The 212,420-nt window shown below is 38.0% G+C and overlaps 1 protein-coding gene, 1 non-coding gene and 3 pseudogenes across 5 annotated transcripts; 3 read left to right on the top strand and 2 right to left on the bottom strand.

Annotated features, from left to right (window-relative positions):
- The first annotated feature begins 9,912 nt into the window (after nt 1-9,912).
- LOC119533218 lies at nt 9,913-12,916 on the top strand (annotated as a pseudogene).
- A 32,469-nt stretch (nt 12,917-45,385) lies between these two features.
- Nucleotides 45,386-59,135, bottom strand: LOC119532639 (annotated as a pseudogene).
- Nucleotides 59,136-75,968: 16,833 nt separating this feature from the next.
- On the bottom strand, nt 75,969-205,756 carry FERMT2 (fermitin family member 2). 4 transcript variants are annotated; one of them, XM_037832691.1, is made up of 17 exons: nt 205,575-205,756; nt 205,029-205,194; nt 161,366-161,599; nt 110,858-110,992; nt 99,880-99,912; nt 99,316-99,541; nt 99,095-99,197; nt 96,759-96,866; nt 93,621-93,755; nt 92,843-92,892; nt 91,498-91,622; nt 82,415-82,521; nt 82,078-82,299; nt 79,552-79,572; nt 78,787-78,911; nt 78,329-78,470; nt 75,969-77,238 (listed from the first exon to the last, which is right to left on the bottom strand). In XM_037832691.1, exons 2-17 carry the CDS (start codon nt 205,183-205,185, stop codon nt 77,065-77,067), a joined length of 2,097 nt encoding a protein of 698 aa, XP_037688619.1. In that variant the 5' UTR covers nt 205,186-205,194; nt 205,575-205,756; the 3' UTR covers nt 75,969-77,064. The 4 variants fall into 4 exon arrangements, with proteins under 4 accessions (XP_037688619.1, XP_037688620.1, XP_037688621.1 ...); XM_037832692.1 differs by lacking the exon at nt 79,552-79,572 and having other exon boundaries at nt 205,575-205,754; XM_037832693.1 differs by lacking the exon at nt 99,880-99,912 and having other exon boundaries at nt 205,575-205,754.
- LOC119533677 lies at nt 124,526-124,693 on the top strand. Its single transcript, XR_005216793.1, has one exon. It is a non-coding gene; the product is annotated as a U1 spliceosomal RNA (small nuclear RNA).
- LOC119531446 lies at nt 140,479-140,949 on the top strand (annotated as a pseudogene).
- Nucleotides 205,757-212,420: the final 6,664 nt, after the last annotated feature.

Here is a 212,420-nt window from a genome sequence, read left to right as displayed (position 1 = left end):
CCTATGCCAGAATGGCCCTGAAACCCAGAGGCACCAGTCTCTCCAAGAACATCAACTAGTTGCATCACTCTAACCCACAATGTCAACACCCCTTTTCAGCATGAAGAAGTTATAATGGTTACTGCCCAAATATCCCTGAAGATTGGGAGAAGGATCAAATGAGAGGGAGGTGTTGTATCAGAGAAGATAGTATTTAACAGATGTTTGTGACTTCTGAATCATTATATTGATTTCTTTTTAGTCTCTAGAGTATTAGAACAGCTAGAAGGAAATACCTGAAATTGTAGACTGTAATCCATACCATACTTGAAATTTGCTCTATAACTACTTGTTAAACTGTGCTTTGAAATTTATCACTTTTCTGTATATGTTATATTTCACAATAAAAAAATTGAAAAAAATAAAAGGGACTCCTAAAGGTCTGCGTGTTAGTTATTTTCAGGAGCTTGGCTGAGTGCTTGGCTACACATATTCAAGGCAAGACACTGTTATGCTTAGCTGTAGTCACTGTTAGGGGTTGAGAGCTTAATGGAGATACCATTGCTGGGAGATTGTTGAATTTCAGTCCGGTCAGACTGGAGACATGTTGTTGAATACCTTGGGCATGGGGTTGGAACCCCAGTAAAGGTGATGCCCTATGACTAAGGACCAAACTGGAATAAGGTCAAGATAATTCATGGTAAGTAATTAACAACCTGCCAGAACAAAATTCAACACGATTTAAAGAAAGACAATATAATACAGTTTCTCACAAGGGAGCAGCCATGTAAGATTACCACACATACTCAAGAAGCAGGGAGGAAATAAGCTTCAGTGGCAGAGAGATTCCAAAAGGAGCCGAGAGGTCACTCTGGTGGGCACTCTTACGCACAATATAGACAACCCTTTTTAGGTTCTAATGAATTGGGGTAGCTGGTGGTGGATACCTGAAACTATCAAACTACAACCCAGAACCCATAAATCTTGAAGACAATTGTATAAAAATGTGGCTTATGAGGGGGGACAGTGGGATTGGGGGGGCCATAGGGATCACACTCCCATTTGTCTAGTTTGTGGATGGATGAGTGGAAAGGTGGGGGAAGGAAACAAACAAACAGACAAGGGCGCCCAGTGTTCTTTTCTACTTTAGTTGCTCTTTTTCACTTTAATTATTATTCTGGTTATTTTTGTGTGTGTGGTAATGAGGGTGTCAGGGATTGATTTTGGTGATGAATGTACAACTATGTAATGGTACTGTGAACAATCAAATGTACGATTTGTTTTGTATGACTGTGGTATGTGAATATATCTCAATAAAATGAATATTAAAAAAAAAAAGCAGGGAGGGGCAACTGTGATGGATTGAATTGTGTACCCCAGTTTGGACATGTTTTTGGTCTTGGTCCACATTCTGGTGGGTGGAGCACACTGTAAATAAGATCTCAAAGATGTTACTTCAGTGAAGGTGTGGCCCAACTGAATCAGGTTGGCTTTAATCCAGATTACTGGAGATCTTTACAAACACAATGGAATTCAGGCATAGAAAGAGAAAGCCACAGGGAGCAACCAGAAACTGGAAGTCAGTGGAACCTGGAAGAGAAAGGAGAAATGCTTTCATGTGCATTGCTATTTTACACAAAAGCCAAGGAACCCCAAAGGTTGCTAGCAGCCAGAAGATACAGACCCTAGGAGGAAGCAAGCCTTCTAGCCTCTGAAACTATAAGCCAATAAATTCCTTTTGTGAAGCCAACCAATTGTATGGTATTTGTGTTAGCAGCCGGGAAACTAATACAGTGATCCTCAGCAAGTTAATAGAAACAGATCCCAAAATGATCTTAGATGTTGGAATAAGCAGATATGAAGAGCTATTAAAATATGTTCAGTGGTTTAAAGGAAAATATGGACTTTTCCTTTAAATTTGTGAATAGATGGTGTTTTGGTTTGCTAAAGCTGCCGGAATGCAATATACTACAAATGGGTTGGCTTTTACGATGGGGATTTATTAACTTACAATTTACAGTTCTTGGGCCATGAAGCTGTCCCACTCAGGGCATCGGCAGGACAATATCTGGACTCTGAAGACAGGCTGCCAGCATCCAGGACACCTGTGTCACATAGGACAGCAGATGGCCGGCGTCTGCAGGTCCTTTTCTCCCCGGTTTTATTGCTTTCAGCTTCTGGCTTCGGTGGCTTCCTCTCTGTTTTCTATGGGTCCTCTCTTAGATTCTCTGGGGCTTTTTCTGTGAGCTTCTCTTAATTTCATCTCTTAGCTTCAGCATGTGTTTTATCTTCTTATAAAGGACTCCAGTAAGAAGATTAAGACCCGCCCTGGGGCAGGCCTCAACTGAAATAACCTAATCAAAAGGTCTGCACCCACAGGCATGGATTAAAAAAACATGACCTTTTCTGGGGTACCTAGCAGCTTCAAACTACCACAGCTGGGGAATCTCATCTGAGAAATGGAAACTGCAAAAATGAAACCAAATGGAAATCCATAACTGAAAAATTGCTGCTAAAATAGAACTTAGAGGGAAACTTAATGTCTTAAATGTGTCTATTAGAAATGAAGAAAGTCTAAAATTAATGCTTCAAGCATAAAACATAAGTTGCAAAAGAAACAGCAGAATAACAAAATAGACGGAAGGAAACAGTAAGAATAAGAGAAGGAATTAATGGCATAATAAATTTACAAAATAGATTAACAAGGCAAAAATCTGTTTCTTATAAAAAACAAAAGCAACAAAATTCTAGCAAGGTTAGTTAAGAAAAAAGGAGAAGGCAAATATAAACAACAACAGGAATGAAAAGGGTGACTTAGCTGATAATGCTTCAGATATCAAAAAGGAAAAAAAAATGTTATGAACATACTTACATTTAAGAAGTTGAAAATTAGGTTAAAATTGATAAATTGTTAGAAAACGTAACTTCCCATAGTATCTCAAGAAGAAATGGAATCTTTGAATAACCAAGAAATAGATTAAGCCTGTAAATTAAAATCTTGTCAAAGTAAATTTCAGATCCAGGATTCTACCAAATATTCAAGGAACTTATAATTTCAATATTATGCAAACTGTATCAGAGAATAGAAAAAGAGATTAATTCCCCAAGTCTTTTTATAAAGCCAAAATTACCTTGATATTAAAGCCTAAGACAGAACTGTCACGACCATAGACATGAAAATCCTAAATAAGTTCAGTTAGAAAACAGAATCTGACAGTATATAAAAGAAATAATATGTAATTTCCAAATTGGGTGTATCTCACAAATGCAAGATTAGTTTAATATTCTCATGTAATTTACTACATCAATAGTTAAAGACAAAATTTTTTATTATTATCCCAATTGATACAGAAAAGATGTTTGCTAAAATTCAGTACACTTTTATAACTTAAATTTATAAAAAGCAACTCTTAGCAAACAAGAAATAGAAGGGAACTTTCTAACCAGATGAAAGTTATCTTCTAAATAACTATAGCAGCTAAAATTATTATTAATTGTGATATGTTGAAAGCATTCTCTTTAAACTCAGGAAAAGTCAAGTGTTCATAAAGGTGAGAAGGTCTAAGTGGATCCAGGGGGTTCCATTTACATAATAATAGATCTGAATGACACTCTTGGAACTCTGCAACACTGTGGCCCAATTTCAGTAAATTAAGAGATCTGTCATGTTCATCGATGATAAAATTCAATGTTGTTTAAAAAAAAAAGTCAGTTCTTCCCAAAGTGATCTGTTTCCATTAAAAATCCAAACAAAGCTTTTTGTGGAATTTATCAAACTGTATCTAAAATTTTTATGTAAAAGCCAAAAAAGTACTCTTGAAAAATAACAAGATGGAGAGATTTGACTCACCAGATACCAAACCTTATTAAAAAGCTCTAGTAATTAAGATAGTGTGGTGCCAGTCCAGAGATAAAAAAACAACCAATGGAACAGAATAAGAAGCCAAGACAGACCCCACCTATATGGAAACTTGATTTGTGACAGAAATTGGTTTTCAGGTCAGTGGAGGAAAGAACAGACTTTTTAAAAAAAAGTTAATATAATTTAAAAGCATGACAGACCCATACCTCCCACTGTGCACTAAAATGAATTCCAAATGGAATGAGCAAACTATAAAACTTTAAAAAGCCATATAGGAACATATTTTTATGACCTTGGAGTCAGAACAGATTTCTTAAAGAAGATCCAAAGACTATAAATCAAAAAGCAAAAGATATTAAAACAATCTTGAAAAAGAACAAAATTGAAGGTCTCACTGTTCTGATTTCAAAACTTACTTCAACGCTATAGTAATCAAGATAATATGATAATAGCATGAGTATAGACATAAAGATCAATGGAATAGAATGGAGAGTCCAGAAATAACCCCTTACGTTTATGGTCAGTTGATTTTCAATAAGAGTACCAAGACAATTCCATAGGGGAAAGAATAGTCTTTTCAACAAATGGAACTGGGACAAGTGGATATCCACATGCAAAAGAATAAAGTTAGACCCCTACCTCAACCATATACAAAAAATTAACTCAAAATGGATCATAGACATAAATGTAAAAGCTAAAACTATAAAACCATTCCACTTCTAGGTGTTTGCTGAAGAAACATGAAAGCATATGTTCTCTGAAACTCATTATATTTACACTGGGAAGAGTTTGTTATGGGGTTAGGGAGTTGTGATATTTATCTACTGACTCTCATCCATCACTGGTTGAGAGTGGCAAAGAAAGCCTTTGGGCAAGAGATGCAAATTTTTGTGGCCAGGAAAGCAAGCCCTATAATAGAAAGCCCGAAGGCACATGGGCAGAGCATCACTAGCACGTGTTGTGCAGTCCCGAACTGTCTTCAGTGGGATTAGGCAGGTGCCAGTCTTAGTTCTGGTTTCCCTAAAAAGCACAGCCTGAGGCAGAAGGCTTGTGCGCTACTATTTTATTAGGGATGGCTGTTCCAAGAAACAGGAGTAGGACAAGAAGAGTGAAGGAGGGAAGGTAGGAGAACAAATATGAAATTGCATCATACAGTTGGCCACATTAAATGCCATTGATTTCTTGATCCCTTGGAACAATCTTTAAGAAGCAGTATAACCCCTTGAACTTTTTCTTTTTAATGCAATTTTACTGAGATACATTTACATACCATACAGTCCATCAAGCCCTTAGAATTTTGCACCTGAAGGTCCCAAAACACTTGAATTTAAAGAAAAAAAAAACAAAAAGATTTGTTCCCCCACCCACCCAGGGAGTTAGCTGATTAAAATTCTGCAAATTAAGACTTTCAGACTGCATCATACCTCAGGTTCCTTTCAGTCTATATTCAACTTGTAATTGGAGGTAATGGATAGCTGGGATAATTGGAATCCACAGAATAATACCTGCCATTTAATAAGCACAAGACAGTTTTAAATGTCTAATACTCACAAAGTGGCTTTTGTTATATCGATTTTATTAGTGCCAAACCTGAGATTCAGCTACCTTAAGGAATTTGACCAAGGTCACATAACTAGAAAGTAGCAGACCAAGTTTTGAAACCAGGTCTTTTTTTTACTCCAATGACAATGCTCCTTCTATTACACCCCTGCTAGGTAATTATGGCTAGGAGAAAGAAAAGGAGCAAAGATAAGAGCAAATATCAAATATCCAGTTCAGTTATAAATTAGAAAACATTTTTAAAAAAGATTGAAGATAGAGTCTCCTTTTTCACTTCCACTTTCCTTTATGCATCTTGCCACAGTTGTAGCACACACAAAGGGCAAACAGTAATAGTCAAAGCAGCCCATGCACATGATCTAAAGGGCTCAAAGGGCCTATTCTTGCGTGTCCTGGGTTTTCTAATTTGTTTGGTTAAAGTTGTTTTATCTTCCTTTTCTTACCTTCCTGCAAAACTCCCTCAGAAAGACCCTGGATCCATGATGTTAATGTTTTCTAATATATAAACTAATATTTTCTAATTCAGGGATTCTTAAATGAACATCAGAATAACCTGGAAGGCTTTTTAAAACGCAGGCTACTGAAACCAACTCCCAGAGTTTCTGATTCAGCATGTCAGGGTGGGGTGACAGAATGTTCATTTCTAACAATTCCCACATGTTGCTGATGCTGCTAGTCTGGGGACCACCCTTTAAGAATCACTGATCTGAATGCCCAGGAATGACCAAAAAAAAAAAAAAGGAAAGAAAGAAAAAGAAGAGAAAAGAGTCACTGATCTGATTGTTATTAATTTCATACTTCCAACTATAGTGGGGGTGGGGAATCAGGAACTAGGAAGGTTGATTGTTGAAGGCAATTCCAGTAGACATTAATAAAAGAGAAGTTTGCAACACATGGTTGGAGAGAAGAAATGCTCTTTTAGCACAATCAGATCCAGAAGTTCCACCAACATTTGAATGAGACTTCTGTGCAGTCCTAATGAGAGCTTTAGACCTAAAATTCACAAATGAGAAGTCTCATTTGAAGGAAAAAAAAAAAAAGATAGGGTGGGGAGAGAAGGTTGCAACTCATCCTTGATGTACCTTTTCCACAATCCAGGATGAACTATATTTTGGATCCACCTACTTTTCTCCACCTCTATTACCATCACCCTGTTCTGAACCACTGTTATCTCTACCTAGATACTGCACAGTCTCCCAGCAACTTGCTACTCCAAGTGTGGTCTATAGACCAAGGGCCTCAGTATCACCTAGGAGCTTATTAGAAATGCAAAAAACCTGACATGAGGCCTTCCCTAAACTGGACCCAACCTCTCTAATGAATCTTTCTCAGTATTGTACTTCTTTCTCTCTCACTGTGCTCCAGTAAACCTTCTCATTTTCCCTTATAGATCAAGGTCTTTCTTGCTTTCAAATAAATTGTTCCTTCTGACTGTAATGTTCTCCTCCAGCACCCATTGCATTTTCTAGCTCCTTCTCATCTTCAGCTCTCAGCTTAAATGTGACTTCCTCAGGAGACATTTACTGGCTTTCCTGTCTCAATTAGTGCCCCACTTCCCATTATTATCTATTTCCTTTATAGCAGTTATCATAATTTATCATTATTTTATTTATCTGTTTACTCTTTTGGTCAAGCATCACATTACAAAGTAAGTAACCCGGCTCTGGTTACAGTGATGGTGCTCAGTAAATATCTCCTAAGGGAATGATCCCCAGCTTCCTCTGTTCCCTTATCAAGCAAAGGAAAATTGTTTGGAAGGAAGGTGGGGAATAGCCTTGGGTTTCAAAGACTCCAGGGCCTGTAAATTTGGGGGGAAAGAAAGGGAAGTGAGTATATAAGAAAAACTAAAAAAACAAAAACAAAAACAAAAAACAAAAAACAAAACAAAAAAACATACATACATACATACATAAATAATAAGGCAGAGGGCTGAAAAAGGAAATTTTGTTGCTTGAGGCATTGTCCGCATGGGGACACTCCAAAGGGACAGGTTAGTGAGGTGGTTAGCTAGCTGGTTAGTTTGATGCAACACCTGACTTGTGCCTCACCCACCCATATTCTTAGCCTCTTATTAGCTGAATGGTTTGGATTGTATCATTGGCTACCGGGGATAAGAAGGAAGGGAATATGCTGAGATTTCAACTGCGGTCACCTGATATGCCTTCAGTGTGAGTAACGGAGAAGGCAGCCCAGGGCTCCACCCTGCTTGGAGAGCACCCTCAAATTATTAGTTTTATTTATAACTAATGCTTTTCTCTCTCTCTAAAGGAGAGCTCCCGTCTTTCCCCAATTCCCCAGATTTTCATTTAATACAGTGATAAAATTCTCGTTTGCCCTACTCTGTACTGTTTTGTGGTGGATAGGGTTAGTTTAGACTAGAATGCTTATAGATTATTTCTTAATGACGCAGATCTGCTCCATTCTGCTCTTAAAGATCTCAAATTTCTGAACTAGGAAACATTAGTCTATGAGATGTACTTCATCCAGGTGTCAATTTTGCTGATGCTGACTTCTAAAGTACTCAAAAGGTGGCTGTGTGTGTCCACTATTACAGACTGGTGATAATGAAGTTAATATTGTGGATTTTCTTTTGTACTGGTCACTTAGATTTTCATGGAGAAAATCTGTTATGATCATAAATATTCCGCCCAGCTATTCAGAACAATGTTTCTCATACTTAGAAATGTACAGACCTTTAAAGGAAAACTAATTTTTATAGATCTCCAAAAATATGTCAATACAGAAATATTGACTTAAAAGTCCTTTTATATAAAAATATTTTTAAATTTTGAATTATGATGAAAAATGAAATAGTTTAAAACTGATCAACAGGTGTTTTAAAAACAATTGGGAATTGGTTAAGACCTTGGTTTAAGAATTCTTGAAATTTATACCAGATGAGAAAGTGAAACTGCCGTAGCTACCTATCACCACTGCTGAAAAACAGTGCCACAGGTTTGTCTGTCTCCCTCAACTAAAATAAATTCTCATTAGGACCATGTGGAAACTTCAGCAGAAGAAGTGGGAACAAGGACACACTTAACTCTGACTGAAGAGGCCAAAGAAATCCTCCTGGAGGATAAAACATGTGAACTGAATTGTGAAGTCTAAGCAGGACTTTGACAGTCAGATGAAGAAGGGAAAAAATCCATTCCAAGCAGAAAGAACATTTTGTGCAAAGATGGAGGTAAAAAGATCATGGTTCATTTAGGAATTGCAAACAATGTATGGTATTTGAAGTATAAGATGCACATGGGGGAGTGATAAGTAATGAAGCTGTAAAGGTGGTCAGAAGTTAGATCATAGAGGTTCCCATGTATCATCCAGAGGAACTTGGACTTATTGCTGTAAATCATAGGAGCCACTAGAAAAGTTTAAGCAGGGGAGGGCCTTGATCAGATTTGCATTGTTAGAAAGCCTACACTGACAGCAAAATGGAGAATGAATTGGAGGAATGTCAAAATAAGTAGCTTGGGGGCAAGTTTAAAAAGTCATTTTAATAGGGCAGCATGAAAATGAGGAGTGTCTAAACTAAATAATTCAAATGGGAATGAAAAAGAGGGGGGCATTTTGAGACAAATTAATGGAACAGAATTTATAGGACTTAGTGAAAAATGGATATGGGGATGAAAGCTAGGGAAGAGTCTAGGATGAATCCAAGTTTCTGGCTTGGATAATTGAGTGGTTCACAGAGCCACTAAACAATGTGAGGAAACAATGAGGAACCGATTTTGGGAAGACAGTAAGTTTAGTGTTGGGCATGCTGTCTTAGTTGCTAGGAGATACCTGTAGATGGAAGCATGGAGCAAGGATCCAGATGTGAGGTAGGGGCTAGAGAAAGATTCTGAATTATTGGTGGTCCTTGCCAACCTAAGTTTCCTGTTGCCACTCTTAACCTTCATACTGAGCCTGGTAGTTAGAATTTAGGTCGCAGGTGTAGCTGAGCTTGTCCAACAAGAGTAGATAGAAGGAGAAGAGAAGAGACCCAAGAATGGTACTCTAGGAAACACTAATGTTTAAGGAAGGAAAATAACTTGCAAAGAAGATTGAGAAGTAGTCAGAAAGGAACAACAGGTAAAATCAGTCACCTTGAGGATGGGAAGGGGTGATGTGGAGATAAGAAAGGTAATTGAGTGAAGCAGAAATGTTTTAAATATCAGAAATTAATAGGGATTGATGGGTTCCTTGGGGATCTGTATGTCTCTGCCAAAGTGGATAGCTGCTTATTATCACAGAATGTAGGAATAATGTTGCCAGATCCTTTAATTTTTTTTCAAAAGACACCAGGAACATGTTTTAGTTGTTTGGTTTTTTCCAATCTCCTATTATGTAAGTGTTGACTTAAATTAAAAAGCAAACAAACACTGTGTATGACACCATCAGTGGATGAACATTGCTAGAGAATATTAAATGTCTATACAGAATTGGGGGTAAAGCTACAGTGCCTTTGCCCACATTTCGGGTGTGTGGAGCTGGGGGGAGGGGTTCCCTGGGGGATGCCCGGAGTTAAGATGGCATCCGCAGATGAGGGGGGTGTGGGGGCTGTGTTGGAGCTGGTGAGGGTGTTGCAGTAGAGTTTTGAGGACCTAAGCCTTAACAAGTTGGCGATGTCCCTGGGCGTGTCAGAACAGGCGTTGGGACTCATTATCTCCATCTTCTTGGGGTCATATGAACCTGACAGATCAAATGGGGCCATATGGTCTTCCTACAGAGCCCAGAAATAGCTACACAGGATGAAAGGCAAAAGAATTTACCGGACTTAATGAAAACAGCCCATTTCTGTTTCTCAGAACCTTTAGGATTAATAGATAATTTCAAAACTATTGCTCAGGATCTAGCAATCTAGGTGGTGATTGATCTTGATCCCCAGTACAAATGGCGCTTAGGACTCAGTAAATATCCTGTGACTGACAAGAGAATGCGGCTGTTACACACTCCACGTGCTTGACCAAAACCCCTGAAGAGGACCAAATGAAATGTCTTTCAGCATTCTGCTTTAAGGATCCCAGCATTTTGAATGTCCTAGTTATGGCTCTTGCAGAACTCCCACTCTAGAAGGGGATCCTTGAGTTGAGAGTGTACTCTAGGTCACCGTCTTGCATATGCTAGTAAGTTTCTGAAGGCCCTTCTTTGAAAAAGCAATCAAAATGAAAAAGAAACAGTTACAGAACTGCCAAACAAGTTCTTAAAAGTTTCTGAACCAGGTTCACAAAAGAAACCCCTACCTGTTTAGTGCTATTAAAGGAAAGAGAACAACCCACAGTCACCAAACTGAGAATTTTAATCTCAAGGCCTAGGAAATACTACAGCCTCACATTGCAATTTTGGTACAGCATTGCTTCTTAACCTGAGCTGCACCTCAGAATCACTTGCGGCACTTTCTGAAGTTATCCCTTTCCCTTGTTTTATCCACATTACCTTTTCTACAAGGACAGCTATGTCAGCCATCTCCTCCATACCTTTACAGGCCCCTCTATTACTCATTTTAACTTCGGAGACCAGCTCTACCACCCTCTGCTATGTATTGTGCTTCAATTCCTCATCCTTCGACTAATGGGCTGCATCATCACTGCGGTCCTCACCACCTTGTGCTTCCAGATGACCTACCTTCTTGCTGGTTATTATTCCATAGCCACTGGCAACTACAATAACAAGTGGACAATGCCGCATTGTGTTCTGATTTTGAAGCGGATTGGTTTGGCTGTTGGCTACTTTGATGGAGGGAAAGATCAGAATTCCTTGTCCTTTGAGGAACAGAAATATGCCATATGGGGTGTCCCTTCCCTGCTGGAAGTTGCTGGTTTCTCCTACTTCTATGGGGCCTTCTTAGTAGGGCACCAGTTCTCAATGAACCATTACATGAAGCTGGTGCGGGGACAGCCGACTGACATACCAGGGAAGATACCAAACAACACCATGCCGGCTTCCAGGCGCCTGAGTCTGGGCCTTGTCTATCTAGGGGCTACACTCTGCTCATCCCCCTTGTTCTAGTTTGCTAATGCTGCCGGAATGCAAAACACCAGAGATGGATTGACTTTTATAAAAGGGGGTTTATTTGGTTACACAGTTACAGTCTTAAGGCCATTAAGTGTCCAAGGTAACACATCAGCAATCGGGTACCTTCACTGGAGGATGGCCAAAGGTGTCCGGAAAACTGTTAGCTGGGAAGGCACATGGCTGGCGTCTGCTCCAAAGTTCTGGGTTCAAAATGGCTTTCTCCCAGGATGTTCCTCTCTAGGCTGCAGTTCCTCAAAAACATCACTGTTAGTTGCACTTAGGATATTTGTCCTCTCTCAGCTTCTCCAGAGCAAGAGTCTGCTTTCAACAGCCGTCTTCAAACTGTCTCTCATCTGCAGCTCCTGTGCTTTCTTCAAAGTGTCCCTCTTGGCTGTAGCTCCTATTCAGAAGTTCACTCTCAGCTGCACTGAGTTCCTTCTGTTATGTCAGCTCATTTATATTGCTCCACTGGTCAACTTAGACCCACCCCGAAAGGGTGGAGCAACACTTCCATGGAAATTATCCAATCAGAATCATCACCCACAGCTGGGTGGGGCACATTCCAAAGAAACACTCAGAGAAATCTAATCAAAACTGATAATGTCTGCCCACACAAGATTACATCAAAGATAATGGCGTTTGGGGGACATGATACATTCAAACTGGCACACCCCTGTTCCAGAAGACTGTCTCCTCACCTATGGCTATGAGAACCACCCTTTCTGGTTCCACTGCATATACAGGCTGATCTGGGACAAGTTTGTGCTCTACAAGTACGTCACCTATTGGCTGCTCACAGGAGTGTGCATTTTGATGAGGCTGGGCTTGAATGACTATAATGAAGAGAGAAGGGCAAGGTGGGATGGCTGTGCTAATGTGAAGGGATGGCTCTTTGAGACAACCCCCCACTTCACTGGTGCCCTTGCCTCTTTTAACATCAATACCAATGCCTGGGTGGCCCACTACTTCTTCAAGCGACTCAAGTTCCTTGGAAATAAAGTACTATCCCAGGGTCTCTTGTTGCTGTTCTGAGCCCTCTGGCACAGCCTACACTCAGGAAACCTGGTCTGCTTGCAGTTGGAGTTCCTCATCATTATCATGGAAAGACAGGTTGCCAGGCTAATTCGAGAGAGCTCGACCCTGAGCAATCTGGCCTCCGCTGCTGTCCTACAGCCTTTCTTCTACTTGGTTCAACAGACCATCCATTGGCTCTTCATGGTTACTCAATGACGGCCTTCTGACGCTTCACATGGGACAAAAATGGCTGAAGGTGTAAAAATCCATCTATTTTCTCAGTCATGTCTTCTTCTTGGGCCCACTATTCATAATGCCTTATATTCACAAAGCAATGATGCTAGGGAAAGAGAAATTAAAGGAAATGGAATGATCTGTTTCCCTGGTGGCCTAGAGCAGGACTGGTGCAGAAACTGCTTGTCTCCCTTTTCACAGGAGTCCCTCACCCCAGAGCACAGAGAACACAGAAGCCAGGGATTTGGAAGACATTGTTCTCCTAGCTGTGCCCCTGCTGTCAGCCACGTCTGTCTATCTGAGGCCAATTGGGAAACTCTTGTGGGAGAGGCAGAGGGTCCTACATCTCCCCTCAGAGTTCCCCCATCTCCCCTCAGAGTTCCCCCATGCATGTTGCCTTATCTCTTCCCCTCTAGCCAGAAATCTGTTGTGTTTTTCTTCTGCCAGTTTACTAAGATTGTATATGTCCCCTGCCACCCCACCCCACCCCACCCCACCCATGTAGGAGAAGGAAGGATGGGGTACAAAGCCCTTCCTGCTTCACTTTTTCTACCCTGGAACTGTAACAGATAAAATCACTTCTGTTTATGGAGTTTAAAAAAAAAAGTCTATACAAAACTGCTTAGAAAAACTAAAGTGAAAGGGTTATATTTGGTGGTGGAATCTTCTGGGGCTCTATAAATGTACACAGTTGTGAGACTATTAAAAAAATGGCTTTGTCTGTATAAGATTTGTAAAAGGAACTTTTCTAAAAAGGAAGTTTCTGATTAATTCTGTTCAAACTGTAATTTCTTTTTATTTGGCATATGTCTGACTATTACCTCTGTTTAATGTAGCTTTGGTTTAGCATTTCCTGCAGGACAGGGGTCAGCAAATATTTTCATTAAAGAGCCAGGTAGTAAATATTTCGGGTTTTGTGATCTCTGTCAGGACTATTTAACTCCAACTTGTAGCACAAAAGCAGCCATCAACATTATGTAAACAAATGGGTGTGACTGGGTTCCAATAAAACTTTATTTACAAAAACAGATGGAGAGCCAGATTTAGCCTGCCAGCTGTAGTTTGCAGGCTCCTGCTCTTCTAAAACTGGGGAACATGCAGTAAAATACTAGCAGCCAGCTGAAATAAAGCTCTGATTTGTACTGTTTGCCAATTTCCTAGTGTAAATACTCCGACCTTGGCTGATTTTTTCAAACTACAAATGGTTTTGCAATTGGATTGCAAAATTCTTGAGTATTTAATGATTGACTCTCATATACCCTAGTAAGAGCCGGTTACAGCACTCCACTGGAATCATACCCTGGGGTAGGGGACACAGAGTACTGGGAGTAGGTAAAGCCACATGAAAATATAGTGAGAAAAATGTTTAGCTTTTTTTACTCTTAAAGCATTTTAATACACATGAATAAGCGATCATGGTAGAATCCCCCTTTGCAATACTAGCTGCTATTTATGTTGTTTTGTTTGATTGCAAAACATGAAGAGAAGAAAAATTTGTATGCATGAAGTGATCCAAAAATGTAGCTTTGCATTATCAGGAAATCTGGTGGCCTCAGCACTGAAGATAAGTGAAAACGGCATGTACAGAAAAGTGTGTGTGTGTTTGTGTATTAGGTGTTTTAAAGTCCTTTTCTGGTTATTCCATCATTTCTGTCTGTTTTTATTGACTGATTTTCCTCCTAGTTATGATTGCCAATTTGCTGCTTTTTTCTGTGTCTAGTAATTTTTTAATTGATATCAATATTATAAATGTTACATTGTTGAGTATTTGGAATTTATTGTCTTCCTTCAAAGAGTTTTGAAGTTTGTTTTGGCAGACTGGTTAGCTAAGATCAACTTGTTCCTTTCAAGGATTACTTTTAAGCTTTAGGGAGTGGGTAGAATAGGTTTACCTTAGGGCTGGTTTAGTTTTTTTTTTTGTTTTTTTTTTTTAATCTTCATTTTATTGAGATATATTCACATACCACGCAGTCATACAAAACAAATCGTACTTTCGATTGTTTACAGTACCATTACATAGTGGTACATTCATCACCCAAATCAATCCCTGACACCTTCATTAGCACACACACAAAAATAACAAGAATAATAATTAGAGTGAAAAAGAGCAATTGAAGTAAAAAAGAACACTGGGTACCTTTGTCTGTTTGTTTCCTTCCCCTATTTTTCTACTCATCCATCCATAAACTAGACAAAGTAGAGTGTGGTCCTTATGGCTTTCCTAATCCCATTGTCACCCCTCATAAGCTACATTTTTATACAACTGTCTTCGAGATTCATGGGTTCTGGGTTGTAGTTTGATAGTTTCAGGTATCCACCACCAGCTACCCCAATTCTTTAGAACCTAAAAAGGGTTGTCTAAAGTGTGCATAAGAGTGTCCACCAGAGTGACCTCTCGGCTCCTTTTGGAATCTCTCTGCCACTGAAGCTTATTTCATTTCCTTTCACATCCCCCTTTTGGTCAAGAAGATGTTCTCCGTCCCACGATGCCAGGTCTACATTCCTCCCCGGGAGTCATATTCTACGTTGCCAGGGAGATTCACTCCCCTGGGTGTCTGATCCCACGTAGGGGGGAGGGCAGTGATTTCACCTTTCAAGTTGGCTTAGCTAGAGAGACAGGGCCACATCTGAGCAACAAAGAGGCATTCGGGAGGAGGCTCTTAGGCACAACCATAGGGAGGCCTAGCCTCTCCTTTGCAGCAACCGTCTTCCCAAGGGTAAAACCTGTGGTAGAGGGCTCAACCCATCAAACCACCAGTCCCCTATGTCTGTGGTCATGTTAGCAACCATGGAGGTGGGGTAGGCGAATACCCCTGCATTCTCCACAGGCTCCTCAAGGGGGCACTACATCTTTTTTTTTTTCCTTGTTTTTCTTTCTTTTTTTTTTTTTTTAACTTTCCCTTCTTTTTTAAATCAACTGTATGAAAAAAAAAGTTAAAAAGAAAACAAACATACAATAAAAGAACATTTCAAAGAGACCATAACAAGGGAGTAAGAAAAAGACAACTAACCTAAGATAACTGCTTAACTTCCAACATGTTCCTACTTTACCCCAAGAAAGTTACCTAATATAGCAACATTTCTGTGAACTTGTTCCTACTATATCCATCAGAAATTAACAGACCATAGTCATTCCTGGGCATCCCCAGCACGTTAAATAGCTTATCTATTCTTCTTGGATTATTGTTCCCCCTTCCTTAATTGCTCTCTATTGCTAGTTCCCCTACATTCTACATTATAAACCATTTGTTTTACATTTTTCAAAGTTCACATTAGTGGTAGCATATAATATTTCTCTTTTTGTGCCTGGCTTATTTCGCTCAGCATTATGTCTTCAAGGTTCATCCATGTTGTCATACGTTTCACGAGATCGCTCCTTCTTACTGCCGCGTAGTATTCCATCGTGTGTATATACCACATTTTATTTATCCACTCATCTGTTGAAGGACATTTGGGTTGTTTCCATCTCTTGGCAATTGTGAATAATGCTGCTATGAACATTGGCGTGCAGATATCTGTTCGTGTCACTGCTTTCCGATCTTCCGGGTATATACCGAGAAGTGCAATCGCTGGATCGAATGGTAACTCTATATCTAGTTTTCTAAGGAACTGCCAGACTGACTTCCAGAGTGGCTGAACCATTATACAGTCCCACCAACAATGAATAAGAGTTCCAATTTCTCCACATCCCCTCCAGCATTTGTAGTTTCCTGTTTGTTTAATGGCAGCCATTCTAACCGGTGTTAGATGGTATCTCATTGTGGTCTTAATTTGCATCTCTCTGATAGCTAGTGAAGCTGAACATTTTTTCATGTGTTTCTTGGCCATTTGTATTTCCTCTTCAGAGAACTGTCTTTTCATATCTTTTGCCCATTTTATAATTGGGCCGACTGTACTATTGTCATTGAGTTGTAGGATTTCTTTATATATGCAAGATATCAGTCTTTTGTCAGATACATGGTTTCCAAAAATTTTTTCCCATTGAGTTGGCTGCCTCTTTACCTTTTTGAGAAATTCCTTTGAGGTGCAGAAACTTCTAAGCTTGAGGAGTTCCCATTTATCTATTTTCTCTTTTGTTGCTTGTGCTTTGGGTGTAAAGTCTAGGAAGTGCCCGCCTAATACAAGGTCTTGAAGATGTTTTCCTACATTATCTTCTAGGAGTTTTATGGTACTTTCTTTTTTTTTTTTTTTTTTTTTTTTTTTTTTGACTGTTGGTTATTTTTATTTTCTTTATTCATTTTTGTATTTCCCAACTTTTCCATAATGAACATGTATATCAAGACTCTTGATTGTAAGTAGGAGAAACTGGATGTACACTGCATGCATATTTTGGCTAAGTACTGAGTGACTAAATGGCACCATTACAGAATGGACCTCTGGGATATGTCATAAATCTGGAACTTTAAAAAATATTATTCCAACTTTATTATAGATTGCAATATTTTAATCTGCATTCCTGGAATTCAAAAAGCTCTGTAAACTAGAAATTTTTAAAAAGTTTGGGGTTAATTTAGCAGCAAATCCAGGCTCTTTGTAGCATTTGTTTGTCCCACACAAATTTACATGTTTTGCTGTAGAAGTATTAGTCTGTTTGGTAATGGCATGTGAGGATTTATTCCTCACAAAGTGGTTTACAAAATACATAGTACATGTATTGTGTTATCTTCCTAAAATCCATAAAATTCTGGGTTCCATAAAATTCTGGATTCCAAAACATACCTGACCTCAAGCATTCAAGAAAGGGATTTTATTAAATAGTCAACATTTTAAAGTTTTAAAGTTTTTAGTTTTAAAGTTTGCTATTGTGTAGGAACAATACTTCCTCTTTAGGGTCAGTTGCTAGATTTTTTTCCTGTGGTCCCCATTCTACACTCCATTTCAAAGATCTTTTTCTCTAGTTCCACCAAAATAGGTACTATTGATGGGGATGTCCCTGAGTTATTAGGCTTTTCTTCCTGTCTAATAGTAACTGACTAAAGTAAAGACTTCTCTTTAGAGAAGTGGTCTCACAAAAAGTATTTTGAAAAAGATTCTTTCTGAATATTTTCCAGAGGAGACTTACTATCGTTGCCCTCATATGTTTTTTTTTTTTTTTTTTAATCATCATTTTATTGAGATATATTCACATACCACGCAGTCATACAAAACAAATTGTACTTTCGATTGTTTACAGTACCATTACATAGTTGTACATTCATCACCTAAATCAATCCCTGACACCTTCATTAGCACACACACAAAAATAACAAGAATAATAATTAGAGTGAAAAAGAGCAATTGAAGTAAAAAAGAACACTGGGTACCTTTGTCTGTTTGTTTCCTTCCCCTACTTTTCTACACATCCATCCATAAACTAGACAAAGTGGTGTTTGGTCCTTATGGCTTTCCCAATCCCATTGTCACCCCTCATAAGCTACATTTTTATACAACTGTCTTCGAGATTCATGGGTTCTGGGTTGTAGTTTGATAGTTTCAGGTATCCACCACCAGCTACCCCAATTCTTTAGAACCTAAAAAGGGTTGTCTAAAGTGTGCATAAGAGTGTCCACCAGAGTGACCTCTCGGCTCCTTTTGGAATCTCTCTGCCACTGAAGCTTATTTCATTTCCTTTCACATCCCCCTTTTGGTCAAGAAGATGTTCTCCGTCCCACGGTGCCAGGTCTACATTCCTCCCTGGGAGTCATATTCCACGTTGCCAGGGAGATTCACTTCCCTGGGTGTCTGATCCCACGTAGGGGGGAGGGCAGTGATTTCACCTTTCAAGTTGGCTTAGCCAGAGAGAGAGGGCCACATCTGAGCAACAAAGAGGCATTCAGGAGGAGATTCTTAGGCACAAATACAGGGAGGCCTAGCCTCTCCTTTGCAGCAACCGTCTTCCCAAGGGTAAAACTTATGGTAGAGGGCTCAACCCATCAAACCACCAGTCCCCTATGTCTGTGGTCATGTTAGCAACCATGGAGGTGGGGTAGGCGAATACCCCTGCATTCTCCACAGGCTCCTCAAGGGGGCACTACATCTTTTTTTTTTTTTTTTTTCCCTTGTTTGTCTTTTTTCTTTTTTTTTTTTTTTTTTTTTTTTAACTTTCCCTTCTTTTTTCAAATCACCTGTATGAAAAAAAAAGTTAAAAAGAAAACAAACATACAATAAAAGAGCATTTCAAAGAGACCATAGCAAGGGAGTAAGAAAAAGACAACTAACCTAAGAAAACTGCTTAACTTCCAACATGTTCCTACTTTACCCCAAGAAAGTTACATAATATAGCAACATTTCAGTGAACTTGTTCCTACTACAACCATCAGAAATTAACAGACCATAGTCATTTCTGGGCATCCCCAGAACGTTAAATAGCTTATCTGTTCTTCCTGGATTATTGTTCCCCCTTCCTTAATTGCTCTCTACTGCTAGTTCCCCTACATTCTACATTATAAACCATTTGTTTTACATTTTTCAAAGTTCACATTAGTGGTAGCATATAATATTTCTCTTTTTGTGCCTGGCTTATTTCGCTCAGCATTATGTCTTCAAGGTTCATCCATGTTGTCATATGTTTCACCAGATCGTTCCTTCTTACTGCCGCGTAGTATTCCATCGTGTGTATATACCACATTTTATTTATCCACTCATCTGTTGAAGGACATTTGGGTTGTTTCCATCTCTTGGCAATTGTGAATAATGCTGCTATGAACATTGGCGTGCAGATATCTGTTCGTGTCACTGCTTTCCGATCTTCCGGGTATATACCGAGGAGTGCAATCGCTGGATCGAATGGTAGCTCTATATCTAGTTTTCTAAGGAACTGCCAGACTGACTTCCAGAGTGGCTGAACCATTATACAGTCCCACCAACAATGAATAAGAGTTCCAATTTCTCCACATCCCCTCCAGCATTTGTAGTTTCCTGTTTGTTTAATGGCAGCCATTCTAACCGGTGTTAGATGGTATCTCATTGTGGTCTTAATTTGCATCTCTCTAATAGCTAGTGAAGCTGAACATTTTTTCATGTGTTTCTTGGTCATTTGTATTTCCTCTTCAGAGAACTGTCTTTTCATATCTTTTGCCCATTTTATAATTGGGCTGTCTGTACTATTGTCATTGAGTTGTAGGATTTCTTTGTATATGCAAGATATCAGTCTTTTGTCAGATACATGGTTTCCAAAAATTTTTTCCCATTGAGTTGGCTGCCTCTTTACCTTTTTGAGAAATTCCTTTGAGGTGCAGAAACTTCTAAGCTTGAGGAGTTCCCATTTATCTATTTTCTCTTTTGTTGCTTGTGCTTTGGGTGTAAAGTCTAGGAAGTGGCCTCCTAATACAAGGTCTTGAAGATGTTTTCCTACATTATCTTCTAGGAGTTTTATGGTACTTTCTTTTATATTGAGATCTTTGGTCCATTTTGGGTTAATTTTTGTGTAGGGGGTGAGGTAGGGGTCCTCTTTCATTCTTTTGGATATGGATATCCAACTCTCCCAGCCCCATTTGTTGAAAAGACCATTATGGCTCAGTTCGGTGACTTTGGGGGCCTTATCAAAGATCAGTCGGCCATAGATCTGAGGGTCTATCTCTGAATTCTCAATTCGATTCCATTGATCTATATGTCTATCTTTGTGCCAGTACCATGCTGTCTTGGCAACTGTGGCTTTATAATAAGCTTCAAAGTCAGGGAGTGTAAGTCCTCCCACTTCGTTTTTCTTTTTTAGAGTGTCTTTAGCAATTCGAGGCATCTTCCCTTTCCAAATAAATTTGATAACTAGCTTTTCCAAGTCTGCAAAGTAGGTTGTTGGAATTTTGATTGGGATTGCATTGAATCTGTAGATGAGTTTGGGTAGAATTGACATCTTAATGACATTTAGCCTTCCTATCCATGAACATGGAATATTTTTCCATCTTTTAAGGTCCCCTTCTATTTCTTTTAGTAGAGTTATGTAGTTTTCTTTGTATAGGTCTTTTACATCTTTGGTTAAGTTTATTCCTAGGTACTTGATTTTTTTAGTTGCTATTGAAAATGGTATCTTTTTCTTGAGTGTCTCTTCAGTTTGTTCATTTCTAGCATATAGAAACATTACTCACTTATGTGCATTAACCCTGTATCCCGCTACTTTGCTAAATTTGTTTATTAGCTCTAGTAGCTGTATCGTCGATTTCTCAGGGTTTTCTAGATATAAGATCATATCATCTGCAAACAATGACAGTTTTACTTCTTCTTTTCCAATTTGGATGCCTTTTATTTCTTTGTCTTGCCGGATTGCCCTGGCTAGCACTTCCAGCACAATGTTGAATAACAGTGGTGACAGCGGGCATCCTTGTCTTGTTCCTGATCTTAGAGGGAAGGCTTTCAGTCTCTCACCATTGAGTACTATGCTGGCTGTGGGTTTTCATATATGCTCTTTATCATGTTGAGGAAGTTTCCTTCAATTCCTACCTTTTGAAGTGTTTTTATCAAAAAGGGATGTTGGATTTTGTCAAATGCTTTTTCAGCATCTATTGAGATGATCAATTGATTTTTCCCTTTCGAGTTTTTAATGTGTTGTAATACATTGATTGTTTTTCTGATGTTGAACCATCCTTGCATGCCTGGAATGAACCCCACTTGGTCATGGTGTATGATTTTTTTAATGTGTCTTTGGATTTGATTTGCAAGTATTTTGTTGAGGATTTTTGCATCTATATTCATTAGGGAGATTGGCCGGTAGTTTTCCTTTTTTGTAGCATCTTTGCCTGGTTTTGGTATTAGATTGATGTTAGCTTCATAAAATGAGTTAGGTAGTGTTCCATTTTTTTCAATGTTTTGAAAGAGTTTGAGTAAGATTGGTGTCAGTTCTTTCTGGAAAGTTTGGTAGAATTCCCCTGTGAAGCCATCTGGCCCTGGGCATTTATTTGTGGGAAGATTTTTGATGACTGATTGGATCTCTTTCCTTGTGATGGGTTGGTTGAGGTCTTCTATTTCTTCTCTGGTCAGTCTAGGTTGTTCATATGTTTCCAGGAAATTGTCCATTTCTTCTACATTATCCAGTTTGTTGCCATACAGTTGTTCATAATATCCTCTTATAATTTTTTTAATTTCTTCAGGATCTGCAGTTATGTCACCTTTTTCATTCATTATTTTGTTTATATGGGTCTTCTCTCTTTTTGATTTTGTCAGTCTAGCTAGGGGCTTGTCAATCTTGTTGATCTTCTCAAAGAACCAACTTTTGGTGATATTTATCCTTTCTATTGTTTTTTTGTTCTCTATGTCATTTATTTCTGCTTTAATCCTTGTTATTTCTTTTCTTCTACTTGGTTTAGGATTGGTTTGCTGTTCATTTTCTAGCTTCTTCAGTTGATCCATTAGTTCTTTGATTTTGGCTCTTTCTTCCTTTTTAATATATGCGTTTAGTGCTATAAATTTCCCCCTTAGCACTGCTTTTGCTGCATCCCATAGGTTTTGGTATGTTGTGTTCTCATTTTCATTCGTCTCTATATATTTAGCAATTTCTCTTGCTATTTCTTCTTTAACCCACTGATTGTTTAGGAGTGTGTTGTTTAACCTCCAGGTATTTGTGAATTTTCTAAGTCTCTGATGGTTATTGACTTCTAATTGTATTCCATTGTGGTCAGAGAATGTGCTTTGAATAATTTCAATCTTTTTAAATTTATTGAGGCTTGTTTTATGTCCCAGCATATGATCTATTCTGGAGAAAGTTCCGTGAGCACTAGAAAAGTATGTGTATCCTGGTGATTTGGGATGTAATGTCCTGTAGATGTCTGTTAAATCTAATTCATTTATCAGATTGTTTAGGTTTTCAATTTCCTTATTGGTCTTCTGTCTGGTTGATCTATCTATAGGAGAGAGTGATGTGTTGAAGTCTCCCACAATTATTGTGGAAACATCAATTGCTTCCTTTAGTTTTGCCAATGTTTCTCTCATGTATTTTGTGGCACCTTGATTGGGTGCATAGACATTTACGATTGTTATTTCTTCTTGCTGAATTGCCCCTTTTATTAGTATGTAGTGGCCTTCTTTGTCTCTCAAAACATCCCTGCATTTGAAGTCTATTTTATCTGAGATTAATATTGCTACACCTGCTTTCTTTTGGCTGTAGCTTGCATGAAATATTTTTTTCCATCCTTTCACTTTCAATTTCTTTGTGTCCCTGTGTCTAAGATGAGTCTCTTGTATGCAACATATTGATGGTTCATTTTTTTTGATCCATTCTGCGAATCTATATCTTTTAATTGGGGAGTTTAATCCATTTACATTCAACGTTAAAACCGTGAAGGCATTTCTTGAATCGGCCATCTTATCCTTTGGATTATGTTTGCCATATTTTTCCCTCTCTCTATTAATATCCTTTATTGTACCCATACCGAATCTCTTTAGTACTGAACCTTTCTCCAAGTCTCTCTGTCCTGTCTTTGTTTCTCTGTCTGTAGGGCTCCCTTTAGTATCTCCAGTAGGGCAGGTCTCTTGTTAGCAAATTCTCTCAGCATTTGTTTGTCTGTGAAAAATTTAAGCTCTCCCTCAAATTTGAAGGAGAGCTTTGCTGGATAAAGTATTCTTGGCTGGAAATTCCTCTCTCTCAGAAATTTAAATATATCGTGCCATTGCCTTCTCGCCTCCATGGTGGCTGCTGAGTAGTCACTACTTAGTCTTATGCTGTTTCCTTTGTATGTGGTGAATTGCTTTTCTCTTGCTGCTTTCAGAACTTGCTCCTTCTCTTCTATGTTTGACAGTGTGATCAGTATATGTCTCGGAGTGGGTTTTTTTTGGATTTATTCTATTTGGAGTTCGCTGAGCATTTATGATTTGTGTATTTATGTTGTTTAGAAGATTTGGGAAGTTTTCCCCAACAATTTCTTTGAATACTCTTCCTAGACCTTTACCCTTTTCTTCCCCTTCTGGGACACCAATGAGTCTTATATTCGGACGCTTCATATTATCTATCATATCCCTGAGGTCCATTTCGAGTTTTTCAATTTTTTTCCCCATTCTTTCTTTTATGCTTTCATTTTCCATTCTGTCATCTTCCAGGTCACTGATTCGTTGTTCAACTTCCTCTAGTCTTGTACTATGAGTGTCCAGAATCTTTTTAATTTGGTCAACAGTTTCTTTAATTTCCATAAGATCATCCATTTTTTTATTTAGTCTTGCAATGTCTTCTTTATGCTCTTCTAGGGTCTTCTTGATTTCCTTCATATCCCGTACTAGGGTCTCATTGTTCATCTTTAGTTCTTTGAGTAGCTGCTCTAGGTGTGTCTCTTCTGGTCTTTTGATTTGGGTGCTTGGGCTTGGGTTATCCATATCGTCTGGTTTTTTCATATGCTTTATAATTTTCTGTTGTTTTTGGCCTCGTGGCATTTGCTGTCCTTGATAGGGTTCTTTTAGGGTTTGTAGACCAGTTGAAGTCCTTATCTCTAATTTATCAGATCTACAGCTTCGTGGAGTACACTTTCTCTAACTAACCAGCAGGTGGCGTCCACGAGCCACCTGTTCTCCACAAGCCAGATCTCCCCTGCTTAGCCTTTTTGGTGAGTGGGGGAGTGAGTCTTGTGGGGCCCAATTGGTGTCCCAAGCTTGCGTGTGTAGTTGGTGTTGCCTGCCCTGTATGTGGGGCGTGTTTCTGGGCAGTCGGGGAGGGGGGGTGGCCCTAACAATCAAATCTCCCTGATGATCCTAGAGTTTTAAAGCTACTGCAATAGTCTAATCCTTCAGTTCAGTCCTGCCACAGTTTGTCTCTGCCACTGACCCACAAGTCTTTGGTATTGGCGTATGGCTCCTGAGACTTGCAAGTGGGCCCCTCTTCCAGGCTGTGCACCCCGGGTCCTCTGTTGAGGGATGACTGTGCTATGTCACAGGTGAGTGCCGTCCCCCCAGGGCAGTTCTGGGCTGCTGGGCTGTGTTGGGAGGCTCCCAGTCTGCTCAAATGATGGCTGAATGGGGCTCTGTTAATTCACACTGCTCCCCCTTCCCAGCTCTGGGACATTCAGCTGAGGTTGCAGGGAAGGCTAATGTCCACGCCCAGTTTTGTGGTGTGTGCCTGTTATTTGAAGCACTTCCGTCACACTGGGTTGTCTGGGGCAGCTCTGGGCTATGGGGCTGGCGATGGGCAGGAGTGTTTCCTGTCCACCAGGATGGTGGCTGTGAGCGGACACCCCCCTTTTCTTGGGAAGTTGTGTTGTTTAGTGAATTTTCTCAGCCACTGGATTATTGCCTTTTGTCTCAGAGCTCTCTTATTTCTGCTCTTGACTTGACGTGCCCAAATTTCAATTCTTTGAAGCTTTCTGTATTGAGCTTCTTAGAGTAATTGTTTTAGAAAAAGCAAAAAGGATTTAAAAAAAAAAAAAAAAAAAAAAAAAAAAAAAAAAAAAAAAACGGCCCTCCTCAGAGATCTAATGGGTTATTGAAATGCTAATAGACAAAGCAACCAGGGCCATTAAGGAAAGGTGCCCTGGGCAGAGAGATCAGCCTTGCTTCGGGATTTGCATATGCGCCTCAAGGCCTGATCTCCGCCCTTCCCCTTTCTGTGTTCACCAGAACTCCAAAAATCCTCTGCTTTTACTTTGGAGCTTCTCGTGTTGTTTTCCTTCTATGCCTGTCTCCTCTCTGCTGGGCTGGCTGCTCTCAGAGTCTCTGGTGTCTGGCCTCAGTCTATCTATGGTTGGAGTTTGAATCAGTAGAATGAGTTTCCGATGAGAGCAGCCACTGCAATTCTCCCTTCTCCTTCCTGGAGCTGACAGCCCCTCCTCCCCCGGGACTGAGCCTGGCAGGGAGGGGCGCGGGTCCCCTGGCCGCAAAAACTTACAGATTTCGCTGATCTCAGCAGTTCCACGTTTTCATGAGTGTTGTATGAAGTATGCCCAAAGACAGATTGCTCTGTGGTGTCCAGTCCACGCAGTTCCTGGCTTTTTTCCTACTTTCCTGGAGGAGTAACTAAAACATACAGCTCACCAGTCTGCCATTTTGCCCCGCCTCGGTACTTTCTTTTATATTGAGATCTTTGGTCCATTTTGAGTTAATTTTTGTGTAGGGTGTGAGGTAGGGGTCCTCTTTCATTCTTTTGGATATGGATATCCAACTCTCCCAGCCCCATTTGTTGAAAAGACCATTATGACTCAGTTCAGTGACTTTAGGGGCCTTATCAAAGATCAGTCGGCCATAGATCTGAGGGTCTATCTCCGAATTCTCAATTCGATTCCCTTGATCTATATGTCTGTCTTTGTGCCAGTACCATGCTGTTTTGGCAACTGTGGCTTTATAATAAGCTTCAAAATCAGGGAGTGTAAGTCCTCCCACTTCGTTTTTCTTTTTTAGACTGTCTTTAGCAATTCGAGGCATCTTCCCTTTCCAAATAAATTTGATAACTAGCTTTTCCAAGTCTGCAAAGTAGGTTGTTGGAATTTTGATTGGGATTGCATTGAATCTGTAGATGAGTTTGGGTAGAATTGACATCTTAATGACATTTAGCCTTCCTATCCATGAACATGGAATATTTTTCCATCTTTTAAGGTCCCCTTCTATTTCTTTTAGTAGAGTTATGTAGTTTTCTTTGTATAGGTCTTTTACATCTTTGGTTAAGTTTATTCGTAGGTACTTGATTTTTTTAGTTGCTATTGAAAATGGTATCTTTTTCTTGAGTGTCTCTTCAGTTTGTTCATTTCTAGCATATAGAAACATTACTCACTTATGTGCATTAACCCTGTATCCCGCTACTTTGCTAAATTTGTTTATTAGCTCTAGTAGCTGTATCGTCGATTTCTCAGGGTTTTCTAGATATAAGATCATATCATCTGCAAACAATGACAGTTTTACTTCTTCTTTTCCAATTTGGATGCCTTTTATTTCTTTGTCTTGCCGGATTGCCCTGGCTAGCACTTCCAGCACAATGTCGAATAACAGTGGTGAGAGCGGGCATCCTTGTCTTGTTCCTGATCTTAGAGGGAAGGCTTTCAGTCTCTCACCATGGAGTACTATGCTGGCTGTGGGTTTTTCATATATGCTCTTTATCATGTTGAGGAAGTTTCCTTCAATTCCTACCTTTTGAAGTGTTTTTATCAAAAATGGATGTTGGATTTTGTCAAATGCTTTTTCAGCATCTATTGAGATGATCAATTGATTTTTCCCTTTTGACTTGTTAATGTGTTGTAATACATTGATGATTTTCTTATGTTGAACCATCCTTGCATGCCTGGAATGAACCCTACTTGGTCATGGTGTATGATTTTTTTAATGTGTCTTTGGATTCGATTTGCAAGTATTTTGTTGAGGATTTTTGCATCTATATTCATTAGGGAGATTGGCCGGTAGTTTTCCTTTTTTGTAGCATCTTTGCCTGGTTTTGGTATTAGATTGATGTTAGCTTCATAAAATGAGTTAGGTAGTGTCCCATTTTCTTCGATGTTTTGAAAGAGTTTGAGTAAGATTGGTGTCAGTTCTTTCTGGAAAGTTTGGTAGAATTCCCCTGTGAAGCCATGTGGCCCTGGGCATTTATTTGTGGGAAGATTTTTGATGACTGATTGGATCTCTTTGCTTGTGATGGGTTGGTTGAGGTCTTCTATTTCTTCTCTGGTCAGTCTAGGTGTTCATATGTTTCCAGGAAATTGTCCATTTCCTCTACATTATCCAGTTTGTTGCCATACAGTTGTTCTTAGTATCCTCTTATAATTTTTTTAATTTCTTCAGGATCTGCAGTTATGTCACCTTTTTCATTCATTATTTTGTTTATATGGGTCTTCTCTCTTTTTGATTTTGACAGTCTAGCTAGGGGCTTGTCAATCTTGTTGATCTTCTCAAAGAACCAACTTTTGGTGATATTTATCCTCTCTATTGTTTTTTTGTTCTCTATGTCATTTATTTCTGCTTTAATCCTTGTTATTTCTTTTCTTGTACTTGGTTTAGGATTGGTTTGCTGTTCATTTTCTAGCTTCTTCAGTTGATCCATTAGTTCTTTGATTTTGGCTCTTTCTTCCTTTTTAATATATGCGTTTAGTGCTATAAATTTCCCCCTTAGCACTGCTTTTGCTGCATCCCATAGGTTTTGGTATGTTGTGTTCTCATTTTCATTCGTTTCTATCTATTTAGCAATTTCTCTTGCTATTTCTTCTTTAACCCACTGATTGTTTAGGAGTGTGTTGTTTAACCTCCAGGTATTTGTGAATTTTCTAAGTCTCTGATGGTTATTGACTTCTAATTGTATTCCATTGTGGTCAGAGAATGTGCTTTGAATAATTTCAATCTTTTTAAATTTATTGAGGCTTGTTTTATGTCCCAGCATATGATCTATTCTGGAGAAAGTTCCGTGAGCACTAGAAAAGTATGTGTATCCTGGTGATTTGGGATGTAATGTCCTGTAGATGTCTGTTAAATCTAATTCATTTATTAGATTGTTTAGGTTTTCTATTTCCTTCTTGGTCTTCTGTCTGGTTGATCTATCTATAGGAGAGAGTGATGTGTTGAAGTCTCCCACAATTATTGTGGAAACATCAATTGCTTCCTTTAGTTTTGCCAGTGTTTCTCTCATGTATTTTGTGGCACCTTGATTGGGTGCATAGACATTTACGATTGTTATTTCTTCTTGCTGAATTGCCCCTTTTATTAGTATGTAGTGGCCTTCTTTGTCTCTCAAAACATCCCTGCATTTGAAGTCTATTTTATCTGAGATTAATATTGCTACATCTGCTTTCTTTTGGCTGTAGCTTGCATGAAATATTTTTTTCCATCCTTTCACTTTCAGTTTCTTTGTGTCCCTGTGTCTAAGATGAGTCTCTTGTATGCAACATATTGATGGTTCACTTTTTTTGATCCATTCTGCGAATCTATATCTTTTAATTGGGGAGTTTAATCCATTTACATTCAACGTTATAACCGTGAAAGCATTTCTTGAATCGGCCATCTTATCCTTTGGTTTATGTTTGTCCTATTTTTCCCCTCTGTCTATTAAGATCCTTTATTGTACCCATACCGAATCTCTTTAGTACTGGACCTTTCTCCAAGTCTCTCTGTCCTGTCTTTGTTTCTCTGTCTGTAGGGCTCCCTTTAGTATCTCCAGTAGGGCAGGTCTCTTGTTAGCAAATTCTCTCAGCATTTGTTTGTCTGTGAAAAATTTAAGCTCTCCCTCAAATTTGAAGGAGAGCTTTGCTGGATAAAGTATTCTTGGCTGGAAATTCCTCTCACTCAGAATTTTAAATATATCGTGCCACTGCCTTCTCGCCTCCATGGTGGCTGCTGAGTAGTCACTACTTAGTCTTATGCTGTTTCCTTTGTATGTGGTGAATTGCTTTTCTCTTGCTGCTTTCAGAACTTGCTCCTTCTCTTCCGTGTTTGACAGTGTGATCAGTATATGTCTCGGAGTGGGTTTATTTGGATTTATTCTATTTGGGGTTCGCTGAGCATTTATGATTTGTGTATTTATGTTGTTTAGAAGATTTGGGAAGTTTTCCCCAACAATTTCTTTGAATACTCTTCCTAGACCTTTACCCTTTTCTTCCCCTTCTGGGACACCAATGAGTCTTATATTTGGACGTTTCATATTATCTATCATATCCCTGAGGTCCATTTCAATTTTTTCAATTTTTTCCCCATTCTTTCTTTTACGCTTTCATTTTCCATTCTGTCATCTTCGAGGTCACTGATTTGTTGTTCAACTTCCTCTAGTCTTGTACTATGAGTGTCCAGAATCTTTTTAATTTGGTCAACAGTTTCTTTAATTTCCATAAGATCATCCATTTTTTTATTTAGTCTTGCAATGTCTTCTTTATGCTCTTCTAGTGTCTTCTTGATTTCCTTTGTCTCCCGTACTATGGTCTCATTGTTCATCTTTAGTTCTTTGAGTAGCTGCTCTAGGTGCTGTGTCTCTTCTGATCTTTTGATTTGGGTGCTTGGGCTTGGGTTATCCATATCGTCTGGTTTTTTCATATGCTTTATAATTTTCTGTTGTTTTTGGCCTCGTGGCATTTGCTGAACTTGATAGGGTTCTTTTAGGGTTTGTAGACCAATTGAAGTCCTTATCTCTAATTTATCAGATCTACAGCTTCGTGGAGTACACTTTCTCTAACTAACCAGCAGGTGGTGTCCACGAGCCACCTGTTCTCCACAAGCCAGTTCTCCCCTGCTTAGCCTTTTTGGTGAGTGGGGGAGTGAGTCTTGTGGGGTCCAATTGGTGTACCAAGCTTGTATGTGTAGTTGGTGTTGCCTGCCCTGTATATGGGGCGTGTTTCTGGGCAGTCAGGGAGGGGGGGGTGGCTCTAACAATCAAATCTCCCTGGTGATCCTAGAGTTTTAAAGCTGCTGCAATAGTCTAATCCTTCAGTTCAGTCCTGCCACAGTTTGTCTCTGCCACTGACCCACAAGTCCTTGGTATTGGCTTATGGTTCCTGAGACTTGCAAGTGGGCCCCTCTTCCAGGCTGTGCACCCCGGGTCCTCTGTTGAGGGATGACTGTGCTATGTCACAGGTGAGTGCCGTCCCCCCAGGGCAGTTCTGGGCTGCTGGGCTGTGTAGGGAGGCTCCCAGTCTGCTGAAATGATGGCTGAATGGGGCTTTGTTAATTCACACTGCTCTACCTTCCCAACTCTGGGACAATCAGCTGAGGTTGCAGGGAAGGCTAATGTCCACGCCCAGTTTTGTGGTGTGTGCCTGTTATTTGAAGCACTTCCGTCACACTGGGTTGTCTGGGGCAGTTCTGGGCTATGGGGCTGGCGATGGGCAGGAGTGTTTCCTGTCCACCAGGATGATGGCTGTGAGTGGACACCCCCCTTTTCTTGGGAAGTTGTGGTGTTTAGTGAATTTTCTCAGCCACTGGATTATTGCGTTTTGTCTCAGAGCTCTCCTAGCTCTGCTCTTGACTTGACCTGCCCAAATTGCAAGTCTTTGAATCTTTCTGTATTGGGCTTCTTAGAGTAATTGTTTTAGAAAAATAAAAAAGGATTAAAAAAAAAAAAAAAAAAAGGGCCCTCCTCAGAGATCTAATGGGTTATTGAAATGCTAAGAGACAAAGCAATCAGGGCCATTAAGGAAAGGTCCACAGGGCTGAGAGATCAGCTGTTCTTCGGGATTTGCATATGTGCCTCAGGGCCTGAGCTTGGGCCTGGGCTCTGCCCTTCCCCTTTCTATGTTCACCAGAACTCCAAAAATCCTCCGCTTTTATTTTGGAGTTTTTCGTGTTGTTTTTTTTCTATGCCTGTCTCCTCTCTGCTGGGCTGGCTGCTCTCAGATTCTCTGGTGTCTGGTCTCAGTCTATCTATGGTTGGAGTTTGGATCAGTAGAATGAGTTTCCGATAAGGGCTGCCACTGCAGTTCTCCCTTCTCCTTCCCGGAGCTGACAGCCCCTCCTCCCACGGGACTGAGCCTGGCAGGGAGGGGCGCGGGTCCCCTGGCCACAAAAACTTACAGATTTCTCTGATCTCAGCAGTTCCACATTTTCATGAGTGTTGTATGAAGTATGCCCAAAGTCAGATTGCTCTGTGGTGTCCAGTCCACGCAGTTCCTGGCTTTCTACCTACTTTCCTGGAGGAGTAACTAAAACATACAGCTCACCAGTCTGCCATCTTGCCCCGCCTCTCTCGGGCTGGTTTAGTTTTAATACTAAGCTCTGACCTTTCTGGAGTTTCTATCAATTGCCCTAAGATTCAGTGAGGCCTCTCTACTCTGGTGGAGTAGAATTTGAACACCTCCTAGCCCTCTGTGTCGTCAACTTATAGCCTCTGGCAGTTGTTCTTTGCCCAGCATTGTGAGGTTTCACTTTCTGCAAGTACAGATTTTGGTATTCATCCAAGGACTCAAGAACACCCCTGTGCAGATTTGGGGAGCTGTTTCTCTGTGTACCCTCCTTTCTCATACTTTACCCCACAAATTCCAGCTCCCTCAACCTCCCCAAAATCCAATCTCAGTGTCTTCAATTTAGTGAGACCACTATGCCTGGCTTGGGTTTCCCTTTTCTCTGTGCCGTAGTCTGAAAATTGCCACCAGGTAGGAAGCTGAGATAAGTGTAAGGCTCATCTTATTTGTTTTCTTCTCTCAAAGATCCTAGTATTTCCCTGCCTGTTGTCTCCATGTCCAAACATAGTTGTTTCATATCTTGTGCTCAGTTTTCTAATTGTTTATTGTGGGAGAGTAAGTTCTGTCCCATTTACTTTTTCATCATCAGTAATGAAAGCTCAACATCTTTACAATGTTGAATCTTCCAATCCCTGTATATTTATTTAGGTCTTCTTTGATGTTTTAAATTAAATTTTATAATTTTCCCCATAGATGTTGTACACATTTAGTGTTAGATCTATTCCCAAGTGTGCCGGTTTGAATGTATTATGGCCCCCAAAACACCATTATGTTTGTTATACTCTTGTGTGGGCAGACGTATCAGTGTTGATTAGACTGTGATTCTTTGAGTGTTTCCATGGAGATGCAACCCACCCAACTGTGGGTAATGACTCTGATTGGATAATTTCCATGGAGGTGTGGCCCTGCTCTTCCTGCATGGGCCTTGATTAGTTTACTGGAGCCTATAAAAGCTCAGACAGAAGGAGCAAGCTTGCTACAGCCAAGAGGGACACTTTGAAGAATGCACAAGAGCTGAGAGAAGAGCTGCAGATGAGAGACAGTTAAAGATGGCCATTGAAAGCAGACTTTTGCTCCGGAGAAGCTAAGAGAGGACAAAAGACACAAGAGCAACTGAAAGTGACATTTTGGAGAGAAGCTGAAGCCTAGAGAGGAATGTCCTGGGAGAAAGCCATTTTGAAACTAGAACTTTGGAGCAGACACTAGCCATGTGCCCTCCCAGCTAACAGAGGTTTTCTGGATACCATTGGCTATCCTCCAGTGAAGGTACCCAATTGTTGATGACTTACCTTGGACACTTTATGGCCTTAAGACTGTAACTGTGTAACCAAATAAACCCCCTTTTATAAAAGCCAATCCATTTCTGATGTTTTGCATTCCAGCAGCATTAGCAAACTAGAACACCAAGTCTTCATAGTTATATCCTGTTACAGATGGTATCATTTTTAGAATTTTATTTTCCACCTATTAGTTGCTAGTATAATGGAAAAAAAATCAATTTTATATATTGATTTTTCTATCCAATAACCTTGTTAATAAAGTTGTACATTTTTGGGTTATCTACATGTTCTGGTTTGCTAATGCTGCTGTTATGCAAAATACCAGAAATGGATTGGCTTTTATAAAGGGGATTTATTTGGTTACAAATTTAAAGTTCTCAGGCCATAAAAGTGTTCAAACTAAGGCATCAACGAGAGAATACCTTCACTGAAGGAAGACCGATGGCATCCAGAACATGTCTGTCTGCTGGGAAGGCATGTGGCTGGCATCTGTGGGTCACTCCCAGGTTGTGTTTCAGCTCCTCTTTCAGCTCCTGTCCATCTAACTATCTGGGTGTCCTATCTTAGCTTCTCCAAAGCAAACTCTGGGCTAGCATCTCCAAATGTCTCCAAGCATCTCCAAGTATCAGCTCTTAGCTTTTCTCCAAATGTCCCTCTCAGCAGCTCTGAGCTCCTTCTGTCTGTGAGCTCTCTTATAGGACTCCAGTGATTTAATTAAGACCCACCCTGAATGGGTGGGGTCCACATCTCCATGGAAATAATTTAATCAAATGTTTCTACCTTAATCAACAGACTAATCAGTCTACCCCACAAGATTGCATTAAAGAATATGGCTTTTCTGGGAAACATAATATATCCAAACTGGCACACTACATATCATATATATATATATATATTTTTACTACATATCATCTTAAATAATGTTAGTTTTATTTCTTTATTTCCAATCTTTATATCTAATTTTTCTTGCCATATTTCACTGGTTAAAAGCTCCAATACATAGTGTTGATTAGATCTGAATCCTTTGATTGAGTGTTTCCATGGAGATGTGACTCAATCAACTGTGAGTGAAACATTTGATTGTATAATTTCCATGGAAGTGTTACCCTGCACATTCAGGGTGGGTGTTAATTGGATCACTGGAGTTATATAAAGGAATTTACAGGCAGAAGGACCTCAGAGAGTGATATTTTGAAGAGCAGTGTATTAGTTAGGGTTCTCTAGGGAAACAGGATCAATGAGAGATATCTAGGAATAAAAGTGACTCACGCAACTGTGGGTATGCATGAGTCCAAATTCTGTAGGGCAGTCAGCAAACTGGCAACTCCAATGAAGATGTTCGATGAACTCAGGAAATGAACTGGGAACTTTGATGAACTCCTCAGGAAATAAACTGGGATCTTCGATGAACGTGTTCGATGAACTCCTCAGGAAACAAACGGGCAACTTCAACGAACTCCTCAGGAAACGCTTTGCTGGGCAGCTGAAGAAGAAGTGAAGATCCTCTATCTGTCTTGCTTAAAAGTCTTCAACTGATTGATTGTATTAAATCCAGCCAACTGTCTTCTCTCATTGTGGAAGACACGCCCTTCGCTGAGTCATCAGTCACAGCTGCATCCAATTGACTGATGATTTGATAAACCAGCCTGTTGGTTTATTAACCAGCCACAAATGTCCTCACAGCAATGGTTAGGCCTGTGCTTGCTTGACCAGACAGCTGAGTATCATCACCTGGCCAAGCTGACACACAAACCTAACCATCACAAGCAGCTACAGCTAAGAGAGGACAAAATGCCTCAAGAGCAACGTTTTGGAGAATGCCATTTTGAAACGCCACCTGGGAGCGAGCAGACGCCAGCCACATGCCTTCTGAGCTAACAGAGGTTTTCTGGATGTCAATGGCCTTCCTTCAACCCAATTGTTGATGCCTTACCTTGGACACTTTATGGCCTTCAGACTGTAACTTTGTAACCAAATAAACCCTCTTTTATAAACCCCCCCCCCCAAAAAAAGAAAGAAAGCTCCAATACAATGTTGAATAGACATTCCCTTGTATTTCTAGTGGGCTAAGAATTTTGTGTGTTTTTTTTAATTTTCGTTTTTTTTTAATTTGTAAGCATACAGATACCTCATTCAGAATGTACTAATTTCCCATATACTGCATTCCACCCAACCACCACCCCCGCCATGGTAATCCCCATTAACATTTTGCGGTAGTGTAGTACATTGTTACAATTGATGAAACAATAATATTATAAATATTCTATTAACTATAATCCATAGTTTACATTAGGGTTCACTCTTTGTGTTGTACAGTTCTATATTGTGTTTCTTTTTAATTTTTATTCTGGTGACATGTATACAACTTAAAATTTCCCATTTTCTCCAATTTCAGTTTTACAATTTAGTGCTGTTACATTCACACTGTTGTATCAACATTGCCACCATCCATTACCAAACTTTCCCATCATCCAAATCATAAACTCCATACCAATTAAGCATTAACTACCCATTCGCCACCCCCGCCCAGCCCCTGGTCACTTGTATTCTAGTTTCTGACTCTATGAATTTGCATATTCTAATATTTTCATATAAGTGAAATCATGCAATATTTTCCCTTGTATGCCTGACTTATTTCCTTCAACATGAGGTCTTCAAGTTTCTTCCATGTTGTAACATATATCAGAACTTTATTCCTTTTCATGACTGAATACTATTCAATGGTATGGTTATGTAACATTTTGTTTATCCTTTTGCTGGTTGATGGACACTAGGGTTTCTTCCAACTTTTGGCCCTTATAAATAATGCCACTGTAAACATCAGTTTGCAAATGTCTGTTCAAGTCTCCACTTTCAATTATTTTCGGTCTATTCCAAGAAGCAGGGTTGCTAGGGCATATGGTAATTTCTTTATTGGTCTTAGTTCTGTATATTTAAAACATTTCTGAAGACATGTTAATTTGGAAAAGTTGCTTGTGATAAAATCTTCAATATGGTCAGTAAGCACAGCATTGATTGCAAAAAAAATCTATGGAGGTCTGCATAATTGAAACTAAATTTATGACAGGTGAAACTGAAGGAGTGAGTGAAGTTGTCGCTGAAGCCTCAGCACACTCTGAACACAGCTGCCTCCCTGCATCCTTCTTGAAGATGCTTCACCCCAGAGAATTTGCCTCTTTACTGTCTCAAAGTATGAAGTGTGAAGATAAAAAAAAGTTGATTTTACAAGTGTTTTGTCAATTCTATCCTTTTGATAAAAATTAGTAATGAAATGAAGTGACTGAAAAATTGCTCTTCTGGATAGAGGCATGCTGGTTTAGGGGAAGAAGCTGGCAGGGATTTCTTTGAATTCAGGTTTAAATTATTTTCTTTTATAAAACCAAAAAGGCATCATAATAAATTATAAATTATAAAACTGATTGTTGTGATGAAAGCTCAACTTTGTGATTAAACCGACAGCCACTGATGGTACACGTTGGTTGGATTGTATGGCGTGTGAATAAAACTTTTTTTTTTTTTTTTTAAGGTAATTATGAATTCTAAAAACTAGAGAATCCCACAAAAACTCTAAATGTCTCTTTATTTACCTAGCCTCCAGGTATCAGTTAGGCTGGTCTGTAGCTCTTCCACTATTGTCTTAAGGCATTTAATTGATGGGAAACAATCCCCTTAAATTAATTTGTAAAGGGAACTTGGAAGTGGAGCCAGTAAATAACTAGGCAGCTTGCAGAATGGACATGACAGCCACTCAGGTAGGTTCCATCCTGCAACCCTTTAAGAATGGATAACCTCATCTGCACCTTCTAATGAAAGGAAACACGCATACACCTTTGCACCGAAACTCACACATCAAAGGGGAAAACACACATTCAAAGATTGTTGTTTCCTAAGTGAATATCCTTGTTCTTAGAAAACATACATGGAGTATTCAAGGAGGATGATGGATGCATGGTGTACACGACTTTCTCTCACTTGTTTAGAAAATAGATAAATTGATAGATAGATAGATAGATAGAATGATGCAGCAGAATGTTAAAAGTTGGTGGATCTGGGTGTCTGGGTGGGGAGTATGTTGGGGTTCTCTATATGCATGGGTTTTATATTATGTTTACAGCTGTCCTATCAGTTTGAAATTACTTCAAAATAAAAAGTTTTTAAAAAATGAAAAAACATCTGCATAAGGTAAATGGCTCCATTGTTCACCTTAAAGTACAAAATTGGCTGATTTAGCAGATTCAGCCAACAATGGGCAGACAAAATGATAAATTTCTGTCATGATTGCTGTATTTAAGATTTTTCATGGAAACTGAGTTGAGACTCTTCACTTACATGTCATGGAAATTATAGCATTCATGGTCAAAATCATTATTATCAGATATCTTTCTTTTCAAAAAAGTTCTTTAACAAATACGTCTCTTAGATTTTAAGAGACAAAAATATCAGAAAAGACCTTAACCCAATAAATGACCTAAATGATTTGCCTTCTTGTCAGATAATACTTATCAAAATGTAGACTAATATTAGGTTGCAATTGTTGCATTATATCACCTCTTTTGCAATATTCTCTATATATTTTGTCAAGGATTAGGCTGCCATATATGACTTACAAAGATTGAAATATTACTATTTATATCTATGTGTTTATGTGAATCTGGGTTCTCAAAATCCTGTGCTTAAAAAAAAAGAGAAATTGCCTAGATGTGAAATCTGATATTGGCTCCCTTTAATTTATTTCAGTGTCCAAATTTGGTATACCCATTACCCTAACAAGACAAATGGGAAACTCTTTTCCTCCTTAATGTTAAATTAAAAGCAATTTTGAATATTAAAACAAAAAATGACTATATTGAATGAATGTGAAATTGGCCTGGATTGTAATCGTAGGTCTGCAATGGGTTTCTTCAAGCAGCTAATGCTGGTCTTCTCAAACTTTTCCAGAGAACCAGGGGAAATGTGGATGAGAGGCTACCTCAGGGTGTTTCACCACATCAAATTAGTCAACTTACGATCATGTTTTTATTGTAGTTTTTCCATCAGAAATGGATAGGCACACCAAGTTCCATTTATTCCATAGCTGAATGTTGGCCCCTGGCATGTGCAAAATTCTGTGATAGATTCTATATGCATAATAGTAAATAACTGAAATACATCATCAGACTATTCAGAGGTAAGCACTTCATTCCCATTTTACTGAACAACAAAAAAAATCTCAAATATTCTCATGAAGATAAAATAGGATAGCATCTGCAACCTGAGATACAGTAAGTGACCGATGGATGAGTGTTTCAAGAATGTAACCATTTGCAATGTGTAAACCTGGATTGATCTTGGGTTTAAAAAAAAAAAAAAAAAAAAACAGCTATAAAGGACATCCTTGGGACAACTGTGGACATTTCAATATGAACAGGATTAGAAGACATTAGGGCATTATTGTTAATTTTCTATAGACATTGGGATTATGAAGGAGAATGTCTTTGTTTTTAAGAGATGCTGGAGGAAGTATTTAGGGGTGAAGAATCATGATGTGCACAGCTTACTTTTAAAATGTTCAGAAATAATAAGTTAAAGAAAGAAAATATGGCAAAATGTAAACAATGGTTAAATGTAGATGGTGGGTTCACACAGGTGCTCATTTTTCTATTCTTTCAACTTTTCTGGATGTTTAAAAACTTTCAGAAAAAAAGTTGGGAAAAATTTTAGTTCCTTTTTATTTGCTCAGTTAAGAACAACTTATAATTATGCAATTCCCCAAAGAGAGTCTATTCTCCGAAATATGAATTAGAAATTGGAGACCATACAAACTTGAAGTTTCAGAAAGGATTAAAAAAAAAAATCTTTTATATCACTCAAGGGTAAACTCGGATCTGAGGCAACACTCTTTGTGAACTTTGTCACAAGAATGATTTAATGTTTATTTGTCTGAACTCCATTTTCCCTTGTACATTCTCCTCTGCAAGAGGAATTGTATTTTCATAGTTACTGGCATGGTATTGTAACATAGACATAAACATTCTCATCATTGCACGCTTGGGGAGTGGGAAGAGACTCCAAGAGATTTAGAAGATGCAGTTTCACTTGGTGAGTTTACAGTTTAATTGGGAGTTAAAACATAATGAGGTCGAAGAATACATTTAGAGCAATTTAGAAATTACAGGTTAATATCGTTTGGTCCTGAAGATGGATGTAAAGGGTAGGCTGCTGCTAATGGTGTGAAACAGCTTTTTTAACAGTCCAGTTGCTAAGGGCGACTGGACATCCATAGACTTCAGCCTCTACAAAGATTAAATTTTTCTTCAAGTGCGAGTACATTCAGGATGCCACCACCGGAATTTTCTGATGCTATCCGCATTTTCAATTCAGGCACACTTTTCCCTGAAGCTGTAACTCCTACATAATTAGGTACATTAGTCATGTATCTAATCACGTAGGAATTGGTTTTGTGACTGTTTCAAGCCTACAAAGCCCCAAACGGAAAAGAATGGATCTAGTATACCCAATATATATTGTATATTGCAATCTATCACCTTGTTAATTCTGATATCCATGATCCTTAGTGTCAGCCTTAGGATAGTGTCATTGATTTTCTTAAGCAATGCCAAAGAAAATGGTTGAACCCCTAAAAAGTGATAGTAGGGGAAAGTGAGCTAGATTTATATAGGAACTATGCAGTTATCATGACAAATTCATTTTAAAAAGTTTTCTAAGGTCTCACAGAGACTATTACAATTCTAAAATATTCATCCAGGCAATTTCTGCTAATGTAAAATATACTGACTTGATATTTGGGTTTCATTTTTTAACTATGTAAACAATGTATAAAAGTATTTCATTTTACCTCTAGGTGGTGCTGTATATTGTTTTATGTAGGCACAAACTAAATTGGAAAAAAAATCGATTATCCGTTTTATTTTACAGGTGATCATACTGACACCCATTGACATTTTGTTTTGTTTAAGATAAAAATTCTGATTTGAGGCTGAGACAGGATTAAAGTGTCTTTTTGTAAAATGCTTTAAATATGATTTAGTTGGCAAAAAAAATTAGTCATTCCATGATAATTGTTACAAACAGTATGATACTGTTGTAAGAGGTTTAAGAATTTTATTTTATTTTACTGATAAATGAAATTTTCTCTAGAAAGTTCTAAATGAGAATGATTCTCCCAAATTACATGAAAATATATGGTAATAAAATAATAGGGTATCATTCTATATAGATTTAAATTACTTTACTAAAGAACTCCCAATGGTTAAAAGACACAAAGAGATAATTCACTGAAAAGGAAATACAAATTTTTAATAATTATGTGAAAATATATTCAAACTCACTGATAATCAAAACCAAAACAGCAGTGTGGTGCCCCTTTTTCTTTTTTTCAGATTAGCAAAAAATCTTCAGAGATGCCTTGGCAGAGGTAAAATAGCCACTTCATTCACTGCCAGTGGGAGTAGAAATTGGTGCAACTTTGCTGAAAGTTAATTTGACAGATGTTATCAAGAACCTTAAATTGTTCAAACTCTGACCCAGTAGTTTGACTTCTAGGCTCCTTGCTGTAGGAAGTAATCAGAAATGTAGAAAATGATTTATATTCAAAGATATCTATCACAGCATTATTTATAATATTTATAAATCAAGTTACAGCATGAATTAGGGTAGAGTTATGATGTCATGCAATCATTTATGAACTGCTTGCACCAAATAGTTTTTAAATGACAAAAGAAAATGTTCATAGTATTATACTGAATTAAAGAAAGAGATTAAAATCTCAGTTATGTAAAAATACTACAATATTTGGAGAAAAAAGAATGGAAAACACCCAAAGTTTTTAACAGAGGTTATCTGCACTTGAGGAGTATGAGTGCTTTTATTTTATTTTTTCCTCCTATTTTTCAAGTTTTCTACAAAATATAAATAGTTCTTTATAGACAGAAAAAAAAGTTATTTTTTAAAGAAACAAATAGCATTTGAAATGATTTTCAAGTCTATAACTCTGCCTGTTCTCTTAGGCCTGAGAGCTTTTACATGTTCCCGTTTTGTACCCTATACTGGTAGTGAGAGCGGGGAAACCCTATGGCATCATTTCCCAGAGTCAGAATAATTATGTCTGACTTGTTTTCCTTTTTTTTTTTTTAATTCATTTTATTGAGATATATTCACATACTATGCAGTCATGCAAAGTGTACATTCAATTGTTCACAGCACCATTATATAGTTGTGCATTCATCACCAAAGTTAATTTTTGAACATTTTCATTACCACACACACAAAAATAATAAGAATAAAAAGTAAAGTGTAAAAGAACAATTAAAGTAAAAAAGAACACTGGGTGATGTTTTTTGTTTGTTTGTTTGTTTTGCCCCCGTTTTACTACTCATCCATCCATACACTGAACAAAGGGGAGTGTGGTCCATACGGCTTTCCCAATCACATTGTCACCCCTCATAAGCTACATTTTTATACAATCATCTTCAGGATTCATGGATTCTGGGTTGTAGTTTGATAGTTTCAGGTATCCACCACCAGCTACTCCAATTCACTGGAACCTAAAAAGGGTTGTCTATATTGTGCATAAGAGTGCCCACCAGAGTGACCTCTCGGCTCCTTTTGGAATCTCTCTGCCACTGAAGCTTATTTCATTTCCTTTCACATCCCCCTTTTGGTCAAGATGTTCTCCATCCCATGATGCCAGGTCTAGATTCCTCCCCAGGAGTCATGTTCCACATTGCCAGAGAGATGTACTCTCCTGGGTGTCAGATCCCGTGTAGTGGGGAGGGCAGTGATTTCACCTGCCAAGTTGGCTTAGCTAGAGAGAGAGGGCCACATCTGAGCAACAAAGTCTTTTTCCTTTTAACTCTTTAATTAAGAAATGAGAAATATTCTAAACTGTGAAGACTAAAGTTCATTTTAGGCAGTAATGAGTAGTCTTAATGTATAAACAAACCTGCCGGAACCTATTGTTGTCCACTTTTCATCTTCAAGAACTTTCTTCTTCCTTCTCCATTTTGTTCTATGGTTTTTATTGAATTAACTTTTAAAATATAATATTACACATTATAAGTCATATTAAGTTTTCTAACTAATATAAATAAAGTTCACATGTTCAAATGTTTTGTTTGCTGCTCCTTAGTTCACTCCTGGAATTGGTTACTGAAATGGTTCTCTGTTTAATTTTAATAGCCTCTTGCTGGCTCTCCGTCCCCAGTTTCAAACTATCCATTCTTGAAGGAGGAAATGTTGACTCATCTATAAACTTCCTTTTTTATTCAGATTGTCTTCTTAATGATGCAACTTATAAAAAGCATGTTCAGTGTTGTGTAGTAAAAAAAGAGTCTAGAATTAGACACAAGAAAGCTGACTTTTGTCCTGGGAATTGGTAGGATAGATAGGAACGAACAGTTTAGCATACCCATCTGGCACGTATTACTTGTGTGATCTTTGACAAATCATTTATTCTCAATTTCTATGCCTATAAAATTCAGGGGTATCCCAGATGACCTATGACTCATGGTCTGACAGAGAGGCAGAATATTCGAAATTGTGCTTACATTGGAAAATCTGGGTCCCATGGCTCCCAAACATTTAAGATTCCTTCTGACCCTGAAATGCTTTTCTGCTCAAAGTGTATCTTCTTAATGGTATCTAAGGCAGGAAACCTCCGGGCTCTGTCTCTCAAGATTGTTCCCAGATCCCAAAGTTTAGAGGCTACTGTTTGCTTCCATTTTCTTAGTTACTCAGAGGAGACAGTGCATAAGTGTTGGAGATGGGGGCATAAAAGCCGCAACCGAACTCCTAAAATAATGCCTTGTATCAGCTACAGCCCATGGACACATCTGGAAAGATGCACCAGCCATCAGCACCAAGCCTCCTTTGTTTCACACAGGGAAACAGTCCCAGAAACGGCAGTGTCTAAATCCCTGCCTTCTCCTGAATCCTTCCCCTCCAGGGCCTGCCTTAAGTTAAATAGAATGAACAGTTGGCTACTCTATAAGGCATGATTTCAGGGGACACAAGGCAGGGTGCTCCATCCAAACACACCTATTAGTCCAACATTATTGTGTCTTACCTTTAGCCTTGGAAACTACCACCAACTCTTTAAAAAGACATCTTTCCAAAAGTGGAAAGAAATCCAACCTGAGGAGAACAGAAACACTCATACAGCACAGCAAGTCAAGTTCAAACTAAAGCTTTGGTGAAGCTATAATGAGACTTTAAGATAGTAAATAACTCAGAGACATCTTTTAACACTATGAGCAAACATGTTGGCATCTTCACTGTTCACAGTTCTCTTTACTCATTCCTGTGTTATTCAGTGTACTGAGCTTTAATGGTAAGTTGCAAAACCATCAGTTTGCCAATTCATAGTTGAGTTGCTGTTGAAAAATACATTTCAAATCAAGATTTACTGTGTGCCTGTTTTCAAAATTACTTCTTTGGTCTGAGTCATATCCATTTTTGGCCATCACTGTGTTTATAGGCAAACTTCTTACACTTATCTCTGGGTATTTGTTTTAATAACTACATATAAAGGCATTAACACTGAAATGATTCACCTTTTAAACAAGTGATTGTGCAAATATATTAAATAGAGGGGAAATTTTCTGCATTGGCATTGTGAGCTGTAAACAATGAACAAGCTTTATTTTTTCTCAAAGTCCTTAGAGCTATTCATAGTTTATAAATGTAGTAATCTTAGAAGATTTTAATACAAACTTACAGTTGTAAACATAGCCCATATTAATTAGTGGTGAACACAAAATTAGATTCTGAGAAAACAGAATTCTGAACATCCCAGATAGATAATATAGTGTAAACATGTTTGGCCAAAGCTTGGCTAGTGCGATTTACAGTGTACTTGACCTGTTCTGTTGATTTTTCTGTGATCCTTCTACCTTTTGAACATTAGAAGGATTCTCTGGGGCTTTAGATACTTCATCCAGTTTTTCAACAAATTATCTGTTGAACACCCACAGTGTTCTGGGAAGTACGCTTGTGCCTGAAACTACAAAGATGAATAAGACAAAGTTCCTCTCAGTGTAAGGGGGATACAGTCCATTAAAAGATGATGATAGGCAAACAGAAATAATGCTAGCACTTCCAAGAGGGCACATGGCAAGGAGCTCCTGGCTCTGCCTAGGAATGTTAAGAGAGACCTGCCCAAGGAGAAGACACTTTCCTGAAGAGGCTATACCTGCCATTATGATCACAGTAGGGAGAAAGTCAGGTGTGTGTTAAGTGCTTGGCTTGAGGGAACCATCTGTAGGTACCCAGCCCAGCCCTGACACACACACACACACACACACACACACACACACACACACACACACACACACGTACTCACATATGTATTTTCTCATGTAAATTTTAAGATTTAATCTAGTGATAGGGAACAACTGAAATGAATTGCATTTTAGAAAGATCCCTTGGTGTGGAGGGCTGCAGCTGGAATTAGGAAGAGCATTGTCAGGTGATTTAAGTATAGATAGGGTGTGGTGAGGTCCTGAACTAAGGCATGGGGTGGAGAGACTTAGGTCGAGAGATGTTTAGATGTTTGTGGTGCTGGGCTGTGTGGGAGAGGGAGGAGTCAAGGGAGAAGCTCCAGAACAGGTGGGTCGTGTGGCCCTGGGGGAGGAGGTGGGGGTGCGGGTGGGGGGGAGGGGAGGGGTGGTGTTGGCAGCGTTGGGAGTGAGGGAGGGTCGTAATGAGTTCTGCTTTGTGTGTGGTGCATTGGAGATGTCTCTGAGACTCACGAGATGTCTGAGAAGTGGGATCCCAACTGGACGGGCACGTAGAGGAGAGGTCTGAGCTGAGGGGGGTTTGGGAGTCACCCCCCCCCGGCTCTGGAGGATGGTGAAGGGATGGAGATGGATGCCGTCTCCCTGGGAGTGTGTGGAATGGGAGGAAGAGAGGTTTTTCAAAGGAGGCCTGGGAAATCCTGAACTTGACACAAGATGGACAGAGAGAGAGAAGCCTGGAGATGAACAAGGGGAAAACAGCATCAGAAAAGCTGAGGTGGGAAGAGTTTCAAGAAAGAGAATCTAATGGAAGTGTCAAATGCAGCCTCAGTATCTGACAGAAGTCAACTTCGGAGTTAGTTTGAAATGTGGCCGCTGACCTCCAGGCCTGCCACGTGGAGGAGCACCAAGGAACGCCCTTCCCACCGCCCTCTGAGGCTCCCTAAGAAACTTCATATGTTTACTCAGTATCCATTTATCCCGCACTTGCCAGTCACAGCCGCTGTTCTAGATGCTGCAGATACAGCTGTTAAGTAAAACACTCCCTGTTCTCATAAAGCTTTACATCCTAGCAGGAGACAGGCAGTAAACAAAGTCTGTCTCTGGTGATAAGTGCTATGAAAGGAAAAGGAGCAGGAGGGCATGGAACATATCATTGCTTTTTTATAGCAGATGGTCCTAGAAGGGCTGTCTGATCAGATGTCATTTGAGTAGACACCTGAATAAAGTGAAGGAATAAGCCACATGCGTGACTGGGGGAAGAATATTTCAGGCAGCAGTAAAGCCAGTGGCCCTGAGGATGCAGTGTGTATAGCTGATGTGTTGCAGAAACAAGGCCATTCTGGCTGGAGTAAAGAGAACAAGGCGAATGGTAGAAATTAATATTGGGAGGAATCTATTCACATGGGCCTTCTAGGGAATTAGGCAGAATTCTAAGATGAACCCCCCCACCCCGTGATTTCCATCCCTTGCTGTGATCCCCTCCCCTTGAGTGTGGGCACCTGTAACATGCTTCTAACCAATAGCATATTGCAAAGGAGACGGGATATCACTTTCAAGACTGTTTTTCCTTGTATGGCAAAGGTGAAGAGATTTTGCAGCTGTAATTAAGGCCCCTAATCAGTTAATCGTAATCAGAATCATGGAACACCATCACCTGACCTAATCAGATGAGGCCTTTAAAAGAGGGTCTAGAGGGAGATGCTACACAGCAGACTCTTCTCCGCTTCTCTCCCTGTTGTTGTCTTTGAAAAAGTGGCTGCTGGGTTGTGAGAAGGCCTGTGAGAGGGTCATGTGCAAAGGCGCACGCTCCCCCTTCACCCCTCTGCTGAAAACCAGCAAGAAAATGGAGACCTCAGTCCTACAGTCGCAAGGAACCGAGTTCTGCCAAGAACCTTGTGAGACATGAGCGTAGAAGAGGACTCCGAGTTCCAGAAAGGAATGCAGCCCAGCCAGCACCTTGCTTGCCTCGTGAGACCTCGAGCAGATGCCCCAGCTAAGTCAAGTAAGTGCGGGTTCTTGACCTATGGAAACTATGAGATGATAAATAAGTTTGTGGTAATTTATTATGCAACAATAGATAAGAAATACAGTAACAACTTTGGATTCCGTTATAATCAAGATGAGAAAAGTGTGTGTGCAGGTGTGCCTCTGTGTTTCCATTTTTAATTGGCAGCACAGCGGAGCCCTGGGTCCTGGAAGGCTCTCTCTGCTTTAAGTGAATTCTCCAGTTTGTGAAACTGTATAGAGAAGGACTTCAAGATGTATCTCAGAACCCTTTAGATCTTCTTGTTTTTCTACCTGGCATTAACTGATAGTGAACTCATTTCAATTCAACAAACATATAGTTAAAGCTTAGCACGTAGTAGGCACATAATGATTGTTGAATGAAAAAATACTTAATGATATGTGCGAGGCCCTTGGTAGAGCAACATTTTGGTCTATTTGCACATGCAAATATAATGTAAGGCTTCTCAATGAATCCCATTAACTCATATTGAGGTGCTCCAGATTATAATGGGGATTTGATGTCTCCTGTAGAGACACAAAATTTTATTTCTCTTGTGGAAGAGATGTTAGTAGTGTTGACCAAAGGGAATACTCAGTTAGAGATAAATCAATATAATATGACGTAATTTTCCTGCTAGGATTTCATTAAGATCACATACAATTCTTGATATGAAACACATACTGTAATAATGACTACTTTTGGACCTGTGACTCTCCAATAAGCTTTCCTCTAACATAGGTTTTACTCTTTGCCAAGGGCAGAGTCAGTGGGTAAGACAAACTTTGAGTCTCAAGTTCTATGACTAAAAACTTATTCTGAATTGGAACTGGATTTGGGAGTTAGAAACAGATCTGTTTTTTCAGTTAATTAATTCTTAACATAAAATTAACATCTCGAGTTAAAAAATTAAAGAGAAAACATTGAGGTCACTGGGAACAGGCTTTCCCAAAATATGTTCCCCTGAGCTTTATTTAATGTATTTTATGAAGACTAATATAATTAAGCTAGATTTAGTCCATATCAAGCTCTGGTTTTCTGTTTTTTTTTTTTAAGCAGAGGGGAACATTTGATTAAATTACTATTCATCTGAAAATATTATTTGATGGGGGAAAACCCATTAGATGGATAAAGACAGATAACATTGAAGAGCTAATTGGGAACAAAGAATCACTTATAATACAGATAACTAAGAAAGAATTCTTTTTAAAATGCATTTTTATGCAGTGTCGTATAGTCTGGTTAATATCACTGGCATGATGCCATGGGTCCCAAAATGGAAGTCATATAGTATATCAAGTAACATCATCGGTTTGACTGAATCATTGTTTTGGCATGGTTTCTGCTGCAAATGAGGATAGAGATGATTCATGTCACACTCTAGAAAAATGTCTTGGGATAACAGTAGAGAACACAAGTAAGGAAGTATTTTTTTTAAATAGAAAATTTATTTAAAGGCATTTTTAAAAATAGAAGATTTATTTAAACATATTTTCTTATGACCAATAGCTTACCTTTTTTTTCTATTTTTTTTCTATTTTTTAGAGCAGTTGTAGGTTTGCAGAAAGTAGAGGTCCCACCTTCCAGCACCCCTCACACATTCAGCTTTCCCTGTTAACATTTTCCATTAGTGTGGTACATTGATTACAATTGATGAACCAATACTTTTATAGTTATATTATTAACTAAAAGTCATAATTTACATTAGAGTTCACTGTGTTTTACAATTCTGTTGTTTCTTATTTTATTTTAATTGTGGTAACATATATATACCCAACACAAAATTTTCCATTTTAACCACTTTCAAGTATACGATTCAGTGATGTTAATTGCATTCACAATGTTGTGCTACCGTCATCATCATCCATTACCAAAACTTTTCCATCACCATAATCGGAAAGTCAGATACCAATTAAACATTAACTCCCCATTCCCCACCCCCACCCCTGCTATTTGTATATCTTCTTTGGAGAAATATCTATTCAAAGTAATTGCCCACTCTAAAATTGGGTTGTCTTCTTTTTGTTATTGAGTTGTAGGAATTCTTTATATATTCTGGATATTAAAACTTTATCAAATATATGGTTTCCAAGTATTTCCTCTCATTCTGTAGGGGTTTCTTTTACTTTTTAAATTAGAGAAATTGCAGGTTTACAAAAAAAATCATGTAAAAACTACAGCATTCCCATATACTGCCCTATTGTTGACACTGTGTATTAGTGTGGTACCTTTGTTACAATTGTTGAAAGAATATTAAAATTGTACTATTAACTATAGCCCATAATTTATATTAGGTGTATTTCCCCCCCTCCACATACTACCCTATTATAAACACCTTGTATTATTGTGGTACATTTGTTATAATTCATGAAATAACATTTTTATACTTGTACTATTAACTATCATCCTTTGTTTACAATAGTGTTCACTATGTTATACAGTCCTATGTTTTATCTTTTAATTTTTATTCTGGCAAAATATACAACCTAAAATTTCCTCTCTTAACCACATTCACATATATAATTCAGTGCTGTTAATTACACTCACAGTATTGTGCTACCATCACCATCATCCATTTCCAAATCTTTACAATCAACCTAAATAGAAATTCTGTACAAACTAAGCATTAACTCCCCATTCTCTACCCCCAGCCCAGCTCATGGTAACCTATGTTATAGATTCTAACTCCGTGAGTTTGCTTATTCTAATTAGTTCATATCAGTGAGATCATACAATAGTTGTCCTTTTGTGTCTGGCTTACTTCATTCAGCATAATGTCTTCAAGATTCATCCATGTTGTCACATATATTAGGACTTCATTCCTTTGTAATAGTATTCCATTGTATGTATATACCATATTTTGTTTATCCAGTTATCCATTGATGGACATTTGGGTTGATTCCAGCTTTTGGTAATTCTGAATAATGCTATGGTGAACGTCAGTGTGCAAATATCTGTTTGAGTTCCTGCTTTCAATTCTTCTGGGCATATACCCAGTACTGGGATTGCCAGGTCATATGGTAATTCTATACTTAACTTTCTGAGGAACTGCCAAACTGTCTTCCACAGTGGCTGCACCATTTTACATTCATCCCAGCAATGAAAGAGTGTTCTTATTTCTCCACATCCTCTCCAACACTTGTAATTTTCTGTTTTTTTTTTTTTTAAATACTAGCCATGCTAGTTGGTGTAAAATTGTATCTCATTATGGTTTTGATTTACATTTCCCTGATAGCTAGGATATTGAGCATCTTCTCGTATGTTTTTTAGCTATTTGTGTATCCTCTTTGGAGAAGTGTCTATTCAAGCCTTTTGCTCATTTTTAAACTGAGTTGTTTGTCTTTATTGAGTTATAGAATTTCTTTATATGTTCTGAATATTAAATCCTTATTGGATATATGGTTTCCATATATTTTTTCCCATTGAGTAGGTTGTCTTCACTTTCATAATAAAGACCTTTGAGGCACTAAAGTTTTAAATTTTCATGAGGTCCCATTTATCTATTTTTTCTTTTATTGCTTGTGCATTGTGTGTAAAGTTTAAGCAACCATCCACCTAATACAAGGTCCTGAAGATGCTTCCCTATGTTTTCTCCCAGAAGTTCTATAGTCCTGGTTCTTTTTTTTTTTTTTAATCAACACAGTTTTATTGAGATATATTCACATAACACTTTGGAATGTACAGTCATTGCAATCCTGGTTCTTATATTTAGGTCTTTGATTCATTTTGAATTAATTTTTGTATATGGTGTGAGATAGGTGTCTTCCTTCATTCTTTTGCATATAGATGGCTTCCAGCACCATTTGTTGAAGAGACTATTCTTTCCCAATTGAATGGATTTGGCAGCCTTTGAAAAAATCAATTGGCTATACATGTAAGGATCTATTTCTCAACCTCAATTCAATTTCATTGGTCTATATACCCATCCTTGTGCCAGTACTATGCTGTTTTGACCACTGTAGCTTTTTAATAAGTTTAAGGTCAAAAAGTGTGAGTCCACCACTTGTTCTTCTTTTTCAATATGTAGCAAATAAATTTGATAATTGGCTTTTCCATTTTTGCAAATAGGCTGATGGAATTTCTATTGGGATTGCATTGAATCTGTAAATCATTTTGGGTAGAACTGACATCTTAACAATATTTATTCTTCGATTATGAACATGGAAAGTCCTTCTATTTATTTAGGTCTTCTTTTATTTCTTTGAGCAATGTTTTGTAGTTTTCTGTGTACAAGTCCTTTACATCCTTTGTTAAATTTATTTCTAGATATTTGATTCTTTCAGTTGCTATTGTAAATGGCATTTTTTTCCCTCGATTTCCTCTTCAGCTTGCTTATTACTAATGTATTGAAACACTACTGATTTTGGGTCATTGATCTTGTACCCCGCCACTTTGTTAAACTTGTTTATTAGCACTAGTAGCTGTATTGTAGATTTTTCAGAATTTTTTATATAAAGGATCATGTCATCTGCAAATAATGAAGGTTTTACTTCTTCTTTTCCAATTTGGATGCCTTCTATTTCTCTTTCTTGCCTAACTTCTCAGGCCAGAGCTTCCAGTACAGTATTGAATAACAGTGCTGACAGTGGGCATCCTTGCCCTCTTTCAGATGTTAGAGGATCTAATGGTGAATCGTTCAGTTATTCACCATAGAGTATGATGGTAGCTGTGGGTTTTTCAAGTATGCTCTTTATCATGTTGAGGAAGTTTCCTTCTATTCCTAGTGTTTTAAGTATTTTTAAAAAGAAAGGATGTTGTATTTTGTCAAATGCCTTTTCTACATCAATTGAGATGATCATGTGTTTTTTCCCTTTTGTTTTTTTCCCTTCTTATTACATTAATGACTTTCTTATGTTGAACAACCCTTGTATACCTGGATAACTCCCTCTTGATCATGGTGTATAATTCTTTTAATGTGCTGTTGGATTTGATTTGCAAGTATTTTCTTGAGGATTTTAAATAATCATGTTCATAAGAGATATTGATCAGTAATTTCTTTTCTGTGGTATCTTCATCTGGCTTTGCTATTAGGGTGATGCTGGTCTCATAGAGTTAAGTTTGGGAAAATTCCCTTCTCTTCAATTTTTTGGAAGAGTTTTAACAGGATTGGCATTAATTCTTCTTGGAAAGATTGGTTGAATTCACCTGTAAAGCCATCTTTTCTTTGGGAGGTTTTTGATGACTGATTCAATCTTGTTACTTATAATTGGTCTGTTGAGATCCTCTATTTCTTCTAGAGTCAGTGTAGATTGTTTGTGTGTTTCCAGGAATTTGTCCATTTCATCTAAGTTGTCTAATTTCTTGGCATACAGTGTTTTATAGTTTTGTCTTATGATTCTTTTTATTTCTGTGGGGCCAGTAGTAATGTCCCCCTCTCATTTCTGATTTTATTTGCATCTTCTCTCTTTTTTCTTTGATCAACAATTTTATTGATCTTTTCAAAGAATCAACTTTTGGTTTTGTTAATGTTCTCTATTGTTCCATTTTTGAGTTTCAATTTCATTTATTTCTGCTCTAATCTTTGTTTATTTCTTTCTTTCTGCTTGCTTTGGGTTTAGCTTTTGGCTTTTGCTGTTCTTTTTCTAGTTCCTTCTCCAGGTGTGCAGCTAGTTCTTTGATTTTAGCTCTTTCTTTCTTTTTTTTTTTAATGTAAGTATTTAAGCCTATAAATTTCCCTCTCAGCATTGCCTTCACTGCATCCTATAAGTTTTGATGTTGTTGTATTGTTGTTTTCATTCATCTTGAGATATTTACTGAATTCTCATCTAATTTCTTCTTTGACCCACTGATTGTTTAAAAGTGTGCAGTTTAACCTCCATATATCTGTAGATTTTCTAGTTCTCTGCCTATTGGTGATTTCCAGCTTCATTCTATTATGGTCAAAGAAGGTGTTTTGTATAATTTCAATCTTTCTAAATTTATTTAGAAAGTCTAAAGACTTGTTTTGTGACCAACATGTGGTCTATCCTGGAGAATGATCCCGTATGCTTGAAAAGAATTTTTATATTCTGCTGTTTGGGGGTGCAGTGTTCTGTATATGTCTGCTAAGTCTAGTTCATTTATCATATTGTTTAAGTTCTCTGTTTCCTTAGAACATCTAGAGAGAAGAGCAATATCTATTGATGAGAGCAGTGTGTTGAATTCTCCAACTATTATTCAGTTTTGCCAGTGTTTGCCTCATGTATTTTGGGCACCATGGCTAGGTGCATAAATATTTATGATTGTTATTTCTTTTTAGTGGATTTCCTGTTTTATTAATATATAATGTCCTTATATCAGCTTTTGACTTAAATTCTGTTTTGCCCAATATTAGAATAGCTACCACAGCTCTCTTTTGGTTACTATTTGCATGGAATATCTTTTCCCATCCTTTCACTTTCAACCTGTGTCTTTGGGTCTGTGTTGTTTACAAGAGACTCACCTTATAGTTGAATTATGCTGTTTTAGCCATGATTGCAATCTGTGTCTTCTGATTGGGGAGTTTAATCCATTAACATTCAGGGTTATTACTGTAAAGGCAGTACTTACTTCAACCATTTTGTCCTTTGGATTTTATATGTCATATATACATTTTACCAACCTCCTTTTCTGTATAGTTGATCTTTTGTCATGTACCTGACTGATCCCTTTCTTATTTCTGTTTCTATGTATTTTGAAAATACTTTCTGTGTGGTTACCCTGGGTTTTTATTACATAACATACATCCCATAATCTACTAATTTGAAAAGATACTAACAGCTTCAAATAGCATATATGTTCTTTGTGCCCATATACCTCTCTTTACCCTCTTTATGTTGTTTTTGTCCTATTTTACCTCTTTATATTCTGTACATCTCCATTATTGTGCCTTTCATCCCCATAATTTCTTTTATATTTCTTTTTATACTTTCAAATTTTTCTTCTTTTTTTTCCCCAGTAGCATTGACTTTTATTCATTCATGTTAAATCACCTGAAATTATATCTGGTGCATTTAAATGCTCATTAATGTAAATGGCTGAACAAATCTATTTCAGTGGATACTCAATATCCCACATAGTAAGTCACTTCAACACACCCTCATGACAACTCCCACACAAAAACAGTATTTTATTTTGTAAATTTTGACCTATTATTACTCCCATGTTATGGCTGTATCATCTGTCAAGTGTACAAGGTGAAGAAAAAATTTAGTTAAATGGGGGTTACATTTGGGAAATGAATTTCTTAAACTCCATATATAGGTTTCAAAACTGCTAGGTCCCAAGTCCTTCTTTGAACTCTAAATCTGTCAGCATCATGTGCAGCATACTACAGTTACACTATCTTGTTAGCTTATTAATTCTGTATAAATTGGGTCAATCTATGTGTCAACCTGTAACAGACTGTGCACTTTAACTGAACATGGCAAAATATTCACTCTTTTGAACTTTACATCATCATTTGATGTCAAACAATGAAGCAAATCCCAATAGTATATACAAAAAAAAAAAAAAAAAAAGCTTTGCATTTACAAAAGATTGTTTCCCATACTGATAAATCCAGGCAGCTAACTTATCGGTTTTTGCAACTTTATTGAATAAAAATAAACCAATTACTAGCAGAGCTATTAGTTGATCACTCATTCATTGACAACTTGCATCATTTATTCAGTGCTATATTAAACAGTATATTGGAAGACAGATTAACTAATAGCTCTAAGCTTCCTAAATTACAAAATTACTAAATGTTTGAGACCCTATTTTGGAATATAAAGGGTGTTTGACTTCCAAATTCCATTCTCATTCCTTTATTGACATGCATAAAATATATTACATTTTTTGTTCTGTTAATGCTATAAATTCAACACCAGTTCTCCAGCCACATCAGTTACAAGCATAAAGTTTATCATTGCAACCTCAAATCTCTAACAGTGGTAGGCTTAAACAAGAATGGATGCTGCTGTAGAGGAGCACTGCTTCCTTTGATGTGACAACTGAACATCCATCTCCCTCCCCCTCAGATGACTTCTTCAGCATATTAGAGCAGTGAGCAATGGTTTTAGTCTCATAACCAAGTTAGAGTGAAGATATTGGCCACATAATACACATGCTCCATTTAAAAATTAAAATCTGAATCTTGGGCAACTATTCTCTTTGTAACTACTTTACAGTTTCTAAAAGCAGTTATTGTCCAAAGCTGGAAGAACTTAAGTCTTCTCAGATGAGCATGTGAATGAATGGAGCCATTCATTTATTCTTTCAAAAAATTAAATTTAAAAAGGTGAGGTCTGATAGGCGAGCAGACGGATAAGAAAATTAAAAAAAGGAGCAGCAATTTAAAGTTTGTTCTAGCTATAATGAAGGTGTGCTGGTTTGGATGTATTATGTCCCCAAAAATGCCACTATCTTCAATGCAGTCTTGTGTGGGCAGGAAACATATTGGTGTTGATTGGGTTGGGGACTTTTGATTGGATGTTTCCGTGAAGATGTGATCACTCAACTGTGGGAGAGATCTTGTGTTGGATAATTTCCATGAAGGTGTGGCCCTGCCCATTCAGCATGGGCCTTGATTAGTTTACTGAAGCACTATATAAGCTCAGACAGAAGGAGCAAGCTTGCTACAGCCAAGAGGGATACTTTGAAGAATGCACAGGAGCTGAGAGAGTAGCTGCAGCTGAAAGACACATTTTGAAGACAGCTGTTGGAAGCTGACACTGACATTTTGGAGAATGCCATTTTGAAATGCAACCTGGGAGCCAGCAGATGCCAGCCACGTGCCTTTCCAGCTAACAGAGGTTTATGGACACCATCGACCATCCTTCAGTGATGGTACCCTGTTGCCCTGGACACTTTATGGCCTTAAGACTGTAACTTTGTAACCAAATAAACCCCCTTCATCAAAGCCAATCCATTTCTGGTGTTTTGCATTCCAGCAGCATTAGCAAACTAGAACAGAAGGTGATTCTGACTTTAAGGTAGCAGTACATGGCATACTTCTGAATCCATTCCAGAGATATTCTGTTGTACTTATCTCTGTCTGTTTTATAGATCTGTGCAATCTCTGGCACTTGGGGGTCATCTAGGTTCAGATCACATAGCAGTGAACAAACGGATAAAAGAACTTCAGAAATAATTAAAGCAGGAGACACTGTGATCTTTGAGTATCGAGACAAATGCTGTTAATATTTGGATGATGAATTCTTGTTGTAAATGCAATCTTTGGTAGTTTGAAGGGGCAGTCTGTAGGAAAAGGAATTATCAAAAAGAATATACTGCCTTGATATGGGCTGTCATTAGGTTCCATAATTGTGACCTGCCAATGAAACATATCATCCCCACCTGGACCTGCAAAACATTGTGCTAAAATGGAATAATAACTTCCTTATTATTCCATTTTAGCACCATAGTCTGCTTTTTGTCTGGCTCTGCATTATCTCAATGTGCGCTCAAAGGTCCAGCCAAAACTCTTGATTATCAGGGCGGTAGGGAAGGATTGTATCTTCATCTCATACTGGTTCTGCCAGACACAGGCACACAGGGGCCGGGGACTCTCCCAAGCTGCAGCCTTGGCCTCCTCCCCAGCCCTACCCAAATTCTTCTTTATGCTCATACATTGTCTTCTTAATATCGTTTAGCTCTATATCCATATTTTCCCTCATCTCCTTGAATTGATTTAGATTTGTTCGAACGTCTTTGATTAGTTGTTCCAAATTCTGTGTCTCCTCCGAAGTTTTAATTTGTTCCCTTGACAGAGGCATATCTTTCTGTTTCTCAGTATGGCTTGTAATTTTTTGCTGATGTCTGGGCATCTGATTGTCTTGATGCGTTAACTCTGAAGGTCAGTTTCTCCCTCTTGTCTAGGGTTTTATTGTTGGTTGGCTTTGTGTTAAGGCTCTTCTTTGATTCTGGACCCTTAGAGTAGTCCATTTTTAACTGTTCGGAGTTTCTCAGCTCTTCTTCATTTGATTCTTGCCCTGGATATGTGACAGTACAGTTTTTAAGATTGTACTTTTTGGGCAATTATTTCACCTCCAGGAGAAAGCTTCCTTTCCTCTACAGTATTTCTTCTCCAGGAATCCTAATCTGTCCTGTTTGTTTTTGTGCAGAATTTTCTCCCAAACTCCTATGATTTGTTAAATTCTTTCCCTCATGCAGCGCCCCCTTTTCCTTATACTTTTCAGTTCTGGGACCCGTCCCGTCTTACAGCAGTTCAGCGCCACCCCCCTCCCCCACTTCCTTTTTCTTCCTGTGAGGCTTTTCTGCCCCCAGTTTCTTCAGTATTAGGGTATCCTGCTCCGGGGACCTGGATTAGGTCAATCCAGAAGGTAGATCCATCCAGAAAGGACGATTTTACATTTAGGTTGCCCAGCCAACAGAAACTGGATTGAGTGACTGCACCTCTTGCCAACAGTTCTGCCGTGGTGTTTTATGCAGCCCAACTCAGCAGCTTGTGCTCCACGCTCTGCGGACATGGGTCCCTGTGCCTGGATATGTGGGGACTCTTGTGAGTGGCTCTACAGTCTGCATCGGCAGCAGAGGGGACCCAGGTCGTGCTGCCTCTGCGCAACTCCCAAGCTGTGTGGGACTGAGTGAAGGGGTGGGGTCCAGATTGACAGGTCCAGGATGGACATTTCCCACCTGATCTTGAGAGTATTTTTTTTATTATTATTATTTGATTCAATATTTGTGGAGTCCTTCTTGAATCTCTATTGGGCTCCAGAGTTGAAAACAGCTTTTATGAGAACAACATAAAATTAGAATTTGTTTAGGTGACTAAAAATTAGCTGATACTGAAGCTACTTACAGTTAAATCCCTAGGTAGCATAGAGCAGAAGCTGCTTCCCTGAAAAAGAAAGCTTTTTGGTTTTCCTCAGAAAACTTGGTGGATAATTAATTGCTATTTTAAAAACCTGAATACTTTTCTCACTTAGAATCAAACAGTAATCGTGGGGCCTATAACCAAAGATCAAGAAGTTAGTAATAAAGTTTATGAAGACAAATAGCCCAGTTACCCAATTCAGTTGATATCTCCTTCCTCCGGAAACCCAAATGGCCTTGGACTCAAGATCTGCTAATAATTAAGTATAAATATTTTCTCATGAAACAAAGGCTTCCAGACACATTTCTAAAGCATTTACCATTATCTGCCATACATGAGGTTGGTTATGATGTGAGCAAGAGTCATTTATCTTGCATTAGTGAGAGCTACCCAGGCTTCCCCGGGTCTACGTCTTTATAGAGGACAAAGACATTCTTCTTTCTCATTGACGTCTTTCCCATTGTCTGAAGGGAATAAATTGTTTCTTTCTGAATGAATCTGTACCAGCTGAATGCAGAAAGCAGTCGTGTGCCTTGGGATAAGTTCTGGGCCTTGCCTTCCTGCGTTTTCAAGCGGCGTTTCCACCCCTTAAATTATCTAAACGGAATTCAGGGAGGCTGCGCTCCACTTCCTTCCCAAGAGGCAGCTCTTCTAATGAGTCAGGCAGACACACTCAACCACCTGGGCGTTTTCTCTTCCAGGCACAGACAGGGTTGCACCAGCCTCTCAAACTGCCAGCAGCTGCAGCTGCCTCCTCTGGTTTCTCCGAGTCAGCTGTAGGCTCTGCCTGGGGCCACGGCATGTGTCTAAGGATTCCACAGAGTGGGAGGGAAATGTGGTTAATTCATGTCTGTTTTATCTCTAGTGTTTCACAAGAAAGTTGTGTGTCTGTCTGTCTGTCTTGGGTCTGGAGTGGGGAGATAGTAAATAGGTTTAGGCTTTGGATTGCCTATGACAGTATTTCAAGTCATAGGCCTTGTTTTTTAAATCACCATGAATAATTTCATTACCATTCTCCCAAGAGAGGTCAGATGTGATTGTTACATCTTGCTTTTAGGTTATGAACCTACAGGCTGAACCCCTGTGGCTTTTATTTACCAGAAAGCAATTAAATGATTGGATAAATTATTGGTTACTTTTCCAGTAACTATGAACCCACGGGACTGTTGTTTCAATGTTTTTATTTTGTGGTAAAATATGTTTAACAGAAAACTTGCCATTTAACCATTTCAAGAGCACAGTTCACTGGCATTAATTACAATGTTTTGCAACCATCACATTATCCAAATTTTTTTCACAACTCTGTACCCATTAAGCAATAACTCCCCATTCCCCCCTCTCCCTGACCTCTGATAACCTCTAATCTATTTTCTGTCTTTATGAATTTGTGTATTCTACTTATTTCTTGAGAGATCATATATTTGTCCTTTTGTGTCTGACTTATTTCATTCAACATGATGTCTTCAAGGTTCATCCATGTTGTATGTCTCGACTTCATTCCTTTAATGGATGAATAATTTTAATGGATGAATAATCTTCCTTTGTGTGTATATACCACATTTGGTTTATCTGTTCATCTGTTGACGGACACTGGGTTCCCCCCTCCCACTATTGTTTTTGAAATGCTAATATTTTTAAAACTTCCAAGGTTCCTGCTGCTACATACTTAGTTCAGGGGTGAGGGTCCCCACCACCACCTAGGGCTCTTCCATCTCTAAAAGGCCCTTCTCAGGCTTGTGCTGGGAGGCAGTAAAGACAGGGCTGCTGTTATTCCCCTTTGGAAAGGTGGTCACACATGCTACCAGGGGCCTGTGGGGTCAGCAATTGGGTCAGACATTCTCAGGGGCAAGCCAGCGCTTCCAGGCCTTTTTACTACTAAGGCCCACCCACACCCAATCCAGCCAAACAGTTTGCTGCTAAACTGGATCCAGGGAGACTGTGGAATTCTTTGCTTTGGCATGTTCCAGAATCAAAATGAAAGAGTCAAACCACCTATCAGTTTTAAGTATTTTAAAAAATTAGAAATACTTTTTTAGATTCTAAACCTGCCCTCATGTAATAAGTAAGGTAATCACCTCAAAAGCTTATTTATTTCACATTGAGAAAACTGTTAGATTTTCACCTCACCTTTTAGATTTACATTTCAGTTTTCAATAGGTTTTCAAACTCTGTGCATCTGCCATAATTTCCCACCAGCCCTTTGCTGGTGCATCCGTGGGGGCAGCGTCTTTACTCTCTTGGGCCAATGGGGCCTGACCCTGTGCGGGGCACTGCCAGCCTGACGGGCCTGTGGTTGGAGGAACCCACACCTCCCCATTTTCTTTGCTGGGAGTCCTACAGCTTGAGCTTTCCTCATAAGGGACACACTCCTTTAGCTTAGCAAGGTTTTCAAATGCCAGCACACATGGGAGGAATAAGAAATATTAATCATTTACTTGCCAGTGTGAACTCATTTATACTTTCCTCTCAGTTGAGCAGCTGAGAAGGGAATTCTAGTTTTAACTTTAATTGAGCGTTGGGGAGAGGGAAAAGAAAGGACTACGGTCGGGACAACTCCAAGAAGGGCAGGCTGGGTGTGGTGCCACCCCAGATGGTGTGAGGCTTTAAGCACCTAGGACCCAGGACAGAGACCAGGGTCCAGAAGGGGAACTAGGAGGGTCTAAAGATAAATTGTGCCTATTTCACAACTGTGCCAGGGAGAAGCCCTGAAAGTGAGTGTGAGTAATTCACAGATGTGCGTGCCCAGGAACCAGCCCTTTTGTGTTTATTTTAATACCGTCCAGACAGCAGCACATGCTTCTCCAGGCCTGACAAAATTTCATTTAGGTATAATTTCTCCAAACCTAATTTCAAGGGAAAAATAAAGACTGCAGTTCTGAAAAGGTAGCTAACTGGAGGATTGTTTTCTGTGAGCCTACCTCCAACACATGCACCCATACAATTATCTCTTTTGGGGTTTGTCATGATTTTGTAATGATTCCAATTTGAGTTGGCTGTGCACATTTAAATAGCAGATGTTTTAAAGTAGATTGTTTCACTGAAGGTGGGATACTTCTGGTGAGTACTGGTTATTATTATTATTTTTAATAGTTCCTTTCATTCATTCCATGCATTGGAATGTTTTATAAATTACTGAAAGTTTTGACTTATCCTGTAAGTTCCTGTTTCTAGCCAAAATCATCTCTACTATACAGTAGAGAGGAGCAGTTTTAAAACTTTGGTTCAGTTATCACACAGGGAAAGATGTACCTAGATCACATTCAAAATTTATGTCTCATGAATGCCTCATGAATCTTATTAATCTGGCCACGTAGGACTTGGCCGTTACTGGATATTAGTCTCCTAAAAAGGATCACTGAGGCCAAAACCATACTCCACTTGGTCCCTGCTAAAGGTCTTACGTTTTCTGTTACATTACTGATGATCTCTCTCTCTGCTTGTCTTTGTCCTGTTGCAAGACAGTTTACTTGTGACTCTAGTCACCCTAGCTAATGCTTTTTTCTCTTTAACAAATCACACTTGACTATTTTAAAGACTCTGAGAAGAGGCTATCTTTTGTCATCGTCAGGAAGCTGGGGTTTCTACTTTCTATTATCTTCCATCCAGCATCTACTTATTTTTAAACTTATGTTGTCTAACACTTCAGGGCCTCATATCTTGTGACTAATTTCCCCTTCTCTCAGACTGTATGACAATCCCCTTAACAAGCTGCTGAAAAGAAATTTACAAATCAAACAAAAAAATACCCAAAATATTTTACCACAGTAATGGTTATCTTGCTTGATTAGCTCATATTTCTTTTATTTGCATTTTGGGGAAAGCATTTTTTTTCTGTTTGGAATCATTACTGTTATTTGAGGCAATCTCTGACTAAAACAATCCAATAGCTAATAATTTTTTAAGTAGGGTGAAATGGAATAGAAATCACCTTTAACCTCAAAATAAGATATTTCTAAGATTTTTCTTTTGAAGATGGCTATAAATGAAGAGATCTGATGGTCATGGAGTGGAAGACACAATATTGTTGAGATATCAGTCTTCCCTAAAATAATCTGAAGATTCAATACAACCTCAATCATAATCCCAGCAGGCTAATTAATGTAGAAATTGGCAAGGTCATTCCAAAATCTAGATGGAAATGCAAAAGACTTAGACTAACCAAAATATTTTTTTGAAAGAGGACTTTCACACAAGACTTTTTATAAAGTTACAATAATCAAAGCACTGTGATATTAGCAAAAGGGCAGAACAGAGATTAGAAATAGATTTTCATTTATATGACCAATTGATTTTTGTCAAAGAGGGATGGTAATTCAAAGGGGGAAACACATCTTTTCAACAAGTAGTACTGGAATCACTGGATAACAACATATCAAAAATGACCTTGACTGATAGCTCATACGTTATTCAAAACTTAATTTAAGAGGGGTCAAGACTTAAATGTGAAAGCTAAAACTATAAAGTTTTAGGAAGAAAACATAAGAGAATGCCTTCTTGATATAGGGATAGGCAACTATTTTTTAGATAGGACTCAGAAAGTAATAACCATAAGAAAGATTAATATAAATTAGGATTCCTTTAAATTAAGTACTTCATTTATTAAAAAAGCACTATTTAAAAAATAAGCAAACCATATCCCAGAACAAGATAGTGGCAAAATATTTATCTGATAAAAGACTTGCATCCAAGATATATAAGGAACTCTTATAATTCAATAAAAAAAAAAGACAATCCATTTTTTTAAAATGGGAAAAACTCTTGAACAGACATATCACAAAGGAAGATATATGAATGACCAAAAAGCACATGAAAAGATGTCCACATCAGTAGTCACTAGGGAAATGCAAATTAAAGCCAAAGTAAAATAGTACTACATACTTGTTAGAATAGCTAAAATTAAAAAGACACCAGCAAATATTGGTGAGTCTGTAAGAAACTGGACCTCTCAAACATTGCTAGTGGAAATATAAAATGGTACACTTTGGAAAAGGTTTTGCAGTTTCATATAAAAATATATACCTACCCATTGACTTAGGAATACCACTCCAAAGAGAAGTGAAAACACATGTCAACAAAAGGCTTGTACAAGAATGTACTTAGTGGTTTTATTTATATAGCCCCACACTGGAAACTTCTATAATGTGCATTAATAGGAGAATAAACAAATTTTGATGCATTCATGCAATGGAATCCTACTCATCAATAAGAAAGACTAAACTGATAAATTTAAAAATATTGGAAAAGTCTCAAACATGCTGAATGAAAGAAGACAAACATAAAGAGTATATAGCATGTGATTCCATTTAAATAAATTCTAGAGCAGGAAAAATTAAGGTGAAAAAAAATTAGAATGGTTGTTGCCTCTGGATGACTGGGGAGGGTTACACAGGATTACTTTCTGGAGGGATGGAAATGTTCTGAATCATGTCAGAGGTGTAGTTAGTCAAAACTGTATAGCTTAGATTTGTGGCTTTCAGTATATGTATATGTTCCGGGTTGCTAAAGCTGTCATTATACAAAATACCAGAAATGGATTGGCTTTCATAAAGGGGATTTATTAGGTTACAATTTTACAGTTCTAAGGCTGTGAAAATGTCCAAATTAAGGCATCAACAAGAGGATATCTTCACTGGAGAAAGGTCGATGGCATCTGGAACACCTCTGTCAGCTGGGAAGGCACATGACTGGTGTCTGCTGGTCCTTTGCTCCCAAGTTGCATTTCAAAATGGCTTTCTCCAAAATGTTTCTGGGCTTCTGTCTCTCTTAGCTTCTCTGAGCTCTCAGCTCTCTGCTTGGTTCTCCTGGGACATTTCTCTCTAAGCATCTTGGAATCTTCTCTTAGCTTCTCCAGGGAAAACTCTGGGCTTCATCTCTTAGCTTAGCACCTCCAAACGTCCTTCTGTCTGCATCTCCAAGTGTCTCCAAGTGTTTGTTGGGTCTGTTTGGGCTCTCAGCTCTCTTAAAGGACTCCCGGTGATCTAATTAAGACCTACCCAGAATGGGCGGGGTCATGCCTCCATGGAAATGATCTAATCGAAAGGTTTCACCTTCATTTGGGTGGGTCACATCTCCATGGAAACACCTAATCAAAAGGCTCCACCCTAATCAAAAGACTAATAGGTCTGCCCCCACAAGATTGCATTAAAGAACAGGGCTCTTCAGGAGGACATAATATATCCAAACTGGCACAGTATATTTCACCTCAAAAAAACTATAAGAGAATAAATGGAGTGGGGAGTAGGCAGATAGATGATGCAAGAATGGCAAGGTATTACCATTCTAAAGAGATTTAATCAGTAACTGAAACTTCCAACACAGAAAAGCCATATGGACCATATGGCTTCACAGGGGAATTTCACCATACCAAGAAGAATTAGCACCAATCCTGCTCAAACTCTTCCAAAAATTGAAGAGTAGGGAACACTCCCTAACTCATTCTGTGAGACCAACATCGCCCTCATACCAAAGCCAGATAAAGATATCACAGAAAAGAAAATTACAGACCAACAGCTCTTAGAAACATGATGCAGAAATCCTCAACAAAATACTAGCAACCCCAATTTAACAGTACATTAAAAGGATTATACACCATGATCAAGTGGGGTTTATCCTAGTTATGCAAGTGTGGTTCAACATAAGACAATCAATTAATGTAATACACTACATTAACAGAAGGGAGAAAAACCCATACAGTCATCTGGCTTGATGCAGAAAAGGCATTTGACAAAATCCAGTACCAATTCTGATTTGAAAAAAAAAACAAAAACCTTAGAAAACTAGGAATAGAAGGAAACTTCCTCAACATGATAAAGGGCATATATGAAAAACCCACAGCTAACATCATACTTAATGGTGAATGAATGAAAGCTTTCCCTCTAAGATCTGGAATAGGACAAGGATGCCCACTGTCACCACTGTTATTCAGCATTGTACTGGAATTCTTACCAGAGCAGTTGGGCAAGAAAAAGAAATAAAAGGCATTCAAATTGGAAAGGAAGAAGTGAAGATTTCCTTATTTGCAGGTGATATCCTATATACAGAAATTCCTGAAAAATCCACAACATAGCTACTGGAACTTATAATAAGTTCAGCAAACTGGTGGGTACAAGATGAACATATAAAAATCAGTAATGTTTCAATGATCTATTCATAAACAATCTGAAGAGGAAATCAAGAAAAAAAAAACTCCATTTACAATAGCAACTAGAAGAATCAAATAACTAGGAATATATCTAACCAAGTTTCAGAGGACTTGTACACAGAAAACTACAAAACATTTTTTAAAAAATCGAAGAAGACCTAAGTAAATGGAAGGACATTCCATGTTCACAGATTAGAAGACTAAATATTGTTAAGATACTGTCAAGTCTACAAAAAGCAATCTACAGATTCAACACAATGCCAGTTAGAATTTCAACAGCCTTCCTTTGCAGAAATAGAAAAGCCAATCATCAAATTTATATGGAAGGGAAATGGCCCCAAATAGCCAAACTCATCTTGAAAAAGAACAAAATTGGAGGGCTCACACTTCCTGATCTTAAAACTTATTACAAAGCCAAAGTAATCAAAACAGGATGGTAGTGCTGGGCCTCTCCTGGATTTAGCTTCTGGTTTTAGTGGCTTTCTCCAAAAATGTCTCTGGGCTTCTGGATTAGCTTCTTTCTTAGCTTCTGCCGGGGCAAACTCGGGATTACATATCTTAGCTTCTCATAGCTCTCTGCTTATTTCTTCTGGGGCATTTCTGTCTAAGCGTCTCTGGGCTTCTGTCTCAGCTTCTGTCTTAGCTTCTGCTTAGCTTCTCTGAGCAACTCCAAAACGTCTCTGCCTTTTATCCTCTCATAGAGGACTCCAGCAAGGGGATTAAGACCCACCTTGAATGTGTGGAGTCACATCTCCATGGAAACAACCTAATCAAAAGATCCCACCCACAACAGGTCTGCCCCCACAAGACTAGACTAAAAGAGCATAGTCTTTTCTGGGGTACATAAGAGATCCAAACCAACACATGTAACAACATTGATGAACCTTGGAGACATGTTAAGAGAAATAAGCCAGACACAAAGGATAAATATTATATGTTGCCGCTGATATAAAATTATTAGGTTAAGCAAATTCATAGGTCCAGAAACTAGAATGTAGGCTAGCAGGGGCCGGGGTGGGCATAGGGGTAGGAAATGGGAGTTAATGTTTAAATTATACAGAGTTTCTATTTGGAATGATGGAAGAGTTTAGTAATGGATGGTGGTGATGGTAGCACAACATCGTGAATGTAATTAACAGCACTGAAATATATATTTGAATGTGGTTAAGTGGGAAAATTTTAGATGGTATATATGTATTAGAGTAAATATTTTTTAAAAAAGCCCATGGGACTGTACAACACAAACAGTGAACCCTAAAGTAAACTATGGACTATGGTTAATAGTGCAATTATATAAATTGTCTTTCATGAATGATAATATACCACATTAATGCAAGGTGTTAATAATAGTGTGGCATATGAGAACTCTTTTATTTATGATTTTTCTATAAACCTACAACTTCTGTAATAGTGATAAAAGGTTATACTTTTCCCTTTAGTTTGTATATTTTTTAATCCTTCCATAATAAAAAGTTTTAAAAGTGTTTTTGATTAATGAATTCCCTGGATTTTTTTTCCCACTGCTGCACTTTTCCTGGACAATATTCAATTATCAATATTTCTTCAGAGCACAGTGATTAAGGCCACAAGTTTGGAGTAACATGCCTGGGTTTGAATCTAGATGCTGCCAATTATTTAGTTTATGTAACTTGGACAAGTTCTTTGATTTCTCCCTATTTCAGTTCCCTTCTAGGGCCTGGTGAGGTTGTTGAATTGACTGGAAAAGTGTGCCAAGTGCTTTCAGAGTCCCTGCAGTGCATTACTTGCTCAATACGTGTTAACTATTATTATTAGTGGTGACAAAGTGTGGCATAATCTAAAAAAAAAAAAAAAAAAAAAAAAAAAAAAGGCATTATTTTGGCTTTGGAAAAGCCTTTTTACATTTAATTGGAATGTTTGAAGTGACAGTCTTTGATATTGGAGAAATGACATGTTGGCACCATGCTGGGATAGGTTTGGTTTAGAAGACATTAAAAGGGGATCCTGCTTTTCCTTCCTGCCCTTTTGGTTGACTCTTCCTTGTTTACCTCGAGAATTAACACCTAAACTATCTCATGACATTGTCTTCAAATTCTTAATATCATGCACACATAAAACTATAAAACAGACAATCAGGAAATCTTTTTTTCTTGTTTGTTTGCTTTTTGAATTTGAGCTTTTTCCCTTTTCCTTTGGAGAGCATCTCAGGGATGTTTTGCTTGGGTCAATATTTAAATGGGCTGTATTTCCTGACTTCGAAAACAACTAGTGGTAGGGAGAGAAGGCTAAGACTTTTGGACATAAAAATAGCAAAATACTTTCCAGCAGGCTCATAAAAAAGCCAACTCGATAACCAAATTCAGTCTCAGGTCTGGAATACAATTCCCTTTTGAGTGTCTTTTATTAGCAACTTTCAACTCCACGCTTTCACATTGTTAACGGCTAAACCTTTCCTTTATCGCTGGAATTTGTTCATTCCTTCTAGAAATATGTATTGAGCACCTTCTCTATGGCCAGGCTTCATTAGGTACTGGGGATGTAATGATGAGAACTGCAGATACTTAATAGTTTGTGGGGGACACATTATGGGGTTGTCAGGGAAGGCCTCCCTCCCCAAGAAGTCACCCTGTCGGATGAAAAGGGCTCCATTGATCTCTTTCTTGCTTTACACAATGTTGGTTATTGGTGTCATTTTCCTTTAGAGGACTTGAATGGAATTTGCCAGAATGAGCTGGCTTTCAACCCTTATTTATGCTAATAGTCTTCCAAAATCCCTTTGTCGCTACATATTTTGTTTTAGGAGAGTGGATTTCGGCACATCTGTTCAGGGGCCAAGGTCTCTGCATACCCCTTACCATGTCATGGAGAGATTCCCACGCCTCGGCTCTCTTGCTGCATGTGTGTGACTTCCTTCCTTCCTTTTTATCCTCCCCTGAGGATGTGTTCACATGCTCATGTCTGTTTCTAGCCCATCTCCCTCCTCATCCTGAAATGTAAGGAGCATCTTTTAAAATTAAGTTGAACTTCCCATGGGCCTTCTCCACAACATCTTGTTTTTGGAAGCTTCAACATTTCCTACTCCTTGATCTCTTGCTTTTGCAGAATGTTTTGTTGTTTTTGTTGCATTCTCATCTTTTTCCCTCCACTGCTGTAAAAACAAACAAACAAAAGACATTTAAACCCATTTTCTCAGAATATTTGTTTTTCCCATTGCTTTGCTTTGTTTTGTTTGGCTATGTTTTTTATTTGATAAATAATTAAAAAAAAAATAAACCCATTTAGGTTTTAGCTGATGCTTCACATGTTGACTATTGCTTTCTGTGTTTCTTCAGGATGATTTTTAATGGCTTTTCTGCCTCATAGCCTGGTTTCCCCATCTGCACTTGTGAAATTGTTGGCGAAAGTTAGCTTTATTTGAATAACTCAAACACATACCATGTTATACCACATGATTTCTCTATTTGAGAATTTTAATCAGTTTTTTAAAATCCTTCTTTTAGGTTTTTACAGTTATTTATTGAACATCTAACATTTTCTCGTATCAGGATTTGGATTTTCTCACACACCCAGAACCTTCCTTCCAGCCCTCCCACCCTCCCTACGGGGCTTCTCTCCTCGTCCTTCCGGCTCTGCGGGTGTCCCCTTGGTCGGGTGGTTTTGCTGGGTCACTTGGGTCAATGGCATTCTCCCTCTGAGCTTGTGAGCCCTTATCTCCATTGCTGACTCGGCAGTTAGTTAAACTGCCAAGTGACATATACAGACCTTCTCGTGAACTGTCTAAAAGATATGTCTTTTCATCTCTGGGCCTACATGACTTAGTATAGTATTCTTCTGAGCACTCAAAATATTAAATTGATTAAAAAGATATTAGCCCCTAACTTTCTTCTTTACCTTCAGTTTCAATGATCTACTTTGGCCTTCAGCTCTCCAGGTTTGTTCCCTTTCACAAAACAATACTGGACAGTTTTACTTGTCTCATCAGTGCCAAAGCTGGCTGGGGAAGCATTGGAATTTATAGATCTCTTGGAACAAAATGAAGTGACTGGCCTCCAGTGAGTTGTGACCTCTTACTTAGAAGCAGAACTCAATTCTTACTTATGCACCAACAATTAGTTACTATTACTCTGCCCCCCCTTTTAAATAGTTGCCTAACAGATTGCAAAAGATTATGCCCTAGGCTTTTATGGAACACAGCTTCTTAGCTCAATATCACAGAATAGAAAATAGGGCAAGGTTTACAATGGAGTCTTATAAGCTTAGAAAACATCTTTGTTTAGAAAGCGACATAATTTGATCTTAAGTACTTCTTGGGACTAGAAGAAACATTGTTAATTCATGTCACTTGCCTGAAAACAAAACAAAACAAAACAAAAAAACTCTAGAAGTTCTACATTCCACAGATGTCTTAACCAGTGAATATTAAAGAAAACATCTGTCCTGTTCCCTCTTTAAAAGGAATTCTGGGCATGTAAAGGAGTCAAGTTCACAGGGTAGGCCTCCATCTATCACACAGCAAGGGCCGGAAAGGGCACCGCAACGGAGGCTGTTCCTGTTTCCTGCTGGGAATAAGTAGGAGGCGTTTACTCTTCATTATGTGGTTGCTTTCAACATAATCTATGAGAAAGTAAAATGAAGTTTCTAAACTACTGCCAGATGGCGAGTATTTGGAGCAATGAAATGGGAGTCTAAAGCCCAATCAGTAAGAAAGTGATATATTCAGGACAAGATGAACAAGTCCCTTTTGAGAACACCTGAAAGTGAAGCATTGCAAACAAACCTTCCATGAAGACGTTTGGGCTGATTGTACAATGTTATTTATCATTTCTTGGGTATGAGGTCTAGAAATAAAATCCGAAGCCAAGTGACAAAGATGGCCTCAACAGCAGTCTCTTATTGGCTACCTTTTCTTTGTTCTCCTTTGGTAAGTTTTTTCCTTGTGTAGGTTATTTTTGAAGAGCTGGCTCCCTTTTCCCTGTCTTTGGTGTAGATCAACTGGTATGGTCACCTGCTAGTACAAATGATGGCTTTTTTACCCTTGTAGAAAAACAATCATTATCTGCCCTATTTAGTCTATGATACTGCATATCTTTTCATTCTCACTTAAGCTGCCCTGAACTGGTTTTATGGAACAAATTTTTTTTTTTCTTTTTTTGAAGCCTTTTAACTGGTTTTACCTACCTGGAATCACTCCTTCCTCTGGTATTTCCTATATTAATCAGCTACATTTTAAAAACAAACAAAATAAAATAGATTCTAGGCATTTTCAAGGGTGCCTTGCCATACAGCAATGATTTTTATCTTTTTCTATCCTGTTGACTTCATAATTTATAATGCACTTTTAAAATCAGAGAAGTGTAGGGTAATTTCCTGAGAAGGAACGTCACTTTCAGGATTTCAATTTAGTAGAGTTCACATCTATTATAAGAGGCTGGATTCAAAGTGCAGGAACACCTTTGATATTAAACCAGGCTGCCAAGAGATCTCAAGTAAGTTCCATGACTCCTCAGCTGCGACTCAGAGGGTTTTAAAAGATTAGTGCCGACATTTTCACAATTGCTTATGAGTAACAACGTTGTGATTTGTATACTGACCAGAGCCTCAAGCCTAGAGTCAATTTTCTAATTGAGCTGATAGATCGATTCTCCCTCTCTTGTCCTGTCCCTCTCATGACCAACCCTGCACATTTGCAGGATAGTGGCTGCAGCCTGCGAGCACAGAGCAAAGCCAACTGGACCACAAGGGGACTGAACCCCTGACTCTTGGCTCAGTTAGCTCCACTCTTAAACCTGGACAGCCAAACAGTCAGCTAATTTGTGATTCACTTGTCAGCCAGGGCCAGACTCATGTGCTGATCTAGTCCAGACCCAGAAAGTAGGTCAAAGAGCAGAGTGGCAGCTGTCAAGAGCAACTGATGATGTCCATTAAGCAGCAGTGACTTTCAGTGGCACTCTTCACACTGGACTTGAGAATCACTTAACAGTCTCTCTTTAAAAAAAGAACAGCTTTTTTTCTACCATAGAAGAGGAAAATATTTGCCACTTATATTTTTAAAAATGTTTAACAATCTTGTAGTTTTAAAAGTTGAACCATACTACCTGTCATCTTCTGCAACTAGATATTTTTTATTCAGTTTTGAGATATATTCGTATACCATAAAATTGTCCAAAGTGTACAATCAGTTGTTCCCAGTACCATCATATAGTTGTGTATTCATCACCTCAATCTATTTTTTGAACATTTTCCTTGTACCAGAAAAACTGAAAATAAGAATAAAAAATAAAAGTAAAGAACACCCAAAACACAACCCCACCTTATTTTTCATTTAGTTTTTTGTCCCCATTTTTCTTCTCATCCGTCCATACACTGGATAAAGGGATTGTGATCCACAAGGTTTTCACAATCACGTTGTCACTCCTTGTAAGCTACACTGCTATACAATCATCTTCAAGAGTCAAGGCTACTGGGTAGCAGTTTGATAGTTTCAGGTATTTGCGTCTAGCTATTCCAATACATTAAAACCTAAAAAGGGTTATCTATTAGTACATAAGAATGCCCACCAGTGTGACCTCTCGACTCCATTTGGAATCTCTCAGCCACTGAAACTTTTCTTTGTTTCATTTCTCAATCCCTTTTGGTCAAGATGTTCTCAATCCCACGATGTCAGGTCCAGATTCATCCCCGGGAGTCATATCCTGCATTGCCAGGGAGATTTACACCCCTGGGTGTCAGATCCCACGTAGGGGGGAGGGCAGTGATTTCACCTGCCAAGTTGGCTTAGTTAGAGAGAGAGGGCCAAATCTGAGCAACGAAGAGGTACTCAGGGGGAGATTCTTAGGCACAATTATAAGCAGGTGTAGCCTCTCCTTGCAACTAGATATTTTTGATTCAACATTAGGTTGGGATTCAGCCATGTTGTTTTGTCTATTGTAATTTATTCACTGTTATTTTGATTCTATTTTAGGACTGTAATGTATCCATTCTACCATGATAGAAATTTGATTGTTTGCAGATTTTTGCTATGTGCTATGCACATTCTTGTGCAGTCTCCTGGGTACAGGTGCAAGCTTCTCCAGGGTATATAACCACAGCATGTTGTGGAATTGCTGGGCAGTAGGATAATCTTTAATTTTATTAGATGATATAGGGATTTCCAAAGTGCTCTGTACCAGTTTATGCTCCCACCAGCAATAATTATTCCAATAATTCCACATCCTGGCCAATACTTGCAATAATGACTTTAAATATTTTACTAATATGGTAGATATGAAACTGTGTTTTAATTGTATTTGAAATTTGTTTCTTCCCCCCGTTTTCCTGAAAACTAGGGAAATGGAGCAGTTTTTCATGGGTTTATTGACCGTTCAGGGTTTACTTTTGTGAAATGCCTATTTCAGTCTCTTGCCCAATTTTCTTTTCATCAGTGTGTGCATGTGTTTATTTTCTGGATGTTAATAATTTGCCAGTTGTGTATTGCAAATATCCTCTCCCAATTTGATCTGCCTTTTTTCTCTTTATCTTTTTTCTTATTTTAATGTAATCAGTTTATACTTTTGTCTCGTTAAGAAGCAAAATCCTTCTTCCCCTGTTGTATTAGCTCCTATATCATTTTTTGAAAGTTTTAGCTTTGCTTTTAGCATGTCTTTAACCTGTTTCATATTGATTTGGACGCCTATATACACATATGAGGGAGTAGTCCAAATTCTTTTGCTTCATAAGGATAACCAATAGCACTATTCATTAAAAAGTCCTGCCATCGCATTAATCTGAAATGCAGGCTATCAGATTAAGTTTCCATACACGTGCATGTTTGCTTCTGGAGTCTCTCTTCTGACTTCTTTGGTTATTTTATTTATACCTGTGCCAACACTATAATGTAGTTTTATATTAACTCTGTCTATCTGGTAAGGCTAGTCCCACCACCTGCTGTTCTTTAGGAGAGCTTTGGCTATTCTTGGCCCTTTGCTCTCCTGGATTAGAAGAAATGTCTGTCTTCCAAATGTTCTTTCTAAGAGCTGTTTTTGTAGTTAGGCAAGGAAAATAGAAAAAAGGGTGTTTAGATGACTCTGATCAGTAAACCTGAGAGTAAATGTTTACTTTTCTTTACTTGGTCATAAAAACAAAGTTCTTAGAACTTAGATTTGAAATGAGAATTTTCTGCTTATAAAAATGTTTTCTTTTTTGTGCAGTATCTACAACTATATTGACAGATAGATAGGATTTTAAACCTGCTTAGTTGGTTGTGCTGTTTTTATCGAATTTAATTAACACTGAACTTGGACCACTTCCCTGAACAGAAATACAGACATTGCCTAGCCAATAAGGCCACATGAGACTATAATTAGATTTCATGAAATAATGGTCTCAAATTATTTTAAGTGCTTGTAATGTTTAGTAATATGTAAGCCCACACACAAGTATCAAAAGGGAAACTCACTGTGTGTGTGTGTGTGTGTAAAACACATGTGCACTGATAACTGTTTACCAAGGGAATAGGGAATTTTAATGTACACATTCAGCCTGGGAAACTTTGTATTGTTTATTAAATAAACCAGAGAAAGCAAGAGAGGACTCAGCAGTGGGAAATAAGGTCACCAGATAAGCCATTTTTACTACCCTGTTTCCTGTTCTGGCAATTCACTCTGAGAATTTCAGCCCCCTAACCCAGGTCACAAATTTCCCATTTCCTGACCCTCCTCCCTACCACCTCCCCCATTCTTGAGCTGCCAAACCCTAAGCAGTTCAAAAAGATAAAGACAAAGATAATTTGTTGAAGAGCACAGAGCTCTTCAGTAAACATCTTCTTCCTGGATATCACTCTGCAGAGATGACTGAAACTTTTTCAAAAGAGTAAAAATTGGATCAACTTATTACTATACCATGCCTAGTAGGGCTATACCCAAACCAAGTCAATTTATCCTTGCCTTTCTCCTGCAACCATGCAGCTACAAAAGGGGATAACTACAATAGCTACAAAAACTTTTGGGGGTGCCAAGTTTTTTTGAATCAGGGATAATTTTTAGAACACATATCGGAGCATAGATGGCAACTGTGCAGTTTAGTAGAGACATTAATTATCAGCGAGGACATTATGTCACAAAGCAATGGATTTCAGAGAGCCCAGTTCTCATATTTTCTGAATTGCTGAAGAGGTAAAGCATGCTACTATGCTCTAAGTGATTAGCCTAAAAAACAGCAGCATCCTTTGTCAAACTTAATTATAGGTGGAAGAAAATCATTATGAATTATGAAAGACACAATATAGAGATGTTTCAGAGGATCAAAAAAAGGTGTGAGTAAAAAAACATCTTATTGAGAAACTATGTCCAATGTAGGTACAGAGCTGAGTACTTTAAACCCTTTATTTAATCCTGTGTATTTTTCCAGATAAATTAAGGGTCAAGGATCAGATTGCTAGTATAGTAGAGGAATCTGAACCAAGGTTGTTTGTTCCCATTACATCACCAATTGAAAATTAAAAGCTAAATGCACCAGAACACTGAAAAATGCGCTTCATAAGACTTTTTTTTTTTTTTTTTTTTTTTTTGGGGGGAGGGACTCCAGCCTGGTTGCACATTGGAGCTACCTAGGGAGGTTCCAGGATACATACCACCTGGACCAGATAAATCAGAATCTCTGGGGGCTTCTGTCTTCAAGGAAAGGACAGGGAGTGGGAACGAGAACAGCAAGGGCTTTGCTGGGGCCAAATCCTAATTTCTCCACTTGCTAGCTGTGTGACCTTGATCAAGTTAGTTAACCTCTCTGAGATTCAGATTCCCCCACCGTAAAACGTATGCCTCCCAGGACCATTGTGAGTGCAGCTTGAGACCATGGACTCCAAGGTCAGACAGCTGTGGTTCTGCTCTTTATTGGCTGTGACCTTGAGAAGTTACCTAACATCTCTGAACCATCATTTCCCCAGTTTTTTTTTTTTATCATCATTTTATTGAGATATATTCACATACCACGCAGTCATACAAAACAAATTGTACTTTCGATTGTTTACAGTACCATTACTTAGTTGTACATTCATCACCTAAATCAATCCCTGACACCTTCATTAGCACACACACAAAAATAACAAGAATAATAATTAGAGTGAAAAAGAGCAATTGAAGTAAAAAAGAACACTGGGTACCTTTGTCTGTTTGTTTCCTTCCCCTACTTTTCTACACATCCATCCATAAACTAGACAAAGTGGAGTTTGGTCCTTATGGCTTTCCCAATCCCCTTGTCACCCCTCATAAGCTACATTTTTATACAACTGTCTTTGAGATTCATGGGTTCTGGGTTGTAGTTTGATAGTTTCAGGTATCCACCACCAGCTACCCCAATTCTTTAGAACCTAAAAAGGGTTGTCTAAAGTGTGCGTAAGAGTGCCCACCAGAGTGATCTCTCGGCTCGTTTAGGAATCTCTCTGCCACTGAAGCTTATTTCATTTCCTTTCACATCCCCCTTTTGGTCAAGAAGATGTTCTCCGTCCCACGATGCCGGGTCACATTCCTCCCCGGGAGTCATATTCCACGTTGCCAGGGAGATTCACTCCCCTGGGTGTCTGATCCCACGTAGGGGGGAGGGCAGTGATTTCACCTTTCAAGTTGGCTCAGCCAGAGAGAGGGCCACATCTGAGCAACAAAGAGGCATTCAAGAGGAGACTCTTAGGCACAAATATAGGGAGGCCTAGCCTCTCCTTTGCAGCAACCGGCTTCATAAGACTTTTAACAACAAAAAAGAGCAAAAACTATGGGATAGAGGAAAAAAAAAAAAGTTTACCCACATCTTTGCTTTTTGGCCTGGTGAGGAGGGTCAAGTACTGCAACTGGCTTTCCATCTACCAAGTTCATGTCTCTAATACCCGGACTTCTGTAGTTCAAGGTTGTGTAAAAAATGATTTGTACCAAGTTTAGATTACTAATTAACTGTATCAGTGGCTTCTGGTAGGTCTCTAACTTGCTGATTTAAGATAAATCATTGCAAGAGTTTTGTTTTCCTGTCTCCAATGCCTTCATGTCCACATGAAATTGAGTTGGAACAGAAACTTGAACCCAGGACTCTCAAGGCCCTGTCTAGTGATCCTCACCCTGAACTATGTTGTCTCTCTAGAAAGATCACCACCAGTAGGGTTCTTCGGGATTATGCAGCATTTAACACTACAGGATAGGGACATGGGAACCTGGGTTCCACTTCTAGCTCTGCCTTGACACTAATTAATACTAGTTGTGACTGCTGTGTGACTCGGCCTTTCTGAGCCTCATCTCTAAAATGAGGCTGGACTGTAGGACTCCTTAAAAGAGATAATATATGTGAAAGCACTTAGCCCACTTCCTAATGCATAGTTGGTGTGCAAAAAAAAAAAAACAAAAAACAACAAAAAAAACTTTTCCTTATTAAACTATGCTAAAGCTGTAACATTTCTGAATTTTGATAATTCCTTGATTTCCAAAACGATTATATGTAATAAACAACTATGTAATAACTCATCCTGGGTAGAAACCATGCTGCTTAGATCAGACCTCAAGGAATTATAATTAAGTTGGGTCAAAAGTATATACCCAGGCATTATAAGGATGATTGTTCTTAAATTCCACAAAAAGATCAAAGTCCATGGTGGGTCATAGAATTCTTAAGTTCAGTGGAGGCAGAGAGATTTTTGGCAACAAGAAAACTTGAAAGTACTCATGGAGAAAAGAGCGCATGGCTCTTAAAATTTTTTAAATGCTGGACAGATGACATTTAGGTAATAGGCTTGAAAGCTCAGGGATGCAGACATCCCAGGTTGGAGATGAGCAAGTGCAAAGTGTATCTGGAGAATGTGAGCTGCCCAGTTTGACTGGCATTGTAGAAAACTGTTAGAAGGATGAAAACTGAGATGGGGAACACTGGCACTTCTTTTATCCTGCATGCTACAAGAATTGTTAGAGCTGTAATATAGCTGGTGCTATGCTGTGGTGAGATTACTCTCCAAATCACTGGAGGGCAGCAGGGCAAAGCAGAGGCAGGGAAATCAATCAAGAGGCTAATATCACTCACGTGAAGTCAGTGGGACTACAAAGGACTTGATGTGCCACAGACAATTACTATGAAGTTTAAAATAAGTTCTGCCAAAGATCACGTTTGTTCATCTGTCATTTCTGTTTATAACTACATTTCTAACATTTAAATACTCTACATTCATTTTTAAGAATTAGGAAAAATGATGGGTTCTCAATTTCAGTGGAAGACTATCTTAGAGATAAAGTACCTCTATCTGGTGACACTCTGGAATACTAGCAAGTTGCTCTCACAAGGCAAGATATTAGCCAGAGCATTTCTAAAAGGCAAAGTTCATTTCTACACAGTTACTGCTATATAAACAGTATAAAACAAGAAGTACAAAAGAAACAAATACTAAATAAAAGATTTTGCTTTTATTTAAAATAAAATGGATTTATACAGTCTTTAAACCATGGATTATTGGATAATACTGGTAACCCACCTTCCCTTGCACCCTTTCAGGCTAACTAGCACCAATGCAGATTGTAACAGCGTAACAGATTAGACCATGGCCAGTCCAGGCATCCGTTAAGGACATTGTGGAAAATCATGACTATAATGAAGTCATTCTTAAGTTAGCCAATATTAAAACTGCAAATAATTAACTGTTACCAAATTGATATTTATATCTTTTGAAAGCATTTAATCCAAAGATGCTATATCTAAGCCATTTGCTAGTTGTGAGAAGTTTTTAAAAAACTGTACAATTTTATAAAATTTGTGTTTGTACATTAGTTACACAAAATGCACACTTCATAGACCTTTACTTCATATTGTAATGCAAAAGTTGCATATTTTAGCAGAAAGTGAATATGCTGGTGAATACTAAAGGTGTTGTAATACAATATGGTGTAGAAATAAAAACACAAAACAATAGACATGCTTATTAAAAGACAAAAAACAAACCAAGCATAACGGAATAACAGCATTTTCCTTAAAGGTCAATGACATGATTAAATATCAGGCATCTTTTGTAGGGCTGATTTATGTAGGGGAAAAAAAATCAAATGGCTGCCAGGAATAGGGTATTTTAAAACATAAGGTCAAATTAACATGTACATTAAAACATAGGCATTAAACATGATAAATAGACTTCATATACAGTTTAAGCCCTGGATAACTTTGAAATAGATGGCTTGAGTTTCTTACATTTGGCTGGCTTAAATCAGTTTTGTTTGTTCCTGACTTGCCCAAGACACTACTTTAGTTTTCAATTTCTGGCCCTAAGGATGTGTGCCATATTCAATAGTTCATACATTGTTTCATGAAAGCAGATTAATAGTCGTGCTTGTTAGGGTAACATATTAGCTGGTCTGGTAAGGCAAAAAATTTTTCATGATAAAATGATAAATTTCAAGCTTACTTTATTAAGCAGCACATAACAAACAACAGCTTTTAAAGTTAAATATTGTCATGGCCATGGAGTTTCATTACACAGTATTTTCTATTCACACCCAACCACTGGTAAGTTTGTAGAACATCTCTTCATCTAAACTCTCATTTTGGTCTTTTGCACGTGTTGAGAGAAATATGTAGCCACCAATGAATTCATGGACCACTTTGCAATCTACTTCAGTACAAATGAAGGACAATCGTACCTCATCTGCAAACTCTACAGTGACCTGGAACAAAGACAAAGAACGATCAGTCCAAGTAAGACTCGAGAGATGGGTGGGTCCAAGCAAAGCTATTGTGTTAAGGTCTGGCCTATCATAAAATACTTGTTGAGCCTCAAATAATTACCCATTTCTCATCCTACACTATTAATGCCTTAAGTCCAAACGAATAAGGAAAGCTTAGCCTCTCCCTACTCCTCACCAATTTGTAGTTTTCATGTTCTGAAAAGGAAAAGTAAACGCCAGGGATCTAGGTCATTAAATTCCCAAATGTCTCTGGTGATTCAATTAATGAAAACATCTCTTTCCAAGTCCTGGGAGAAAAACTACTTCCTGTATTTAATATTTGCTTGAGATATTTAACCTTTAGGTGTCATGCCTGAATATTCCAGAAATATGAGTCTATGAAATGACAGGAAATGGCACAAACCCAGTACGATCCTAAAATAAAAGAAGACTTATTCATAAAAGATTGTATTTATTTTAAATATTTGAGTACTCCAAGGCTAGGGGCAGGTTTTAGAATTTAAAGGATCTCAACTTGAATCCTGTTACTTACTAAGTACATTCCATGAACAATGACATCTTTAGGTCTCTAAATTTTTTTTCCTACCAAAATTGGGTTTTTATTTATTAATAATAAAGACTATTGACACACACTGCTTACAAATAGTGTAGACGCAAAAATGTCCTCATTTTAGTGTCCTCATTTCTAAAGTAGGGATAACCCATTACTTTTGCAAGGTTGTGGTGAAGTTTAGAGATATGGTACAAATGTAAAACATTTAGTACCATGCCTGGCATGTAGTAGGCACTCAGTAAATAGTAGCTGCTATTGTGAGTGGAAGGGATTTAACCATTGAAAAAAGACAACCTTTAAAAGATCAAATACATTATGTCCTTAGAATTTTAATAATTGGGCTAATTGTGAAAGAAACAAATTTAAATGAGGAAATGAATAACCAGTCCATGTTCTGTATTTTAAGATGCGATGGCACAAATAATCTTCAGAATGTACTGACCTTGCTATTCTTAATTTACTAATTTTATGAAAGGGACCACAGTAGGTCTTCAAGTAATATTGTTACCAGCTTACCATTTTTATTTCCCAATTTACATTCCACTGTTTCATATTGCTGAATCGCCATGTTTTAATTGCATCTCCTGTGCTGGCATCCATCCTTATCAGTCTGTTGTATGCAATTCCAATAAGTTCCTCTTTTTTGCCCCCTTGAAACCTATTTTTAAAAAAATTAATGTTAAAAAACATGTTGGTCTGTTGTTTAATCTACATGCTCTTTAAAAGGGCTATTCTTGTATGTGTAAAAACAAATGCAATCTGTATACCATATTTTGAGTTTAAAATGTAAAAGTTTTAAGTATAGAGACTACACCCCAATATTTAAAATTTACCGTAAATCAAATTTATTGTTAATAGGTCCAAGTAGGAATACTTTAAATGTTTAATTTCTAATGACACGAAGTAGACTAAGTAAAAATTCACACATTAAGGTTTACATATAGGTGCTTTTGGTGCTTAGCAGAACTACTAACCTTGCAATGAAGTGTGTGATGCCAAATTCTGGTAAAGACTGCCAAGCTTGAATAAATCTCATCTTGGCTTCAATTAGACTCATCTGTGCTACATTCTGATGGGCCTCCAAGATTCTTGCTGATATCTAAATATGATTAAACATCACTTTTACCATTAGAAATTCTTTCATAGTAGAATAAAGACACACATACACAAAACATCAAAAGATTGAATTTGTATACCCCACCCCAAATCAGGTACTCCATTAATTGGAATTAGAAAACAGCTTAAAGCTACATCATTTGGAAATTTTAATAAAGCAATAACTTTTCAAAATAAACCTTCTGATGTATTTCTTCTTAATTTCAGTTACCATATATTAAGGAACAAAAAATACTATTGGAAGTACACAATTGCCATTCTTGAGACGTACTCCAAGTGCACACATATGGTACTGCTATTATAAAAAAATATTCTAATCCTGGTATACATGATGAGTTTTAAATTTAGTACCAAGATACATGATCAGGATGAGGACCTGGAATACAAGTTTCTAGCAAAAATTATTTGTTAGCAGCTCTGAAATACTCAAAATCACCATAATAATTTAAAAAAATTTCTGAAGGAATCATTTTATTTAAATTATATTCACATTGGAATGACTGCCCACATAAGGGGGGGGGGTGGGTTGAAGGGATCTATTAATCCATGAGGGGAGGTATTGGCTAGTGCTTTAAAAAAAAATTTTTTTTTTTTTTTTTTTTTGGTAAATATGGAGAACTTACCAAATCTCTTATATAGCCTGGCTGTAGATGGCAATGCGAAGAAAGAAAAAAGAGAGTGGAAAGAAAAAAAATAAGGCAATCAGAAAAAATGGCAACAAAGCAAAGAAAAAGTTGCGGTAACCTACAAACCAAAATTCCAGCCAAAAAACCATGCAAAAAATTACTTTAGGTGGAAACCAAGCAAAGTAAATGTAAGCATGAAAATGAAAATGAGGAAGCAGCGATTACTTCAATTTAGAATACTGAGAAACACTCCACATTATTTTAGAATATTAAGTTACTAAAATTAAGGGTAGATATCTGCAAGAAGAAAACACAAAGAGCATATACCTCTTTTGTCCCCCTCATATACCAGTTCTTACTGGTTAGGGCAAAGCTAATTATTTTAGTAGCAAAACCAAAATTAATATTCAAAAGCCTTTAATGTCTTCTCACATTTAAGTGAGAATATAATCCATGCATTGACTGCTTTTCAAGTTGAGGGCATAAAAAGTGCAGTGACCAGAGTACTTCTTCATTTACACAAGAAAAGCAAACCCCCTCAATTACCATATGCTTTTTGCATCCTTTTTCCTGGAAGGGAAAATAAAGAGATGCCATATACTGCACTAAGAACTGTGCCTATAAAGGTAAATCCATCTCACCTTGGCTTAAGATACATAAAAACACAGAACAACCTTTATTTAAGATGTAAAAATCCAGTTTGAGAGTCAGACTCAAAAATATCCAAGCAAGTTTAATTAATACATGTACAGTCTTAGAGAATTAACACGGACATAAACAAGATTATATTGAGGAATCCAAAGGAAAACAATGCACTTCTGCCTGGAGTGACCTGCACACATCTTCCTCCCAACTCCCAGTGACTTGGTTTAACAAAACCATTGAGCACCATGTCCGATGTGCCAGCATGAAGCCTGACACACAGCAGCAACTCAATTTCTGACTAGCAGCATCTATTAAGTGCCAGGGCAAAAGTACAAGGTCCCTACCCTTCTGGAAAAAACCTTTAAGTCTAGTTAGGGAAAGCAGGATTAAAAAAGAAAGTGCACCAGATAAGATGCCAACATGGAAGACAGGGCTGGAAGATTCCTCAAGCATGGACCACACACATACTGCCCTCCATCCAGTTAAAGATGAGTAAAACTTTTGTCTTTGCTTAAAGGAATTTTCAGTTGACTAAGTCTAGTAATCAGAGATAGAAAACTATCATTTCAAAGGCATCTGGGAAAACCAATATGCATCTTTGACAGCTAAATCCATGCCCAGCAGTTCTTAAAACCTTTAAGCTCTTTTTTTCCCGATACCGAGTAAAATGATAAAATTGCTAAGATTTGAAATTCATAGCCTTTGAAGACAAATGGATTTAATTTCAGAAACGTTTCTTTACAGATAATTTCTAAGCAAAAGAATTAAGACTAAAAAATGAAATTAGTACTTGATTCACTTTCCCTTTTTAACTTACAATCTACATTCCACAGCGCTCCCCAGGGCAGCATTTCCTCCATTCCTTACTACTCCCACTACGGGATAAACAATTTTCATGTAGCTTATACAACCTCTGAAACTTAAATACAAATTCTTTGTGACTAAAACTTCAGAACATTTCCAGTGAAGGGATTTCAGACCGACATAAACGTATTTAAAGTATATTAAGGAATTCATATTCTGGGTATTCCACTGGACCTTTTCAGTATGTTTTAAAATTATTCCTTAACAAAGATAAAAATGAAATATTTATTTTAAAGTTCTTCTCTTTTTTTCCCCCTAAAATGAAACCTTTTCCTTTTATGGCATGATATTTGGTGCAGAGAATATGGAGGGCTATCCTAAGTGAAATTCCCCAGCAAAGGATCTTTTATGTTGTACTGAATAAATCTTTTTCTTCATAGCAATCCTTTTATGGTACTAATTTCCAGGAAAGGAATTCTAAACACAGTGGATAAAAGAAGTGAATTTCAATGAAATAATTTACCAAACTTTGTCACGTAATGTAAATTCTGGTTATGTCCTGATTGTCGATGTAATTAAAAAAGACAATGTAGACTACTTCTACCCTTGCAAACCTTATTTCCAAAGTTGGAAAAATCAATTTAGACAGCAATAATAGGTTATTATAGATTTTGTTGGGAAGTGTTTGTGCTTTACATCACATTTACTTAATTATATAAGGAATAAAATTGAACAAATTAAGGAGCATTAAGGCAGTAAAGACTTTAGTCAGTCCCCTGAAATGTTTGAAAGAGCATAATAGGAGTGATTTCTTCAAGTTTAGGAAAAACACGTCTCAACTATTATAATTCTACCTCATCATCTGTCCTACTAAAAATAGATTTTTTTTAAATGACCAATTTAAACTGATTGAAGGATATCTATTTCCCAATTTCCCATCTTATATTCTAACCACCTGACAATGGAATTAAAACTACCAATTAAGACTAAAAAAATAAGGAAAACTAAATTTAAACTTTATATACAAATTATCAAACAAACCAGCACAAAACAAAAATAAAATGAACCAAGTACCTGTTTGTTCTTATACTTTTTAAGATAGCGAGGGGACACCAGACATTCAGGGTTTATATCAGTTGTGATCTGCTCTGCTATTAACTGAGGATCTGGGTTTAAATGTTGCATCTTCAGAAAGGAAAGAATATTTTGAACTTCTAAATTATAAGAACTGTCTGCCATGGTCTTGCCTTTGGAGGCCAATCTGCAGGCTGCCATCCAGTGTGCATACTGTTGTTCCTATTGAAAAGAAATACAAGAAATGTATCATGAGGAGCATAAACCATAAGGATGACTGATCAATATACTCAGGAAACAAAGAAAACTGAGGCTTACTTTTAATTGGAAAACTTACATTGTCACAACGAAGCCAGATTTCGTTCATGCCCTCTGCGACTGGTATCAGGAGTTTAATGTTAAATTTTTGGCCTGAAATGTTTACATCTGGAGTAACTTCACATCCTGTATGTAATGAAAAAGATTCAACTGTTAAAACTGTCAAATTTACTTTTTAAAAAAATTTTTTATCATGGTAACATATATACAACATAAATTCCCACTTTAACCACTTTTAATTCAGTGGTGTTACATTCACAATGTTGTGCTACCATCACCACCCTCAGTTACGAAAACTTATTCTATCACTCTAAGCAGAAACTCTATACCCATTAAACATTAACTCCCTTCACCCCCCACCCCTGGTAACCTGTATTCTAGTTACTGACTCCGTGAATTTGCTTATTCTAATTATTTCATAGCTGTGGGATCATACAATATTTGTCCTTTTGTGTCTGGCTTATTTCATGCAATACAATGTCTTCAAGGTTCATTCATGTTGTCGTATGTTTCAAAACTTCATTCCTTCTTATGACTGAATAATAATTCCACTGTGTGTATATACCACATTTTGTTTATCCATTCATCTGTGGATGGACCCTTTGGTTGCTTCTGCCTTGTAGCAATTATGTATAATGCAGTTATGAATGTTGGTGTGTAAATACCTGTTTGAGTCCCTGCTTTGAATTCTTTTGGGTATATACCTAGAAGTGGGATTGCCAGGTCATATAGTAATTCTATACTTAACTTTTCTGAGGAACTGCCAACCTGTTTGCCATAGCAGTTGCACCATTTGCATTTCTACCAGCAATGCCAAGAGGGGTTCCTATTTCTCTACATCCTGGCCAGCAGCTGTTATTTTCTGCTTTTTAAAAAATAATACCCATTCTATTGGGTGTGAAGTGGTATTTCACTGTGGTTGTGATTTGCAGTTTCCTAATGGCTGTTGATGTTGAGCATTCCCTTTTCGGTGCTTGCTGAACATCTGTATTATCTTTGGAGAAATGTCTATTCAAATTCAAAACCACTGCCTAACACAAGGCTCTGAAGATGCTTCCCTATATTTTCTTCTAGGAGTTTTAAAGTTTTGTTGGGTTTATTTTTGAACTCTAAATTTGATTCCACTGGTCTATAATGTCTTTGTGTTAGTACCACACTATTTTGATTACTGTAGCTTCACAGTAAGTTTTGAAATCAGGAAGCAAGAGTCCTTCACTTTTGTTCTTTGTCAAAGATGGTTTTGGCTATTTTGGGCCACTTGCTGCAATTACCATATGAATTTGATGACTGGCTTGTTCATTTCTGTAAAGAAGGAGTTTTAACTGTGATCGTGTTGAATATTAAACTGCTTTTGGGTGGTACTGACATCTTAACATTATTAAGTCTTTCAGTCCATGAACACGGAATTTATTTCCATTTATTTAGATCTTCGTTAATTTCTTTCAGCAATGTTTTGTAGGTTTCCATATAAAAGTCCTTTACATCCTTGGTTAAATTTATTCCTAGACATTATTTTAGTTGCTATTTTAAGTGGAATCATTTCCTTTATTTCATTTTTGGATTGTTCATTGCTATTGTTCAAATTTACTTTTAAGAAATCCCAAGTCAATATAGTAGCATTCATTTTCTGGCATCTTAATGTATTGAATTTTGCTATTATGGAATCTATAAATCAGGGGATAAATTCTTTATGCCCAGTGACATTTTAATTTTTGAGGTAGAGCAAAGTTCTATGAGATCTGGTGTACAGGAGAGGTAGAGGCATAGAATTTGTGGCCTTTATAATTTTTTTTTTTTTAATTGTGGCCCTTACAAGTCACACAGTTTGGTTGATTGAGAGAAGGAAAGGGTCTTGTTAAAAGGGAATTACCCAATCTGTGCTAGTCCTATATGGGGGCCTTTTCAGGGCCTGCTGCTCTCTAACTAAACTCTATGCCCTCCTACCCGGTGTGGAAGGAAGAAGCCTAACTGCACAGGGGTGAGGGAGGGAACAGGCTCTCTTGGTCTAATCGACTGGTCTTGGGAATGTGCCTCTTTTCAGAAATCAAAGTGTTAGAAACTTACTACAAAACAAATATTCACACTTACAAAGTAGATCAATTCAGGGGGTGACTATTTGCACAGAAATGTTTCCTTTCAACCGTGGTTTCTTTGTGTATGACTCAATTCATAAATTAACTTTATCCAGAATATTTTAAGAGCACATCTGCTGTATATATAAAAATATATACTTATTTACTTAGGAAGACACTATGAAAATAACTTTGGTGTTGAGAATTCCACTTTACAGCAAGTTTTCAGGAATACATAGATAAATGAGTTGTAAGAATCTGTGACCAACACTATTAAGCATTAATTGGTGGCTTTACAAAAAAGAATACAGATTTATTTAACATATACCTACTTAAATAATGGGTTAACAGTTGGCATAAATAAATAGTAACCAGTGAAATATAATGTCAAAGAGTTCATCAATCAGACAGATGTGGGTTCAAGACCTTTCTCTACCACTTAAACAATCACAGAAAATTTAATTTCTCTAAGTTCCAATTTCCTGACCTTGAAATCTACCTCATGGGGATGCTATCAAGATAAATAAGATAATGTACAGGTCAAAGCTTCCTAAAAGGTCTTTCAAATTGTCTGTGCTTAGTTCACAACTTGATATCATGCAATAGGCTCTGTAAGTGTTCTGGTTTGCTAAAGCTGCTGTTATGCAAAATACCAGAAATGGACTGGCTTTTATAATAAAAAGGGGATTTATCAGGTTACAGATTTACAGTTCTAAGGCCACAAAAGCGTCCAAACTAAGGCATCAAAGGCATCAACAAGAGGTGATACCTTCACTGAAGAAAGGCTGATAGCATCCAGAACACCTCTGTCAGCTGGGAAGGCACGTTTTGCTGGTGTTTGCTGGTCCTTCGCTCCCAGATTGCATTTCAAAATGGCTTTCTCCAAAATGTCTCTGGGTTTTTGTCTCTCTTTTAGCTTCTGTCTCTCAGCTCCTGTGCATCTTTGCTTGTTCTCTCGAAGCATATGGGGGTCCTCTCAGCTTCTCCAGGGCAAACTGGGCTTCATTCATCTCTTAGCTTAGCATCTCCAAACGTCTGTGTTGGCTCTTAGCTTCTCTCCAAAAGGTCTCTCTCAGCTTCTCTTAAAGGATGCCAGTGATCGTATCAAGACTCACCCTGAATGGGCAGGGTCACACCTCCACGGAAATAATCTAAACAAAAGGTCACCCACAGCTGGGTGAGTCACATCTCCATGGAAATACTCAATCAAAAGGTTCCACCTAACAAGACTGGATTAAAAGATCATGGCTCTTCTCAGGTCCATAAGGGGCATAGGAAGCAAAAATTTAAACTATTAGTACTGCTTGTTGTGCCTTGCTCTTTGTACTGGAGCAATTTCTCCCAGCACAGAGCATAAAAGAATGAGATAATAAACATCCATATATCTACCACCCAGAAAGAACAAATATTCAAATTATCATTTTTTCCCTTCACATAAATGTAATAAGAAGTAATAAAAGAAACAGAAAATTCTAGATAAAGATGAGGCCCTTTTTGTTTGTTCTCTTCTCCAGAAGCAACTCCTATGATGAATTTGGTGGATTTTCTCCCTCCCATTTGTTAATAATATGAATCCTATAAAATATGTAATCCTATAACAAGTAATTCTCTTTTTAAAGTATAATACAAAGACAGAGACAAAGGTGAGTGGTAACCCAGCTACTAGTGTAGGCATGGAAGCACATCTTAGGCAACATCAACTCCAGGCCACCTCAGCTACCTACTTCCATAGTAACATGCTTGACTTTGTTACTACCCAATTACTAGGCCTCCCAACTGTTAAGGCAAATATCCCATTCTGATCACAATCTGCAATTCTCCTTGCGCTATTCAAACTCTTTGAGGAGCCCTGTCCTGCAACCCCAACTTTCTCCCCATGAGCAACATATTTTCACCTCTCCCTTTCTCCAGCCTGGGCCCTTATACCAGATATCATTTCCAACTTCCTAGATTCGTTCTCTTTGCATGATACCCATTTAGCAGAACTTGTTCAGTCCAACTATCCATCTTTTAGTTGCCTATACTCAGACTGGTTAGCACTGCCAAGAGGGGAAGGGGATTAAAAAAAAAAAAAAAAAAAAATCACAGAACTGACCAGAAGGGTTTCATTAAAATTCATGGATGCCAACCTCACTCTGGCCCTCAACACTGGCAATCCTGTGTTTACACAGATATTGTCAACAAACATCCATTTCAAATCTTCTCAAACCTCCTACACTGTTACTTACTCTCAAGTGACAACCAATCTCTCTTTTAAGTTTCTCAAAGAAAATGAAAGCCATGAGAAGTGAAGTCACTCAGCTTCCTGTCACCATCCCAGATAAGCCTAGTTTCTCTCATTTCTCTCTTCCTAGGGCTCTGCTATCTAAGTGGACTCTGATTCTACCTCCCATCTAAGGAACTTTGTTCCATCAAGGAAATCCTCCTTCTCTCCCAGATACTAATTTCTTTCTTTCTACTGTCACGTTTCCATCAGCATTTAACTTCCTTGAGTCTCTTCCATCTTAACCACAAAATATCCCTCTCTTCTGTTGTTGCCCTCTTTCCCCCCTCCTCTTCATAGCCAAGGTTCATTAAAAAGCTGTCTTTGTTTTCTATTTACTTCTCAATTACTGTCCTTTGGATTCCATATTCAAATTCCACTGAAATCTAAATCCGTTCTTATCAAGGTCACTAACAATCTCCATGTAGCTAAATCCTGTGGAGGCTTTGCTTTTTTTTTTTCTTCCATGACTTTTTCCTTCATCTTAAGGAGACAGGAGTGTAACTTGTTCTTCCTGTGTGTCTAGTACCTAACAGAGTTCATAGACAACGGAAGTTCAATCAGTATTTTCTGAATTGAATTTTTAGAAATTTTGCATTTTAGATCTCTAAGGTGCCTTAGAATCTTATTCAACATTCTCATTTCTCAGAGTAAGATAATGAGACCCAGAGAGGTTACTTGTCCGAAACCACAGATCTTGTTTGTAGCACAGCAGAATTCAGGCGACTTGATTTTTAGTCTAATGTTATCTCCATAAACGTGATGAGTTGTCAAGTGCCCTTTTAGGAGGACTTAAAAGAGATGGCATGAGAACTGTTTACAAGTTTAATACCTTATACCACAACTTGGCTTCTTAGTCAAAAAGGGAAAAGGTTAAGGATAGAACAGGGACAGTGAGGACAGGGACTGCAAGATTAGTCTACATTTCTAAATCCAGAGTGGTTCTCATAAACTGGACATGGGCAGGAATGTGGCAGCTTAGAAGGGAAGCAGAAAGAAAGGTGAAACTGATTTTCAAATAAATAAATAATGGGAGAGACACAGAAGTTAAACTTATTTGACTTAGAGAGGCAGTAAGCCTAATTATAAATTTCTAACACATGGAACAGTAATCTTCTACCCAGGACTGAAGTTTTCTGTTTTATCAAATGTGGATAACTGAAAAGCAACAGTTTGATGACTACTTGACAGAGTTGATATATTATGGTAGAGATTTGGACATTTTGTTGAAATAGACTTAAAAAATTCTAGTGTACAATATACTAAATATAGATCGGAAAAAGCACCTCAGTGTATTTTGGGGAATTATTTGGGAATCATTTTGGTGAAATGAGTCAGGGGCTCTTTTCTTTGGTGCTTTAGTCCAAATACAAATATTTTTAGTTAGTTAGAAAGGTATCTTGCTTTAAATACAATAATACATGCACATATAAAATGTACCCAAAGGAGAGATGGGCTGGGCTACTAGAAATTAGATATGACTCCCAGAACATGATCTCAAAACTGACACGTCAAGGGAGCTGCAAATTTTGCACAGTCAAGAAGGTGGGGTCAACCAGAATTCCAGCGTAAAATGTACCAGGGTGCTGTTGCCCCAAAGAATCTTCAAACTACTAGCAAAAACTGGCAGAGCCATCTTCCTCTAAACTTTAAACACAGAACAGTCAAAAGGTTGCAGTAACTGGGTGAGGGTTGAATCAAGAAAACACAGTTTTCAGAGTGGTAGGAGAAACTTGTGGCACTCTTGCTGGTCCCTTTCCAACTCCATCCACAGTGCAGTGTGGAGCCAGCCTGAACTCCCATTGAGTTCTGTTCCTGAGGGAGCAGAATAACTCCTATGTACACATCAGAGTGCCTATATATCCATGTCAGTCTATCAGGTAGCAGCATGAAATACTGAACCAGGAAACTCAGCTAGTACCTTCTCAGAACTTGCCCTGCAAGCAAAAACTGCTTGTAGACAGCTAAAGAAGTGTAAGAAACAATTAAGTCTAGGTGGTCTAGGGTAAAGGATATTACCTTTAAATTAAGTCATAGAAGAGCACCCAGGAAGGGGAGAAAGTCTATTTCATAGGGAGTAGAAGGGACATTCAAATACCTGTAAATGGGGGAATTCCCAAAGCCAAGAGCAAGCACAAACCCAGTATAAGACTCAGGATTAGAAAAGATGGAGAGGACCCTGCACTTCACACATTCACCTTCTAAATAGGAGAGCTAAACTCTGAAGGACAACACAAGCCAACTGCAGAGTCAATCTGCAAAGACTTTGAAAGGTATTTTTTTTCTCGCTTTGGTTTGTTTTTTGTTAGCTCCTGGTACTCAAGGAAATCTGTTGTATCAGTAAGTGGATACAAACGTAAGGAACAGACAGCTCAGGGACTAACTGCCACAATTAACACTTTAAAATATTAAAATGCACAGTGTGCAACAAGATTACAAGACAATGAAACAGGAAAAGATGGTCCATCCAAAGAATAAGATAAAAATCCAGAGACTATCAGTGAGGAATAAGAGACTTTGGGCACACCAGACAAAGATTTTTTAAAAATGAGCCTCAATATGGTCAAGGAGATTAAGGACATCAGGAAAACAAAGAATGAACAAATGAGACTCTCAATAGACAGAAACTTTTAAGAGGAACCAAACAGAAATACTGGAGTTGAAAACCACAATAACTGTAATGAAAAATTCCCTAGAGGGTTTCAGTAACAGATTGGATCTGGCAGAAATAAGAATCAGTGAACTTAAAGACCAGATAATAGAAATTGATTCAGGATGAGGAGCAAAAAGAACAAAGAATTAAAAAAAGCGAGCAGAGCCCAAGAGACCTGTGGAATACCATCAAGCACTATCAAGAGACAGAGATAGAGTAATAGCCAAAAAAATAATGGCAAAAAACTTTCCAAATCTAATGAAAGTCATTAATATGCACGTTCAGGAAGCCCAACGAACCTCAAACAGTATAAACTTGGAGAGAATCACGGCCAGATACATGGTAGTCAAACTGTTGAATGCAAGGACTAGAAGAGAGTTCTGAAAGCTGCAAGAATAAAACAAAGTGTTATGTACAAGGAAGCTCCAGTAAGATTAATTCAGATTTCTCATCAAAACCATGGAGGCAAGAAGGCAGTGGGACAAAATATTTAAAATACTGAAAGCAAAAAATTGCCAACCAAGAATTTTGTATTCAGCAAGGCTGTCTTTCAAAAACTAGGGAGATATTAAGACATCTCTAGATAAAAGCTGAGGGAGTTTGTTCCCACTAGGCTTTGCCCTACAAGCCATGAATGACAATGGAACTTGTTCAGACTGAAAGGAATGGACACCAGACAGTGGATCAAAGTGACATAAAGAAATGAAAAGTTCCAATAAAGTTTGCCATATGGATAATTATAACTACCAGTATTATTGTATTTTATTTTTTGGTATGTGTCTTCACTTTTTACTCGTTACATGTTCTAAGAGGCAAACGTATAAAAGGTAATGATAAATCTTTGGTTTAGGACATAAAATATTTAAAGGTATAATTTGTAGCAAGTACAACAAAAGGGATGGGGTGGGAAGAGGGGTACAGGAACACAGTTTGTGTATACTACTGAAGTTAAGTTGGTATAAAATCAAACATGATTGTTCTAGATTTAGAATGTTAAATTTTAGCCCATGGTAACCATAAAGAAAATACATGAAAAAAATATATAGTAAAAACTGAGAAGTAAAAATGATTCAATACAAAAAAAATCAAATAAATATGAAAGTAGGCATTATTAATGGAAGAACCAAGAGTCAAAAAGACGATTTACAAAGACTAAGTAGCAAAATGGCAGAAGAAGGTCCTGCATTATTGGTAGTTACTTTAAATATAAATGGATTGAACTCCCCAGTCAAAAACAGAGATAGGCAAATAGATAAAAAAAGCCATGTTCTTTAATACCATCTTGTGGGGGCAGACTTATTACTCTTTTGATTGCGTAGTTTCCATGGAGATGTGACTCACTCAACTGTGGATGAGCACTTTTGATTAGATTATTTCCATGGAGGTAAGACCGCTCAAGAGCTGAAACTGATGCTGATGCTTGGAGATGAAGAGAGAAGGACATTTGGAGATGCTAAGCTAAGAGATGAAGCCCAGAGTTTGCCCCGGAGAAGCTAAAAGAGAACTCCCAGATGCTTAGAGAGAAATGCCCCGGAAGAAAGAAGCAAGGATGCACAGGAGCTGAGAGAGAGGAGTGAAGACAGAAGCCCAGAGACATTTTGGAGAAAGCCATTTTGAAACAAGACCCAGGGGCAAAGAATCAGCAGATGCCAGCCAAGTGTCTTTCCAGCTGACAGAGGCATTCTGGACACCACTGGCCTTTCTTCAGTGAAGGTGTCCTCTTGTTGATGCCTTCGTTTGGACACCTTCATGGCCTTACAACTATAAATTTGTAACCTAATAAATCCCCTTTTTAAAAGCCAATCCATTCCTGGTATTTTGCATAACAGCAGCTTTTGCAAACCAGAACAAAGTGCCTATATGTTCTTTACAAGAGACTTACCTTAAATTCAGACACAAGTAGGTTGAAAGTGAAAGGATGTTGCAAAGCATCCATACTACTTACCATGCAATTAGTAACTAAAAGAGAGCTAGGGTAGCTACACTAATATTAGATAAAATAGACTTTGAAGAAACTGCTGAAAAAAAATTTTCCCCCAGCAATGGAAAGTTTATTTAATATTAGCTAATACATATTCCACCATCAACACTGGCCACGCCAAGGCTTTCCTTACCTCTTAGGTTCATCTGATGAGCTGGTGTGCCACTGGATTCTTCTTTGCTCTTATAGCAAGAAATAGATGTATCTTTAAAGGTGCACCAGTATTGCTTGTAACCTTTTAGAGTCAGCTTTTTTGGCCTAAGTGTCAAACAGAATTAAGAGAAAAACCACTTTGAAAGTAACTTTATTAACACTATCTCTCAGCAGTAAAGTTTCACAATATTAAAAGTCTGGGACCAAGTTTTACATATGCTGAAATCAGTTCCCCTTGGATTATATTCAATATTGTTGCTATTAATCTGCCCCACGCTCCTCAACCAATCTACTCAGGAAACACACAGATAGAAGAGAAAGGAGTAGGGCTGATAGGCCAGTATTTTTGTCAGCTGTATCCACTTCATCTATTACTAGCAGGTCACATGGAAAAGAAAGGAAAAGTAAATGTCAATATCTGAAGTTTCCTGGACCTCATAATTATCTGCAGCTTTGTGGATGTGCTGCCATACAGGATTTCTTTGGAGCCTCTATGAAGAAGTAGGTTTACTTGGCAAGATGGGAAGTGCTTATCCCCCTCAGGGATGTATTTCAATGATGACATTAACTTGCCACTCCAGTGTCGAATACAGCAGAAGGAGAACAGAATCATGAGGGAGACTGGATAAGGAAAGGTGCAAGTAGATGAAAAAGGGATATAAAAGGGAAGGAAGAGGGGATAGGGCAGTGGCATCTGAAATCTTGCTCTTGTCTCAGAATGCTATGTATTTTGAGCTGTTACATGCTTGGCCGCAGTAAGTGTTTTATTCCCTAATGGCTTTAAATGGTATACAGTAGAAAAAATGTATTCATAACACCTACTTTTCATCTTCCCATCTCTGCCTCAATGCCCAGCTTTCTGTGGAATAGGACTAGACTGATTGTTTAAAAATCTAAATAAGATACAATGGAATCCTACTACAAAACATCCCATGAATGAATTAACAGAATTCAACAGAATTCTGTGCTCTGAACAAGTGAATAACTTCAGTTTACATACTGCTTTCACCTGAGGAACTAGAAAGGAAGTTTTAGACTGATACGCTACTGTATTACTATATTTTAGCATCTACATGAAAGTAATCCAGGTTTCACAATCTTTTTTTTTAAAATGTTTATCATATCAAACAACTTATCAAGTAATATGATTTTAATTTGGTAAGGATGATTATTTTCTCTAATTATAACTTAGTTTATCTAATTGGTAAATGCCATCTTTTAAATATGTATTTGTCAAACAGTAAACTTCAATAATGTGAATGTGACTTTTAAAAACTGATACTTATTACTTATTAATATTTGCAATCCCTCCCCTTTTTACTTACTTGAAAACTTTAATGTAGTCAGCAAGTTCAGGAATGGAAGTGATGTCACCCTAGGAAGAGAGTTAAATCTTTTTTTCCTTTTTCTTTTTTTATGAAATATGAAATTCTTTCTAATGTATGGTACTTACATTATCAAGAACCATCTTATTTAGTAAACAAATGGAATTACATAAAATACAGATTATAAATATTTTAAAGATGCAATCATATTAAATGGTATGCACTATATTCTTCTTGGTACAAAGGCATTTTCAAATGGCAATTTACACAACCCACAAGAATATACTGTATTATTTCTAAGTAATTTTGTAAATCGTAACAGAACTAAGTAAGTGTTTCTTCAGCAATAACTAATTCCAAAGCTTTAAAACCAAACTCAGCATTTAAAATTTTTCCTGCAATCTATTCTCCTTTTGGTAATATTTCAAAAATGGAGATCACCGAATTTATTAGGATTTTTACAATGGCTTGATATAAAGTTTCCTCCACAGAAATGTTCTCTCACCATTTCTAAAAGAATTTGCAGAACATCACAGATCTTTCTTTACTATGTTGGAGCAAAGAAACCTGTAAGTACAATATTCACTGAAAAATTTTTTCCAAAAGTTCCTGAAAATGAACATTTGACTTCTCTAAAGCATTATTTCCCCCCACTGTCCAAATACTTCCTGAGACTATAAATTCAAAGACACAAGCATCAATTCTAAAATAATTGTTCAAACAGTGCTTAGACACCACCAATTCAAACTAAATTAGTAGATAAAGAGATTTACCCTACCAAAATTGTTGATGTTTTACCCCCTTCCAAAGTAATCTCCAGGTCTGAAAGGGCAGCATCAACTTCATCAACTTCTTTATCACTGTTGTTCAAATGATTCTCTGATGTCATGATTGACAGCTTATTGATATGATACTGAAACGAGAAATGACATGTTTATTAAAATTTTTATAACTATAAACAGTCTTAAAATGAAATTACTATCTGTACCTACACTGAAAGCTTTTCATCATCTAATTTGAAAAGATAAGTGCCCAGGAAGTAAAATGATAAAAAAATCAAGAGAATGGCCCTTGAAATCAATGTCTTAAACATGCTAACAAGTATCATCCAAGGGATGTTAAGATCTTTGGGCCTACCAATGACTAATGAATGAACAGAATATGTGTAAGGTCTTTTTAGAAAAGGATTAACATGGATTACCTTACACTTATTTCTATTACCTAGAAGAAGGAAGCAAAGTTATCACCATTACGTTGAAAGCTAAAGCTCCACTTCCCCACCATCTTCAATTCAATGCTGAAACCACTCTAAGAGGCAGATGATGCTTGTATTCTCAGTTACATAAGAATAAGATGGGAAGATTAAGTTTATGTGTGAGTAAATGCAAAAATACACAAAAAGAACATATATATATGTGATATAGTGAGTAGTGATAACCATCCCTACATACAGATACAAAAACCTTTGTGTAGACATAACTAGTCATTGATTTTAAATATACTTAAGTGAGACTTCAACAAATACTAAAAATCTATTAGATTTGATGTGAAATCTTAGAGAAGTTTTATACAAAAATTACATTTAAATCATTTAATCTGCTACATTTCAAAGCACTAAGTAGCATACCAAATTCCTCAAATATTCATTCAGTGAATAAGATTCATCCATGGGAACATCCTCTGAACTAAGCACTATTCCTCTGTGTTTGAAGACTTAGGGAAATAGTAATAAACAGTCCCTGCCTATACCACAGTTGTCCCCAAATTAGATTCTTAGCATGGTAGACACTTCTGTGTTCACAAATCATGGAAAACAAGGTAGGGTGAGGCCCTCAGTCAGTAATTCTTATGCAAAAGGTCACTTACATAAGTCACAGTTGGAGAGACCCTGGCTGTGAATTGGACTTGTCATAAAATACAGCTTTACTTTTTAAAGGTACATGGGAGATCTGTGAAAAGTTACACACATATCTGGACCCAAATGCTTTAAACACAAACAACATTACTAACTTATCTATTTTATTTTTGATCCACAGCTTCTTACTCTGAATTATTTTGTTTCTTTTATATGAGGAACAAGAAATCCCGGGGGGAAGATAGTTCATAGTATGGGCTATGTCTGAAGAAAAAAAAAAAAAACAAAACTGGGCATTTCCTCCATACTTCCACATGGATTCTTCTAGTACCGGATAGCTCCCTACAGCCTTTGAGTCAGTCTTTGGGAAGGCTTCTCACAACTCAGGAGACCAGTAATCCAAAATCCTCCCATTAAATCTACATTCTAAAACAGTCCAGGAGGACTATGCTCTGGGACCATTCACTCTCCATGAATTAAAATCCATAGTCTCTTGAGATGTCTCTATTGCATCAAAGTGGAATATCTACTATTTATTAAGAAGATGCAGAATAATCCCATTTCTGTGAAAATACCACTGTGTACATTTATCCAACAAATACTTCTCTAGTACCTTCTATATACTAGGCATTATACATCCATCTGTTGCCTTAGAACAAACAGACAGGCATTACATGTATAATAAAAAAAGATAAAGAAATATGGCACAATAAAATATGTGGTCTTGAAAATATCTATTGTACTAGTCTTCTGTCATTGTCCAAACTTCCAAAGGAAAATTATGAGCTCATATTCAAAGTGAGAAAGATGTAAGCAGAAAGTCATAACCAAGGAAAAGACTCTTAACACAACTGCTTCAGAATTTAATTCAAGAAATTCTTCAGATTCTGAATCATCAAGTTGATTCCCCTTGTCAAAGCCAGTCTCTAGAAAATAACTGATTAAACACTTCGTCAACAAGGATTTTCCTTGTCTGTTTCTCCTTAACTCCCTTCTTTCTTTTCTTTAAAAGACAACTTTTTGAGTCTTAACTGGGAAACTTCACTGGATCTATAAAAGCATTAGGAAGATTGAGGGCATCTTGTTTGTTTCTTAAGGAGAAAAAAATGAAATCCCCTTTACAGTGAAAGCATTTCATATTTGAATGTCATCACTGCTTCTTGTTCTTTTGTTATTTCAGATAGCTGAGCTGTAACAAAGATTAATTAACCTGGAGTTCATTGGACCTCAGTGTCTCTAAAAATGCTGATTTGTGGATTCTATTCTAAAGCTATTTTTATTAGAGGGAGTATAATTAATGGAGTAGACTCATTTTTTTATAACAAGCCTCACATAATTCTGAAGCAAGTTGTATGCAAAGACATTTGTGAAAGCACCAGTTTAATCTAAGGAAAACATTAGCTACCTACCTCTTGAAATTCTTCAAGGTTTATCATTCTAAAAACCTACTTATGTTTACTTTCAATAGTCTCTTAAAATTTTATGTCCATAAAATCTTATGTTCATTCATAGCCCATTTTACAAAATCTCCTATCATCTCCAGTTGTTTATGGAAACTATGCAGTAAGCAGAAGTTCAGAAATCTCATTTTTAACATGTAATTTTATTTCCAAGGGAAATTGGTTAGCTTTAAGCTAATGTAGGGGGCTAATTTTTCTCCTGTACAATACAAAAAAGTTCCTGTTAAGTATACCACTCAACTTAAATAAAACACATTTTTTTTTTAACTAAATTCAGTTACTTATTTTCCTTTCCTAAGTGTCTACTCACTTTCTATACAGCTAAAAGTAAATTCCATCTATCAAAATGCTACTGGGATTACTATGCCACTTTACTATTAAAAAATAGCTTTGTATCTAATTAACAGTTCTGTATGAAAATGTGGAAGAAGTCGTCAATGACAAATGACTGCTTAAAAAAAAAAAATGCTATGTATCATCCTTCCCATTCTTTAGTATTCTAGTCATTGAAAATAAATTATAATGTGAGGCAAAAATAATAATAAAAATAAGCCCTTACTTTTCCCTCCCACAAGTCCCATTTACCAATTCCCTCAATTACCTGCAAGGCCGCAAACATCATCATTTCTTCTTCTGTGCATTCAATTTCTTCTAGGAGAATAGCCCACTTTGCCTGCTCATAAAGCTGATTGATTCTGATTGCATCATACTGTAGCAGAAGAGACAAAGTTTGTGTAATATATCATTTTTTTCTTTCTTCCTTTTTTTACTAAAAAAGTTGTAGGCTTACAGAAAAATCATGCATAAAATACAGAGCTCCCATATACTACCCTACTGTTAACACCTTGCATTAGTATAGTGCATTTGTTACAATTCAAGAAAGAACATTTTTATAACTATATTACTATAGTCCATTGTTTATAATAGGGTTCCAGAGTGTTTGTTATACACTCCTATATATTTTTCAAAATTTTAATTCTAGTAACAAACCAAAATTTCCCCCTTTAACACATTCAAATACATACTTCAATGCTGTTAATTATGTTAATGCTGTTAACATTAAAAAGTCTGAAAACTCTCAGTATTCCCTTTTAAAGCTTGACAAAAAGAATGAAAAATCCAATTTTTTCCCCTGGATTTTTATTCATCATCAAGTACCTAATTATAAGAAAGATACCTACAGAGTTTTCATACATGATATCTGTGCCGGTTGGAATGTATTGTGTCCCCCAAACGCCATTATCTTTGTGGTCTTGTGGGACAGACCTTTTGGTGCTGGTTAGATTTGCTTGGAATGTGCCCCACCCAGGTGTGGGTGGTGACTTTGGTGGGATACTCCCATGGAGGTGTGACCCCACCCATTCAGGGTGGGCCTTGATCAGTGGAGCCATATAAAACATGCTGACTCAGAGGGACTGAACGGAGTGCAGCTGTGAGTGACTTTTTGAAGAGGAGCAAGCTTGCTAGAGAGGAAAGTCCTGGGAGAAAGCCATTTTGAAACCAGAACTTTGGAGCAGACGCCAGCCACGTGCCTTCCCAGCTAACAGAGGTTTTCCGGACGCCATTGGCCATCCTCCGGTGAAGGTACCCGATTGCTGATGTGTTACCTTGGACGCTTTGTGGCCTTAAGACTGTAACTGTGTAGTGAAATAAACCCCCGTTTTATAAAAGCCTATCCATCTCTGGTGTTTTGCATTCTCCAGCATTAGCAAACTAGAACAATATCCATGTATAATCTTCCCATTAAAAGTGACATTAAAACATGCCAAGAGATAATTTATTATCCAGTATTAGAAATAGATTCTGCATTTATCTTTCAGGGAAATAACCATTAGATGTCGTTAACATAAGAAATCTAATCTGAAGACATTAAAGTAAGGGAAAACTATTAGGTGCTTTTCAGGATTGTAACTACAACTTGCCACACTAAAATGGTATAATTAAGAGAATAAATTAATTATATTGTACAATATCTTGCTCACTGTGGAAAAGCATACCCAATGTGGCTGGCCCTTGGAAACAGCAATTATAAGGATCCAAAAGAGAGGATATATAAATAGTTTGTGGCAACTAGATATAAGTATGTGTTATGTGTTTATCTATTTAATGATGTTAATACAAATCAATAACTATGTCTTAATACTATCTTAGAATGTTGACAAAATACATTTCCTTCCTCAAATGTAACGCTAGTCCCAAAATAGCTTTGGTTTTACTAAAATAAGATGCGATGAGGCCTTCAAATGGAATAAAAACATCTTTATAGTTCTATTATATATATTTTTATTATATAAATTGTTTAAGCACATACTAAAAGATCATAAATATATACATTAAAATCTAACCTATAATCTAGACCTGAAAAGGATGAGGATAGCTGAGAAAGGTTTCCCTCCCCAATATGATAAAGAGATCAAAACCTCTTATATCAAATTCAAATGTCATCAGAAAAGCAAAGTACTATGTAGCACAAATCATGCCAATGATTTAATAGTGGAAACATATCCCAAACAGTGTTGGCTATTAAGTGTAGACCAAAAAAAAAAGTATATGATTTTAACAGAAATTTTTTTGAAGCAAGATCTTTTTTTTGCATAATTAATAACCTAAAAGTAATTGAAAAGGTAATCTTTCAGACAACTTTTGTTTTACCTACAGTTCAGTTACAGAGAGGAGTAAAAAAAAAACCAAGTTTATTAATTTCATGATACCAAACTAGTACCTTTAAAATACAAATCTACCAAAAATTCAACTTAAAAAAAAATGTTTAATGATGCCTCCATCCTATTTTGGTCTAATATTATTCAAGACTGTTAAATAAAGGATTTCCTTTCCCCGCTGACTGCCCAAACAAGAAACATCGAGATAAACAGGAAACAAACAAAACGAAAAAGCAAAAAACAGAAGGAAAAGAAACCCCTCTAAAACCCTCGGTACCTTTGGATTCAAATCAAAAAAGCTGTAATACTTGAATCGGAGCAGCAAAGCCTCGTTTTCCTTCACATCTTGTTCCATGAGCGATCTTGATGAATCCAGCCACCTGGGACAAATTAACAAAAGCAGTGGAACAAAGAACGAGAGAATTAATAAAATAAAATATTTTTATCTCCAGGTGGATACAAGAATTCTTCAAATATATCTATAATATAAAAATTTACCCTTGGTTGATTTTTGCTTTATCAAGAAGAGCTTGAGGCTTGAACATTTTTGCCAATATTTCTGGTGACGTGATTGGCTGACTGACAGCAAGTATACCCGGGTTGCCTTCTGACAAAGCACTGTCACCAAACCAGGCAGAAGTTGGTGACAAGGGACTTCCATCATGAGCATCGTAAGTGGGGGTCATTGTTTTACTATAGAGTCCTGGGCTTGAATAGATACTTCCTAATAAGCAACACAAAAAATAGGTAGTAAGTATGAAGTACAAAATCTTAGTTTTCAGTAATAAACGCTCAAATGATATACAGCACATTGTAAAGCACAAGCTTCATTCTGGAAGGAAAGCTTACTTAGTACCTTATTGTATTTGTCCTGAAAACCATGTAAATTAACTTTTAACTCTACTTGGATAACATTAGAATATGTAATACAGACCATAAGAATAATTAAGTTGGTGGAAATTCTAGGAAAGAAATCATTTCAAGAGAATTAGAAGATAAGTTAAGGCTAAAGCTGAAGCAGAAGCAGACAGACCAACACTTTTTAATTGTGTCAAGGCTCACCTTTCAGAGGGCCAATGTAAAGAACATCAGTGCCTACAGAAAAGGAAAGAAAGGAATTCAGAAGGTAAAGGAAAGGCAACAATAGAGGACAGAAACAAAGGAAAGAAAGTGAAAGAAACATGGGAAAAAGAAAAAACAGATTTTTCCTAATTGTGAAACATAAACTGAGGTACATACGTCAAGTGATTTAAGACTAAAAACCAATCTCAAGAGCTACAACTTGAGTAAAACAAGATTTTTGTCCAATTCAAAAGAATAAAGGCATGCTCTAGCCTAGTCTCCAGTGAAAAATACGTTCACATTTATCATACCCCATATTTTATGACAGCTTATTGTAGCTGAATAAATTCACATGAATTACGAGAACAATTTTATATTAACGTTTTCTCAGTTTGTAGCTAAACTGGTCCAACATATTTTCAAAGAAAATATTAAGGCAAGGAGTAGATCAAAATTTGCCCAAGGAAGAGGGTAACAAAGGTACATTTTATAACTAAATCTCTGAAGGCAAGGACGTTGTCTTATTTATTTTCCCATTCCTCAGTATTATAGTGCTCAGCATATAGTAGAAGCTACATAAATATTTGTTGAATTAGTCAGCTGATGATATATCCTCCTTTATTTAAACTAAAACAACTAAGGTTAGATTTATTTAAGACATTTTAAACAGTTCACAATAGCATATATTAAATAAAAGCATTTTTATCACTTCCAAGTCCAAACTCTCTTGATTTTATTTTGTCCTTCAGTTATTTTTAAAAATATTAAAATGTGTAATGAATATAACTTGTTAACAGATGATGGAAGAGAATGGCTTTTTTCCCTTATTCAATTTAGGAATACACTTAACCTCTCCCCTTTCCTATATAATACATAACATTTTTTTCCCATGTGATAATATGGCAGTAATGCTAAAGATTTTTGTAGTTGTCAAGACTAAGAAGAAAAGACAAAGTAAAAAAAAAAAATACTAAGAAAGTATGATCCCTTGCTAGTCACAGGGTATTTGATATCTCTAATATATGTTTGTCTAATGTCACTATACTAAAACAATTTGAAGAATGTAAACATTGTTAAACTTAAACAACAAGGAAAGTTGTGAATTCTCTCACTTTTTAGCTTTTAAGGAGGAACACTGTAATATTGATTCATGGCTTTGTTTAAAAATTAGAACCTTAAGAAAGACTGGTATTTTTCAAAGTTAAAACTGTGGCACCTTTGTGAAAGGGATAATCTGGCTCCCCACACTTATTAAAAGGGCTGAAAACACTACTGCAGCTCAGCTAAGCAAAAAATATTTCTGCTAAAGAATACATATCTAAATAAGGTGTGAAAAAACATTAACTTCTAGCACTCAGAGGCAGAAATCTTCTCGTTAATTTCAAAGCTCTATTAAATAAATCTTTTACTAACAATGTCAGAATACTGAAAATTTGTTCCTTGTATGAAAAACTGAAGTGAGTAAAATTAGAATTGACAATTTTCTTTATGAAGTTTCTAAAACAAATAGAAAATATAGTCCCCTAACCATATTTAATAGAATCAGCCAACCACTCAAATCTCTTTCCTCTTAACTTTTTACACAGGATACCTCCTTTTATTGCACTGTACAGATACTGCAGGCTTGGTTTTGTTTTGTTCTGAAATGAATTGAAGGTCGGTGGCAACCATGGCATCAAGCAAGTCTGCTGGTGCGCCCCCCCCCCGCCCCCAAAAGGGGAAAACTGTGTCTGTGTTACATTTGGTAATTCTCACAATATTTCAAACTTTTTCATTAATACTGTATCTCTAATGGTGATCTGTGATCAGTGTTCTTTGGTGTTAATGATTTTGTAATTGTTTTGGGGGCACCAAAACTATGCACATATAAGGCAGAGAACTTAAATGTGTGTGTTCTTTCTGACTGCTCCATTGGCTGGCTGTTTCCTCATCTCTCTTCCTTTCCTTGGAGAAATTAGGCCAATTAATAACCCTAAAATGGCCTCTAAGTGTTCTAGTGAAAGGAAGAGTCTTCATAAAACTGTAGCTGCTACTGATAGTGATTCCTCTGATGGATCTGGGCAAAGTAAATTGAAAACCTTCTGAAAAGGAGTCACCATTCTAGATGCCATTAAGAACACTTGTGACTTTATAAGCAGGTCAAAATATCAACAGTCACAGGAGTTTGGAAGTAGTTGATTCCAACACTCATTACTTGGAGGAGTTTAAGGCTTCAGTGGAGGAAGTAATGGCAGATGTGGTGGAAACAGCAAGAGAACCACAGTTAGAAGTGGATCCTGATGATGTGACTGAATTGCTGCAATCTCATGAAAAAACTTGAACAAGTGAGGAGTTGCTTCTTATGGACGAGCAAAGAAAGTGGTTTCTTGAGATGGAATCTACTCCTGGTGAAGATGCTGTAAGCATTGTTGAAATGACAACAAAGGATTTAGAATATTCCATAAACTTAGCTGACAAAGCAGCAGCTAGGTTTGAGAGGACTGAGTCCAATTTTGAAACATGTTCTACTGTGAGTAAAATGCTATCAAACAGCATCACATACTACAGAAAAGTTGATCAATGTAGCAAACTTCATTGTTGTCTTATTTTAAGAAATTGCCACAGCCACCCAACCTTCAGCAATGAATAGCCTGATCAATCAGCAGCCATCAACATTGAGGAAAGACCCTCCACTAGCAAAAATATTATGACTTGTTGAAGGCTCAGATGACGGTTAGCCTTTTTTAGCAATAAAGTATTTTTAAATTAAGGTATGTACAACAGTCTTTTAGATGTAATGGTATATTGCACACTTCACTGACTACAGTATAGTATAAACATACAGCCTACACTTCATATTTTATCACTTCATTATTCCAATCTACTCTTATTTTGTTAGGCATTGCTTGGTAATAACTTATTTAATGTTCACAATTTTAGAGGAGGCACAGAGAGGTTAAATCACTTGTCCAAGGTCAGGAGCTAGAAGTTGTAGAGCCAAGCTATAATCAGGCAGGCTGTTTACAGTTATATAAACTGCCTCCCATGTACTATAACTTACTTAAGCCATTCCCAATTGGCGTGCATTTATTTGTTTGGAGCTTTGTTACTGATGTCACTGTTGCTATTAGAAATAAGGCTTCAATACACATTTTTCTACTTGTTTCCCAATTCTAGTAGCATTGCTGCATCAGAAGACAGGTACATTGTAAATTTCTTTTAAATATTATTCAGCCACTATACCAACTAGCTTATTTTCTGATTGCCCAATTTAAAACCGATTTGGAGCAGAAAACCAATATGAGGTAAGATGAAGTAGCATATTTACTCAGCAATAAAATACGAAATTGCTGAACTACATGGAAAGATAATTATAAAAAGGAAAAATAAAGAGTTCAAAAAGCAGTGCAGTCTGGGATCACTTCTTATAGATATAAAAAACCTTATGCAACTTAAAAGCTCCTGAGGGTATTGCGATAATTTACCTTACAACTCAGTTACTGTAAGTTATATTCTTTTATATAACCCTTCTTTTAGAGAGTACTAAAGTAATACATTTTAGAAAATTTTCCATCAAAATAGATATGTATTTCACTATAAATAAAAGCAAAGTATAGATTAACTGAAATGCATAAATATAAAAATAATTATGAAATACTCAAAAGGAAATATAGAAGATTTTCTAAAATATTTGTGAAGATTTCCTAAGCAAGAGTGAAAACAAGAACTATAAAGTAAATGACTAACAGATCTGACTACATAAAAAATATAAAACTCTGTATGGTGAAGAAAAGACCAAAAACAAAGTTAAGGGGGGAGGGGGGACAGGAATAGGAGAAAATGTCTAGCATATCAAAAAATTACTATGATTAAAATAAAATTTATATATATATGTATAAAAAGTGGACAAAGTCTACAATTACTAAAAGAAATAGGAATGGCTAATAAACATATGAAATAGTTGTTCAACCATACTAGCACTTATCAGGGAAACACAAAATAATGTAACACCACTATTTATTGTCATATCAACAAAAATTTATAAAGATTTACAACATTCAATTTTGGGCAGAATATAGGAAAATGAGCATTTTCATATAGTGATGAGGGAGCATAAAACCACAAAAGCTTTTTGGTTTTTAAGTTGATAGAAAAATTAGACACAACCTATGTATGGCAAACTTTAAAGCCACTTATAAGAACTAGGAAGGCCTCTAATGCTCTGATACGGAAAGATAACCAAAACATATTGTTCAATGAAAAAAAAAGAAGTTGCAGAACAACATATATTAAGATCTCATTTATGTTACCAAAAAAAAAAAAAGCACGCGAGAGAAAACTAGACATGCAATTATATACCACACATGTATATGAAACACATACAAAGGGTACTGGGTACTGGCAAGTTGTACTCCAAACGGTTTTCAACAAACAAGATATGCTTACTTCTTAGAAGTGATCTGGGAATAAACTGAAGGGGAACTTTCAGTTTTAGTTTAGCACTCTATTTTCTGTACTGTCTGAATTTTTATGAGACTATATTAATATATGACTTTTATAATTTAAAAAATATGAGGTCCAACATTATATATCACTGAGTGAAAAAATCATGAAGTACAGATGTATATATTAAGTCTCACTTTCATTAAAAACAAAAATGAAAAAATAAAGATACATGGCTTTGTAATATTTGAATTTTCTCTATAAGCATGTATTACTTTCATAATTAAAGCATACTTGTAGGGAAAATAGTGCCTTGGATAAGTGATTTTCCTGACAGTGCCAAGCAAATGATGTATCGATTAGTTTCAGTATTATTTTAGTACCTAGATTTTTCTTTTGTCTAGCTGCCTTCAAGAGAGTTTTCAGAAAAGTTGCTGAGATAATTTTCTATTTCTATTTATACAGTAAGTATAAACAAGGTAAATTTCTTTGTAAATGTAAATATACTATAAAATTTACTCTTAGAAAAATTCTGTTTTCCACAGATCTGGGATCAGCCTGGAATAGTTCAATGGTGCCCCCTTCACAGGTAATTAGAGATTAAATGTTCAACTACCTACAGCTAGAAAGTGGCATAGCACTCAAGAATATGACACCTGAGCACAACCATATAAACTCAAGTTAATAACTCATATTTTATCATGGTAATTCTATTTAAGGAATTTGACCAAAGTCTGAGAAAATTATTTCATTCATGGTGGTTTACTTCTTGAAACATTATTTAAAAAAAAAAAAACCCAGCTTTATTGAGATATTAATTTACACATTATAAAATGCGCCCATTTAAAGTATAGTTTCATGGGTTTTGACAAATGTAATCATCATGTACCACAAAATCAAGATATAGAACATGAAATATTACTCTTTCTTAAGCAAAAAATATGGGTTGATGTAAAAAATTTAATGACATTGTAACAAATGTTCGTATTAAACAGATTTAGAAATGTTTTTTTTAAATATTTTAATTGAAGAAAGAGTGCCATGTAATAGATGCATTTTTTTCATTTTTTAAAAATTCAGTTTTATTGAGATACATTCACAAACCATACAATCATCCATGGTGTACAATCAACTGTTCATGGTACCATCATATAGTTGTTTAATAGATACATTTTTGAACCACACAGACTTGGATTTAAATTCTAGCTCTGCCCCTTATTAGTTCTCTGACCTTGGGCAAATTACTTAACCCTTGGATGGTTCTTTCCTCATCAGTAAAATGGGGATATTGTGGCCAAAATTACAGGACTTTTGTGAAGATTAAAGGAAAGATAATATGTGTATTAAATATTATAATAGTTATATTTAGTGAGTATGTATATAATTATTAATGACAGAAAATAAACCTGGCATTATATATTTTATTTAATTCTATTTGGCTAAATTTTCTCAAGTATAAGTTCTTAGTTAATGTATCCTGTTTATGTCAATAAAACACTAGTAAAACCATGGGGCTTATTTGTGTCTGTTTTGTGGACCATCTTCTTACCAAACTGTAGTATCTTAAATATATGTGCAACCTGCCTCATTGAAGTAGCAAATACAAAGTGGTTAGTTCCATGTAAGTTACATTAAATGTGATTTCTAAAGGGGGAAACATTAGTAGGTTGCTCAATTTAAATTACTAATGCCATGGCTTTAATCAAGATAACCCCAAAGAGTAAGAATTAATTCACTGAAAAGATTGTTATTAATGGAATCACTATTATCCATTAGCTTAAGTTAAATACTAACCAACTTTCCTATATTTTGTCAGTATCACCTTGGCTGAAGGAAACAAAGACCAAAGTTAATAAGAATAAACTACTACAAAATCACCCAAGTACTTCCAGTTCTTCCAGCAGCTTCTTATCCATTTTCTCTTGTATAAACAGAATTTTCTTACATTTTTTTCATACTCTGAGGTAGATACTTTTGTATATGTGGATATTCTGAAAACTTCAAGATAACCTGCTTATCGGACCATCATACTCTCAGAATTTGTATGCACGCCTGTCTACAGCCCATAGCTTCTGGGCAAGAAAACACCCCACAGCTTCCCAAATTCTTACTCTCTAAAAGTTATTTAAAAAAAAAAATTCTGTTACAGATTCTAATTAGGATCATACCTGACAATTCTATTGCCACTACACATATAGAGCATAGTGCAAGGATTTCTAAGGGACTTGAAATATTAAATATCTGTGTGGGCTCGTTAAGAGTGGGGGATGGGGGTGGGGTCAAGGGGGAAAACAGCAGAGAAGGAGGCTCTGGGAATTAGTCCCTCCACCAGAACAGGCAGGAACTGTCTGAATCAACTATTATGTTGAACTGTCTGAATAAACTGCCTGAGTCAACTATTATGAGACTCAGGAATCCAGGAGAACACTGTAGAGCATCCAGAAAGAGAGTAAGAAACTAGTAAATAACAGTAAATACCAGCAAACTGCTCTCTCAGGGCAATGGTTACCCATCTTCCCCACACTCAAGGCAGGCGACAGTGCAGTTCGGCCCGTGGTGTAGCTTGCTGGTGCCCAGAAAGGAACATAAAAATCCACTTCTCTTAAGATCCAGGATGGGCACTGGTCAACAGCTTATCACAGCTTTTGATCAGCTACTTTAGGCAGCTGGGGGCCTGGCTTTGAGAGTGGCCATTGTCCCAACCTGCCCCAAACAGATGATGGAAGAGACTTAAAGACCGAACACTTCCTCAGAGCTGGCTGGAGAGGCTGCATCGGATGGGCAGAGGACGAGCCAAGAAAGCACAGCTTTGGGGAGCCAGGGAAGATGGGAAAATGGTCCTGGCATCCTTCCTGACCCTTCCCTCATTCCCTCTCCAAGGTGGATTAGAGCTGGTCAGCTCTCCTGTTGTGGGTCCCTGGCCTTGTTCCAGCTGGGAAAGATGGACTTAGGAAACTCCTCTCCAGAATACATCCCTTCCCAGAATTTGCCCTCCAGGCAAAAGCAGCTTGAGAAAACAAAAGCAGTGTAAGAAACAATTAAGGTGGACAGCCTGAGGCAAAAGCTTAAATGCTTTCAAGTTCCCAAGTGGGGCACCTAGGACAGGGAGAAAGTCTGTTTCCTGGAAAGTAGAGGGGGCATTCAAACTTCTGTACACAAGGGAACAATGTCAAATGCAAGCACAAGCCAAGGACAACACTCAGGCCCAGAAAACACAGCCAGGACCCTGCACTTTCCAATTCCCTTGGGCAGACTTTCCTGATGGGAGGGACAAAAAGAATTCTGCTCCATGTGCTCAAATGACCAATTCCTGGGACCCTGGGGTTTATTGCTAGACATGAAGCAGGCGATCAGATGGCCTATTGGCCTAAAAGTCTGTCTCTCCGCATCTAGGAAGTTCAAGGTTTTTATGAATTCTAACAAGGGGACAGGAAGTCATAACAATTTCAATAGCAAGTATAAGCAGAAAAAGGAGAGAGAGAGAGTTATCATCTCAACAGCAAGTACAGAGGAAACAATTTATAAATGTAAAGGAGTAAAACTGTGCTGGAACCAGTTAATGGTCGGTTTTTAGTTGCTTCAAGTTCCTCCATTAGCATTAGGGCTTTTGCCCTTACAAGTTACTTTTACAATCACAAAGGTACAAGATAAAGGCTTTTACAATCATCATCAGAGATCAGGGCACCTGGATTACAGTTTAGAAATTTCAGGTATTTCCCTGTATCCACTCCAATATACCAGAAAGAAAAAAGGAATATTCCTAAAATGATTCAGTAGTCATAATCATTTGTTAAATCCTAACTTCTTGGTTATAAGCTGACACTCCAAAAAATCTCTATCATATCGCCAGCTGGTTACATACTCAAGAAGCAGGCACCTCAGGGAATAAATCCAAGGGTTAACATTTTAAAATATTGGACTGTACAGTGTGCAACAAAAGATAACAAGAAAACAAAAAGGAAATGATGGCCCATTCAAGGAAACAGGATAAAAACCCAGAAACATCAATGAAGAACACCAGACTAAGAACATACTATATGACTTTTTTTTAAATTTTATTTTGAAATAAATTCAAAGTTATAGGAACAGTTGCAAAAACAATACAAACCCCATACACAGAACTCCAGCATTCCCTGCCCCCTCCCCCAATCCACTAACTTTAACATGTTGTCACACCACTATTTCTTTCCCTCCCTCCATATCTATCATCCATCATCTATGTACAATGACTTTTAAAACAATGTTCTTCAATATGCTCAAGGAAATGAAGAAAAATAACAGAGAAGGAACTAAAAAAAATCAGGAAAACAATGAATGAACAATTTGAAAATCTCAAAAAAGACACAGAAATTTTAAGAAGAAACCAAATGGAACTACTGCAGTTGAAAACCATGATAACTGAAATAAATTCCCAGGAGGATTTCAACACCAAATTGATGCTGGTAGAAGAAAGAATCAGCAAACTTGAAGACAAGACAACTGAAATGAGTACGGCTGAGGAGCAGAGAGGAAAAAGAATTATAAAAATCAAAAATAGCCTAAGAGTACTCTGGGACACCATCAAGCATACTCATATACATACAGTGGGGTTCCCAGAAGGAGAAGAAAGGAGAAGGAATATTCAAAGAGTGACAATTTCCCAAACTTAGCAAAAGACATGAATACACACATCCACAGAACACTAACACTAACAGGATGAACCTGAAGAAAAATACACCCAAACACATACTAATCAATTTGCTGAATGCCGAGGAGAGAGAGTTCTGAAAGCTGCAACAAAAAAAGCAATGTTATGTACAAAGGAGTCCCAATTAGATTAAGTGCTGATTTCTCATGAGAAACCAGGGAAGCAAGAAGGTAGTGGGATGAAATGCTTAAAACTACTGAAAGAAAAACCAGCCAACCAAGAATTTTATATCCAATGAGAAATAAGGGAGAGATTAAGACATTCCCACAGAAACAAAAGCTGCGGGAGTTCATCACCACTAGACCTGTCTTAAAAGTAATGCTACAGTGAATGCTTCAGACCTAAATATAAGAGCCAGAACTATCAAATTCCTAGAAGAAAACATACGGATGCATCTTCAGGACCATGTGTAAGGCAATGGTTTCTTAGAATTTATACAAAAGCATAAGCAACAAAAGAAAAGATAGGTAAATGGAACCTCATCAAAATTAAAATCTTTTGTGCATCAAAGGACTTTATCATTAAAGTATAACAACAATCTACAGAATGGGAGAAAATATTTGGAAACCACATATCCAATAAGGGTTTCATATCCAGAATATATAAAGAAATCCTACAACTCAATAATAAAAAGGCAAATAACCTGTGTAAAAAAATGGGTAAAAGACTTATAAGACACTTCTCCAAAGAAGAAACACAAATGTCCAAAAAGCACATGAAAAATAGGCTCAACATCACTAGCTATTAGGGAAATGCAAATCAAAACCACAATGAGATACCATTTCACACCAACTAGAATGGTTACTATTGGAAAAAAAAAGGAAAATAGCGAGTGTTGGAGAAGCCGTGGAGAGACAGGAACATTCATTCATCGCTGAAGGGAATGCAAAATGGTACAGCTGCCGTGGAATACAGTTTGGTGGCTCCTCACAAAGTTAAATATAGAATGATCATATAACCTGGCAATCCCACTTCTATAAACCCAAAAGATTTTGACTCAAACAGATATTTGTACACCAATATTCAGAGTGGCATTAATCACAATTGCCCAAAGCTGGAAGAAGCCCAACTGTCTATCAACAGATGAATGAATGAATAAACAAAATGTGGAATACCTATATAATGGAATATTATTTAGCAGTGAAAAGTAATGAAGTTCTGATACATCGACAATATGAATGAACCTTGAAGACATCATGTTCAGTGAAATAAGCTAGACAGAAAAGGAGCAATACTGCAAGATCTCAGGGATACGAAATAATTAGAATAAGCAAACCAATAGTCAAAAACTAGAATACAGGTTACCAGGAGACAGGGTGGGGATAGGGAATGGGGAGTTAATGCTTGAATTGTAGAGTTCTATTTGGGTTGACTATGGAGTTTTGGTAATGGATGGTGGTGATGGTAGTACAACACTGTGAATGTAATTAATAGCACTGAATTATACATTTGAATGTGGTTAAATGGGGGTATTTTTGGCAGTATATATTGTTACTAGAATAAAAATCAAAAAACAATCACAGAGACTGTATAACACAAACAGTGAATACTTTTGTAAGCTACAGACTATAGTTAATATATGATTCAGAACATGTTCTTTTGGAAATGTAACAAATGTACCACACTAACGAAAGGTGTTAATAATAGAGTGTTACATGGGGACTCTGGATTTTATGATGATTATACTGTAAACCTACAACTTTAAGGGCGGGGGTGCAAGGGAGACACCTCCCTCCCCAGAAGATGATGAAGGAATTTTTTTAAACTTGGAACACTATCCTGAACTACATAATTTATTTATCCACTATTAGAAACCTACAGGCACAGAGAATGTAGTTTTCATATTAATCACCTTGCTCAAAGTCTTACCTGATCCAGGAGTGATAAGAGGCCCCTCTAATTCAAGTGCCTCATCTTCAGACTGGTCATCTAGCTTTTTCTTTTTTTTCTTTGTTGGATCTCTGGGTTTTTTCAAGAGAGAAAGTTCTTCAGGGTGTCTGATGTCTATAAAGATAAAAAAATTGCTTATTTTATTAGAAAAAAAGGAAATTTAAACACTTTACACTTGGTAAATTTGTCAATTTATTTTAAGAAGCTGGAATTTCTTTCTGTGGCTGTGTTTTGTCTTGCCAGATTATCAATGCCATATAAAAAAGACTGCAATGTCTGATATTAGAAAAAAAAGATCTATCCAAAGCACTCTAATTCATAACTATCTAACAACTGCAGTGACGTCAGGGGGAAGGTAACAATTGAGCTTTATATTATATGGCACTCTTCACTCCTTCTGGATGTTCTCAAGGCAGTCCAGATGATACATTTAGTAAATGTAATAATATGTTCACATCATAACCAAATCGCAAAATCTGAAGTGATTCAGATTTTTCTGACTTGTACTGAATGGCTATAAATTTCTGGATCAGTGTTATCTTATTTCTGTATGAGGAGTCTGATAAAATAAAACAGTTGAAAGGAAAGCAGCAAAAAAAGTGAACTGAAATAAATGTTATAAATCACATTACATTATTTATATTACATACCATATTCATTTCATTAACTGGAAGACTCAATATAGTTAAGATGCAAATTCTCCTCAAACTGAACTAAAGAGTCAATGGAATCCAGTCATAATTCCAACTTGATATTTTGTAGAAATTGAGCTGATTTTAAAATTTACATGGAAATGAGAACAACCCTAGGATATCCTCATCAAATCAATTTATATATTTAAAAAAGTATTACATAACACAACATGAAAAAGTTAACTATAAATGGATTATGGAGGAAAGTAGGTAAAAAGCCAGGAACTGCGTGGACTGGACACCACAGAGCAATCTGTCTTTGGGCATACTTCATACAACACTCATGAAAACGTGGAACTGCTGAGATCAGCGAGATCTGTAAGTTTTTGCGGCCAGGGGACCCGCGCCCCTCCCTGCCAGGCTCAGTCCCGGGGGAGGAGGGGCTGTCAGCTCCAGGAAGGAGAAGGGAGAATTGCAGTGGCTGCTCTTATCGGAAACTCATTCTACTGATTCAAACTCCAACCATAGATAGACTGAGACCAGACACCAGAGACTCTGAGAGCAGCCAGCCCAGCAGAGAGGAGACAGGCATAGAAAAAAAACAACACGAAAAACTCCAAAATAAAAGCAGAGGATTTTTGGAGTTCTGGTGAACACAGAAAGGGGAAGGGCGGAGATCAGGCCTTGAGGCGCATATGCAAATCCCGAAGCAAGGCTGATCTCTCTGCCCTGTGGACCTTTCCTTAATGGCCCTGGTTGCTTTGTCTATTAGCATTTCAATAACCCATTAGATCTCTGAGGAGGGCCGTTTTTTTTTTTTGTTTGTTTTTTTTTTTTTTTAAATCCTTTTTGCTTTTTCTAAAACAATTACTCTAAGAAGCTCAATACAGAAAGCTTCAAAGAATTGAAATTTGGGCATGTCAAGTCAAGAGCATAACTAAGAGAGCTCTGAGACAAAAGGCAATAATCCAGTGGCTGAGAAAATTCACTAAACAACACAACTTCCCAAGAAAAGGGGGGTGTCCACTCACAGCCACCATCCTGGTGGACAGGAAACACTCCTGCCCATCGCCAGCCCCATAGCCCAGAGCTGCCCCAGACAACCCAGTGTGACGGAAGTGCTTCAAATAACAGGCACACACCACAAAACTGGGCGTGGACATTAGCCTTCCCTGCAACCTCAGCTGAATGTCCCAGAGCTGGGAAGGGGGAGCAGTGTGAATTAACAGAGCCCCATTCAGCCATCATTTGAGCAGACTGGGAGCCTCCCAACACAGCCCAGCAGCCCAGAACTGCCCTGGGGGGACGGCACTCACCTGTGACATAGCACAGTCATCCCTCAACAGAGGACCCGGGGTGCACAGCCTGGAAGAGGGGCCCACTTGCAAGTCTCAGGAGCCATACGCCAATACCAAAGACTTGTGGGTCAGTGGCAGAGACAAACTGTGGCAGGACTGAACTGAACGATTAGACTATTGCAGTAGCTTTAAAACTCTAGGATCATCAGGGAGATTTGATTGTTAGGGCCACCCCCCCTCCCCGACTGCCCAGAAACACGCCCCACATACAGGGCAGGCAACACCAACTACACACGCAAGCTTGGTACACCAATTGGGCCCCACAAGACTCACTCCCCCACTCACCAAAAAGGCTGAGCAGGGGAGAGCTGTTTTGTGGAGAACAGGTGGCTCGTGGACGCCACCTGCTGGTTAGTTAGAGAAAGTGTACTCCACGAAGCTGTAGATCTGATAAATTAGAGATAAGGACTTCAACTGGTCTACAAACCCTAAAAGAACCCTATCAAGTTCAGCAAATGCCACGAGGCCAAAAACAACAGAAAATTATAAAGCATATGAAAAAAACCAGACGATATGGATAACCCAAGCCCAAGCACCCAAATCAAAAGACCAGAAGAGACACACCTAGAGCAGCTACTCAAAGAACTAAAGATGAACAATGAGACCATAGTACGGGATATGAAGGAAATCAAGAAGACCCTAGAAGAGCATAAAGAAGACATTGCAAGACTAAATAAAAAAATGGATGATCTTATGGAAATTAAAGAAACTGTTGACCGAATTAAAAAGATTCTGGACACTCACAGTACAAGACTAGAGGAAGTTGAACAACGAATCAGTGACCTGGAAGATGACAGAATGGAAAATGAAAGCATAAAAGAAAGAATGGGGAAAAAAAATTGAAAAACTCGAAATGGACCTCAGGGATATGATAGATAATATGAAACGTCCGAATATAAGACTCATTGGTGTCCCAGAAGGGGAAGAAAAGGGTAAAGGTCTAGGAAGAGTATTCAAAGAAATTGTTGGGGAAAACTTCCCAAATCTTCTAAACAACATAAATACACAAATCATAAATGCTCAGCGAACTCCAAATAGAATAAATCCAAAAAAACCCACTCCGAGACATATACTGATCACACTGTCAAACATAGAAGAGAAGGAGCAAGTTCTGAAAGCAGCAAGAGAAAAGCAATTCACCACATACAAAGGAAACAGCATAAGACTAAGTAGTGACTACTCAGCAGCCACCATGGAGGCGAGAAGGCAGTGGCACGATATATTTAAAATTCTGAGTGAGAGGAATTTCCAGCCAAGAATACTTTATCCAGCAAAGCTCTCCTTCAAATTTGAGGGAGAGCTTAAATTTTTCACAGACAAAGAAATGCTGAGAGAATTTGCTAACAAGAGACCTGCCCTACTGGAGATACTAAAGGGAGCCCTACAGACAGAGAAACAAAGACAGGACAGAGAGACTTGGAGAAAGGTTCAGTACTAAAGAGATTCGGTATGGGTACAATAAAGGATATTAATAGAGAGAGGGAAAAATATGGCAAACATAATCCAAAGGATAAGATGGCCGATTCAAGAAATGCCTTCACGGTTTTAACGTTGAATGTAAATGGATTAAACTCCCCAATTAAAAGATATAGATTCGCAGAATGGATCAAAAAAAATGAACCATCAATATGTTGCATACAAGAGACTCAGACACAGGGACACAAAGAAACTGAAAGTGAAAGGATGGAAAAAAATATTTCATGCAAGCTACAGCCAAAAGAAAGCAGGTGTAGCAATATTAATCTCAGATAAAATAGACTTCAAATGCAGGGATGTTTTGAGAGACAAAGAAGGCCACTACATACTAATAAAAGGGGCAATTCAGCAAGAAGAAATAACAATAGTAAATGTCTATGCACCCAATCAAGGTGCCACAAAATACATGAGAGAAACACTGGCAAAACTAAAGGAAGCAATTGATGTTTCCACAATAATTGTGGGAGACTTCAACACATCACTCTCTCCTATAGATAGATCAACCAGACAGAAGACCAATAAGGAAATTGAAAACCTAAACAATCTGATAAATGAATTAGATTTAACAGACATCTACAGGACATTACATCCCAAATCACCAGGATACACATACTTTTCTAGTGCTCACGGAACTTTCTCCAGAATAGATCATATGCTGGGACATAAAACAAGCCTCAATAAATTTAAAAAGATTGAAATTATTCAAAGCACATTCTCTGACCACAATGGAATACAATTAGAAGTCAATAACCATCAGAGACTTAGAAAATTCACAAATACCTGGAGGTTAAACAACACACTCCTAAACAATCAGTGGGTTAAAGAAGAAATAGCAAGAGAAATTGCTAAATAGATAGAGACGAATGAAAATGAGAACACAACATACCAAAACCTATGGGATGCAGCAAAAGCAGTGCTAAGGGGGAAATTTATAGCACTAAACGCATATATTAAAAAGGAAGAAAGAGCCAAAATCAAAGAACTAATGGATCAACTGAAGAAGCTAGAAAATGAACAGCAAACCAATCCTAAACCAAGTACAAGAAAAGAAATAACAAGGATTAAAGCAGAAATAAATGACATAGAGAATAAAAAAACAATAGAGAGGATAAATATCACCAAAAGTTGGTTCTTTGAGAAGATCAACAAGATTGACAAGCCCCTAGCTAAACTGACAAAATCAAAAAGAGAGAAGACCCATATAAACAAAATAATGAATGAAAAAGGTGACATAACTGCAGATCCTGAAGAAATTAAAAAAATTATAAGAGGATATTATGAACAACTGTATGGCAACAAACTGGATAATGTAGAAGAAATGGACAATTTCCTGGAAACATATGAACAACCTAGACTGACCAGAGAAGAAATAGAAGACCTCAACCAACCCATCACAAGCAAAGAGATCCAATCAGTCATCAAAAATCTTCCCACAAATAAATGCCCAGGGCCAGATGGCTTCACAGGGGAATTCTACCAAACTTTCCAGAAAGAACTGACACCAATCTTACTCAAACTCTTTCAAAACATTGAAAAAAATGGAACACTACCTAACTCATTTTATGAAGCTAACATCAATCTAATACCAAAACCAGGCAAAGATGCTACAAAAAAGGAAAACTACCGGCCAATCTCCCTAATGAATATAGACGCAAAAATCCTCAACAAAATACTTGCAAATCGAATCCAAAGACACATTAAAAAAATCATACACCATGACCAAGTGGGGTTCATTCCAGGCATGCAAGGATGGTTCAACGTAAGAAAAACAATCAATGTATTACAACACATTAAAAACTCGAAAGGGAAAAATCAATTGATCATCTCAATAGATGCTGAAAAAGCATTTGACAAAATCCAACATCCCTTTTTGATAAAACACTTCAAAAGGTAGGAATTGAAGGAAACTTCCTCAACATGATAAAGAGCATATATGAAAAACCCACAGCCAGCATAGTACTCAATGGTGAGAGACTGAAAGCCTTCCCTCTAAGATCAGGAACAAGACAAGGATGCCCGCTGTCACCACTGTTATTCAACATTGTGCTGGAAGTGCTAGCCAGGGCAATCCGGCAAGACAAAGAAATAAAAGGCATCCAAATTGGAAAAGAAGAAGTAAAACTGTCATTGTTTGCAGATGATATGATCTTATATCTAGAAAACCCTGAGAAATCAACGATACACCTACTAGAGCTAATAAACAAATTTAGCAAAGTAGCGGGATACAAGATTAATGCACATAAGTCAGTCATGTTTCTATATGCTAGAAATGAACAAACTGAAGAGACACTCAAGAAAAAGATACCATTTTCAATAGCAACTAAAAAAATCAAGTACCTAGGAATAAACTTAACCAAAGATGTAAAAGACCTATACAAAGAAAACTACATAACTCTACTAAAGAAATAGAAGGGGACCTTAAAAGATGGAAAAATATTCCATGTTCATGGATAGGAAGGCTAAATGTCATTAAGATGTCAATTCTACCCAAACTCATCTACAGATTCAATGCAATCCCAATCAAAATTCCAACAACCTACTTTGCAGACTTGGAAAAGCTAGTTATCAAATTTATTTGGAAAGGGAAGATGCCTCGAATTGCTAAAGACACTCTAAAAAAGAAAAACGAAGTGGGAGGACTTACACTCCCTGACTTTGAAGCTTATTATAAAGCCACAGTTGCCAAAACAGCATGGTACTGGCACAAAGATAGACATATAGATCAATGGAATCGAATTGAGAATTCAGAGATAGACCCTCAGATCTATGGCCGACTGATCTTTGATAAGGCCCCCAAAGTCACCGAACTGAGCCATAATGGTCTTTTCAACAAATGGGGCTGGGAGAGTTGGATATCCATATCCAAAAGAATGAAAGAGGACCCCTACCTCACCCCCTACACAAAAATTAACTCAAAATGGACCAAAGATCTCAATATAAAAGAAAGTACCATAAAACTCCTAGAAGATAATGTAGGAAAACATCTTCAAGACCTTGTATTAGGAGGCCACTTCCTAGACTTTACACCCAAAGCACAAGCAACAAAAGAGAAAATAGATAAATGGGAACTCCTCAAGCTTAGAAGTTTCTGCACCTCAAAGGAATTTGTCAAAAAGGTAAAGAGGCAGCCAACTCAATGGGAAAAAATTTTTGGAAACCATGTATCTGACAAAAGACTGATATCTTGCATATACAAAGAAATCCTACAACGCAATGACAATAGTACAGACAGCCCAATTATAAAATGGGCAAAAGATATGAAAAGACAGTTCTCTGAAGAGGAAATACAAATGGCCAAGAAACACATGAAAAAATGTTCAGCTTCACTAGCTATTAGAGAGATGCAAATTAAGACCACAATGAGATACCATCTAACACCGGTTAGAATGGCTGCCATTAAACAAACAGGAAACTACAAATGCTGGAGGGGATGTGGAGAAATTGGAACTCTTATTCATTGTTGGTGGGACTGTATAATGGTTCAGCCACTCTGGAAGTCAGTCTGGCAGTTCCTTAGAAAACTAGATATAGAGCTACCATTCGATCCAGCGATTGCACTTCTCGGTATATACCCGGAAGATCGGAAAGCAGTGACACGAACAGATATCTGCACGCCAATGTTCATAGCAGCATTATTCACAATTGCCAAGAGATGGAAACAACCCAAATGTCCTTCAACAGATGAGTGGATAAATAAAATGTGGTATATACACACGATGGAATACTACGTGGCAGTAAGAAGGAACGATCTGGTGAAACATATGACAACATGGATGAACCTTGAAGACACAATGCTGAGAGAAATAAGCCAGGCACAAAAAGAGAAATATTATATGCTACCACTAATGTGAACTTTGAAAAATGTAAAACAAATGGTTTATAATGTAGAATGTAGGGGAACTAGCAGTAGAGAGCAATTAAGGAAGGGGGAACAATAATCCAAGAAGAGCAGATAAGCTATTTAACGTTCTGGGGATGCCCAGAAATGACTGTGGTCTGTTAATTTCTGATGGATGTAGTAGGAACAAGTTCACTGAAATGTTGCTGTATTATGTAACTTTCTTGGGGTAAAGTAGGAACATGTTGGAAGTTAAGCAGTTATCTTAGGTTAGTTGTCTTTTTCTTACTCCCTTGCTATGGTCTCTTTGAAATGTTCTTTTATTGTATGTTTGTTTTCTTTTTAACTTTTTTTTTCATACAGTTGATTTGAAAAAAGAAGGGAAAGTTAAAAAAAAAAAAAAAAAAAAAAGAAAAAAGACAAACAAGGAAAAAAAAAAAAAGATGTAGTGCCCCCTTGAGGAGCCTGTGGAGAATGCAGGGGTATTCGCCTACCCCACCTCCATGGTTGCTAACATGACCACAGACATAGGGGACTGGTGGTTTGATGGGTTGAGCCCTCTACCATAAGTTTTACCCTTGGGAAGACGGTTGCTGCAAAGGAGAGGCTAGGCCTCCCTGTATTTGTGCCTAAGAGTCTCCTCCTGAATGCCTCTTTGTTGCTCAGATGTGGCCCTCTCTCTCTGGCTAAGCCAACTTGAAAGGTGAATCACTGCCCTCCCCCCTACGTGGGATCAGACACCCAGGGAAGTGAATCTCCCTGGCAACGTGGAATATGACTCCCGGGGAGGAATGTAGACCCGGCATCGTGGGACGGAGAACATCTTCTTGACCAAAGGGGGATGTGAAAGGAAATGAAATAAGCTTCAGTGGCAGAGAGATTCCAAAACGAGCTGAGAGATCACTCTGGTGGGCACTCTTACGCACACTTTAGACAACCTTTTTTAGGTTCTAAAGAATTGGGGTAGCTGGTGGTGGATACCTGAAACTATTAAACTACAACCCAGAACCCATGAATCTCGAAGACAGTTGTATAAAAATGTAGCTTATGAGGGGTGACAGTGGGATTGGGAATGCCATAAGGACCAAACTCCACTTTGTCTAGTTTATGGATGGATGTGTAGAAAAGTAGGGGAAGCAAACAAACAGACAAAGGTACCTAGTGTTCTTTTTTACTTCAATTGCTCTTTTTCACTCTAATTATTATTCTTGTTATTTTTGTGTGTGTGCTAATGAAGGTGTCAGGGATTGATTTAGGTGATGAATGTACAACTATGTAATGGTACTGTAAACAATCGAAAGTACAATTTGTTTTGTATGACTGCGTGGTATGTGAATATATCTCAATAAAATGATGATTAAAAAAAAAAAAAAAAAAAAAAGAATGGAATGAAAGAGAACCCCTAACTCACACCCTATACAAAAATTAACTCAAAGTGGATCAAAGAACTAAATGTAAGAGCCAGAATCATAAAACTCCTAGGAATAAATATAGGGAAACATCTTCAAGACCTAGTATTAGGAGGTAGCTTCTTAGTCCTTACATCCAAAGCACAAGCAACAAAAGAAAAAACAGATAAATGGGAACTCGTCAAGATTGAACACTTCCGGGTTTCAAAGCACTTTGTCAAAAAGGTGTAGAGGCAGCCAACTCATTGGGAGAGAATGTCACTTCTAAGTCTATTTTTGTCTTTCAGGCTTTTGAGATGAAAAAGATGCTGCTGTGTGGACTGTCTATGTAGCAGAGCTAAAAAGCAATTGGGATTCAGTATTCACAATCCTTTGTTAAATTCCCATCTTGCTTGTTGCTACCCCTTCCTCTAGTTTAATTATATTCCCGATCTTCAGGGATGTCTAGGCAGTGACCACCCTAACTTGTTCATGTTGAAAAGGGGTGTCGACTTTATGAGAAAAAGGGACACATCTAGTTGATGTTCTTGAAGAGGCTATTGCCTCTGGGTTTTGGGACTCAGCTGGCATTGGAGTTCCCTGAAGGATTTATGTTTCTGCAGAATAAACTTAGTGAGTGAAACTTTTGTAGTCTTGGATAGGGATCCAGGTATTCTTTAAGGTTTTCAGGACTACTATTGACTTGGGCTTATCAGATTGTGGTCCCCTGGTGTAAGAATTGAAATGGTGGAACTGTAACACACAGCATCCTTTGAAATTTGTTCTATAGCTACCTGTTAAATTGTAATTTGAAAGCTATCAGCTTTCATATATACATGTTATATTTCACAATAAGGAAATAACTGAAACTGTGATACTATAACTCATAACAACTTTGGATATTTCCTATATAACTACTTGTTAAATCATGCTTTGAAAGATAAAAAAAAAAAAAATAAAAAAAAAATAAAAAAAAAAAAATAAATGGATTATGCACCAAAATATAACAGTCAAAACTATGAAACCTCTAGAATATAAAGTAGACAAAGATTCTTAGATAGGGCACAAAAAAGAATCATAAAAACGGTCCTTCACCCAGGGGAGTGAATCTCCCTGCCAATGTGGAATATGACTCCCAGAAAGGAATCTAGACCTGGTATCGTGGGATGGAGAACATCTCCTTGACCAAAAAGGGAATGTGAAAGGAAATGAAATAAGCTTCAGTGGCAGACAGATTCCAAAAGGAGCCAAGAGGTCAGTCTGGTGGGAACTCTCATGCACAATATAGACAACCCTTTTTAGGTTCTAATAAATTGGAATAGCTAGCCATAAATACCTGAAACTATCAAACTACAACCCAGAACCCATGAATCTTGAAGACGACTGTTTAAAAATGTAGCTTATGGGGAGTGACAATGTGACTGGGAAAGCCATATGGACCACACTCCCCTTTGTCTAGTTTATGGATGGATGAGTAGAAAAATGGGGGAAGAAAAAAGAACAAAACAAAACAAAAAAAAGGCACCCAGTGTTCTTTTTTACTTTAATTGCTCTTTTTCACTTTAATTTCTATTCTTATTTTTGTGTATGTGGTAATGAAAATGTCAAAAATTAATTTTGGTGATAATGCACAACTATATAATGGTACTGTAAACAACTGAATGTACGCTTTGTTTTCTTTGCATGGTATGTGAATATATCTCAATAAAATAAAAAAACTGTCCTTTAAAAAAACAAAAAATTTGCGTTTTGAAAGGTATTTTTGAGAAGACAAATATTGGAACAAAATATTATATATTTTTGTATTTCTGACAAAGGAATTGTATCCAAAAATGTAAAGAAACTGTCCAACACAATAAGAAGATAAATCTGTTAAAGATCTGGACAGGCAATTCACATAAAAAATATATTAAAAAAGTCAAGAAGCACATGTAAAGATGCTCAACATTATTAATCATCAGAGAAATGCAAATTAAAAGCACTATGACATAGTACCACGCACCCATTAGAGTGGCCACAATTATTTGAAAATGATAACACCAAGTGTTAGTGAAGAGGAACTGGAACTCTCAGAGCCAGCTGGTGGGAATGATAAATGGCCCATATTTTTTTGAAAACAGTTTACCAGCTTTTGACAAGATTAAACATATACCTACCATACGACTCAAACATTGTATTCTAAGAAAAATGAAAAGCATCCTTGTAATACATTTACTCATACAAGCCAAAACTGGAAACAATCCAAATGTATAAACAAATCTGATATCTTTCATATCAATGGAACACTACTCATCAGTAAGAAGCAGCAAACTACTGTCACATGCAATAACATGGATGAATCTCAAAATCAATATACGAAGTTGCAGCCAGTTAGAGGAGAGCATAGACTGTATGATTCGATTCATACAAAATTTCAAAAAAGCCAACTAATCTATAGCAAAAGTGTCTGGAGCTGAATATTGAAGGGTGATGGAAAGGTTCTGTATGTTGGTTGTGGTGTGATGTTTTGACAGTTGTCAAAACTTATCAAACTGTACACTTCAAATGGATGCAGTTTATTTTACATCAATTGTATCATAATAAAGTTGATTTAAAAAATAAAGTGTTAAGAGAAGGAGAGCCAAGAAAAAGAAAAATAAATCAAGAGAAGCAGCAGAAGGGAAAAGGACCCATAGATCATAATGTACAGCGGCACTAAACCATGTCACAGTATGAATAGAACAGACCACAAAATACAAATCAATGCATGTGCAATGCTACAAATTAACAAATTACTGGCTCAAAGGTTGACATGGGGCAGTCTGCACCTTCAGAAGTCCACTCTATCCACTTGATTCAAAACAGCATTATAACTTCAGGAAGCTACAATATTTGAAGGTGACCTGAATCTAGTATCAAACATACTACTGCAGAGTTGATGAGGTACAATTTGAGACAAAAGTACACAGACAGGCCTGGGATCCAAGATGGCAGATTTGGAGAGACAGAACAAAATTCTCTTCCATGAAAACCACTAGATAAAGGACAGAAAGTGCTCCAGAACAGTGGCTCCAGGGTTCCACCAGCTGGGCAGGGACTCCTACACCCACAGTGACTGTGTACTTGGGGAAACTGTGAGGCTCTGCTTGGAGACAGGTAAGTGTTTGGCCCAGAAAGCTGCCGGGGAACGGGCAGCCAGAGCCGCAAACAAGTGGACCAATGGTCAAAAAACCCTTGTGCCAGGGCCTGGCCATTGCAGAAGGCAGATGAATGTGGAAGAGGGTATCTTTCCACGCCCAGTGCAGCCATCTTAGCAGCTGGCTGGGAGACACTCCTTCACAGTGCCACAACTGAATTCTCTCTTGAGGGAACTTGGGATTTGGTGGGCTTGCGATGGGATCCACTCTTCCTCCACGGAAGCCTGTGGTGTGCACAGCCTAGAGGCAGGGGTGCTGCATGAAAGTGCCAGGAACCCTCCTACAATCCCAGGGACCTGTGGGTGCCCTGCAGAGAGGGACTGCAGGGCATTTGAGCTGGAGGGGGAGATGCTCAGGTCAGCAACCCCAGGGTACGCCACGTGCAGCCCCAGGAAAGGCTGGGATCACTGTACCCTGGAGCAGTCTCCCTGACAAACTGTATACAGCATGCCCCCCCACCACAAGGCTGGCAGTCCCCACTGCACATGGAAAATTGGTGAACTGACAGGACTTTCACATGGTTTGGACCCCCACTTAGTGCACAGACGAAGTTGGGAAAACTGGCTTGAGGATAAGAGGTGTCTCAGGAACGCCATCTGCTGATAGGACAGGGAAAGTTCACTCCACCAAGCTGTAGCTCTGTCAAACTACAGATGAGTGTTCAAATAAGCCTGCGTGTCCTAAAAAAACCCCATCCAGATAAGCAAATGCCAAGAGGCCAAAAACAACAGAAAATTATAATGCATATGAAGAAACCAGAAGATATGGATAATCCAAACACCCAAATTAAAAAGCCAGAGGAGACACAGAATTTGGAGCAATCAGTCAAAGTAGTACTCACAAACATCAATACCATACCTCAGGATATAAAGGATATGAAGAAGACCCTAGAAGCGCAGAAAGAAAAACTTGCAAGAGTAAATAAAAAAATAGCAAATATTATGGAAATAAAAGATTCTGTTGACCAAATTAAAAAGATTCTTGAGACACATAAGACCAGGTCTGAAGAGGTAGAAGAATCACTGAACCTGAAGATAGAGTGATGGAAAGAGAAAGCACAAAAGAAGGAATAGTGAACAAAATCGAAAAATCTGAAGTAGAGCTCAAGGAAATGATGGACAACATAAAGTGCACAAATATAAGAATCATCGGCATTCCAGAAGAGGAAGAGAATAGTAAAAGGCCAGGAAGAGTATTCGAAGACATTGTTGGGGAAATCTTCCCAACCTTTCCAAACAACATAAATATGCAAATCATGATACCCAATGAACTCCAAATACAATAAATCCAAATAAATTCACTCTTGAGACATATTCTGATCAGTTTGTCAAATGCTGAAGACAAGGAGAAAGTTCTGAAAGCAGCAAGAGAGAAGAGATTCACCACATACAAGGGAAACAACATAAGACTAAGTATTGACTACTCAGTGGTTACCATGGAGGCAAGAAGGCAGTGGTATAACATATTTAAAATTCTGAAAAATTGCCAGGCAAGATTTCTTTATCCAGTAAAGCTCTCCTTCAAACTTAGGGAGGGCTTAACATTTTCACAGACAAACAAATGCTGAGGGAATCTGCTAACAAGAGACCTGCCTGACAAGAAATATTAAAGGCAGCTCTACCAGCTGAGAAGAAAAGAAAGCAGAGAGAGGTCTGGAGAATGGTACAGAACTGAAGAGTTTTACTAAGGGTAACTTAAAGGAAATAACAAGAGATGAAAAAATACATCTGACAAATAAAAACTGAAGGATAAGATGGCTGATTCAAGAACTGCCTTCACATACTTACCTGGCAGGGGAGACACCATGATCACGAAGGTGGTTTTCCCAGGACGAGGCTTATCCATTGCACTCTGGATGTGCTGACCCCTGCGATTTCCCCAAATGTGGGAAACTTGACTGCATAATTTGTGGTAGTGGGGGCGGGGGGGGGAGAAGAACTGCCTTCACAGTAACACTGAATGTGAATAGATTAAACTCCCCAATTAAAAGATATAGATTGGAAGAATGGATTGAAAAATATGAACCATCAATATGTTGCTTACAAGAGACTCATCTTAGACACGGAGACACAAAGAAATTGAAAGTAAAAGGATGGAAAAAAATATTCCATGCAAGCTACAGCCAAAAGAAAGCAGGGTGAGCAATATTAATCTCTCAGATAAAATAGACTTTAAATGCAAGAATGTCATAAGAGACAAAGAAGGACACTATATACTAATAAATGGGACAATTCAACAAGAAATAGTAATCATAAATGTTTATGCACTCAATCAAGGTGCACCAAAATACATGAGATAAAAATTGGCAAAACTGAAGGAAGCAGTAGATGTTGCCACAATAATTGTGGGAGACTTCAATACATCACTCTCTTCCATAGGTAGATCTATCAGACAGAGGACCAATAAGGAAACTGAGAACCTAAACGATGTGCAAATGAATTAGACTTAACAGACAAATATACAGAATATTACATCCCAAATCAGGAAGATACACATTCTTCTCTAGTGCTCATGGAACTTCCTCCAGGACAGATCATACGCTGGGGCATAAAACAAGCCTCAATAAATTTAAAAAGACTGAACTTACTCAAAGCACATTCTCGGATCACAATAGAATATAACTAGAAGTCAATTACCATCAAAAATCTAGAACACTCACAAATATCTGGAGGTTAAACAATACAATGTTCAGCCTCACTAGGTATTAGGGAGATGCAATTTAAGACCACAATGAGATACCATCTCACAACAATTTGGATGGCTGCCATTAAACAAACCAAAAACTACAAATGCTAGAGAGGGTATGGAGAAATCGGACCTCTTATTCATTGCTGGTGGGACTGTCTGGTGGTTCCTTAGAAAATAGATACTGAGTTACTCTTTGATCCAGCAATTTCACTTCTCAGTATATCCCCAGAATATCTGAAAGCAGTGTATGAACAGATATTTGAACAATGTTGTGCAAAGCAGTATTATTCACATTGCCAAGAGATGGAAACAATCCAAATGTCCTTTAACAGATGAGTGGATAAACAAAATGTGGTATACACATACTATGGAATACTATGCGGCAGTAGGAAGGAATGAGGTTGTGAAACATATGACAACATGGATAAACCTTGAAGACATAATGCTGAGTGAAATAAGCCAGAAACAAAAGAGAGATATAGTATGTTACCACTAATGTGAACTCTGTGAAAAATGTAAAATAAATGGTTTATATTGGAGAATGTAGGGGACCTAGCAACAAACAGCAAATACTAAAGGGGAACGATAAGAATAGATGAGATATTGAGGGTAATCTTTATGATATGGGAATACTCAGGAATGACTATGGTTTCTTAATTTTCTTTGGGTACAGTAGGAACATGTTGGAAGCAATGTAGTTATTTTATGTTATTTGTTTTTCTTATTCCTTTTGTTTTGTTTGAAATGCTTCTAAAAAATATTTTTTGATAAAGAGTTAAAAAAAAAGAAAGTACAGAGACAGACTACTTGGGTTCAAATCCTAGCTCCATCATTTATTAACTGTCTGACTTTGGGAAAGTTACTCAGCCTATCAAATCTGCCTTTCCCCATCTGTAAACTGGGATAACAATACACCTGAGGCCACTGCTGTGAATATCAAGTGATTAATATGCCCTCGAAAAGGGTGTGGCACATAACAAATGTTAAAAAAAAAAAAGCCACATACACAATCAAGGTGAAATTTTGGAAAATACAAAAAATATACATAAATAGTATACGTAAAATCTATTCTTGAAAAACAGAATAGGAAAATGTAATTAAGTGGTCATATTAATGGCTGCATAATATTTTTCTATGTAAATAAATCATAATTTAAAAATTCTTCTAATATTGAAGCCATTATTTAAAAATGGCTCTTCAAACATCTATGTATGTACATCTTTTCCCAGATTTTATTTCCTTAGCAATTCACTGGAATAGAATTACTGGTCAAAGTCTATAGTAATTTTAAGGCCTATTTCCTATTTTCAGAATGGTGCTATCCTGGCTCCACATTTTTCTGAAAGCAAAAGTGGAACAAATATTTTTTCCCATACTTTCACTTTCAATTTCTTTCTGTCCCTGTGTTTAAGATGAGTCTCTTGTATGCAACATATTGATGGTTCATATTTTTTGATCCATTCTGCCAATCTATATCTTCTAATTGGGGACTTTAATCCATTTACATTCAATGTTGTTACTGTGAAGGCATTTCTTGAATCAGCCATCCTGTACTTTTGTTTATGTTTGTCAGATATATTTTTTCCCTCTCTCTCTTATTGTCCTTTAATGACCCAATATTCAGTCTCTTCAGTACTGGACCTTTCTCCATCTCTCTCTCTCCTTTCTTTGTTTCTCTGTTGGTAGGGCTCCCTTTTGTACCTGAAGTAAGGGCACGTCTTTTTTTAGCAAAATCTCTCAGCATTTGTTTGTGAAAAATTAAAGCTCACTCTCAAATTTGAAGGCGAGCTTTGCTGGATAAAGTATTCTTGGTTGGAAATTTTTCTCTCTCAGAATTTTAAATATGTTATGCCACTACCTTCTCGCCTCCATGGTGGCTGCTGAGTAGTCACTACTTAGTTTTATGTTGCTTCTTTTGTATGTGGTGAATTGCTTTTCTTCTGCTGCTTTGAGAACTTGCTCCTTCTCCTCAGTATTTGACAGTCCGATCAGAACATGTCTTGGAGTGGGTTTATTTGGATTTATTCTATTTGGAGTTTCGCTGGGTATTTATGCTTTGTGTATTTATATTGTGTAGAAGGTTTGGGAAGTTTTCCCCAACAATTTCTTTGAATACTCTTTCTAGACCTTTACCCTTCTCTTCCCCTTCTGGGACACCAATGAGTCTTAAATTTGGACGTTTTATTTTATCTATCATATCCCTGAGATCCATTTCAATTTTTTTCGATATTTTCCCCATTCTTTCTATTGCTCTTTCATTTTCTGTTCTGTGGCCCCCAAGGTCGCTGATTCGTTGTTCAGCTTCCTCTAGTCTTGTACTATGAGTATCCAGAATCTTTTTAATTTGGTCAGGAGTTTCTTTTATTTCCATAAGATCATCTATTTTTTTATTTACTCTTGCAATTTCTTCTTTATGCTTTTCTAGGGTCTTCTTCATGTCCTTTATATCCTGTGCCATGCTCTCGTTGTTTGTCTTTAGTTCTTTGATTAATTGCTCCAAGTACTGTGTCTCCTCTGTTCTTTTGATTTGGGTGTTTGGGTTTGGGTTATCCATATCATCTGGTTTTTTCATATGCTTCAAAATTTTCTGTTGTTTCTGGCCTCTTGGCATTTGCTTTACTTGACAGGGTTCTTGAAGGATATGTAGGATTATTCAAAGCCTAATCTCTTATTTGTCAGCACTACAGCCAAAAGAAAGCAGGAGTAGCAATATTAATCTAAGATAAAATAAGACTTTAAATGCAAGGATGTTATGAGAGACAAAGAAGGCCACTACATACTAAAAAAAGGGGCAATTCAACAAGAAGAAATAACAATCATAAATGTTTATGCACCCAATCATGGTGCCACAAAATACATGAGACAAACACTGGCAAAATTAAAGGAAGCAATGGGTGTTTCACAATAACTGTGGGAGACTTCAACACATCACTTTCTCCTATAGATAGAGCAACCAGACAGAAGACCAATAAGGGAATTGAAAACCTAAACAATCAGATAAATGAATTTGATTTAACAGACATATATAGAACATTACATCCTAAATCACCAGGATACACATTCTTCTCTAGTGATCACGGAACTTTCTCCAGAATAGACTATAGGCTGGGACATAAAACAAGCCTCAATAAATTTAAAAAAATTGTAATTATTCAAAGCATATTCTCTGACCACAATGGAATGCAATTAGAAGTCAATAACCATCAGAGACTTAGAAAAGTCATAAACACCTGGAGGTTAAACACCACACTACTAAAATAAATGGTTTATAATGTAGAATGTAGGGGAACTAGCAATAGAGAGCCATTGGTGGAGGGGGAATGATAACCCAATAAGAACAGATAAGCTATCGTGGGTGAGTTTAACGTTCTGGGAAGGCCCAGGAATCACTATGGTTTGTTAATTTCTGGTGGGTGTGGTGGGAACAAGTTCACAGAAATGTCACTATATTGGGTTATTTTCTTGGGGTAGAGTAGGAACATGTTGGACTCCCTTGTTGTAGCTTGTTTGAAATGTCTTTTTTATTGTATGTTTTTTAAAAAAAAATTTTTTATATAGTTGATTTTTTTAAAAAAAGAGTTAATTGAAAAAAAAAATATGCAGAGCCCCCTTGAGGAGCTGGTGGAGAATGCAAGGGTGTTAGGCTCCCCAACCTCAATGGTTGCTGATGTGCTCACAGACATAGGGGACGGGTCCTCTACCACAGGACTTGCCCTTGGGAAGACCGTTGCTGCAAAGGAGAGGCTAGGCCTGCCTGTAATTATGCCTAAGAGCCTCCTCCCAAATGCCTCTTTGTTGCTCAGATGTGGCCCTCTCTCTCTAGCTAAGCCAACTTGACAGGTGAAATCACTGTCCTAAGGTGAAATCACTGCCGTCCCCTCTACGTGGGATCTGACACCTAGGGGAGTGAATCCCCCTGGCAATGTGGAATATGATTCCCAGAGAGGAATCTAGACCCAGCATCGTGGGATGGAGAACTTCTTGACCAAAAGGGGGATGTGAAAGGAAACAAAATAAGCTTCAGTGGCCGAGATTCCAAAAGGAGCTGAGAGGTCACTCTGGTGGGCACTCTTACGCACAATATAGACAACCCTTTTCAGGTTCTAATGAATTGGAATAGCTAGCAGTAAATACCTGAAACTATCAAACTACAATCCAGAACCCATGAATCTTGAAGACAGCTATACAAAAATGTAGCTTATGAGGGGTGACAATGTGAACAGGAAAGCCATATGGACCACACTCCCCTTTGTCTCATTTATGGATGGAGGAGTAGAAAAATAAATGGTGGAAGAAAAAAAAAAAAAAAAAAGAGAAAAGGCACCCCGTGTTCTTTTTTTGTTTTGGTGGTTCTTTTACATTTTAATTTTTATTCTTGTTGTTTTTGTATGTGTGTAGTAATGAAAATGTCGAAGGTTGGTTTTGGTGATGAATGTACAACTGTATGGTGGTACTGTGGACAACTGAATGTACACTTTGTTTTGTGTGATTGCATGGTGTGTGAATGTATCTCAATAAATATGGAAAAAAAGTGGAACAAGACAGGCATGTGTGTTATATTTTTTAAAGGACTGCTTATTTCAAAAATGGTATTAACTCTTTATTTTAGTTTACATTTCTTTAATAGTGTTATTGTACATTTTTTGAAGGTTTTAAAGCAATCTGTATTTCCTTCCTTTACTCATTGTTCTATCAATTTATTCAAATCAGTATCACTTCACATGTAGTAACTCAGATGACAGTAATTACTGAAAATCAATAGGATTTTCTTCTTTTTTAAAAAATTCATTTTATATACACATTCTTCCATGTTGAAAACTCCAAAGAAATCATTTTAATAACTACATGCATTTTTTAATGTATTCATTTGTTTGTTGGCTATATCAATGATAACACTGTGACACAGGTTTTTATTTCATTTTTGTATTTGAAAGGTTATTTTCTGAACTGGAAATTACCAGAAAAATTTTCTTAAATAAGAATTTAATGAGTGAATGGATGATTATTAACTACTCTTTAATTATTAATAAATTTGGGGTAAATAACTGAAGTATTAAACAGCAGAAATAACGTTAAAACAATGGACTGCTCCTTAAATTGTCACTCTAAAAGTTTCAGGCAGATCTGATTTCTTTCTTATGGTTAAGAAGTTTCATTATGAAATATTATAGCATATTTTAAAAAGTTATACAATTAAAAATAAAAGTTTTCTTTATTCTTATATATTCAAGGTATAGAGTAACTGAGTTAACTCAATTTATCCTCAGATGTAATTTTTTGGGTTAGATGCATCAAAACTAATTGAGACAATTAGGTAAATTCAGAAACTGAGACGATACTTCAGTATCTCTCTTAAGCCATCTATCTACTTAACAGAATTAAATCATCATTCTCTAGACTATTTTTAAATGAAAAGACTTAACTTGCTAAGAGACCTAATGATTTCTGAGTTGCACTTTCAATTCTAAGTGTTTCTTCAGCTTTAAATGCAATCACTGACATGGGAGGAAAAACGAAGGCAATAGAAGACACCAATTCCCTGAATAATCAGTTGTCTATACTGTTTCAGTATTAAGAGGATACAGGGTGTGGTGGAAATGTATCTTTACACCCATTTGTCACTCAAAGTAAATCATGTACATGATTGTAAAATTCAGAAAGTCCAGAAGAATATAAAATGAATCATGCCTGAGAGTTATGGCATGCTTCTATCACAACTCACCACATTCATGTTTAGAGGTAGACAGAAAAGCAGGCATATATAATTTTAAAAAGTCTTCCAAATGTCTCTGGTGTATCCTGTCTGCATAAGAATCACTGTGTTACATGATTCATGCTTTGACATTGTAGGTCTGAGATCATTTGCTGTCCAGCACTCAACCCACCTCTTAATGTAACTAGAAGAGTAAATACTGTTAATGACTCTTCAGTCAGTCATGAGTATATGAAGGAATTCTTAACGAGATATGCCCATGAGTATTGTTTGTGAAGTTCAAGAATAAATACATAATAAAAATACATGCTTGGGCCCTGTTCTAGTTTGCTAATGCTGTGGAATGCAAAACACCAGCAAGATCTGATACAAAGTACAAGATCTGATCAAAATCAATTATAGGCGTGGTCAGTCCTAAGGCATAATTTTCCTTTAGCTGTGGATCTGTGAACTTAGAACAAGTTATATGCTTCCAATATACAAAGGAGGGACATTCACAGGATAAACATTCCCATCGCCATAAGGAGAAAAGAGTAAGGAAAACAGGGTTAACAGGACCAAAACAATTCCTAAAACCCGCAGGACAAACTCCATTAGATTTCAAAGTCTGAGAGTCATTTACAAAATGACGTTGCATCCTTGGGGCTTGAGAGAGCGGGAGTGTAACCCTTCCTAAGGGCCTTTGTGGCAGCCTTTTCCTCTCCAAACACTTGGGTGAGTGCTCCAACATATCCACACATTGGGGAGACCACCTTCTCAGCCCCACCCTCCTCAAACATCAGGGCAGCTCCCGGATTCCCTTCCATCTCTGGGGCACATGCTCAACCCCTTCAGAACAGTATGGTGGAAGCAAGGCTCTCCCCAATTCCCTGGGAATGTGCTCCACACTGTTTGGGGCTTGGGGTGGCAAGACATTTCCTGAGTATCGATGCGGAAGGCCCGCCCTCAACCACCAGGGCAAACTCACCCTTTCCATGCGTGTGGGCCACTCCGCTCTCCCAGCCCAAGACCTCTTGACTCCAGACCTCAACCTCCATGGCTCTGTCTTTGAAGAAATTTTTCCTTCAGTTTGTTCCTTGTCTGTCTTCTCCAGTCCAGACTGGCAATGGCTCTGTCTGTAAAGATCTCGCAAAAATTCTGTTGGCTTTGCATGAAGCATGTAGGGGTCAAAGCCATCAGACAATAGGACTTTCCACAAATCCTTTCTGGATAATTCTGTCTCCAATCTTGGCTTGTACTGAAATGGCGGCTCGGTTCCATGTTTGGTAACATCTTCACATTGGGCTGTAGCTTCTGGGATTCCACCCCCTGGAAGCCTGTAATTTTCCAAGCCATCAGCTTCTAGTTTCTTTGAACCCAAGAGTTCAGTTCTAAGTTTATCTCTCTCCGCTCGTATTTTACTATAAGCTGCTAGGAGAAGCCAGGGTACATCCTCCACATGTAGTCTGGAGATCTCCTCAGCTAAGTATTCCAGGTTGTCGCTTTCAAATTCTTCCTTCCATCTGACTCTAGGACTCAATTTTGCCAAATTCTCTACCACTTTAAAACAAGGATCACCTTTCTTCCAGTTTGCAACAACACATTCATCATTTCTCCTCCAGGCCTCATCAGAATTATCTTTAGAGTCCAAGGCCTCATCAGAAGTATCTTCAGAGTCCATATTTCCACAGTCTCTTCAAAGCAGTTTAGGCCTTTTCTATCAAGCTCCTCAGAATTCTTCCAGAATATTCCCCTTATCCATTTGAAAAGCTGTTCCAACATGTTTGGTATTTGCAAACTCAGCAGCAAAAGCACCCCACTTCTCTGGTACCAAAATCTGTTCTAGTTTGCTAATGTGGTGGAATGCAAAACACCAGAGATGGATTGGCTTTTATAAAAAGGGGGTTTATTTGGTTACACAGTTACAGTCTTAAGGCCATAAAGTGTCCAAGGTAACACATCAGTAATCGGGTACGTTCACTGGAGGATGGCCAATGGTGTCCGGAAAACCTCTGTTAGCTGGGAAGGCACATGGCTGGCATCTACTCCAAAGTTCTGGTTTCAAAATGGCTTTCTCCCAGGACGTTCCTCTCTAGCAAGCTTGCTCCTCTTCAAAATGTCACTCACAGCTGTACTGAGTTCCTTCTCTTTGAGTCAGCTCATTTATATGGCTCCACTGATCAAGTCCCACCCTGAATGGGTGGCGCCATGCCTCTATGGGAATATCTCATCAGAGTCATCACCCACAGCTGGGTGGGATACATTCCAAGCAAATCTAATCAGCACCAAAACGTCTGCCCCACAAGACTACATCAAAGATAATGGCATTTGGGGGACACAATACATTCAAACTGGCACAAGCCCCATTCCCAGATGCTCTTTTTGTAGCTTAGGACCACCAATGGTTTGTTTTATACACTATACAATGAAGCTAGAAATCAGTAACAGAGATTTGAGAAACTCATAAATATGTGGAAACTAAACAACATACTCTCAAACAACCAATGGATCAAAGAAGAAACCAAGAGAAATTAAGAAGTATTTTGAGGCAAATGAAAAAGAAAACACAATATATCATAACATATGGGAAGTAGCAGAGGTAGTGCTAAGAGGGAATTTATATAGCTCTAAATGCTTACATTAAAAAGGAGGATGCAACACTAACAGTGAACCTTAATGTAAACTATGGTAGCATAATTAAAATAATATTGCTTCATCAATTACAACAAAGCTGCATTCTCGCAACTTTAGCAAACTGAAACAGATTTGGGTACCAGAGAAGTGGGGTGCTGTGATGTGCAAGTACCAAAAATGCTGGGACGGCCTTATAAATGTATAAGCGGATGATTCTGGAAGAATTGTGATATAGTTGATAGAAAAGACCTAGATTGCTTTGAAGAGACTATTGGTAGAAATAAGGACTCTGAAGATACTTCTGATGAGGCCTTGAGCAGAAATGATGAATGTGTTGTTGCCTACTGGAAGGAAGGCGATTCCTGTTTTAAAGAGGCAGAGATTTTGGCAAAATTGAGTCCTGGTGTTGCATGGAAGGCAGAAGCTGAAAACAATGAACTGGGATACTTAGCTGAAGAGATTTACAAATTAAACATGGAAAGTGCAGCCTGGTTTCTCCTTACAGCTTATAGTAAAATGTGAGGGAAAGAGATAAGCTGAGAACTGAACCCTTAGGAACAAAGAAACCAGAAACTGATAGTTTGGAAAATTCTGAACATTTAGAAAACAATTCCTCAGAAAACAGTGCCCCACATGAGGATTTAACTAAATGTGGAACCAGTCAGCCATTGCAGGATGTGCCAGTATGAATGTATTATGTCCCCCCAAACACCATTATCTTTGATGTAATCTTGTGTGGGCATACCTATCAGTGTTGATTAGATTGTAATTCTTTGAGTGTTTCCATGGAGATGTGTCCCACCCAACTGTGTCCCACCCAACTGATGACACTGATTGGATCATTTCCATGGAGGTGTTGGCCCGCCCATTCAGGGTGGGTCTGAATTAAATTACTGGAGCACTATATAAGATCAGACAGAAGGAGCAAGCTGCTACAGCCAAGAGGGACACTTTGAAGAATGCACAGGAACTGCAGATGAGAGAGTTTGAAGACAGCTGTTGAAAGCAGACTTTTGTTCCGGAGAAGCTGTGAGAGGACAAATACCCCAAGTGCAACTAAGAGTGACATTTTTGAGGAACTGCAGCCTAGAGAGGAATGTCCTGGAAGAAAGCCATTTTGAAACCAGAACTTTGGAGCAGACGCCAGCCACGTGCCTTCCCAGCTAAAGAGGTTTTCTAGACACCATTGGCCATCCTCCAGTGAAGGTACCCGATTGCTGATGTGTTACCTTGGACACTTTATGGCCTTAAGACTGTAACTGTGTAGCTAAATAAACCCGCTTTTATAAAAGCCAATCCATTTCTGGTGTTTTGCATTCTGGCAGCATTAGCAAACTAGAACACAGGACAAGACAGGATTAGAAATGCAGCCATCCAGAAAGGATTTGTGGAAATTCCTACTGTCTGACAGTTTTGAACCCTGTATGCTGCATGCCAAGCCAACAAATTTTTTTACAAGATCTTTATAAACAGAACCATTTGCCAGTCTGGACTAAAAGGAACAAATTGAAGGAAAAATTACGTCAAAGGCAGAACTGTGGAAGCCAAGGTCTGGAGCTAAGACACCTCAGGCCAAGAGAGTGGACCCACCTATGCATGTGGAGAGGATAAGTTTGTCTCAGAGTTCAAAGAGGGTGGAGCACATACCCTGGGGATTAGGGAGGGCTTGGCCACCACCCCACTGTTCTAAGGGGGTTGAGCATGTGCCCAGAGATGGCAGAAAAGTCCAGGTGCCACCCAGATGCTTGAGGAGGGTGAGGCCAAGAACAAGGTGGTCTCCCCAGTACTTGGATATGTTGAAGAGATCACCCCAGTGTTTGAAGAGAACAGGGCCACCATGCAAGTCCTTGGGAAGGGTGGGGCTGCTGCTCTCTCAAGCCCCAAGGATAAAACATCTTTCTGTAGATGACTTTTAGACTTTGAAATCTAATGGAGTTTGCCTTGCAGGTTTTAGGACTGTCTGGGTCCCGTGACCTGTTTTCTTTCCAATTTCTCCCTGTGGCAATGAGGACATTTATCCTATGACTGTCCCTCTTTTGAAAACTGGAAGCAGATAACTTGTTCTAAGTTTCACAGGTCTACAACCAGAGGAGAATTTTGTCTTAGGACAAACCACACCTGTAACTGATTTTGATAAGACTTTGTACTTAATATTGTACTGAAATTATTTAAGGCTTTTCTGTTATTTGACAAAATGAATGTATTGTGCATATGAAAAGAACATGTCATTTTGGGGGCCATAGGATGGCATGTACTGATTTGGATCTCTTATGTACCCCAGAAAAGACTATGTTCTTTTAATCCAATTTTGGGGGTGCAACCTATTGTCGGTGGGACTTTTTGAGTAGGTTGTTTCCATGGAGATGTGACCCCGTCCATTCAAGGTGGATCTTAGTTCCCTTGCAGGAGTCCTCTATGAGAGGATGAAAGGTAAATACATTTTGGAGAGAGCTCAGAGAAGCTAAGACAGAAGCTCACAGACATTTTGGAGAAAGCCACAGAAACCAGAAGCTAAACCTGGGAAAGAAGGACCAGCAGCCTCCAGCCATGTGCCTTCCTATTTGACAGAGGAACCACAAATGACACTGGCCTTTCTTCAGAGAAGGTATCCTCCTGTTGATGCCTTAACTGGGACGTTTTCATAGCCTTAGAACTGTAAACTTGTGAATTAATAACCCCCCCTTGTAAAAGGCAATCCATTTCTGCTGTTCTGCATTCTGGCAGCTTTAGCAAACCAAAACTGTACTGTACTAATGTAAAGTGTTAATAATAGAGAAAAGTGTTTGAGGAGGGGCATTTGGAAATTCTGTACTTTTCTGAATGATTTTTCTGTATACCTACAACTTCAATAATTTAAAAATAATAAATTAATTTTAAAAAGAAGAAATATCTCAAATCAGTGACCTAATCTCACACCTGGAGGAACTAGAAAAAGAGCAAACTAAACCCAAAGTGAGCAGAAAGAAAGAAACATTGAGAGGATATAAATGAAACAGACAATGAAAAAATAAAAACAACAAAACTAAAAGACGGTTCCTTGAAAACATCAATAAAACCGACAAACCTTTAGCTAGACTGGCAAAGAAAAAAGGGAGAGGACACAAATGACTACAATCATAAATGAAAGAGGGGACATTACTACTGACACCACAGAAATAAAAAGAATTATAACAGGACACTATGAACAACAAATTAGCAAACCTAGATGAAATGGACAAATTCCTAGAAGCACACAAACTACCTGAACTAACTCAAGAAGAAATAGAGGATCTCAACAGAATAATAACTAAATAAAGAGACTGAATTGTAATAAAAAACCTCGAAACAGAGAAAAGCCCAGGACCAAATGGTTTCACAGGAGAAATCTACAAATCATTACAAGAAGAATTAACACAAATCCTGCTCAAACTCTTCCAAAAAATCTGAAAAGGAGGGAACATTTCCTAACTCATTCTATAAGGCCAGCATCACCCTAATACCAAAGTCAAATAGAGATATTGCAGGAAAAGAAAATTGCAGACCAATATCCCTTATGAATATAGATGCAAAAATTCTCAAGAAAATACTGGAAAACTGTATCCAACAGCTCTTAAACGAATTCTACACCATGATCAAATGAGATATATCCCAGAAACATAAGGGTGTTTCAACTAAGAAAATCAATCAGCATAATACATATTAATAGAAATAAGGGAGGAAAACTACATGATCATCTTGATTAACACAGAAAGGCATGTGACAAAATTCAGCTCCCCTCCTTGATAAAGACACTCAAAATCTGAAGACGAAATCAAGAAAATAATTCCATTTACAATAGCAACTAAAAGAATCAAATATCTCGGAATAAATTTAACCAAGGATGTAAAGAACTCTTATACACAGATTTACAAAATATTGCTGAAATAAAAGAAGATATACATAAATGGAAGGACAGTCCATGTTCATGAATTGGAAAACTATAAATATTAAGATGTCAATTTTACCCAAATCAATCTACAGATTCAACACAATCCCATTCAAAATATCAACAGCCTTCTTTGCAGAGAAGGAAAAGCCAAACATCAATTCATATGGAAGGCTAAGTGGCCCTGAATAGTTAAAACTATCTTGAAAAAGAAGAAAAAAGTTGGAGGGCTCATACTTCCCAATTTTACAACTAATAAGAAAGCAACAACAATCAAAACAGCGTGGTACTGGCACAAAGAGACACAAAGACCAGTGGAATCAAATAAAGAGTTCAGAAATAAACCTTCACTTCGATGGCCAATTGATTTTTTTTTCTTTTTTAATGCAGTTTTATTAAGATATAATCACATGACATACAATCATTCAACGCGTACTATCAATTGTTCACAGTATCATCCTATAGATTCATCACCAAAATCAATCTTTGAACACTTTACTCTAAAAAATAAAATAAAGATTAAAATAAAAAACGTCATCCAAAACATCCCATTCCCCTCCTCCCCTCCATTGTTCACTTACTTGCTTTTAATACAGTTTGAGATATATTCACATACCCTACAGTCATCCACTGTGTATAATCAATTATTCACAGCACCACCATATATTTGTGCATTCATCACCAGAATCAATTTTTAAACCTTTGCCTTACTCCAAAATAAAAATAAAGGCAAAAAAGAACAGCTGAATCTTTCCATCCCCTCCATCCCACCATATTATCTAATTTTTGTCCCCATTTTTCCACTCTACGTCCGTACACTGGATAAAGGGAGTGAGAACCACAAGTTTTTCACAATCACACAATCACACTGTGCAAGCTACATAGTTATACAATCATCTTCAAGAATCAAGGTAACTGGGTTGCAGTTCGACAGCTTCAGGTATTTCCCTCTAGCGGTTCCAACATGCTAAAAACTAAAAAGTGGTATCTATATAGCACATAACAATACCCTCCAGAGTGACCTCTCAACTCCATTTGAAATCTCTCAGCCACTGGAACCTTCCTTTGTTTCATCTCTCTTCCCCCTTTTGGTAAAGAAGACACTCTCAATCCCATAGTGCTGGGTCCAGGCTCATCCCCAGGAGTCATTTCCATGTTGCCAGGGGGGATTTACACCCCAGAGTGTCATGTCTCATGTAGCGGGGAGGGTAGTGAGTTCACCTGCCAAGTGGGCTTAAAAAGGATGGGTCTGGGAACATCTGACAACAAAGAGGCTCTGAGGGGGACTCCTGGGCTTAGCCTCTTCCTTGCAGCAATTAGCCTCATAAGGGAAAGCCCCCAGATCAAGAGCTTGACCCACTAAATTGAGCCACTATTTTTTTTTTAATTTGCAAATGCTATTATTTTATATTTAAAAAACATGAGACAAGTAATAGAAGAATTCGAAAACTATTAATAGAATTTTTTTTCATTTTATTTTTTTTAAATTAAATTCAGTTTTATTGAAATACATTCACACACCATACAATCATCCATGGTATACAATCCACTGTCCACAGTATGATAACATAGTTATGCGTTCATCACCACAATCTATCTCTGAACATTTTCCATATATCAGAAAGAACCAGAACAAGAATAAAAAATAAAAGTGAAAAAAGAACACCCAAATCATCCCCCCATCCCACCCCATTTGTTCTTTAGTTTTTATCCCCATTTTTCTACTCATCCGTACACTAGATAAAGGGGGTGTGATCCACAAGGTCTTCACAATCACACTGTCACCCCTTGTAATCTACATCATTATATAATTGTCTTCAGGAGTCCAGACTGCTGGGTTGAAGTTTGGTAATTTCAGATATTTACTTCTAGCTACTCCAATACATTAAAACCTAAGAGGTGTTATCTATATAGTGCATAAGAATGTCCACCAGAGTGACCTCTCGACTCCATTTGAAATCTCTCAGCCACTGAAACTATTTTGTCTCATTTTGCATCCCCCTTTTGGTCAAGAAGATATTCTCAATCCCATAATGCCGGGTCCAGATTCATCCCCGGGAGTCATACTCTGCATTGCCAGGGAGATTCACAACCCTGGAAGTCGGGTCCCATGTATGGGGGGAGGGCAGCAAGTTCACCTGCAGAGATGGCTCAGGAGAGAGAGAGAGGGCCACATCTGAGCAACAAAGAGGTACTCAGGGGGAGACTCTTAGGCACAATTATATGCAAGTTTAGACTCTCCTTTGCAGTAATGAGCTTCATAAGGGCAAGTCCCATGATCGAGGGCTCAGTACATCAAACCACCAGTCCCAATGTTTGTGACAACATCAACAACCAGTCCAGGTGAGGATGTCCAACACATCCGCACCTTCCCCCAGATCCTCGGGGCTGGGGAGGGGGAGGCTGTAAATATATTTTTTATTATCTGCCCAAATTACTCTGGGATGTGTCGCTATTTCACTCCAGCCTATACTAACCTACCATATCTCACTTCCTATTTAAAGTTCCATGCAATTGTGGTGTTTGAACAAATCGACTGTAGAGTTGTACCGTTTAGAAAATTTAGATCCTGTACCAAATAGATATCTCTTCCCTTTGGCCAATTGATTTTTGACAAGGGTGTTAAGTCTACTCTATGGGGAGAGAACAGTCTCTTCAACAAATGGTCCTGGAAAAACTGTATATTCACATGCAAAAGAATAAAAGTGGACCCTCACCTCTCATCATATACAAAAATAAATTACAGGTTCTGCCAAAGGCAGGCAGGATGAGTGAAGTTAGCTGATCTGAGAAGGCCCACTTCCTGTTCAATGGATGATGACATATGAACAGATATCAAGAATGGGCTGATACAGCATTCTGGGGGCAAACCTGTCTGGAAGCATGTCAGACCTAAAACAAAAGTACCTAAAACTCCTGTCAATGTATCATCCAGACAAAGTGCAGATGTGCCAGCAGGAGCAGTAGAGGAATGTATACAGAAGTTCATCGAAATTGACCAGGCATGGAAAATTCTAGGGAATGAAGAGACCAAAAAAAAAAACACAAAACAACAACAACAAAAAAACAGAACTGCAGTGGCATGAAGATGATCTAAGAACTTTGGGACAGGTAGATGTGTAAATGTATCTTAGAGAACTGTCCTGGGATGAAGATGATTGTTCTTTTTCACTGAGTTACCGATGTGGTGGAAAATACAGTGTTTTCAAGGATGAAGCAGAAGTTGTTAACCTGATTCCTTGTGATACATGTTCACTAATTACAGAACTTCATCATTATTGCTGAAATTGTTCAGACATGTTGAAAAGAATCCATTCAAACAAACATACAAAGAAGTAAGATTCTTTTTTGTCAGCTCTATTATTTAGAGAAAATGAGATTGTTAAGCAGAGGCCACCTGCTAGATTTAATAGAAAACTTAGTTATTTCTATGTATTTATGATTTACACTTACAGACTGCCAAATTCGGAAAAAAGGACTTGATATATAAATTATATTATATATATATATATATATAGTGAATTCTCATTTTAGAACTTTATTTCTGGCTCGCCATAAGAATTTTCTTTTTCCTCATATAAGCATGTCTGCTGTTTTAATGGCTAACAGTATCACCATATTCCTTTGAAGTTAGTTACTGATCTAACAGATGATATGTCTAGCTGCTAAAATCATCGGCCTATCCTACCTCTATTTCAAATTCCAAAGTTACTGGAATTAAATTAGAATCTTTTTGAGTAACACGTGAGCCCACTTCTTCCATAATGAAGGCTGGAAATGGATATTCATGAAGTTATTTTAAAGTTAAAGAAGACCAAGTGGCAACTGTAGAAGAATGGCATTAAAATCAGAAGGCTGTATTTTCAAATCCATGCAGCTATACTACAGGAAGTAGGCTCTTAAACACTGCCTGCTATGGTTAGGTTCATGTGTCAACTTAGTCAGGTGATGGTGCCCAGTTGTCTGGTCAAGCAAGCACTGGCTTAACCGTTACTGCAAGGGCATTTTGTGCTGGTTAATAAACCAGACAGCTGATTTATTAAATCAGTTAACTGATTACATCTGTGACTGATTACATCTATGATCAACTAAGGGAGTGTCTTCCCCAAAGAGAGAATCCAATCACTGGAGACTTTTAAGGGAGAATAGGGAACATTCCCTTTTTTACTTCAGCCAACCAGCCTCTCCTGGGGAGTTCATCCAAGACTTTCACTGGAGTTGCCAGCTCATGGTCTGCCCTACAGAATTTGGACTTGTGCATCTTGCCCTATGGAATTTGACTCATATATCCCCACAGTTGCAAGAGACACTTTTATAAAATCTCATATTTACAGTTATCTCCTGTTGGTTCTGTTTCCCTAAAGAACCCTGACTAATACACTGCTATTTTCACTTTTAGAATGTAATTCAGGAAATGGAAGCCTTTTAAGAAATAATTTGAAACAGAAAAAAAATTAATTACAAATGGATCAATGACCTAAATATAAGAACTATAAAACTCCCAGAAGAAAACATAGGGAAACATCTTCAAGACCTTGTATTAGGCTTTACACCAAAAGCACAAGCAACAAAAGAAAAAGTAAATAAAAGGGACTTCATCAAAATTAAAAACTCTTGTGCATCAGGACATTGTGAAAAAGTGAAAACACAACTTACAGAATGGAAGAAAATATTTGGAAACCATGTATCTGATAAAGGTTTTTAATATCCAGAATATATAAAGAAATCATACAACTCAACAACAAAAAGACAAATAAACCAATTAAATGGGCAAAAGACTTGAAAAGACATTTTCCCAAAAAAGATATATAAATGTCCAATAAACACATGAAAGATGGTTGACATCATTATCCATTAGGGAAATGTAATTCAAAACCACAATGAGATATCACTTTATACCCACTAGAATGGCTATTTTTTTTTAAAAGAAGGAAAGAAAGAAAGAAAAGAACATGTTTAACAAGGTTCTGGAGAAATGAAATCCTCACGCACTGCTTGTGCAAACGTAAAAAAAAAATGGTGCAGCACCTGTGAAAGCAATTTGAAGTTTTCTCAAAAAGTTAAACATGGATTACCCTACGACCTAGCCATTCCACTCCTAACCGTTATATACATATATACCTGAGAGAAAGAAAAGCATAGTCCACACAAAAACTTGTTCACAAATGTTCATAACAGCATTATTCACAACTGCTACAAAATAGGAACAATCCAAGTCTCCATCAACAACTGGATGGAGAAACAAAATGTGATACATACATGCAATGGAATATTATTCAGCCTTAAAAAGGAATGAAGTTCAGGAATGAATGATACATGCGACAACATGGATGAAACCTGAACACATTATGTTAATTGAAAGAAGCCAGATCCAAAAGGACAAATGTTATATGAACCCATCATGTGAAATATCTAGAATAAGCAAATTCAGAGACAGAAAGTAGATTATAGGAGTTGGTGGGGATGGGGGTTAGGGAATGAGGAGTTTTTGCTTAAGGGATACAGCGTTTCTGTTTGGACTGACGAAAAAGTTTCGGTGATGTATGGCGGTGGGTGGTAGCAACTATTGTAAAGATAATTCATGCAACTGAACTGTACACTTAAAAATGGCTAAAACAGCAAATTTTTGTTATACACATGTTACCACTATAAATTTTTTTTTAATGAACAAAGGGTTAGAACAGACACTTGGCCCAAAAAGATACATGGGTGGCAATTAAGCACATGAAAAGATGCTTGACCTCATTATTCATTAGGGCAATGCAAATTGAAACCACAAGGAGATGCACCTGTATATTCACTAAAATAGCTAAAACTAAAAAAATGGTTGCAAAGGCATAGAACAACAAGAACCTTCAAATAACTGCTGGTCAAAATGAAAAATGGTAGAGCCACTTAAACAATTTGGCTATTTCTTACAAAGTTAAAACATCCACTTACCACATACTACATGACCCAGCAATCTTACTTATAGGTAATTAACCCATGAGAAATGAAAACTATGTTCACACAAAAATCTTTAAGTGAATGATCACAAAAGCTTTATTCATAATAGTAAAAAATCTAGAAAGAACCAAATGCCCTCCAAGTGGTGAATGGATAAACAAACTGTAGTATATCCAAACAGAATACAACTCTACAATAAAATGTAATTTTAACTACTGATCCATGCAATAACAGAACGTCAGAAGCATTATGGTAAATGAAAAAAGGCATACACGAAAGACCATATACTGTATGAGTCTATTTATATGACATCAGAGAAAAGGCAAAACACAGTGAAAGTTAAACACAGAATTACCCTACGTTTTCCTATCAAAATGGAAAAAGAAAATGCAACTAAAACCTCATTTAATTACTACATTGAAGCAGTGTTTTAAGAGCTGAATTATAAAAGAGAAGCAAGATAGTTGTTACTAAATAAAAAAAACTTAGAAAGTCTGTCAGTGTTCAGCAAAATTAGCTCTTTTTCCTTTAAAAAAAACAAAAAAAAAAAAAAAACAAAAAACTTGTGCTCTGCCTATCTTGTATCCCTGTCCTTTTTCAATAGGTGGCACACCCTTTATGTTACTTGGTACTCTTAAAAAGAATTTATTTTGGTAGCAACAGGAATTTCATTATCTTTCTTAGCTTTAATTCTCTTGCTCTTATAGTGAGCAAGAGCCACAAGAATAAATCATAATACAAAAGAGTTTAATCAATCAAGGTGAACCATACTCAAGTGAGTTACTTTTAACATGGACTGAATATTAAGCAACCTAAAATAAATAGCAGAAAAAATAATTATTCCTAAAAAGTAACCAAATACACTGGTACTTCAGTATTAAGTTTCCAATGAAGAGAAAACATACCAGTACAGTAGTTGTTCTAGTTTGCTAATGCTGCCAGAATGCAAAACACCAGAGATGGATAGGCTTTTATAAAAGGGGGTTTATGAGGGCGGGGCAAGATGGCAGACTGGTGAGCTGTATGTTTTAGTTACTCCTCCAGGAAAGTAGGTAAAAAGCCAGGAACTGCGTAGACTGGACACCACAGAGCAATCTGTCTTTGGGCATACTTCATACAACACTCATGAAAACGTGGAACTGCTGAGATCAGCGAAATCTGTAAGTTTTTGCGGCCAGGGGACCCGCGCCCCTCCCTGCCAGGCTCAGTCCAGGGGGAGGAGGGGCTGTCAGCCCCGGGAAGGAGAAGGGAGAATTGCAGTGGCTGCTCTTATCGGAAACTCATTCTACTGATTCAAACTCCAACCATAGATAGACTGAGACCAGACACCAGAGACTCTGAGAGCAGCCAGCCCAGCAGAGAGGAGACAGACATAGAAAAAAAACAACACGAAAAACTCCAAAATAAAAGCAGAGGATTTTTCGAGTTCTGGTGAACACAGAAAGGGGAAGGACGGAGATCAGGCCTTGAGGCGCATATGCAAATCCCGAAGCAAAGCTGATCTCTCTGCCCTGTGCACCTTTCCTTAATGGCCCTGGTTGCTTTGTCTATTAGCATTTCAATAACCCATTAGATCTCTGAGGAGGGCCGTTTTTTTTTTTTTTTAAATCCTTTTTGCTTTTTCTAAAACAATTACTCTAAGAAGCTCAATACAGAAAGCTTCAAAGAATTGAAATTTGGGCACGTCAAGTCAAGAGCATAACTAAGAGAGCTCTGAGACAAAAGGCAATATTCCAGTGGCTGAGAAAATTCACTAAACAACACAACTTCCCAAGAAAAGGGGGGTGTCCGCTCACAGCCACCATCCTGGTGGACAGGAAACACTCCTGCCCATCGCCAGCCCCATAGCCCAGAGCTGCCCCAGACAACCCAGTGTGACGGAAGTGCTTCAAATAACAGGCACACACCACAAAACTGGGCGTGGACATTAGCCTTCCCTGCAACCTCAGCTGAAGGTCCCAGAGCTGGGAAGGTGGAGCAGTGTGAATTAACAAAGCCCCATTCAGCCATCATTTGAGCAGACTGGGAGCCTCCCTACACAGCCCAGCAGCCCAGAACTGCCCTGGGGGGACGGCACTCACCTGTGACATAGCACAGTCATCCCTCAACAGAGGACCCGGGGTGCACAGCCTGGAAGAGGGGCCCACTTGCAAGTCTCAGGAGCCATACGCCAATACCAAGGACTTGTGGGTCAGTGGCAGAGACAAACTGTGGCAGGACTGAACTGAAGGATTAGACTATTGCAGCAGCTTTAAAACTCTAGGATCATCAGGGAGATTTGATTGTTAGGGCCACCCCCCCCTCCCCGACTGCCCAGAAACACGCCCCACATACAGGGCAGGCAACACCAACTACACACGCAAGCTTGGTACACCAATTGGGCCCCACAAGACTCACTCCCCCACTCACCAAAAAGGCTAAGCAGGGGAGATCTGGCTTGTGGAGAACAGGTGGCTCGTGGACGCCACCTGCTGGTTAGTTAGAGAAAGTGTACTCCACGAAGCTGTAGATCTGATAAATTAGAGATAAGGACTTCAACTGGTCTACAAACCCTAAAAGAACCCTATCAAGTTCAGCAAATGCCACGAGGCCAAAAACAACAGAAAATTATAAAGCATATGAAAAAACCAGACGATATGGATAACCCAAGCCCAAGCACCCAAATCAAAAGAACAGAAGAGACACACCACCTAGAGCAGCTACTCAAAGAACTAAAGATGAACAATGAGACCCTAGTACGGGATATGAAGGAAATCAAGAAGACCCTAGAAGAGCATAAAGAAGACATTGCAAGACTAAATAAAAAAATGGATGATCTTATGGAAATTAAAGAAACTGTTGACCAAATTAAAAAGATTCTGGACACTCATAGTACAAGACTAGAGGAAGTTGAACAACGAATCAGTGACCTGGAAGATGACAGAATGGAAAATGAAAGCATAAAAGAAAGAATGGGGAAAAAAATTGAAAAACTCGAAATGGACCTCAGGGATATGATAGATAATATGAAACGTCCGAATATAAGACTCATTGGTGTCCCAGAAGGGGAAGAAAAGGGTAAAGGTCTAGGAAGAGTATTCAAAGAAATTGTTGGGGAAAACTTCCCAAATCTTCTAAACAACATAAATACACAAATCATAAATGCTCAGCGAACTCCAAATAGAATAAATCCAAAAAAACCCACTCCGAGACATATACTGATCACACTGTCAAACATAGAAGAGAAGGAGCAAGTTCTGAAAGCAGCAAGAGAAAAGCAATTCACCACATACAAAGGAAACAGCATAAGACTAAGTAGTGACTACTCAGCAGCCACCATGGAGGCGAGAAGGCAGTGGCACGATATATTTAAAATTCTGAGTGAGAGGAATTTCCAGCCAAGAATACTTTATCCAGCAAAGCTCTCCTTCAAATTTGAGGGAGAGCTTAAATTTTTCACAGACAAAGAAATGCTGAGAGAATTTGCTAACAAGAGACCTGCCCTACTGGAGATACTAAAGGGAGCCCTACAGACAGAGAAACAAAGACAGGACAGAGAGACTTGGAGAAAGGTTCAGTACTAAAGAGATTCGGTATGGGTACAATAAAGGATATTAATAGAGAGAGGGAAAAATATGGCAAACATAATCCAAAGGATAAGATGGCCGATTCAAGAAATGCCTTCACGGTTTTAACGTTGAATGTAAATGGATTAAACTCCCCAACTAAAAGATATAGATTCGCAGAATGGATCAAAAAAAATGAACCATCAATATGTTGCATACAAGAGACTCATCTTAGACACAGGGACACAAAGAAACTGAAAGTGAAAGGATGGAAAAAAATATTTCATGCAAGCTACAGCCAAAAGAAAGCAGGTGTAGCAATATTAATCTCAGATAAAATAGACTTCAAATGCAGGGATGTTTTGAGAGACAAAGAAGGCCACTACATACTAATAAAAGGGGCAATTCAGCAAGAAGAAATAACAATCGTAAATGTCTATGCACCCAATCAAGGTGCCACAAAATACATGAGAGAAACATTGGCAAAACTAAAGGAAGCAATTGATGTTTCCACAATAATTGTGGGAGACTTCAACACATCACTCTCTCCTATAGATAGATCAACCAGACAGAAGACCAATAAGGAAATTGAAAACCTAAACAATCTGATAAATGAATTAGATTTAACAGACATCTACAGGACATTACATCCCAAATCACCAGGATACACATACTTTTCTAGTGCTCACGGAACATTCTCCAGAATAGATCATATGCTGGGACATAAAACAAGCCTCAATAAATTTAAAAAGATTGAAATTATTCAAAGCACATTCTCTGACCACAATGGAATACAATTAGAAGTCAATAACCATCAGAGACTTAGAAAATTCACAAATACCTGGAGGTTAAACAACACACTCCTAAACAATCAGTGGGTTAAAGAAGAAATAGCAAGAGAAATTGCTAAATATATAGAGACGAATGAAAATGAGAACACAACATACCAAAACCTATGGGATGCAGCAAAAGCAGTGCTAAGGGGGAAATTTATAGCACTAAACGCATATATTAAAAAGGAAGAAAGAGCCAAAATCAAAGAACTAATGGATCAACTGAAGAAGCTAGAAAATGAACAGCAAACCAATCCTAAACCAAGTACAAGAAAAGAAATAACAAGGATTAAAGCAGAAATAAATGACATAGAGAACAAAAAAACAAAAGAGAGGATAAATATCACCAAAAGTTGGTTCTTTGAGAAGATCAACAAGATTGACAAGCCCCTAGCTAGACTGACAAAATCAAAAAGAGAGAAGACCCATATAAACAAAATAATGAATGAAAAAGGTAACATAACTGCAGATCCTGAAGAAATTAAAAAAATTATAAGAGGATATTTTGAACAACTGTATGGCAACAAACTGGATAATGTAGAAGAAATGGACAATTTCCTGGAAACATATGAACAACCTAGACTGACCAGAGAAGAAATAGAAGACCTCAACCAACCCATCACAAGCAAAGAGATCCAATCAGTCATCAAAAATCTTCCCACAAATAAATGCCCAGGGCCAGATGGCTTCACAGGGGAATTCTACCAAACTTTCCAGAAAGAACTGACACCAATCTTACTCAAACTCTTTCAAAACATTGAAAAAAATGGAACACTACCTAACTCATTTTATGAAGCTAACATCAATCTAATACCAAAACCAGGCAAAGATGCTACAAAAAAGGAAAACTACCGGCCAATCTCCCTAATGAATATAGATGCAAAAATCCTCAACAAAATACTTGCAAATCGAATCCAAAGACACATTAAAAAAATCATACACCATGACCAAGTGGGGTTCATTCCAGGCATGCAAGGATGGTTCAACATAAGAAAAACAATCAATGTATTACAACACATTAAAAACTCGAAAGGGAAAAATCAATTGATCATCTCAATAGATGCTGAAAAAGCATTTGACAAAATCCAACATCCCTTTTTGATAAAAACACTTCAAAAGGTAGGAATTGAAGGAAACTTCCTCAACATGATAAAGAGCATATATGAAAAACCCACAGCCAGCATAGTACTCAATGGTGAGAGACTGAAAGCCTTCCCTCTAAGATCAGGAACAAGACAAGGATGCCCGCTGTCACCACTGTTATTCAACATTGTGCTAGAAGTGCTAGCCAGGGCAATCCGGCAAGACAAAGAAATAAAAGGCATCCAAACTGGAAAAGAAGAAGTAAAACTGTCATTGTTTGCAGATGATATGATCTTATATCTAGAAAACCCTGAGAAATCGACGATACACCTACTAGAGCTAATAAACAAATTTAGCAAAGTAGCAGGATACAAGATTAATGCACATAAGTCAGTAATGTTTCTATATGCTAGAAATGAACAAACTGAAGAGACACTCAAGAAAAAGATACCATTTTCAATAGGAACTAAAAAAATCAAGTACCTAGGAATAAACTTAACCAAAGATGTAAAAGACCTATACAAAGAAAACTACATAACTCTACTAAAAGAAATAGAAGGGGACCTTAAAAGATGGAAAAATATTCCATGTTCATGGATAGGAAGGCTAAATGTCATTAAGATGTCAATTCTACCCAAACTCATCTACAGATTCAATGCAATCCCAATCAAAATTCCAACAACCTACTTTGCAGACTTGGAAAAGCTAGTTATCAAATTTATTTGGAAAGGGAAGATGCCTCGAATTGCTAAAGACACTCTAAAAAAGAAAAACGAAGTGGGAGGACTTACACTCCCTGACTTTGAAGCTTATTATAAAGCCACAGTTGCCAAAACAGCATGGTACTGGCACAAAGATAGACATATAGATCAATGGAATCGAATTGAGAATTCAGAGATAGACCCTCAGATCTATGGCCGACTGATCTTTGATAAGGCCCCCAAAGTCACCGAACTGAGCCATAATGGTCTTTTCAACAAATGGGGCTGGGAGAGTTGGATATCCATATCCAAAAGAATGAAAGAGGACCCCTACCTCACGCCCTACACAAAAATTAACTCAAAATGGACCAAAGATCTCAATATAAAAGAAAGTACCATAAAACTCCTAGAAGATAATGTAGGAAAACATCTTCAAGACCTTGTATTAGGAGGCCACTTCCTAGACTTTACACCCAAAGCACAAGCAACAAAAGAGAAAATAGATAAATGGGAACTCCTCAAGCTTAGAAGTTTCTGCACCTCAAAGGAATTTGTCAAAAAGGTAAAGAGGCAGCCAACTCAATGGGAAAAAATTTTTGGAAACCATGTATCTGACAAAAGACTGATATCTTGCATATACAAAGAAATCCTACAACTCAATGACAATAGTACAGACAGCCCAATTATAAAATGGGCAAAAGATATGAAAAGACAGTTCTCTGAAGAGGAAATACAAATGGCCAAGAAACACATGAAAAAATGTTCAGCTTCACTAGCTATTAGAGAGATGCAAATTAAGACCACAATGAGATACCATCTAACACCGGTTAGAATGGCTGCCATTAAACAAACAGGAAACTACAAATGCTGGAGGGGATGTGGAGAAATTGGAACTCTTATTCATTGTTGGTGGGACTGTATAATGGTTCAGCCACTCTGGAAGTCAGTCTGGCAGTTCCTTAGAAAACTAGATATAGAGCTACCATTCGATCCAGCGATTGCACTTCTCGGTATATACCCGGAAGATCGGAAAGCAGTGACACGAACAGATATCTGCACGCCAATGTTCATAGCAGCATTATTCACAATTGCCAAGAGATGGAAACAACCCAAATGTCCTTCAACAGATGAGTGGATAAATAAAATGTGGTATATACACACGATGGAATACTACGCGGCAGTAAGAAGGAACGATCTGGTGAAACATATGACAACATGGATGAACCTTGAAGACATAATGCTGAGCGAAATAAGCCAGGCACAAAAAGAGAAATATTATATGCTACCACTAATGTGAACTTTGAAAAATGTAAAAACAAATGGTTTATAATGTAGAATGTAGGGGAACTAGCAGTAGAGAGCAATTAATGAAGGGGGAACAATAATCCAAGAAGAACAGATAAGCTATTTAACGTTCTGGGGATGCCCAGAAATGACTATGGTCTGTTAATTTCTGATGGATGTAGTAGGAACAAGTTCACTGAAATGTTGCTATATTATGTAACTTTCTTGGGGTAAAGTAGGAACATGTTGGAAGTTAAGCAGTTATCTTAGGTTAGTTGTCTTTTTCTTACTCCCTTGTTATGGTCTCTTTGAAATGTTCTTTTATTGTATGTTTGTTTTCTTTTTAACTTTTTTTTTCATACAGTTGATTTAAAAAAGAAGGGAAAGTTAAAAAAAAAAAAAAGAAAAGAAAAAAGACAAACAAGGAAAAAAAAAAAAAAAAAGATGTAGTGCCCCCTTGAGGAGTCTGTGGAGAATGCAGGGGTATTTGCCTACCCCACCTTCATGGTTGCTAACATGACCACAGACATAGGGGACTGGTGGTTTGATGGGTTGAGCCCTCTACCATAAGTTTTACCCTTGGGAAGACGGTTGCTGCAAAGGAGAGGCTAGGCCTCCCTGTATTTGTGCCTAAGAGTCTCCTCCTGAATGCCTCTTTGTTGCTCAGATGTGGCCCTCTCTCTCTGGCTAAGCCAACTTGAAAGGTGAAATCACTGCCCTCCCCCCTACGTGGGATCAGACACCCAGGGAAGTGAATCTCCCTGGCAACGTGGAATATGACTCCCGGGGAGGAATGTAGACCCGGCATCGTGGGATGGAGAACATCTTCTTGACCAAAAGGGGGATGTGAAAGGAAATGAAATAAGCTTCAGTGGCAGAGAGATTCCAAAACGAGCCGAGAGATCACTCTGGTGGGCACTCTTACGCACACTTTAGACAACCTTTTTTAAGTTCTAAAGAATTGGGGTAGCTGGTGGTGGATACCTGAAACTATTAAACTACAACCCAGAACCCATGAATCTCGAAGACAGTTGTATAAAAATGTAGCTTATGAGGGGTGACAGTGGGATTGGGAATGCCATAAGGACCAAACTCCACTTTGTCTAGTTTATGGATGGATGTGTAGAAAAGTAGGGGAAGCAAACAAACAGACAAAGGTACCCAGTGTTCTTTTTTACTTCAATTGCTGTTTTTCACTCTAATTATTATTCTTGTTATTTTTGTGTGTGTGCTAATGAAGGTGTCAGGGATTGATTTAGGTGATGAATGTACAACTATGTAATGGTACTGTAAACAATCGAAAGTACAATTTGTTTTGTATGACTGCGTGGTATGTGAATATATCTCAATAAAATGATGATTAAAAAAAAAAAAAAAAAAGAAAGCATTAATCTGTCCTCCAATGCAACACTTTACATATATAGATAATTTTCATCACTATATGCCAATAATTATGTTCAAATTGATCTATATTAAACATTCCTTTATTAAATTAAAAAAAAAAAAAAAAGGGGGTTTATTTGGTTACACAGTTAGTCTTAAGGCCATAAAGTGTTCAAGGTAACACATCAGCAATCGAGTACCTTCACTGGAGGATGGCCAATGGTGTCCGGAAAACCTCTGTTAGCTGGGAAGGCACGTGGCTGGCATCTGCTCCAAAGTTCTGCTCTCAAAATGGCTTTCTCCCAGGATGTTCCTCTCTAGGCTGCAGTTCCTCAAAAATGTCACTCTTAGTTGCTCTTGGGGTGTTCTTCCTCTCACAGCTTCTCCGGAGCAAAAGTCTGCTTTCAATGGCTGTCTTCAAACTGTCCCGTTATCTGCAGCTCCTCTCTCAGTTCCTGTGCATTCTTCAAAGCATCCCTCTTAGCTGTAGAGCCTCTTCAAAATGTCACTCACAGTTGCACTGAATTCCCTCTGCCCATCAGCTCATTTATATGGTTCCACTGATCAAGGCCCACCCAATGGGCGGGTCCAACACTCCATGGAAATTATCCAATTAGAGTCACCACCCACAGCTGGGTGGGGTGCATCTCCACAGAAACACTCAAAGAATTACAATCTAATCAACACTGATAACGTCTGCTCACACAAGATTACATCAAAGATAATGGCGTTTGGGGGACACAATATATTCAAACTGGCACAGTAGTGTTTCCCAATAATTTAATTCAAGGGCTGGCAAACTTTTACTGGGGAAAAAAAAGTAAACATTTTAGGATTTGCAGGTCTGTTCAACTCTGCCACTGTAGTGTGAAAGCAACCATAGACAATACATAAAAGAAAGTACATGCCTGTGTTCCAATACGTCTTTATTTATGGACACTGGAATTTGAATTTCATATAATTTTCACATATCACAAAACATTATCTTCTTTTGATTTTTTTCCAACCATTTGGAAATGTAAACACTATATTCTTAGTTCATGAGCCACAAAATAACAGGAGGTGGGGTCAGAATTTGCTGACCCAATTTAACTCATTGGCAAATTCAATTACTTCCCCTTTCCTAAAATGCATGAAAAATTTTATAAGGAATATTTAATAGTAATGAGTGTGAGGCCTGAAGCTATATTTAATTCTACAGTTTAAAATTATTTTTAAGGCCAATTACCAGTTTCTTATTTATTTATTTCTTTAACCAAATCCAAATGGGGACCTTGTCCTAGAACTCCTACTCTGTAGATGTGGTTGTGATGTCCATCCCCACCTTACTCCCAAATTCTCCATGATGTGAAGTCAATTACAGCACTGAACATGCTCCTAAATAGATACCACACCTCCCTGATGTGCTGCCAGCAGACTAAGATATTGATCTATATCCACATATAAAATACCTATAAAGACTCTCACCTGCGGTGAATCTACCAAACTGTGGTCACCTAAATTTTAGGTACTATTCCGGTTTGCTAATGCTGTTGTTATGTAAAAGACCAGAAACAGATTGGCATTTATAAAGGGGGTTTATTTGGTTACAAAGTTACAGTCTTAAGGCCATAAAGTGTCCAAGGTAAGGCATCAACAATAGTGTACCTTCACTGGAAAAAGGCCATTGGCATCCGGAAAACCTCTGTTAGCTGGGAAGGCATGTGGCTGGCGGCTGCTTGCTCCCAAGAGACGTTTCAAAATGGTGTTCTCCAAAATGTCTGTGAATTCCTTTATACTACTCCAGTGATCCAATTAACACTGACCCTGAATGGGCGGGGTAACACCTCCATGGAAATTATCCAATCAAACGTTTCACTTACAGTTGATGGAGTCACATCTCCATGGAAACACTGAAAGACTTACAATCTACTCAACACTGATATATCTGCCCCCACAAGATTCCATCAAAGAACATGGTGTTTTGGGGGACATAATACACCCAAACTAGCGCAGGTACCATCTGGATTTCTGAAATCTTGGGTCCCTGGTGCCTGCTCCTTCGTGTTAGATATGTCTAGTGTACAAAACCCAGTGCTTTTTGTTTCAGACAATTCCATAATTGAGTGCTTTAGTTCCCTGCGTACTTAAAAATAAATCTACAAATAAAATTCCATTCATTAAAACCCTCTCTTTTCTGCAAGACTTTCAGTCTCACAAGTTAATAAAAATATTACGTAAATATTCACCCATTTATACTGATCATTTACAGACACCTAACAACTGTAAAACTATTTTAACCACCTAGTAAAGCAGAAATTCTCTAAATATCCTGGAATAGATCACTACTTTCCAGAGATAGGAAAATAACTAATCCTTATTTATGTATGTTTCTTTAATTCATTCAATTAATGTTTATTAAGGCCATGCCATATACTCAGAACAAAGATGGAAAGACATGGTTCTGACTTCAAGTTTATATTCTAGAAATAAACAAAGTATCAAAAAAGCTAAATGTGTTTGTTCCTCAAATGCAAAAGAGCTTTCTTTTCCTGCTTATAAAAATATTATTTGCAAAACTGCTTTTAAAAATTCAATTACAAAAGCATAGACATTTTTGGCTTTTGGCTTGGAGGAAGCCAAAAAATGCAACTTCCCACACTTGAGTTCATAAAACATCAGCTGCCTCAGCCACACGACCCAAGTTCAACCCCAACAAGATCAGTCATCTCCCCAAGGTGCACCAGGGGGAAAGTTGGTGCCACGTCTACTCTGGCCCCCGAGATCAGCTCTCAGGTCTGTCTTCAAAAAAGGTTGGTCAGGATATCACCAAGGCAGCTGATAATTGGAAACGTCCAAGATTATGGTGAAACTGACCATTCAAAACAGAAAAGACCAAACTGAGGTAATTCCTTCTGCCTCCAACCTATCATCAAAGCCCTCAAGGAATCACCCAGAAACAGAAAGCAGCAGAAAAACATTAAGCAGAGTGGAAATTTCACTTTTGATGAGATTGTCAATACTGCCTGACTGATGCAGTGTTGATCTTTAGGAAGAAAATTCTCTGGAACCATTAAAGAAATTCTGAGGATTTCCCAGTCTGTGGGCTGTGGTGTTGATGGCTGCCACCCTCATGACATCATAGATGACATCGACAGTGGTGCAGTGGGATTCCCAGCTAGTTAAGAACAACAAAGGAAAATATTTCAATGGATCATTTGACAGCTCCCCCAAAGGGGGGGGGGGGGTAAAAAAAAGCACACTTGAAATCTCACCAAAATAGCTTCTGTCAACATTCTAATGAAACTCCTCCAAGTACATCCCCCATGCAAATATATTTTAAACATAAATAGGATTATTCTCTACATAAAAAAACAGGGATGTTAAGAACCTACTATGAGCCCTATACATTACTGATAAATCTGAGGATATTCCAATGAACTACACAGACCTAATCAGTGCCCTCTAGGAATTTATTTTTCATTCAATGTGTCATAAATGCCTTTTCATGCCTCCAAATCCATACAATTACTTTTAAAAAATACAACAGTGGGCAAATCATTATCTACCTAATGCCCTACCCAGGGCAGTTTATTTCCACATTTTGACAACTTTTTCTGTAAAAAGGCAGACAGTAAATATTTTAGGCTTTGTGGACCACACGGTCTCTGTCACAACTGCTGCTGTTCTAGCATGAACACAGTCAGGGGTACTATGTTAGAGAACGAACATGGCTGACTTCCAATAAAAGTTTATTTATAAAAATAGACAGTGGACCAGTTTTGGCTTGTGGAAATTGGAAGCCAATGATCTAAACCAATGCTGCAATCTTCACCTTTATAAATATATCTTTAAACTTATCCTATTATTAACTATTTTAGAAGTAGAATGGTTATGTCAAAGGATAGAAAACATTTTAAATTTTGGTAAATACTGCCTACCAACTTCCAGAAGGTTGTACCAATTCAAACTCCCCAAAAGTCTGCTGTGTGTGTGTGTGTTCATGTGTATGTGGACATGGAAAAACCATCCATTTGGAAAACAGAAAGGATACTCATTCCCTAAGTATCTTTTCTTTGCCCAGACCTTCTACATCTTTTCATCTATCTTGATAATTTATCTCTTAGATTTTTAAAAAAAATCAGCAGTTGCATTATATGTTCCCCTCAGTTTGTGCAATTAACATTGTACAACATGAAGTAAAAATGGTCAGGATCTTTCCTTCTTGACACTCATCCACCCCTCTTGTTGGGTTTTCCTTTAAGCACACTGACTTTAACAGCTGAACAACAATGTTCAGGCAATGCTGGCTAAGGGCCTAAATCAAACACACTTTTCACTGGTGGTGTCCCTACTAACTCCCCCACCCCCTAACACACACGCACGTATGTGTGTCTTTAATCAAGCCCATATTAGAGTATACATTACTTAGAAAAAAAGAAGGCATATAACATCATTGTTATTAATATAAACTGAGACACCTATAGAAATATTTAAGAAGGGAACAATTTTGGATGTTAACGTCAGCAGCATCAAAAAAAACTTTTTTTTAAATAGGGGAAGGGAATTTACTGAGGAGCAGGATATATGTGTTGTCTTAAACTTCTCCCCACAAAATACTTACTTGTTGCAAAAGGAAAAAACTATGCAGCAGAAAAAACAAACTTTATCTTGACTACATAGTGTAAAACAACATCACCAGCGACAGACAAATGGACAATGTGTATCTCCAGATGTGACTGCCTGAGAAGAGCATAAAGCATTTCTGTAATATTCTGGCTAAGGATGCATTGCCTAAATCTAATAACAAGGAACCATCAGATCAGCCTCAAATGAGGAACAGTCCATTTAAAAAATAACAACAAAAAACTAGTCTGCATTCTTCAAAAATGTTGTCAAAAAAGACAAAGGGATCTCACTTATATGAATAATTAGAATATGCAAATTCATGGTCTGAAATTAAGAGTATAGGTAACAGCACAGGGTGGAGAATGGGGAGTTAACCCTTAATTGGTACAGTTTCTGTTTGGGGTGATGGAAAAGGTTTGATAATGGATGGTGGTGATGGTAGTACAACATTGTCAATGTAATTAACACCAATGAATTTTATGCTTGAAAGCAGATATAATGGGAAATTTTATGTTCTATGTATGTTACCAGCAGAAAAAAATATTTTTTAAAACCCAAAGAACCACACAACAGAAAGAGTGAACCCTAATGTAAACTACTGGGCTATAGCTAATAATATGATTATAATAATACTGTTTCATCAATAGTAAGAAAGGTACCACACTAATACAAAATGTTAGGAAAACTGCGTTATGGGGGCGATGGTGGTAATATGGGAACTTGGAACTTTCTGCATGTTTCTTCTGTAAACCTTCAACTGCTGTAATAAAAGAACAATGATCCGAAAGGAAGTTTTATAAAAAGAGAAAAAAGGGCAAAGCAAACCTAATTAACTTTGGGGGTACCAAAGAGAATTTAAAACAAAATATAATACAAGATCCTGTACAGGACTGAAAATGTTATTAAAGACATTACTGGTGTAACTGACAAAACTGAATATGGATGGTAAATTTGACAAAAATATTCCAATACTATATTTTCTGAGTTTGATGACTATGAGTACATAGAAAATATCCTTATTCTTAGAAAATAAAGTATGTTAAGGGTAACTGGGTATAATTAACCTACATTTGTAGGTTAAATATAAAACTATTTTACGATGTAAAAGACTGTTTTGATAAATGGACAGACAGACCTTGTTTACAGATGGGAAGATTCTACCAGAAAAAAGAATCTCCTCACATTAATAAACATATTCGATCAATGTCTAATCAATCACTGTGGAAATTTTCCTGGGAATTATCAAGGCAATTCCATATTTCATATGGAAACAAACCGTTTCAAAAACAACCAAAACAATAAAAAAAAAAAAACTCAGACAAAACAAAAAAAGCAAGGGTACTGTTCTTGTCCCGCCAGATAAAGATTTATCATAAAGCCACCGAAATTCAAACAGTGCAGGATCCGTATAAGAAAAGACAAATAGATTAATGGAAAAGAAAAGAAAGTCCAGAAAAACAGACTTTTGCAACATGGAATTTTGTATGTGACAGAGCTGTCGTGGATGAACCTTGAAGATATCATGTGAAATAAGCCAGAAACAAAAGGAAAAAAGCTATGATTTCACTTATAGGAAATATCCAGAATAAGCAAATTCACAGAGAGTATATTAGAGGTTACCAGGACTAGGGGAAGGGTAAATTGGAAGTTACTGCTTTAACAGATATGGAGTTTGGGATGATGAAAAACTCTGGGTAATGGATGGTACTGATGGTAGCACAACATTCTAATGCCAGTGACTTGTATACTTAAAAATGGTTAAATGGAAACTTTATGTTATGTATCTGTTGTAATTTTAAAAATAAATAAGACAACCAGACTGGGAGAATGTATCTTCAAAACACATATCTACAAAGGCTTGTATCCAAAATAAACAAAGAACTCTTTAAAAACTCAGTTACAAAATGGGCAAAAGTTCTGAATAGATGCCTCACAAAGATGATACACAGATGGCAAATAAGCAAATGAAAACATGCTCAATAGCACATCATTAGAGAAATGCAAATTAAAACAATAATGTATCACCCACACACCTATCAGAATGGCTAAAATCCAAAGAGCTAACAATATCAAATGCTTTTGAGGATGTGGAAGAGCAAGAACTGTCATTCAGCAGGTGAGAATGCAAAATTGGTACAGCTACTTTGGAAGACAGTCTGACAGTTTCTAACAAAGCTAAACACAGCAATCACATTGATAGTTATTTACCCAAATGAGCTGGAAACTTATGTCCACACAAAAACCTGCACATGAATGTTTATAGTAGATTTATTCATAACTGCCAAATTTGGAGGCAATCAAGATGAAGAAATGAGCTGTTAAACTACAAAAAGACATGGAGAGACCTCAAACTTAGCATATTGCTAAGTGAAAGAAGCCAGTATGAAAATGCTACATTCTGTATGATTCCAACTATATGACATTCTGGAAAAGGCAAAATTATAGAGACAGTAAAAAGATCAAGTGGTTGTCAAGGGGTTTGGGGGGGGATGAATAAGTGGAGCACAAGGCTTTACAGGTCAGTGAAACTATTCTGTATGGTACTGTAATGGTGGACACATGATATTTTGCATTTGTCAAAACCCACAGAACACAGAATATGAGCTCTAATGCAATCTAGGGACTTCAGTTAATAGTAACACTGTAACAAATTTACCACACTAATGGAAGATGTTAATAATAGAAAAAACTGTGATTGTGAGGGGGAGAAGGCTTTATGTGAAGGAGAATAAGCAAACCCTGTACTTTCTGCATCATTTTTCTGTAAACCTAAAAGTACTCTAAAAAATGAAGTCTATTAAAGATTGGGGTGAGGGGAACATCCATAACATTGCTAGAAAACAATAAGAATACAGGGCCAAAAATGATGAGTGATTTTTGAAAAACAGAAGTTGGTACTGGATTGATCAAAGAAGCCACAGCTTAAATCATACATACTCAAAAGATGGAAAAAATCCAGACTCTTCCAAACTTCAAACTAACAAACATGAGAAGCAGGGGACCCTAGATTAAGGGGTAAGCAGTCACAGCCCCTCCACACTGTCCCCAGTTAATGCTTAAGCCAGCACACAGGGGCAACATTTGCTCACAGGTCACAGCCATGAGTGTGGGTGCCGATGCCAGCAAGGTAGACTGCATGCCCCTGTCGCCATCCCAACTGAAAAGCTTTCAAATTATTTTCAACAACATTTAAAAAAAACAAACAAAACACACACACACACACACACACACACCACTCACTGCAGCATTTTCCATACTGGTGAAGAAACCTAAATGTTGATTAACAGGGATATTTGGGTGTAAATTTTAGGTACATTTATAACCTGAATTCTGTGAAACAGTTTAAAATAAAGTATACATATAAACACAAGGAAAAATAAGACAATGCTGAGTGGGTTAAAAAAAAAAAACACAAAAAACGGTCCTGTTTATGAAAAGAATAAAATTAAAAATCCAATATATGTGAATAAATTAATCATTTAATACATGTATAGAAAAACACCAAACTGCTGACAATCGTTACTTACAGGGAGGAGGGGTTGACTGTGTATGTCTGTATTATTTGATTCTTTTACAACAAGGATATGTTCATGAATTTCAAGTATAAGTTTAAAATACAACATACGTATAAATAGCTGTAGTTTTTCTATTTGGAATCAAAATATAAAATGTCCTAAAAGTTATCTTTAACAAAGAAATTTTTAAAAAAGGAATAAATGTAACAAAGTTACGGACTAGTGGTAATGATAATAGTTCACATTTTCTCTGACGGTTGAATACTTCCTGTTATATGACATAACTGGGTCAGCCAAAAGTAATCCACTTTTCAGAAAGTATAAACAGAATTACTAAAAGAGTGTTCAAATTGTAGACTGGTTAAGGAAGACAATACTCATAGGCATTTCCTTAGGAACAATGTCAGTCTTTAATGAAGGAAGTGACTATAATCCACTGAATTCTTAAACTCAAATAGCAATTAATGTGAAGGAAATCATGCAAAAACCATATCCCTGTGAAAATAATGCTTGTTCCTCCTCCATAAAAATAAATGACATCATTTGAATATATTATATAATAATAAATATCTGATATAATTCTATAAATCTACAATATTCTTCCCAATCTACCTTAACCCAACATTTATCTTGTATTAATAAAAAATTTAAATAATACAAGTAAAAATTTCACACACACACACATACATACCTAGATACCTCACCCCCAAAACCCATCCCTTGGGATAAGCTAAATGCCAGTTGCCAGTAATACACATATCATACAAACCATACTTTAAATGAAGAATTTATCTGATACTTACTAAAAGTCTTACAGATGTCAGAAACAGCTTTGAAGACTCTATCAGAGAAATTCACTTTCACCTTCACATACTTCATGTTGGGAAGTTGTAGGCGGAGCAGTTTGTGCTGGGGAGTGAATTGAAGCTTAGCATCTGCTTGAATACCATACTTATCCAAGGTCCAATGTGTTTTAAGAAGCCAAGTTCTCTTCTTTTCCCACCAGAGAGCATGGTCAGACCAATCTTTTTTTACATCTGTAAAAAAAAAAAAAAAAAAAAAAACAATAGACAAATCACTTAAGAATCCCCAAGAATATCCTGAGAGAAATTAAAAGCAGAAAACTAAAAAACTGGGTAATTAATAACTAAATGCCTGTTATACGATAGGTACCAAAGAAATAAAAACAGCTGAGAAAAACACTCTCTGCCCTGAAAAGCCAACATACAAGGTAGCCAAATCAGACTACAGAGGAGAACTAATTATGCCTAAATCGTATACAATAAAGGGATACAGGAAAGACAGGCAGAGTAATTTAGAGAACAACTAGAACTCTGGAGGCTGGAATGGGAATGACTGATAAAGAAATGTAGCTGGTGAGTTCTGAGTCCAGCCTTGAGGAGTGAGCAATAATCTGATCACAATGTAGGTGAAAAGACTGGAGTCTGTGAGGTTGGAGAAGTATGTTGAAATGGGTGAGGGGTGGTGAAACATAAGGAACCAAAGTAAGGAAAGACCAATATCCTAGGTGAAGAGCAAGGAAAAGAAAATATCTCTAAGTAATATTCTACAACCTAATAGAAAGCTTTAAAACCAAACTACATCACAACCATGCATACTTTCCAAATACATTCCAAGAAAAGTTATGAAGTTATACTGTCCAACTTTCCCCCCCAAAATATTCCAGTACAAGAAAACATTAATATCTGTTAAACTTTTTAACAGCTTTATGCAACCAAATCAAATGAAACCAAATAAAGGAAAGAATGTAATTTATACAACATTTGGCTACCCTCAGTTAAGGCAGATCATAACAATAAACTTGAAGCAATAAAATCCAACTCCACCCAGTTATTAAAGTAGCAATAAAAGTAAAGACTTTGGGGATCAATTATATTTTAAACTTAAATAAAGCCAAAAAGGGGGGAATTGATTTCAAAAAAGAACAATAGCCAAAGACAGCCTTCTAAGGGAAGGGGGAAAAATAGAATAATTTTATTTGCAAATAAAAACTAAAACTATTATCATGATTCTGATATAAAGCTCATCTTTATTAGTCATAGCTTTAAAAAAAGACAAGTTTATCAACATAAGGAAGACAGTTTAAAACTACACAATGATCTGTAACTTTCTTTTTACAGAAGTTGTCTACCTCTAAGCCACAGGTAACAAAAAACAAACAAACAAACAAAAAACCCCACAAATTTCAATGTTAATTATGTGCCTAGAAACACCTTCTATAATGATAAAATCTGTTTGATAAAATCGAACTCCTCTCCATTATGGAAGAAACATATCTCAAATGGGAAAAAAAAATCTTTCAATTCCACAGCTATTAAAAAATAATTTAATTATCAACCTCCAGAAATGGAGGAAATATAGGTATTTGTGATATTATCATTTTTGGAATTTTGGTATTTGTTTTGTTTCCTTTTTGGAGAGTCTAGAAAATTCTATTATTTGAAGTTGGGCTTCAGAAATACATATAACTGCTATGGTACTACTATTCAGCTAACTGTGACAATTAATGTATGCCTCTTAAATTATTTCCAGCACAAAATGTGCCAAGTAACTTTTGCAAATAGCAATTTCTGACTTAGCTCACAGATGACAACCAATGTTGGGACTTTTTCATATACAATGAGGTAATTATTCACATCTGTTACAGATGTTTTACTTTTCAGGAATACAAATCCAAAGACACTAAAATATAACTTACAAACAATGATGGCTATCCAAGTATGACAACTTAGTTTTTAAAATACATCATAATTTTGCTCCAACCTAACTTTCCCTACTTGATTCCCTGTTTCCCTGCCTGCATCACAATCTAAAGTCAAACTAAAATTATTATTTAATTTTCTAGAAACACAGTTTGTGCTTCTGTGAAATCACTTTTGATGGCAGAGAACATTCTGAATCTCAACCTCCCTAAAATTTTATCTAGCCCCCCTGTTCCAGTTTGCTAATGTTGCTGTTATGCAAAATAACAGAAATGGACTGGCTTTTATAAAGGGGGTTTATATGGTTACAAATTTACAGTTTTAAGGCCATAAAAATCCTAAGCCAAGGCATCAACAAGAAGTTATCTTCACTGAAGAATGTGGCCAATGGTGTCTAGAACACCTCTATCAGCTGGGAAGCCACATGGCTGGTGTCTGCTGTTCCCAGGTTGTGTTTCAAAATGGCATTCTCCAAAATGTCTCTGGGCTTGTCTCTTTTAGCCTCTTCAGCTCCTGTACAACTAACCGTCTGGGGGTCTTCTCTTAGTTTCTCCAGAGCAAACTCTGGGCTAGCATCTCTTAGCTTAGCATCTCCCAACGTCCTTCTGTCTGCATCTCCAAGCATTAGCTTTCAATGGCCTTCTCCAAAATGTCTTTCTTAGCTGCTTGGAGCTCCTTCTGTTTGTGAGCTCTTTTATAGGACTCCCATGATTAAATCAAGACCCACCCTGAATCGGTGGTGTCTGTATCTCCATGGAAATAATTTAATCAAACGTTTCGCCCACAGCTGATTGAGTCACATCTCCATGGAAACACTCAATCAAAAGATTCCAACCTAATCAACACTAATACATCTGCCTCCACAAGACTGCATTAAAGAACACAGCTTTGGGGGGACATAATATACCCAAACTGGCACACCCTCTCAAAAAAGAATTTTATTCTTCTCAATAGAAGACCTGAATTACAAAAACTCTTGCTAAATTATTTTTGTTTATATTTTGAATTAATAAAAATTTATGGGAAAAAAAAAACACAAAAAACAATGATGGCAACCAAATACTATAAAGGTGAGGTGAAATGAATGAACTGTAGGTAGATAAGTATATATAATACTTTAATCCCACACCTCTATCCAGTCACTTTTGCTGTACTCTTGTATCAATGTCAACCAATGAGAAAGTTCCCAGTGGAGGGAGAACGGAGGAAAAGAACTCTGAGAGCTGTTCCCTGCTAATAGTAATTAATTCAGTCTGTCAGCACTGACCTGAACAGTTTGATTTCCCCCAAAAGACAACCCTGAGATAAGAACTTGGGTGCAAGTAACTTTATTTGGGGGGGAGGAGGAGGGTGAGTATCCCAGAAAGCACACATGAGGGAAGAAGGAAAGGTCAGAAAGGGTATGGAGAAGTCAATAAAGGGTTCAGTAACTGTTTTCAGCTAATAGAGTTCACTCATGATAGAGACCTTCTGAGAAATCATGTAGAGCATGCTTTAGTATTATTTCACTAAGAAAGAGTAAGCTGGAGTTTCTATCCACTCCCTAGGTTGAGGGTTGCTCCTGGAGCCATTAAATTCCCAGAACTTCTCAGATGCCCTGTATGGGGCTGGGTGCCCTATAGTTAAAAGACTGCAGGAACAGGATAAGTGCAGAATCCAAAAAAAAGGCTACTTAAAAGCAGTGGGATCTCTTGTTGCCCTGGCTGACCACCCTCCACCCCTGCCACGTCCCCATGGGGCTGACCCGCACTCCCAGTGCAGAAATATGGTCCTGGTTCCAGAGGGAGCAGAGGGATCCTCATGCATATCCTGGGAGCATATCTAATGGTGGCCTGAGGGACTCACCGACCCAGAACTTGCCTTGCTGTAAGGAAAAGTCAAGTTGTGCTGCCTGGGACAAGGGAATGCTAGCTGCAGGAAATACTGTGCAGTGCCCAGGACCACGAGGAAACTGTTTCCTAGGTGTGCTGGTCTGAATGTATTATGTCCCCCAAAATGCCATTATCTTTGATGTACTCTTGTGTGGGCAGATGTGTCAGTGTTGATTAGACTGTAATTCTTTCAGTGTTTCTGTGGAGATGCGTCCCACTCAACTGTGGGTGATGACTCTGGATAATTTCCATGGAGGTGTTACCCCACCCATTCAGAGTGGGTCTAAATTAAATCACTGGAGCCATATAAATGAGCTGACAAACAGAAAAAACTCTGTGCAGCTGTGAGTGACATTTTGAAGAGGAGTTACAGCCAAGAGGGACACTTTGAAGAATGCACAGAAGCTGAGAGAGTAGCTATAGATGAGAGACAGTTTGAAGACGGCCGGTGAAAGCAGACTCTTACTCTGGAGAAGCTAAGAGAGGAGAAAACACCCCAAGAGCAACTAAGAGTGACATTTTTGAGAAGCTGCAGCCCAGAGAGGAACGTCCTGGGAGAAAGCCATTTTGAAACCAGAACGTTGGAGCGGACACCAGCCTTCCCAGCTAACAGAGATTTTCTGGACAGCATTGGCCATCCTCCAGTGAAGGTACCCTTTGTTGACGGACACTTTATGGCCTTAAGAGTATAACCCTGTAACCAAATAAACCCCCTTTTATAAAAGCCAATCCATTTCTGGTGGTTTGTATTCTGGCAGCATTAGCAAACTAGAACACTAGGGAAGAGGGAACATTAATATCCTGTAAATGGGAGAAATTCCTAAAGCTACAAGTACATGCACTTGTGAACAGAAAAGGATCAAATAGGACCCTACACTCTAGCCTGGAGCTATTCTCTAAACTGATAAGCCCCTAAGGAGAACACTTCCACAGGTCAATCTGCAAGGATTGGGAAAAGTGATTTATTTTTTATTTATTTGTTTTGGTTAGCTCTTGGAATTCAGGTAAAGCTTTGTCATAATACCAGCAAGATACAAGCTTAAGGAATAGATGCCTCAGAGACTAAATTCCAGCGATAATACATTATTATATCAAAATGTCCAGGTTTCAACAAAAGGTCACAAAATATACAAAGAAACAGGATGCACTGACCTAGGCAAAGGAAAAGATTAAAACACTGGAAACCATCAACAAGGAGGACTAGACCTGGGAAACATCAGACAAAAGACTTTTAAAAACTGGTCCCAAATATGCTTAAAGAGCTAAAGGCAAATATGGACAAAGAACTAAAGGAAATCAGGAAATGACGATGAACAAAAAGGGAATATCAATGAAGAGATGGAAATTATGAAAAGGAACCAAAGAGAGCTACAGACCATAGTAACAGAAATTGAAAATTCCCTAGAGGGGTTCAAAAGCAGATTGGAGCTGGGTGAAGAAAGAATCGGTAAACTCAAAAACAAGATAATTGAAATCATTCAGTGTGAGGAGAACAGAGAAGAAGGCAGACAACTGAACAGAGCCTGAAGAACTTGTGGGACATCATCAAGCGTACCAATATACACATTGTGGGAGTGGCAGGAGAATGAATGAAAGGGCTGAGAAAAATTTCTAAGAAATAAAGGCAGAAAACTTCCCAAACTTAACAAAAGACAGGAAAATACACATCCCATATGTTCAATGGACTCCAAACAGGATACTCAAACAGACCTACAGTGTGCCATGTTATAATCAAGTTGTAGAATGCCAAGAATAGAGAGAGATTTCTGAAAGCTGCAAGAGAGAAGCAACTTGTCACATACAAAGGAACTTCAATAAGGCAGAGGGAAGATATATTTAAAGTGTTCAAAGCAAAAAACTGCCAACCAAGAATTCTATATCCAGCAAAACTGTGTGTCAAATATGAGACAGAGATTAAGACATACCCAGATAAAAAAAAGTTGAGAGAGTTCATCACCACTAGACTGGCCCTACAACAGATGCTAGAGAGAGTTCTGCAGGTTGTAAGGAAAGGACGATAGACAAGATTAAAGCCACAAGAAGAAATAAAGATCTGTAGTAAGATTATCAAATGGGGTAAATCTAAATTTCAGTACTATCGTATTCCTGGTTTGTAACTCCACTTTTTGCTTCCTACAAGATCTAAAAGGCAAATGCATAAAACAATGATAAATCAGTGGTTTTTACCCAATGTATAAATATGTAATTTGAGACAAGAACTACATAAAGATGGGGGGATGGAGGGGTACAGAAACATAATTTATATATAGTATTAGAAGTAAGTTGGGATAATTAGTACCTTTTAGAATCGTGAAAGAAGTTCTATTTTCAGAATCTGAGAGTGCTGGTTATATGGTGGGTCACTGTGCTGGTTCAAATCTGTTATATACCCCATAAAAGGCCATGTTCTTTTAATCCAATCTTGTGGGGGCAGACTATTGTGGTGGAATTTTTTGATTAGGTTATTTCCATGGAGATGTGACCCTGCCCATTCAAGGTGGGTCTTATTAGTTTTTGGAGTCCTTAAGAGAGCTCAGCGAGAGAGAGCAAAGTCAGAGCCAACACAGACCGAAACGCTTGGAGATGCAGACAGAAAGACATTTGAAGATGCTAAGCTAAAATATGTAATCCAGAGTTTGTCCTTGGGAGAAGCAAGTAGGACCCACAGGCACTGACAGAAACTAAGAGAGATGCTTGGACTGCAATGCCCTGGCAGAAACAAGCAGAAAAGCTAAGAGAGAAGCTGAGAGACATTTTACAGAGAAGCTAAGATATATAACCCAGAGTTTGCCCCCTGGAGAACCAAGCAAGGACCCACAAGAGGTGAGACAGAAGCCCAGAGACATTTTGGAGAAAGCCACTGAAACCAGAAGCTAAACCCAGGAAAGAAGGCTCAGCAGAGCCAGCCATGTGTCTTCCCATGTGACAGAGGAACACTGGATGCCAGAAGCCTTTCCTCAGAGGAATGTATCTACCTCTTGATGCCTTAATTTGGACATTTACATGGTCTTAGAACTGTAAATCTGTGAACTAATCAATAAACCCCCATTGTAAAAGCCAATTCATTTCTGGTATATTGCATTTCAGCAGCTTTAGTAAACTGGAACAGTTACTATATCAACTCCTAATACCCATAACAGTTTTATCTGTTTTTAAATTTTATATAAATGGCATCAAAGAGTATGTACTCATTTTCTGTCTCAATCTTTTCACTTAACATTAAAACATGTTGATGCATGTAGTTGTAACTTGTTCATTTTCACTGCTGACAGAATTATACTGTATGAATACACCATTGTTTACCCACTGTATTGTTAAATGGCATCTAGGTTGCTTCCAGTTTACCGTTATTATAAATAGGGCTCGTATGAATATTAGTATACCTGCTCTCTAGGAATACAAATGCATGCATTTCTCTGGGGTATATATGTAAGAGTGAAATTGCTGGGTTATAGTACATATATTTTCAGCTCTATTAGATACTGCTAAGCTGTCTTCCAAAGTGGTTGTACCAATTTACAGATCCACAGACCATGTGTGAATGTTCCAGTTCTTGTCATCGACATTTGTATTTTTCAATTTAGCCATTTTGGTTAATGTGCACTGGTGTTGCTTTGTGTTACTAGTTTGCAAACTTTGATATTTAATAAAGACGATCACTTTTTCTTAAATTAAAAAAAAAGTTGGTATCAAAGCAAATGAGATTGTTATAGATTTAGGGTGTTAAATTTAAGCCCACTGCAACAACAAAGAAAATATCGAAATATATGCAAGACCCTGGAGACAGAAATTTATAGAGTACAGGTTGTCAGGGAAAGGATGCAGAAGGAATGGGAAGTTAATGCATTATGGATATAGGGTTTCTGTTTGGAAGGATGGGAAAATTATAGGGATGAAAAGTGTTAACGGTACCACAATATTGTGAATATGCTTAATCCCACTGAATGGTATGTTTGGGAGTGGTTGAGATGAGAAAGTTTATGTTGTATGTATATCATTCCCACAACTGGGGGAAAAAAAGAGCAACTAAAGAGACAATAACAATTAAATGCAATATATAATCCTGGATGGGACCTAGCAAGGGAAGAAAATGCTCAAAGGGATATTACTGGGATATACAAAATATTGGAATACAAACCATAAGCTTCATATCAACGATAAATTTCTTAAACTTGATAAGTGCACTTAAAGTTGTTACTGAAGTGAATTTCCTTGCTATTAGGAAATGCACATGGCAGTATTAAGTGTTCAAGGAGCATGATGCATATAATCTACACTTAAGTGTTCAGAAAATGAATTGATAAATAGATATGCAGACAGACAGACAGACAGACTGTATAATGGTTTGGAGCTATGTATACCAGAAAACATGTTCTTAAACTTAATCCATTCCTTTTGGGTATGAACTCATAAATAAAACCTTTTGATGAGGTTACTTCAGGTAAAGCATGGTACAGCCGAATCAGGATAGGTCTTAATTCTATTACTCAAGTCTTAAAGGGAAGGTCACTGAGAAAGTCATGGAGAAAACAGCCAAAAGGTGGAAGCCAACGGAACCCAGAAGAGAAGCAAGAAGCCAGGAAAGGCTGCCACGTGCATTGCCACATGACAGAAAAGCCAAGGATCACCAACAGCTGACCCCAAAATGCTAGTCTTCCAGAAGAAAGCATCACCTTGATTTTGGATTTCTCCTAGCCTCAAAACTGTGAGTCAATAAATTCCCATTGTTTATACCAACCCATTACATGGTATTTGCATTGGCAGCCAGGAAGTTAAACAGATGGATAGATGGAATGATATGGCAAATGTGGCAAAATGTTAAATTTGGTGGGTCTGGGTACTTTGGAAGGTAAGAGTATGTTGGAGTTCTCTGTATGGGGTTTGTATTATTTTTGTAACTGTCCTGTAAGTTTGAAAGTATTTCATAATGAAATTTTTTTTTAAAAGGAAAAGAGGGGGAAAAAGGGGCCAGAGGGTCAATTTTCCACCAACCATAAAAGTTTAAAGAAAATTTCTATAATATGCAGTGTGAAAAGTCAAGAGTCAGACTTCTCAGTCAAAACTAAATAAACAGACAGCTACCACTATAAGCCAGGGCTTGGCAAACTATGTATGGACCACAAGCCAAATCCTGCCTGCCACCTTCTTTTGTATGGTCTACTAGCTAAGAAAGGCTTTTATATTTCCAAATAGTTGGGGGGGGGGATAAAAATAATAATAGTGTTTTATATAATTTTTATATGCAGTTCAAATTTCAGTGTCCACATATAAAACGTTTAATGGAACACAGCCACACTTGCTTGTTCACATAATGTCCATGGCTGCTTTTGCTCTACAAAACCAGAGTATGGTAGCTGTGATTGAGGCTTTATGTCCCACAAAGCCCCAAATATTTACTATCTGGCCTTTTATAGAAAAACTTTGCCAACCCCTACTGTAAACAATGTTATCTTGGATTTAATGAGATAACGATGCAATAAAATTTCGACTTTCTATCATTTAGGCTTCAAACTCTTATATCCCCTAATTCCTGTCTTCCCCTTAAAAACCTTACTCTCCACACAGTATCAATTTGGTTTTTCAATGGAGGAGTACCTCACCTGCCCTCTCCAAGAGTAAACACAGACTAAAAGATCATATGATCCAAAGATTATATACCAGATACACTACAAGTGGTTTGTTAACCCACAGAAGGAAAAAAAATTTCTTACTCACTGGCAACACCGGTAAGACAAGTCTTTTTGATCCAGAGAAAATAGTGGATAACTTGATAAAAACAAAAATTACACAAAAGAAAAGCAGTAAAAGAAGACCAGAAAAACTTTTAAGCATCAATAATGCTCATGCTAAGAGACAAAAACACAGAAAAGCTGGCATTCTGGCAGGAAGGAAACAGTGTCAGAAGATGGAATACCTGGACTTGTAGGAGCTTTTGACATTATGTCCAGAAAGAATTCTTGGAAGCATTCTCGCAGACTCAAAACATTACCCAACTAGCAAGCATTAATTATAATCACTACTGCAGAATAAAAACATTCTGTAGTCTCCATAAACATTAATTCAACAAATATCTACTGAGCACCTATGTGCATGCAAGGCACTGTTCTAGATGCTAGAGATGTGGTGATGAACAGAACAAAGTTCCAACATTTTTGAAGAAGGACAGTGTTAGCTAGAGTGGAGTAAGAGGTTAAGAGATTAGTGATAGAAGGCATCAGAGAGCTAGGCAGTAACCTTGCAGGTCACGGTAAATTGTTTAAGCTTTTATTATAAGTATGAGAAAAGCCACCAGAGCAGGGTTCTCAGTTGGTGCATTAGAATCACCTAGAGCTCTAGAGCAGCTTTTTCAAAATACTGATACCTAGACCCACCTCAGACCAAATATACCAAAATCTCTGGGTGTGGATCTAGAAACTGTTTTTTTTTTTAATTCAGTTTTATTGAGATATATTCACATACCATACAACCATTACCATCATATAGTTGTACATTCATCACTTCAATCTATTTTTGAACATTTTCCTTACAGCAGAAAGAATCAGAATAAGAATAAAAAATAAAAATAAAAAAGAACACCCAAATCATCCCCTCCATCCCACCCTATTTTTCATTTAGTTTTTGTCCCCATTTTTTACTCATCCATCCATACACTGGATAAAGGGAGTGCAATCAAGAGGGTTTTCACAATCATACTGTCACCCCTTGTAATCTACATTGTTATACAACCGTCTTCAAGAGTCATGGCTACTGGGTTGGAGTTTGGTAGTTTCAGGTATTTACTTCTAGCTATTCCAATACATTAAAACCTATACATTAAAACCAATACATTAAAAACAACACATTAAAACCTAAGAAGTGCATAAGAATGTCCACCAGAGTGACCTCTCGACTCCACTTGAAATCTCTCAGCCACTGAAGCTTTATTTCGTTTCATTTCGTATCCCCTTTTGGTCAAGAAGATGTTCTCAATCCCACAATGTCGGGTCCAGATTTATCCCCGGGAGTCATATCCTGCGTTGCCAGGGAGACTTACACCCCTGGGAGTCAGGTCTCACGTAGGGGGGGAAGGCAGTGAGATCACCAAGGTGGCTTAGTTAGAGAGAGAGGGCCACATCTGAGCAACAAAGAGGTACTCAGGGAGACTCTTAGGCACAATTATAAGCAGGTTTAGCCTCTCCTTTGCAGTAACAAGCTCCATAAGGACAAGCCCCAAGACAGAGCTCAGCATGTCAAGCCGTCAGTCCCCAGTGTTTGTGAGAATATCAGCAACAATCCAGGTGAGGAAGTCTAACACCTCCGTATCTTCCCCTAGCTCCTCAGGGGGGTTCCAAGTATATATTTTTATTCTCCGCCTAAATTACTTTGGGATGTGTTGCTATTTCACTCTGACCTATACAGACCTACCATATCTCACTTCCTATTCAAAGTTCCATGTAATTGTGCTGTTTGAACAAACTGACTGTAGAAGTTATATTGTTTAGAAAATATAGATCCTACACCAAGTAAACATTTCTTCCCTTGGTCTCACATGGAAGTTGAAGTTTTAACACACAGTCAGTTTCAGCCTTTACCCTTTGGCCCAATTTACTCTAGTCTTAACCAGATCTGCTTCATTTATATCTCTAATTGAAATCTGGGCTCTTTTTCAGCCCCTCCCCCCTTTTTTTAAACAGTTGCTGTATGCATTAACACTGACATTCATATCTGCCAAGCTCTAGCTCTGAGTTTCAGGTGTCACACAGATACCCAATGTTCCAGAGACCAAGCAGGTTATACACTAAGGGATCAACATCTCAGAGTCTGGAGATTGCCATTACAATTCAGGAATAGATTTGACTGCTATAAGAGCTTACAATCTAGGGACCATTACAGTAACCATTTCCTTGTTAGGCTGTGCTCTAAGATTCAATTCTGAGTTTACACATTGTAGTTAGCCCATATTGGTGAGGCATTATAGTGTTTGTCTTTGTTTCTGGCGTACTTCACTCAAACTGCTGTCTACAGGATCCATTTACCTCTTGCATGTCTCACAACTTCACACCTTAGAAATTGTTTTTAGGCAGAGAAAGTGTTTTATGTTTCACAGTCATCACTGGGGATGGGGAATGGGGAATGTGCTGTTTTGGATATATGATGTCCCCCCAAAAGCCATGCTCTTTAATGCAATCTTGTGGGGGCAGGCTGATTAGTCTGTTGATTAGGGCAGAAATATTTGATTAAGTTATTTCCATGGAGATGTGGACCCCACCCATTTAGGGTGGGCCTTAATTAAATCACTGGAGTTCTATTAGAGGGCTCACAGAAAGGAGGAACACAGGGCAGCTGAGAGAGACTTGTGGAGAAATGCTTTTGAGCTGACAGAGATGCTTGCTGAAACACTTGGAGACATTTGGAGATGCAGACAGAAGGACTTTGGAGATGCTAAGCTAAGAGATGAAGCCCAGAGTTTGCCTGGAGAAGCTACAACAGGACTCCCAGATGCTGAGAGAGAAACACCCTGGGAGAAAAGAAGCAAGGATGCACAGGAGCTGAGAGAAGAGCCCAGAGACATTTTGGAGAAAGCGATTCTAAAACACAACCCAGGAGCAAAGGACTAGCAGATGCCAGCCACAAGCCTTCCCAGCCAAAAGAGGTGCTACAGACGCCATCAGCCGTTCTTCAGTGAAGGTATCATCTTGTTGATGCCTTAGACTGGACACTTCGATGGCCTCAGAACTTTAACTTTATAACCTAATAAATCCCTTTTATAAAAGCCAATCCATTTCTGGTATTTTGCAAACCAGAATAGAGAGTTAATGCTTAATGTGTACAGAGTGACTGATAGGGGTGATGGAATGGGTAAGGGATGGTGGTGATGATAATACAACATTGGGAATGTAATTGAAACCACTGAATAGCATACCTAAAAATGATTAAAATGGAAAATTTTATGTTGTATATATACATCACCACAGTAACAAATTTTTAAAAACATCATTGATAGTTTTGAAGAAATGCAAGAGTCAATCTGGGAGACTACACAATAAGTTAATGTGGGAGTAGAAATGTTGGAAACTTGAATTACAATGATTAGGAAGTGAGAAAGTAAAAATGAGGAATACAGACAACGCTTTCCGTGTATTTTGCTATAATGGATAGTAGGTGGACAGAAAGGAGATGGCAGGTCCAAAGAATATTTTAGTTTTGCTTAAGGAAGGAAAGCTATGGCAGCATTATTTGAGCAGTGATGGGAATGATCCCATATAGCTTAAACACTTGTTATTATTATCATTCTTTAATTTGGTTGCCCCTCAGCACAGTGTCATAGTGTTAAACTCCAAGAGTTTTTAGAGATGTGATTGAGCTCTCTTAAACATTCAAGGCAATGTTTTCCTACCTTCTAGACAAATAAATCTTTCTTTAGTACCAGCTTTGTATTAAACTATATGTCTTAGTTTGAAACTAAAAGTACCTCCATCAAGTCCCAAAATTGGTTCCACTCAGGATAATGTCACAAGAACATATCAATTCTATCCAGAGGTAGCAAAAACAAATTTTACACAACGATCAAAATCCTAAGAAAAATGGATGCTGCACCAATTGAAAATCACTTGCCTAGGGACATTAAAAGCACTTAACTGTACAAATGTGTGTGTGTGTGGTAGTATATCTCAATGCAGTAGCTCTGAAAAACACTTACGTTATCTAGTATATTATAGTATATCTTGTCTCTACAGTGACAAGTTAAACCATTACATACTATGCAATTGTAACTTGTATAAACACTGTGCAGAATAGATTTCATATATTAACACATTTAAGTATTTCTCTAGTTAAAAACAGACTAGAAGCATAAGAGATATGCTTACTTTAAAAAACAGACATCAATATACAAGTATAAATAAACAATGGCAAGCAAAATAAAATGCTATTAGATCAGTAAAGTAGTGGTTAATTTTTCTTTTCTGGTATTAGGATTCAGGAAAGACTAGTTACTGAAATCATTTGCGGCAACTAAAGCTTTGGAATAACTTTCTACACATATAACTCCCTTCCACGTCCCAGTCAGGGTCCCAGACAATGTTCTAAATAAACATTTTTGCTTTTCAGAATGGCATGCTTGGTATTTCAAACACAGCATTAGACGACTGAATGACGTGCACGCACACACACAAGCACACTTAAGACTAACCAGCCAGCCACATGCCACGGTAGGAGTTAGCAAGTGTCATTAGAGTAGACTCATGACATCGGCACTATAAAACCATTCAAGGAATAGACCAGGCTCAAAAATGTGCTCTGAGAGTCAATAGACTTTTCCAATGTCACAAGTTTCAGTTATTCTCCAGGTATAGTGCAACTTTCTTTTGTTTGGTATGTTGTGATTTTAAAATTTTGATTTTAGATTTTAAGAAGCAATATCTCATAAACACACAAAAAAGGGAGGATAAGGTTATATTATTTTAAAGTCACTGTTTATTTTCCTTCTTTGTGGGAGAAAAGGGATTTTATGAATTATCTATTTATAAATTTAGCCTGTTAAATAATTTTTTAGAAGTCACAAACTACTTTGATTATAGTTTTTTTTTTTCCCTTCATAAGAGAAGTTGGCGGTTTACAGAAAATCATTCTGATTACAATTATTAATATGTCTAACAAGATCTTACTTTAAATTTTGGTAAACTATGTCAATTCTTCAAAACATTTTCCAAAATTTCTTTTGGAAAGAAATTTTCCAATGTTCCTCCCTTACCTAACAAATACAAACACATTGTACTCTGTTGCACACAAAAATATTATCTGACAATCACTTAAACTCATATTATTAAAACTGCCAATAACAAAAATCTCCCTTGACTGTAACAGGATGCTCTTCAAATTCAGGAAGTGGTTGTATATTTATTCTACAAAGTATCATCTGTGTACTCTAAGGAACAGAAGGCTTGGGGTATCATACCTTGGGGCTGAGTATATAAATATTGCTTATTCTATCAAATGGCTTTTGGTATCGCAGCTTTCACCCACTCCATGAGTCACAACAAGAAAATTAAAGAAATAAAATATTTTAAAAGCTTTTTGCTAAAAAGAAATTATGACTCTCTTTATGCAAAGACAGCTAGCTTATTCTCTAATAATATGAGCACAGAGAAAGGGATACACTACTGAAAACACCCTATTTAATCTTTTCCTAATAGGACTGCCAATTGCTACTATTTTGATATGGGCTCCTAAAATGCAATTACTGGCTTTCATTGTTTAAAATATTTTAATCAAATTGTTTTAAATATCTAGAAAAATGCTAAATAGAAAGTTAATCAAATAACTTATTCTTTCTTACCTTAAGTACCCACATTTAAAAAATAACTAGAAAAAAAAAAAACAACTAAAAAATAACTAGGTCACTATTATTAGCATATTTGGAATGAAGAGGAGACAAGATGTTACATTTAAGTGACTTATTTATTTAAATTTCTAGCTGTATATTTAGCAAATATTTAGGAAGGAAATGTAAAATTTGTTCACCATTCTCACAACTTCCATAAGCCAGAAGTAAAGTTTATATATTAGATAATCTTTAATAAGGCAACATTTCATTTATACTTATAAATACAGAGGAACTTCTGGGGCACATGCCTTATTTTTACCAAAAATATATAGTTGTATTTTGCTAATATTCTAACACTTTCTAGTGAGAATTAGATTAAGTTTAGCTTTCACACAGGGTGGGGGCAGCTCAGGGGAATGGCAGAGGGTCAAGAAGCCAAGCTATAATCGGTGGCCAGTCCTCCTGTTTTTCCGCCCACTGTCCTTGCAAGGTAGAGACTGGTGGAGGGGGGGGGGGTAGAGGTTCCTAAAATAGCTTCATAAGTGTTACCAAACTAGCTCAGACTGGTTCTGCAGTTAAAGAACAAAGGAAAGAGGGGTGGAGACTTGTTTCAAATGTTCCAAGTTTGTGCAGGAGACTTTTTTCCAAATGTTTCCAATTGGGCTGCATGTTTCAAATTTGCCTCAGCTAGTTAGGCTTGTCAAATAGAATGTAACCTCTGAAGTATCCAGCCACTGAAGAAAAAGGGGAGGGACTTGCAGTTAGGCCTAGGGAATAAATACTGCTAAGTCTATTGTTCTGTGCACCAACCCCCCACATTTTGGTTGGGCGCCTGTTCTTGCAAAATCGTGAATAAATTCTTTTCTTCTCCACAATCTACTTCTCCACAATCGGGTGAGCGTTTATTTCTTTTTAGGAATAGTGCTTGTTTCTCACATTTCTGATATCTTCTGGTTTTTGGATACTCGTGAACCCCAAATGAGATAGTGTAACTATTACCATATTTGAGTAGTTAGCTGGATCTTTATGCACAGTAAAGAATACTGCAGTGGTAGTATGCTGGTAACAAAGCATGCGGTTTTGAAACCATTGTAAACAAGTCATGCAGACAGATCGGACAAGATCAGACATTATAGGCCAGTGTCCTCCCAACTCCAAAAGAAACTTTCAAACTCCTCACCCCTCATGCCATTTACCTAAACCACCTAGTCACTCATCTACCAAACTTAAGAGAATTTCCCCCTCCTTCATTTCATTACCAGGCAGACTGAAACAATTACTGTAAAGTCATGGTCAGTAGGGTGCACAACGCTACTGGGCAATCCTACTATGCTTCTTCTGCCCAACTCTATATTTCAAACTTTCAATCTTCCTCAAATTCCTCAGTATCCTCCTTCCTCAGTAGACAACTATGCATTCAACTTCAGAAAATACAAAAGCTGTCACACTGAAACTATTTCACCTTCATGCCAACCAAATCTACTTGCATCTGTACCCATATGGGCCTCATGCCTTTGTGTTAATTATGAAAGGCCATGTTCCTACCATCTAAGATTGATCCTGCTACCTATGCTCTGCTGCCCCTCCCACAGGTAGGGAATAAAAAGAAGCTAATTTATTTCTGAAATTTTCTTCTCAGAACTGTGTACTTCTCTCCTTACACATCTCCTTATGTGTGTTCATCCATTAATGTAGCTTTAAACAGCACCTATACACTTACCCTCGTTTATATGTCCAGCCCAACCTTCCACTCAAAGTACCAGCTTACATATCCCTAGTGTCTAGCTCACATCTCCACCTGTCTCAAAGGCATCTCAAACTTACATATCCAAAACTGAATACAATTTTCTCCCTACCTGTACAGGTTTGCATGTATTATGTCCCCCAAAATGCCATTATCTTTGATGCTGTCTTGTGTGGGCATGAAACGTACTGATGTTGATTGGGTTTGAGACTTTTGATTGGATGTTTCTGTGGAGATGTGATCACTCAACTGTGAGCGAGATCTTTCACTGAATAATTTTCCATGGAGGTGTGGCCCCACCCATTCAGCACTGGGCTTGATTAGTTTACTAGAGCACTATATAAGCTCAGACAGAGGAAGCAAGCTTGCTACAGCCCAGAGGGACACTTTGAAGAATGCACAGGAGCTGAGAGATGAGCTGTAGATGAGACAGTTTGAAGATGACCGTTGAAAGCAGACTCGAAAGCTCCCGAGAAGCTAAGAGAGGACAAACGCCCCAAGAGCAACTGAGAGTGCCATTTTGAAAAGGACCTGTGGCCTAGAAAGGAACAACCTGGAAAAAAGCCATTTTGAAACCAGACTTGGAACAGACGCCAGCCACGTGCCTTCCAGCTAACAGAGGTCTTCCGGACGCCATTGGCCATCCTCCAGTGAAGGTACCCAATTGTTGATGCATTACTTTGGACACTTTATGGCCTTAAGACTGTAACCATGTAACCAAATAAACCCTCTTTATAAAAGCCAATCCATTTCTGGTGTTTTGCAGTCTGGCAGCATCAGCAAACTAGAACACTACCCCTACTGTTAATAACTAGTACCAACCATCAATTCACTTGCTCAAGCCAAATAATTAAAAGTCAAAAAGCACCATCTCTCAACTCAGATGCCCAAGCCAGAAATCTTTAAGTCACGGTTTTTCTTTTTCTTCCATTCCCCACATCTGTCAGCAAACCCTAACAATTTGCTTCCAAAAATCTCTGCTAGCACCACCCTACTTCAAGTCACCTTCCCTTTCTTTTAGGATGTGCCCTGTTGTGTGGTCTCTTTAGTCACTCAGACCTTCAACCCAGAATAAGGAGGCAAAATGAATGAAGAGTGTGGCTCTTCAGGTATATAATCAATAATTGAATTAATAATGATTCTCCAAGTACCTTTCATATGCCAGACAGTAAGCTAGGCCCTGGGAATATAAAAATTAATAAGTAAGAATTCCCATCCTAGAGGCACTTACAATCCAAGTGAAGGATATAGACAAGTAAAATGTGCTATATAAGGATGAAAGAACAAAATGCTCCAAGAGCAACCAACTTTAACTGTGAAAGATTTATTAGGCTCTGAAGAAGATGGCGTTTAAAACTAGGACTTAAAAGAAGTGAGCGTTTCAGTATGTGCTAAGACAAACTATCCTACTGAATATCAATCAGATTGTTTATGAAAATAATTATGATGTAATTATGGAGAATGAACTAGAAAGGGAAGAGCCTGGCAAGAGGATATCTGCTGTAATAGTTTGGGGAGCAATCATGAGAACTTGACCTAAGGGAGAAGCCTGAAGAGAAGCAGTGAAGTATGAAGGACATGTCTAAGTTAGAATCATGGTTCTTAATGATACTGATTGCATATGAGAGATAGTAAAGCTAGAAACTGAAGATGAGAGCTAGAAAGTTACCAGCCTGAGAATTAAATGGATGATGATGATGATAACAGCACTACGATCTGCTCACTGAACTTTCAGCATATACCAAACATTAACCAAGCATAGTCTCATTTAATTCTCACAAAATCCTAACAGGTAAATAATCTGTGCTTTATAAGTGACGAAACCAAAGGAGAGAGAAGTTATAGAACTTGACTAAAGTCACAAAGCTAATATATAACAGAAGTTAGGATTTAAATCCAGGTCAGTGTGACTTCAAAGATGGCCTTCTTAAATAATAGTCCATTAACCAAGATAAAGTCCTTAAGAAGTGAAGGTTTGGACAGGTAGATTCTGAGGTACCTAGAAAACAAAGGACCAATGTAAGATTTGTTTATCTTCCACAGCAAGATCCCGTTATCATCCTGTACATTTCTTTAGGAAATAGGTATTTAGGGGTGAGAAACAAGAAAGACTGGATATCTATACAGAGAGGTAAGGAGATTATTAAATAAAGCCTAGAACACCAGGTCTTGCCATGGGGACTAATGAGCAATGAGAAGAAAGAAATGAGATATGCTTCACATGGGTGACTGTTTCCTGCCTTCCCCTCCTAACATGGCACCTTCATTTCCTACCTCCGAGATCCAAGTAACCTGAGGGAGATGAGAGGTAAGGACTACTGTGGGGCAGATTTCAAGCAATCCTGAAGGCAAAGAGCTACAGCAGAGGGTAAAATTCTGGTGAGAGTTCCAACAAACTTTCTAAGTAAGGCTGATATCACTTGACCTTTCTGACAACTTGATTAGTTTGTATTTTTCCCCTGACAGTATCACAGCAGTGTGTTAAGCCTCATGTAAATTAGGAACTGTAAAGGTCCTTAGAAATCAATCCAAATTTTTTCCTGTGTATAAAGAAAACTCAGTCCACTGGATTTAGTGCCTTGCTGAGGCCCAACAGTTTCTCAGTGGTAAGGTTTAGACCAGAATCCAGTTCTCACAGAAATCTAAATATGTCAACAGAACACAGATGGCTGGCATGGAATAACAGGTTCGCAGACTCAACTTATACTCACTCACCTCCTGTACCAGTTTGAATGTATAATGTCCCCCCAAATGCCATTATCTTTGATGTAATCTTGTGTTGGCAGAACTATCAGTGTTAATTAGACTGTAATTCTTTGAGTGTTTCCATGGAGATGTGCCTCACCCAACTGTGGGTGATGACACTGATTGGATAATTTCCATGGAGGTGTTGGCCCACCCATTCAGGGTGGGTCTGAGTTAATTTCTGTTCACTATATAAGATCAGACAGAAGGAGCAAGCTGCTACAGCCAAGAGGAACATTTTGAAGAAAGCACAGGAGCTGCAGATGAGAGACAGTTTGAAGATGGCCGTTGAAAGCAGACTCTTGCTCCGGAGAAGCTGAGAGAGCACAAATATCCCAAGTGCAACTAAAAGTGACATTTTTGAGGAACTGTAGCCTAGAGAGCAATGTCCTGGGAGAAAGCCATTTTGAACCTAGAACTTTGGAGTAGATGCCAGCCACATGCCTTCCCAGCTAACAGAGATTTTCCGGACACCATTGGCCATCCTCCAGTGAAGGTACCCAATTGCTGATGTGTTACCTTGGACACCTTATGGCCTTAACACTGTAACTGTGTAACCAAATAAACCCCCTTTTATAAAAGCCAATCCATTTCTGGTGTTTTGCATTCCGGCAGCATTAGCAAACTAAAACACCTTCGCTTAAGTTTGTTTGGGTGGTTGGCTGAAACATGGACCAAAATGAGGCTCCTACACTAAATTAAGATGAAATGACACAACTGCCTTGGTATAATGTAAAAGGTATTCAAAGGCTTAGAGATACTGAAATCTTAGTGGATTTATCATATAAGAACCATTCACCCATCCCAGTAATGTCCAGGGGAACACATCTTTCACAACTGTGAGGATGTGAGAGGAGTCCCAGCATCCCTGTAGAGCTCTGTGGTCACACTTCTCTGTAGTCAGATATTATTATGGGTGATTTGGGTTCCTTAAATGCAACAGGGATGACTGGATACCAGATTGGCAGGAGTCATGTAGTGGTATTTAATCACCAAAGACATGGCAGGTGTGCTTACCATAATAGTCAGAATAGTCTGACTTGCAGAGACCTAAGGTACTGACTAGTTGATCATGGAATACCTAGAAGTATTTGAAATAGATGGGAGGTCTACTAAATTCTTATGAACAAGTCCAACTGAATCACAAAAACAGCGAGTGATGGTCACTCAATTTCCAGAGTTGAGAGAGTTTACAGACCCAGAACCTTTTGAATGAAGGGAAAGCTGAGGCCCTTGTGGGAAGGACTCTGCTACAGTGCCCCAAATTTATATTGTTAATCTTTTTCCCAGCCTTCTCCAAAGGGACTTAAAGCCTTTTACCAGGATGACTATGCACTGGGGAAAAAGAAATGATCAGACATTTTGGGGATTACTGGATATTGGCTCTCAAGTGACACTAATACCAGGAGACCCAAAACATCACGATGGTCCAATAGTCAGAGCAGGACTTATGGAGGTCAGGTGACAAACGGAATTTTAGCTCAAATCCATCTCACAGTGGGTCCAGTGGGACCTCAAACCCTTTCTGTGGTTAATTCCCTAGTTCTGGAATAGACATGCATAATTGGAATAGACATACTCAGCCACTGGCAAAATCCCCACACTGATTCCCTGACTTGTGCAGTGAGAGGTATTATGGCAGGAATGACCAAGTGGATGCCACTAGCATTGCCTCTACTTAGCAAAAATAGTGAACCAAAAGCAATACCACATTCCTGAAGGTATTACAGAGATTAGTACCACCAAGAAGGACTTGAAGGATGAGTGGTGGTTATTCTCACCATATCTCCATTCAACTTTCCTATTTGGCCTGTGCAGAAAACAGATGGATCTTGTAAGATCATAAACTTAACCAGACAGCGATTCCAATCGCAGCTGCTGTTCTAGATGTGATATCACTGCTTGAGCAAATTAACATATCACCTGGTACATGATACGCATCTACTGATCTGACAAATGCTTTTTTCTCAATACCTGATAGTAAAGACAACCAGAAACAGTTTGCTTTCAGCTGGCAAAGCCAACAATATACATTCACTGTCCTACCCCAGGGGTATATCAACTGCCTGGTCTTATGTCATAATTTAGTAAGCAGAGACCTTGATCACCTTTCCCACCCATAAGACATCACACTAGTGTATTACATTAACAACATAAAGCTGACTGGACCTAGTGAACAAGAAGGAGCAACCACTTTAGACTTACTGGCAAGACATTTGCCTGTCAAAGGGTGGGAAACAAATCCAACAAAAATTCAAGGACCTTCTACCTCAGTGAAATTTCTAGACATTCAGTGGTGTGGGGCATGTTGAGATAACCCTTCTAAGGTAAAGGATAAGCTGTTCCATGTGGCTCCTCCTACAACCAAAAGATAGGTGCAACGTCTAGTTGGCCTCTTTGGATTTTGGAGGTACCATATTCCTCATTTGGGTGTAGTACTCTGGGCCCATTTATTGAGTGGCCCAAAAAGCTGCTAGTTTTGACAGGGGACCAGAAGAACAGAAGGCTCTGTAACAGGTTCCGTCTGCCCTGCAAGCTGCTCTGCCACTTGGGCTATATGACCCAGCAGATCCAAGGGTACTTGAAGTGGCAGTGGCAGATAAAGATGCTGTGTGTGTGGAGCTGTGACAAGCCCCTATAAGAGCAGCACAGTGCAAACCCTTAGAATTTGAGTAAAGCCCTGCAATCCTCTATGGCTAACTACTCTCCTTTTGAGAAACTGCTTTTGGCCCGCTACTGAGCCTTAGAAGAGACTAAACACTTAACCATGGGCCACTAATTTATAATGTGATCTCAGCTGCTCATCATGAACTAGATGTTGTCTGAATCACCAAGCCATAAAGTTGGGCATGCACAGCAAACTTCCATAATCAAATGGAAGTGTATATACGAGATTGGGTTCGAGCAGGCCAAGTTACATGAGAAAGTGGTCCAAATGTCCATGCTTCCCCTCCTGCCACATTACCTCTTCTTTCCCAGGCCACAGCTATGGCCCCTTGGGGAGTTCCCTACAATGAACTGACTGAGGAAGAGAAAACTTGGGCCTGGTTTACAGGTGGTGTGCATGATATGCAGGCACCACCCAAAAGTGGACAGCTGTAGCACTGTAGCTCCATTCTAGGACATCCCTTAAGGACAGTGGAAAAGGAAAATCCTCCCAGTGGGCAGAACTTGAACAGTGCTCCAGGATGTTCATATTGCTTGGAAGAAGAAATGGCCAGACGTGTTTATATACTGATTTACAAGCTGTGGCCAATGGTGTGGTTGGATGGACAGGGACTTGGAAGGAACATGATTAGAAAACTGGTGACAAGAAGGTCTGGGGGAGAGTGCGGATAGACTTTCTGAATAGGAAGAGAAAACACTGTATTAGTTAGGGTTCTCTAGGGAAACAGAATCAACAAGAGATATCTATAAATGTAAGTTTTTATAGAAGTGTCTCATGTAACTGTGTGTATGTATAAGTCCAAATTCCATAGGGCAGGCAGCAAACTGGCAACTACAATGAAGATATTCGATGAACTCGTCAGGCAGCGAACTGACAACTTTGACGAATGTGTTCGACAAACTCCTCAGGAAACAAACTGGCAACTTCGATGAACTCCTCCACAGGAAATGCTTCACTGGTTAGCTGGAGAAGTGAAGGTCCTCTATCTGTCTCGCTTAAAAGTCTTCAACTGATTGGATTAAATCCAGCTGACTGAATTTTCTCATTGTGGAAGACATGCCCTTCGTTGATGTAATCAGTCACAGCTGCAGCCAACTGACTGATGATTTAATAAACCAGCTTTCTAGTTTATTAACCAGCCACAAATGTCCTTGCAGTCACTGTTAGGCCAATGCTTGCTTGACTAGACACCTGGACACCATCACCTGGCCAAATTGACACATGAACCTAGCCATCACAAACACACAAAGATATCTGTGTCCCATGTGAATGCTTACCAAAGTGTGATGACAACAAAGTGGACAAGACAATTCATTCTATGGCTACTAATCAACCTCTATCCCCAGCCACTGTTGACATTGCTCAATGGGCTCATGAACAAAAAGGCCACAGTGGTAGGTCCATGGCCTCCTAAGTAACATGGACTTCCACTCACTAAGTCTGACCTGGCTTCATCCACTGCTGAATGTCCAATTTGCCCAGAGCACAGACCAACATTCAGGCCCTCATAAGACACCATTACTGGAAATGATCAGCCAGCTACTTGGTAGCAAGTTGATTACATTGGACAGCTTCCATCATGGAAAAAACAGTGTATTATTCTTACTGGAAAAGGCACTCTGAATACAGATTTGTCTTCCAAGTACACAATGGTTCTGCAAAACCCATGGACTTACAGAATGCCCTATCCACCATCATGGTATTCCACATGGTATTACTTCTGATCAAGGAACTCATTTCTCAGCAAATGAAGGGTGGCAATGAACCAATGATCATGAAATTCACTGTCTTATCACATTTCCCCATTATCCTGACAGAATGGTGGAATGGTCTTCAGACAAGTCAATTACATTGCCAGCTGGGTGGAAATACCATACAGGACCAGGGCAATGTTTTCAGGAGGCTATATATATTCTAACTCCGTGTCTTCACACAGCCAGGATTTACAGGTATAGCAATCAAAGGGTAGAAATGAGTGACATCACCCCCTATTACCCCTGGTGACCCACTAGCAAAATTTTTGCTTCCTCTGGATATTCACAGGCTAAACAATAAAGGTGAGCCTATTCCTCACTCTATATAAAAAAACTAACTCTAAATGGATCAAGGACCTAAATATAAAAGATAAACAGAAAACTCGTAGAGAAAACATAGGAGAATATCTTTAGGCCCTTGTATTGTTAGACATTACACTAAAAGCACATCAGCAACAGATAAAAGATAAACTGGACTTCATGAAAGTTTGCATCAAAGAGTAGTATCACGAAAATGAAAAAATAATCTACAGAAAGGGAGAGAATAGTTGGATGCCATAGATCTGATAAGGGTTTAATACCCAGAATATATAAAGAACTCATACAACAACAAAAAGAAATAACCCAATTAAAAAGTAGGCCAAGAACTTGACTAGCCATTTCTCCAAAAATATGCAAATGGCCAAGAAGATCATAAAAAATTGCTCATTATCATTAGCCATTAGGGAAATGCAAATCAAAACCACAATAAGATATCATATCACACCCACTAGAATGGCTACTATTTAAAAAACAGAAAATTACAAGTGTTGGAGAGGATAGGGAGAAATAGGAACACTCATTCATTGCTGATGGGAATGTAAAATGGTACAGCCACTGTGGAAGACAGTTTGGTGGTTCTTCAGAAAGTTAAGTATAGAATTACCGTATGACCTGGTAATTCCACTACTAGGTATATACCGAAAAGAACTGAAAGCAGAGACTTGAAAGAATATTTGCACAATGATGTTCATAGTGGCATTATTCAAAACTGCCAAAGATGGGGTAACCTGTATGTCTATGAGCCAATGAATGCATAAACAAAATGTAATATAAGCATACAATTGATTATTCAGCTGTAAAAAGGAATGAAGTTCTGATATACAATATGGATAAACCCTGAAGACATCCTGTTCAGTGACACAATAAATATTGCATGATCTCCGTGATATGAAATAATTAGAATAAGCAACTCATAGAGTCAGAATCTGGGATCTAGGTTACCAGGGGACAGGGTGGTGGGAGGGAATAGGCAATTAATACTTAAAATGCATAGAACTTCTATTTGGGGAGGAAAAGTTGTGGTATTGGATCGTGGTGATGGTAGCACAACACTGCAAATGTAATTAACAGCACTGAATTATATACTTGAAAGTGGTTAAAAGGGGAAATTTTAGATTGCATATATGGTACTAGAATAAAATTTTAAAAATAAAATAAAAAAATCCATGGAACTGCAAAACACAAACATGAACTTTAAGGTAAACCATGGACCACAGTTAACAGTACAATTATAAAAATGTGCTTTCAACAATTTTAACCAATGTACCACATCATCAAGGCAAGGTGGTAATAGGGTGGTATATGGGAGCCCTGTATTTTCTGTATGATTGGTTTGTAAACACACAACTTCTCTAAGAAATAAATTTTTAAGAAAACGAAACTTTGCATCTTCTCCCTGCAACATTATGTTCTGCTAGTTAGAGGTCTTGTTTCCAAAGGGAATTATTCTTCTACCTGAGACGCAACAATTATTCCATTTAACTGCCATCAAGCCACTTTGGGCTTCTCATGCCTCTGGAGGAACAGGCAAAAAAAAAAGTTATTGGTTGGGGTGTTAGAGTCTAATTACCAAAGAAAAATTGGACTGCTACTATACAATGGAGACAAGAATGCAGGAAACACCTCAGAGCATCTCTTTGTACTACCATGCCTTCCGATCAAAATCAATGGAAAATTACGACGACCCAATTCAGGCAGCACTACTAATGGCCCAGAGCCATGAAGGTTTGGGTCACTCCAGCAGGCAAAGAACCACAATCACCTGAGGTGCTTGCTGAGGGGAAGGGGAACATGAAATGGATAGTGGAAAGAGCTAGTTATAAATACAGTTACACTGAATTAAAAAAAAAAAAAAAAGGATTATATCATTCCTCTTCTTAAAATCTTCATATGCCTTACCATCACGCCTAAACTTAAATCTAAAACTCTCTACCTGAGGCTACAAGGCTGTGTCTGATCCTCTGACTACCTCTCTTACCTTATCCACTTCCCTCCGTACCTGGCAAGTATACGAACCTTCTTGCTTTTCCTGAGCCACTAAGTTTGTTATGTTTGGGGGGCATTAAAATTGCTACTTTCTTCTCCTTGAAATTTTTGCCCAAGACGTTCCTGGGGTTGACTCTTCTTGTCATTCAGATCTCAGTTTAAACATTAACTGCTTAAAAAATCCTTTTCTATACAGCCATTCAAAAGAGTCCATCGATGTTTCGTTCCGTTCCACCGATCTATATATCCATCTCTGACAAAACTACACTGTCTTAGTTAACCTACCTCTAGCGCAAGTCTTAAAATTGGGTAAAGTGCAATACTGGTGATCAATAAGAGGGAGGGGTACGGGATGTTGGGGTCTTCTTTTATCCTTTTATTTCTTTTTCTGGAGTAATGCAAATGTTCTAAAAAATGATCATGGTGGAGGCGGGGCAAGATGGCAGACTGGTGAGCTGTATGTTTTAGTTACTCCTCCAGGAAAGTAGGTAGAAAGCCAGGAACTGCGTGGACTGGACACCACAGAGCAATCTGACTTTGGGCATACTTCATACAACACTCATGAAAACGTGGAACTGCTGAGATCAGCGAAATCTGTAAGTTTTTGCGGCCAGGGGACCCGTGCCCCTCCTTGCCAGGCTCAGTCCCGGGGGAGGAGGGGCTGTCAGCTCGGGGAAGGAGAAGGGAGAACTGCAGTGGCAGCCCTTATCGGAAACTCATTCTACTGATTCAAACTCCAACCATAGATAGACTGAGACCAGACACCAGAGATCTGAGAGCAGCCAGCCCAGCAGAGAGGAGACAGGCATAGAAAAAAAACAACACGAAAAACTCCAAAATAAAAGGGGAGGATTTTTGGAGTTCTGGTGAACATAGAAAGGGGAAGGGCCCTGAGGCGCATATGCAAATCCCGAAGAAAAGCTAATCTCTCTGCCCTGTGGACCTTTCCTTAATGGCCCTGGTTGCTTTGTCTCTTAGCATTTCAATAACCCATTAGATCTCTGAGGAGGGCCCGTTTTTTTGTTTGTTTGTTTGTTTGTTTTGTTTGTTTGTTTGTTTTTTTAATCCTTTTTTCTTTTTCTAAAACAATTACTCTAAGAAGCCCAATACAGAAAGCTTCAAAGACTTGCTATTTGGGCAGGTCAAGTCAAGAGTAGAACTAGGAGAGCTCTGAGACAAAACGCAATAATCCAGTGGCTGAGAAAATTCACTAAACACCACAACTTCCCAAGAAAAGGCGGGTGTCCGCTCACAGCCATCATCCTGGTGGACAGGAAACACTCCTGCCCATCGCCAGCCCCATAGCCCAGAACTGCCCCAGACAACCCAGTGTGACGGAAGTGCTTCAAATAACAGGCACACACCACAAAACTGGGCGTGGACATTAGCCTTCCCTGCAACCTCAGCTGATTGTCCCAGAGTTGGGAAGGTGGAGCAGTGTGAATTAACAAAGCCCCATTCAGCCATCATTTCAGCAGACTGGGAGCCTCCCTACACAGCCCAGCAGCCCAGAACTGCCCTGGGGGGACGGCACTCACCTGTGACATAGCACAGTCATCCCTCAACAGAGGACGCGGGGTGGACGGCCTGGAAGAGGGGCCCACTTGCAAGTCTCAGGAGCCATACGCCAATACCAAGGACTTGTGGGTCAGTGGCAGAGACAAACTGTGGCAGGACTGAACTGAAGGATTAGACTATTGCAGCAGCTTTAAAACTCTAGGATCACCAGGGAGATTTGATTGTTAGAGCCACCCCCCCTCCCTGACTGCCCAGAAACACGCCCCATATACAGGGCAGGCAACAACAACTACACACGCAAGCTTGGTACACCAATTGGACCCCACAAGACTCACTCCCCCACTCACCAAAAAGGCTAAGCAGGGGAGAACTGGCTTGTGGAGAACAGGTGGCTCGTGGACGCCACCTGCTGGTTAGTTAGAGAAAGTGTACTCCACGAAGCTGTAGATCTGATAAATTAGAGATAAGGACTTCAATTGGTCTACAAATCCTAAAAGAACCCTATCAAGTTCAGCAAATGCCACGAGGCCAAAAACAACAGAAAATTATAAAGCATATGAAAAAACCAGACGATATGGATAACCCAAGCCCAAGCCCCAAATCAAAAGACCAGAAGAGACACAGCACCTAGAGCAGCTACTCAAAGAACTAAAGATGAACAATGAGACCATAGTACGGGAGATAAAGGAAATCAAGAAGACCCTAGAAGAGCATAAAGAAGACAATGCAAGACTAAATAAAAAAATGGATGATCTTATGGAAATTAAAGAAACTGTTGACCAAATTAAAAAGATTCTGGACACTCATAGTACAAGACTAGAGGAAGTTGAACAACGAATCAGTGACCTCAAAGATGACAGAATGGAAAATGAAAGCATAAAAGAAAGAATGGGGAAAAAAATTGAAAAAATCGAAATGGACCTCAGGGATATGATAGATAATATGAAAAGTCCAAATATAAGACTCATTGGTGTCCCAGAAGGGGAAGAAAAGGGTAAAGGTCTAGGAAGAGTATTCAAAGAAATTGTTGGGGAAAACTTCCCAAATCTTCTAAACAACATAAATACACAAATCATAAATGCTCAGCGAACTCCAAATAGAATAAATCCAAATAAACCCACTCCGAGACATATACTGATCACACTATCAAACACAGAAGAGAAGGAGCAAGTTCTGAAAGCAGCAAGAGAAAAGCAATTCACCACATACAAAGGAAACAGCATAAGACTAAGTAGTGACTACTCAGCAGCCACCATGGAGGCAAGAAGGCAGTGGCACGATATATTCAAAATTCTGAGTGAGAAAAATTTCCAGCCAAGAATACTTTATCCAGCAAAGCTCTCCTTCAAATTTGAGGGAGAGCTTAAATTTTTCACAGACAAACAAATGCTGAGAGAATTTGCTAACAAGAGACCTGCCCTACTGGAGATACTCAAGGGAGCCCTACAGACAGAGAAACAAAGAAAGGACAGAGAGACTTGGAGAAGGGTTCAGTACTAAAGAGATTCGGTATGGGTACAATAAAGGATATTAATAGACAGAGGGGAAAAATATGACAAACATAAACCAAAGGATAAGATGGCTGATTCAAGAAATGCCTTCACGGTTATAACGCTGAATGTAAATGGATTAAACTCCCCAATTAAAAGATATAGATTCGCAGAATGGATCAAAAAAAATGAACCATCAATATGTTGCATACAAGAGACTCATCTTAGACACAGGGACATAAAGAAACTGAAAGTGAAAGGATGGAAAAAAATATTTCATGCAAGCTACAGCCAAAAGAAAGCAGGTGTAGCAATATTAATCTCAGATAAAATAGACTTCAAATGCAGGGATGTTTTGAGAGACAAAGAAGGCCACTACGTACTAATAAAAGGGGCAATTCAGCAAGAAGAAATAACAATCGTAAATGTCTATGCACCCAACCAAGGTGCCACTAAATACATGAGAGAAACACTGGCAAAACTAAAGGAAGCAATTGATGTTTCCACAATAATTGTGGGAGACTTCAACACATCACTCTCTCCTATAGATAGATCAACCAGACAGAAGACCAATAAGGAAATTGAAAACCTAAACAATCTGATAAATGAATTAGATTTAACAGACATCTACAGGACATTACATCCCAAATCACCAGGATACACATACTTTTCTGGTGCTCGTGGAACTTTCTCCAGAATAGATCATATGCTGGGACATAAAACAAGCCTCAATAAATTTAAAAAGATTGAAATTATTCAAAGCACATTCTCTGACCACAATGGAATACAATTAGAAGTCAATAACCATCAGAGACTTAGAAAATTCACAAATACCTGGAGGTTAAACAACACAGTCCTAAACAATCAGTGGGTTAAAGAAGAAATAGCAAGAGAAATTGCTAAATAGATAGAGACGAATGAAAATGAGAACACAACATACCAAAACCTATGGGATGCAGCAAAAGCAGTGCTAAGGGGGAAATTTATAGCACTAAACGCATATATTAAAAAGGAAGAAAGAGCCAAAATCAAAGAACTAATGGATCAACTGAAGAAGCTAGAAAATGAACAGCAAACCAATCCTAAACCAAGTACAAGAAAAGAAATAACAAGGATTAAAGCAGAAATAAATGACATAGAGAACAAAAAAACAATAGAGAGGATAAATATCACCAAAAGTTGGTTCTTTGAGAAGATCAACAAGATTGACAAGCCCCTAGCTAGACTGACAAAATCAAAAAGAGAGAAGACCCATATAAACAAAATAATGAATGAAAAAGGTGACATAACTGCAGATCCTGAAGAAATTAAAAAAATTATAAGAGGATACTATCAACAACAGTATGGCAACAAACTGGATAATGTAGAGGAAATGGACAATTTCCTGGAAACATATGAACAACCTAGACTGACCAGAGAAGAAATAGAAGACCTCAACCAACCCATCACAAGCAAAGAGATCCAATCAGTCATCAAAAATCTTCCCACAAATAAATGCCCAGGGCCAGATGGCTTCACAGGGGAATTCTACCAAACTTTTCAGAAAGAACTGACACCAATCTTACTCAAACTCTTTCAAAACACTGAAGAAAATGGAACACTACCTAACTCATTTTATGAAGCTAACATCAATCTAATAACAAAACCAGGCAAAGATGTTACAAAAAAGGAAAACTACCGGCCAATCTCCCTAATGAATATCGATGCAAAAATCCTCAACAAAATACTTGCAAATCGAATCCAAAGACACATTAAAAAAAATCATACACCATGACCAAGTGGGGTTTATTCCAGGCATGCAAGGATGGTTCAACATAAGAAAATCAATCAATGTATTACAACACGTTAACAAGTCAAAAGGGAAAAATCAATTGATCATCTCAATAGATGCTGAAAAAGCATTTGACAAAATCCAACATCCCTTTTTGATAAAAACACTTCAAAAGGTAGGAATTGAAGGAAACTTCCTCAACATGATAAAGAGCATATATGAAAAACCCACAGCCAGCATAGTACTCAATGGTGAGAGACTGAAAGCCTTCCCTCTAAGACCAGGAACAAGACAAGGATGCCCGCTATCACCACTGTTATTCAACATTGTGCTGGAAGTGCTAGCCAGGGCAATCCGGCAAGACAAAGAAATAAAAGGCATCCAAATTGGAAAGGAAGAAGTAAAACTGTCATTGTTTGCAGATGATATGATCTTATATCTAGAAAACCCTGAGAAATCGACGATACAGCTACTAGAGCTAATAAACAAATTTAGCAAAGTAGCGGGATACAAGGTTAATGCACGTAAGTCAGTAATGTTTCTATATGCTAGAAAGGAACAAACTGAAGAGACACTCAAGAAAAAGATACCATTTTCAATAGCAACTAAAAAAATCAAGTACCTAGGAATAAACTTAACCAAAGATGTAAAAGACCTATACAAAGAAAACTACATAACTCTACTAAAAGAAATAGAAGGGGACCTTAAAAGATGGAAAAATATTCCATGTTCATGGATAGGAAGGCTAAATGTCATTAAGATGTCAATTCTACCCAAACTCATCTACAGATTCAATGCAATCCCAATCAAAATTCTAACAACCTACTTTGCAGACTTGGAAAAGCTAGTTATCAAATTTATTTGGAAAGGGAAGATGCCTCGAATTGCTAAAGACACTCTAAAAAAGAAAAATGAAGTGGGAGGACTTACACTCCCTGACTTTGAAGCTTATTATAAAGCCACAGTTGCCAAAACAGCATGGTACTGGCACAAAGATAGACATATAGATCAATGGAATCGAATTGAGAATTCGGAGATAGACCCTCAGATCTATGGCCGACTGATCTTTGATAAGGCCCCTAAAGTCACTGAACTGAGTCATAATGGTCTTTTCAACAAATGGAGCTGGGAGAGTTGGATATCCATATCCAAAAGAATGAAAGAGGACCCCTACCTCAACCCCTGCACAAAAATTAACTCAAAATGGACCAAAGATCTCAATATAAAAGAAAGTACCATAAAACTCCTAGAAGATAATGTAGGAAAACATCTTCAAGACCTTGTAATAGGCGGGCACTTCCTAGACTTTACACCCAAAGCACAAGCAACAAAAGAGAAAATAGATAAATGGGAACTCCTCAAGCTTAGAAGTTTCTGCACCTCAAAGGAATTTCTCAAAAAGGTAAAGAGGCAGCCAACTCAATGGTAAAAAATTTTTGGAAACCATGTATCTGACAAAAGACTGATATCTTGCATAAATAAAGAAATCCTACAACTCAATGACAATAGTACAGTCGGCCCAATTATAAAATGGGCAAAAGATATGAAAAGACAGTTCTCTGAAGAGGAAATACAAATGGACAAGAAACACATGAAAAAATGTTCAGCTTCACTAGCTATTAGAGAGATGCAAATTAAGACCACAATGAGATACCATCTCACACCGGTTAGAATGGCTGCCATTAAACAAACAGGAAACTACAAATGCTGGAGGGGATGTGGAGAAATTGGAACTCTTATTCATTGTTGGTGGGACTGTATAATGGTTCAGCCACTCTGGAAGTCAGTCTGGCAGTTCCTTAGAAAACTAGATATAGAGTTACCATTCGACCCAGCGATTGCACTTCTTGGTATATACCCGGAAGATCGGAAAGCAGTGACACGAACAGATATCTGCACGTCAATGTTCATGGCAGCATTATTCACAATTGCCAAGAGATGGAAACAACCCAAATGTCCTTCAACAGATGAGTGGATAAATAAAATGTGGTATATACACACGATGGAATACTACGCGGCAGTAAGAAGGAACGATCTCGTGAAACATATGACAACATGGATGAACCTTGAAGACATAATGCTGAGAGAAATAAGCCAGGCACAAAAAGAGAAATATTATATGTTACCACTAATGTGAACTTTGAAAAATATAAAACAAATGGCTTATAATGTAGAATGTAGGGAAACTAGCAGTAGAGAGCAATTAAGGAAGGGGGAACAATAATCCAAGAAGAACAGATAAGCTATTTAACGTTCTGGGGATGCCCAGGAATGACTATGGTCTGTTAATTTCTGATGGATATAGTAGGAGCAAGTTCACAGAAATGTTGCTATATTAGGTAACTTTCTTGGGGTAAAGTAGGAACATGTTGGAAGTTAAGCAGTTATCTTAGGTTAGTTGTCTTTTTCTTACTCCCTTGTTATGGTCTCTTTAAAATGTTCTTTTATTGTATGTTTGTTTTCTTTTTAACTTTTTTTCATAGAGTTGATTTAAAAAAGAAGGGAAAGTTAAAAAAAAAAAAAAAAAAAACAAGGGAAAAAAAAAGATGCAGTGCCCCCTTGAGGAGCCTGTGGAGAATGCAGGGGTATTCGCCTACCCCACCTCCATGGTTGCTAACATGACCACAGACATAGGGGACTGGTGGTTTGATGGGTTGAGCCCTCTACCACAGGTTTTACCCTTGGGAAGACGGTTGCTGCAAAGGAGAGGCTAGGCCTCCCTATGGTTGTGCCTAAGAGCCTCCTCCCGAATGCCTCTTTGTTGCTCAGATGTGGCCCTCTCTCTCTAGCTAAGCCAACTTGAAAGGTGAAATCACTGCCCTCCCCCCTACGTGGGATCAGACACCCAGGGGAGTGAATCTCCCTGGCAACGTGGAATATGACTCCCGGGGAGGAATGTAGACCCGGCATCGTGGGACGGAGAACATCTTCTTGACCAAAAGGGGGATGTGAAAGGAAATGAAATAAGCTTCAGTGGCAGAGAGAATCCAAAAGGAGCCAAGAGGTCACTCTGGTGGGCACTCTTACGCACACTTTAGACAACCCTTTTTACGTTCTAAAGAATTGGGGTAGCTGGTGGTGGATACCTGAAACTATCAAACTACAACCCAGAACCCATGAATCTCGAAGACAGTTGTATAAAAACGTAGCTTATGAGGGGTGACAAGGGGATTGGGAAAGCCATAAAGACCACACTCCACTTTGTCTAGTTTATGGATGGATGAGTAGAAAAATAGGGGAAGGAAACAAACAGACAAAGTTACCCAGTGTTCTTTTTTACTTCAATTGCTCTTTTTCACTCTAACTATTATTCTTGTTATTCTTGTGTGTGTGCTAATGAAGGTGTCAGGGATTCATTTGGGTGATGAATGTACAACTATGTAATGGTACAGTGAACAATCGAATGTACAATTTGTTTTGTATGACTGCATGGTATATGAATATCTCTCAATAAAATGAAGATTAAAAAAAAAAAAAAAAAAAGACATAATGCTGAGCAAAATAAGCCAGGCACAAAAAGAGAGATATTGTGTTACCACTAATGTGAATTCTGTGAAAAATGTACAAGGTTTTATACTGTAGAATGTAGGGGACCTAGAGATACCAATTAGTGGACGGGGAATGATAATCTAATAAGAACAGATAAACTATGGAGGGTAATCTCAATGTTATGGGAATGCTCAGGAATGATTATGGTTTGTAAACTTTCTTGGATATAGTAAGATCATGTTGGAAGCAATAGAGTTATTTTAGGTTTTTTTTTTCTTCTCTTATTCCTTTGTTTTCTTAGGGGTTGTTAATTTTCTTGGGGTATGGTAGGAACATGTTGGAAGCAATGTAGTTATTTTAGATTATTTGTTTTTCTTACTCCTCTCTTTGGACATGGTTTATTAATTTTCTTGGGGTATGGTAGGAACATATTGGAAGCAAAGTAGTTATTTTAGGTTATTTGTTTTCCTTAATCCATTGCTTTGTTTGAAATGTTGTGGGGTTTTTTTGGTTGTTGTTTGTTTTTAATTTTTTGATAAACAAAGTTAAAAAATTGAAAAAAAATCAGTAGAAAAATGTGAGTAAAAGCTAAATGACAAATAGGGTGGGATGGGGGGATGGTTTGGGTATTCTCTTTTCACTTTTATTTTTTATTCTTATTCTGATTCTTTCTGATGTAAGGAAAATGTTCAGAAATAGATTGTGGTGATGAACGCATAACTATATGATCATAATGTGAACAGCTGATTGTATACCATGGATGACTGTATGGTTTGTGAATATATTTCAATAAAACTGAATTAAAAAAAAAATGATCATGGTGATGAATACACAAATACGTGACAATACTGTGAACCACTGATTGTTTACTTTGGATGACTTGTATGGGTGTGAATATATCTCAATAAAAAATACATTAAAAAAATAAAAAAAAATACCAGTTATAACTATGTGACCAGTTGCAGAGACAAAGACTATAATTGTTATCAGTATATATTCCTTATTTTGCTATCAATATGTTTGACTATATATATCTTTGTTTTCTTTAAGATGGGATTTACATCTACAATAGATTGACTGCACCTACAATCAACACAGGAGATTGCCCTCAGCAGTGTGGGGCATCTCCTCATCCTATCAGGTAGGGGTCTTAAAAGCCAGAACTAAGGACTTCAGAGGTCAGAATAGGAATCTGAACTCAATTTCAGCATTGGTGCTTCCCAGAATTTCACCAAAATGAAGAAGTTCTGCTCTGTGAAAGAAACTGTTAAAGATAAAACTTTAAGTCATAAGCTGGGAGGAAGTATTTCTAAAACATGTATCTGAAAAAAGATTTGTACCTAGAGTATATGAATAACTCTTAAAACGCGACAAGAATTCAAAGGTTTTTTTTTGTTTGTTTTGTTTTTTTAATGGGGAAAAGATTTGAATGTACTTCACCAAAGAAGATGTACAGATGGCAAAAAAAAAAAAAAAAAAAAAAAAGCACCTAAGATCACCAACATCATTAGTCATCAGGGAAATGCAAATTAAAACCAGAGTGAGATATCACTATATTCTTAATTAGAGTGGCTAACAACAAAACACACATACACAGTAAAACAATCTGACAATATCAAGTGCTGGGAAGGACTCAGAGCATCTGGAACTCATACAATGTTAATAGGAATACAAAATGATGCAGCACTTTGGAAAAGTTTGGCAGTTATTTTTAATTTAAGCATATACTTAGGATACCACCCAGTAATCTTACGCCTAGGTAGTTATCCAAGAGAAATGAAAACATATGCAAAAGAAACAAAAACCTATTTGAATGTTTACAGGAGCCTTATTCATAAGCTCCCAAAACTGGAAAACCCAAATGTCCCTCAACTGGTGAATGGATAAACTATGGTACACATCCATACAATGGCTCAGCAATAAAAAAAACTACTGATACACATAAGAACAGGATTCAATCTCAAATGTATTAAGTTAAGTGAAAGAAACCAAACTTAAAAGCTACATACTGCATGGTTCCATTTATAGGTCACTCTAGAAAAGGCAAAACTATAAGAACAGAAAACATACCAGTGGTTTCAGGAGCTGTGGTTAAGAGGAGGGGTTTATTACAGAGGAGTACAAGGAAACTTTCTGGGGGGTTGGAAAGGTTCTATATCTTGTTTGTGGTAATGTTTACAAGACTACATGTTTGTGAAAACTCAGAACATTATATTTAAAAGGGTGAATTTCATTGCATGTAAATTATACCTCAGAAAGCCTGACATTAAGGAAAAAAATTTAAAAAATAACAATTATGCAATAAGTGCAATTAATTTAAGAATAAATTATAATGGATATGAATTTTTAACTAGAAATTCCAAGTGTACAAATGTCACACCTCTTAATTTAAAAAAAAATTTCAATATCAAATACTTCTTCAGAGTATTTGTTTACCTCACACAGGGCATATACCACATTTTTTATGTACACCATGGCTTCAGCATTCTTAATATCATACACATTACATTTGCTTTTTTCTGAAAACACTTCCTCTCAGTTTTTAAATGGGCCCCATGTTTTCAAGTGTCAATAAACAATTTTACATCCTTTCTTATATCAATTTTAAAAATTGCTCTTATAAAATATATTAAGTAGAGAAATAATTTACTTCTGAAACCTTTATGGTTAGAAATATTTCAAATCCCTGGAATACCATCATCCACTTAGTGGCCCACTGCATTTCAGAAATCTCGAGAAAACAGTAAGCAGCTCTTTGTTACACTACAGAAGCAGGTATGTTTGGAAGTAGGGGAGGTAGGTTGGAGTTATTTTTTGTGTTTATGGGGTGTGAACACAAAGCAGTCCCAAACTAAATTTCTTTTGAGGATTATAATTCCCTACTATTAAAGCTGAAGCCTGTTAAATTTAAATATTCTATATTACACTTTAATCACCCTTCCTTTTTTTATTCTGTTCAGTATACTCAGACACTTCCAGTGCCACTGAGAAAACAGTCACACATTTGTATAGCACTAATAATTTATATAAAGCATTTTCATAATATAAACAAATGTATTCTCAGTTAACTCCCACCAAACCTATGAGAAAGTTGTTTGTTTTTTAAATCTCCATTTTATAAAAGTCAAAACATGTTCAGTAGGTTGAATTAGTTGTCCAAAAATCACACAAACAATTAGAGGGCAAGGCCAGAATTTGAATTCAGATCTTCTGATGTCAACTAATCACATGTCTCTTACTAACCTATGTATCCATTATTACCACCTAGTCTGAAGACAGCTGACATTATGGGACATATACATTCAATAATGCCTGAAATATTTTCACTAGCTTATCTAATAGTAAGACAAAAAGAAAATTGAACTTTAAAGATAAAGCATATGAAAAAGAACCTATAAAAATACCATTCATACGTGAAATTTGTACTGCTGAAGACACTTACAATTTAAAAAAGTTAGACAATACCTAGAAAGACAATAAAGAATGAAGAACTAGGTGGCCATAAAGTCTGGAAACATATTTTTTTTTTACATGTATCTTAACATAAAACCAATAAACAACTCTATTATATTCTCTATTATGGTTCCAGAGTTGGTGTCCATCCTGTAAGCTAAAGGAGACTAAAGCGAGATCATGGATGGAAAAAGCAAAGGCCATTATTGGGACAAATGGCAAAATCTGAAGACAGATAATGTTTTGGTGTGCTAAAGCTGCCGGAATGCAATACACCAGAAAAGGGTTGGCTTTTTCAATGGGGTTTTATTAGGTTACACATTTACAGTTCTAAGGCCACGAAAATGTCCAAATTAAGGCATCAAGAGGAAGACACTTTCCTTGAGGAAAGGCTGCTGGTGTCCGGGGTTCCTCCAGTTACATGGGAAGGCACCTGGTGACGCTGGCTGGTTCTGGTCTCAATGGCTGTCTCCAAATGTCTCTGGGCGTTTCATTAGCTTCTCTGAGCTCTCTGAGTTTCATCTGTCCTTTATCTTCTCATAGAGGACTCCAGTAAAGGATTAAGACCCACCTTCAATTGGGTGGGTCACATCTCCATGGAAACAGGCTAAGCAAAAAGTCCAACAGGTGTGCATCCACAGGGATGGATTAAAAGAACACAGACTTTTCTGGGATATACAACAGATTCAAACCAGCACAGATACATATTAGACAACAGTATTGAATCTGTTAAAATTCCTGAATTTTATAACTGTAAAGCAATTATGTAAGAGAAGGTCCTTGTTCTTAAGGATATAAGTATTTAGGGATGATGGGTTATGTCTGCAACATACTCAAATGGTTCAAAAATTATGTGTATATAGAGAGAAATCAAATGGTGAAGTAGATAAAGATAACTGCTAACTGTAGTATTTTTTCAATTCTTGTAAGTTTGAGATTTTCAAAAACAGATGAAGAAAAAGGTAAAACTAAATATTTTCTATCAATTTTCTTCAATAGCTATTAGACATTTCCAATGAGGTCCTTGATAAGTGTGATGGTTAACTAATGTTTCAACTTGGCCAGGTTACGGTGTTCAGATGTTTGGTCAGGCAGACACTGGCATGATTGTTACTGTGAGGTTATTTTTGTGGATTTAAATCATCCTTAGGTTGATGGTATCTACGGCTGATTACATCTACAATCAGCTGAAGAGACCGCTTTCTACAATGTGAGAAGTCTCACCCAATAAGCTGAAGGCCTTAAAAGGAGAAATGATGATGTCAGCAGTCAGAAGAGAGAATTTCCATCTCTACTTTAGCCAGCCAGATTCTCCTGGGGAATTCATTGAAAACCTTCATTGGAGTTCCCAGCACATGGTCTGCCCTATGGATTTCGGACACAGGTCTAAGATTTGTTTCCAATATAAAATGAAATAAAAATTAAAAATTCTAACCAAAGCCTTCAATCTGGATTTTTAAAAAATAAAGAAGTGAAAATTTTTCATCTTAAGAATGAGATTTAACAGGATTTGCTCTTGGGAAGACTGTTGCTGCAAGGGAGAGGCTAGGCCTCCCTATAATTGTGCCTAAGAGGCTCCTCCCGAATGCCTCTTTGTTGCTTAGATGTGGCCCTTTCTCTCTAGCTAAGCCAACTTGGCAGGTGAAATCACTGCCCTCCCCCCTATGTGGGATCAGACACCCAGGGGAGTGAATCTCCCTGGCAACACGGAATATGACTCGTGGGGAGGAATGTAGACCTGGTATCGTGGGATGGAGAACATCTGCTTGACCAAAAGGGGGATGTGAATGGAAATGAAATAAACTTCAGTGGCAGAGAGATTCCAAAAGGAGCCGAGAGGTCCTGCTGGTGGGCACTCTTACACACAATACAGACAACCCTTTTTAGGTTCTAAAGAATTGGGGTAGCTGGTGGTAGATACCTGAAACTATCAAACTACAACCCAGAACCCATGAATCTTGAAGACAATTGTATAAAAATGTAGCTTATGAGGGGTGACAATGGGATTGGGAAAGCCATAAGGACCACACTCCCCTTTGTCTAGTTTATGGATGGAAGAATAGAAAAATAGGGGAAGGAAACAAACAAACAAACAAACAGACAAAGGCACCCAGTGTTCTTTTTTACTTTAATTGCTCTTTTTCACTTTAATTATTATTCTTGTTATTTTTGTATGTGTGGTAATGAAGGTGTCAGAGATTGATTTTGGTGATGAATGTACAACTATGTAATGGTACTGTGAACAACTGAATGTACGATTTGTTTTGTATGACTGCGTGGTATGTGAATATATCTCAATAAAATGAATATTAAAAAAAAAAGAAGGAGGTTTAAACATTGAGGGAATTGATGTTGCAATAACTTGTCTAGCTTCAGCCTAGACTAAGTCATAAATGCAAGTTTCCTTCTATTCTGTCATGTCAGGATACAATTTCCTAAAGCCTATGTGTTCATGACATACGTTATTTTCTTTTAAAAGATTAATATAAAATGACAATTTTGTTTTATATTAACATTTGAAGGGGACCTTGCAGATCTTTGAGTTAAAGTTATAAATCTTAAAATCATGTTTTAATAGCCTTAACAGAAATGTAAAAATTCTTTATAAAATCCTAACTAAATACAAAGATACTGCTGACACATAATAAAGAAGCATTATTTACTTTTTTTGGCTAGCTTAATTAAAGTGTCTCAGTCTAGGAGGGATATTGTATCTTCAAAATAAGGCTGACCCTCAAGGTCCAAACCAGAGTTGTCACAACCTTTTTTTTAAAATTACCTTTTTGAGAATTCAATAAAAGTTAGGAAGCCTCTTTCAGAAAGTGCCACAAGTGCACACACAAGCAAAATTTTAATACAATGTTTATCATCATGAGAACTATCAACCCCAGGGAAATAACTGCTCCCACTGAACATTATATGGGAAAATGGGCTTAAAGCATACACATTTGTGACAAGTATTGTTTGAGGAGCACTATGTACACAATCTACTCTGAAATGTTAAGATAGACAATGGACAGATAGAATGACATCATGGCTAATGTGGCAAAATGTTAATAGATGATTGATCTGGGAACCTGGGTGGGAGATACATTGGTGTTCTCTATGCGTTTTATATTATTTTACAACTGCCCTGTAAATTTGAAGTTATTTCAAAGTACAAAAGCAAAAAAAAAAGTAATAATATTTGATAATCATATACCCAATGAGAAAAAGCATATCAGATATTCAGTTTTTAAGGCGTGTAGTTTGAAGACGTAGGTGAAAGCTGCAGTTCCTTCTGTCGTAACTGTCCCCCACCCTTAGTAGCCTGGTTCTGCTAACTGTCCATTACTGTTTTTGCAATCTCCCAAGATACCAGAGCTTCCCATCCCTACTATGTTCTTTACTTCTTATAATCTAGAACCTGCAAGGTGCTCTGATTTACTTTAGCCACTGCTGACAAACAGCCATTCAGTCTGCTCTTTAATACCTTAAATGACACAACTCAAAGCTTCAGAAAGCAGGTCATTCCAGTATTAGGCAACTCTTAAGAATTACAAAATTCTTTTCTAACTTGACTAACCTAGTTTGTCTTAAAATGCTGCCCTACCGAATTTCTCCTCTCTTTAACTGCCAATAGGGAACAAAACAGTGTACCATTCAAAGTATCTAATCCTAAAACCAAGAGAAAAAAATCATTCAGCTCTACTTTCACAAAAACAGGAAAGTGTTTTTCCTGAAAAGCACTTTCTATATGGAACTCAAAATACAAGATCAGTACCAACCCAATTCAAGAAAGATGCAAGGTTTCCACATGTACATTTCCTACCTTGTTGGGCCTCTCTTCACTGCATAGAAAATTAAAAATGCATTAGCATTCAAAAATTAAGATTATAATCACTTAAGTTAACATCAATTCTGCCTGTAAATAGTTAATTCTCCTTCTTACTATTTATGCCTGTGATTATGTAATAAACAGTTCTAATCGATGCAATATAAATATATTAGAAGTCATTTACTCATTAGAGAAAGCCTGGCTTTTGAGAACAAGTTGTGTCACCTTCAACAGCTCCTTTTTTGCGAAATAAAAAAATACCTCCTGTTGAAACCAGCCTATTAAATAAGGCCCACTTAAATATAAAGCAACCTTTGATGCAAAAGCTTGTTTCCTTTGAAAACAAACAGAAATATCAATTACATTTGATATTTTCTTCCTTAAATAATCCTACACCAGTGCTGGATCAAAAAAAAGGTCCCTATTTTGTGAAGTGATTCATCTGATCAAAGTAGGTATGAACAATGTTAACCAACAGTTAATTGGTTGAACAAGATAGTAAAATCTAATTTCCAATAGGCGACCCAGGGGGCTCTCCTTCCTGGGCTGTCTCAGGGAGCCAAACAATGCACAGTCCTAAGAAGAAGGCTACCTTGTAAGGAGCTTCTCTTTGGTCCTTCAATAACTAAGCTTCCTGCAGGGGTGCAAAGCAGGTCCACCTAAATGAATTCTGCTTTATTTTGCAAACCGCATCAGAGTGCTATCTCAGTAAGCCTACATTATAGGTACACAATAATCCCTTGATAAGAAATGCACTTTCTGATAAATAAACACTCCTCTCCTTTTCCATAGTGACCTGAAGAATGAATGCTGTTTAAAAACAAATACAAACCAGCTGAAGACAATGCCGAGCATATCACCCTTTTACAACTGCATTATATACAAAAAGGCACATTAAAGCTCAGGCAGTCCTCCCGTCTTTTACAATAGAATAATTATTTCTCATATAATAAACTCATCTACCGAATCTTTTTAGTTGATTCTTACAGCTGAAAATGGTTTTGTCCATCACAAACAAAATGGGTAGTGCAAAACTTTCTTGCACTTCATATTGTAGGATTCTCTATTATTGAAAGCTAAGAATCAAACCACTGTATATCTGTACCCAGACAAATATTGTCAACTTAGAATTAATTTAAGAAAGTCTGCTTTTTGATACAATGTTCTTTCACCAGCTTGTTATTAACATAAAATTGGACGCCCTAAAGATACTTCAAGCATGGACTACAGATACCAAGTTTGTCAAACACTGCCCCACCCCTTGTAAGGGTGGGTGACTGGAATATTTTCATATACTCCATCACGTAGTACTACAGCTGTATAAATTTCATACTGGCGCCAGAAGCTGCACATTTTCAAGTCAAGTTTCTCCTTAAATAGACTTTACAACATTCTCAATATAAAACGTCACCAACATTCAGGTACCCTGAAGATAACCAAGCCCCTTAATATCACCCTCTCAACAGTCACCCTCTCAACATTCACTTGCACAACTTTTCTCATTTCTTTTAATGAGAAGCCGCTAAATGTAAAGTGTTATGAAGTTTCCCCTGTTAACTACGCAATTAAGTTTATAATTCGGAGAGTGGAATCATTACGTTATGAAAATTTCACAGAGTAACAAAACAAACAAGATGCAAAGGGGGAAAGTTCTATTTGCCTCAATACCGAAAGACATTTCTTGAAGTATTCGCTGGACGCCAAGATCTCCAAATTCACCCCTCCCCCCGCCGTCTCTTTCCTCTCCCGCCCCCCACCCAGCCCTCAGCCTTGGGAAGTCACTACTCTGACGCAGCTGCGATGCTACTCACCGAGTTTTTCCACCAACTTGAGCATCACCCCTCCAATATGCACCTCCCCGGTCACTCTCAGGGTGACATCGCGATTCAGGTCGGTCACATGGACCATCAGTTCCCACGTCCCATCCGCATAGCAGCCATCTGGCATCCTTATCCCGTCCAGAGCCATGGCTCCTTCCTGCGAGCGCGGAGGAAATGGCTCTCGTTAGCGTCACTCCTCCAAAGGAAGGCAAATCCCACCGAATTCGCAGAGTCAGCCGCGGGATGGGAAAAGGTAGAGGGCCTGAAGGTTTCCGCGCAAACGCGGGAGACAAGCAGCGGCCAGACCCGGCTGAGGACAGGACTTTGCACCCCGCACCCCGCACCCCTTCCCCGCGGCGGCCCCGGCCCCAGCCCCGGCCCCGCCCGCCCCGCGCAGTCACCGCTTAGCGGACCGCGGCGGGCTTCACCTGCCAGCCCGCGGTCGCACCCGGCCCGGGGAGACGCCGCTCGCAAGCCCAACATTCCTGTTCTCCACCCGCGCCCCTTCAGATGCCACCCGGGATCCCGGCCCCTCACCAAGCGCTCCTCGCGCTCCCGGCCTGGGACTCGCGCGGCAACAGGCGCGAGGGCGACGGTGTCCGCTACCCACTTCCAGCCCGGGATAGCGCTGCCTCCCGGCCGGAGCTGCTAATGGAGTCCAGTCGTCGCGGCCCCTCGCCTCGCTCGCCGCGCTCCACCCCTCTCTTCCCGCCCCCTCAGCCGGAGTCCGGTTCGGGCTGGGCGCGCCTAGTCCCTCCTCCTCCGCCCCGCAGGGCCGTCCGGAGCGGGTCCAGCGAGCCCCGGCCCCTCTCCCCACCCTCCCCCGCGGCGGCGCTCCCGGGAGGGGGCCGCGCGGACTCGGGGCTTGGGGGCGGGGCGGCCGGCGCGGCGGGGGTGGGAGCTGCGCGGGGTAGGCGGGGGGCGCCGGCTACAGCAGCAATCTCAGCCTGGCGGAGCCGCTGCCCTTTTATGGAAATGAAGGACCCGGCGCAGGGATTGAATCCAACATCCGGGCTCTCGGCAGCGGGACCTGAGGAGGGGGAGCGAGAGGAGCGAGGGGAGTGCGGGTGGGTTCCTGGGCGCTCCCCTTCATGAGCAGGGCTCTGGCCTTCCAGGGGTCTGTGGCAGTGGGTGGCGGTGCGTGGAGGGGGCTTGTCTTTGAGAAACGACCACAGGGAATTCCCAGAGCAAGGTCGTCTTCGGGGGACAAAGTCCCCCCCCCCCGCCCCTTCCCCAGGCCTGGAGCGAATCCAAAAGTCCCGGGACTGTGAAAGGTACCGCACCCCGGGAAATGAACAGAGGGGTTTGGGCTGTAAAAACTTTTAAAAGTGCCCAAGCCAGCCTAATGAACAGACTACAAAAAAAAAAAAAAAAGAGAGAGAAAACCCAGAGGGAGGTGAACCACAAAAACTGCTTTGAAAGCAATGCCCGGCGCAATTTGCAACTCCTACTGGACTCCCAGGAGTTTGCGCGCGCTCTTAACCCATTCGGAAGTTCCAACATGACGCGAGTCATACACCGCCGACGATGCTCTTGCTTGCGCAAATTAAATAAAATAAAGTCAGTGCTACGGTACTTATTCGGAAGCACTTTCTCCAGCTCTTTGTAGTATATTTTTATATGCAACTTAGACCTAAAGAACTACTATGACTAAAATGCATCTTCTACTCCACCCTCAGCCACACCTTGAGGAAATTTTAATAGCTCTGTAAAGGTGCCTGTAAGTACAGGAAAGAACTAAAGAACTTGACTTATTTGAAGACTGACTAGTGATGGAGAACCGTTCTTCCGCTTCCCACTCTACTTCCACTTCCCCCAATCACTGTTGAACTACTTGAGGGTAGTTTCAAATCAGAAACGGCAAACCTGGGAAACTACTTGGCAAGCAAAAGCAGGGCTCAAAAAGTCTAGGTCAGGGAGACTCAGATAAGATATCCTGGGTTCCCAAAAAAGACACAGCTTTAAAGGTCTGAAAGTCTTCTCAACTGCCTCAAACACTTCAAAGAGGAACCCATCAGGCAAATAACATTTTATTCATCAACACAATTGAGAAACGAGGTTGGAGGTCACAAGAAAAGGGTGGGACCCAAACAGGAGTGAAAGGAAAGCAGAAAAATTTAGTCAGATGCTAGAGGTTTGGCACAAAAAATAGGGACAACCACTACAGTGTTTTGAACTAGTCATCACGGAGAAATTGATGCCTCAAGTCACTAGTCTCTCCACTCTCCAATGTCTTCTCATGGAGGTTCAAAATAGTTCACTTGGAAGCAAGGGATGTCCAGAAAGGAAGGAATGTTTATGTAAATTATGGTGTTGAAATTACATAGGAAAATATTTTTCAATAAAATAGGGAATTGCTTGTTAATGTAAAAATTCACATATACAAAATTGTACATACAGCTGTATAATCACAAGCTTTTGTACCTACATATTTTTAAATATTAAGAAAAAAGACTGGAAGGAAATACACCCAAATGTTAAAAAAAAAAAAAAAAAAGAGAAGCTGCTTTTTGGGTTGTGGGATGGTGGGATCATGGGTGATGATTTTCTTTCTTTATTTTCCACAAACAAAATCTTTGCATCCAGGACTTTTCTACCACCACCTTGAATTGTATCCAGCATCTCAATTTCTTTGTACATGTGCCATTACATTCACAGTGAGACAACTGATAGAGCAGCTATGGGACTCTTGGGCAGGATTTTCAGGGGTTTCTTTTGTGCTTTTTAGTATCCCCAAATAAAACTTGAGTTCTTTGAGAGCCAGGACTTCAGATTCTTGCAATGTCCACAGATTTGCAGATAGCTTCACACAAAGAAAATAGAAAGCATGCTGGTATCTAATCAACACAAATGTCAAGGAAACAGATTTGTCCCATGGAGAAATCTCATTATTGAGAAAGTCACTTAAAATTGATGTATCTGTTTATTCCCTACTTTATCCCAGCAAGGATTTATGGCAATGTATAAGAAAGCATAAACTATGAGATAGCATACATCATTATAAGTAGCACAAAACAAGGAAAAAAGGGGGGGTGGGGTGGGAGGTAAGGGAGGGTAACATTTAAAATGGAGCCAGGAATGAGCTAAGAATTACACCCCAGTGACCGTCCTACATGCTCCAGTAAGCTCACAATTACTCGAAGAAGCCTTTACAGAACCAAAAATATCCAGTTCCTTTCTGAATATTCCTTTCCCTTCAGACAAAATTGTGGAAGCCAACTGTCTGTCATGTCTCAGAAACCCTTTTAATACTCAGGTTTCCACATTTTAGTTCTTTCCTCATTCTCCAGTGTGAGTTACTTTCTGAACAGTCTCCCACCACAGCCTACTGCCTCTATAAACATTCCCTATGGCTAGTGACATGGGGCAGAGGAAATAACTGCCCTATTTCTCAACATTTGAAATAGCTTAATTATAGCTTGATAAGAAATTTTACTAACTTTAGCAACCCAGCGGTTCATGTTTGAGCAGTATAATGCACAGAAAGCCATTGACCCTCAGTTAAGTGCCAGTGGAGAAACAGATTAGGAGGGGTGCAGCTGATCCCTTTGGGCTTTCTTTTTGAATATTTCAAGCTGTTGCTTGCTTTGAAGATTAAAGAGGAATCAGACTCTGATCTTTGAAACTCTGGAATTTTTTTTCTAGTTTATCAAGTGAGCTCTTCAACTGTATTTTTAAAATGTTTACTTCCACCTAAGATTTTCCAAATGTAGAATCTTATCTGAAATCCCCTACTAGAACCTCTTAAGACAATACAATACTTGTGGTACTTACATCATACTGAAAAGAAGCCGAGAACTCCAGTGTTTGGAAGAACAGCTCAGCATTGAAAGCAGTAATATCCAAATAAGGTACCAAGCACTGGACTTAGATTTAGACCGAATGATACCTCACAGATCTGCCTTCACATGCGGCCCTCGTGTTTGGTAGTCCTCAGGTTGACTGTTTCTCCAAGCTGACTCAGACTGTGCATTGTATTTCTAAAATGTTAATACAAAATACTTACAACCACTAGGCCTGAAAGAGAGAGGATGGGGATAGGAGAAAATAAGAGGTTGTGTGTGTAAATGTGAATATGTAAAGGGGGGGGGTGCAATTAAAAATGCAATAATAGACCAGCAAGATGAAATGTAATGAATTACTCCTGTCAAATACCAGGTGAGCAGAATTCTCTCTCTTACTCAGGGATTGCCAAGAATGGAATGTCCTGGTAGAGCTACTAAGGGGATAGAAAGCAAGGGTGGGGAGTGTGAGCTAAGAATTGGAAGGAAAGTTGCAGAGGCCACTGTTTTAAAGAAGTAGGCAGTGGCTGTAAACAGCAAGAAAAGGACTGGCAAACTGAAAAGCGAGGAAGATTTGATAGGAGGGAGGCTGTTCTCCCCACAGACCAAAAGAAGGCTCTGAGAAAAAAACTAAATCTCTACTACTTCAAGAGGAAAGAAATGCTCTGCTTGTTTTTACCACTCTACATTAAAGAAAGTTCTTTGTAGAAACCATGCTGGGTAATACATTTTTTTTTTTTTTAATTTAAGATTTTCTCTGATTTAAGTTTAAATACCAGGGCATCTTGTGAAATGTTCTGAACCCTGACAAAAATATAAAAAGGCCACATATATACTCACACAAACAAGGTAGCTAATTGTGTGCTTAGCACAGTGCAGGGTACTGAGAGACACATGTGGACATATAACACTTGTCACATACTCTTACGGAGCATCTGTCTAATGAAGAAAGCTTACATGTAAAACTTCAGAAGGGATATTCACATATGAAAGAATGGAGTTAGACCCCTACCTCTAGTCATCTACAAAAATTAACTCAAAAGCAGGGATTAGGCAATGGTTTCTCAGATACAACACCAAAGCACAAGTGACAAAAGAATAGACAAATTGGACTTCATCAAAATTTAAAATAGTCATGCTTTGAAGGACAGCATCAAAAAAGTGAAAAGCCAACCCACAGAACAGGAAGAAAAGATATTTGCAAATCATGTATCTTATAAGGGACTTGTGCCTAGACTATATAAAGAACTATTAATAACTCAACAATAAGAAGACGGATAACCCAATTTTAAATGGGCAAAGGATCTACAAATGGCTAATAAACACATGAAAAGATGCTTGACATCTTTAGTCATTAGGGAAATGCAAATCAAAACCACAATGAGATAATATTTGATACCCACTAGGATGATTATAATAAAAAAGATGACAATAACAAGCCTGTGTGAAGATGTGGAGAAATTGCAACCTTCATGTATTGCTAGTGGAAGCACAAAATGGTCAGCTCCTTTGAAAAACAGTTTGGTGATTCCTCAGAAAGTTAAACATAGAGTTACCATACTGCCTAGCAATTCCACTCCTAGGTACATACCCAAGAGAACTGAAAACATATATCTACACAAAACCTTGTAAAAAATATTGATAGCAGCATTATTCCTAATAGTCAAAAGATGGAAACAACCCAAAAGTCCTTCAGTGTAATGAATGGATAAACAACATGTGTTATATCCATGTAATGGAATACTATGCAGCCTAAAAAAGAACGAGTACTAATTCATGCTACAACATGGATAAACTTTAAAAACATGCTAAGTGAAAGAAGCCAGACACAAAAAGCCCTGTACTTTATGATTACATCTCTATGAAATGTCCAGAATAGGCAAAAACTATGGAGACAATGTAGATTATTGGTTGTCAGGAGCTGGGGAGATAGGAATGGGAAGGGTTGTTAAAGAGTGCAGGCTTTATATTTGGGGTGAGAAAAATGTTCTGAATTTAGTGGTGATGGTTACACAACTCTTAACTATAAACCATAGAATTATACACTTTATTTAAAAGGGTAAATTTTATGGTATGTGAATTATATCTCAAAGCTGTTATTTAAAAAAATTATTCTTTTAAAAAAAATCAGAAGGGAGAAAAGGGAGGGAAACTGTATGACTCTACAGGCTAAATTGTGAAGTTTGGGCCCATTTTGGGGACTGTGGTAGTCTAGTCTCTAAATGAAGAAGGTTGTCAATGAAGTCATGGAGTTTTATGAAGAAGGTATAGCTAAATAAACCCTGAAGGAGTAGACGGATTTAGGCCTATAAGAGGAATAGTATGAGAAATCAGGAGGCAGAAGTGTGTGTGGGAGGGGGCAGGGGAGCATGCTCATCAGTCAGGGAGAAGGTAGATCTGCAGCTGAGAAAATGTACTGGGAGAGAGTGGGGACAGAGTGAAGCCAGATGAGGAAGGACAGCAGTTTAGATTCTGAAGTGGAGAGCCCTGTAGAAGTTGGCACATGGTATAAACATCATGAAAGCAATGTGTTTAATCTGGTGAAAATATGAATGATGGATTGAAAGAGCTAGGGACCAGAATCTGGGAGGTTAGCTTGGAATCTGTTCATAACTAAGATATGAGGAACACCCTTTGACTGATGTGGTAAGTATAATGAGGGGTGGGGATGGGGCAGAGGATTTCAATGGAATTATTAAAAGTTTCTGAGCATATTTGATGTTCCATTTGCTGTGCAGGGAACTTTAAACATTACTTACAACAACCTTGAATTTTCATTATTATCCTTATTTAATTCAAGTTAACTGGTGGTCAGATAGGTTATCCAGTTATATCATGTGTCCTAAGCCATATGGCTGATATGTGAAAGAACTGAGATTAGAACCTAGGTCCAAAAAACAAAGGTTGTAAATGCTTCAGAGTTTTCACATTTGGGTAGACTAGGAGAACAGTGGAGGGACTGAAAGGGGATGGCAGGGAGGAAGAGGGAGTAGCTGATTTCAGGGAGCAGGAGAAGATGAGAAGTCTTTTTTAAAAAATTGAACTTGGGGTGAAAGCAGTATATCCCAATGGAAACATTTAGAAGGTAATTAGACAGACAAGCCTGGCTGTCTTGTTAGAGGATCACATCACACAGAGGAATGATTAACTTAGAGGCCAGCCATAATGGATGGCTCAAACCCCACCCCCACCTCCCCTTGAGACTGACCCTTGGGTAACTACTCTCCAAAGGCAGAAGCAGGAAGAGGAGTCATCTAACATAACAGAGAAGAAAAGATCAGAGTTGGGAAAATAATCAGGTTGGTCCAGTTAGTCCAGGCAAGCCAAAAAAAAAAAAGGACAGAAACTGTTGAAGAAGGAAAGGGGTTGGTCAGCAGTATCAAATTATGAGAAGTCCAGGAGAATAAAGAATGAATGAAGATCATCAGGAATGGCGAGGAGAAAGTCACTGTTAAATTTGCAGAACACAATTTTACAGCCTCACTGAAAACAGATTTCAAAGAGTTAAAGAAGAAAAATAGAAATTTATTAGCAAAAGGAAAGTAAGAAATAGGATGGTGATTTGGAGATGCAGCAGGAGCAAAGACACTTTTTCAAAACA

This window comes from Choloepus didactylus, chromosome 4 (assembly GCF_015220235.1).
Source record: "Choloepus didactylus isolate mChoDid1 chromosome 4, mChoDid1.pri, whole genome shotgun sequence".
Lineage (NCBI taxonomy): Eukaryota > Metazoa > Chordata > Mammalia > Pilosa > Megalonychidae > Choloepus > Choloepus didactylus.
Note: the sequence above shows the minus strand (reverse complement) of the source record. Positions and strands in the feature narration are given on the sequence as shown.

Coding starts and splice junctions, on each gene's coding strand:
- FERMT2 (XM_037832691.1), bottom strand. CDS start 205,185: ATGGCTCTGGACGGGATAAGGATGCCAGATGGCTGCTATGCGGATGGG. Junction 96,867..99,094: donor TTTTTGATTTGAATCCAAAG/GTACCGAGGGTT, acceptor CTTCTGCTACAG/TATGATGCAATCAGAATCAA. Junction 78,471..78,786: donor ATCACACACTTCATTGCAAG/GTTAGTAGTTCT, acceptor TTTTAAAAATAG/GTTTCAAGGGGGCAAAAAAG.